Source organism: Ahaetulla prasina, chromosome 9 (genome assembly GCF_028640845.1).
Source record: "Ahaetulla prasina isolate Xishuangbanna chromosome 9, ASM2864084v1, whole genome shotgun sequence".
Taxonomy (NCBI): Eukaryota; Metazoa; Chordata; class Lepidosauria; order Squamata; family Colubridae; genus Ahaetulla; species Ahaetulla prasina.
The window spans coordinates 6,556,848-6,815,203 of NC_080547.1; the positions used below are offsets into that span (position 1 = coordinate 6,556,848).

The 258,356-nt window shown below is 45.8% G+C and overlaps 6 protein-coding genes across 17 annotated transcripts in view; 3 read left to right on the plus strand and 3 right to left on the minus strand.

Annotated features, from left to right (window-relative positions):
- Positions 1 to 37,485, minus strand: part of LOC131203767 (disintegrin and metalloproteinase domain-containing protein 9-like) — a 45,511-nt gene extending 8,026 nt beyond the window's left edge. The window contains exons 1-19 of one of the 4 annotated variants that reach the window (XM_058194359.1): positions 37,313 to 37,485; positions 31,763 to 31,857; positions 29,938 to 30,002; positions 28,633 to 28,711; positions 26,497 to 26,573; positions 24,612 to 24,795; positions 22,147 to 22,212; positions 20,634 to 20,705; positions 17,675 to 17,844; positions 15,767 to 15,848; positions 13,963 to 14,096; positions 10,941 to 11,112; positions 10,288 to 10,380; positions 8,515 to 8,710; positions 7,698 to 7,803; positions 6,059 to 6,242; positions 3,243 to 3,323; positions 1,306 to 1,411; positions 1,074 to 1,212 (exon numbers count right to left, since the gene is read on the minus strand). In XM_058194359.1, coding sequence (XP_058050342.1) covers positions 1,074 to 1,212; positions 1,306 to 1,411; positions 3,243 to 3,323; positions 6,059 to 6,242; positions 7,698 to 7,803; positions 8,515 to 8,710; positions 10,288 to 10,380; positions 10,941 to 11,112; positions 13,963 to 14,096; positions 15,767 to 15,848; positions 17,675 to 17,844; positions 20,634 to 20,705; positions 22,147 to 22,212; positions 24,612 to 24,795; positions 26,497 to 26,573; positions 28,633 to 28,711; positions 29,938 to 30,002; positions 31,763 to 31,857; positions 37,313 to 37,403 — 2,192 coding nt within the window. In that variant the 5' untranslated portion in view covers positions 37,404 to 37,485. Of the gene's footprint in view, positions 1 to 1,073; positions 1,213 to 1,305; positions 1,412 to 3,242; positions 3,324 to 6,058; positions 6,243 to 7,697; positions 7,804 to 8,514; positions 8,711 to 10,287; positions 10,381 to 10,940; positions 11,113 to 13,962; positions 14,097 to 15,766; positions 15,849 to 17,674; positions 17,845 to 20,633; positions 20,706 to 22,146; positions 22,213 to 24,611; positions 24,863 to 26,496; positions 26,574 to 28,632; positions 28,712 to 29,937; positions 33,148 to 37,312 lie in introns of those variants that run through there. The other 3 variants (XM_058194358.1, XM_058194360.1, XM_058194361.1) reach the window with 3 other exon arrangements.
- Positions 37,486 to 41,254: 3,769 nt separating this feature from the next.
- On the plus strand, positions 41,255 to 71,381 carry TM2D2 (TM2 domain containing 2). 4 transcript variants are annotated; one of them, XR_009156456.1, is made up of 5 exons: positions 41,432 to 41,717; positions 43,267 to 43,354; positions 43,492 to 43,607; positions 45,512 to 45,832; positions 47,196 to 47,265. XR_009156456.1 is itself a non-coding variant. In XM_058194169.1 (4 exons), the coding sequence occupies exons 1-4, from the start codon at positions 41,313 to 41,315 to the stop codon at positions 45,723 to 45,725; spliced, it is 528 nt and encodes a 175-aa protein (XP_058050152.1). In that variant the 5' UTR covers positions 41,255 to 41,312; the 3' UTR covers positions 45,726 to 47,265. The 4 variants fall into 4 exon arrangements, 3 of the variants coding, with proteins under 3 accessions (XP_058050152.1, XP_058050151.1, XP_058050149.1); XM_058194169.1 differs by lacking the exon at positions 41,432 to 41,717 and adding an exon at positions 41,255 to 41,422 and having other exon boundaries at positions 45,512 to 47,265; XM_058194168.1 differs by lacking the exons at positions 45,512 to 45,832; positions 47,196 to 47,265 and adding an exon at positions 71,246 to 71,381.
- On the minus strand, positions 57,147 to 81,616 carry LMAN2L (lectin, mannose binding 2 like). 5 transcript variants are annotated; one of them, XM_058194161.1, is made up of 9 exons: positions 81,405 to 81,616; positions 78,456 to 78,574; positions 74,272 to 74,389; positions 71,321 to 71,403; positions 66,439 to 66,471; positions 62,336 to 62,497; positions 61,203 to 61,317; positions 59,684 to 59,803; positions 57,147 to 58,584 (listed from the first exon to the last, which is right to left on the minus strand). In XM_058194161.1, the coding sequence occupies exons 1-9, from the start codon at positions 81,559 to 81,561 to the stop codon at positions 58,442 to 58,444; spliced, it is 1,050 nt and encodes a 349-aa protein (XP_058050144.1). In that variant the 5' UTR covers positions 81,562 to 81,616; the 3' UTR covers positions 57,147 to 58,441. The 5 variants fall into 5 exon arrangements, with proteins under 5 accessions (XP_058050144.1, XP_058050145.1, XP_058050147.1 ...); XM_058194162.1 differs by lacking the exon at positions 66,439 to 66,471 and adding an exon at positions 64,230 to 64,262 and having other exon boundaries at positions 81,405 to 81,614; XM_058194164.1 differs by lacking the exons at positions 66,439 to 66,471; positions 81,405 to 81,616 and adding exons at positions 64,230 to 64,262; positions 80,833 to 81,045.
- A 24,693-nt stretch (positions 81,617 to 106,309) lies between these two features.
- Positions 106,310 to 179,116, plus strand: CNNM4 (cyclin and CBS domain divalent metal cation transport mediator 4). The gene is made up of 8 exons (XM_058194515.1): positions 106,310 to 107,799; positions 154,202 to 154,345; positions 156,042 to 156,179; positions 162,845 to 163,014; positions 168,161 to 168,257; positions 170,939 to 171,004; positions 171,663 to 171,850; positions 173,078 to 179,116. Exons 1-8 carry the CDS (start codon positions 106,374 to 106,376, stop codon positions 173,282 to 173,284), a joined length of 2,436 nt encoding a protein of 811 aa, XP_058050498.1. The 5' UTR covers positions 106,310 to 106,373; the 3' UTR covers positions 173,285 to 179,116.
- A 13,372-nt stretch (positions 179,117 to 192,488) lies between these two features.
- CNNM3 (cyclin and CBS domain divalent metal cation transport mediator 3) lies at positions 192,489 to 243,393 on the plus strand. Its single transcript, XM_058194062.1, has 8 exons — positions 192,489 to 194,004; positions 226,312 to 226,455; positions 228,650 to 228,802; positions 229,972 to 230,141; positions 237,561 to 237,657; positions 238,844 to 238,977; positions 239,679 to 239,814; positions 242,990 to 243,393. The coding sequence occupies exons 1-8, from the start codon at positions 192,594 to 192,596 to the stop codon at positions 243,046 to 243,048; spliced, it is 2,304 nt and encodes a 767-aa protein (XP_058050045.1). The 5' UTR covers positions 192,489 to 192,593; the 3' UTR covers positions 243,049 to 243,393.
- A 4,557-nt stretch (positions 243,394 to 247,950) lies between these two features.
- Positions 247,951 to 258,356, minus strand: part of ANKRD23 (ankyrin repeat domain 23) — a 30,666-nt gene continuing 20,260 nt past the window's right edge. Inside the window, exons 4-10 of one of the 2 annotated variants that reach the window (XM_058194060.1) lie at positions 258,354 to 258,356; positions 255,432 to 255,530; positions 253,585 to 253,683; positions 253,395 to 253,493; positions 252,290 to 252,388; positions 250,632 to 250,740; positions 247,951 to 249,399 (exon numbers count right to left, since the gene is read on the minus strand). The exon at positions 258,354 to 258,356 is cut by the window's right edge and continues 105 nt beyond it. In XM_058194060.1, the coding sequence (XP_058050043.1) occupies positions 250,636 to 250,740; positions 252,290 to 252,388; positions 253,395 to 253,493; positions 253,585 to 253,683; positions 255,432 to 255,530; positions 258,354 to 258,356 (504 nt within the window). In that variant the 3' untranslated portion in view covers positions 247,951 to 249,399; positions 250,632 to 250,635. Of the gene's footprint in view, positions 249,400 to 250,025; positions 250,741 to 252,289; positions 252,389 to 253,394; positions 253,494 to 253,584; positions 253,684 to 255,431; positions 255,531 to 258,353 lie in introns of those variants that run through there. The other variant, XM_058194059.1, reaches the window with a different exon arrangement.

Genomic DNA, 258,356 nt, shown 5'->3' on the forward strand with positions numbered 1-258,356 from the left:
TTTTACAACCTTTTATTGCCACAGTTGTTAAGTGAAGCACTGCCGTTGAGAAGTTGGTAGCATGGTTGTTAAGCGAATCGGATTTCCCTATTGATTTTGATTGTCAGAAGGTCGCAAAAGGAGGATCGCATGACCCCGGGAAACTGCAACCGTCATAAATATGAGACAGTTGCCAAACTTCTCAATTTTGATCACATGCCCACTGTGATGCTGCAGTGGTTGTAAGTGTGAAACACCTCCCGGTACACCAATGGTCATAAGTGTGAATAAGACCCCTTTTTTCAGCATTGTTGCCATTTTGGTCACTAAACGAATGGCTGTAAGTTAAGGACTACCTCTATAAAATAGAAAATAGACATTATATACAAAAGCAATACTGTATATTTCAGAGTATAAGACGCACCTTTCCCCCACCCCCCTAAAAGGGGGTGAAAATTTGGGTGTGTCTTATAGACCGAATGTAGCCCCTCCCACCTACTGGCCCCCAACCTTTGGCCTCTGCCTCCTAGCAATTTACCTCCTTGCAGCAAATAGCAAACAGCCCATTTCAGCTTCAGCACAGCCTGATTAGCACACACACACACAAAAAAAAATAATCTGCCTCCCAGTAATTTATCTCGTTGCAGCAGGCAGCAAGAAGAAGCAGCCCATTTCAGCTTCAGCACAGCCTGATTAGCACAAGTTGATTGTCCCTCCCGACTCTCAGCTGTTTCAGGCTGCAGGGATTGCCATGGCCTATTGCTGTGCGGGCCACTGCTGCTTGCTGCCAAGAGGTAAATTGCTGGGAGCAGATTTTATTTTATTTTTTCTTGTGCTAATCAAGCTAGGCTGAAAACGAACATGAAAGTAAAGCAGGCTGTTTGGTGCAAGGAGGCAAAATTGCTGGGAGGCAGGTTTCTTTTTCTGGTTTTCCTCACCAAAAAAGGTAGGTGCGTCTAATAGTCCGGAGCATCTTATACTCTGAAAAAATATGGTATTGTTTTGTTCTTTTTCAAAACCAAAAACTTGGCTTTTCTGCAGAGATATTTTCAGGGTAAAACAGAGGAGACAGGAGGGTGGGAAAAAAAACATACCTACAACAGGTGTCCACGAGCGGCAACCAGGAAGGAGTGATTTTACTTTTCGTACAATAAAGAACGAGTGCAACTATCACGATGGGAAGAACTATGAACACAAACGCCAGGATCCAATTTCGTGCGGCAACATTGCTGTCTGGGGAGAAAAAAAAGGAAAGAAAGAAGGAAGCTTCTGTGCGACGCTTCTTCATTTTCCTGGAAGGACAGATTTTCCACTCTGGGGACTTACCGTTATAAGTAGGTCCGCTGTCTATACTGCCCCCGTATCCAGGGGAATCGCAGTAGGGAGGCGCCCAATCTGAATTGCAATGGCAATTTTTATTGCTGTTGCATACCTGGTTGAGAGAGGGAAGAATAATATGTCGGTGAACTCAGCGGCAGATCCAGAGGTGGGTTTCAGCAGGTTCTGCAGAACCGGTAGCGAAAATTTTGAGTAGTTCGGAGAACCTTTAGTAAAAATTCTGACTGGCTCCGCCCCCATCTATTCTCTGCCTCCCGAGTCCCAGCTGATCAGGAGGAAATGGAGATTTTGCAGTAACCATCCCCTGGATTGGGGAGGGAATGGGGATTTTACAATATCCTTCCCCTGGAGTGGGGAGGGAATGGGGATTTTACAGTATCCTTCCCCTGGAGTGGGAGGGGAATGGGGATTTTATAGTATCCTTCCCCTGGAGTGGGGAAAGAATGGAGATTTTGCAGTATTCTTCCCCAGGAGTGTGGAGGGAATGGAGATTTTGCAGTATCCTTCCCCTGGAGTGGGGAGGGAATGGGGATTTTGCAGTATCCTTCCCCTGGAGTGGGGAGGGAATGGATATTTTGAAGTATCCTCCCCCTGGAGTGGGGAGGGAATGGGGATTTTGCAGTATCCTCCCCCTGGAGTGGGGAGGGAATGGGGATTTTGTGTATTCTTCCCCTGGAGTGGGGAGGGAATGGGGATTTTGCAGTATCCTTCCCCTGGAGTGGGGAATGGAGATTTTGCAGTATCCTCCCCCTGGAGTGGGGAGGGAATGGAGATTTTGCAGTATCCTCCCCCTGGAGTGGGGAGGGAATGGGGATTTTGCAGTATCCTCCCCCTGGAGTGGGGAGGGAATGGGGATTTTGCAGTATCCTTCCCCAGGAATGTGGAGGGAATGGAGATTTTGTGTATTCTTCCCCTGGAGTGGGGAGGGAATGGAGATTTTACAGTATCCTTCCCACCATGCCCACCAAGCCACGCCACGCCCATCAAGCCATGCCCACAGAACCGGTAGTAAAAAAAATTTGAAACCCCCCCCCCCCCACTGGGCAGAACAAATGCCAATGCTTCATCCCTGGAAGCTTTCAAGAAGAGACCGGACTGTCATCCATCAGGAATGGTGTAGGGTCTCCTGCTTGGGCGGTGGGTTGGACTAGATGACTTACAAGATCCTCCCAACCCTGTTATTTATTTATTATTTATTTATTTATTTATTTATTTATTTTAATCTGTTAATCTGTTAATCTCCTAACGCCCCTTTCTTGAGCAGATGGTTGGACTTACCCGTTTTCCAAGGGTCCTTGTGAACCCTACGATTCTATCTCCTATGTTCTTCAGAATGCAAGGGCCTTGAGTTTGACAGCCCTGTTCTATTGCTACTCGGGCATACAAGTTCTTTGGAGAGCCACCCTGTTCCCCCTCCTTCCCAGAATCTAATCATTTGGGATCTGATCACCATCCAAAGATGGACACGCCATGGAGTTGACTGTCATCATAATTAACGAGCCTTTCTTTAAAGAAGCTCTCCAGTGCCCAGTTGATTTTCCCAAAGCTTAGAACAGTAACAAACATCAACGGAGAAGGGGGGGGGGGAAATAATAGAATAGAATAGAATAGAATAGAATAGAATAGAATAGAATAGAATAGAATAGAATAGAATAGAATAGAATTTTATTGGCCAAGTGTGATTGGACACACAAGGAATTTGTCTTGGTGCATAGGCTCTCAGTGTACATAAAAGAAAAGATACCTTCATCAAGGTACAACATTTACAACACAATTGATGGTCAATATATCAATATAAATCATAAATAGGTGGAGGGACAAGGAAGATACTACATTTCTACAAGCCAGCTGTTCGATCCGGAAACCAAACCCAGGAACCAACAGGAAGGCCTACAAAATCAAGCTGTTTTTCGTTCGGAACTTACCCCGCGCCCGTTGCATTTATTCGTGATGTCACAGTCATAATCCAAGACGGACGCATTGACGCATTGGTAGTGCTTGCAGACCTGAAACGAAGCAACACCTGGATGGTTCATTTACATGCAAGCCGTTAAACGCCGATTAAGAGCCGCGATGGCGCAGTGGTTAGAGTGCAGTACTGCAGGCTACTTCTGCTGACCGCCGGCTGCCAGCAGTTTGGCAGATCGAATCTCACCAGGCTCAAGGTCAACTCAGCCTTCCGTCCTTCCAAGGTGGGTAAAATGAGAGGCCAGATTATTGGGGGCAAGAGGCTGACTCTGTAAATCGCTTAGAGAGGGCTGTAAAGCACTGTGAGGTATATAAGTATATAAGTCTAAGTGCTATTGCTATTTTCCTTCCTTCCCTCCCTCCTTACTCCCCTCCCCTTCCTTCCTTCCTTCCTTCCTTCCTTCCTTCCTTCCTTCCTTCCTTCCTTCCTTCCTTCCTTCCTTCTTGGCCCTCTCTCCCTCCCTGTGATTAGAATGCTGTATTGCAGACTAACTCTGCCCACTGCCAGCAGTTCGATCCTGACCGGCTCAAGGTTGATTCCCCCTTCCGTCCTTCCGAGGTGGGTAAAATGAGGACCCAGATTATTGGGGATAATGGGCTGACTCTGTAAAAACCACTTAGAGAGATCTGTAAAGCACTGTAAAGCAGTATATATGTCTAAGCACTATTGCTATTTTTTTCCTTCCTTCCTTCCTTCCTTCCTTCCTTCCTTCCTTCCTTCCTTCCTTCCCTCCCTCCTTCCCTGTGATTAGAATGCAGTATTGCAAGCTGACATTGCCCATAGCTAGGACTTCGATCCTGACCGGCTCAAGGTTGACTCTGCCTTCCGTCCTTCCGAGGTGGGTAAAATGAGGACCCAGATTGTTGGGGGCAACACAATGACTCTGTAAACCACTTAGAGACGGCTGTAAAAGCACTGTGAAGCGGTATATAAGTCTAAGTGCTATCTGAGATGTCCCCTCCCCAACATGGCCCTGTTCCAATGTACCGAGATGAGGACCACCCAAAGTCTCAGCTAAATGTAAAAGCAAAGCGAAGGGGGTCCATGCATTGTGAGACAGCCAAAGACAACCCTCCAAAGAACAATGTTGTTCCGACCCAGCTCCCCAAACACAACCAACCCTCTGAAGGGAACTCAAAGATTCCTTTATTAGGAGCGCCGGCAGCCCCATAAAAAAGTTTCTTTCTCACTGCAGGCTAACAAGTCCGTCCAGCCAGGAGATGAATAGTTGACTGCCACATCTATTCATCTCCGCCCCACTGCCTTTTATCCCCAGAGCTAGGGTGGGGCTTCGCTAGCAGCGGTGCTTCTTCCGTCCCAAGGACCGGCCCATTGATTTCCACTGCTCTCCTCTCCTCTGCCTTCTGTGCATCCATATGTCAGGCACTGGACCCAGCTGTTCCTCCTCTTCCTCATCAGCTATCTCCAGACCTGGTGGCTGTTGATTCTCCATCTGAGAGCTGACTGACGGACCAGGCTCCGCCTCTGTCTCTCTCTCTCTGCCAGCTCCATTCCCTCTTCCTGTCGTGTCCCACTCCTCCGCTGACAGCCGGGTCAGGGAAATCCAAATCAGGCTTGCCTCTGCAGCTCTGCCCAAAGTCCTAGCAAAGTCCTCAGAGCAGGCAGGAGACCAGAAAGTGACTTCAGCAAGATAAGTTCGACTTTGCCTGACTCAGAGACTGCCAGAAAGCAGATCCTTTATATAGGCCATGGGGTGTGGCTCCATGACTCAGCACTCATTAAGGCCTGCCCCTCCCTTCCTTCTGTTGCCTCCGCCTATCCAGTCGTCTGATGCGAGGGTCACTCCAATCAGCAGCTGTTGGAAATAAACTTTCCTCAGGCTCACATGCTGTGGAGGAGGAGGGGGAGGGGTCTAGCTGCTCCGTTTGCCTGGCCATGAAGCCAGGGCTGGGGCCGGGAGATGCCCCCTCCTCAGCCTGTCTGGGCATGGAGCCAGGGCTGGGGCCGGGAGGACATTCTTCAGCGTTCGGAAGCAGATAAGCAGACCCCGGCTGCGGTGAGAGCGGGCAAGACACAACACTTCCCCAGACAACTACAATGCTGCTCCGACCCTCGAAGAAATCCAGTTTGACACCCCTGCTCTAGAGCAGAGTGTTCTGTCCCCCCTCGCCTCCGTCCGAGCGATGGCTTAATTAGCCGGCACTATCAGCTCTGGCAGCAGAATAGCGAGCGTCTGCCAAGTGTCTCTGTTATCTCCCTCGACGCCGATGAGTCACCCAGGAACAAACAGAACTTCAGCTCTTAGTTAAGCAGTTAATTTGCCTGCTACGAAGAGGCACAGCAGCTCTTGCTGCCTTTATATCCTGTGGGGTGTGGCTCCATGACTCAGCACTTCCTAGGCCTGCCCCACCCCTGCTTCTGTTGTTCCCTCCTCTCCTGCCTACGAAACCTAGGATCCAACCAAGCCTGATTGCTATCAGCTAGGTCTGAAGGGGGGGAAAGAGTCAGGGGACCGAGGCCTCGTTATCTCTTCCACCTGGCCTGCCTCTGGCTCCTGGAGCTGAGCCAGGGAAGCCGGTGCTCCCGAGGTTAAGTCCTGATGGCCCTTCCCCCTCACTTTCCAAGTCACTTTCTGGCAGGGGCCCAGCTCGGGGGGCGCAGACACAACACAGAGGTGGGGAACTATGGCCCTTTTATGATCAGTGAACTTCAACTCCCAGAATTCCTGAGCCAGCCATGTTCCCCACCCCTGCTCTGGAGAAATCAACTCACCCTCGGGGCTTTGAGGTGGCCCACGCGAGCTTAACATACCTTTCCAGGTGCACACTTGGTGCCTTCATTCACCATCCCAGGATCCGGCACGTCTGATCCTAGCTGGAAGTCAACACCCCAACAGGTCTTGTCTTTGATGGGAGTTCGGATAATGGCAGGCTTGATCCGGAAAACCGGCAAGGTTTCCACATTCTCACACTGCAGCTTTCCGCACATGGCATTCCTGACAAGACAAGTGTCGTCACTGCAATGGTGTTCTGACCCGGCTCTCAAACACGACAAACCCTCTGCGGTTAACTCAATGATCTCTTTACTTATCCCCAGAGCTAGGGTGGGGCTTCGCTAGCAGCTGTGCCTCTTCTCTCCCAAGGACCGGCCCATAGATTTCCACTGCTCTCCTCTCCTCTGCCTTCTGTGCATCCACACATCAGGCACTGGACCCAGCTGTTCTTCCTCTTCCTCATCAGCCACCTCCAGACCTGGTGGCTGTTGACTCTCCATCTGAGGGCTGAAAGACGGCCCAGGCTCCGTCTCTCTCTCTCTCTCTCTCTCTCTCTCTCTGCCAGCTCCATTCCCTCTTCCACCTCTGAGCTCTCAGGTGGCCTTGATGCTGACCCCGACTCCCACACCTCCTCCTTCTCCTCTGATTTGGCTGCTGGAGGGGCCGACAGGCCACAACAAACGGCCTGCACCATATTTGGAGAGTCAATATCCCTTCTGTTTTGCTTGTGGGCTTGGTTTGCTATTGATATTCCAATAAAAATTATACTGATGCTCCCAGGAAGACAGACTCAATCATTGTATGAAAAACCAAGACCTAACACAAGGAGATGGGCCAGGAAGCCTGGTGGGAATTTAAGGACCACCCAACAGATCCTCGATAGGAAACTATCCAGGAATCATCATTTAAAGACCCCATAATCTCTTGCAGGGTGGAGTCTGGGCAACTGAATGGAGCTGAATGTTTACTGGCCAGATGCCCTTCCTGTCACCAATGCAGAGTTTTGTTCAGCAGATATATTCTCATTGTGCCCAGAGAGAGAAATATCTGCCTCTACCTAGGATCGAACTAACAAGTCACCTGATTGTGAGGTGAAGTTGGCCGCGGCAAGTTGGCCATGGTGAGTTGGCCGCGGCAAGTTGGCCATGGTGAGTTGGCCGCGGTGAGTTGGCCATGGTGAGTTGGCCGCGGCGAGTTGGCCATGGTGAGTTGGCCGCGGCAAGTTGGCCATGGTGAGTTGGCCGCAGTGAGTTGGCCATGGTGAGTTGGCCGCGGCAAGTTGGCCATGGTGAGTTGGCCGCGGCAAGTTGGCCATGGTGAGTTGGCCGCGGCAAGTTGGCCATGGTGAGTTGGCCACGGCAAGTTGGTCATAGTGAGTTAGCCATGGCAAGTTGGCCACGGTGAGTTAGCCACGGCAAGTTGGCCATGGAGAGTTGGCCACGGCAAGCTGGCCATGGTGAGTTGGCTGCGGCAAGTTGGCCATGATGAATTAGCCATGGCAAGTTGCCCATGGTGAGCTGGCCACAGCAAGTTGGCCATGGCGAGTTGGCCATGGTGAGTTGGCCGTGACAAATGGTCACAGGCCATCCCACCTTGCCACAACTGCAACCCTGGACTTCCCCTTCTAAGAAATAGTTACATCAAGTCTGGAGAAAATCTCCCAAACTGCTTTCTTACCAGCTTGAACATTTCTTGTATTCGCGGTTCTGATATCCGCAGTTTCCAAACCGATCCCCTTTGGAATTCACATCCGAGAAACAAATTTTGGGGGCAACCTTTGCTTCTGCAAGAGACACATTGGGAAGCAAGGTTAGCAATCCAAAGCTCACCTTGCACCCTCCCCGTCTTACCTTCCAATGCCCCAAACAGGAGCGTGTTCCCCCCCCCACCTTTCCAGCATGAGATACAGATAGTCCTCGACTTACAATCACAATTGAGCCCAGATTTCTGTTATTGAGACAGTTGTTAAATGAATTTTGTTCCGTTTTATGTCCTTCCTTGCCACAGTTGTTAAATTGGTATAACCCGATTAGCAGCACTTATCGTACTTTTCTGAGTATAAGACACACTTCCCCCACAAAAAAAGAGGGTGGAAATATTGGTGAGTCTTCTACACTGAATACAGCCATTTTTGGCCTCCCAAACTCCCCATGCATCACGTTTTTGCCCTCCCCAGCCCCCAGGAGCACTCTGCAGGCCTCCCAAACCCTCTGAGCATCCCATTTTTGCAAAAAAAAACCCAGGCCGTTTTTCACAAAAACGGGACACACAGAGGGTTTGAGAGGCCTGCAGAGTGGTCCTGGGGGCCGGGGAGGGCAAAAACTATTTTTTTCTTGTTTTCCTCTTCAAAATCTTGATGCGTCTTATACTCCGGTGCGTCTTATAGTCTGAAAAATACGGTAATCAGATTACTCCAGGCTTCAAGCAATAACACGTCTCTGCCGAATGCCAAAATGATCTGGCGGTTTTGGCTCAACCCACACATTTCCCTTACGTGGTCCAAAGATATCCTGGCACTGTAACTCATAATCCTGGCAAACTCCATCGTAGCAGTAGGCCTTGTCTTGGTGGCAAGGGTGCCCGTTCTGAATGGTGACATCCAGCGGGCAGAAGGCCGAAGACCCGTTGCAGTACTCAGGGAGGTCGCACTCGCTGGCCCTCTCACGGCACACAGTGCCCTTGGAAAGATACTGGGGAGAGAGAAGAAGGGAAAAGGGGCCACGGTCGACGTTTGTGGATCCATAAGGAAATGGATCGAAGTTTGCCCCAGTGCCTTCCAGATAGAGTGGAACGGCAGTTCCGAGCATTCTGTGTTCAGCATTTATCAGGGAAGAGGATAGGAATCAGATTGGACAGGACAGGAACAGGGACTAGGAGGAATAAAGAATAGAATAGAACAGAACAGAACAGAACAGAATAGGAACAAGAACAAGAACAAAATAGAACAGAACAGAACAGAAGAATAGAATAGAATAGAATACAATACAATGGGATGGGATGGGATGGGATGGGATGGGATGGGATGGGATGGGATGGGATGGGATGGGATGGGATGGGATGGGATGGGATGGATGGGATGGGATGGGATGGGATGGGATGGGATGGGATGGGATGGGATAGGATAGGATAATAAATATGGAATGGAATGGAATGGACTGGACTGGACTGGACTGGACTGGACTGGACTGGACTGGACTAGACTAGACTAGACTAGACTAGACTAGACTAGACTAGACTAGACTAGAATAGAATAGAATAGAATAGAATAGAATAGAATAGAATAGAATAGAATAGAATAGAATAATAAATATGGAATAACTAGACTAGACTAGACTTGATTAGACTAGTCTAGAATAGAATTGAATGGAATGGGATGGGATGGGATGGGATGGGATGGGATGGGATGGGATGGGATGGGATGGGATGGGATGGGATAGGATAGGATAGGATAGGATAGGATAGGATAGGATAGGATAGGATAGGATAGGATAGGATAGGATAGGATAATAAATACGGAATGGACTGGACTGGACTGGACTGGACTGGACTGGACTGGACTGGACTGGACTGGACTGGACTGGACTAGACTAGACTAGAATAGAATAGAATAGAATAGAATAGAATAGAATAGAATAGAATAGAATAGAATAATAAATATGGAATAACTAGACTAGACTAGACTTGATTAGACTAGTCTAGAATAGAATGGAATGGGATGGGATGGGATGGGATGGGATGGGATGGGATGGGATGGGATGGGATGGGATAGGATAGGATAGGATAATAAATACGGAATGGACTGGACTGGACTGGACTGGACTGGACTGGACTAGACTAGACTAGACTAGACTAGAATAGAATAGAATAGAATAGAATAGAATAGAATAATAAATATGGAATAACTAGACTAGACTAGACTTGATTAGACTAGTCTAGAATAGAATAGAATGGGATGGGATGGGATGGGATGGGATGGGATGGGATGGGATGGGATGGGATGGGATAGGATAGGATAATAAATACGGAATGGACTGGACTGGACTGGACTGGACTGGACTGGACTGGACTAGACTAGACTAGACTAGACTAGACTAGACTAGACTAGACTAGACTAGAATAATAAATATGGAATAACTAGACTAGAATAGAATAGAATAGGAACAGGAACAAAATATAACAGAACAAAACAAGAACAGAACGGAACAGAATAATAGAACAGAACAAACTAGAATAATAAGAGAAGAGAAGAGAAGAGAAACTTTCTTACCTGACAATCTTTACAGCAATCGCCGTAGCCGCAGCTGGATCCTGAGTGTAGCCTGCAAGTTCCTGCCTCACAGCAGGGATCAGATTTACACTCCTGAAAGAGACCAACACAGAGACGAAGGTAACACACCTGCAGGCATTTTCAGCCCCGTCTCTTTACCAACAGGTGAAAGTCTGATTTTTATGCTGGAGACAGGTAGATCCACGTGCAAATGACTTTTCACTTTTACCCTGGCCTCAACTCAACGTTTTTGGGGAGCGCTTGTATCCTCATACCTCCACCCTTAACCAGTTCTTCAGGGCAAACATTAAGTCTTAAAAGCGCATATCACTGTCTATGGGCAATTTCCAATTTTTTCCTCTTGCCTTCTTGAAATTTTATTCACCTTTCAAACGGGTTGGAAGCTCAAACTGGCCCTGGAAACAAAGGTATCTTTACATGCAGCGGTGGGGTTTCGCATTATGTTACTACTCATTCGCCGCGCACGCATGCTCGCTTCATGTCCACATGCGCCCGGTTCGTGCGCGCGCCTGCCTTTCACTGCATGCGCCCGGCCTCAAAAATGTGCCTAAATAGGATGGTATAGAGCTGATTTTCATTACCGGTTCAGGCAAACCGGTCTGAATCGGCTAGAGGTTACGTGTGTTACTTACCTCCACTGACCCACAGTCACACTCTTCTCCTGCATTCACAAGCTTATTGCCGCAGTACGGGATGCTGTAGGTTTCCTCAGGCCTGGGGATGTTGAGAAGGCAGCTTCCGCCCTTGTTCAGGGTTAGCTTTTCAAAGTCTTCCTCGCTGCACGCACTGAAATTCCTGGCACCTCTGCAGAGAGGGGTATATTTCAAAATATAAATTTTGCAGAGAGGGGTATGTTTCAGTTAAGCCTGATCGGTCAACAGAATGTGTGATGTCTTCCTTGGACCACTCTTCCGACTCTTCTTCGGAAGCCTGCACAAGGGAGAATGGCCCCTCATTCCTGACGCATCAGGAAGGGAGTTAATTTCTTTTTCTTTTTTTTTTACAAAAAGTTTTTTATTTTTTTATAAACATAATAATAAAAAGAAAATCATTGTGAACAGGTTATCAGTCAGGTACATCCTTAAACATATTTCAAATTTCACACACACACACACACACCCATTATATTCCATACAATATATTTAATTCTCCTTCTTGAAATTAATTGTTATTTGCACATATCTAATTAAAAAATTCTATTCCGTCCCATTCTGAAATCAATGTTTAAATGAAGTCTAGTCCCCCTATTTTTAATTCCCCAAAACATCATTAATATTTACAGATCCCTCACATCCAGGACATAAACTGTTTCAACTCCTACCCTCAAAACGATGCTATAGAGCATTGCACACCACAACAACTAGACACAAGGACAGTTTTTTCCCGAAGGCCATCACTCTGCTAAACAAATAATTCCCTCAACACTGTCAAACTATTTACTAAATCTGCACTACTATTAATCTCATCGTTCCCATCACCAATCTCTTTCCACTTATGACTGTATGACTGTAATTTTGTTGCTGGCAATCCTTATGATTTATATTGATATATTGACCATCAATTGTGTTGTAAATGTTGTACCTTGATGAACGTATCTTCTTTTATGTACACTGAGAGCATATGCACCAAGACAAATTCCTTGTGTGTCCAATCACACTTGGCCAATAAATTCTACTCTACTCTATTCTATTCTATTCTATTCTATTCTATTCTATTCTATTCTATTCCCTATTCTAATAATTCTATTGAATTTCACAAATCTAAACATATGTCTATATTGCTTTTAATCAGAGGTCAGACCATCTAAAATCCCTTTCTTAAAGCTGCCTTGCAATCACATAGACATTTCCATCTTACTTAGGAGTAGTCCCGAAATCACAAAGACTATTCCCTCTTTTTATCTTCATCTGCCTCTAAATAACACGTGCTTAAAAAGTTTCCATATAATCAATTCTCAATAAAAAATAACGAAAAAATAAAAAATAAAAAATAAACTAAAGTTAAAAGAGGTACTTTCTCCCAATAATTTCCCTCATTGTATTCAACTGTTCCCTTGAAAGTTTATCACTAATCATTTTAATTCTCTTACATATTCTTAAAAACAAAAGAAAAAATAATTATTTTTCAACATAGATACTTTAACACTCATTTCTCTCTTTCCCCATTTTATTCTATAATCTTTTTCTAGGAAGGGAGTTAATTACTGACCCTGAACGCAGGGGTGGGCCTCAAACATTTTAGCAAGGGAATACATTTCAGAATGGAAAATGTGGATTGATTATATTCAAAATAAGTATCAGACAAAAAATATGAGTAAATTATGTTTAACTCATAGAATCATCTATTGCAATGTCCTTCCTGCAAAAGACTACTTCAGCTTCAATCACAACAATACAAGAGCAAACAATAGATTTAAACTTAATGTTAACCGCTTCAATCTTGATTGCAGAAAATATGACTTCTGTAACAGAGTTGTTAATGGAACACACTACTTGACTCTGGTCTCTTCTCAAAATCCCCAAAGCTTTACCCAAAAACTGTCTACTATTGACCTCACCCCATCCTAAGAGGTCCGTAAGGGGCGTGCATAAGAGCACAAATGTGCCTACCGTTCCTGCCCTATTGTTTTCTTTCATTATATCCAATTAATATAGTTATTGCATGCTTATGCTTATATATATATGCTTATATATTATATAGTTACTTTCATGCTTATGCTTATATATACTGTTGTGACAAAATAAATAAATAAATAAAATAAATAAATTGTTTTGTATTAGATATATGTTTAAAGGAGAGGGGAATTGAGAGTGTGATGATGGGTGGAGTGACTAGAGATTATAATTTAAGATCTATTTTGGATTATGATTGTTAGTTTTGATACCCTGCATTTTGTTCTGGGAAGTCTCGGGGGGGGGGAGGGGGGGTAAGGGGGAGGGTAACAAAGGGGGGGGACGAGGGCAGAAAATGGATTGATGGTTAATGTGCAGGGATGATTGAAGATGTATAATTAACATAAGGTCGGGCCTGCCCGGCTACCATTTCAGAATGATGGGAAGGGAGAAAAGAGAAGAGAGAAGGAGGTAGGAAAGAGAAGAGGAGGAAGAGGGGATAAGGAGGAGGAAGGGGAAAGAGGAAAGAAAGAAAGAGGGATAGAAGAGGGAGAAGAAAGGAGTAGGGGAGAGGAAGGAGAGGATGTAGATAAGAGAAGGGGAGGAAGGTTGTGGAAGGTAGAAGAAGGGAAGAGAGTTAAAGGAAGTGGGTGGTGACCGGGCAAGCCCGATTAATTGTATATGACTGTATATTAAATATGTTATTAGACATGAATGTAAAAATAAAACTTTTTTTATATATTAAAAAAAAGTTAGCAAGGGGTTCTCTGCCTGGCATGGCCTTGGTGGGCGTGGCCTAGTTGGCCTCCTTCACCATGGCGGGGGCATTTTTGCCCTTCCAGGGCTCCGGAGACCTTCCTTGAGCATCCGGGAAGGCGAAAACAGCCTCCCCAGGCTCTGGAGGCCCTCCCGAACTTGCGGTAGGCCCATTTTTCATCACGCACGGGCACGATGCGAACTAGTAGTAAAGGCAAGTAGAACTCACCCCTGACCGCCAGGTGTCAAAAATGCCTTTTGGAAAATAGAACTGGGAGTTACTTACGATGCTCCAGAGTTCATAATACAGTTCCCCGTTTCACAGTGACAGTTTCTATCGTCATCATGGTTCATGCCCAGGTTGTGGCCAAGCTCATGAGCGACAATGGATGCAAACGCCTGCACGCTGGTGGGTCCAAACTACGAAATATCGCAGGACAAAGAAGACGGCATGGATTCCTTTGTCAGGAGATTTGTGCACCAACAGTACTACGCAAGACTACAGAGGGTCCAGAGATATTTTACTAGAAGAGTACTCAAATCTTCTGCTCGAAATAAAATTCCCTATACCAGGGATCTCCATCCTTGGCAACTTGAAGACTTGTGGACTACAACTTGAAGTCCACAAGTCTTAAAGTTGCCAAGGTTGGAGACCCCTGCCCTATACCACCAGGCTTGAAATTTTAGGTCTGGATCGCCTCGAACTACGCCGTCTCCGTTCTGACCTAATGCTTAGTTCGTAAGATTATTTACCAAAACGTCCTACCTGTAAATGAGTACTTTAATTTCAACCATAATAACACAAGGGCTATCAATAGATTCAAACTCAATGCAATTCGCTCTAATCTTGATTGTAGGAAATATGACTTCTGTAACAGACTTCTGTAAATGTCTGGAACACTCTATCCGATCCTGTTGCTAGTCTCTCTAATCCCCATAGCTTTTACCGTAAACTGTCTACTGTGGACCTTTCATGTTTCTTAAGAGGTCCCTAAGTGTTGTGGTCCACCAGCATTGAGGACCTGTATACTGCACGAATCAAAAAGAGGGCTGTGAAAATATTTACAGACCCCTCACATCCTGGACATAAACTGTTCCAACTCCTACCCTCAAAACGACAATATAGAGCACTGCACACCAGAACAGCTAGACACAAGGACAGTTTTTCCCCGAATGCCATCACTCTGCTAAACAAATAATTCCCTCAACACTGTCAAACTATTTACTAAATCTGCACTACTATTAATCTTCTCATCGTTCCCATCACCCATCTCCTTCCACTTATGACTGTATGACTGTAACTTTGCTGCTTGTATCCTTACGATTTATACTGTAATTGATTGTTTCCTGATTGCTTAATTGCAGGCTATGAGTATCATTAAGTGTTGTATCATTAAGTGTTAAATTTGTAATTTAGGATTATCATTAAGTGTTGTACCTTGATGAAGGTATGTTTTCTTTTATGTACACTGAGAGCCTATGCACCAAAGACAAATTCCTTGTGTGTCCAATCACACTTGGCCAATAAAAAATTCTATTTTATTCTGGTTTTAGATCTATTTGTTGTGCTGCCATCTCTTCTAACCATCTTTTTTATCTTTGACCAATATTTTGTTGTTGTTACTGTTGTTGGACAGGTCCACCACATATAGTAATGTGATCCTGGTAATGCGATCCAGCACTCTGACGACATATTTTGGAACATGTTTGCCATTCTGTAAAATAGTTTTACTAAATCTACACAACTATTAATCTTCTCATCGTTTTCATCACCAATCTCTTTCCACTTATGACTGTATGACTGTAACTTTTTGTTGCTATCATTAAGGGTTAAATTGCAACCTATGACCATCATTTGTATTGTAAATGTTGTACCTTTGATGTATTTTTTTAATTTTTTCTTTTTCTTTTATGTACACTGAGAGCCTATGCACCAAAACAAATTGTGTGTCCAATCACACTTGGCCAATAAAATTCTATTCTATTCTATTCTTGCTGGTGGCAAATGCTGGTGTTGCCCTTTCTGTCACAGTCCTAAAAGTTGTAACTTTAACTTTAACTTAACAGAGGTGCAGTTAATAGCAGCTTACCACATTAATGCCTCCAGCGTGACTTTTGGAGCATACAGTGCCCACATAAGCCATTCCAGCTGTGCCACCAAAATCCTTCCTCCTATAGTAGAGAGGAAAATAACCCACATTTGTTAACGACAGTTGAGCATTAAGAATTGCTTTTGTCTGAGAGTAAGCTATCGTCCGTTTATAACCCCATGCGATAATGTTGGCAATCCGTAATTATTGCATCATCTGCAGCTCTTTTCTTACTAACCCAAAAGCAAAACGCATCCGTCTTCCACATCCATTCTGACCAAAGGAAGAAGGTTTGCCTCCTAAGGTGTTAAGTCTCTTGGCCCTCCCAAAGGGGCTTTTTTTCAGGAAGCAACTGGACTTCCTGGTTTTTTTTTCTTTTGAAGACGTTTCGCTTCTCATCCAAGAAGCTTCTTCAGCTCTGACCGGATGGTGGGGAACGGAAGGATTTATGTCCATATAAAAGAAGAACACTGAGGACACAGATAAACCTCCATGTGACCCTCTAAAAGGATGCAAATGACCAGCTGTCTGCAATCAATCCTTCCATTTCCCCACCATCCGGTCAGAGCTGAAGAAGCTTCTTGGATGAGAAGCGAAACGTCTTCAAAAGAAAAAAGAAAAAAGTCCAGTTGCCTCCTGAAAAAAACAACTTTGCCATAACCATGACCTGGATGACTGAGAATTGCTACAGACTTAAACTCTCTTGGCTGTTAGTGCCAGCCAAGAGATCTCTATTCTATTCTATTCTATTCTATTCTATTCTATTCTATTCTATTCTAATCTATTCTAATCTATTCTACTCTACTCTACTCTACTCTAACTCTTATTCTATCTTATTCTATTCTATTCTATTCCATTCCATTCTATTCCTACTCCTACTCCTGTTCTGTTCTGTTCTATTCTACTCATTCTATTCTATTCCTACTCCTACTCCTGTTCTGTTCTACTCATTCTATTCTATTCTACTCCTACTCCTACTCCTGTTCTGTTCTGTTCTACTCTACTCATTCTATTCTATTCTACTCCTACTCCTGTTCTGTTCTGTTGTTCTACTCTACTCATTCTATTCTATTCTATTCTATTCTATTCTATTCCATTCCATTCTATTCCTACTCCTACTCCTGTTCTGTTCTGTTCTATTCTACTCATTCTATTATATTCTACTCCTACTCCTACTCCTGTTCTGTTCTGTTCTACTCTACTCATTCTATTCTATTCTACTCCTACTCCTGTTCTGTTGTTCTACTCTATTCATTCTATTCTATTCTATTCTACTCCTACTCCTACTCCTGTTCTGTTCTGTTCTACTCTACTCTACTCATTCTGTTCTATTCTACTTAAGGATGGTTGGCTGGGGAATTCTGGGAGCTGAAGTCCACAAGTCTTAAAAGTTGCCAAAGTTGGAATCTCTCGATTAGAGGGACTGGCAGGTCGTTGCCAAGGGCATCTGTCTACAGGAATAGGTAGTCCTCCACTTAAACCATTCAGTTCGCGACCATTCCAAGTTGTAAGAGCACCGAAAAAAGTGACTTAGAACCAGCCCTCCCAACTTAACAACCGTCGTAGCTTCTCCATGGTCACATGGTCAAAATGCGGACCCTTGGACCACGGGCAACTCTTTATGGTGGTTGCAAAGTCCCATGGTCACGTGATCGCCATTTACGCGATCTTTCCAGCTGAGGAGGGGGAGCCAGATTCGCTTACCAACAGCTGGAGTAATTTGGTTAGCAGCCGCGGCAATGAAGGCCGTAAAATTGGCCGTGACTCGCATAGCCACAGCCCTTGCTTAACAACGGACATCCTGGCCCGAATTGTGGTTGTTAAGTCGTGGGCTACCTGCAGGGCTTTGGTGCAGACAGAGTGGGTGGCCTCCTTGCCCAGTAGAAGGGTGGGGTGCCCAGATCTTACAGAACAAGCTGGGCGCTGTCGTGCCGCCGGCGCGGAACCAGATCCCGCTCCCTCCACTGCACAAAATTGGCAAGGACGTCTCCGGCGGCTCCTTCCATTCGGATCTTGTTTTCAAAAGTCCAGATCTCCAGGCCGACCAACACGATGCGGATGTTGAGCATGATGTACATCTGGAAAGGACAAAGAAGATGGTGGAACAGAGGACCTAATGTGTCGTGTCCCACTCCTCCTCCAACGGCCGGGTCTGGGAAGCCTGTATCAAGCGTGGCCACGAAGCCTCTGCAGCTTTGCCAAATTCCTGTCAGAGTTCTCAGGGCAGGCAGGAATCCAAAGTGTGACTTCAGCAACCAGATTAGACTTTGCCTGACTCAAGGAATTGCCAAAAAGCAGATCCTTTTTTTAGGCCATGGGGTGTGGCTCCATGACTCAGCACTTATCCAGGCCTGCCCCTCCCTTCCTTTTGCTGACGTCGCCTCTCCATTCTCCGGAAGCAGGGATCTGTCCACGTTTTGTCCTCTTGCTCAGCTGCCGGTAATTCTAGCTCGTGGCTGGCTTCTTGCTCACATGCTGTAGGAGGGAGGTTTATTTGCTCAGTCTGTCCGGGCATGGTGCCAGGGCTGGGGACTGGAGGCATGCCAGGCCATTCTTCTTCACTATCAGTCTCTGGCTCAGATAACAGGAGATGGGAGGGGCCCGGCTGAGGAGGTTGAGCATGGCCTTTTGTTAAGACCGACTGTTATTTTAAAAAGAGGCGTCTCGGCCCCTAGTGATACACCCAGACGGTTGGGGTTCCCCCCCCCCTTGGCAATATAATATCTTCTTCAATTGCATATTTTCTAGGACCGATGAATCTCAGCACCTCTGAACAGTTCAGGAGCAGCCAAGTGGATTTCTACTGAACACTCTTGATCACAGGCATGGCTAGCTTAGTGAAGAGAAGGACCAGGGGAGACAGGATAGCGCTGTTTCAATATTTCAGGGGCTGCCACAGAGAGGAGTGGGGGGGGGGGTTTCAAGTTGTTTTCCAAGGCACTCAAAGGCCAGACAAGGAATAATGGATGGAAACTGGTCAAGGAGCAATTGAATCCGGAAATAAGGAGGAATTTTCAGACAGTGAGAACAATCAACCCATGGAACAGAAGTTGCCTTTGGAAGTTGTGGGAGCTTCATTCCTGGAGGCTTTTCAGAAGAGACTGGACTGCCATCGGTCAGAAATGGTGTAGGGTCTCCTGGTTGGGTGAGAGGGTTGGACTAGATGACCTACAAGGTCCCTTCCAACTCTTGTTAATCTGAATTTATCTAAGATGATCAAAGGTCTGGAAGCGAAAACATACGATGGATGGTTGCAGGATACTGGCCATGGCCAGTCTAGTGAAGAGAAGGACTGTTTCAATATTTCAGGGGCTGCCACAATGAGGGGGCGGTCAAGTTATTTTTCAAAGCAACCGAAGGCCAGACAAGGAATAATGGATGGAATCTGACCAAGGAGAGATTCAACCTAGAAATGAGGAGGAATTTCCTGACCGTGAGAACAATCAAACCAATGGAACAGACCGTTGCCTTCGGAAGTTGTGGGAGCTTCATCCCTGGAAGTTTCCAAGAAGAGACTGGACTGCCATCTGTCAGGAATGGTGTAGGGCAGAGATGGCTAACCTTTTTTTCCTTGGGTTCCAAAAGCATGCGCGCATGTGCCCACACCCATAATGTAATGTTCCTCACGCACGCCACGCCCCCACCCGCCTGCATGTGACCCCCCCCAAATGCTCCACTACCCCCCTGCACATGCATGTATGACCCACCCACCCCCGCCCTGTTTTGGGCCTAGCAGGTCTCCCTGAAGCCTCCGGCCTTTTTCCAGACTTCTGGGAGACCCATTTTTCACCCTCCCAGAGCCTCTACACAAACCTTGTACTTACCTGGCATCCAAAACGGGCCGCGTGGAGACTCCTGGGTGGGGAGGGTTGGCAGGGGCATGTGTGTGCATCTCCCACATGCACAGCAGAGACCCAAAAATCAGCTGGCCGGCAGGAGGTGCAAGCACATTTGTGCAGTGGAGTTGACCTAGGGCGACGGCTCGCGCGCCCGCAGAAATGGCTTCGCGTGGCACCTGTGGCAAGCGTGCCATAGGTTCGCCATCACAGGCATAGGGTCTCCTTCTATGGGCAGGGGTTTGAATTAGTATATTGGGGTCAGGACCCAGATTGTTGGGGGCAAGAGGCTGACTCTATAAACCGCTTAAGAGAGGGCTGTAATGCACTATGAAGCGGTATATAAGTGCTATTGCTATTGTCCTTCCTTCCTTCCTTCCTTCCCTCTGCCCACTGTCAGCAGTTCGATCCTGACTGGCTCAAGGTTGACTCAGCCTTCCATCCTTCCGAGGTGGGTAAAATAAGGACCCAGATTGTTGGGGGCAAGAGGCTGACTCTGTAAACCGCTTAGAGGGGGCTTTAGAGCACTGTGAAGCAGTATATAAGTCTAAGTGCTATTGCTATTTTCCTTCCTTCCTTCCCTCCTTCCTTTCTTCCTTCCCTCCCTTCCTCCCTCCCTTCCTTCCTTCCTCCCTCCCTCCCTTTCAGTGATTAGAATGCAGTAATGAAGGCTAACTCTGCCCAAGCCAGCAGTTCAATCCTGACTGGCTCAAGGTTGACTCAGCCTTCCGTCCTTCCAAGGTGAGTCAAATGAGGACCCAGATTGTTGGAGGCAAGAGGGTGACTCTGTAAACAGCTTAAGAGGGGGCTGTAAAGCACTGTGAAGCGTTAGATAAGTCTAAGTGGTTATTGCTATTGCTATTAACAACTGCAATTCTCAGAAACAGACGATCCGGTCCCAGTTAAGGGTGATATGTCAAGGATTGCTTGCCTCTGTTATCATCAGCATTATTCTCAGTAGAAAAAGTTTTGGGAACAGCACACAACAGATTTGACATTCTGCACATTTGCCGAGAAATTCTTCCACTTACACTATCCAGAAGGTTTGCCAGCTGCACCATCTCTTCTCTGACCGCCGTTTTATTCTGGCCTAGCAAATAGTACTGTGAGAAAAAGAAGAGGGGGAAAAAAAGAGGTTGGGGCGCACATCATCGTGGCAGCCGAGGGATCTATCAGAGGCCTTAAAACTTTGGTAGGATTGCAAGCTAATCCCGTTTAGGATAGCCAGTGACTGCCTTGCTGACCTAGGGACACAGTGTGACCTGGTTTATGACAATGAAAACCTTATAAAAACTGGTAACAACTTTATCAAATAGATAGCTAGATAGCTAGACTGACAGAGAGGTGATGGATGGATGGATGGATGGATGGATGGATGATTTAGAGATAGATACACAGACAGATGGAGAGATGGTAGACAGACAGACAGATGATAGATACAGACAGATAGAGAGACAGGTGATAGATAGATAGATAGATAGATAGATAGATAGATAGATAGATAGATAGATAGATAGATAGATAGGATGGATAGATGGATGGATGGATGGATGGATGGATGGAGGTAGGTAGATGATAGATAATTAGCAGATAGAGAGATGGTAGGTAGGTAGGTAGATAGATAGATAGATAGATAGATAGATAGATAGATAGATAGATGATTAGCAATATAAATAGACAGCTAGATGGTAGGTAGGTAGGTAGGGAGAGAGATGAGAGAGAGATGATAGATAGATAGATAGATAGATAGATAGATAGATAGATAGATAGATAGATAGATAGATAGATAGATAGATAGATAGATAGATAGATAGATAGATAGATAGATAGATAGGATGGATGGATGGATGGATGGATGGATGGATGGATGGATGGATGGATGGATGGATGGATGGATGGATGGATGGATGGAGGTAGGTAGATGATAGATAATTAGCAGATAGAGAGATGGTAGGTAGGTAGGTAGGTAGATAGATAGATAGATGATTAGCAATATAAATAGACAGATAGATGGTAGGTAGGTAGGGAGAGAGAGAGAGATGAGAGAGAGATGATAGATGATAGATAGATAGATAGATAGATAGATAGATAGATAGATAGATAGATAGATAGATAGATAGATATAGATAGGTAGGTAGGTAGGTAAGTAGATGATAGATGATTAGCAATATAAACAGATAGATAGATGGTAGATAGATAGAGATAGATAGATAGATAGATAGATAGATAGATAGATAGATAGATAGATAGATAGATGATTAGCAATATAAACAGACAGATAGATGTAGGTAGGTAGGGAGAAAGAGAGAGAGATGATAGAAGATAGATAGGTAGATAGATGGAGGTAGGTAGGTAGATGATAGATGATTAGCAATAGATACACACACAGAGAGATGGTAGGTAGGTAGGTAGGTAGGTAGGTAGGTAGATAGATGATTAGCAATATAAACAGATAGATAGATGATAGATAGATAGATAGATAGATAGATAGATAGATAGATAGATAGATAGATAGATAGAGATAGATAGCCACAAGCATCATACCCTTTCTTTGTCTACGACAATGAAGAGCTCCACGTATCTTGTCTGTTGAAGAACGCTTCTTTTCCTCTACCAAAAAAGAAAAAAGAAGAAAAAAACCATAGGGGTTCATAATAAACTAACATTTCTGTCCTGATTCTCAAATTCAAAACAGAATGGGGTCATACTACACAACATACTCCTTTAACGCTGCTATAAGAATTTCTAATACGGCATTGAAACCCAATAACAATGTCTAGGATATTCTTTAGGTTTCGTCCTATGCCAATTATGTTTCTGAGTCTCACGATGGCGGTTTGAGAAGGACCCCGTTTTATTCGATGGGGAACAGCGGTATCAAAATGGAAGAGGCAAACGGAACTTGCTCTGCCCCTTTTAAACATAAATGTCAAACATTGGGATCAAGCAGATACCTGACTGACATAAACGTCTTTGCTAATAAAGGAGAATATTTGTATCTCAGGTGCTTGGTGCTCTCTGAGCTTGGTTGTTTTCTTGCAGGCATTTCATTGCCCAACTAGGTAACCTTAAAACTCACTTATTCATCTGCGCTGGACTGGGTTAGTTTTTTAAGTCTATGGGTTTTTAATGGGTTTTTATTTTTAAATTTTAATTGTGGCCAATTTAATAAGTTTTTTAACTGTATTTTAATCGTATTTATAGTGTATTGTATATTTTTTACCTGGCTGTGAACCGCCCTGAGTCCTTCGGGAGAAGGGCGGTATACAAATTTAAATAATAAATAAATAAATAATAAATAAAACCTCATCAGTGCTAGAAAGGACTGGGCTTTGCAGGGAAGAGGAGGAGGAGGAGGAGAGGAAGAAGAAGGAAAAGGAGGAGGAGGAGGAGAAGGAGAGAAAAGGAGGAAGAGGAGGAGGAGGACTGTGGGGGTCCTTGGTGAATCCCTGAGCTTGGCTATTTTTTTTGCAGGCGTTTCATTACCCAACTACGTAACCTCATCAGCGCTAGAAGGGACTGGGGTTTGCAGGGAGGAGGAGGAGGGGCGGGGACTGGGGCGTTCTTGCTGTTCTCTGAACTTGGTCATTTTCTTGCAGACGTTCTCATTACCCAACTAGGTAATGTTCTTTCTACGCCAACTCAGGAAGCTCAAACTGCCCAAGGAGCTGCTGATTCAGTTCTACAGAGGAATTATTGAGTCTGTCATTTGCACCTCCATAACTGCCTGGTTCGGTTCTGCAACCCAACAAGACAGACACAGACTTCAGAGGATCATTAGAACTGCAGAAAAAATAATTGCTACCAACCTGCCTTCCATTGAGGACCTGTATACTGCACGAATCAAGAAGAGGGCTGTGAAAATATTTACAGATCCCTCACATCCTGGACATAAACTGTTTCAACTCCTACCCTCAAAACGATGCTATAGAGCACTGCACAACAGAACAACTAGACACAAGAACAGTTTTTTCCCAAAGGCCATCACTCTGCTAAACAAATAATTCCATCAACACTGTCAAACTATTTACTGAATCTGCACTACTATTAATCTTCTCATCGTTCCCATCACCAATCTCTTTCCACTTATGACTGTATGACTATAACTTGTTGCTGGCAATCCTTATGATTTATATTGATATATTGACCATCAATCGTGTTGTAAATGTTGTACCTTGATGAAGGTATCTTTTCTTTTATGTCCACTGAGAGCCTATGCACCAAGACAAATTCCTTGTGTGTCCAATCACACTTGGCCAATAAAAATTCTATTCTATTCTATTCTATTCTATTCTATTCTATTCTATGATTATCATTAAGTGTTGTACCTTATGATTCTTGATGAAGGTATCTTTTCTTTTATGTACACTGAGAGCATATGCACCAAGACAAATTCCTTGTGTGTCCAATCACACTTGGCCAATAACAAATTCTATTCTATTCTATTCTATTCTAATCTCATCACTGCTAGAACGGACTGGGGTTTTCAGGAGTGGGGGGAGGAGGAGGAGGAGAGGGGGGGAGGAGGACGACTGTGGAGTCCTTGCTGCTCTCTGACTTTGGTTGTTTTCTTGAAGACGTCTCATTACCCAACTAGGTAACCTCATCAGTGCTAGTGATGATGCTGCCTGGTTTGGCCAATGAAACGCCTGCAAGAAAACAACCAAGCTTAGAGATCGTAAGATTTGTAGTCCAAACTCACCCAGCTGGCTTTCATGCCTAACATACGTCTTGTGTACTGTGCTTTCTAGATAATTATCCCCTTACACAGATGGTCTAATGCAGGGGTCTGCAAACGTGGCTCTTTTGTGGACTGGCTGAGGAACTCTGGAAGTTGAAGTCCACAAGTCTTAAAAGAGCCAAGTTTGCAGACCCCCTGGTATAATGTATTTGTTTTCTTCTTGTATTAAATTTAACAAAGAGGGGGGACTATTTTAAAAAAAAATAACGACAGCCATTCCTGCAAATAGCAAACTGTAAAGAAGGAATCCCTTCCGTAGGGCACCTACTCTCGACATTAGAGAATCATCCAGATGGTGTTGAACATCTGTGGTGTCCCGGTTTCCATCCAGATGAGAGACGCCGCAGTTCCGGGGCTCTTTCTTCACGTTCTCCATCCGGTAAATGGCATGACGAGAAGTTGAGTCCACGGGCTCAATTCCGTAAGTGATGTCCTGCATCTGCACCACGCCCCTGGCAACGACAGCACCTTAGACGTCAGCCTCAATTTTCCAAACGAGGGGCATGAATCTCAAAGGAGCTACGGGGGACGTCACGTTTAGTAGTTTACAAAAAAAAACAAAAAAAAAACCACCACGGAAATTAAGATTCAAATATACAGAAATAATGGGCATTTGGGAATGTGCCAGGAGAGCCAGGAGTGTCGTGTCCCACTCCTCCTCTGACGGCCGGGTCGGGGAAGTCTGTATCAAGCGTGGCCACAGAGCCTCTGCAGCTCTGCCAAAGTCCTATCAGAGTTCTCAGGGCAGGCAGGAATCCAAGGTGTGACTTCAGCAACCAGATTAGACTTTGCCTGACTCAAAGAATGCCAGAAAGCAGATCCTTTATATAGGCCATGGGGTGTGGCTCCATGACTCAGCACTTATCCAGGCCTGCCCCTCCCTTCCTTTTGCTGACGTCGCCTCTCCACTCTCCGGAAGCGGGGATCTGTCCACCCTCCAGCTGCCGGCAATTCCAGCTCGTGACTGGCTTCAGGTTCTTCATGTTCACATGCTGTGGGGGAGGGATTTATTTGCTCAGTTTGACAGGGCATGATGCCAGGACCGGAGGCCGGAGGCATGCCAGGCCATTCATCTTGCTCGGTCTGTCCAGGCATGGTGCCAGGACTGGGGGCTGGAGGTATGCCAGGCCCTTCATCTACATTATCAGTCTCTGGCTGAGATAACAGAAGATGAGAGGGCCCGGCTGCGGAGAGGGGGGCGGGCGAGACACAACAAGGAGGCACTTTTTAGTCACACCCACGTGTGTGCGTGATAGCTTCATCAACCAGGTTCTGATTATAAGGGTATGAGAAAACAAGCTCATGCTCTGCGCTGACATCTGATCCAAGAAAATCTGTTCATACCTGAGGGGAGGGGAGAACAGCGGAGGAATGGAGACAGGAGGGAAAGGGAAGAGAGGAAGGGGAAGGAAAGGGGAGGAGGGAAGAAAGGGAAGGGAAAGGGGGAGGGGAGAGGAGGGAAGAGTCGGAGAGAAGAGGGGAGGGAAGGAAGGGGAGAGGAAGGGGAGGAAAAGGGAGGAGGAAGAAAGGGGAGGAGAGGGGTGGGAGGGAGGGAGAGGAGGGAGAGTCAGAGAGAAGAGGAGAGGGAAGGGGGGAGAGGAAGGGGGAGGAAAAGGGAGGAGGGAAGAAAGGGTAGGAAGAGGGGGAGGGGAGGGAAGAGGAGAGGAGAGGAGGGAAGATTCGGAGAGAAGAGGGGAGGGAAGGGGTGGAGAGGAGAGGAAGGGGGAGGGGAGGGGATGCCAAGGCTGACCCCCCACCCCGCATCAACCAAGGGATTTTTAAAAGAGGAGGAGGGCAACTCAAATTGGTAAATCACTTCTTGACCGATGCTTGTCAGCTTCTTCCCTACCGAACAAGCCAGAAGTGGGTTTCAGCAGGTTCTGACCAGTTCTGACGAACCGGTAGCGGAAATTTTGAGTAGTCTGGAGAACCGGTCAATACCACCTCTGACTGGCCCCGCCTCCATCTATTTTCTGCCCCCTGAGTCCCAGCTGATCAGGAGGAAATGGGGATTTTGCAGTAACCTTCCCCTGCCACACCCACCAAGCCACGCCCACCAAGCCATGCCACGCCCACCAAGCCTCACCCACAGTACCGTTAGCAAAAATATTGAAACCCACCCCTGGAACAAGTCTAACAGGTAGCCAGGTTACCTGAGCCCGAAGCAGGTGCTGACTGCAACTGTAGAATCTGAGATGCCTTCGACATACCCCCGGTAGTGGCAGTGCTTCTAAATGGGATGGGGGGGGGAGAGAGAAAAAGGAATAAAAACTGAGCAAGAAGGCCACATCAGCAGTTTAACCCTGATATAGAGCCGCCTTGATGGCCCCAAAGGGATTATTCGGAAGCTTCTTGAAGAGCAGGGGTGGGGAACCATGGCCTGTTTATGACTTGGGGACCTCAACTTCTACAATTCCTGGCTGGCTTAGGAATTCTGGGAATTAAAATCCACGTTGTCATAGAAGGGCCAGGGGTTCCCACCCTTGGTTTAAGACTGCTTGGTGAGCTAACAAGCAGATGCTGGGGTTGACTTTAAATAAGTTACATTTGAGTACCTAAAGATAGGTACTCTTGCTTGCTTACCGCGAACAGAGAAGGATTATCATGGCTATTAAAAGTAAAGGTTCCCCTTGCACATATGTGCTAGTCGTTCCCGACTCTAGGGGTCGGTGTTCATCTCCGTTTCAAAGCTGAAGAGCCAGCGCTGTCCGAAGACGTCTCCGTGGTCATGTGGCCGGCATGACTCAACACCAAAGGCGCACGGAACGCTGTTACCTTCCCACCAAAGGTGGTCCCTATTTTTTCTACTTGCATTTTTTACGTGCTTTCGAAACTGCTCGGTTGGCAGAAGCTGGGACAAGTAACGGGAGCTCACCCTGTTACACGGCAGCACTAGGGATTAGAACTGCCGAGCTGCCGACCTTTCGATCAACAAGCTCAACGTCCTAGCCCCTGAGCCCTTGTCAACACTCTTAACTCAGTCCAATTAATCATTTGCCAACGCATGAATTATACTTGTGGAATTTGCTCCTACAAAAGTCTTGCGCAAGGTTCCTGCCAGGAACAGCGCCAGGAATGGGTAGTGTCGTCTCTAGGGTGATCAGAAAGGGAATTTATTTCATATAAGCGATATGAATCATAATACCTGGATTGAATTCATTGGATTGGTCTTGAAACTCCAATTCATTCAATCAAAATTTAGTTTTTCCTCTCATTCTTCTCCACCCACTTCTTTGTCCTGGCCTATCCTGGTTTTTGTCTGTACAGGTAAGTCAACCTACGGCCACTAATTGGCACCAGAATTTCCAGACGGTTGTTAAGTGAGACGTGTCCAATTTTATGACCTTTTCTGACACTGTGCTATTTCAGTAAACCCTGTCCCTTCATCCTTAAATAAAGGCAAGACTATCAAATTCTTCCCCCGATTTTCTTTTATAGTCACTATTATCGCATTTCTTAAGTCTCTCTTAACAAACTGAAAGAGAAGTAGAAGGAAAAAAATCCCTCTCGCTGCACACACACATACACACTCAACACCTGTCCCCACAGACTGAAAGAGGGGCTACAAAGGAAGTGGAGAGAAAGCGCCCACCCACCCCTCAATGTTCCTCTGACCTCACCCCCTGTTGTGACCCAGGCCCAAGTAGGTAGTAATAAACTTAGTCCGTGGAAAAATAAACTTTATTCGAACATCTGGGAATTACTTCATTCCCAGTGTCCTTCAACTCAAAGTAAAACAAATGCCTCCCAACACAAATTCCTCAGTTATCTCACAAACCTTGGTCCAATTAGGCAAACTGCCAAAGGCCCTTCTTGGCAAACGTCCAGAACCCACAAAAACAAAGACATACAGAAAGCAGAAGACAGAGCAGAAGACACAGCTACAACATTGTTTTCCGGCAAAGCTAAAATGCTGTTGCTGGTCTGTTTTAAGCCTTATGGGAGGGGCCAATCATCTCTTGGCTTTATTCCTGAGTTGTCCTCTCTGCTTGAGCTGCTCTTGCCTTCTGGCAGCTCTTCTCATGCGTGCATTAGGAACAGGCTCCTCCTGTTCCTCTGCCTCACTACTATCAGTCTCTGGAGGCTCTGGAGTCCGCACCTCACTTCCCGATGGCCCTGGCCTCACCTCAGCCTCATCGCCATCCGACTCCATTGCTGGCTCCGTAGGCTGCTGACAGACCACAACAGCCCCAAGGCTGGCAGGCTAAGTTCGTCCTCAGTCAGATCAAATTCTTTGAAGGCATTTTTTTCCTTAACTCATCAACCACTCAGAGGAAAATAAAACCCACCTGAAGATTTGGAGTTTCGGTTTGCAGACTTCCATTTTTATTGTAGGTGTAAATTGTGAAGTCTTGGGACACCAGATCTCTAAAAGGAGGGAGAGGGGAAAAAACGTATTTTCAGCAGAAAATGCTTTTTTAAAAAAAAAAAATTAAAGTAAGAGAAACGTGAGCTGAAGGATAACAATAACAACAATAACAAAATCAAAACACCCGAAGGTCAGACAAGGAATAATGGATGGAAACTGAACCAGGAGAGATTCCACCTGGAAATAAGGAGGAATTTCCTGACTGTGAGAACAATGAACCCATGGAACAGAAACTGCCTTCAGAAGTTGTGGGAGCTTCATCCCTTGAGACTTTCAAGAAGAGACCGGACTGCCACCTGTCAGAAATGGTGTAGGGTCTCCTGCTTGGGTGGGGAGGGGGTTGGACTAGATGATCTACAAGGTCCCTTCCAACTCTGTTAAAAAAAAAAAAACCCTGACCAAACCTCAAATACAGCCAAAGAATTTGTGGGGCAACCAAGGGACCTTTACTCTCCAACTAAACCTCTGGCTTTTTCTACCACCTGTAACTTTTTACATAAAGACCATTGTGGGAGAAGGGTTGAGGGGGGAAAAAAACAACAACTTAGGAACAGGGTGAGAAAAGCTTGGAGGCATATCAATATATTCACTGAAAATATTTATATTTAAATATATTTAAAATAGTATATATATTTTAATCAGTGGTGAAATCCAATTTTTTTTTTACTACCAGTTCTGTGGGTGTGGCTTGGTGGGCGTGGCATGGCGTGGTGGGTGTGGCAGGGGAAAGATACTGCAAAATCCCCATTCCCTCCCCACCCCTAGGGGAAGGATATTGCAAAATCTCCATTCCCACCCCACTCTGGGGCCAGCCAGAGGTGGCATTTGCCGGTTCTCCGAACGACTCAAAATTTCCGCTGGCGGTTCTCCAGAACCTGCTGGACTTTCACCCCTGATTTTAATATTTTATACCAGGGGTCCCCCAACTCCTGGTTTGCAGCATGCAGACTATAGCACCGTAACTGCTATTCTAATAGCAAATCCTTCATAAAGATTATTGCATGACATTCCTGATTAAATTATCTTTCCATTGATATATAATTTTGTGGTACTACTCCCCCCCCCAAAAAAAAGTGGTGTTATTAGCTAGTTTTAGAAAATACTTTTCCCAAAAGGTTTCCACAATTTTGGCCACTACTGTACCTTTTGAAAAAGCTTGTGGGACAACCATGTCCTGGATGACTGAGAATCTCTATAGACATACAGCCAGAAAAGAATAACTTACCTGTTCCTTTTTAAATGAATTATGTATGGTTTTCCTTCAATTTTAACATCAAACAATAACTTGTCCTGAAAGCATAGAAAGAGAAAGCAATATTAAGGGGTGTTTCAATCATATGTAGTGACCCAGTCGCAAACAAATGAACAGTGAGAGTCAAGCAGTAATATTTAATAAATATTTCACATCTTCTTTCTCTCTTATATATATTCTTGGGGGTGGGAGAGGCACTTTATAAATCTTATGTGATTTTTAGATTTAACCTTTTATATAATGCATTCTTTTTTAACCTTTATTATATTCTATTTTCCAGTTTGTGTCGTGGCCTGTCGGCCGCCGGGCCCTCCAGCAGCCGAATGAGATGAGGAGGCGGCGTAGGAGTCAGGATCAACATCAAGGCAACAAGCTCCGAGGGGGAAGAGGGAATGGAACTGGCAGAAAGAGAAACAGAGGCAGAGCCTGGGCCCTCAGATGGAGAGTCAACAGCCCCCCAGGTCTGGAGGGGTTGATGAGGAAGAGGAGGAAGAGCTGGGTCCAGTGCCTGACACGCGGATGCACAGAAGGCAGAGGAGAGGAGAGCAGTGGAAATCTATGGGACGGTCCTTGAGACGGAAAAGCCACTGCTACTAGCGAAGCCCCACCCTAGCTCTGGGGATAAAAGGGGGTGGAAATGAATAGGTATGGCAGACAACTATTCCTCTCCTTGCTGGACAGAGTTGTTAGCCCGGGTTGAGAGAGAAACTTTTTGCTGGGGCTGCTGGTGCTCCTAATAAAAAGGAATGTTTAGCTAACTACAGAGGGTTTGTCGCGTTTGGAAACTGGGTCAGAGTGCTGTCTCGAGATGGGACGGTTGGCGATTGGAGCATGTGATCGACTGAGGAGTCAGGGAATGGTTTTGGGGTTTTTGATTTACTGAGGGAAAACCCGGTCCTCTCAAATTTGGGGTTTCCCAGATGTGCCAGTTTACCTATCCTAGTAAATAGAACTTTGAAAGATTCTTGCTTTGGAGTTTTTACTTGGAGTTGGGTTGTTGTTTTTTCCTGGAACACTGATAGTGTGGACTTCAGTTCTCAGAATTCCCCAGCCAGAATTCTGGGAGTTGAAGTCCACACATCTTCGAGCCGCCAAGGTTGAGAAACGAACTACAGTGGAGATGATTGGAAGAGGTTGGCACGGCCGATTTGTAAGGCTCCCCCCCCCAAAGCTTTCCTACAAACTTGTATGCTGCTCCCCAACATTGATATATAACCTTCAATTCTAACATAGGAAGGCCATTTGCAAACATCCCCTCTGCCCTGCCTCATTATACCTGCTCACTCCCTACAACCGTCTTGAAAAACACAACACAGAGAGTACGGTATTTTGTCATCTACAGTGGCTTCCAAATACCATGTTTCCTCGAAAATAAGACCCTATCTTATATTTTTTTGAACCGCGAAATAAGTGCTTGGTCTTATTTTCGGGGAGGTCTTATTATTTTGGGGTGCAGCTCTGTTTTCCTAACCAGAGAAAATGGCAGGGACGTGCATGTGTTTAATGCGTTTAAAACCATTTGTCTGAAATGGTGTAGGGTTTCCTGCCTGGGCAGGGGGTTGGACTAGAAGACCTCCAAGGTCCCTTCCAACTCTGTTATTATTATTATAAATATTTGGGGGGGGGGTATTTTCAGGGAGGGCTTATTTTCGGGCTTATTTTAGCGCACGTGCTCAAAAAGCCCGATTGGGCTTATTATCAGGGGATGTCTTATTTTCGGGGAAACGCAGTATCTGTGCACAATATTCCCATTAATTCCTTAATTTGATTCATGGAAGTTGCCCCCATGCTTAATTACCACCCAATATTCTGGGTTTGTTCTTTGATCTTCTCGTTCTATCCTCTTGGGCACGATAATTTCGTAGGAAGACAGACGAGAAAGTGACTGGAAACCTGTAACAGAAGAAGAATAGGTGTTAGCTTGTAAAACAAATGCTCTGGTTTTTAAATCGCTGGAGGGTAGGAGCTTGTGAGAGAAATAGAACATGGAATGATAGGGTTTATTGTAACAGTGGCCAGAATGATGTTTGCACAACATTTTTCTATCTATCTACCTATCTATCTATCTATCTATCTATCTATCTATCTATCTATCTATCTATCTAATCTATCTATCTATCTATCTATCTATCTATCTATCTATCTATCTATCAACTCAGGACGTTAGACCTACTTTGAATAGCCAACTTTTTTGTTTTCCAGAAATCTGGGAATTCGGGATTTATTACGTCTAGAAATGGACATATTATCTCTGTTGAGAGGCAGCAAAAATAAAGACTCCTTCAGAGAGCACAGTGAGCCTTTTGTAGGAGGAGAGATTATCTGGGAAATTTAGCACAATCCCTCCTCACAAAAATGTTCATAAACGCCCTTCAGATGCCTCTTACTTAGCATGCCGCCTCAATATGGAGACATTGTCCAATTTTACAGCGCAACCATGGATACTACTGTAGTAGTAATAATAATAGTGTTGGAAGGGACCCTGGAGTTCTTCTAGTCCAACCCCCTGCTCGAGCAGGGGACCTTATACCATTTCAGACAAATAGTTGTCCAATCCCTTCTTAAAAACCTCCAGTGATGAAGCACCCACAACGTCTAGTGGCAAGCTGTTCCACTGGTTAATTGTCCTCACTGTTAGGAAGTTTCTCCTTAATTCCAGGTTTGCTTCTCTCCTTGGTTAGTTTCCGTCCATTGTTTCTTGTCCTGCCCTCTGGTGCTTTGGAAAATAGTTTGACACTTACACACACACACCTTGCCTTTGTTAGGAGCCCCTCAAATATTAGCACTTACCATAAATATTAGTGTGTACTACACGCTAAGTCCTATTTTGTTTCGAATGTGGTTTATAATCCACGGTTAAGCATGCATGCAGTTTAACCCTCTAGGGATAATAATAATGTCTTGTGTTCTTCAGCGGCAGAAGCAACACAATGCTCAGAGTAGAGTAGAGTAGAATAGAACAGAATAGAACAGAATAGAATAGAATAAGATAGAATAAAAGTTAGAGTAGAGTAGAGTAGAGTAGAGTAGAGTAGAGTAGAGTAGAGTAGAGTAGAGTAGAGTAGAACAGAATAGAATAGAATAAGATAGAATAAGAGTTAGAGTAGAGTACAGTAGAGTAGAATAGAATAGAATAGAATAAGAGAATAAGAGTTAGAGTAGAGTAGAGTAGAGTAGAGTAGAATAGAATAAGAGAATAAGAGTTAGAGTAGAGTAGAGTAGAGTAGAGTAGAGTAGAATAGAACAGAATAGAATAGAATAAGATAGAATAAGAGTTAGAGTAGAGTAGAGTAGAATAGAATAGAATAGAATAAGATAGAATAAAAGTTATAGAGTAGAGTAGAGTAGAATAGAATAAATAGAATAGAATAGAATAGAATAGAATAGAATAGAATAGAATAGAATAGAATAGAATAGAATAAGAGTTAGAGTAGAGTAGAGTAGAGTAGAGTAGAGTAGAATAGAATAGAATAGAATAAGGAATAGGAATAGAAATAGGAATAGGAATAGGAATAGGAACAGGAATAAGAGTAGAATAGAATGGAATGGAATGGAATGGAATAGAATAGAATAAGGAATAGGAATAGGAATAGGAATAGGAATAGGAATAGGAATAGGAATAGCATAGCATAGCATAGCATAGGAATAGGAATAAGAGTAGAGTGGAATAGAATAGAAAAGAAAAGAAAAGAAAAGAAAAGAAAATTTGGAACGGAATGGAATAGAGTAGAATAGAATAGAATAGAATAGAATAGAATAGAATAGAATAGAATAGAATAGAATAGAATAGAATACCGGAAGTTAAAGAGGGCCTCCAGAGCCTGGGGAGGCCGTTTTCCAGCTCCCGGAGGCTTGAGGAGAGCCTCCAGAGCCAGGGGAGGGCAAAAATACTCCCACCAACCGCAGTGGTCTGACTGGGCTACGCCCACCATGGCCACGTCCACCCAGCACCCGGGCACAGAACCCTTTGCTAAAATGTTTGAAGCCCTCTCCCTGGAAGTAAACATAGAAAAGCTTTGAACTTGGCCCAACAACCTCAGAAGAGGCAAGATGGCACATGCCAGAGATGCTATCTTTGCTGGTGTTGGCTCCTTCACACCACAGACCACCGATGTCTTTGGCACTCTGAAATGCTCTTGCTTCAGTTACCCTGGGTGGATTTAGTATGGTGCATACGATTCCTTTCCTGCAGGGAGCGGGCAGGTGTGGGCTTGTAGAGATTAGTAAACGCAGGTCCCTGCTTCCTGCTCATTTTAGAGAAACTTTTAAAGATCTCTCCCTTACACCATGTTTACAAGGCTGGAACAAGTTTAGGTCTATGTTCTTGTTTCCTGTTATAGTCTCATATACTAATATTGTAACGTTTCGCTTGTAAAAATTCACCGGGCTTGACTGCCCGTAAAAAAGTTTAAAAAGTTCTCCAAAAGCCTAACTTATAAAATGGCATTTCTCACATTTCTGTCCACTCTGTTCAGTCTTCTAGGACCTGGTTTCAAAGTCTTTTTAAACTTATCTTTATTAAATCTTTTGGTAAACATTTACCGAATATGAAAGTACAACACAAATAAGCAAATAAGAAATACGAAAAATATCTAAAGAGTTGCAACTTTCCTGTATATCAATTATTCAATAAATAATAATTATTATTATTTTATTTACACAAAATGACAGTAAACACAGCAAACGAGATAACTATGCTGGATTTCATATCACAGATCACTAGTCGAACTCTTCCCAAGCGTATTATTATTATTATTATTATTATTATTATATTATTATTATTATTATTATTATTATTATTATTATTATTATTATTATTATTATTATTTACTTTATTCATTAAACATGAAACTCATAAATAATAATAATAGTAGTAATAATACTTTATTCATTAAACATGAAACTCAGTCAACTGAACTGAGGATAGAATTCTTTATTGGCCAAGTGTGATTGGACACACAAGGAATTTGTCTTTGGTACATATGCTCTCAGTGTACATAAAAGAAGATACCTTCATCAAGAATCATAAACTACAACACTTAATGATAGTCATAGAATAGAATAGAATAGAATAGAATAGAATAGAATAGAATAGAATAGAATAGAACAGAACAGAATAGAATAGAATAGAATAGAATAGAATAGAATAGAATAGAATAGAATAGAATTTATTGGCCAAGTGTGATTGGATACACAAGGAATTTGTCTTTGGTGCATACGCTCTCAGTGTACATAAAAAGGCAAGATACATTCGTCAAGAATCATAAGGTACAACACTTAATAATAGTCATAGGGAACAAATAAGCAATCAAATCATACTAGGAAACAATATCAATATAAATTGTAAGGATACAGGAACAAGTTACAGTCATGCAGTCATAAGTGGAAGGAGATGGGTGATGGGAACGATGAGAAGATTAATAGTAGTCCAGACTTCGTAAATAGTTTGACAGTGTTGAGGGAATTTTTTGTTTCGCAGACGTTCGGGGAAAAACTGTTCTTGTGTCTAGTCTTTTCACGTAAATTGAGAGCCTATGCACCAAGACAAATTCCTTGTGTGTCCAATCACACTTTGCCAATAAAAAATTCCATTCTATTCTATTCTAGTTGTTCTGGTGTGCAGTGCTCTATAGCATCGTTTTGGGGGTAGGAGTTGAAACAGTTTATGTCCAGGATGCGAGGGATCTGCAGATATTTTCACAGCCCTCTTTTTGAATCGTGCAGTTTTTTCAATGGAAGGCACGTTGGTAGCCATTGTTTTTTTTCTGAAGTTCTAATTATCCTCTGAAGTCTGTGTCTGTCTTGTATAGACATGCAACTGAATATGCATAGCTAAATGCATATTCATATATGCATTTATACTTCATAAATATGAAGTAGTCAATGACTACTTTAGCTTCAACCACAACAGCAAATAATAGATACAAACTCAAGGTAAACTGCTCCAAACTCGATTGCAGAAAATACGACTTCAGCAACAGAGTGGTCAATGCCTGGAATGCACTACCTGACTTTGTAGTTTCTTCCCCAAAACTTTAAGCTTAAACTGGCTACTGTTGACCCCACCCCATTCCTAAGAGGTCTGTAAGGGGCGTGCATAAATGCACCTGCGTGCCTACCGTCCCTGTCCTAATATTCCTTTTTTACTTGCTCTTTTCATGTATCCAAATTATGTTTATACTTTATACCTGTTATCTTATATATGATTGACAAAATAAACAAATAAATAAAATTTGGGATGAACATCCAAATTGCGGGAGTATGAACGGATTTCCAAAAAAATAAAAATAAAAAAGGCAGGCTACTGGAACCATTAAAACTACTCAGGTGACCCCGAGGACACAGATAAATGTTGCACTTATTGTTTCGCAACCTTGGCAGCTTGCACATCTGTGGACTTCAACTCCCACAATTCTCCAGCCAGGTGCTGGCAAGGTGCAGACTTTGACTCTCACTTTCAGCCAATTGGGGAAGTGGGGGAAGTATTGATGCTCTTGAAACACAAACTTTCTCTGACCCCCTTCCTTGCCCCTATCTTTGCCCCTCCCCCTCCCTCCCTCCCTCCCTCCCTATCTTCCTCCCTCTCTCCCCTCTCTCTCTTTCTCTCTCTTCCTCCTTCCCTCATTCTCTTTCTTCCTCCCTCTCTCCCTATTCTCCTCCCGCTCTCTCTCTCTCTCTCTTCCTCCCTCCTTCATTCTCTTTCTCCCTCTCTCTTTCTCTATCTTCTTCCCTCCCCCCTCTCTCTTCCTCCCTCTCTCCCTTTTTCTTTTCCTCCCTCTCTCTCTATCTTCCTCCCTCCCTCCCTCCCCTCTCTCTCTTTCTCTCTTTCTTCCTCCCTCCCTCCCTCTTTCTCCCTCCCCTCTCTCTCTTTCTCTCTCTCTTCCTCCCTCCTTCATTCTCTTTCTCCCTCCCTCCCTCTCTTTCTATTCTCCTCCCTCTCTCTCTCTCTCTCTCTCTCTTCCTCTCTCCTCCTTCCCTCTCTTTCTCTCTCTATCAGCTGGGCTGGAAGTGAGCGGGCGGCCTCCGCCGAGCCTTCCCAGCCAAACCAGGGGCTCTTCGGGCCGAGGCGAGGCGTCCGCGGGCAGCCTCTTCCCCTTCCCCTCCCACCCGCTGGAGACCCCCAACCCCCGAGCTGAGCATCCTCCGCCCAGCCGGGAACCCGGCGCGCAGCCCTCCTCTTTCTCCCGCTCCCCCCCTCCCCAAATTCCCGGGGCTTGCATCGCCCCCTCCCCACCTGCCCTCCCCCCCCGCAAGGTTGGCAGCGCCCGGAGCCCCGCCATGCCCGCGGATCCGGGAGCCGCCTGGCCGATGCCGCCCAGCGGGGAATTTGGGTGGGTGGGCGACTCACCGGGCTGCTCGGCCGGGAAGCTCCGCGCCGCCCAAAGCAGCAGCAGCAGCGGTAGCAGCGCAGAGCCGCGGGCGCCCGCCGCTGTCCGCATCCCCGCCGGCGGAGCGGAGCTCGGGGCCGCTCGGGCTATGGAGGCTGGCGAGGCGGGCTTCCCCGTCCCGGGACCACCCCTGGGGAGGAGCCGCTGCCTCCGCTCCGCTCCGCTCCGCTCCCCACGCAGGCCAGCTCGCCGGCCGGACTGACCCGCCGCGGCTTAAGGGACTGGCTGGAGGAGTTGGAAGGAAGGGACCTTCGAGGTCTTCCAGTCTAACCCCCAACCCGGCCAGCTTGCTCAAGCAGGAGATTCCTCCTCCATGTGGTTATATAATGGCCCCTTAGGGACAAAAGGATCAGGAGAATAGAATAGAATAGAATAGAATAGAATAGAATAGAATAGAATAGAATAGGGAATAAGGATAGGATAGGATAGGATAGGATAGGATAGGATAGGATAGGATAGGAGAGGATAAACATTGGAATGAAGAATAGAATAGAATAGAATAGAATAGAATAGAATAGAATAGAATAGAATAGAATAATAAATATGGAATGGAATGAGACTAGAATAGAATAGGGAATAGGATAGGATAGGATAGGATAGGATAGGATAGGATAAACATTGGAATGAAGAATAGAATAGAATAGAATAGAATAGAATAGAATAGAATAGAATAGAAAGAATAGAATAGAATAATAAATATGGAATGGAATGAGACTAGAATAGAATAGGGAATAGGAATAGAATCAGATAGGATAGGATAGGATAGGATAGGATAGGATAGGATAGGATAGGATAGGATAGGATAGGATAGGATAGGATAGGATAGGATTAACATTGGAATGAAGAATAGAATAGAATAAAATAGAATAGAATAAGAAATGGGAGTAAGAATAGGAATAGGAATAGAATAGAATAGAATAGAATTCTTTTATTGGCTAAGTGTGATTGGACACACAAGGAATTAGCCTTTGGTGCATATGCTCACAGTGTACATATAGAAAAAATAAAATATATTCGTCTAGAATCATAAGATACAACACTTAGTGATAGCCATAGGATATGACTATCGTATCGTATCATATCATCATGTCATGTCATATCATATCCTGACTGTATTCTCCCCAATGGACTACAACTGAGATGGTAAAGCACATGAAATAAGTCCCTGGGAAATTTTTATTATCCGGAGAAAATATCTAGGTCAGGTCAAATGCTTCTTCGGATCAGCAAATCAATCCTCCTGGTACAAATTGTACAACTCCAGCACAATTCCCAATTTGTATCTGGCGAGAAAGCTTGAAAGCAAAGACACTCGAAATTAACATGCAGAAAATATCATGCTACATCCAGTCATCCCTCCCACCCACCCACCCCCCGGGGCGGGGGAGTTGCATTAAAACAAAACAAAAAAAGGGATGGAAACAAGCAAAGCAGAAATGCAGGAGGGTTACAAGAAGAACACCAGCTGAACAACACACGCTGTCAAATTTTGTGAATGAAGCAAGGAGATGGGACAATCGCAACAAAACTATTGACATCATGAACAAACAAACAAAAATGCCACATTTTTGAGACATAAGAGAAATAAGACTTACCAACAGAGACTTCTTAAAAAACCATGATGACATTTAGATCCTAAGAAACTATCGTGTATGTATCCAGATATGCAAGCAAAATGTTGGTGATGACGCTACATATTTTCATATCTGATGGACTTGTAAGAATATTAAGGCTTTTTGGATAAAAATTTTAGTGGATTTTACAAAATGTTCTGAAAAAGAAGATAAAGTTCCTGCCGCAATTTTTTCTGCTGGGAATTATTACGGACTGTACAGTAATTGAGACCAAATCAATCTTAAATCTAATAACAGCAGCAAGATTACTGATAGGACAGTATTGGAAGAAAAAAGAAGCACCCACAATAGAAGAATGGATATTGAAAGTTGCCAATTTGGCTGAGATGGCAAAAATCTCAGCCTTTTTGAAAGACAATACACAAGAAAGATACTTAAATGAATGGAAAAAATGGATTGACTATATTCAAAACAGATATCAGACTAAGAGTTATCAGACTGCCTTTGAATGATTAGGATGTATTATTTCTGATTGTTTTGGGGGAAGTTAGGTATTGATGAGACTTGTAGGAGTATAATTGAGTTAGGAGGAAAAAATTTTAGCATATGTTTGTTTTATTTTTAACTATACCTTGTGTTTGTTCCGGGAAGTCGGGGGTGGGGAGGGGGGAGGGAGGTTTGTGAAGGGAGGAGGGAGGAGGGGGAAAGGGGGGGAAGTTTTGTAAAACTTTTTCAATAAAAAAAAAAACCATGATGCCAGCAATAAAAACAGCGGTAAGTATACATGGCTGCTACAAGGGAGAGGCTAATAAAAATACTGAATAGGGTGGGAAAGAATATTCCAGAATGTTAAGTGTCACCGCCAAAAAGGCCCTGCGTCAACCGGATCTCCAGAATGGAGCGTGCTGCCATAGAAACGGGGAGGGGGGAGCATGAGCATTTGGGGAGGGGGGCTGGTGTGTAGTAATCTTATGAGAACTGGAAGGGAGGTTTGTACTCATGAATTATAGTGCTGCAGAGTGGAGTTGTCTGTCAAGGCCAACCATCCCGAGACTCCAGATGCGAGAAATACCTGCAGAGGAGCTTTCCCATAACATCATACTGGACGCTGATCGGACTCTTAGTGCTGGATGCTGAGGGGAGGGATTTGGGGTGACTTTCAATGTGTAAACCCTTCGTGCATTTTTAATCAGATCTTGCCTAGCTAATCAAACACAAGATTGCTCCAGAACCTCCAAAATCTCTTCAATTTGGATACCCACATTTCAATAATGATATTGAATTCAACATTGAATTATTATTTTTTTATTTGCATTTATATCCCGCCCTTCTCCGAAGACTCAGGGCGGCTTACACTATGTTAAGCAATAGTCTTCATCCCTTGTATATTATATACAAAGTCAACTTTTATTGCCCCCAACAATCTGGGTCCTCATTTTACCTACCTTATAAAGGATGGAAGGCTGAGTCAACCTTGGGCCTGGTGGGACTTGAACTTGCAGTAATTGCAAGCAGCTGCTGTTAATAACAGACTGTCTTAGCAGTCTGAGCCACCAGAGGCCAATATTTCATATTGAAATTCAATAATTTCAACAATTTCAAATGGAATTCAATAATGATACATGATCATTTCTTTATCATTCGTCAATAAAATAACTGGTATCTACCTTTAAGCTTCAAGTGGTCTCCCAGCTTGGAAAACACGCTGACCAACTTCTCACCCACTGCCAAGAAGGGACCTTCTCCAATTTTGGATGATGCATCAGTTAGACTGCATCCTCATTTAATTTAAGCTAACTCTTGTGTTTTTCAAACTTCACAATTTTTAAGACAGATGGACCATACTTGCCAGTATGGGGAATTCTGGGAATTGAAGTCCACATATCATAAAGTCACCAAGTTTGGGGGGGGGGGGGGACCAGGCTTTTAATGTAACTTTCTGGGCGTAAGTTAAACTTAAGGATTGATTTGCACAACGTAGCATATAAACTTGACACTGTTTCCACGTGTTCTGCAAACTCCATAATTCGAATAAATCACGACCTTGTTTCTCCTCCAGCAAGTGACGGCCGCTGCTGCCATCTGCTGGCCAGGCTGTGAAGCGCCGTTCTACTCTTACCGCTTTGCCTTATTATTGGATGCCGGCAGCGGCCTCGCGGGCCAATCGGGGCTGCGCTCGAGAAAGTGGGCGGAGCGGCGACTGAAAGAGCCTCTTTCAGCATAACAAGGGGCGGGATCTCGGCTGCAAAGCTCTGGTGGCCTCTAGGTGGCAGCAGAGCGCAGTTCCGGCAGCTTTACCATAGGGACTGTACGCCATCCCGAAGAGATTTCCCTTCCCAGCGCTTTTACCCTGAAGGTTCAGCGGTCCTTCTCTTTCTGTCTCTCTATGGTATACGGCGACGACGCCCTTGACAAGCCTCGCCTTCGATTGGGCAGAGCCGCGAGGCGAGGCCCGCCCTCTCAGAGGGACTGCTTCGCGATTGGTGAAAAGGCGCAGTTACGTATTTCCTAAGCGGCCGGCCTCGGCCGGAAGTCGGAAGGGCGCCGTCTCCGCTATGGCGGGCGGTGGGCCGATTTGTTACGCGCTCCTGTGCGGTCAGGCGGCGCTGTTGCTGGGCAACCTGCTTCTGCTGCAGGGGGTCTCCCGGACCCACCAGCAGAACGCCACCGAGAGCCCCTCCGGCGCCGGCGCTCGAGAGGCAGAAGGGCAGCAGCGGGCCCCTCACGCAACCCCCGCCAGCCTCTGGGAATACCAAGGCCCGTACGCGCCGCTGATTCTCTGCGACCACCTGTGAGGACGGGTGGGCGGGGCCCAAAGGACGGGTGGGCGGGGCCAAGCATGTTTTAAGTTGGGGGCGAAAAGCGTTAAAAAATGGCCCTGCAGATGGCAAGGGGCGGGGCTTGATGCACAGGGGGAGGGGCTTGATGCACAAGGGGTGGGGCCAAGCCTGTTTAAATTGTGGGACAAGAGCATTAAAAAATGGCCCTGCAGGTGGCGAGGGGCGGGGCTTGAGGCACAAGGGGAGGGGCTTGAGGCACAAGGGGCGGGGCCAAGCCTGTTTAAATTGTGGGAGAAGAGCCTTAAAAATGGCCCTGCAGGTGGCGAGGGGCGGGGCTTGAGGCACAAGGGGAAGGGCTTGAGGCACAAGGGGAGGGGCCAAGCCTGTTTAAATCGTGGGAGAAGAGCCTTAAAAAATGGCCTTGCAGGTGGCAAGGGGAGGGGCTTGAGGCACAAGGGGAGGGGCTTGAGGCACAAGGGGAGGGGCCAAGCCTGTTTAAATCGTGGGAGAAGAGCCTTAAAAAATGGCCTTGCAGGTGGCAAGGGGAGGGGCTTGAAGCACAAGGGGAGGGGCTTGAGGCACAAGGGGAGGGGCCAAGCCTGTTTAAATTGTGGGAGAAGAGCATTAAAAAATGGCTCTGCAGGTGGCAAGGGGCGGGGCTTGAGGCACAAGGGGAGGGCTTGAGGCACAGGGGGAGGGGCCAAGCCTGTTTAAATTGTGGGAGAAGAGCCTTAAAAAATGGCCCTGCAGATGGTGAGGGGCGGGGCTTGAGGCACAAGAGGAGGGGCTTGAGGCACAAGGGGTGGGGCCAAGCCTGTTTAAATTGTGGGAGAAGAGCCTTAAAAAATGGCCCTGCAGATGGCGAGGGGCGGGGCTTGAGGCACAAGAGGAGGGGCTTGAGGCACAAGGGGTGGGGCCAAGCCTGTTTAAATTGTGGGAGAAGAGCGTTAAAAAATGGCCCTGCAGGTGGCAAGGGGAGGGACTTGAGGCAAGGGGTGGGGCCAAGCCTGTTTAAATTGTGGGAGAAAAGCGCTAAAAATGGTTCTACAGATGGCGAGGGGAGGGGCTTGAGGCGAGGGGAGGGGCCAAGCCTGTTTAAATTGTGGGAGAAGAGCGTTAAAAAAATGGCCCTACAGGTAGCGAGGGGACGGGCTTGAGGCGAGGGGAGGGGCCAAGTCTGTTTAAGTTATGGGAGAAAATCATTAAAAATGGCCCTGCAGAATTGGTGTAAGGTGGGGCGTGAGGGGCAGGACTTGAGGCACGAGAGGGCGGGGCCAAGGCTATTTAAATTGGGGAAGAAAAGCGTTTAAAAAATGGCCCTGAGGGTGTAAGGCTGCCCCCCACCCCAATGGCAAACGTGCAGCAACATCTGCAGCGCTTCACTTAACAACTGTGGTATGAAAAGTTGTGACGAGGCGGCAAAACGCACTTCACTGTCTCGCTCAACCACAGAAATTTTGAGCTCCGTTTTGATTGTAAGTTACAGGCTAACCGTATCGGCAGTGCAACTCTGGAGAGTGGTTTTCTCAAGTCTGAACTCGGTTTTTGATTTATATGCAGACCTGAAGAATTCATAGAATGTGAGGCTCCTGTGGACCATAACGGAAATATAAGCGCCCGGGATGAATTAGGTTACGGCTGCCTCAAGGTGAGCAAGAAGGAGATTCTATTGTCTTTTTCTTAGGTGAAGAACGTTTGAGTTTTAATTTGCAAAGGAATAGGTCACCAAGGAACGTCTGCCAATAAATCTTCCATTTCTTCTGCCATTTTCTGTCCTCGCCACAGTTTGGCGGCCAAGCATACAGCGACGTCAGCCACACGCGAGTCCTTTGCAGGGCATTGGATGGCATCGAGTGTGCAGGACCGCGGACCTTTCTGCGTGGGAGAAAGCCGTGCATAAAGTAAGTTCCTCTTCTGGGTAAATTTTCGTGGTTTCAGATGACAGGGCAGGATGACAAGGCAGAAGCCAGGTGCAGCACACCTTAGGAGTCATTTTCTCTTTCGGTTGTATGAGCTGCTCTGCTCATCAGTAAAAGCTGAACACCTAATTCTCACAGTGCTGTCTAATGTGTATTTACCCACGTTGTATGGCTGTAGTATGTGTATGTGTATTTACCCATGTGGTATGCATGTAGTATTACATATGTATTTACCACAGATGGCTGTAGGTGAATGTGTATTTACCCAGGTAGTATGGCTGTAGTAGGTGTATGTGTATTTACCCACGTGGTATGCATGTAGTATTACGTACGTATTTACCCACAGATGGCTATAAGTGAATGTGTATTTACCCAGGTAGCGTGGCTGTAGTAGGTGTATGTGTATTTACCCACAGATGGCTGTAAGTGAATGTGTATTTACCCAAGTAGCATGGCTGTAGTAGGTGTATATGTATTTACCCACAGATGGCTGTAAGTGAATGTGTATTTACCCAGGTAGCGTGGCTGTAGTAGGTGTATGTGTATGGGCCGGTTTAGCTCTGCCTGGTAAGGCCTGTTATTAAGAACACAAAGCCTGCAATTACTGCAGGTTCGAGCCCGGCCCAAGGTTGACTCAGCCTTCCATCCTTTATAAGGTAGGTAAAATGAGGACCCAGATTGTTGGGGGGGCAATAAGTTGACTTTGTAAATATATACAAATAGAATGAGACTATTGCCCTATACATTGTAAGCCGCCCTGAGTCTTCGGAGAAGGGCGGGGTATAAATGTAAACAAAAAAAAAAAATTTACCGAGGTAGTGTGGCTATAATATGTATATGTATTTGCTCACGTAGTACAGTTGTAGTAGTATTTATCCTTATTGTCGTTCTTACTCCGCACTCTTATTATTAGTATTATGATTATCATTATTTTGTTACTTTGCATGTACACTGAGAGCTTCTGCACCGGAGACAGATTTCTTGTGCACCTAATCACACTTGGCCAAATAAAGTATTCCGTTCAGTTCAATAAAGTACTCAATAAGACAGAAGAGAGCCATTCAGTAATTCCATTCTAACTCCAGCTGCTGATTTTATACATCCGTCAAAGGCAGGTCCTAAATAATTACACATTTGAATGGTACAGGGCACCCTCAACTTATGACCAGTCACTTAGTGACCATTTAGAGCAGCGGTTGTCAACCTGTGGGTCGAATGACGATTTGCCAGGGGTCGCCTAAGACCATCGGAAAGATGGGAAGTATACTTGTGAGTCGAAGAATCACGCTCCAATGGTTGACTCCACAAGCCAGGTGCAAGCTCTTCAAATCGCTAGCCGAATTCAGCTTCAGGCACGATGAATTAAAAAAGAGAAAAATCTTTGCTCTGATGTCTCCCTCCCAAGCCAGCTGCAATCACTCCCAATCGCTAGCCTAATCTGGCTTGATAAACTTAATAGGCGAGGAGTCTCCGCTTTAACGCCTCTGTCCTCAAGGCAATCGCAAACAGTTCAGATCACTAGCCAATACGGCTTCAGGTGCGATAAATTCAAAAAAACAGTTTGCCACTTTTTTTCCCCTTCTGCGGCTGCTGAGGCGCACTGAGATCACTGCCTAAAAAATAATAATTTTACGGTTGGGGTCACCACATCGTGGGGAATTATATTAAAGGGTTCACAGCACTATAAAGGTTGAGAACCACTGATTTAGAGTTATGATGAAGCCCCTAAAAGCTAATCCAATTCCAAAGTTCCTACAGGAATTAAAATTATTTGAATCCCACCACTGGGATCACATTATATATCCATTATTGGAGGGCGCTGTGCATAATACCTAAACCTTCCTTTAAACATTTTTCTATTTCTCTCGGCGACTTTTGAATCCCAGATACACTGGACACTACTTCATTACCACTCTCCTCTACTCCTTTTTCTTGGGCTGCTTTGGAGTGGATCGCTTCTGCCTGGGCCACACAGGTACAGCTGTGGGGAAGCTCCTGACTCTCGGAGGACTTGGCATCTGGTGGTTTGTGGACCTGATTCTTCTAATCACCGGGGGACTCATGCCCAGCGATGGGAGCAACTGGTGCACCATTTACTGATTAGCATTTTGGTTGGACTTCAATGCCGAAAGGAGAAAGCGAGGGGCAGCCTGGCTTACGTGACCTACCGCTTGAGAGAAGTTCCACGGAGACCAAAGAGACTGGAGGTGGTGTATTTATTTTCCCGTGGAACTGGGATGGGGGTTGAACAGGAACAAAAAAAATGCCAACCATGATTCCTGCGGTATATACCTCACTGTTTAAAAGTTGCTCTCCTCCTTAGAGGAAGACTGTACATTTATTTATGAATCCCATGCCGTTTTTGAAGTGTCGCGTTTCTCCGCTCCTGTATTTCAGCTTGTGCCATGATAGTTGCTGTAGATGCGTGCACAGCTCTGGGTTCTTATTGCTGTGAGTTTAGAAGTTTTCAATAATCGGTCCACTTGGCTGGAATTAGCTGGCAGGAATTTGCAAGGTTTAAGGTTGTACTAAAAGATGGCGAGGTTTATTTACTTTAAACTTTAGGAGAGTGGCACTCCTTTCCCCCTTAGAGGGCAAGCCAAAAGTCCTTAAATGAAGTCCCTCTTTATCTCTTTGTGCATAGATAATCTACGACAATCCTTCTCCGTTCTTAAATCTCACTTTACAGTAGAGGTATGGAGAAGCAAGAGCACCTTTCCTTAGGTGCTCAGTTGTAACTTATTGAAAGTCAACCCTAAGCATGTGCTTATTAACTCAAAAAGCAGCATCCCTGATGCCTTAAACCAGGGTTGGGGATCCATGGCCCTTCTATGACACATGGACTTCAACTCAGTGGTGAAATGCAAAAAATTTTGCTACTGATTCTGTGGGCATGGCTTGGTGGGGTGTCATGTGACTGGGTGGGTGTGGCTAACTAATTTTTTTTAACTTTTTAAAGCATTTTTTACTACCTATTCACCCAAACCGGTAATTAAAAAAAATGCTTTAAAAAAGTAAAAAAAAAAAAAAGTTCCGACAATCGTGCAGCAGAGCTGTGATTGTAGGAAGCTTTTGTTTACTTTTTAAAGCATTTTTTTTACCACTGGTTCATCCAAACCGGTAGTTTTTATCACTACCGGTTCTCCCGAACCGGAGCGAACCGGTAGCATTTCACCCCTCCTTCAACTCCCAGAATTCCTGAGCTAGCCTGGAATTCTGGGAGTTGAAGTCCCCAAGTCATAAAAGGGCCATGGCTTCCCCCCGCCAAACAGTGACATATCTCCCCCCACCTTAAGAGAAAATCGTCAGAGACAGATTTTTAAGACAAATCAGTCATTCTGAAAACTAAACACAGAAGCTCTTAGTTTCTTAAATCAAACCTCCACATTTAGAATCCACCCAGTTTTGGACCATGCGAAAATAATAGATATCGTCAGAAAAACAATCCATCTAATAGCGGTTGCATGCAACAGGATGAAGTTCCCCTTTTTTAGTCTGTGACGTTGTATGGCAGTTTATAGGATAATTTATCTTTCAAAAGCTGAAATCAAAATGTATTCCTTTTTGCAGTATAACGAAACGTGATGGACGGCTGAACTTTCCGGGTGTTGCATAATAAGAGTAAAAACTCTCAAAGTGACAGATGTGGCGGGTCTTCTTTGTAACATTTTGAAGTGCCTTTAAAAAGGAGGGTGAAGTCTGATTTGTGCAGCTGGCAGGCTGGCCATTCATTCTTCATGGAATCAGTCCAAACAAGCTCCAGTTTGAAATTGTGTTTGTGTGTGTGTGTGTGTATTTCAAACTGGAGTTTGTCTGGATGTACACACACACACACCTATCAGAATATCTGTCTATTATCTACCATCTCTATTATATCTATCGATCATCTAGATAGGGGAAGGATATTGCAAAACCTCCATTCCCACCCCACTCCAGGGGAAGGATATTGCAAAAATCCCCATTTCCTCCCGATCAGCCGGGAGGCAGAGAATAGATGGGGGACGGGGCCAGTCAGAATTTTTACTACCAGTTCTCCGAACTACTCAGAATTTCTGCTACTGGTTCTCCAGAACTGGTCAGAACCTGCTGAAACCCAGCTCTGGACTGGACCCTCCCAAACCCAAATCAACCACTATTTTGGGTCATCTTATACCTGGGTCACATCAACCAAGAAAGAATCCAATTTAAATAACAGTAAATGTACTTTCTAACCTACACAAGGTGCACAATTCCAAGCAAGTTCCTCTCGATCTAAAACTAATCTAAATAAAGCAGATCGTCAGGAGCCAAGACGCAAAAGACATCTCGGAATATTTTTCCGTGGAACTGGGATGGGGGTTGAACAGGAACAAAAAAAATGCCAACCATGATTCCTGCGGTATATACCTCACTGTTTAAAAGTTGCTCTCCTCCTTAGAGGAAGACTGTACATTTATTTATGAATCCCATGCCGTTTTTGAAGTGTCGCGTTTCTCCGCTCCTGTATTTCAGCTTGTGCCATGATAGTTGCTGTAGATGCGTGCACAGCTCTGGGTTCTTATTGCTGTGAGTTTAGAAGTTTTCAATAATCGGTCCACTTGGCTGGAATTAGCTGGCAGGAATTTGCAAGGTTTAAGGTTGTACTAAAAGATGGCGAGGTTTATTTACTTTAAACTTTAGGAGAGTGGCACTCCTTTCCCCCTTAGAGGGCAAGCCAAAAGTCCTTAAATGAAGTCCCTCTTTATCTCTTTGTGCATAGATAATCTACGACAATCCTTCTCCGTTCTTAAATCTCACTTTACAGTAGAGGTATGGAGAAGCAAGAGCACCTTTCCTTAGGTGCTCAGTTGTAACTTATTGAAAGTCAACCCTAAGCATGTGCTTATTAACTCAAAAAGCAGCATCCCTGATGCCTTAAACCAGGGTTGGGGATCCATGGCCCTTCTATGACACATGGACTTCAACTCAGTGGTGAAATGCAAAAAATTTTGCTACTGATTCTGTGGGCATGGCTTGGTGGGGTGTCATGTGACTGGGTGGGTGTGGCTAACTAATTTTTTTTAACTTTTTAAAGCATTTTTTACTACCTATTCACCCAAACCGGTAATTAAAAAATGCTTTAAAAGTAAAAAAGTTCCGACAATCGTGCAGCAGAGCTGTGATTGTAGGAAGCTTTTGTTTACTTTTTAAAGCATTTTTTTTACCACTGGTTCATCCAAACCGGTAGTTTTTATCACTACCGGTTCTCCCGAACCGGAGCGAACCGGTAGCATTTCACCCCTCCTTCAACTCCCAGAATTCCTGAGCTAGCCTGGAATTCTGGGAGTTGAAGTCCCCAAGTCATAAAAGGGCCATGGCTTCCCCCCGCCAAACAGTGACATATCTCCCCCCACCTTAAGAGAAAATCGTCAGAGACAGATTTTTAAGACAAATCAGTCATTCTGAAAACTAAACACAGAAGCTCTTAGTTTCTTAAATCAAACCTCCACATTTAGAATCCACCCAGTTTTGGACCATGCGAAAATAATAGATATCGTCAGAAAAACAATCCATCTAATAGCGGTTGCATGCAACAGGATGAAGTTCCCCTTTTTTAGTCTGTGACGTTGTATGGCAGTTTATAGGATAATTTATCTTTCAAAAGCTGAAATCAAAATGTATTCCTTTTTGCAGTATAACGAAACGTGATGGACGGCTGAACTTTCCGGGTGTTGCATAATAAGAGTAAAAACTCTCAAAGTGACAGATGTGGCGGGTCTTCTTTGTAACATTTTGAAGTGCCTTTAAAAAGGAGGGTGAAGTCTGATTTGTGCAGCTGGCAGGCTGGCCATTCATTCTTCATGGAATCAGTCCAAACAAGCTCCAGTTTGAAATTGTGTTTGTGTGTGTGTGTGTGTATTTCAAACTGGAGTTTGTCTGGATGTACACACACACACACCTATCAGAATATCTGTCTATTATCTACCATCTCTATTATATCTATCGATCATCTAGATAGGGGAAGGATATTGCAAAACCTCCATTCCCACCCCACTCCAGGGGAAGGATATTGCAAAAATCCCCATTTCCTCCCGATCAGCCGGGAGGCAGAGAATAGATGGGGGACGGGGCCAGTCAGAATTTTTACTACCAGTTCTCCGAACTACTCAGAATTTCTGCTACTGGTTCTCCAGAACTGGTCAGAACCTGCTGAAACCCAGCTCTGGACTGGACCCTCCCAAACCCAAATCAACCACTATTTTGGGTCATCTTATACCTGGGTCACATCAACCAAGAAAGAATCCAATTTAAATAACAGTAAATGTACTTTCTAACCTACACAAGGTGCACAATTCCAAGCAAGTTCCTCTCGATCTAAAACTAATCTAAATAAAGCAGATCGTCAGGAGCCAAGACGCAAAAGACATCTCGGAATATTTTTCCGTGAAGCTACCTCAATCAGGCAAAAGCCAGTTCTAGTACAGGCAAGTCATACCTGTGTATCACACCTTGACCATGCAAGAATTGTCCACCACCAATAGCAGCGGTCTTCTACAGTTGAGTAGGATTAAGGAGCCACGAGTTCCTGTCCACCTTCAGCCATGGATGGCAGCCATACCAAGTCAACCAGATGAAGAATCAACTTGCAGGAAGACTCTATTTATGAGTGGCTCCAACAACAGAATCTTACCTTTCTGCCCTGTGCTACTTTCGTACACCCAGGGAAATTAGAACGAGGTATCTACCTGAGCTGCTACCGCATGCTTTCTCCTTGTTTTGAACTTCAATCATGTTTTTTGTTTACTTTATTGTCATTGCACATGGTACAAACGAAATTAAATGCCGTCTTCAGTGTACATTATAACTATAAAAATAAAAACAGAATCATCTTTTACATTCTATATAATTGAAATTGAAAACCCGATATTGCAGTATACCGTAGAATTCAATATGGTTATTGCCTTGGGATAGAAGCTGTTTTCCAGCCTATTTGTCCTTGTTTTTATTGTCCTGTACCGTCTGCCAGATGGTAATATTTCCAAAAAAAAAAAAAAAGGTGCCCAGGATGAGATGGATCTTTAAGAATGTTTTAAACTTTCTTAAGGCAGCGGGAGCTATAAAACTCTTCCAAAGAGGGGCGAGGGCAACCAATGATCCTCTGGGCAATGACGTTGACCCTCTGGAGCGCTGTTCTACCTGCCACTCTGCAACTGGCAAACCCTACACAGATGAAGTAAGTTAAAATACACTCTATGGTGCAGCGGTAAATTTTCTCCTAGTCCCTTTGGTATAACGGATCTGGCTTACTTTTGTGTAGGTCCACTATTTGACTCTCTACAATGGATGATTTTGGGCCGGTCATTCTGTCTCCGCTCAACTTACCGCTTAGGGTTGTTTATTGTTTCGAAGAGGTGCTGCCTATAAGGTTTGAACCCCTAAAGGAAGATCTAACTCTCATAAATAAGAGTCAATGTGGCGCAGTGGTTAAAGCAGCGTTCCTCCAGCTTGGCCAATTTTTAAGATGCGTAGACTTCAACTCCCAGGATTCCACAGCCAGTAATGGAGTCCACACATTAAAGCAGCCAAGCTTGAGAAACACTGACTACTGTGTTTCTCCAAAAATAAGACCAACCCATAAAATAAGCCCTAGCATTTTTTTTCCAGGATGCTCATAATATAAACCCTGCCCCCAAAAAATAAGCCCCCGTTAAGATCCTCAGCTAGATGGCGCAATTAGTACTGTAATTCCCCCAAAATGAGACCTAATTGGAAAATAAGCCCTAATGCATCTTTTGGAGCAAAGAAATAATATAAGACCTGGTCTTATTTTCGGGGAAAACATGGTAGGACGGAATGACTTTGAGCTATTCCTTGTCTCTCAGCCCAACCGAGCTCACAGGATTCTTAAAGGTAAAGGTTCCCCTCGCACGCACATGCTAGTCATTCCCGACTCTAGGGGGCAGTGCTCATCTCCATTTCAAAGCCGAAGAGCCAGCGCTGTCCGAAGACGTCTCCGTGCAGGCGGAAGGAATAAAAAAACATTTATTGCGAAGCGAGAAAATTATTTTTACTTGCTTTTCGCTGCAAAGTTAGTGAAATATCTTGAGCGTTTAAAAAAAAAATTGTTTCATTAGAGTGAGTCAGTTGTTCTGCTTGAGAAGATTTCTGATAAAATTCACGTTTAAAAAAAAAAACCAGTGGAAAAAACATTTTATTGGGATTGGCAGGATTTTATCCGAATTATAATAAATGACAAAACTAACACCCATTGGGATGCAGGGAAAATCAATAAACAGCCTGATATAAGATTGTTTGATGCAGTAGTCGTTGTGTGTAATGTAACAAAAGATAATAATTAAAAAGCTAAAAATCTGTGTGTATAAATAACAATAATCCCATGGACACCTCCGCTGGCAGTAGAATGGCTTTTAGCTACTGCTGCTGAGCTCCTTAGTTGGTAGCTGGGCACAATATATATTTATAGCAATAGATTTAAAAAAATATATCCTTTTAAAAACAGCAGCTTATGATCTGAGTGCAGCACAAGAATGCTCAAAACCTATTGCAAGAACAGAGAAGAAAAACATGCACTTAAGGAATTGCTAAGAGTAGAAATGCTTCAACTATCAGGACGTGTCCCCCATTCCCCCAATTCTTTGATTTACCGTATTTTTCAGAGTATAAGACGCACCTACCTTTTTGGGGGAGGAAAACAAGAAAAAAAATTGCCTCTGCCGCCCAGCAATTTGCCCCCTTGCAGCAAACGGCCTGTTTCAGTTTCAGTACAGCCTGATTAGCACAAGAAAAAGTCTGCCTCTGCTTCCTTGCAGCAAACAGCAAGCAACCAATTTCAGTTTCAGAACAGCGTGATTAGCACACACACACACACAAAAATCTGCCTCTGCCTCCCAGCAATTTGCCTCCTTGCAGCAAATGGGGCGCACAGCAAAAAGGCAATGACAATCCCTGCAGCCTGAAACAGCTGATGGTTGGGAGGCCGATCCAACCACAATCAGCTGCTTGTGCTAATCAGGTTGTGCTGAAGCTGAAATGGGCTGTTTGCTGCATGGAGGCAAAGGCCAAAGGGTGGGGGCCGGCAGGTGGGTGAGGTTACATTAGGTGTATAAGGCACACCCAAATTTTCACCCTCTTTTGGGGGGGGGGAGTGTGTCTTATACTCTGAAAAATAGGGTAACTTTCCATTACAGTGGTACCTCGGTACTCGACTGCTTTAAAACTCCTTGAATTTGGTACTCAACGCATTTTGATGCGAACATTTTGTCCCGGTACTCATCGTTTGTTTGGTACTCAACGCACAAGCTAGAACTTGTGGAAGTCGGCTGCCTTGTGAAATTATTCCTTATGGGAAAAATCTGTTTGGTACTCAATTGTTTTGGGTACTGATCGCGCCTCCGGGAACCATGAGTATTGAGGTACCACTGCATTATGTTTACGGAGATTCTCAGTCATTCAGGTCTATGGTTGTCCCAAAGGTGCTTTTTTCAAGAGGCAACTGGACTTTCTGGTTTTTCTTTGAAGATGTTTCGCTTCTCATCCAAGAAGCTTCTTCAGCTCTAACTGGATGATGGGGAATGGATGGATTTACCTGTCCACAAGGAATATAAATCCTACATTTGCACTACTCAGGTGACCCTGAGGATGCAGATAAACCCCCAAGTGGCCTCAATGACTCTCTAAAAGGATGCAAATGACCAGCTGTCTGCAAGGAGTATAAATCTTTCCATTCCCCACCATCCAGTCAGAGCTGAAGAAGCTTCTTGGATGAGAAGCGAAACGCCTTTAAAAGAAAAACCAAGGAAGTCCAGTTGCCTCCTGAAAAAAAGCCCCTTTGGGACCACACCTGTATTACTTTATTATTTATTAAATTTATACGCCGCCTGTCTCACTATCAAGCAACTTCATGGTATATGGAAGAATTCTGGAGATGTGAAACTTCTTCACGCTTTTGTTTATAAAGGGTGTGTGAATATTTTTCACCCCAAAAAAAGCAAAATCTGTCTTCTTTAGCAATATTTGCCCATAAAAATGCTTGACAAAACCAATTATCCCTGAACCTGCTGTCTAGGAATTTCATTCCCAAATGCTGGATGCTTCAACTTATTTGGAAGATGACCTGAAGAAGGCAAATGGAAAAAACAGTGCAATCCGTTCACACAAGTTGGCACTATCCATATGATTAGGCCAAAAAAAACAGAACCTTTCACAGTGAATTGACTTTGCTCTCTCTAGCATGTAACCGGCTACATAAAGCCATATTATGACCCTATTCAGTATATACCGTATTTTTCAGAGTATAAGACACTCCAGAGTATAAGACGCACCTTAGTTTTTAGGGAGGAAAATAAGAAAAAAAAATTCTGCCTCTACCTACCAGCATCCATCAGTTCTGGCTAGCATCCTGGTCTGTGTGAGAGAGTTGAGGGCTGTTTGGAAACTGAAACAGTATTTGCTGTGTGAGCAGCAAGGAGGCAGCAAGGAGCCTGGGCGTGGCTTCGCGCAACTGTTCTGTACTAAAGCGGCATGCTGTGCTGAGCTCTGAAACTGAAACTCCTCTCCTCTGCTTGTATTTTGCTTGTATTTAGTACCACATTGGAAAACCTGCTTTTGTTACTGTATATTTACTTCATGTGCTATATTATATATATAAAGAGAAGTTATTGAATCCTGCTGAATCAGTTACTTCTGTGTGCTTTCTGGATGTGATTGCTGCTGCAAACTCTGACACGTCCTTGCAGCAAGTAGCAAACAGCCAGGTCAACTGCAGCACATTATTGCAGCCTGATTCAGCATGAGCAGCTTATTGGCGGGTGGATCGGCTTCCTGGAATACCCCCAATCAGCTGTTCCAGGCTGCATGGATTGCCACAGACCATCGCCACCTCCGTGCCTCACGTTTTTGGCCTCATGGGTGGGGTTACATACGGTGTATAAGACACACCCAAATTTTCACCCTCTCTTTAAAGGTGGGAGAAAGTGCATCATACCCCGAAAAATACGGTATCACTGTTTTCTTGAGGTACCTCAAGGAAGGAAGTTAGCACACCTTTCATTACAAAATGCTACCGATCCGTGAAAAGTACAAGAAAAAAAATATTGTGCCAATAGGTGAGATTAGAGACAACTGTGATGAAATTTGAGGAAATGTATCTCGCCTTCCCCCCCAAAAGTTATATTTTCAACACAGAAACCGGTTCGGATTATTTAGCACCGCTCAGAGATGTACAATGGACCGATTTAAAAAAGAGTGGGAAGGAAAAAAAAAAATCGGTGGAAGACCGTCACCAAAAATAAAAGGTTGTGATCTCAGAACCGACCACACTTTCTCACTCTTTAAAAGGCAACTATCGGTTTCTTTACGCAGAATCACCACAGTATTTCCAGAAGCCACGGAATTTCCCACCTGGGATCATCTACAGCAGTGTGAGCGTATATGTGCGAATTTTCCAACTTGGCAAGCTTTTAAGACTTGTGATCTTCAACTTCCAGAAATCCCCAGCCAGCATGGGAGTTGAAGTCTGTAAGCTTTAACTTCCAAATTTGGAGACCCCTGATCTAGTTACGTTGATGGAGATTCAGGTGGCCCTTGAGTTACGACCATTCGTTCAGCAAGTGTTCAAAGTTATGATGTGGCACCAGTAGTGGGTTTCAAATCCCGGCGCTACCAGTTCGCTATCACACAGCATTTTTTATGATGGGGGGGCGGAGCCTCCCGCCACTGCCATTAGCAGTTTGCCCGAACCGGGGTGAACCGGGAGCAACCCACCACTGTGTGGCACTGAACAAAGGGACTTAGGACCGGTCCTTAAAGTTCTGCCCACTGTAGCGCCTCCATGATCACTTGATCAAAATTAGGGTGCTTGGCAACCAGCTCACCTTAAGACCGATTGCGGCATCCTAACGTCACGTTATCACTGTTGCTGACCTTCTCTGCCAGCTACCACTAGCAAAGTCAATGGGGAAGCCAGCGGGAAGTACTGTAAAACATTGATCGGGTAAGTTTCCCATCCAGCCTTCCTTTGCTGACATTGTGCCTTCCTTCCCTCTTTGCTTCCTCGCACCTACTTCCCTGAGCTTTTTTGCACTCCCACACACATAGCCACACCTGCTTTTCTCCGCCTCCCTGAGTTCACGCCACACCGCAACCACCCGACTCACACGCAATGCTCCCCTACTCCTCCCCTGGGACTCCCTCCATTTCCCACTTAATGACCTGCATGGTTTTGGGATTGTGATCCATGACTGCCTGGGTGGCCGTCAGCAAGCAACACCTACATTAGACTCTGCAATTGCATGGTGACAGCAAATTCGGTCCCAATTGTTGCCGTAACTCAAGGACTACCTGAAGATCAATCAGCTCCTCACTTGTAAAGGAGGAGAAGAGAAGGGAAGGGAAGAAAAGGAGGGGAGGGGAGGGGAAAGGAAAGGAAAGGAAAGGAAAGGAAAGGAAAGGAGGAAAAAAGGAAAGGAGGGGAGAGGAAAGGAAGGGAAAAGAAAGAAAAAGAAGGAAAAGGAAGGGAAGAAGAGGGGAGGGGAAAGGAAGGAAGGAAAAGGAAAAGGAAAAGGAAAAGAAGGAAAGAAGAGGGAGGGAAAGGAAGGAAGGAGGGAGGGAAAGGAAAAGGAAAAGGAAAAGGAAAAGGAAAAGGAAAGGAGGAAAAAGGAAAGGAGGGAGAGGAAAAGGAAGGAAAAGAAAGAAAAAGAAGGAAAAGGAAGGAAGAAGAGGGAGGGAAAGGAAGGAAGGAAAAGGAAAAGGAAAAGGAAAAGGAAGGAGGAAGAAGAGGGAGGGAAAGGAAGGAAGGAAAGGAGGAAAAAGGAAAAGGAAGGAAGGAAGGAAAAGGAAAAGGAAAAGGAAAAGGAAGGAAGGAAAAGGAAAAGGAAAAGAAGGAAAAGGAAGGGAAGAAGAGGGGAGGGGAAAGGAAGGGAAGGGAAAGGAAAGGAAAGGAAAAGAAGGGAAAGGAAAGGGAAAGGAGGGGAGGGGAGGGGAAAAGAAAGGAAAAGAAGGAAAGGAAAGGGGATGAGGAAGGAAGAGGATGAAGGGAAAGGAAAAGATCTAGGACAGGTGTGTCAAACTCACGGCGTCGCAGCATCACATGACGTATCGCAACTTTTTCCCCTTCGCTAAAACGGGGACAGGCATGGCCAGCGCGTGATGCATCCAGGCCACGGGCCGCGAGTTTGACATCCCCCGATCTAGGAGGAAGGAGTCTGCCAGCAGAGAAGCAGAAAATAATTGAACAAGAGAGACTTGATAGATCAGGCACAAAGGCAGAGAGATGATACATACATACATACATACATACATACATACATACATACATACATACATACATACATATATATATATATATGTAGGTCTTTGGTTATTCGGGTTTTCTCCCGCGTAAAATTGGAAGTGTCTTGGCGACGTTTCGACGAAGTCTCATTCGTCATGACGAATGAGACTTCGTCGAAACGTCGCCAAGACACTTCCAATTTTACGCGGGAGAAAACATCCCAGGTTGGACCACTTCTGTATGCTAACTTACCCACCCACCCACCCTTGGGATCTGCCAGCGCCCTGCTGAGGCCAGGCACGTCCTCAGGGGAGATTTTAGAGCTAAAAATTAAGCGACCATAGCTGAGGCTGAGTTGAAAAAAGCTGGGGAACGTCACCAGGGAGGCGGATCCTCAGAATTTTTTCAACTCAAGACCCTAGAGCTAGAGACTAGAATAACCCAGAATGGCACCTCCCATCGCCACACTATGGAGAATCAGCGGACGAAAGCATCTTTTGAAATAGTTTGACCAACAATTACCCCACCCCTCCCCACTTTGCTCTAAATCCCACCAGCTGCCCAAGAAGCTTCACCGTTTTCCAAATCTTGACTCAAAAAAACACATTCAAGGATCGCTTGGAAGCACAGCAAGAACCCACGGGGTGTCGTCCCTTCGAGGGGCCAGGTCCACCTCGTTTCGCCCAGGGAAAAACACGCATGCAGCTGAGAGACCATGAGAGGCAGCCAAAAAAAATGTCAGAGGACAGACGGGAGGGGGGAAATGGGCGAGGAAGAAAGAAGGAAGAAATGGAGGAGAGAAAGCGGAGGGAAGGAAGGAGGAGGAAAAAAAGGGAGAAGCAGAAGAAGGAAGAAATGGAGGAGGAGGAGGAGGGCAAAATTGTGCTCAGGGAGCAGAGAGATTCACGTCGGTTGATTCAGCAGTATAGTGGTTTCCCTCTGATTCTTTTCCTTATCTACGAAGAACGAGGAGAAAAGATATTGGGTTGCAGGGCTGAACAAAATAAGATCCTTGGTTTCTCACTTCAGCTACGAGGGTTTCTACCTTTGTCCTCCAGGCAGGAATATGCTACTTAAGGCATCCCAAACAAACATTCCGTTCGTTGCTGCCGATGACCATAATCCCAAGTTCCTTGGTGCCACTACCTTGACGTTTCCCCCAAACCACGGTTTCCCATCTTTCAACAAACTCCGCCGCTAGAGGGGATGAGGACGGCAGCTCCAAATCTCTCGATTAAATGTCCGTCCACCAAACGAGTCAATGGAGGAGGTCCCACGGTGTGCTACATCCTCGGGGAGAGGCTGACGAAAGCCCGTCAAACGTCCCGCCGAAAGTCAGTGCTGAGAACTTCGTTCGAGGAAGGCAAAGGGAAGAGTGGAGATAACAGTGATGTCTCACCACCGCAAGGAGACCGCCGGTCCAACGTCAGGCCCGTGTTAGGATTAGGAGCCAGAAGCCCCCCTGGACGGGGCTTCCCGAGTTGAGCTGCCTGTTTTCCCATGATTTCCCACCCACCCACCCCCCGCTGATGGCCATCCAGGAATCGACGAGGAGGAGGCCTGCGGGTCAGTAGAAATGTTTCCGGCTCCGTTCTTGCCATTTGTTGTAAACGATCACGCCGACGACGATGGCGAAGACGATGGCCACCAGCGAAAAGAAGACAATCAAGAAGAGAGCAAGGCCGCTCATGGGCTCCATCGGCGTCACCACTACGAAGGACAAGAGTGCAGAGGTCGGACTCAGCTAGAAGAACCATCTCTAGTTGAGTCAACATGGGAGGCTGTCGGGTACATCCAGGTCACGATTGTCCCAAAGCAGGGGTGAAATCCAAATTTTTTTACTGCCACTTCTGTGGGCGTGGCTTGGGTGGGCGTGGTGTGGTGTGGCTTGGTGGGTGTGCCAGGGGAAGGATACTGCAAAATCCCCATTCCCTCCCCACTCCAGGAGAAGGAAACTGCAAAATCCCCATTTCCTCCCCACTCCAGGAGAAGGATACTGCAATATCCCCATTCCCTCCCCACTCCAGGAGAAGGAAACTGCAAAATCCCCATTTCCTCCCCACTCCAGGAGAAGGATACTGCAAAATCCCCATTCCCGCCCCACTCCAGGGGAAGGATACTGCAAAATCTCCATTCCCTCCCCACTCCAGGGGAAGGATACTGCAAAATCCCCATTCCCGCCCCACTCCAGGGGAAGGATACTGCAAAATCCCCATTTCCGCCCCACTCCAGGGGAAGGATACTGCAAATCCCCATTCCCGCCCCACTCCAGGGGAAGGATACTGCAAAATCCCCATTCCCTCCCCACTCCAGGGGAAGGATACTGCAAAATCCCCATTCCCGCCCCACTCCAGGGGAAGGATACTGCAAAATCCCCATTCCCGCCCCACTCCAGGGGAAGGATACTGCAAAATCCCCATTCCCGCCCCACTCCAGGGGAAGGATACTGCAAAATCCCCATTCCCTCCCTACTCCAGAGGAAGGATATTGCAAAATCCCCATTCCCTCCCCACTCTGGAAGTTAGCTCTCTGGCAGCCTTCCACGTGAGATAGGTGGGTGTTGATAACTTTCCTCCGAAAGACCTGCAGACTGTAAATGAAAGTAATTTCCAGTCATATAAATAAAAGAGGTTTTGCGGGACTAAGATGGTGCTTTGCACTTTCTAAGGAAGCCTAGGTCAGAACAGGTAGGAAGTTCCACATCTCATGGGTCATACGCCCTGAATGAACTTAATTATGCATTGTGTAATTAAAAATAGGGGCCTCCCTGCGTCTGCCCTGATTGGGTGAAATTAACCGCCATACTTACTCCCAGGAAGTTTCATGTTCTCCACCACAGGAAGGAAAACTTCTTTGTCGCGCTTCTCTTCTTCCAGCGTCCGGTCAACCGTCAGCTGGTATGTTTTCAGAGAAATGATGTCGTGATTGTCTGAGTTCAAAGAGGAAGGGGGACATAATGAGGAGGGGGCTCCACTAGGAGCCATTCACCAAATCTCTTTCCCAGTTAAGCTGGCTGTTGAATTTTGCTCCGGCTTTTGAGATTTAAAAGTTTAGAATAACAGAGTTGGAGAGGGACCTTGGAGGTCTTCTAGTCCAGGGGTCACCAACCTTTTGGACCTCAGGGAACACTAAATTCATAATTTTAAATCCTGCAGACCACTAAATCACCGGGCTTGATTTGGTAGGTTGTTGTGAATCCGGCTGTAGGGAATCCCTTAAAACAGGGGGTCTCCAAACTTGGCAGCTTTAAGACTTGTGGACTTCCAACTCCCAGAATTCTCCAGCCAGCATAGTTGCTACGAGCAATCCCAGAGAATTCTGGGAATTGAAGTCCACAAGTCTTAAAGCTTCCAAGTTTGAAGGCCTCTGCCTTAAAACGTAGCACAATGTGCAACTCCAACTACAGGACTTCCAACAGTTCATTTAGTGATCGTTCAGAGTTACGACATCACTGAGAACAGTGACTTACGATCATTTTTAGGACCACTGCAGGTTCCTCGCGGTCACGTGATCAAAATTTAAATTCTTGGCAACGGGCTCCTATTTATGATGGTTGCAACGTCCCGAGCTCATGTGACCAGGTTATGCACAACTGCAATGACTCACTTAATGACTGTGGCAAGGAAGTTTGTAAAACGAGGCAAGAATTACTTAATGAATGTCTCACTTAGCAATGTAAGTTTTGGGGTCAATTATGGTCGTAGGTCGAGGACTACCTGTAGAAAAAAAATCCAGAATTGTGGGGGGGTTTTTTCCATAGCAGCCTTCCCACCATTCTTGGTATCTTCCAGAAACACTGGATTTCAACTAATATAGTTCAGATGTTCTAGAGTTCAACTCCCATCAGTCTCCAAGCAGTAGTCCTTGACTTATGACCGCTGTCAGGGTTCCAACGGATGCCCTAATTAAATCATGAGTCTTGAGCCAAGATTCAAAAGAAATCCAGTTATTTATTAGGAGCTTCATGTCGGCACGTTCCCAAGAGAAGCCAGCTCTGACCCTACGTAATTTACGCTCCAATTATGACCCTGTTTCCCCCCTCCCCCCAGGGTGTGTCATCAATCACATTCGCCAACGGAGCAATTTCACAGGTTGTAGAGGTCACTCCCCTCGGCTGCTGTAGGTAAACCTGGGATACAGCCTTGAGAGATCTATCTTTGGCTGCTGTGCCATTTCGCTGGTTTCCCATCTCCCTGGCCTATGGCAACTCGAGAGCAGATCAGGGATGCTTTGAGAGTCGATAACCATCACTAGTTTTTAAAGATCTTCTCCCAAAGTAAAGACAGTAGGAAAAATTCTTCCAGCTATGCTGGGCTTGTGAGCCATACCTGACAAGTCTCCGGTGGCGGAAGAGATCCCGAAGAAGTATCCACGTGGTAAGTGGACTCTGGGAACGTCAATGCAATCTCTCCATTCGTGCTTTCCGTCAATGTCGAGCAGGACCTCAAGTCAAACAAGAGAAGACTCAATTTTTGGCATCATCCTTTCCAAAGCTTACTTGGGAGAGTCCTTGGGAGGGATGTGATGATTGGGTATTGGAACTGTCACTCAGAGCACGATAACAATGGGCATTTCCTTCCGGTTTTTAAATTTCAGACAGAGGGGATAACGAAGAGAGGAGAACTTGAGGGGGTGGGAGAGGAAAGATGAGTCTGAGAAAAGCTTAATGTTGTGGTCCGCCAGCAGCCTGCGGAGCTAGCAATGGAGTCGGACAGCAATGAGGCTGAGGTGAGGCCAGGGCCATCGGGGAGTGAGGTGCAGACTCCAGAGACTGATAGTAGTGAGGCAGAGGAATAGGAGGAGCCGCTTCCTAATGCACACGTAAGAAGAGCTGCCAGAAGGCAAGAGCAGCTCAAGCAAAAAGGACAACTCGGGAGTAAAGCCAAGAGATGATTGGCCCCTCCCATAAGGCTTAAAACAGACCAGCAATGGCGTTTGGGCTTTGCCGGAAAACAACGTTGGTAGCTTCATCTCCTGCTTCTTTCTATGTCTTGCATTTATTTTTGTGACTTCTGAACGTTTGCCAAGAAAGGCCTTCGGCAGTTTGCCGAATTGGACCAAGGTTTGCGATAGGACTGAGGAATTTGTGTTGGGAGGAATTTGTTTTAATTTGAGTTGAACTACGCTGGGAATCGGGTAATTCCCACCTGTTCAAATAAATTTTGTTTTTCCATGGACTAAGTTCATTACTACCTACTTGGGCCTGGGTCACAACAATGATAGAGAGATATGATAGAGATATGATATAAGTAGATGATAGAGTTAGGGTTCTCTAAGCATTCTCTAAGCGGTTTACAGAGTCAGCCTCTTGCCCCCAACAACCAGGGTCCTCATTTTACCGATCTCAAAAAGGATGGAAGGCTGAGTCAACCTTGAGCCGGTCAGGATCGAACTGCTGGCAGTTGGCAGAGTTGGCTGTATTCTAACCACTGCCCCACCGTTGCAGACCGCAGACACTTACAGTAAGCCTCCTCTTCACGTAGCGGATCACCAGGAACGTGTCGTGCTCCAGGTTGCGAATGATGGCCGTGCAACCCCCGAGTTCGGTCGGCCTCCCGTCCCTCTCATGGTCGTAGACAAGGGTCCCGTTGGTGACCATGGCCGAGACGTACGGGAAGACACGCTGGAGAAGGAACAGAAGGAAGAGACCACGTCGCCATTCGGACAGCTACTTTCACACCGGTTCACATTCAACAAGAGTGGAAAGGAGCATGCAAGGAGGGATGCAACAGAACCGAGCTGGAGAGGCCGAGATCAGGATGCGATGTGTTGGGAAGCAAGGCAACTCAACTCAACTTTGAGCAACTCAGCGTTGCTGACTCTCAGAAGGAAGCAGTACAGAGGCCCTCAAAACTAGACACCCACCAGATGTTTGAAGGTGAACTCCCACAATCCTCAGCATGGGCCGTGCTGGTTAAGAAATTCTGGTTCTGCCTCACAACCAAAGAAACGGAAGGAAGAGGCCTGCAATATCCCTTTGCCTTAACCAAGCCAGCTACACCCTAGGGCAGGTCAACACTTTCCCATCTTGGCAACTTTTGAGGTGTGGATCTCTATTCCCAGAACTTTCAGCCAGCATGCCCAGGAGATTCTGAGAGTTTGTTTGTTTGTTTGTTTGTTTGTTTGTTTATTTAAATTTCTAGACCGCCCTTCTCCCGAAGGACTCAGGGCGGTTTACAGCCATATAAAAAACAATATTACAAATATTAAGATAATTTAAAATGAAATATTTAAATTTATGCTAACTCCATTTAAAAACCCATTTAAAATTTCAAATTAAAACTATCAGGCCCGTCCTGCGCGATGAAATAGCCATGTTTTCAGCTCGCGTCGAAAAGTTCAGAGATCAGGGAGTTGGCGGATACCTGGTGGTAGTTCGTTCCAGAGGGTTGGAGCCTCCACAGAGAAGGCCCTCCCCCTGGGGGTCGCCAGTTGACATTGTCTAGCCGACGGCACCCCAAGGAGGCCCACTCTGTGGGAGCGCACTGGTCGCTGGGAGGCCATCGGTTGCAGTAGGCGGTCCCGTAAATAAAGTTGAAGTCCACTCATCTCAAAGTTGCCCAGCTTGAGAAAAGCTAACTTAAACTAGCGCTCTCTGATTTTATTGGTTCCAGCGATATGAGGAATCTGAAATGGGGGAACTGGAACTAGAAACCTCTCCAAGCAGCAAGGAAAAACTGTTAAGAAAATAGCAATACCACTTAGACTTATATACCGTTTCACGGTGCTTTACCGCTCCACTCCAAGCGGTTTACAGAGTCAGCCTATTGCCCCCAACAATCTGGGTCCTCATTTTACCAACCTCAAAAGGATGGAAGACTGAGTTAACCTTGAGCCGGTGATATTCGAACTGCCAAATTGTTGGTAGCCGGCAGTCAGCAGAAGTAGCCTGCAGTACCACACTCTAACCACTGCGCTATCATGGCTCAGCTGCCCTGTTGACAATAGCAATAGCATTTGGACTTATACACCACTTCATAATGCCTCGCAGCCCTCTCTAAGCAGTTTACAGAGTTTGTCCCCAACCATCTGGGTCCTCATTTTAACCGACCTCGGAAGGCCGACCTTGAGCCGGTCAGGATCGAACTGCTGGCAGTGGACAGAGTCAGCCTGCAATACTGCATTCTAACCACTGCGCCACCACGGATCTTATCATCACATCTATAGAGGAAAAGGAAAAAGACTCGGGTGCAAACAATCACTGCGCTGAGCTGTGCCATGCCATTGCCTGCCAGAAGTGATAGCTGAATCAAGGAGCAAGGAGAGAGAGAGAGAGAGAGAGAGAGAGAGAGAGAGAGAGATATGGGATGGACATGGTTGGAATAAAGGATCTAGGAAAGGACCATATCAAATACCTGGTTTCCTGAAGAATACCTCTTCTTCTGGGCCTGGGAATCCAGAATGGTTATTGCAATGCCGGAGGGAAGGGGAAGGGACAGAAGCAAGAGAGAGTCACCCAACAGATTGTCTCAAGCTGACCTAGTCTTTCTTCATCCAATCCCTGAGCTTCTTCTTCTTCTTCTTCTCCTCCAAGGCCCACCGTTTAGGTTATGGCAGCGATGGCGAACCTTTTCGGCGCGTGGAAACGTCATGCACACGTGCGCGCGCTCGTCGGAGCTGCGCTCCCCAAAAGCTGAACTTCCAGGTCCTGGCGCACATGCGCCCCTGACAATCAGCTGGCCGGCGTGCATGCACAGACCGGTTTTTGGCACCGCCACGCGCGTGAAGGACAGCTGATCGTCGTGTCCACATGCATGCCGGGAACCCAGAAGACAAACAAGGCAAGGCCGCGTGCGCTGGGCAACATGGCTTTGTGTGCCACTTTGAGCACGTGTGCCATAGGTTCGCCATCATGGGGTTAGGGAAAGGCTGGAAGGGTCCCGGGCTAGAAAACTAAGGGATCCTGGAAGTGGAGTGGCTGGTGGAGAGATCTCTGCTTTTAAAAAGACAATTTGTACCAGAACGCAGACTGAAGCAAGCCCACCCAAGTAGGAGGTTCAGGCAAAGTGGGTCCCCTCCAGGACCCTTCCATTAAATGTTTTCTTATGGGACCGAGGAAGTGTGCCATCTCTGGCACAGCCCCCTCCTCCCTCAGAAACAGCATACCATCACCACCACCAGATATACTGTATTTTTCGCTCCATAAGACACACTGCTTTTTCTCCCAAGTGGGTGGAAATGTCTGTGCGTCTTATGGGCGAATATGGACAACAGGCAGCAAGGGGGAACGGAGGCAGCAATCCCCACCGCCAGGACCAGCTGATCGGCGGTATTCCGGGAGGCCAATCCAACCACCGATCAGCCGTTCGGCAGCGAAGGCTCCAGCATTCCCCAGCAGAGGCAGCAGACATGGAGGAAGCAGCAATGGCGGTGTTTCTGGTCAGCCAGCCCGCTGATCGGCGGGGCTACGGGAGGCCGGGATTCAGTCATCGTTCAGCTGACCGGTGGTGGGTGCAACAGAGCAGAGCCCTGACAAGCCACATGCTGGGGCTGCGATAACGTGGTGAATTTAACCAGGCTGTTTGCTGCGAGGACGCTAACCAGATGAATACCGGATGGACGCTGGGAGGCAGAGGCAGATATTTTTCTCCTTGTTTTCCTCCACAGAAGGCCCTCCTGGGGTCGCCAGTTGACATTGTCTAGCCGACGGCACCCCAAGGAGGCCCACTCTGTGGGAGCGCACTGGTCGCTGGGAGGCCATCGGTTGCAGTAGGCGGTCCCGTAAATAAAGTTGAAGTCCACTCATCTCAAAGTTGCCCAGCTTGAGAAAAGCTAACTTAAACTAGCGCTCTCTGATTTTATTGGTTCCAGCGATATGAGGAATCTGAAATGGGGGAACTGGAACTAGAAACCTCTCCAAGCAGCAAGGAAAAACTGTTAAGAAAATAGCAATACCACTTAGACTTATATACCGTTTCACGGTGCTTTACCGCTCCACTCTAAGCGGTTTACAGAGTCAGCCTATTGCCCCCAACAATCTGGGTCCTCATTTTACCAACCTCGGAAGGATGGAAGGTTGAGTCAACCTTGAGCCGGTGAGAATCGAACTGCCGAATTGCTGGTAGGTGGCAGTCAGCAGAAATAGCCTGCAGTACCACACTCTAACCACTGCGCTATCATGGCTCAGCTGCCCTGTTGACAATAGCAATAGCATTTGGACTTATACACCACTTCATAATGCCTCGCAGCCCTCTCTAAGCAGTTTACAGAGTTTGTCCCCAACCATCTGGGTCCTCATTTTAACCGACCTCGGAAGGCCGACCTTGAGCCGGTCAGGATCGAACTGCTGGCAGTGGACAGAGTCAGCCTGCAATACTGCATTCTAACCACTGCGCCACCACGGATCTTATCATCACATCTATAGAGGAAAAGGAAAAAGACTCGGGTGCAAACAATCACTGCGCTGAGCTGTGCCATGCCATTGCCTGCCAGAAGTGATAGCTGAATCAAGGAGCAAGGAGAGAGAGAGAGAGAGAGAGAGAGAGAGAGAGAGAGAGAGAGAGAGAGAGATATGGGATGGACATGGTTGGAATAAAGGATCTAGGAAAGGACCATATCAAATACCTGGTTTCCTGAAGAATACCTCTTCTTCTGGGCCTGGGAATCCAGAATGGTTATTGCAATGCCGGAGGGAAGGGGAAGGGACAGAAGCAAGAGAGAGTCACCCAACAGATTGTCTCAAGCTGACCTAGTCTTTCTTCATCCAATCCCTGAGCTTCTTCTTCTTCTTCTCCTCCAAGGCCCACCGTTTAGGTTATGGCAGCGATGGCGAACCTTTTCGGCGCGTGGAAACGTCATGCACACGTGCGCGCGCTCGTCGGAGCTGCGCTCCCCAAAAGCTGAACTTCCAGGTCCTGGCGCACATGCGCCCCTGACAATCAGCTGGCCGGCGTGCATGCACAGACCGGTTTTTGGCACCGCCACGCGCGTGAAGGACAGCTGATCGTCGTGTCCACATGCATGCCGGGAACCCAGAAGACAAACAAGGCAAGGCCGCGTGCGCTGGGCAACATGGCTTTGTGTGCCACTTTGAGCACGTGTGCCATAGGTTCGCCATCATGGGGTTAGGGGAAAGGCTGGAAGGGGTCCCCGGGCTAGAAAACTAAGGGATCCTGGAAGTGGAGTGGCTGGTGGAGAGATCTCTGCTTTTAAAAAGACAATTTGTACCAGAACGCAGACTGAAGCAAGCCCACCCAAGTAGGAGGTTCAGGCAAAGTGGGTCCCCTCCAGGACCCTTCCATTAAATGTTTTCTTATGGGACCGAGGAAGTGTGCCATCTCTGGCACAGCCCCCTCCTCCCTCAGAAACAGCATACCATCACCACCACCAGATATACTGTATTTTTCGCTCCATAAGACACACTGCTTTTTTCTCCCAAGTGGGTGGAAATGTCTGTGCGTCTTATGGAGCGAATATGGACAACAGGCAGCAACGGCGAACGGAGGCAGCAATCCCCACCGCCTGGAACAGCTGATCGGCGGTATTCCGGGAGGCCAATCCAACCACCGATCAGCCGTTCGGCAGCGAAGGCTCCAGCATTCCCCAGCAGAGGCAGCAGACATGGAGGAAGCAGCAATGGCGGTGTTTCTGGTCAGCCAGCCCGCTGATCGGCGGGGCTACGGGAGGCCGGGATTCAGTCATCGTTCAGCTGACCGGTGGTGGGTGCAACAGAGCAGAGCCCTGACAAGCCACATGCTGGGGCTGCGATAACGTGGTGAATTTAACCAGGCTGTTTGCTGCGAGGACGCTAACCAGATGAATACCGGATGGACGCTGGGAGGCAGAGGCAGATATTTTTTCTCCTTGTTTTCCTCCACAGAAACTAATGTATGTCTTACACTCCGGAGCGCCTTATGAAGCGAAAAATACGCTAGCTGGCAAACTCTCAAAATCCAATCAGCGTAGGCTTCTTATATACCTGCCTAATTGCTAAGTTCTGCAGGGGAGGCTCTTGGGAAAGTGACTCCAAACGATTAGTAATTATCACACAACAGACGCTCAAGTGACTCCACTAAAACAGAACCAACAGACTTCCGGTTTGGCACCGTAGGTGATGGCGGTGATCTTTACGATCACCAACCTCTGGATTATGTGGAATCGCTAGGACAGCTTAAATCTGCTGCCCAGCGGTTCGGAAAACCCCCTCTTCGGGAGAAGGAGAAGGGGTGAGCTGAGGGCAGAGGTTGAATTTCCCTAAAGCCCCTGAGAAAAAAGGGGTTTGAAGGGTTAAATTCCCTCCAGCAACCCGAAGTGCTCCAGATCCGAGGATTCTTCTGCTTTGGCGGAACCAATCACCACGACCAAACGCCGAGATTTATTTTGGACAATAAAGGATTATACCGGACAGAACGAAAGTGGGAGAACTTTAAGCAAGTAGCCAAGCCGATTCCCCGATACTTTGTAACAAGCTTGAAAACAGCAAGAAAATGGAGGCGAATTGTTAACAAGTTAACGAGTGGAAAGCGAAAGTGATACTTTCAGCGTGTGCCTCTACAGTTGGTAATTTGCATTTTACTTGCTGCTTTAACTCTTTGCTGCCTGCTGATAGAATTTAGGGAGATTTTTTAAATACTGCTTTAAAAGACTGTGTTTCTCAGAAGTTAAGATTTAAAGTGAATATTAAATTGGAAATAAATAAATAAATAATTTTATAGAAGATGGCAGCCAAACAATTAAAGTCTACTGTAACAAAGAGCTTTGGAACTTTATCAGCTGGTGCCTCTCCAGCTCATACAGCAGAGACTAGAACATTGAATTTAGAGGCGTTACAAGAGAACTTAAAAGGCTTTATAGAAGAAAAATTTAAAGTTATAACTGATGAGATGTCTGAAATGAAAGAGCAGATATCAGAAATTCAAGTGGGAAATAAAGAAGTTAAAGAAGGATTTGTAATGGCAGTACAAAGTTTGGCAACGAATGTGATTTTATTGGAAGAGGAGGTTGAAGTAATTAAGCAACATAATTCAAAATTAGAAAATAAAATGGATGAATTTCAAAGTAAAATGGAAAAGACAGAGGATGAAATAGTTTTGATACAATACAGAAATATGGAATTTGCTCTTAGAATCCGAGGTTTGAAAGAAAATAAATCTGGCAGAGATGACAAAAATCTCCGCTTACTTGAAAGACTATATACTAGAAAAATATATTTTAGAATGGAAAATGTGGATTGATTATATTTAAAATAAGTATCAGATAAAAAAAAATATCGAATAGCATATGAGTAAATTTAGGAAATATTTTGTATTAGATATATTTTTGAAGGAGAGGGGAATTGAGAGTGTGACTAAGTGTGGTGTGACTAAAGATTATAATTTAGGAATTATTTTGGATTATGATTGTTAGTTTTGATACCCTGCATTTTGTTCTGGGAAGTCGGGGTGGGGGGTGGGGGGTAAGGGGGAGGGGAATTGGGGGGGGGTTTGGTAGAGATGGAGTGATGGTTAATGTACAGGGATTATTGAAGAAATATAATTAATGTAGGGTCGGGTCTGCATAGTTACCATTTTAGAACGGTGGGGAGGGAGAAAGAGAGTAGGAGGTAGGAAAGAGGAGAAGAGGAAGGAAGAGGGATAGTAGAGGGAGAAGGAAGGTGTAGGGTGGAGTGGATGTAGATAAGAGAAGGAGAGGAAGGTTTGGAAAGTAAAAGAAGGTAGAAGAGGGAAGAGTGTTAAAAAGGGTGGTGGTGACTGGGCAAGCCCGACTAATTGTATATAACTGTACATTGGATGAATTATTTGATATGATTGTAAAAATAAAACTTTTTATAAAAAAAAATAAAAAATAAAAAATAAAACGGAACCAACAAAAACAGCACGCTAAATATATCAAAACACAAGAGAGCCGAGTTTTTCCATACAATCTCAAGGAAAGAAAAAAAAAAACCCTCAGATCCTCAAATCAATTAATCCGCATTACAGGAAGTTGAGCCCCGAATTTATGTCCTTCAGCAAGAAACTTGTTTTGCCCCATTTTATGACAGTTGCTAAGTGAATCGCTGCGGCTGTTCAATTAGTAACATGGTTGTTAAGGCAACCGTTGGCTTTGCTTGCCAGAAGGTCTCAAAAGGAGATCACCCCAGAAACGTTGTGACCGTCATAAACGCGAACCAGTTGTCAGGCATCCGAACGTAAGTCACATGACCCTGGGGGATGCGGCAACGGTTGTGTGAAAAAGGGCCATAAGTCATTTTTGTCAGTGCCGTTGTATCTTCGAATGGACACTAAATGAACTGCTATAAGTCGAGCACTACCTATGCTGTCGGCAGCCTTTTCAAACCAGAGCGGCCTCATAGCACAAACAAAGGCCGGGGAAAATAATAACCAGCTCAGTGGGGCAGCATCCCAAACACCAAAGCCATTAGAGGGAAGGAGGAAAGAGGTCATTTTGACCCTTAACCTCCAAGGACCCCCCAATGGGCAGAGTATTCCTGTCTCACCCTCTCCAAGAGAGCTCTGGGGCAGAGGTGGCCTTCAAATAATTCAACAACCGGTTCGCCCCAGCACTGAAAATGTGAGTGTGCGTGGATGCGCGCAGCCTTCTGCACATCCTTTGCTCGCATGCACATGGGTTAAATAAAAGACTTCATAGCACCGGGGCGGGTGGGCAGGCCCGCCTTCAGGTCACAACTACCGGTTCACACGAACCGGTATGAACCAGCTGAATGAACCTGCTCTAGGAAGTGACCAGAACAGGTTGCAGTTCTCACTTCCTAAAACTATGCGTGAAAACACAAGAGCGGTGCCTGTCTGATGCTCCAAAGCCCAGCCAGCTGTTACTTCCAGGCCCGGGGGTGGTGGGAGGAGATGGGTTCACCATTCTGCCTAAATCGGCCCTTCCCCACAATAACTCAAATTGTTCCAAACAACCTGAACATACATTCACCCAGCTTCTGTGGATATTGCAAGTCAGAAGGTATGAGCGTGAATGGCACAATACACCCAATAGCTAATTCTTCACCTAGGGCTCATATGGGAAGCCGCGACAGATTTGGAACTGGGGAACATCATGGCAGCCAACCCATCTTCTTAGTCCAATCAGAACAGAGCTGGAAGGGACCTTGAAGGTCTTCTAGTCCTCTGCTCAAGCAGGAGACCCTATACCATTCCAGACAAGTGGCTGTCCTTTAAAAATCTCCAGTGATGGAGCACCAACTTTCTGGAGGCAAGCAGTTCCACTGGTTAATTGTCCTAACTGTTAGGAAGTTTCTCCTTAATTCCAGGTTGCTTCTTTCCTTGATCAGTTTCCACCCATTGCTTCTTGTCCTGCCCTCAGGGGCTTTGGAGAATAATTTGACCCCCTCTTCTTTGGGGCAGCCCCTGAGATATTGGAATACTGCTATCATGTCTTCCCTTGTCCTTCTTTTCTCTAGACTAGCTTCAATGGTCAACCATGAGCAACCAAATGCCTCCTTCTGCCTGCACGGCTGTTCCAGGGTGGACCTTACCTCTTGCTGCTTCTCCTCATTGGGATAGGTGTCTACAAACACGCCCAGCCCTATGAAGGTATCCTTGCTGCCAAAGGCCGGCCCTGAAATAGACATGAAATTGTGTCCATAACAAACCGCCCCGGCAAATATTTCTCCAATGTTTCACGCTTTCAGAAAAGCCAAAAGGGTTTTCCCTTAAAACAGGAATATTTACCATATTTTTCAGACTATAAGACACATCTTTTTTAAAGTTAACAATCATAAATTAAAACGCAACATAACTCATAATCCATAGTCACTCCTCACCCTTTGGTATCCTCAACTCCTCTCCCAATTAAACATATAAACTAGTATAATACAATTCCTTTAACTTCATACCCTGTACTTTGTTCTGGGAAGTCTCAGTGGGGGGTGGGGGGAGAAGTGAGGGGGAGGGAGTGGAAGATGAAGGATTATTAATGTACAGGAATGATTGAAGATATGTAATTAAAAAATAGAAATAATTTCAACAATTTGAAATGAAATTGGAGCTGCTCAGCTGCCATTTCAGAAGGGAATGGAAAGGGAGAGAGGAGTCGAGAGAGTGAAGGAAGAAAGTAGTAGGAAAAGAGAGAGGGGGAAAGGAGAGGAAGAAGAAAAGGGAAAGAGAGAGGGTTAGAAAGGGGGGAAGAGAGGAGTGGGGAAGGAGGAGAGGAAGTAGAAAAGTGAAAGAGAGGAAGGATGGAGAAAGTAGAAGAAGGTAGAGAAGGGAAGAGGAAAGGTTGCGTTAAGGAAGGAAGTGGTAGCTGAGCAGGCCCGAATAAGTAACAAATGAAAGTTAATGATTAATGTTGAATAAGAGACTGTACATTGAATATGTTGTTGGAAAATGGAAATAAAACTTTTTTTATTAAAAAAAAAAAAAAGACGCATCTTTTGTGTCTCCCAAAAGAGGCTGAAAATGTCTGTGCGTCTTATAGACCAGGGGTCTCCAACCTTGGTCCCTTTAAGACTTGTGGACTTCAACTCCCAGAGTTCCTCAGCCAGCAAAGCTGGCTGAGGGACTCTGGGAGTTGAAGTCCACAAGTCTTAAAGGGACCAAGGTTGGAGACTCCTGTTATTGTCGTGTCCCACTCCTCCGCTGACGGCCGGGTCAGGGAAATCCGAATCAGGCGTGCCTCTGCAGCTCTGCCAAAGTCCTAGCAAAGTCCTCAGGGCAGGCAGGAGACCAGTAAGTGACTTCAGCAAGATATGTTTAGACTTTGCCTGACTCAGAGAATGCCAGAAAGCAGGTCCTTTATATAGGCCATGGGGTGTGGCTCCATGACTCAGCACTTATCCAGGCCTGCCCCTCCCTTCCTTCTGTTGCCTCCGCCTATCAAGTCTTCTGACGCGAGGGTCACTCCAGTCGGCAGCTGTTGGTAATTGACCTCCCTCAGGCTCACATGCTGTGGAGGAGGGGGAGGGGTCTAGTTGCTCCGTTTGCCTGGGCATGGAGCCAGAGCTGGGGGCTGGAGGTATTTCTTCCTCTTCAGCCTGTCTGGGCATGGAGCCAGAGCTGGGGGCTGGAGGTATTTCTTCCTCTTCAGCCTGTCTGGGCATGGAGCCAGGGCTGGGGCCGGGAGGCATGCTAGGACATTCCTCAGCGTTCGGAAGCAGATAAGAAGACCCCGGCTGAGGTGAGATTGGACGAGACACAACAGTTATAGACCGAATATTGCCAGAGCCCTGAGCACCTGCCAGCCGTTTCTTTGCCTCCACACACCCCGTTTACGGGCCTTTTTTCGGCCTTTTTCAGGCTTTTTTTTTCAGCCCGGTTTTTGAGGGTTTTTTCTGCCCGTTTTCGAGGCTTTTTTTTTTTTTGATCCATTTTCAAGGATTTTTTTCAGTTCATTTTTGAGGCTTTTTTCAGCCCGTTTTTGAGAAAGCAAGCAAGCTCAGAGAACACCAAGGACCCCTCATGTCAACCCTGAGCTATAACGTATTTTTCAGACTATAACATGCACCTAAATTTAGAAGAGGAAAATAACCCCCCCAAAAAAAGTTTTTGGTTTCCACGCGCCCCATGTTTGACCCTTTTTTTGGGCCTGTTTTCGAGGCTTTTTTTGGGGGGAGCCCTTTTTGAGGCTTTTTTCGGGGGGCACTTTTCGTGGCTTTCTTCGGCCTGTTTTTGAAGATTTTTTTCACCCTGTTTTTGAGGCTTTTTTCAGTCTGTTTTTGAAGATTTTTTTCACCCCGTTTTTGAGGCTTTTTTCACCCCGTTTTTGAGGCTTTTTTTCTGCTTGTTTTTGAGGCTTTTTTTCTGCTTGTTTTTGAGGCTTTTTTGGCCCATTTTGTTCACCCCAAAAAACAGACCAAAAAAAGCCTCAAAAATGGGCCAGAAAAAGCCTATAAAATGGGCCAAGAAAAGCCTAAAAGCTTCATAGATTTCCAATTGGGTGAAGGTCTGGGCTATTCCCAGGCCATTCCAGCAGTGGAATAGGATCATCTTGAAACTCCAAACAAAAAGTGGTGTTATTAGCCATCAAACCTCAAAAAATACACTTTTCCCTAAAGGTTTCCACAATTTTGGCCACTAATACGACAAAGTTTCTAGCTTAGTTCAAAAGACGACTTGGGCCAAAAGATAATTTAGTACAAAGTTGAAGATCCAATTGGGAAACTTCCTTATATCTAACACACAAAACACTCTCTATATAAAGCTTTTTCTTTCATTGGTTCTACTGAAGGAACCAAAGAAAAGTATCAAACAGGTATTTATTTATTTATTTATTAAATTTTTATATACCGCCCTTTTCCCGAAGGACTCAGGGCAGTTCACAGCCAGATAAAACAACAATGAATAAATACAAAGTAAAACAATAATTAAAAGTTACCCCTAACCAAGGAAAGGAGATCTTTCTAAATCTGCCAGAAGATGGGCTGGCTTGCTGCAAAGAGATGGCAGGGCCAGAGATCAGAGTTTGGCATGTATTTGGTAAGCTTTTTACCTGGCTGCATCCGATCCTTGGCGTACCAGATGGCAAATCCATCACCATTAAGGTTTTTCTTCCCTTGTCCATGGATTTTGAAATGCACCTGCATCTCCCAGTCTCTCAAGTAACAAGGCTGCGGAAAAGAAAAAGATGCGAATTAGAAAGGAGGGAGAACCATTAAAAACAGAATAACAGAGTTGGAAGGGTACCTTGGAGGTCTTCTAGTCCAACCCCCTGCTCAAGCAGGAGGCCTATACCTGTGATGGTGAACCTATGGCATGGTTCACTTTTTACATTCACAACTACTAATATTAATACAGTTCCCTTAAATGCCGTGATAGCTCAGGCTGTTAGAAGCCTGTTATTAGAACACAGCAGCCTGCAATTACTGCAGGTTCAAGCCCGGCCCGAGGTTGACTCAGCCTTCCATCCTTTATAAGGTAGGTAAAATGAGGACCCAGATTGTTGGGGGGGCAATAAGTTGACTTTGTAAAATATACAAATAGAATGAGACTATTGCCTTATACACTATAAGCCGCCCTGAGTCTTCGGAGAAGGGCGGGATATAAATGTAAAATAAAAAAAAATTTAAAAAATCTACTAATATATACTTTATTTCCCTTCCTCCTTTCCCCTATTCTTCCCTTTTTAACGATTTTCTCTTGGTCTCTCCAGAGTTCCACTTCTTAATAAAACATTTACCGGAGGCTGTGTTTATTTTAAGAGCTTGCAAATATTAGACGCTGGAGATGACAACTGTGTTTGCACATTAAGGACAAACCACACACACCCTCAGCAGCCCAGAGTGGCACTTTCCCAATTCCTTGTGCCAATTAATCCATGTATTCTCCTTCTAGCCGAGCTATATTTAGGGCCAGAAAGACAGTAATTAATCCCAACTCGCATGATTAAACTACAGGGAACAGCCAGAACTGCGCCAGAAAGCAAACAACTCGATAAAAGTTCAGCGAATTCTCCCAAGTGTAAAAGCTGCAGAATCAGTGAAGCAGATTATCAGGATATTAGACCTCACTTTAAAAAGCTTACTTTTTTTTTTTTTGTAACCCCGTTATACTCTTATCTGCAATAAAAAAGATTAAAATGCTTTGGAGATTTGAGACCCGAAATCTCAGCAGGAGTCGAAACAAGAAGCATTCGCCCTAGCTCTGCCGACAATTCAAGTTTTATCCAGCTTTTTATACAGAAAAAAAAATGAAGAAAAGCCGCCATCTTTGTCGTTGTGGGAGTTCCATCACTGGAGGCTTTCAAGAAGAGACTGGACAGCCATTTGTCAGAAATGGTATAGGGCCGTGATGGCTAACCTTTTTGCCATCGCGTGTCAGGAGGGGGGGCAGGGGGGGTCATGTGCGTGCGTGCCCACACCCATAATTCTATGCGCCCTGCTCCCGTGCATGTGACACACACACCCCCGCAGCTCCTGGCATGCGATGGCCCAGTAAGTCCATTTTTCTCCCTCATCTGGCTCCAGAGCCTTTCTAGGAGTCAGGGGAGGGACCAAAACGGCCTTCCCCACCCTCCTGGAGGTCCTCTGGATGCCGAAAATGGCCTGTTTGCCAACTTCCAGTGGGACCTGAAGCCCCGTTTTCTGCTGTCCCCAGCCTCCAGGGCCTTTCTAGCAGACTGGGGGGGGGGGCAAAACGGTCTTCCCCACCACCCCACCGGAGGTCCTCCAGAGGCCCGTTTGCCAACTTCTGGTGGGACCAGAAGGCCCGTTTTTTGCTGTCCCCAGCCTCCAGAGCTTCTCCAGGAGTCTGGGGAAGGCGAAAAGAGCCTTCCTCACCCCCCCGGAGGTCCTCCGGACACTAGAAACGGCCCGTTTGCCAACTTCTGGTAAGACCGGAAGTTGGCAAATGGGCCATTTTTGGCCTCTGGAGGGGGAGGGAGGCCATTTTCAGCCCCACCCCCACCCATCCCCAGTGTCCTAGAGAGGCTCTGGAGCCAGGTCAGAGAGAAAAATGGGCCTTCCCCACCACCCTTCCAGGCCCTCCAGAGGCAGGAAACAGCCTGTTTCCCTACTTCTGGTGGGCCCAGAAGGCCCAAAAATCAGCTGGCCGGCGCTGAGCTCGCGTGCCCACTGATATGGCTACGCGTGCCACCTGTGGCACACGTGCCATAGTGTTGCGACTCCGTCATCACGGGTCTCCTGCTTGGGCGTGGGGTTGGACTAGATGACCTACAAGGTCCCTTACAACTCTGTTACATCTGTTACAAGTTGTTATTTTAATCTGTCTATGGGGTTCAAGTAGGCTCTTGAGAAAATCCTGGTACACGCCTCACTAAGCCGATGTTTAATCATGGTTTCTTGGCAAAGCCACCACTGAGTGTTAGAATGCTAAATCTTTACAAGCCCTCATATTTAGAATACTGCATACAGTTTTGGTCACTCATGTTATAAAAAAAGATGTGGAGACTCTAGAAAGAGTGCAGAGAAGAGCAACGAAGATGATGAGGGGACTGGAGGCTAAAACATATGAAGAACAGTTGCAGGTGAAGTGGGTATGCCTAGTTTAATGAAAAGAAGGACTAGGGGAGACATGATAGCAGTCTTCCAATATCTCAGGGGCTGCCCCAAAGAAGAGGGAGTCAAGCTATTCTCCAAAGCACCTGAGGGTAGAACAAGAAGCAATGAATGGAAACTGATCAAGGAGAGAAGCAACTTAGAACTAAGGAGGAATTTCCTGAGAGTCAGAACAATTAACCAGTGGAACAACTTGCCTCCAGAAGTTGTGAATGCTCCAACACTGGAAGTTTTTAAGAAGAAATTGGACAGCCATTTGTCTGGAATGGAATAGGCTCCCCTGCTCGAGCAGGGGGTTGGACTAGAAGACCTCCAAGGTCCCTTCCGTTATTCTGTCCTGTTATTCTGCTTACAAAAAACACAATCACATCGTAAACCAGACCCGATAAACCAACTTAGGGCTTAGCACTGCAGATGAACACATACACACACATCCCCTCCCCTCCCCTTCAGATAATGCAGCCTTCTGTTGCTTTGGGCCCTCCAGGCCTGTTGGACTTCAGTGCCCATAATTCCCAGCTACTCGACTTACAACCGTTCATTTAGTGACCGTTCAAAGTTGCAGCACCACTGGGGTGGCGGAAAAAGTGACTTATGACCGTTTTTCACACTTACGACTGCTGCAGCATCCCCATGGAGCCCTGATCGAAATTCAGATGCTTGGCAACTGGCTCCCGTTTATGACGGTTACAGGGTCCCAGGGTCACGTGATCCCCTTTTGTGACCTTTTGACGAGCGCAGTCAACGGGGAGGCCCGATTCACTTTAACAACCGTGTGATTCACTTAATGACGGCAGTGATTCCCTTAACGACTGCCGCCAGAAAGTTCGTAAAATGCGGGGAAACTCACTTAACAAACGTCTCGCTTAAGAGAAATTCTAGGTTCAATTGTAGCTGCTATGTCAAGGGCTACTTACACCTTTTAACCTCGGCAACTCTACAATGAGCGGCCGGCAGTGGTCAAATCCAAATTTTTTTACTCCCGGTTCTGTGGGTGTGGCTTGGTGCGCGTGGCTTGGCTTGGCGGGCTTGGCAGGGGAAGGATACTGCAAAATCTCCATTCCCGTCCCACTCCTGGGGGAAAGGATAGTGCAAAATCCCCATTCCCTCCCTACTTCTGGGGGGAAAGGATATTGCAAAATCTCCATTCCCTCCCCACTCTGGGACCGGACGGTGGTGGTTATTTGCCGGTTCTCCGAACTGCTCAAAATTTCCGCTCCCGGTTCTCCAGAACCTGTCAGAACCTGCTGGGTTTCACCCCTGGGGAATTCTGGGAGTTGAAAGTCCACACATCACACATGTTGAGAAACAGCTATTCTTAAAAAGATGAAAAGAATCCGCCAGAAGCCCATTCAGCCAAGGCTGTAGCAGCATTGGCTGACCTGAAGGATGTGAAACCAACTCTTCTTCGTTTCCCAAACCACGGCTAAACAAATTCCAGCTTCATGCAATATGCAAAATCCAGTATCAGACCACACCTTCCAACTGGGCAGGATAAAACCACCTTTGCAAAGCAGGCCCCCACCTTTGTTCCCCAAGGACTTGCTTCACCCTTGCCTCCTTTGGCTACAGAAAGGATAACATCAACGGGGAAGCTACCTGCCAATTATTCCAGCCGTAATGAAGTCCCAGAGCCCACCCTCAGGCAATAAAGCCTTACCACTCTGTTCCAGACAGCACCCTGCTTGCTTTGGATATCTGGAGTAAGACGAACAAACTGGGTCATCACCATCGCATTGCCCATAAGTTCCCACAGGGACGAACTGCCAGATCCAACACCTGAAAAACACAAAAGGGCGTTAAGGACCGATTGCTCATTAGGTCAAAACTCGTTTGTTTATTTTTATTTATTTATTTTATTTATCTAGTCACACAGCATATATAAGCGTAAGCATGAAATAACTGTACAAATAAGTATGGGTATGTAATAACTATATTAATTGGATATAATGAAAGGAAACAATGGAACAGGAACGGTAGGCACGCTGGTGCTCTTATGCACGCCCCTTACAGACCTCTTAGGAATGGGGTGAGGTCAATAGTAGAAAGTCTTTGTTTGAAGCTTTGGGGATTTTGGGAAGAGATCACAGAGTCAGGTAGTTTATTCCACGCATTAACAACTCTGTTACTGAAGTCATATTTTCTGCAATCAAGATTGGAGTGGTTAACATTAAGCTTAAATCTATTGTGTGCTCGTATATTGTTGTGATTGAAGCTGAAGTAGTCTCCGACAGGAAGGACATTGTAATAGATGATTCTATGAGTTAAACTCAGGTCATGTCGAAGGCGGCGTAGTTCTAAATTTTCTAAACCCAGGATTTCAAGTCATTCCCAACACCGTCTTGACGTCCGAGGCCGAGCTGTGCCTTTTGACCAAAAACCACCATTATGTGGGACATGGTCACTTATGAAACACTCACTGGCCTAAAAGGCAAAATTAAACCTCTCAAGGAAACGTTTATGAAGCCAAAGGTCAAGCTGTAAACAAAACCCATCTTGCAAGGCTGGTTCTTTGAGTTTGTGGCATGCCGCCTTTCTATTTCCTCGGGTTTCCTTTGAAAACCTCTCTCACCAAAGCCAGGTGAATAACAAAAGTGGAGTTCTGGAGCATTCTGCCCGCACTCACACACACAAATCCACACAATACTTTGCTGTGTGTTGCAAAACAGCCCAGCCAAGCCTAAAAAAATCAGAAGCCAAAGCTACGATGCCAAGCTGACATCCCAGTTTTCAATGGGAGAAATTGACCGCTTGATTGCCATGGAAGTGGAGGAGGACTCACTCACACACCTGTGCAGAGGGACTTTAGAAACGGCACTCAATTGCAACAGGAGACCCATAAACACACCCGCACCCACCTAAGTCCACTCTGCATCAAAATCCCAGCAGGCACACCCCTGTATTTGCCATACACAAAATAAATAAAAACCACAAAGCTGTATTTCTATAAGCCGTCTAGTTTCTGCTTGGGGCAGGGAAACTGGGACTGGTTTCTGCTTCCCTTAAGTTTTTTTTTTCCCATTTCTCCTTCAGGGGAAATATTCCATCCTGTCTTTTTAATATTCCCCAAAATATTTCTTTTGGGGACGGACGGACACCAAGAGAGCCTATTTCATATAAAAAAAAAAAAAACCATCTCACCTTGGTGAGCATCAGACCATCTTCTTGTATCCACCTAGCCACCCTCTCCCCCAAGGTGGAAATGCAACCACTTTCCCAGCAACTCTGGTTACATCCCCAAACCCCCATAACTTTAACCTTAAGACTGTTTACTGTTGACCTCACCCCATTCCTAAGAGGTCTGTAAGGCGTGCATAAGTGCACCAGCGTGCCTACCGTCCGTCCTACTTTCCCCACTTATTCACATCCATTTCCTGTATGGATGTTTATACTTATATCTGTTATACTGTTTATACATGTTTATACTTATATCTGTTATCTTAATCATGTATGTATGAATGAATGAATCAAACTATTTACTAAATCTGCGCTACTATTAATCTTCTCATCGTTCCCATCACCCATTTCCTCCCACTTACGACTGTAACTTTGTTGCTTGTATCCTTACGATTTATATTGATATTGTTTCCTGATTGCTTATTTGTAGCCTATGACTATCATTAAGTTGTATCATTAAGTGTTAAATGTTTACCTTGTGACTATCATTAAGTGTTGTAAGTGTTGCACCTTGACGAAGGTATCTTTTATTTTATGTACACTGAGAGCATATGCACCAAGACAAATTCCTTGTGTGTCCAATCACACTTGGCCAATAAAAAATTCTCTTCTCTTCTCTTCTCTGATTATCATTAAATGTTGTACCTTAATGATTCTTGATGAACGTATCTTTTCTTTTATGTACACTGAGAGCATACGCACCAAGAGAAATTCCTTGTGTGTCGAATCACTCTTGGCCAATATAGAATAGAACAGAACAGAACAGAACAGAACAGAATAGAATTCTATTCTATTCTATTCTATTCTATTCTATTCTATTCTATTCTATTCTATTCTATGATTATCATTAAATGTTGTACCTTAATGATTCTTGATGAACGTATTTTTTCTTTTATGTACGCTGAGAGCCTATGCACCGAAGACAAATTCCTTGTGTGTCCAATCACACTCGGCCAATAAAAAATTCTATTCTATTCTATTCTATCAATAAAACAAAACATCAGCAAGGAAATCTCCCCTACTGTTAATTTTCTCCTTGCACCCAGCAACAGCACCCTCCCGATGGATGCCCAATCCCGGGTAATTTCTGCGCCAACCCCAACCACCCTCCCCACCTCCCCCCCCCCATCTCTGCAACTCTACCGCTTCTTTGCATGCTGCAAAAATAAAAAAAAAGTGGGGGGACGGGACGCTCAACCCAGGCAGCATTGCAAACCCCGACAATTCCCACGCACGCATCTAGGAGAGTAAGTAACTCTTAAGGAAAACCCCTTAAGGCAGAGATGCAACAGGCTCCCTCCAAGGCGGGGGGGGAAGAAAAGAAAAAAAACAACCTCCCGTCTTGGGCAGGAGCTGCACCGGACGGATTTCCACCTAGCAAGTTACCCCCTCCCCAAATTCCAATACAATTGCAAAGAAGCAGCTGCTGCACCCTGGTAAGGCATGGTGAGCGAGTGCTCCCGCTTCAGGTACTCCTCCATCTGCTCCGCCCCGGCTTCCCAGACCAGCAGCGGCAGCCACAGCAGCAGCAGCCGGAGCCCGGCATCCCCGCTCCCGGCTCGCTGAGCCGCCGCCGCCGCCGCCGCCATCCTTGCTCCCTCCGTCGGCCTGGAGTGGGCTCGCGGAAGCCCTCGGCCTCCGGATTGGTCCGTCCCGCGGGCACCGCCCTCTTCCGCGTCCCTTCTCCCTCGTGGATTGGCCGAAGGCTTAGGCTTCGGACGGAGGGCTCCCGCGAAGGGTTCTGGGGAACGTAGTGCAATCGTTCCGTCCGGGTTTTTTTTTTTTAAAGGGATAGCGCCTTTTTTTTTTTTTTGATGTCCTCGGCTTACAGCTTTACATACTTTTATTTGTTTTATTTTATTTATTTTATTTTGTCACAACAATATATGTAGGTATCATACAAAAAGATTATACAGTATATAAACACTTATATGAGTAAATATAAGGAGGTATAAGCATATATATATATATAGGAAGAAGAAAAGAAAAACAATAGGACAGGAACGGTAGGCACGTTTGTGCGCTTATGCACGCCCCTTATGGTCCTCTTAGGAATGGGATGAGGTCAATAGTAGAAAGTTTTTGGTTAAAGCTTTTAGGATTATGGGAAGAGACCACAGAGTCAGGTAAACTATTCCAAGCACTGATGATTCTGTTGCAGAAGTCATATTTTCTGCAATCTAGATTAAAGCGGTTTACATTAAGTTTAAATCTATTGGTTGCCCTTGTATTATTGCAATTAAAGTTGAAGTAGTCTTTGACAGGAAGGACATTACAATAGATGATTCTGTGAGTTAAACTTAGGTCTTGTCGAAGGCGACAGAGTTCCAAGTTTTCTAAGCCTAGGATTTCAAGTCTGGTGGGATAAGGTATTTTATTGTTTTCAGAGGAATGGAGAACTCTTCTTGTAAAATATTTCTGGACACGTTCAATTGTATTGATATCAGTGATGTACTCTTGAGCAAGTATGCATGTGAAAAAGGAAAGTAGCAGGTGATATGTTAGAATAGGATAGAATGTTTTATTGGACAAGTGTGATTGGGCACACGAGGAATTTGTCTTTGGTGCAAATTCTCCCAGTGTGCATAAAAGAAAAGATACATTCGTCACGAATCATAAGGTACAGCACTTAATGATAGTCATAGAAGAGAAGAGAAGAGAAGAGAAGAGAAGAGAAGAGAAGAGAAGAGAAGAGAAGAGAATTTTTTATTGGCCAAGTGTGATTGGACACACAAGGGATTTGTCTTTGGTACATATGCTCTCAGTGTACATAAAAGAAAAGATACGTTCATCAAGAATCATAAGGTACAACACTTAATGATAATCATAGGGAATAAATAAACAATCAGGAAACAGTATCAATATAAATCGTAAGGATACAAGCAACAAAGTTACAGTCATACGGTCATAGGTGGGAGGAGATGGGTGATGGGAATGATGAGAAGATTAATAGTAGTGCAGATTTAGTAAATAGTTTGACAGTGTTGAGGGAATTATTTGTTTAGCAGAGTGATGGCCTTCGGGAAGAAACTGTTCTTGTGTCTACTTGTGCTGGTGTGCAGTGCTCTATAGTGTCATCTTGAGGGTAATTTGGAGAAAGTGACTGGGAATGAATCTCAGCAGGCTCAAGGTTGACTCATCCTTCCATCCCTTCCAAGGTAGGTAAAATGAGGACCCAGATTGTTGGGGGCAATAGCTGACTCTATAAACTGCTTAGAGAGGGCTGTAAAAGCACTATGAAGAGGTATATAAGTCACCAGACTTGAAATCTTGGGTTTATAAAACTTAGAACTCTGCCGCCTTCGACAGGACCTGTGTTTAACTCATAGAATCATCTATTGCAATGTCCTTCCTGTTGAAGACTACTTCAGCTTCAATCACAACAATACAAGAGCAAACAATAGATTTAAACTTAGTCTTGATTGCAGAAAATATGACTTCAGTAACAGAGTTGTTAATGCCTGGAATGCACTACCTGACTCTGTGGTCTCTTCCCAAAATCCCCAAAGCTTTAACCAAAAACTATCTACTGTTGACCTCACCCCATTCCTAAGAGGTCCGTAAGGGGCGTGCATAAGAGCACAAACGTGCCTACCGTTCCTGTCCTATTGTTTTGTGTGTGTGTGTGTGTTTTTTTTGTGGTTTTTTTTTTTGAATTTATATCCCGCCCTTCTCCGAAGACTCAGGGCGGCTTACATTGTGTTAAGTTAATTAAGTTTTCTTTCATTATATCCAATTAATATAGTTATTGCATGCTTATGCTTATATATATAAGCTTATATATTATATAGTTACTTTCATGCTTATGCTTCTATATAGCGTTGTGACAAAATAAATAAATAAATAAAAATAAATTAAAAAATAAGTACTATTGGAGAATTGTCTACGGTGCTTCAAACTCATGGTTGTCCCAAAGGTGCTCTTTTTCAAGGGGCAACTGGACTTTCTGGTTTTTCTTTGAAGACATTTCGCTCCTCATCCAGGGAGCTTCTTCAGCTCTGGATGGATGGTGGGGAATACATGGAGAATTCCAAGAGAGGCCACAAGATGGCGCTACCCTGTTACAATCATTGAGCCTAACTAAGAACAGAAAGAGACAGGCAGCAGTGGGCTGATAGATTTACATTTTAACTCATGATAAAGAAATAATTAAATTTTGTGGAGGATAGCCTGAGTGGAATAAAAAGATTAGACTGAATTCCATAGCTGTACAAAGAAATGAGCACATGAAACAATGAAGCTTAAGTAGCGTCACACTGAAAAATAAACCTTATTTATTTTATTTATTTGCATTTATATCCCGCCCTTCTCCAAAGACTCAGGGCGGCTTACACTATGTCAAGCAATAGTCTTCATCCATTTGTATCTTATATACAAAGTCAACTTTTATTGCCCCCAACAATCTGGGTCCTCATTTTACCTACCTTATAAAGGATGGAAGGCTGAGTCAACCTTGGGCCTGGTGAGGCTTGAACCTGCAGTAATTGCAGGCAGCTGCTGTTAATAACAGACTGTCTTACCAGTCTGAGCCACAGAGGCCCTAAAAAACCTGACTAATTCCACCACTAATGGGATAGGGCAGGGGTCTGCAAACTTGGCTCTTTTAAGACTTGTGGACTTCAACTCCCAGAGTCCCTCAGCCAGCTAAGCTAAGCTGGCTGAGGAACTCTGGGAGTTGAAGTCCACAAATCTTAAAAGAGCCAAGTTTGCAGACCCCTGGTATAGGGCAATGCTGGCTAACTTTTTCCGGACCGAGTGACCAAAGTATGTGCCTTATGCACGCCTGAACCCCCAAAATGCAATGTGTGCACAGACCTTCCAACTCTTGTTATTCTGCTATTCTTTTTCCTTCCTTCCTTCCCCATCACTGGAGGTTTTTAAGAAGAGATTGGACAACCATTTGCCTGAAATGGTACTGCTTGAGCAAGGGGTTGGACTAGAAAGCCTCCAAGGCCCCTTCCAACTCTGTTATTCCGTATACGTAAAACACACTGACCCCCAACAGTGATTCTGATGTTTATATTTCGGGAATTGTGTGAATTCTGTCGGGGTGGTTTTAAACCACAGCTTAAATCCAGCCAATTGTGACTTATTCAATTAACCTTGGTTAAGCACAGACTGCTCAGTATACTCTTTCATTCTCTTCACTGAAGTTCCTTTCTTTCTGCATAACTCCTTCTGGTTCTCTCTTTCCTCTGTCTGCATTTATACTTGCAGTGGAATTAAACGCTGAATTTAGCTGAGGTTGTTTGAAGGAATCACAAAGCACTTTTTTTTTTTTTTTTGCTGCCACATAGCATAAGACAGCTGTATATTCCCACCTGAAACCTGGTACTTTTAGTGCTAGAACGAATCCTTAAATGGAACTAGAAGCAGCAACTTTGGTTAATGATTTGTATTCATGGTAATGAGTTTCTTTCTCGGATTTCAGGATGTTGGACTCTTGCTGCGATTGAGCTCACCATCCAACTAAGGCAGGGGTCTCCAACCTTGGCAACTTTAAGCCTGGAGTACTTCAACTCCCAGAATTCGCCAGCTAGCAAAACTGGTTGGGGAATTCTGGGAATTGAAGTCCCCCCAGGCTTAAAGTTGCTAAGGTTGGAGAGCCCTGAACTAAGGCATGTTTGTTTAACCAGGGTTTAGAATAGAGGTGTCTGCAAGCTTAAAAACCTTTTAAGGTTTGTGGGCTTCAACTCCCAGAATTCCCCAGCCAATCATTGAAGGGCAGTGGTAAATATCTTAGAATACTGAGTAGCAGAGCTGGAAGGAAACCTCAAAGGTCTTCTAGCCCAACCCCCTGCTCAAGCAGGAGACCCTATACCATTTCAGAAAAATAGTTTTCCATTCTCTTTTCTTTTTTAAGCAGGTTTTTTTTCATTTTATTTCACGATTTTCATCATCTTTGCAACACTTCAATATCAACACTTCAATATTGAAGTGTTTGCAACACTTCAATAATATAAATAAATATATTTACGTGGATATAAATATCCACATTTATATATATATTTTTCCCTTTATCGATGTAATTACATACATGTGGTTCCCTTATATATACTAATACACTAATATATTCATTTATGTACATTTATATACAATACATAGTTGTTGCTCTAGGTTTTTTCTCTTTTTGGACCATTTATATCACATCTTATCCTACTATAGCAGGTGAAGCTAAGCAGAATCACATCAGATACCTGTACAATTAGCACAGCCCCCCCCCCCCGCCCCCCCCAAGGCTGTGTGCTCTCCCCACTTCTCTTCTCTCTGTATACCAATGACTGCATCTCCAACGATCCATCTGTTAAACTACTCAAGTTCGCAGATGACACAACAGTGATCGGTCTCATTCGAGACAATGATGAATCCGTATACAGACGGGAGGTCGAACGACTAGCCTTGTGGTGCGACCGGAACAATCTGGAACAGAACACACTCAAAACCGTAGGAATGGTGGTAGATTTTAGGAGAAACCCTTCCATACTTCCACCTCTCACAATACTTGACAACACAGTATCAACAGTAGAGACCTTCAAATTTCTTCCTCTTCTTCCTCTTTCACTTCTTCCTCTTTCGTTTCTTCCTCCTCCTCCTCCATTTCCTCCTCTTCCTCTTCTTCCTCCTCCTCTTCTCCCTCTTTTTCTTCCTCCTCCTCCTCTTCCTCCTCCTCCTCCTCTTCTTCCTCCTCTTTTTCTTCCTCCTCCTCCTCTTCTTCCTCCTCCTCCTCTTCCTCCTCCTCTTCGTCCTCCTTCACCACCCCACCACCTCAAAAACCCTACTCCCTTCTAGCACTGGTAATGTTACCTAATTTAGGTATTAAAACATTTGCAAGAAAAACAACCAAGTTCAAAGAGCGCCCTGATTTCAATCCTGAGCTACAAATTTTCTCCTTTATCAGAAACAGCACTAAACTCATATTGTTCCAAGGTGGTGTTGTTTTTTTAAACGTTCAGGATAAGCGGTGCGGGGTTACAAGAAAGACCAAAAGGAAGACTTTGTTTCATAATACATTAGAAGTGTAGATGGTTTCAATCCGTAGCTGCAGTCTGGGGATGGTCAAGGGATGGGCAAATAGCAAGAAGTGAGAAGGGGGAAAAAAGTGATTGCCTCATAGCTGGCTCAGATAGTTATTGATCTCTGGCAGTCCCTTCTCAGTAATGGAAGATTGTAGGACATTTAGTGCATTTAGGGCCCTGTGAGAGATGCTTGGATCAGATCCCATCCAGCCTGGGTTAACCACCAAGTATTTTAGGATTTAAACCATTGTGATGTGAATAGATGGGCTACAGTCATTATTTGCATAGGATGGTCCCTGCTACGTGGGATTAATTCAGTGCTGGGTTTCATTTGCTATCAGTTTGCTCGTGCGCACCCGCAGAAGGCTCTGCCCACAGGTGGGCGGAGCTTCCCGCCGCCACTACTGCCGGTTCCCCCGAACCGGGGCGAACCGATAGCAATCCACCACTGGATTGATTAGAACAGAGCGGTGTTTCTTAATGATGCTGAACTCGAAGATGTGTGGATTTCAACTCTCAGAATTCTGGGAGTTAAAATCCACACATCTTCAAGTTGCCAACATTACTACATAATTTTTACACAATTTTGTATTTATTTATTTTGTCATGTTTATGTAGTGTATATTGGTAGTGGTGACCTTTTGAGAGCTGTATGCAATGAAATTTCATTTTAATGTACACCAATCAGTGTACATTCAAGGTGACAATAAACTTATTATTCTCTTCTCTTCTCTTCTCTTCTTTTTTAAAAAAAATAGTTTTTATTGAATAGTTTACATTTTAAAACCAAAAACATAATAGGAAAAAAAAAAGAAAGAAAAAAGAAGATAAAAAAACTACACATACACCAAATACAAAACATAAGTAACAACATTATATAATATTTTACAATTTTCCACACCGACAATTATCTTTGCTATTACATTCAATTTTCCTAATCATTCTCTTATTCTTGTATAACCATATTAAGCATTCTTGTATACAAAACTGTTATATATACTTACATCCTATTTATTGACATAATCAGTATTTTATCCTTATAAATATTCAATATTTATAAGGGAAGGGGCGGGGTGGGCGGGGCCAGCCAGTCCTTGCAGCTACCTTGCAGCTTCGGCAAACCAGATGTAAAATTAGCAACCGGTTCGCCCGAACTGGTCCCACCTGAGGAGGAGCCTTCTTAACTCTTCTTTCTCCCAACCTGTCTAAGGCAGTGGTTCTCAACCTTTATAGTGCTGCGACCCCTTTAATACAATTCCCCACGATGTGGCGACCCCAACCATAAAATTATTTTCGTTTTGAATTCATCGCGCCTGAAGCCGTATTGGCTAGCGATCTGAACTGCTTGCGATTGCCTTGAGACTCCTCCCCTATTCAGTTTATCGCGCCTGAAGCCAGATTAGGCTAGCGATTGGGAGTGACTGCAGCTGGCTTGAGAGGGAGACATCAGAGCAAAGATTTCTCTCTTTTTTAATTCATCGCGCCTGAAGCCGAATTCGGCTAGCGATTTGAAGAGCCTGCAGCTAGCTTGTGGAGTCAACCATTGGAGCACGATTCTTCAACTTGCAAGTATACTTCCCATATTTCCTATGGTCTTAGGTGACCCCTGGCAAATCGTCATTCAACCCCCAATGGGGTCCCGACCCACAGGTTGAGAACCACTGCTCTAAGGTCACTTTCTCTCTTGGTCCTCTGGAATGCATGCAGCCCCTCCTTTCTGCGAATCCAAATTACATTGCACCTCCTTGTTTCCAACATCAGTTGCAGCTTTTTCTAAAAGGAATAAAGTCATCAGGATAGGGACCTTATGCAAATTAATCCCGATCAAAAATGGTTCCGGGAAATTCTAAAACTCTTATCACTTTCTCTTTCCAAGGTTCAGCAATCTTTTGACACGATCTGAGCCAACAGGGAGAACTTCCCCAAAAGGGGAAATACCAGGAACAGTGAGACAAAGTGAGCGTGAAATCTTGAAATTAAAAGCTTAAAAACTAAAATGAAGTAGAGGAGCTTGCTGAATTTTTGGAAAAAGCAGATTTTAATGAATTCGGAGCAATGGGAAGAAAGAGGAGAAAGGAGGGGATGGATTCCTAAAAACCCATTGCAACCATTTCCAACGAGAATAGGAGAAGCCTTAAATTAATGAAAGGTGGCTCAGTGGCTAAGATGCTGAGCTTGTCAATGGAAAGGTCGGCAGTTTGGCGGTTCGAATCCCTAGCGCCGCATAACGGGGTGAGCTCCCGTGACTTGTCCCAGCTTCTGCCAACCTAGCAGTTCGAAAACACGTTAAAAAAAAATGCAAGTAGAAAAATAGGGACCACCTTTGGTGGGAAGGTAACAGCATTCCGTGCGCTTTTGGAGTTGAGTCATGCTGGCCACATGACCACAGAGACGTCTTCGGACAGCGCTGGCTCTTTGGCTTTGAAATGGAGATGAGCATCGCCCCCTAGAGTCAGGAACGACTAGCATGTATGTGCGAGGGGGAACCTTCACCTTTACCTTAACCAAGATGACTGCAAAATTTCTGCATGGGCAGGGAAGAGGGCTCCATAAACTGAATGGCTCCTTCCAATGAAATGATTCTAAAGAGAATTATAGCAGAATCACTGATTGAAAAACAAAAGGTGAATCTTCAGCTATGTGAATTTTCAAGCCTCCTGTTCAATTTTGCAGGTTAGAGGCAGTTGTTGAAAGAAAGGAAAGGAAAGGAAAGGAGTGTGAATAGCTGCCAATTCACAGTCTAATTTTTGGACAATCCTGGGACTTCTTTTTAAATTAAGTACTATGTTCAGAATGTATCTCCAGCTGCTTTTCATGAAAGTAGAAAGGAAAGGAAAAGGAAGGGAAGGGAAGGGAAGGGAAGGAAAGGAAAGGAAAGGAAAGGAAAAGAGGAAAGGGGGAAAAGAGGGAAAGGAAAGGAGGGAAGGGAAGGGAAGGGAAGGGAGGAGGGGAGGGGAAGGAAATGGAAGGGAAGGGAAGGGAAGGGAAAGAAAGGGAAGGGCAGGGAGGAGAGGAGAGGAAAGGGAAGGGAAGGGAGGAGCGGAAGGGAAGGGAGGAGAGGGGAGGGGAGGGGCGGAAAGGGAAGGGAAAGAAGTTCACAAAAGTTGTGAACTTGACTATAAGTTCACAACTGTTGTGAATAAGTTGAATAAATTGACTAAGTTGACTTTGAATAAGTTGACTAAGTTGACTTTGTATATAAATATACAAATAGAATGAGACTATTGCCTTACACAATGTAAGCCGCCCTGAGTCTTCGGAGAAGGGCGGGATATAAATGTAAATTTAAAAAAAAAAGAAAGAAAGAAAGAAAAAGGGAAGAAACAGGATGAGAAAAAGAAAGAGAGAGAGAAAGGAGGGAGGGAGGGAGGGAGGGAGGGAGGAAGGAAGGAAGGAAGGAAGGAAGGAAGGAAGGAAGGGAGGGAGGGAGGGAGGGAGGGAGGAAGGAAGGAAGGAAGGAAGGTCACGCAAGTACAATGAGTGATACAGAAATCAGATAAACAAACTTGTCCTGTCTATATGATGTATCCCCTGGAGATTCATCCCAGGAGAGCTATAAATACCTTGTTTTAATACAGTCCATTTTATCTCTTGACCGGAGTTTATTTTTAAAGCTGCCCAGAGCCTTAATGGCAGGAGTTTGGCTGTCCCGTCTGCAGTGCGGCCAATTTCGCAGAGCGGATTGTGGGTTTTTTTGTTTTTTGAACAATATGCTTTTTGAAAGAGCAGCGCTGGTGGGTGAGGCTATTTCTCCTGCGATACGATGGAAGGAAATGTCAGCGGTAGGATCAAAGTTAGAGCAGATTCCAAACTTACTCAAAGGAGGGCAGGATATGGAGGAGGAAAAGAGACCTAGGTAGTTCAGCTTCTCTTCAGAGAAATTTTGCCTTATAGAAAGTCCCCAATTTATGATCACAGGCAGGACCAGAATTTCCATTGCTAAGCAAGGAGGTTGTTAAATGAATTGCGCCACATTTTACAACTTTTTTTTTGCCACCGTTGTTAAGTAAATCACACGGTTGTTAAGTGAATCCGGCTATCCCCTTTGCTTGACGGAAGCCCACTGAGAAAGTCTCAAATGCGAATCACATGAACCCAGGATTCTGCAACCATCATAAATATGCCCGGTTGCCACACAGGCACCAAATTTTGATCCATGGAAATCAGTGGTAGGATTCAATTTTTTTTTACTACCGGTTCTGTGGGCGTGGCTTGGCGGGCGTGGCATGGCAAGGAAAAAAGAACCCAAAAACTAAATACATACTAGATGGTCATTACCTTACAGACGACCCCCATCCCGTTAAAGACCTTGGAGTTTTCATGTCAAATGATCTAAGTGCCAAAGCCCACTGCAACTACATAGCAAAAAAAGCTCTAAGAGTTGTAAACCTAATTTTGCGTAGCTTCTTTTCCAAAAACACCACACTACTAACCAGAGCATATAATACATTTGCTAGACCAATTCTAGAATACAGCTCACCTGTTTGGAACCCTCACCATATCTCTGACATCAATACAATTGAACGTGTCCAGAAATATTTTACAAGAAGAGTTCTCCATTCCTCTGAAAACAATAAAATACCTTATCCCACCAGACTTGAAATCCTAGGCTTAAAAAACTTGGAACTCCGTCGCCTTCGACATGACCTAAGCTTAACTCACAGAATCATCTATTGTAATGTCCTTCCTGTTAAAGACTACTTCAGCTTTAATTGCAATAATACTAGAGCAACTAATAGATTTAAACTTAATGTCAACCGTTTTAATCTAGATTGCAGAAAATATGATTTCTGTAACAGAATCATCAGTGCTTGGAATACTTTACCTGACTCTGTGGTCTCTTCCCATAATCACAAAAGCTTTAACCAAAAACTTTCTACTATTTGACCTCACCCCATTCCTAAGAGGACCATAAGGGGCGTGCATAAGCGCACAAACGTGCCTACCGTTCCTGTCCTATTGTTTTTCTTTTCTTCTTCCTATATATATATATATATATATGCTTATACCTCCTAATATTTACTCATATATATGTTTATATACTATATAATCTTTTGTATGATACCTACATATATTGTTATGACAAAATAAAATAAATAAATAAAAATAAATAAATAAATGGCTTGGTGGGCGTGGCAGGGAAAGGATACTGTAAAATATCCATTCCAGAGGTGGATTTCAGCAGGTTCTGACCAGTTCTGGAGAATTGGTAGCAGAAATTTTGAGTAGTTCGGAGAACCAGTAGTAAAAATTCTGACTGGCCCCACCACCATCTATTCTCTGCCTCCCAAGTCCCAGCTGATTGGGAAGAAATGGGGATTTTGCAGTAACCTTTCCCTGGAGTGGGGAGGTAATGGAGATTTTACAGTATCCTTCCCCTGCCATGCCCACCAAGCCATGCCCACAAAACCAGTAGTAAAAAAATTTGAAACCCACCACTGATCCTTTCCCACCCCACTCCAGAGGAAGAATACTGCAAAATCCCCAATTCCTCCTGATCAACCGGGACTCGGGAGGCAGAGAATAAATGGGGTGGGGAGTGGGGGCAGCCAGAGGTGGTATTTACCAGTTCTTCGAACTACTCAAAATTTCTGCTACTGGCTCTCCAGAACCTGTCAGAATCTGCTGGATTTCACCCCTGATGCCTAGCTCTTCAATATTGATAGTTTAAAAAACACTTCTTTTTTTTCCTGCTTGAGGTCGCGTTGCTGCTGTTGAGATTTTTGAAGTAATTGGAAACAAAGTTTTCCTCCGTCTGCGATATAATTTTAAAAAATTAAACATTTAAAAAGTTAAAAATTAAACCAATTTTAATATGCCTGTTTTACTGCCTTTTTTAACTGGTGCAAGATTGCTAAGTGTCCTTCGACAGCTTGCGGTCAGGTTTCACCTGCACAATCTCGAAGGCTTTGGTTATGAAGCTAGTATGTTAAGTCAGTGTTTCTCAACCTTGGCAACTTGAAGATATCTGGACTTCAACTCCCAGAATTCCCTAGCCAGCGTGCTTCCCCAAAGGAGAAATGGAGAAACATGTTCTTAGAGGCGGAAAGCAGCCCCCAATCTTTTTTAACAGCCTCCAGCAGATGGCGGCACTGAAGGAGATAAAGAGCTGATTGAAAGAGGACGCCAATGATCTAGATGGCTCCATTCATAGGCAAAGCAAATACTGCCCCGTTCAAGACAGGATATTTCGAAACCCCCTTACAGCAATTTCGACAGCTAACAAAAGCAGAGTGATGGGATTAGAAAAAGCAGCCCTCACCCAAAAAACTAACACAATGAGTCATAGCCATCAGACATAATGAGAATTACCCAAGACCAGTGGTGGGATTCAAATAATTTAACAACCGGTTCTCTGCCCTAATGATTTCTTCCAACAACCAGTTCACCAAACTGCTCAGAAAGTTAACAACCGGTTCTCCCAAAGTGGTGCGAACTGGCTGAATCCCACCACTGCCCAAGACCCTTTTTAGAAACACAAAGCCCATGTTGCACAAATCCTAAAATTCAAAGTTACAGAAACTATAAAGATCCATCCACCTACTCGGCCGTTTGTTTAGCTGACCCAGAACTGCACTGCTGTCTTTGTGTGTGTGGTTCTGCTTCATCAATAAACTTTTTTTCCAATCGGCTTCCATGTTGTTTCCAGTGCCTTTCTCCCGTCTTGGAAATTGAACCAGATGGAATTTCCTTCAAACACGAAGATCTTGGTATAAAGAATTAAATTTGGGAAGACTGAACTCACTGGTCGGTTGGTTTTACGAAACCGTTTAGCAACCAGTACGAAGAAACCATCAGGGCTGAACATAAGACCTATAGCGTGATTCAAGTGGGATCGGATTTTGAGAGAGAGATAGAGAGATGGATGATTAATATTAATAATATTTATTACGCCTCCCAAAGGGCCCAGACAGAGCACTGCCCAAAGAAATAAAATCAATCTTGGGTAACTGGAACGATACTGTTAAGATCCAATCTACATCTTTTCCTGAAAATGGAGCTGATAAAATCTTTCCTCTGGCGAAGCGAGATAATGAGTCACTTTTTTACAAGGAATGACGAAATGTAATGTTTTATATAAGAAATAAGCAACCAAGAAATAGTGGTATCAAACATTACGGGCATATTGAAACAGTGGTGAAATCCAATTTTTTTTACTACCGATTCTGTAGGCGTGGCTTGGTGGGCATGGCAGGAGAAGGATACTGCAAAATCCCCATTCCCTCTCCACTCCTGGAGGAAGGATATTGCAAAATCTCCATTCCCTCCCCACTCCTGGAGTAAGGATATTGCAAAATCCCCATTCCCTCCCCACTCCAGGGGAAGGATTCTGCAAAATCCCCATATCCTCCCCACTCCTGGGGAAATCCAGAAGTTTGGAAACTATTCTACGCTATTCCTATTATGTTCCTGGGGCAATTGGTTTTTATAAGTGTTTTTAAATACTTAGCTGGCAGGAATAGCCAACACCCTAGAAGAAAGGCTCAAGATCTAGATCAGGGGTCTCCAACCTTGGCAACTTTAAGCCTGGTGGACTTCAACTCCCAGAATTCCCCAGCCAGCTTTCCTGGCTAGGGGATTCTGGGAGTTGAAGTCCAACTGGCTTAAAGTTGCAGACTTGAACACTGGGCCCTATCTAACAAAATTTATTTATTTATTTATTTATTTATTTATTTATTTATTTATTTATTTATTTATTTATTTTTATTTTGTCACATAGTATATATAAGCATAAGCATGAAATAATTATACAATATATAAGCATATATATGAGCATGAGTATGTAATAACTATATTAATTGGATATAATGAAAGGAAACAATAGGACAGGAACGGTAGGCACGTTTGTGCTCTTAATTTTAATTTTAATTAATTTTAATTTTAATGAAATTAAAATGTAGAGAAAAGTAAAGTCTTATACTTAGGCAAGAAAAACCACAGGTACATATATAGACTGGGTGAAACCAGGCTTAATAGCAGTAGCTGTGAGAGGGATCCTGGAGTCTTAGTGGACAACCAGTTAAAGTTTTATTTATTTATTTTATTTATTTATTTTTTAGATTTTTATACCGCCCTTCTCCCGAAGGACTCAGGGCAGTTCACAGCCAAACTAAAACAGTAAATAACATACATAATAAAAACAATTATTAAAAATCTTATTAAATACCAGGCCAAATTAAAACTATTTAAAACCATAAAAACCCTAAGTAATTTATATCAAAATATTAAAACTGCTAAAAATTTCTATGCCACTCCTGCGCGAATAAATAAATAGGTCTTCAACTCGCGGGGAAAGGTCTGAAGATCAGGTAGTTGACGGAGTCCTGGGGGAAGTTCATTCCAGAGGGTGGGAGCCCCCACAGAGAAGGCCCTTCCCCTGAGGGCCGCCAGCCGACATTGCTTGGCGGACGGCACCCTGAGGAGTCCCTCTCTGTGAGAGCGTACGGGTCGGTGGGAGGCAACCGGTGTTTGGAGGCCGTACGGGTCTGGATGGGGAGAAACAGGCTCAAGCTTAATCCCTCCAAGACGGAGTGGCTGTGGATGCCGGCATCCCGATTCAGCCAGCTGCAACCACGGCTGGCTGTTGGGGGCGAGTTATTGGCCCCAAAGGATAGGGTGCGCAACTTGGGTGTCCTCCTGGATGATCGGCTGTCGTTTGAAGATCATTTGACGGCCGTCTCCAGGAGGGCCTTCCACCAGGTTCGCCTGGTTCGGCAGTTGCGCCCCTTCCTTGATCGGGATGCCTTATGCACGGTCACTCACGCGCTCGTTACCTCTCGCTTGGATTATTGTAATGCTCTCTACATGGGGCTCCCCTTGAAGTGCGTCCGAGGCTTCAGTTAGTCCAGAACGCAGCCGCTGGTGATAGAGGAGCTGCACGCAGCTCCCATGTAACACCTCTCCTGCGCAGGCTGCACTGGCTACCTGTGGCCTCTCGGTGCACTTTAAGGTGTTAGTCACGACCTTTAAGGCGCCCATGGCTTAGGACCTGGGTACTTACGGGACCGCCTACTGCTACCACATGCCTCCCACCGACCAGACGCCTCACAGAGAGGACTCCTCAGGGTGCCGTCCGCCAAACAATGTCGGCTGGCGGCCCCAGGGACGGGCCTTCTGTGGGGCTCCCACACTCTGGAACGAACTCCCCGGCTTACGCCAGATATCTGACCTTCGGACATTCCGTCGCGAACTGAAAACATATCTCTTTATTCGCTGGGCTGGCTTGAATGAATTTTAAACTCAAATTTTTAGCAATTTTAATGGGGTTTTGGTTTTATGGTAAATTTCTTAAATTTTTCAGGCTCATTTAATAAGTTTTTAACTGATTTTAACTTTGTATATTGTATATTGTTCTTTGTTGGTTTTATTCTGCCTGTACACCGCCCTGAGTCCTTCGGGAGAAGGGCGGTATAAAAATCAAATAAATAAATAAATAAATAATAAATAAAGTAGGCGGTCCCGTAAGTAACCCGGTCCTAAGCCAGCAGTGTGCAGCAGCTGCCAAAAAGGCCCACGCAATCCTAAATTGCATTAACAGAGGGATACAATCAAGGTCAAGGGTGGTACTAATACCACTCTATAAAGCCTTAGTAAGACCACACCTAGAATACTGCATCCAGTTTTGGTCACCACACTCTAAAAAAGATGTTGAGACTCTAGAAAGATGCAGAGAAGAGGAACCACGATGATTAAGGGACTGGAGAGTAAAACATACGATGATCGGTTGCAGGAACTGGGCATGGCTAGTCTAGTGAAGAGAAGGACCGGGGGAGAAAGGATAACAGTCTTCCAATATTTGAGGGGCTGCCACAGAGAGGAGGAAGGGGGTCAAGCTATTTTCCAAGTCACCCGAAGGCCAGACAAGAAATAATGGATGGAAACTGACCAAGGAGTGATTCAACCTAGAAATAAGGAGAAATTTTATGACAGTGAGAACAATCAACCCATGGAACAGAAGTTGTCTTGTTGTGGGAGCTTCATCCCTGGAAGCTTTCAAGAAGAGACTGGACTGGCATCTGTCAGAGATGGAGTAGGGTCTCCTGTTTAGGCAGTGGGGGGGTTGGACTAGATGACCTTCCAACTCTGTTAAATCTGTTAAAAAATGTCTTCAGTTGCCTCTTTCAATAAAACCGCATGAGAGTTAGCTGTCCTTCTTTTGAAGAAGAGCAATTCAAAATTACGGGGCTGCCACTAAGGAGACCCTGCGTCTGTTTGACTGTTAGCCTGACTACTGTTACATCAGCCAGAACCGAGAGCAAAATATTGGTCTGCCAGCTGGGGAAATCAGATGCAAAACAGTAACTCAACTGATGTTTGATGCACCACAAAACAGGTGTTAATCACCCTCCCACATTTTATCCAGGGCGCCAATAGGGCGCGGCTGCTTTCTCAAGCGAGTTTCACCTCAGCCAGTGGAATAAAACTAGAAAACCTCTTTTCTAGGACTAAGCTATTAAACAGAGAATTCCATCCCTCCCTCTCTCTTTCGTTAGGAAGGTGACATATGTGCTCGTCGTTCCTGACTCTAGGGGGCGGTGCTCATCTCCGTTTCAAAGCCAAAGAGCTTTGTCCGAAGACGTTTCCGTGGTCATGTGGCCGGCATGACTCAACAAGGCCAAAGGTGCACGGAACGCTGTTCCCACCAAAGGTGATCCGTATTTCGCCCGAAGAGGTTGTAGAAAAAATGCTTTTAAAAGTAAAAAACAAAAAAAAAGTTGGCCACACCCACCCAGTCACATTACCCACCCACCCCACCAAGCCACACCCACAGAACCGGTAGTAATAAATTTTACATTTCACCCCTGTTGCCAAGATTATCAGAGCTCTTTACAATGGTGTGAACAATTGTTCTCACTTTACAAACAGGGAGAACAATCGATTTGCTTCCAGAAGTTGGGGGGGGTGTGTGTGCTCCGTTACTGAAGGTTTTTAAGAAGAGACTGGACAGTCACTTGTCTGGAATGGTATAGGGTCTTCTTGCTTGAGCAGGGGTCTCCAACTCCTAGATCAGGGGTTCCAACCTTGGTCCCTTTAAGACTTGTGGACTTCAACTCCCAGAATTCCCCAGCCAGCTTTGCTGGCTAGGGGATTCTGGGAGTTGAAGTCCACAAGTCTTAAAGGGACCAAGGTTGGAGACCCCTGGACTAGATGACCTCCAGGGTCCCTTCCAGCTCTAGTCTGATTGATGGATATGTCTTAGTAGTCTCCAACCCCCTATTCATCTCTTTCCAGAGTGTCAACATCGGCTTTTATTAAAATGGGAATAATCCATTTATTTATTTATTTTAAAAAAGACACCGTCACTATCTTTTGCAAGACAACCTTCATTTTGGAGAAGAAGAAAAAAACATCAAAGAGAAAATGCAGAGGACGCTAACGATAGGGCGAGGTTCCAGTCGGTCCAACTCCTCTGATTGCACATTTGGGGAATGAAGCCATCCTGCTCCAAGACGCACTCTGGAAATCCCCTTCATTATAACCATATTGTTCACCTTTGGCTCTGAATGGGTGTCGCGAATGCCTTCCACCCACCTGTGGCCATTGCTTAATTCATAGAAGGTGTTATAAGTACACCATCAGCTGCTGGCTGCCTCGAACCCTCGCACGGAATGATAGATGAGTCAGAGAGAAACAGAGAGATTGAGAGAGAGAGAGGGAGAGAGGGAAGGAGAGAGAGAGAAGGTAGAATACAGCTCGCCTGTTTGGAACCCTCACCACATCTCTGACATCAATACAATTGAACGTGTCCAGAAATATTTTACAAGAAGAGTTCTCCATTCCTCTGAAAACAATAAAATACCTTATCCCACCAGACTTGAAATCCTAGGCTTAGAAAACTTGGAACTCCGTCGCCTTTGACAAGACCTGAGTTTAACTCATAGAATCATCTATTGTAATGTCCTTCCTGTTAAAGACTACTTCAGCTTTAATTGCAATAATACAAGAGCAACCAATAGATTTAAACTTAATGTCAACCGCTTTAATCTAGATTGCAGAAAATATGACTTCTGTAACAGAATCATCAGTGCTTGGAATACTTTACCTGACTCTGTGGTCTCTTCCCATAATCCTAAAAGTTTTATCCAAAAACTTTCTACTATTGACCTCACCCCATTCCTAAGGGGACTATAAGGGGCGTGCATAAGCGCACAAACGTGCCTACCGTTCGTGTCCTATTGTTTTTTTTCTTTTCTTCTTCCTATATATAGGCTTATACCTCCTTATATTTACTCATATATGTGTTTATATATTATATAATCTTTTGTATGATACCTACATATATTGTTGTGACAAAATAAAATAAATAAATAAATAAATAAAGGTGATTAAGAGGAAAAGAGATTGAGAGAGAGGAAAAGAGATTAAGAGAGAGAGAGAGAAAGATTGAGAAAGAGAGAGATTGAGAGAGGAAGAGAAGTAGGAAAAGAGATAAAGATTGAGAAAGAGAGAAAGATAGAGAGAGGAAAAGAGATTGAGAGGAAAAGAGAGAGAGAGAGAAAGATTGAGAGAGAGAGAGAAAGAAAGAAAGATTGAGAGGAAAAGAGATTGAAAGAGAGGAAAAGAGAGAGAGGAAAAGAGATTATGAGAGAGAGAAAGATTGAGAAAGAGAGAGAGATTGAGAAAGAAAGCGAGACAGAGAAGAAGACTGAGAGGGAGAGAGAAAGAGAGAGGAAAAGAGATTGAGAGGAAAAGAGAGAGAAAGATTGAGAGAGAGAGAGACATAAGGAGATTGAGAGGGGGGGAGAGAGAGAGATTGAGAGAGAAAGAAAGAGGAAAAGAGATAAAGATTGAGCGATAGAGATAGAGAGGAACAGAGATTGAGAGGAAAACAGAGAGAGAAAGGAAACCTACTAATTGGATGATCGCTGGAAGGCACCTTGCTCGCAACACCACCAAAAGCCCACAACATTGGTACAAGCATGGCAAGATGTCATTTCTCTGACCTGGCAGAATCACATGAATGACCCAGCAATTGAAAAAACCCATGCAGAAACCGAGAACACCTTAGCCGGGAAAAAACTTCACGGGGCGCCAGGGGATTGGAATGACCTTGCGTGGCAGGCTAAAGGAGGGGGGGGGCTTTCCCGCAGAGAAGCCTCAGCAGATGGCAGCATCTGGTTGACCTTGTCTGAGCTGTCCAAGGTCAGCCTGGGATACATAGAACACAGAATAAAAGGGTGGAAAAGGATCCAGGAGGTCTTTCTACTCCAGGGGTCCCCAACACACACCCCCAACACACACCCCTGAGCCACACAGCTGGAGGTGGGCAGTGGGCGAACGAATTTGCAGCTGCTAGCATCACCGCCTCGGCTGCACCTCAGATCATCAGACGTTAAATGTGCCGTGACCCAAGCCCAAGTAGGTAGTAGGAAACTCAGTCAATATATAAACAAACAAACTTTATTCGAACAGCTGAGAATTGCTTCATTCTCAACGTAGTTCAACTAAATTAAAGCAAATTCCTCCCAACACAAATTCCTCAGTCCTATCGCAAACCTTGGTCCAATTTGGCAAACTGCCAAAGGCCTTTCTTGGCAAAAGTTCAGAAGACACCCATAGGAAACAAACCCAACAATGAGGCTGAGGAAGAACATGGGCCAGTCCTGGAGGCTGGAGAAGGCCCAGATGAAGGCTCTGCGTCAGAAGCAGAGGTGGGGCCAGGGCCATCTGGGAGTGATGTGCGGACTCCGGAGCCTCCAGAGGCCGACAGAAGTGAGGCAGAGGAACAGGAGGAGCCTGTTCCTAATGCACGCATGAGAAGAGCTGCCAGAAGGCAAGAGCAGCTAAAGCAAAGAGGACAACTCAGGAGTAGGGCCAAGAGATGATTGGCCCCTCCCATAAGGCTTGAAAGACCAGCAACGGCGTTTGGGCTCTTTGTTGGAAAACAACATTGATAGCCTTGCTCCTTGTCTTGCTGCACTTATTTCTTCTTGGCGTCTTCTGCTTTCGAACTTTTGCGAAGAAAAGCCTTTGGCAGTTTGCCTAATTAGACCAAGGTTGGTGATAAGACTGAAGAATTATGTTATGAAGAATTTGCTTTGCTTTAGTTTGGACGACGCTGAGAATGAGTTTAATTCTCAGCTGTTCTAATAAAGTCTGTTTGTTTTTGAGCTGAGCGCGTCTCCTACTACCTACTTGTGCCTGGGTCACAACACTGATCTAGGGAGAGCGGGAGAGAAATGGGCTCCCGGAAAAATGAATCATTTGTATTTTGTGGGGCGAAACTTTACCTGACGATCTCCATCCTGGTATCTGGCAGAGGAATTGGACTACCACTCCTACAATTATCAGCTGTGTGATGGTAGAAAATTGGGAAAGATTGTGTTGCAAGATAGCTTGGTTCTTGGTGGATTCTGCTTATCACATCTATACAACACACAAGACACTAATCCAAGAAGTCCCACTTTCTCTAATACATGTGGATGTTCTGCCGTAGGCTTCCCCAAAAAGCAGATTCTTTGTTTCTGGCAAACAAAGTCAACAGGGAAGCCAGATTCACTTAAGGAACATCTTACTCACTTAACAAACAAGTGGCCAAAAAAAAAAAAAAAGGCGTAAAAATGAGGCAAAACTCAACTCGACACGTCTCACTTAGCAACAGAAATTTTGGGCTCAACTGAGGTTGTAATTCAAGGGCTACCTGTACAGTAAAACATTAAAAACCAAATAAAGATTATTATTTTTTTTAAAAAAAATGTAAAACAATATTATAAAATTGCAAAAGACAGAGAGTTCGGGAGACCAAGCTTTGTTAATACAGGCAGAGGGGTTGTATATTTTGAATAGAATGAGCTGGAAGGGATCTTGGAGGTCTTCTAGTCCAGCCCCCTCTTCAAGCAGAAGAACCTATACAATCTCAGACAAGTGGCTGTCTTAAAAACCTCCAGTGGTGAAGCGCCCACAATTTCTGGTGGCAAGCTGTTCCACTGGTTCATTGTCCTTAGTGTTAGGAAGTTTCTCCTCAATTCCAGGTTGCTTCTCTCCTTGATTAGTTTCCATCCATTGTTTCTTATCTTACCTTATTTATTTATTTTATTTTATTTTATTTATTTATTTGATTTGATTTTTATACCGCCCTTCTCCCGAAGGACTCAGGGCGGTGTACAGGCATAATAAAACCGACAATACAATATACAAGTTTAAAATACGATTTAAAAAACTTATTTAAATTAGCCCAGTGATTAAAATTTACCATACTAAAAAAACCCATTTAAAATTAATAAATTTAACATTTATTAATTAAATTTATATACCACCCTTCTCCTGAAGAACTCCCGAACCTTCTGGTGCTTTGGAGAATAATTTGACCCTCTTCTTTCTGGCAGCCCCCCAAATACTGGAATACTGCTATCATGTCCCCCCCCCAGTCCTTCTTTTCTCTAGTCTAGCCAGACCCAAATCCTGCAACCGTTCTTCATATGGTTTTATCTCCAGGCCTTTGATCATCTTGGTTGCTCTTCTCTGAACTTTTTTCAAAGTCTCAACATCTGGAGCATCTCACCCCATAACGCCCCCCCCCATCTGGCTTGCTTTTTCATCAGTCTGCAGTCTATAGCAGGACAAAGGTAAAAGTAGTATAAGGATTTGGTAATTACCTGGTGGTCTCTTCTCAGAGCCTTAATTTAGCCTAATCCTGTTTAGTTCTCAGGCCAAGAGACACAATTGATTTTTATATTTGTTTTCCCTGGGGGAGTTTTACCTGGTTTTGGGTGCACCTTGCTGTGTTTGGATCGCTGGGAATGAATAAGGATACAGATGGTGGATCATCAACCACATTGCTAAATAATCTTGCACGCTGCACAGCACACACTTTCCAAACAACAAGGGTCACGGAGTGTAAATCAAAATGCTTTCACTGAAATAAAGAATAGAACAGAATAGAATTCTTTATTGGCCAAGTGTGATTGGACACACAAGAGATTTGTCTTGGGTGTATATATATATATATTTTATTTGCATTTATATCCCGCCCTTCTCCGAAGACTCAGGGCGGCTTACACTGTGTTAAGCAATAGTCTTCATCCATTTGAATATTATATACAAAGTCAACTTATTGCCCCCAACAATCTGGGTCCTCATTTTACCTACCTTATAAAGGATGGAAGGCTGAGTCAACCTTGGGCCTGGTGGGACTTGAACTTGCAGTAATTGCAAGCAGCTGCTGTTAATAACAGACTGTCTTACCAGTCTGAGCCACAGAGGCTCTCAGTGTACATAAGGAGAATAAAAGACATTCATCGAGACTCAAAAGATACAGCACTTAGTGATAGTCAAGGTTACTAATAAGCTATCAAATCGTACTAGGAAACAAATATATAAATTGAAAGATACAAGCGACACGGTTATAGTAATAAGTGGGAAGAGATAGATACTAGTACGGAAGAGAAGAAGAATAGTAATACAGTCTTAGTAAATTATTTGACAGTGTTGTGGGAATTGGTTGTTTAGCAGACTGATGGTGTTCGGGAAAAAACTGTCCTTGTGTCTAGTTGTTCTGGTGTGCAGTGCTCTGTAGTGTCGTTTTGAGGGTAGGAGTTGAAACAGTTTATGTCCAGGATGTGTGGGGTCTGTAAATATTTTCACAGCCATCAAAGGAAAAGGCAGAGACAGGTTAAATTAAATGAAGAACAATAACAGAAAAACACCAGCGAACTTCAGTCTTTCCCTCGTGCGTGCAATCACACTTGGCCAATAAAGAATTCTTTTTCTTTCTTTCTTTCTTTTTCCTTCCTTCCTCTATCTATCTATCTATCTATCTATCTATCTATCTATCTATCTATCTATCTATCTATCTATCTATCTATCTATCTATCTATCATCTCTCTCTCTCCCTCTCCCACCCATCCATCCATCCATCCATCCATCCATCCATCTATATCTATCTATCTGTTATGTACACTGAGAGCATATGCACCAAGACAAATTCCTTGTGTTCCAATCACACTTGGCCAATAAAATTCTATTCTATTCTATTCTATTCTATTCTATTCTATTCTATTCTATTCTATTCTATCCTATCTATCCTCTCTATCATCACTCTCTCCCATCCATCCATCTATCCATTCATATCTATCTATCTATCATATAAATCCATCATCTGTCTGTCTGTCTGTCTCCAAGCTTACCTGTTGAATTTTCACCTACCGGCAGCGGCTGTTAAGTTGTGTGTGTGTGTTTATGCGTGTTTAAAAGCAATGTTGTTGGCAACGCAAGCTCTCCACAACTAAACCCGACTAGTAGCTCTCGACTAAGCCTCCATTAAGCCGGGTTCACATGTCAGGTTAAATTAAAAATGCGGGCAAATCGCATCGCGGTTTATGATAATGACCGGATTTGCAAAGCAAGGCAAAGGATAAGCGAGGTGGCTGCACTTTTTAGGCGCCGCCAAAGGGGTTTTCCTTGCCCGGGCAAAGAGAACCAAGCGGGGAGGGGGTTGCATTGCACCCGGCCGTGCCCCACCCATGGCTCAGCCAGGAAACCAGGATGCAGTGATCCTGGCTTGTTCGCCTTTGGGGCTTAACATAGGGAGGGTCTTTTCGATCGCGTGCCTGGCTTTTCCTTTCTTTCGGCAGCTAGAAAGGCAAAAAGCAGGCTCTCCAACCACCGGAATTCCCCAAGATAAACCCACGGAAATAAGAAAGATGGAAAATAAGGCTGGAAGGGATTCCCCCGAGATCTTCTAGCCCAACCCCTTGCTCAAAGCCAGGAGAACCCTATTCCCATCCCGGTCAAATGGTGGGTCTAAAAAAAACATTTCCAGGGAAATCTCACCCATCGATAGAGATCAGGATGAGGGGGGGGGGAGGTTTGCAAGAAAGCCCGCAGAGGAACCTCGCAAAGTCTCCGGCTGTCCCGGTCCTAGTTCGAATCCAGGCTGTGGTGGTGGGGAAAACTTGAACGCGGGCTGTCCCGGTCCTAGTTCGAATCCAGGCATGGGGGAATCTTGATCGCGGGCTGTTCCGGTCCTAGGTCGAATCCCAGGCTGGGAAGTGGTGGTGGGGGACTTCAACGGGGGCTGTCCCGGTCCTAGTTCGAATCCCAGACTGGGGAGGCAGGGGAAGACGATTTGCCCCGGTCCTAGTTCGAATCCCAGCCTGGGGAGGCAGGGGAAGACGGTTTGCCCCGGTCCTAGTTCGAATCCCAGGCTGCGAAGTGGGTGGGGGACTTGAACGCGGCTGTCCCGGTCCTAGTTCGAATCCCAGGCTGGGAAGTTGTGTGGTGGGGAAAACTTGAACGCGGGCTGTCCCGGTCCTAGTTCGAATCCAGGCATGGGGGAATCTTGATCGCGGGCTGTTCCGGTCCTAGGTCGAATCCCAGGCTGGGAAGTGGTGGTGGGGGACTTCAACGGGGGCTGTCCCGGTCCTAGTTCGAATCCCAGACTGGGGAGGCAGGGGAAGACGATTTGCCCCGGTCCTAGTTCGAATCCCAGCCTGGGGAGGCAGGGGAAGACGGTTTGCCCCGGTCCTAGTTCGAATCCCAGGCTGCGAAGTGGGTGGGGGGGACTTGAACGCGGGCTGTCCCGGTCCTAGTTCGAATCCCAGGCTGGGAAGTTGTGTGGTGGGGAGGACTTCAACGGGGGCTTTCCTGGTCCTAGTTCGAATCCCAGCCTGGGGAGGGAGGGGTGGGACGGTTTGTCCCGGTCCTAGTTCCAGTCCCAACCCGTGCGGAAAAGGCCATTCCCCCCCCCCAGTCCTCCCTCCCTCCCGTCTTCCTTTTCCATCACTTTAGGCACAAATCCTTATGGTTTATATTGATATATTGACCATCAATTAAATGTTGTACCTTGATGAAGGTATCTTTTCTTTTATGTACACTGAGGGCATATGCACCAAAGACAAATTCCTTGTGTGTCCAATCACACTTGGCCAATAAAAAATTCTATTCTATTCTATTCTATTCTATTCTATTCTATTCTATTCTATTCTATTCTACTCTATTCTATGACTATCATTAAGTGTTGTACCTTATGATTCTTGATGAACGTATCTTTTCTTTTAGGTACATTGAGAGCATATGCACCAAGACAAATTCCTTGTGTGTCCAATCACACTTGGCCAATAAAAAAAATTCTATCCTATTCTAACTCCCCGCTTGGACAGCGGCTGCCCGCACCGCTTCCGCGCCTCCTTAAAAAAAAAGGAGGGGGGTGGGAAAAACTCAAAACCAACCCAACCCGGCGCCTCCTTAAGGACACGCCCCCGAGGGAGGGAGGGAGGGAGGGAGGGAAGGGGGGGCGTGTCGTATGCAAAGCAGCCGAGCCCGTGACGCGCCGAAGCTCCTCCCCCCTCGCCGAACCCCAAGGTAAAAAAAAAAAAAAAACACACACACACACACACACTCTCCGCGCTCGCAGCTAGAGCCGAGCCGAGGCAGGCGCGGGGAACATGGCGTTGAGCCGGCCGGGGACCTTGCCGGGCTCCGGGGAGGCGCCCGGTTCTTTTTTCCCGGGGAAGCTGCTCCTCCTGGCCTCCGCTTGGCTCTTGCTCAGCCCCGGCTCTGCTTCGTTGGAGCGCCGGGGCCCCGTGGTGTTGGGCATGAGGCTGGAGCGCACCGACCGGCCGCTGGGCGAACCGGTAGAGCCGGAGGAAGCCGGCGTGCTGCAAGTGCAAGAAGGCGCCGAGATCTTGCTGCGCCTCTACGGGCTGGGTTTGAGCCCCCGCGCTTACCAGGCGGTCTACTTCGCCGAAGCCGGCCTTAACGCCACTCGGTCTCCCCGGGACCCCAACGCCACTTGCCCGGAGAAGAGCCAGGATTTGGTGGTCCACGCCCACGCCGGCCCCAGCCGCCCCACTTCGGCCCTGGTCGGCGTCCGAGTCCAGCGGCTGCGCAAAGCCGAGCGCTCCAAGCTCTACGTCCTCTGCGCCCGGAGCGATCCTAACCGGCCTTGGCTGCGCCTGGAAGGGGAGGATGCCTTCCTGCGGGTGGTGGAGGAGAAGCAGCGTTTGCTCCCGCTCTGGCTCCAGATCTTGCTCCTGGTGACCCTGTTGGTCCTCTCCGGCATGTTCAGCGGGCTCAACTTGGGCTTGATGGCGCTGGATCCTATGGAGCTGCGCATCGTCCAGAACTGCGGCAGCGAGACGGAGAAGCGCTACGCCCGCAAGATTGAGCCCATCCGCCGCAAGGGCAACTACCTGCTCTGCTCCCTCCTGCTGGGCAACGTCTTGGTCAACACCACCCTCACCATCCTCCTGGATGACCTGATAGGATCCGGTTTGGTAGCCGTCATCGCGTCCACCTCCGGTATCGTCATCTTCGGGGAGATCGTGCCGCAAGCGCTCTGCTCCCGCCACGGTTTGGCCGTGGGAGCCAACACCATCGTCTTGACCAAGATCTTCATGCTCTTGACCTTCCCCATTTCCTACCCGGTCAGCAAGATCCTAGACTTTATGTTGGGTCAAGAAATCGGCACCGTCTACAACCGGGAGAAGCTGGTGGAGATGCTGAAGATCACGGAACCGTACAACGATCTGGTCAAGGAGGAGCTGAACATGATCCAGGGAGCCCTGGAGCTTCGGACCAAGACGGTGGAGGACGTCATGACCCCAATTCACGACTGCTTCATGATCAACAGTGACACTGTCTTGGATTTCAACACCATGTCGGAAATCATGGAAAGCGGCTACACCCGTATCCCGGTCTTTGAAGAAGAGCGGTCCAACATTGTGGATATCCTGTACATCAAGGACTTGGCTTTTGTGGACCCCGATGACTGCACCACCCTCAAGACGATCACCAAGTTCTACAACCACCCTGTCCATTTTGTCTTCCACGACACCAAGTTGGACGCCATGCTGGAGGAATTCAAAAAAGGTAAGTCAAGGTGGAAGGTGGTCGTGGATCTGGGCAAGGTGCCGATGACCCTGGGTCCTTTGGGGCTGCCCAGGGCATGGTTGGCAAAGATGCAGCTTCCCCTGCGCATCTCCAGAATGATAAGGAGCCTGCTTTTTAAATCCTGGTGGCTAGGATGCAACCTGGTTTATTTCCTCCTAGCTAAGGCTTCTAATGCAGAATTTTATGGCCAAACCCAGCAGAAGCATTCATAGGTTCCTGAGGTCCCGTAAGATATCTGTAGCTCATTTGTCTCGTGGACTCTGAATAGAATAGAATAGGAATAGAATTTTTATTGGCCAAGTGTGATTGGACACACAAGGAATTTGTCTTTGGTGCATAGGCTCTCAGTGTACATAAAAGAAAAGATACGTTCATCAAGGTACAACATTTACAACACAATTGATGGTCAATATATCAATATAAATCATAAGGATTGCCAGCAACAAGTTATAGTCATACAGTCATAAGTGGAAAGAGATTGGTGATGGGAACTATGAGAAGATTAATAGTAGTGCAGATTCAGTAAATAGTCTGACAGTGTTGAGGGAATTATTTGTTTAGCAGAGTGATGGCCTTCGGGGAAAAACTGTTCTTGTGTCTAGTTGTTCTGGTGTGCAGTGCTCTATAGTGTCGTTTTGAGGGTAGGAGTTGAAACAGTTTATGTCCAGGATGCGAGGGGTCTGTAAATATTTTCACAGCCCTCTTCTTGATTCGTGCAGTATACAGGTCCTCAATGGAAGGCAGGTTGTGTTGTGCTAGGTTTATTTATTTATTTAGCGTGTGGCAAATACACAGATTTATAGTGGTTCAAATGTTAATGCCCGGTCCACCCGGCCATTCAAGGACAGGGCAGTTATGTTGAAAAAAACAACAACCAGGCATTGGGCTGGTGTAAGCTCTTGATTACAGGGACACGGTGGCTCATTGGCTAAGACGCTGAGCTTGTCGATCCAAAGGTCAGCAGTTCAGCAGTTCGAATCCCTAGTGCCTCCTAACGGAGTGAGCTCTCGTGACTTGTCCCAGCTTCTGCCAATCTAGCAGTTTGAAAGCACATAAAAAATACAAGCAGAAAAAATAGGGACCACCTTTGGTGGGAAGGGAACAGCGTTCCATGAGCCTTTGGCGTTGAGTCATGCTGGCCACATGACCACGGAGATGTCTTTGGACAGTGCTGGCTCTTCGGCTTTGAAACGGAGATGAGCACCATCCCATAGAGTCGGGAACAATGAGCCCATGTGTGCGAGGGGAACCTTTACCTTTACCTTTAAGCTCTTGATGGACATTTGGACACAGTGTGATGGATAGTTTGTCGAGGAGCATCACAGTCACTCTGAGGGGTAGAGAGAAGACCCCACTTAATCCGTCGGGTACGGATCCTGTTCAGAGTTGACCAGTGCTTGGCGAGGAAAGTCAAAACCTGGCACCTTTTGTGGTAGGGTCATTCTACGTAACCGCCTGTATCTGGGCATTCAGCAGCCCCTTTGGCTTTCTACTGTGTGTTGATGTCAAAAGTTGTGTAGACTGCTGTTGAGCAGAGTGCCAGAGAGGGCTTCCTGGTTTTAAGCCTGCCAGTGGATCCACGAGGAAGTTCAGTGTGCGCAGGGGGAGAAAAAAAGTGGTTTTCTCATAATTTTGTTGTACTCCTTCGCTACGGCTTCCTGCAATGGGCGCCAAGTGGTGCCATGCGCGCCAAGTTATTGCAGGCTTCGGGCTGATGATTTTACGGGTAAAAGCAGCCCCCCTGTGGCAGATAGTCCTTAGAAATGATGGGCAAGAGCCCTCATCAGCTCTGGTTTATTCGACTTGTGTCCTCCTTCAGCAAATAATAGCTCGAGGCCATGTGCGAACCCAACCCTCCGCTCATTATATATTAACAGCAGAAGTTATTTTCTGGGGTGGGGGGTGGGAAAAAGACTTGTAAGGATGGCCCGGGGGGTTTCTTTCCTTGAGCATGTTTTGCAGCCTTGTCCAGACAGAGGTTTTGGTTCAGAGGCGCAAGTTCTGCTGACTTGGCAGAACAAGCAAGAGGAAAAAGCGGAATTGTTGGCTGGTAAGGAGTTGGATGTCAACATTCGTCAAAGGGACTCTCCCAGCTGCAAGGCAGTCAGAGAGAGTTGTTTTGTTTTGGTTTTTCCCAAAGCAACTTTTTTTAAAACTAGGAGATCCCTCGGTGTCTATCCCACTTGCTGGAAAACAAGGGAGCTGATCTAGCCCCGAATGAAAGCGAGAAAGAAAATACTTCCGGAATGACATCCTCCCAGGGCCAGATTTAATGGGTGAAGGGGCCGGGAAGCTGCATCCTGGTTTTTGTCCGGCTGCCTGGAGTAGTTTTGTGTCCCCCCCAACCCCCAGTAAGGTGTGAGTTCATAAATCACGTTGAACTCTTTTGTTATGGGGCCGTGGTGTCTTAAACAATCTTTCGAACTCTTCCCCCATAGAAGGATCAGAAAACCTGGGTTGCAATGCAATGTTGTTAAAACGCCAGACACCCCCCCACCTCCCTTAAAGCTACAGTCCTGCTTTATCAGCTGTGCATTTCAAAGAATTCACAGAACTCCCACCTAGAGTTAAGGATTTAAGGGGTTCTCCTGCATAAGCCCGCCTTATTCTGGTTTGTTTTGAAGAAGCTTTTTCCCAGCGTTGATGTTACATCTTGATTTTTTAAAAAATTAACTTTTTAAACTTGAAGCAGGGGTCTCCAACTTTGCCAACTTTAAGCCCGGAGGATTTCAACTCCCAGAATGCCCCAGCCAACTTTGCTGGCTGGGGAATTCTGGGAGTTGAAGTCCTCCGGGCTTAAAGTTGCCAAGGTTTAAGATAAGAAAAAGTTTAAGATAACAAATCTCAAGAAATTTGGAAAAAAAAAAGAGAGAGACAAAGCATACAAGATGTTTAATAAAGTGCATTAAAAAGAAAATGCAGCACGTATACAGGTTACCTTCGATTTACGAAAACAACTGACCCCAAGGCTTATGTTGCCGAGCGAGATGTTACGTAAGCGGCTTTGGTCCCGTTTTTACGACCTTCCTTGCCGCATTTGTTAAGTGAATCGCTGCAGCTGTGGAGCTAATAACACGGTTATTAAGAGAAACTGGCTTCCCCATTCACTCAGAAGGTCCCAAAAGGGGATCACGTGACCCCAGGACACTGCCAACCATCATAAATATGAACCAATTGCCAAGCGTCCGAAGTTTGATCACCTGTCTATAGGGATGCTGCAATTTTTCATAAGTGTGACAAACGGTCATAAGCCGCTTTCTTCAGTGCTGTTGTAATTTCGAACAGTCACTAAACGAGGACTTGTAAAGGACTACCTGTACACAGATTATCGCCCCTCCCCTCCCCCCGCCCCCCCCCGCTTAAATACTGATTAAGGCTGCTACAATATTAGTTCCCAGCAGTAGTGGGTTTCAAATCTCGGCACCACCAGTTCGCTATCGGTAGCGTGTGGGCGCGCATGCTCTCTTTGCAAGTGCACAGCGCTTCTGCGCAGAGCGTTTTTGATGACATCTGGGCAGGTGGGTGGAGCTTCCCGCCACCACTACAAGTTTGTCCGAACCGGGAGCAACCCACCACTGGTTCCCAGCCCTTGAAAAACAGCCCCCCTCTAAAACAATTTTTTTAAACTAGTACATCCATTTACAAACTATTGACCTCTCATCTACACGGCTACAGGGACGTTGGTGGCTCATTGGCTAAGACGCTGATCTTGTTGATCAGAAGGTCAGCAGTTCGGCGGTTCAAATCCCTAGCGCCACGTAACGGGGTGAGCTCCCGTTACTTCTCCCAGCTTCTGCTGACCTAGCAGTTTGAAAAATGCAAGTAGGAAAATAGGGACCACCTTTGGTGGGAAGGTAACAGTGTTCCGTGCGCCTTTGGCGTTGAGTCATGCCGGCCACATGACCCGGAGACGTCTTCGGACAGCGCTGGCTCTTCGGCTTTGAAACAGAGATGAGCACCGCCCCCTAGAGTCGGGAACGACTAGCATATATGTGCGAGAGGAACCTTTACCTATAGGCTACAAAATATGTGTGACAAAACAGTTAACGGGAAAAACAATCATATCTTGACTTTGTAGTCGTTCGAGCCAGTTAGGTCTCGCGGTGAAGGCACCAAGCTTGGGAAACAGGAGATGGTATATTCCTGTCTTGCCTTAGGCTTAAAAGCCGGCTGGGTGACTTTGGGTCAACAGTCACTCTCGGCCTACAACGTCAAGCCAGTCGGTCAATTTCTGTCGCAACCAATGGAATGACACTTGTTTGAGCCCAGGGGTGGGGGGGGGAAAACAAAACGAAAAAAAAAAGCCAGAGCCTATATTTGTGGGGGAAAACATGTATTTGTTTTTTGCAATCATTCCCAGCCACAATGCGAAATAGGAATGCATTGTGTCTATTAACAAAAGAAAATGTTATTTGCAAGTCATCAAGTTGTTCTTTGCAACTACAAGTCAACGTGTAACTTTTTCCTATGTTTGCAGCCCAAACAGGATCATCTCGAAGGTGCTTTTTTTTTTTAAAAAAAATGGCCACTGAAAGATGTTTCCCCCCCCCCCCACGTTTGAGGAAGAAGATGATGTTTTGCTTCTCATCCCAAAAACTTTTCCAGTTCTGGAGGGATGGATGTTCCATGTCCCATTTCACTATACACACCCAGCCAGCCAGAACTAATGAAGCTTCTTCTTTCTCTTTCTCCTTCTCCCCCTCCTCCTCCTCCTCCTCCTTCTTCTTCTTCTTCCTCCTCCTCCTCCTCCTCCTCATGGAATAGACTAGAATAACAGAGTTGGAAGGGACCTTGGAGGTCTTCTAGTCCAACCCCCTGCTTAGGCAGGAAACCGTACACGACTTCTTCTCCTTCTTCTTCTCTGTCTCCTCCTCCTCCTCCTTCTGCTTCTCCTTCTCCTTCTTCCTCCTCCTCCTCCTTCTTCTCCTTCTCCTCCTCCTCCTCCTTCTTCTCCTTCTCCTCCTCCTTCTCCTCCTCCTCCTCCTCCTTAGAATAGAATAGAATAGAATAGACTAGAATAACATAGTTGTAAGGGACCTTGGAGGTCTTCTAGTCCAAGGGTCTCCAACCTTGGTCCCTTTAAGACTTGTGGACTTCAACTCCCAGAGTTCCTCAGCCACCTTTGCTGGTTGAGGGACTCTGGGAGTTGAAGTTCACAAGTCTTAAAGGGACCAAGGTTGGAGACCCCTGTTGTAGTCCAACCGCCTGCTTAGGTGGGAAACCCTACACCACCACCACCACCACCACTACTACTACTACTACTGCTCCTCTTCCTCCTCCTCTTCCTTCTCCTCCAAAAAACAGTTGCCTTTTGGAAAAAGCACCTTTGAGACAACCATGACCTGGATGACTTCAGAATCTCCAGAGGTAAACAAGGTCATGAGATATACAAATTTGGGCCAACATTAGGAGCAAAAGTGAAACTAGATCAGAGAGAGAGAGAGAGAGAGAAAGAGAGAGGTGGCTCCCATGGGCAGAAATGCCTCGTGTTGGTGGAACGTGTGACTCAAAAGTAAATGGGGTCTGAATTACCACATTTGGGTGCAGCTCAAATGCTCTGAGCATGACAACATGCTTAGTGTGAACTCCAGGCCATTGAACGCCTATCGGGAATAAATCTCCCACGTGGAGTAGATACCAAGAGCAGCCTGATGAGCATGAGCAATTTGGAACATGACAGTGACCGATTGGCATCAGATCCTGGGAGAACGCCCGTATTTCATCAACTTTGCCCCCCGTTGAGGAGTCGTCCACAGCCTAACAATGGACACCGTTTTGGCGTGACGATGATGACTTTTTGGAACCAGATCTTACAACATTTCAAAGGAGAATTCCTGTCTTGATTAAATTTCCCTTAATAAAGGGAAATAATAAAGGGAATAAAGTGAGCAATTCACTTCCTGGGCCTGAGCTTAGTCTTTAGTTTATTCTGCTTTTTTTTTTTAACTTCGCATTTATATCCCGCCCTTCTCCGAAGACTCGGGGCGGCTTACACTACGTTGGCAATAGTCTCCATCCTATTTGTATATTTATATACAAAGTCAACTTTTTTTTTTGCATTTATATCCCGCCCTACGTTGGCAATAGTCTCCATCCTATTTGTATATTTATATACAAAGTCAACTTTTTTTTTTTGCATTTATATCCCGCCCTTCTCCGAAGACTCAGGGCGGCTTACACTATGTCAAGCAATAGTCTTCATCCTATTTGTATATTTATATACAAAGTCAACTTTTTTTTTTGCATTTATATCCCGCCCTTCTCCGAAGACTCAGGGCGGCTTACACTATGTCAAGCAATAGTCTTCATCCTATTTGTATATTTATATACAAAGTCAACTTTTTTTTTTGCATTTATATCCCGCCCTTCTCCGAAGACTCAGGGCGGCTTACACTATGTCAAGCAATAGTCTTCATCCTATTTGTATATTTATATACAAAGTCAACTCTTTTTTTTGCATTTATATCCCGCCCTTCTCCGAAGACTCAGGGCGGCTTACACTATGTCAAGCAATAGTCTTCATCCTATTTGTATATTTATATACAAAGTCAACTTTTTTTTTTGCATTTATATCCCGCCCTTCTCCGAAGACTCAGGGCGGCTTACACTATGTCAAGCAATAGTCTTCATCCATTTGTATCTTATATACAAAGTCAACTTATTGCCCCCCAACAATCTGGGTCCTCATTTTACCTACCTTATAAAGGGATGGAAGGCTGAGTCAACCTTGGGCCTGGTGGGACTTGAACCTGCAGTAATTGCAAGCAGCTGCTGTTAATAACAGACTGCATTAGTCTGTTGAGCCACAAGAGGCCCTTTAAACTTAATCGGGTTAAACAAGTGAGTTTTAATTCCGAATATTTATTTATTTGTGGGGTCCTTGGTGCTCTTTGAGCTTGGTAGGGGTGTGAGTTATTGTTGTTGTTTTTGGAGACGTTTCTTTACCGAACTATGCATCATCATCAATGCGCCGGGTGGGGTAACGGAAGGACTGCAAGAAAACTACCAAGCTCAGAGAACATCAAGGACCTCATAGTTCAATTTTATTTATTTATTTGGGCTTCCCCCTCCCCCCTTTTTTTTCTTTGAACCAAGCACCACGCGGGAAATTTAAATGTCAGACTGGCTACCCTCTCATCATTGTTATATTTGGAGATGGGCATTTTTTCAATCTACATTTATCATTTTTTTTTGAATCAAGTTTTATTGATTTTTTCCCCCCCACATATATATTCTGTGAACAGAATATTGACCGAATCACATCTTACACCTTATCATACACTTTACATAGTTACAATTTCTGCCAAAATATTCTTTTTGCCTACTTTTTTATTTTATCTAAATACTTCTATACTTATTTATATAAGCAGCATTCCCATCCGCCCTCAAATCCTAATTTCTTAACATTATTTCAATTAGTCGTCTCACCTTATCCATTGTTAATCACATATATTCTCTTTTAACTTTCATATTAATTAGTTCTTAGTAGATTTAAACGTGTTTGCAGGATTGCCCTTAATCTAGGTTTATGATTGAATGCTATTTTGATGACAGAGCTTGTAGGAATGGGTTCCACTACCTGTATAGAAGGCCTTCCTTTTATCTATTAAATTGCATTCCTGTCAGCCCCCAGAGAAGCAATCTGGAATTAAGGAGAAACTTCCTAAGAGTGAGGGCAATTAACCAGTGGAACAGCTTGCCACCAGATATCGTGGGCGCTCCAACACTGGAGGTTTTTAAGAAGAGACTAGGCAGCCACTTGTCTGAGATTGTATAGGTCCATGATGGCAAACGGCTGGCACCCAAATCCCGCTCTGCAGGCACGCAAGCCTTCACCCAGCTCAGCTTAACCGGATATTGGATATTGCAAAATCTCCATTCCCTCCCCACTCCCGGAGGAAGGATATTGCAAAATCCCCATTCCCTCCCTGCAAAATCCCCATTCCCTCCCCACTCCTGGGGGAAGGATATTGCAAAATCCCCATTCCCTCCCCACTCCTGGGGGAAGGATATTGCAAAATCCCCATTCCCTCCTCACTCATGGAGGAAGGATGTTGCAAAATCTCCATTCTCACCCCACTTGGGGGCCAGCCAGAGGTAGTATTTGCCTGTTCTCCGAACTACTCAAAATTTCCGCTCCCGGTTCTCCACAACCTGTCAGAATCTGCTAGATTTCTCTCCTACTTCTACCCACTAATACTCATCCTTTGATTCTCGGGCTGTTCTCCTGGCTAGTTTGCACATAAATCAGCTGCAAGCTAAAGGGTTTTCCCCCAGCATGTAACTCATTAATTAAACGGCATATGGACGATGACATAACTGTTTGGGGGATACTCGATAGAAAAGTGAAGGAGAATTTGGGGGATTAAGATTCTTCTTTTGAAAGATTTGCAGGCAGAATTTTTGAGTTAGGTTTTCTCTCTCTCTCTCTCTCTCTCTCTCTCTCTCTCTCTCTCTCTAAGCAACCCTCAACTTCATTAATGATCTGCCTAGAACCAACAGCGGTCAGTTAAAATTGCTCAGAAGATGAGAGAACTATTAATAGAAGACTAAACAAATGGTTGTAAATTAAGGACTATCCGTCCGATAACATACAGTAATAATGTCTTCTTATCTGGTGCCTCCAGATATTTTGGACATGCGGTGCTGGAGTGGTGAGAACTGAAATTGATAAGATCTCTTATATAATTTATCTCTTGTATACCCTTATATAAGAGATAAATTATATAAGAGATGTTATCAGTTTCAGTTCTCACCACTCCAGCACTGCCTGTCCAAAATATCTGGAGGCACAAGGTACAAAATGCACTTTTCTCCCCCCTAAAAGAGGGTGGAAATATTGGTGCATCTTATACTCCGAATGCAGCCATTTTTGGCCTTCCCATCTCCTGTTTTCGCTAAAAAAACAGGCCCGTTTCTCGCAAAAACAGCGCCTGCAGGGGGTTTGGGAGGCCTGCAGAGTGCTCCTGGGGGCCGGGGAGGGCAACAACGCGACACGTGGTATGTTTGGGAGGCCAAAAATGGGCTCATTTTTCACAAACTCAGCTGAGATCGGCAGAGGAGCCTTTTAAGCAGCAGGACCGCCTGCTGCTACCAAGAGCCTCCCATCGACCCGTGCGCTCCCATAGAGAGGGTCTCCTCAGGGTGCCGTCGGTCAAACAATGTAGACTGGCGACCCCCCGGGGGAGAGCCTTCTCTGTGGGGGCTCCTGCCCTCTGGAATGAGCTGCCTCCGAGGATACGTCAACTTCCTGATCTCCGGACCTTTCGCCGCGAGCTAAAGACCTTTCTAATTCATCGTGCAGGGCTGGCTTAATGAAGTTTTTTAATTGGGGTTTTATTATAGTCTTATATTTCTTCAGCCTTTAATTGAATTAGCTTTTAAATGTTTTTTAACTTTTCTGATTCTTGCTTTTTACCCTGGCTGTAAACCGCCCTGAGTCCTTCGGGAGAAGGGCGGTATATAAAATAAAATAAAAAAATAAATAAATAAAAGCATTTTTGCTACCACCTCTTTGGCCGAAGAGGTTTTAAAAGCCTCTGACAATCCCAGCTTAGCTGCGCGATCATCAGAGGCTTTTTTTTTTTCCCAACTTTTAAAAGCATTTTTTCGGCCGAAGAAAAAATGCTTTTAAAAGTTAAAAAAAAAAAATCTTTGATGATCGCATGGCTCAGCTGGGCATGGTGGGGGAGGGGCAGGGATTTTTGCTACCGGTTCTCCAAACCATCCGCTGCCATCGCTACTGGATCGGGTGATCCGATCTGAACCGGGAACATTTCACCCCTGGGCTGAAGTCACTTCACAACTCTCTCCCTTAACAATGGAAATTTGGAGCTCAATTATGGTCGTAAGTCGAGGACTACCTACAAGTCAGGCTGGCTTAATACAGCGGTATTGTTTGAGGCAAACTATGCTTGCTTTCCCTCGGTACCCTTGAGCGACACACTGCCCATCTTTATTTAAGCTTACTCCAGCATGTTGTGCAAACATGCCATTGTGTGTTTGAAAAATAGATTATTGAGTGATTAGGATCCTGTGCTTCTGAGTTTACTTAAACTCTGGAACAAATGTCCTGCAAAGGAATGTTGCACAAGCTTGCAAAAATAAAGGGACAAGTTCATAGGTGACAAATTTCTGCACCAGCGGACTTGCAATCGGCTCTGGATTACAGATTGTACAGAGGAATGATTGAGTCTGTCATCTGCACCTCTATAACTGTCTGGTTCGGTTCTGCAACCCAACAAGACAGACACAGACTTCAGAGGATCATTAGAACCGCAGAAAAAACCAATGGCTACCAACCTGCCTTCCATTGAGGATCTGTATACTGCACGAGTCAGAAAATGGGCTGTGAAAATATTTACAGAGCCCTCACATCCTGGACCTAAACTGTTTCAACTCCTACCCTCAAAACGACATTACAGAGCTCTGCACACCAGAACAACTAGACACACCAACGCCATCACTCTGTTAAACAAATAACTACTATTAATCTTCTCATCATTCCCATCACCCATTTCCTTCCACTTATGACTGCATGACTGTAACTTTGTTGCTTGTATCCTTACGATTTATACTGATATTATTTCCTGATTGCTTATTTGTAGCCTATGACTATCATTAAGTGTTGTACCTTATGATTCTTGATGAACGTATCTTTTCTTTTATGTACACTGAGAGCATGTGGACCAAGACAAATTCCTTGTGTGTCCAATCACACTTGGCCAATAAAAAATTCTATTCTATTCTATTCTATTCTATTCTATTCTATTCTATTCTATTCTATTCTATTCTTCTTATTCTATTCTATTCTATGACTATCATTAAGTGTGGTACCTTATGATTCTTGATGAAGGTATCTTTTCTTTTATGTACACTGAGAGCATGTGGACCAAGACAAATTCCTTGTGTGTCCAATCACACTTGGCCAATAAAAAATTCTATTCTATTCTATTCTATTCTTCTTATTCTATTCTATTCTATGACTATCATTAAGTGTGGTACCTTATGATTCTTGATGAAGGTATCTTTTCTTTTATGTACACTGAGAGCATATACACCAAGACAAATTTCCTTGTGTGTCCAATCACACTTGGCCAATAAAGAATTCTATTCTATTCTATTCTATTCTATTCTATTCTATTCTATTCTATTCTATTCTATTCTATGACTATCATTAAGTGTGGTACCTTAGAGTTCTTCTTGAACGTATCTTTTCTTTTATTTACGCTGAGAGCCTATGCACCAAGACAAATTTCCTTGTGTGTCCAATCACACTTGGCCAATAAAGAATTCTATTCTATTCTATTCTATTCTATTCTATTCTATTCTATTCTATTCTATTCTATTCTATTCTATTCTATTCTATTCTATGACTATCATTAAGTGTTGTACCTTATGATTCTTGATGAACGTATCTTTTCTTTTATTTACGCTGAGAGCATGTGGATCAAGACAAATTCCTTGTGTGTCCAATCACACTTGGCCAATTAAAAAAAATATCTTATTATTTGAGGGGAGGGGGTGAATCCAGACAGGGACACACAGTCTGAGTAGCTGCTAAGACTGACGTTTGAGCCAAGTATTCCTAGCATGGCACATAACGATCATGCTAACAGAGATAACGCGGAAGGTGCACGGAGGCGTTTCTCCCTCTTCACCTGCGTGCAGTTCACACAGGGGCATGAAGACAGTGTCACTTTTGGACAATCCCAGCACTGCTCTTTAAATGAAGTACTATTTTTAGAACGTATCTCCAGTTGCTTTTCAGGAAAGGAGGGAGGGAGGAAAGAAGGAAAGGAAGGAAGGAAAGGAGGGTGGGAGGAAGGAAGGAGAGAAAGGGAAGGAAGGAAAGGAGGGAGGGAGGAAAGAAGGAAAGGAAGGAAGGAAAGGAGGGTGGGAGGAAGGAAGGAGAGAAAGGGAAGGAAGGAAAGGAGGGAGGGAGGGAGGAGAGAAAGGGAAGGAAGGAAGGAAGGAAAGGCGGGAGGGAGGAAAGGAAAGAAGGATGGAGGAAGGAAGGAAGGAAGGAAGGAAGGAAGAGGGAGGCAGGGAGAAAGGAAGGAAGGAAAGAAAAGGGAGGAAGGGAGAGAGGGAGGAAGGAAGAAAGGAAATGAGGGAGAGAGGAAGAAAGGAGAGAAAGGGAAGGAAGGAAGGAAGGAAGGAAGGAAGGAAGGAAGGAAGGAAACGAGACAAGACATAAACTTGCAAAACTCTTCTAGATTTTCTGTGGGTCTATGACAATTTTTTTTTTGTTTTTGTTTACATTTATACCCCGCCCTTCTCCGAAGACTCAGGGCGGCTTACAGTGTATAAGGCAATAGTCTCATTCTATTTGTATATTTTTACAAAGTCAACTTATTGCCCCCCCAACAATCTGGGTCCTCATTTTACCTACCTTATAAAGGATGGAAGGCTGAGTCAACCTTGGGCCGGGCTCGAACCTGCAGTAATTGCAGGCTACTGTGTTCTTAATAACAGGCTTTTACCAGCGTGAGCTAAACCGGCCCTTGGATTGCACCAGAAGTGATGAACCTACTGCATAATGAATCTGTTGGGTTTTTTTTTCAGTTCTACCTGGGAAGATTGGCCATTGTAGTTGAACATAGTTGGAAAGGGCTGAGTTGGGGGAAAAAAACTGTCTAGATTTTAAACAGTGCCTTTGGGATTTAAACTTGGGAGGTTCCCTTTATGGATAGTGTCATTCCTACTGTTTGGTTACTAGGTGGCATTAAATTAAGTCCAGAGTTCCTGGGTGCTGTTTGCTTTTGTCATTAATGGAAAACCGGCAGCCCCCTTCTTAAGGAAGTGGTGCCTAGGGGAGCATCTCACCTGAATTTCTCCAAAAGGCCTATGGCAACGATCAGAAAGAAACTCAAACGATCCTTTCTGCAGGATTTATCCTGTTTTGTGCCTTTGGGGAAAATGCAGGACTGGTGTCAAATTCTTTGGGCATCTGCCTAAAAACAGAAGTCTTCAAACTTGGCAGCTTTTAAGACTTGTGGACTTCAACTCCCAGAATTCCTCAGCTGGCAAAGTTGCCAAACTTGGGCAACTTTAAGACTTGTGGACTTCAACTCCCACAATTCCTCAGCCAGCTTTGCTTTGCTGGCTGAGCTTTGCTGGCTGAGGAATTCTGGGAGTTCAAGTCCACAAGTCTTCAAGCTGCCAGGTTTGGGGACCCCCTGCCCTAAAACAATCCCCGTTGGAGCACAGTTCTTACAGAAGTGCTTGATTTGGCAATGCAGGTGGTCCTCGACTTACAACAGTTCATTGAGTGGCCGTTCGAAGTTTACCACAATACTGGAAAAAGTGACTTAACGACCGTTGCAGCATTCCCTATGGCCACATGATTTACGTTGGGATGCTTGGCAAATTGACTCATATTTATGACGGTTGCAGCGCCCCAGGGTCACGTGATCCTCTTTTGCAACCAGCAAAGTCAACGAGAAAACCAGGTTCCTCTCACAACCTAATTTAACAGCTTCAGTGATTCGCTTAGCAACCGGGGCGAGAGAGGTGGCAAAATGGGGGGGGGGAGGGGGGGTGAAACTTGCTTAACAAATTTTCTCACTTAACGACATACATTTTGGGGCTCAATTGTGGTCATACGTTGTGGACTACCTGTAGTCTTCCTGGGACCTAGATAAGGTCTTCCTTTGCATTGATCATGGAGGAAGCTTGTGTTGTGGTTCGCCAGCTGCCTGCAGAGTTGGCAACGGAGTCAGACAGCGATGAGGCTGAGGAAGAACATGGGTCAGTCCTGGAGGGTGGAGAAGGCCCGGGTGAGGGCTCTGCATTGGAGGCTGAAGTGGGGCCAAGGCCATTGGGGAGTGATGTGCGGACTCCGGAGCCTCCAGAGGCTGACAGCAGTAAGGCAGAGGAACAGGAGGAGCCTGTTCCTAATGCACGCATGAGAAGAGCTGCCAGAAGGCAAGAGCAGCTCAAGCAAAGAGGACGACTCAGGAGTAAGGCCAGGAGATGATTGGCCCCTCCCATAAGGCTTAAAACAGACCAGCAACGGTGCTTAGGCTCTTTGTCGGAAAACAACGTTGATAGCTTCGTCTTCTTGCATTTGTTTTGCATCGGTGTCTTCTGAACTTTTGCCAAGAAAGGCCTTTGGCAGTTTGCCTAATTGAACCAAGGTTGGTGATAGGACTGAGGAATTACGTTGGGAGGAATTTGCTTTAATTTAGTTGAACTACGCTGGGAATGAAGCAATTCTCAGCTGTTTGAATAAAGTTTGTTTGTTTTTACACTGAGTTTCCGACTTTGGCCTGGGTCACAACAGCTTGCAATGTTTTTGTTCGTCTAATCGTCTCCTAGATCTTGGTCAACCTGGAAGCCAACTCTTACACTGCAACATTGGCAAACGCTGAAAGGCCTTTCTATAGATGGGAGCCACCCTATATGTTCTGGATTCACATGAGGCCTGGGAAAGAGACAACCCAGTTAGATCCAAGCGAAAAGCTGTGGAGTAGCTAGTTACACCAGTTCAGTTCCTCAATCTAATGGCTAAGCCTTCCATAACGCTTGGATCCAAGGATCTTCTCACCAGGGGTGAAATGTAAAATTTGTTACTACCGGTTCTGTAGGCGTGGCTTGATGGTGGGGGGTAATGTGACTGGGTGGGCATGGCCAACTTTTTTTTTTTACAACCTCTTTTTTAATTAATTAATTATATATATATCGTTTTCTCTTTACATACAATATGTGCTTAATGAACAGCGTACTGTCTGGGTCCGTTTGTTTACCTAGTAATACTTAAAGGTAAAGGTCCCCCTCGCACATCTGTGCTAGTCGTTCCCGACTCTAGGGGGCGGTTCTCATCTCCGTTACAAAGCCGAAGAGCCAGCGCTGTCCGAAGATGTCTTTGTGGTCATGTGGCCAGCATGATTCAACGCCAAAGGCGCACGGAACTCTCTTTCCTTCCCACCAAAGGTGGTCCCTATTTTTCTACTTCCCTTTTTTACCTGCTTTCGAACTGCTAGGTTGGCAGAAGCTGGGACAAGTCGTGGGAACTCACTCCGTTACGCGGCACTAGGGGTTCGAACCGCTGAACTGCCGACCTTCTGATCGACAAGCTCAGCGTCTTAGCACCGAGCCACCGTGTCCCCTGTTATATGTAATACTTACTAAGTTCCTAATTTCTACCTCTTTTCTACCGAAATTACTTTTCTTGTTCTAAACGATTCCTATAAAAATAGAGAAAAAAATATTTTGATGAGCTAAATACAACAATTCTGAAGTTTATTCGGCAGGGGGAAAAATGCTAGAATAAGATGGAAAATGTTGCAAGATCCTGTTCACTTTAGAAGATCTTTGGTCCAGGCAGTTAAGAAATGCTCAGCGTAAGATGCTTAGCTTTTGTAATATTCCCGTCAATTTCCGTGTCTTTGGAAGAAGCAGTTGTACACCTAAGTAATTCTTTGTTTCAGAATTTATTTGCTTAAGGCTGTGTCTCTTGTAACTGTAGCTCTGTGACTACACACACCTACCTCTTAGAAGGACTACCTGACATTTGGCTCTCCATGACAAATGCTTCCGAGCTGGGTTAATTTAGAACATAGCGCCTAGAATTATTGACCTTGAAGAGACCTTAGACCTTCTTGAAGACCTTCGGTGATGGAACACCCACAACTTCTGATGGCAAGCTGTTCCACTGGTTAATTGTTCTAACTGTCAGGACATTTCTTTTTAGTCCTAGGTTGAATCTCAAACAAGATAGAATAGCATAGAGTTCTTTATTGGCCAAGTGGGATTGGACACACAAGGAATTCGTCTCTACTGCATAAGCTCTCGGTCTACATACAAGCGGCAAGTGATTAAATCAACATAAAATACAATCATCGTAAGTCATAAGATACATCACTCAGCGATAGTCATAAGATACTAAATGTGGTCTCTTCCCAAAATCCCCAAAGCTTTAACCAAAGACTATCTACTGTTGACCTCACCCCATTCCTAAAAGGTCTGTAAGGGGCGTGCATAAGAGCACCAGCGTGCCTACCGTTCCTGTCCTAATGTTCCCTTTGGTTGTATCCAATTCGTATGGTTATTTCATGCTTATACTTATATATAGTGTTATGTTTGACAAATATCTAAATAAATAAAATAAAAAAATAAAATAAAAAAATAAGCAATCATCATAGGGGTCCTTGAGTGGCTCAGGCTGTAAGATAGCCTGTTATTAAAACACAGCGGCCTGCAATTACTGCAGGTTCTAGTCCCACCAGGCCCAAGGTTGACTCAGCCTTCCAGCCTTTATAAGGTAGGTAAAATGAGGACCCAGATTGTTGGAGGGGCATCCGGAGGCTACAGTTAGTCCAGAATGCGGCTGCGCGGGTTATAGAGGGAGCCCCTCGTGGCTCCCGAGTGACACCTATCCTGCGCAGGCTGCACTGGCTACCTGTGGCCTTCCGGGTGCGCTTCAAGGTGTTGGTGAACGTCTTTAAAGCGCTCCATGGCATAGGGCCAGGTTATCTACGGGACCGCCTGCTGCTACCGAATGCCTCTCACCGACCCGTGCGCTCTCACAGAGAGGGACTCCTCAGGGTGCCGTCGGCGCGACAGTGTCGTCTGGCGACACCCAGGGGAAGGGCCTTCTCTGTGGGGGCCCCCGCCCTCTGGAACGAACTCCCCCCAGGACTTCGTCAACTTCCGGACCTCCGAACCTTTCGCCGCGAGCTTAAAACTCACTTATTCATCTGCGCTGGACTGGGTTAGTTTTTTAAGTTTATGGGTTTTTAATGGGTTTTTATTTTTAAATTTTAATTGTGGCCAATTTAATAAGTTTTTTAATTGTATTTTAATATTTATAGTGTATTGTGTATTTTTTACTTGGCTGTGAACCGCCCTGAGTCCTTCGGGAGAAGGGCGGTATACAAATTTAAATAATAAATAAATAAATAAATAAATAAGTTGACTTTGTAAATATACAAATAGAATGAGACTATTGCCTTACACACTGTAAGCCGCCCTGAGTCTTCGGAGAAGGGCGGGATATAAATGTAAATAAAAATAAAATAAATAAAAAATCAACATATATCATAAGATACATACAATGAAGCGATAGTCATAAGATGCTGAAGGAATAGGTCATAGGAAAGATGTGAAGGATAATAGCAATACAGCTCTATTTCATGGGGTTTTTTTATCTTGGTTTAGTGATGTTCGGGGACGCCATGGCTCATGGGCTAAGACAGCTGAGCTTGTCGATCAAAAGGTCGGCAGTTCGGCGGTTCGAATCCCTAGTGCTGCCGTGTAACGGGGTGAGCTCCCGTTACTAGTCCCAGCTTCTGCCGAACTAGCAGTTTCGAAAGCACGTAAAAAATGCAAGTAGAAAAAATAGGGACTACCTTTGGTGGGAAGGTAACAGCGTTCCGTGCGCCTTTGGCATTGAGTCACTGATAATTCTATGTGACCCCCCCCTCGCTTCCCCCATTCCTGGCACATGATGGCCCAGAATTGAAAGCTGGGAAACGGGCCGTTTTCGGCCTGGGGGGGGGGAGACTGTTTTTGCCCCACTCACGCACCCAGACTCCTAGAGAGGCTCTGGAGCTAGGTGAGAGAGAAAAATGGACCTTCCCCCCCCCTTGCTCCCCCCCCCGAGGCCCTACGTAGGCAGGGAACAGCTTGTTTCCCTACTTCTGGTGGGCCCAGAAGGTCCGAAAATCAGCTGGCGGGCACACGCATGCTGAGCTCACGTGCCCATTGATATGGCTACGCATGCCACCTGTGGCCCGCGTGCCATAGGTTCACCATCACAGCCCTATCCCATTTCAGACAAGTGGCTGCCCAGTCTCTTCTTAAAAACTTCCAGTGATGAAGCACCCACAATGACGAATCCGCATATAGACAAGAGGTCGAACGACTAGCCTTGTGGTACAACCAAAACAATCTGGAACTGAACACACTCAAAACCGTAGAAATGGTGGTAGACTTCAGGAGAAACCCTTCCATACTTCCACCTCTCACAATACTAGACAACACAGTATCAACAGTAGAAACCTTCAAATTTCTGGGTTCTATCATATCGCAAGATCTCAAATGGACAGCTAACATCAAAAACATCATTAAAAAAGGACAACAAAGAATGTTCTTTCTGCGCCAACTCAGTAAGCTCAAACTGCCCAAGGAGCTGCTGATTCAGTTCTACAGAGGAATTATTGAGTCTGTCATTTGCACCTCTATAACTGTCTGGTTCGGTTCTGCAACCCAACAAGAAAAACACAGACTTCAGAGGATAATTAGAACTGCAGAAAAAAATAATTGCTACCAACCTGCCTTCCATTGAGGACCTGTATACTGCACGAATCAAGAAGAGGGCCGTGAAAATATTTACAGACCCCTCGCATCCTGGACATAAACTGTTTCAACTCCTACCCTCAAAACGACGCTATAGAGCACTGCACACCAGAACAACTAGACACAAGAACAGTTTTTTCCCGAAGGCCAACAAATAATTCCCTCAACACTGTCAAACTATTTACTGAATCTGCACTACTATTAATCTTCTCATAGTTCCCATCACCAATCTCTTTCCACTTATGACTGTATGACTATAACTTTGTTGCTGGCAATCCTTATGATTTATATTGATATATTGACCATCAGTTGTGTTGTAAATGTTTTACCTTGATGAACGTATCTGTTCTTTTATGTACACTGAGAGCCTATGCACCAAGACAAATTCCTTGTGTGTCCAATCACACTTGGCCAATAAAAATTCTATTCTATTCTATTCTGGTGGCAAGCTGTTCCACTGGTTAATGGTCCTCACCGTTAGGAAGTTTCTCCTTAATTCCGGGTTGATTCTCCTCAATTCCAGGTTCTTGTATCCCTTCTTGTCCTTACTTTTCGCCTCAGTTGTGGTTGTGCGAGGACTAGCTGTCATGCTTTCACGCAATGGCCCGATTTGTGCATCCAGCTAAGATAGCAGCTAGGTTGAACAACAAACAGCCCAACCTGAGATTAGGCTAATCTCCTGTGTTTTGTAAACCAAATCATAAAGAGACACCAATGCGCATTACGGGCCTGTACAGGAAGTCCTTGACTTACGATCACAATTGAGCCCAAAACGTCTGTCACTAAGTGAGACATGTGTTCAATGAGTTTTTGCCCTGCGTTACGACCTTCCTTGCCTGGCCTCCCCATTTGGCTTCGGTTGTCAGAATGTCGCAAAAGAGGATCACGTGATCCCGGGAACCATCATAAATATGAGTCAGTTGCCCATCATCTCAATTTTGATCGTACGACCGTGGGGGTCTCGCAACCGTCCTAAGTGTGAAAAACGGCGATCACTTTTTTTTTCCCCCAGCGCCGTCGTAAATTCAGACCGTCACTAAATGAACCGTTGTAAGTTGAGGACTAGCGGTATTCCCAGTGAGTTCACACTACGGCCTTTCTTGTGCTCGCAGGTGAGGGAAGGCACCCTAAATCTGCCATTTCTAGCCTCCGCAGACCTGATCAGCAATAGATGGCGGCGAAGAGACACTGACTTAATTTGTATTGTTGTGATAATTATTGGCAATTTTTTTTATTACCGGTTCTGTGGCCGTGGCTTGGTGGGCGTGGCAGGGGAAGGATACTGCAAAATCCCCATTCCCTCCCCACTCCTGGGGGAAGGATATTGCAAAATCCCCATTCCCTCCCCACTCTGGGGCCAGCCAGAAGTGGTATTTGCCAGTTCTCTGAACTGCTCAAAATTGCTGCTACCGGTTCGTCAGAACCTGTCAGAACCTGCTGGATTTCACCCCTGAATTTCACCTTGCAAGCAAAGGCTTTATGGTGCGGTGCGGTGGCCTGGGGGTGGAGCTCTCGCCTCACAATCAGGAGGCTGTGAGTTCGATCCTAGGTAAAGGCAGATATTTCTGTCTCTCAGCACCATGAGAATATTTCTGCTGAACAAAACTCCACATTGGCGACAGGAAGGGCATTCCGCCATCAAAACACTCCATTCAGTTGCCCAGACTCCACCCCGCAAGGGATTATGGGGTCGTTAAACAACAAAAAGGAAGCAATAGGTTGACTCTGTAAACCACTTAGAGAGGGCTGTAAAGCGGTATATAAATAAGTACTATTCCTTCCTTCCTTCCTTCCTTCCTTCCTTCCTTCCTTCCTTCCTTCCTTCCTTCCTTCCCTCCCTCCCTCCCTCCCTCCCTCCCTCCCTCCCTCCCTCTCAGTGGTTAGGATGCTGTATTGCAAGCTAACTCTGCCACAGCCAGGAGTTCAATCCTGACCGGTTCAAGGTTGACTCAGCCTTCCATCCTTCCAAGATGAGTCAAATAAGGACCCAGATTCTTGGGGGCAAGAGGCTGACTCTGTAAACTGCTTTAGAGAAGGCTGTAAAAGCACCGTAAAGCGGTATATAAGTCTTAAGTGCTGTTGCTATTTAGTTCGGTGTCATTCCTCAAATGGAAGGAGAGTTTCGATTTAGGTACCTGAACTGAGTTTCCCCATCCTGCTACAGGTTCAAAGCATACCTTGCCACCGCCAGGTGTTCTCAACATCGGCAGCCCAGTTTAGGAGGAAAGTCAATGGTTGTTGCTTTAGTTGTCGCTACATATTTTGGAATCTGAAATCTTTGCTAACCTATGGAGCCCATCTGGAGATCCATAAGAGCAGCTTCCTCACCTGTCCTCTACCTCAGCATTTCTCAATCTTGGCAACTTTTAATATGTCTGGACTTCAACTCCTGGAATCCCCCCGCCAGCATGTGTGTTTTTTCCAAAGGAAAAAAAAACACACACCACGATGCTTACTACTGTTGGAAGAAATATCCATCTGGTTTAGTTCCAAGAGGGGAGAAAAGACGCTGGAAGCATGGAGGCTGATTGGAAAGATGGTTTATTGATGAACAGAACCACATGGGTTTGAGATCCTGGGCAGCTGACCACATGGAGTGGAGAGTAAGGGTTATTTATACCCTCTGTTGCAGAGGTGGGTTTCAGCAGGTTCTGACCAGTTCTGGAGAACCGGTAGCAGAAATTTTGAGTAGTTCGGAGAACCGGTAGTAAAAATTCTGACTGGCCCCAACCCCATCTATTCTCTACCTCCTGAGTCCCAGCTGAATGGGAGGAAATGGGGATTTTGCAGTATCCTTCCTCTGCCACGCCCACCAAGCCATGCCATGCCCACCAAGCCACACCCACAGAACCGGTAGTAAAAAAATTTGAAGCCCACCACCGCTCAAGCTCTCTCTTGAGCTTCCTGTTCCTGTGCAAGAAATGTATTCTATTGGCTGTAGTCAGACTCCCATGGGGTCATGTGAGGGTCATGTTTGTCTGAATCAAGTTTGGTTGAACCTTGGGCTGATGCAATGTCCCTCAAGTGATTTTGTAAGCGATCCCTGCTGCTATATAATCCTATTATGTCCTGGAGGGTCATGTCTTAATCCCATCACCCTGGAGCTGAAGGTCTTTTGTCTTGTAGATAGGCTGGCCCAGTCTTTCTTAATGGGCATCAAATATCTGCTGGGGGCTGGGAGCTGAAGCTCTGAGTTTCTGTCTCCCTTAAGATTTCTGTTTCTCTTTTAGGGGAAATATAATATTCTGCTTTTTTTAAAATATTCCCAAAAATATTTCATTCTTCTAGGAGGGGGGTGGGTGCTAACTTTCTACACTACCATAAATCACATGGCTGGCTGGAGAATTCTGGGGAGTTGAAGTCCACACAAAGTTGCCAAAGATTGGGAAACCCCTTCCTTTATCCATCCCCATCCCGCCTTTATCAAAGCAGGATAGTCCATGGATTTCTCCTCAGTTATTCGCCCCTTACTCTTCTGATTCTATATATGAGAGAAAACATTGTTGACTCATAAAATCAATGCTTAAATCCAATAATAAACAAAGCAGTTAGACTATAAATAAACCCACTGCTATTTTCAGGCAGAAGCCCTGTGATTTTCTGAAACATGCAGGTAGGCGAATATCTAATTTCAGAAGAGAAATTTCTTCCAGACGGAGGGGGCTACCATGGAAAAAGTCAAACTCTGGGGTCAGCCCCCTTCCCCAAAATCCTCCCTGGATGGAAGGAACCCCATGTCATGGTGTGAAGGTTGGGGAAGGTTCTTTGTGGGGGAAAAGGGTGATTGTGAAGGAGACAGTTGAAAGCAAAAGAATTTCTACCAGGGTTGGGCTTCAAACATTTTAGCAGGGGGTTCCCTGCCTGGTTGCTGGGTGGGCGTGGCGATGGTGGGCGTGGCCTAGTCAGCCTCCTGAACCATGGGGGGGAACTTTTTGCCCTCCCCAGGCTCCGGAGGCTTTCCTTGAGCCTCTGGGAGGACGAAAACAGCCTCCCCAGGCTCTGGAGGCACCTCTGGAGGCTAGAAATGGGCCCATTTCTGGACTTCACGAACATCCGGTAGGCCCGTTTTTTGCCCACCCCGAGCCTCTGCGCATTCCCTGCACTTGCTACTCATTGTTTCCCTGCAACCTCCCCCACCCTCAAACTGATGGTAACTATTCTGCTTTTCAAGTTCAGGGTTGGAAATCCTGATGTGTTTGTGTGTGACGTTTGTCTAGCCAACAAACAAGGCACTGCGTAGGATGGAGGCTGGGGCATTTTGTTCCTTCCTTTTAAAAATAGACCTGGAACGCAACATCATTTCAGTAACCTCACTGGTTCGGATCGATCTATCGCAGGGGTGTCAAACTCAAGGCCAGCGGGCCGGATCTGGCCTGTGGGGTGCTCAGGGTTGGGATGCTGGGGGTTTGCAGGGGTTCAGGCGAACCTCTCTAGCTAAGATTCTGAGAACCCCCAAATCCCATTTCTGGCTGGCCCCACCTACCCCTCCCCGCCTCTCCCAGGAGTCCCCTGCCCGTTTTAGATGCAGGTAAGTACAGGGTGTGCACGGAGGCTTGGGAAGGCTGGAAATAGGCCTCCAGAGGGCCTCCGGAGCCTGGGGAGGCTGTTTTTGCCCTCCTGGAGGCTTGAGAAAAGCCTCCAGAGCCTGGGGAGGGCAAAAACACCACTCCCTGCCATGGTGCAGGAGGCCGACTAGGCCACACCCACTATGGCCATGCCCACTCAGCAACCGGACAGAGAACCCCTTGCTAAAATTTTTGAAGACCACCCCTGGAGGTGCTTAGATCTGGCCCGCGGGGCTGCCCTGGAAACAGTGAAAGATCGGCCCGCGGTGGCTCTGCCAGCGAAAACGGGCTCCCAATCTCCATTTTCAGCTGAAACAGCCTCCTGCAACCTTCTGCCTGCGAAAACGGAGCTCGGGAGGGCCGCGTGCAACCTCCAGGAGATGGTGAATTCAAGTCACTAAGGCACGGAAGCCAGCTGGGTGACCTTGGGCTAATCACCAGGAAATGGTGAATTCTCGTTCCGTCTTAGCCATGAAAGCCAGCTGGATGACTTTTTGAGCCAGTCACTCTCAGCGCAGCCCGCCTCACAGAATTGCTGTTGTGGAGGAAGAAGGTGTGTTGGATATTTTCGCCGTATTGGATTGTTTGTTTGTAAAAAAATATTAAAGACAGGATACGAATAAAGAAATAAAGTAAAAACCCTTCCCCAGATTGTGCTATAAACGCAGAGAAGGCTCTCTGCACCATGTTAAAACACCTTGGAAGCATATAAGTTTATTATCATGGGCGCAAGGATAGTTACGTACTTTATTTTTAGTATATGTCTTTGGTTTTATTTATTCTTACTATTGTTAGCTGCCCAGGGTCTTTTATTTGAGCTGGGCAGCCGTACAAATGGACTAACTAAATAAATAAATATGTGGTTGAGATTGGCGAGGTGGCATCTCCCCCCGCTCCTTCAGACTCCCTGAGCTCAGGGCGATTACTTGAAATCTCTTACTCAACGTGGCATGTTTTGTAGGAAGGGGAAGAAGATGTCGGACAGACAATCCTTGATTCACCACGATTCGTTGAGTGACCGTTTGAAGTTCAGTGCAAGAGCACTGAAAAAAAGTGATCTATGACCAGTTTTCATGCTTACAATCAAAGTTGGTGTTCAGCTGGTTTAGACCAGTTCAGGCGAACTGGTAGCGGAAATAGCAGGTGGGTGTGTCCTTTCCCCACCCCCCACCCCCGTGCCGGCTCTATGTTGTCCTATTTAAGCACGTTTTGGAGGTCGGGCATATGCGAGGAAGGTGCACGGGCAGGCAAAGTACATGCAGGGAGGGCCAGGCGTATGCGCAGAAGGCCGGGCGTGCGCGCGACGAACCGGTAGTAACAAAATGTGAAACCCACCGTTGCTTACAACCGTTGCAGCAGCTCCTTGGTCACGTGATGAAAATTTGGCCACTGGCATGTGTTTGCAACGGTTTCAGTGTCCCGAGGTCATGTGATCGCCATTTGCAAACTTCCCAGCTGGCTTCCGACATGCAAATTCAGTGGAGGGGATGGGGGAGAAGCCAGGTTTGCTTAAGATTGCATGATTCACTGCAGTGGTTTGCTGAACAATGGCGGCAAAAAGGTCGTAAAATGGAGCAAAGCTCACTTAACACTTGCCTTGCTTAGGAACAGGCATTTGGGGCTCAGTTGTGGTCGTAAGCTGAGGACTTGCCTGTGCTGATCTCAGTAGGACGTACCGATGAGACTGCTGTCGTTAAGCCAGCTCTCATTGCAGATTTGAACAAGGCCCTTGCACTTTTTTTTGTGAGAATTTCGGATTTGGTTTGCTCTTTCCTCTTCCTTCCTAGGGATGAGAAATAAGGACTAGTCCAAGGTCACCCATCTAGAACTCAGACTCCTGGTTTCTAGCCTGATGCCCTAGCCAGCACCTGGAAAGTGTCAAGAGATGCCTATCATCAAATTAGCCATTGACCTGTCACCTTAGGGTCAAAAGTATTTTCATTCAGAATTTGCATTATGAGTTGCGGTGGCGCAGTGGTTAAGAGTGCAGAACTGCGGGCTCCTTCTGCTGCCTGCGATTTGTCAGTTCGAATCTCACCAGGCTCAAGGTTGACTCAGCCTTCCATCCTTCCGAAGTGGGTCAAATGAGGTCCCAGATTGTTGGGGAAGAGACGCTGACTCTGTAAACCACTTATAGAGGGCTGTAAAGCACTGTGAAGCGGTATATAAGTCTAAGTACTATTGCAATTGACTTGGTCTTCCAGCTTTCCAAGGTTGGTAAAATGAGGAGCCAGATTGTTGGAGGGGGAAATGCTGACCACTTAGAGAGGGCTGTAAAGCACTGTGAAGCAGTATATAAGTCTAAGTGTTAATGCCCTTCCTTCCTTCCTTCCCTTCCTTCCTTCCATCCATCCATCCATCCATCCATCCATCCATCCATTCATCCATGGTGCACAGTGGTTACAATGCAGCATTGTAGGCTGACTCTGCCCACAGCTAGCAGTTTGATCCTGACCCGCTAAAGGTTGACTCAGCCTTCCATCCTTCCGAGGTGGGTAAAAATGAGGACCCAGATTGTTGGGGGCAAGAGGCTGACTCTGTAAACTGCTTTAGAGAGGGCTGTTAAGCAGTTTATAAGTCTAAGTGCTATTGCAATTGACTCAGCCTTCCATCTTTCCATGGTCGGTAAAATGAGGAGCCAGATTGTTGGGTGGGGGGGGCGAAATGCTGACTTTGTAAAACCACTTAGAGAGGGCTGTAAAGCACTGTGAAGCGGTATATAAGTCTAAGTGCTGTTGCCCTTCCTTCCTTCCTTCCTTCCTTCCTTCCTTCCTTCCTTCCTTCCTTCCTTGGTGCACAGTGGTTAGAATGCAGCATTGAAGGCTCACTGTTCACAGCTAGCAGTTGGATCCTGACCAGCTGAAGGTTGACTCAGCCTTCCATCCTTCCAAAGTGGGTAAAAACGAGGACCCAGATTATTGGGGGCAACAGGCTGACTCTGTAAACCACTTACAGGGCGCTGTAAAAGCACTGTAAAGCTGTATATAAGTCTTAAGTGCTTATTGCTATTGCTATTATCCCCCGATACCCCAAACTTAAAAGAAGTTTTTCAAAAAGGTCCTGACAACTTTTGACATCATCTTTAGAAAATCGAGAAGGCACGGCGTTCGGTTGCAACACGTCTGTGAGTGGTTGACATTCCTCACAAAAGAACACACTGGTTTTTCAAGGTCCTTATTGACATTACGGCTCTTGCTCGTCGGCTCTATTTAGGTTCCGTTGCATCTCATCTTGTGCAACCCGCATCTCCGCGGACTGCGCTTCATTCTTCTGATTGGGATCTGAATCCAGTTGGGGCTGGTTTCCAGTCCCTCTGACTCACCACAGGCTGAGGTTGTTTGTCCGCCGTCTGCCCTTAAACTGTCTAAAAATAGTTTTTAATAGAATCTCCCTCTTCGTTTATTTATTATTATTTTTTACAGAGGAAGGGCTGCCTCCCTGGCAATGTCCCATCTAAAGCAGTGATGGGATTCAAAAATTTTTACTACTGGGTTCTGTGGGCATGGCTTGGTGGGTGTGGTGTGACTTGGTGGGCGTGGCAGGGGAAGGATCCTATAAAATCCCCATTCCCTCCCCACTCCAGGGGATGGATACTGTAAAATCTCCATTCCTTCCCCACTCCACAGGAAAAATACTGTAAAATTTCCATTCCCACCCCACTTCAGGGGAAGGATATTGCAAAATCTCCATTCCCACCCCGGTCCAGGGGAAGGATACTGTAAAATCCCCATTCCTACCCCAGTCCAGGGGACGGATACTGTAAAATCTCCATTCCCTCCCCACTCCAAGGGAAGGATATTGTAAAATCTCCATTCCCACCCCGCTCCAGGGGAAGGATACTGTAAAATCCAGAAGGATACTGGAGTGGGGAGGGAATGTAGATTTTGCAATATCCTTCCCCTAGAGTGGGGTGGGAATGGAGATTTTGTAATATCATTCCCTTGCCACACCGACCAAGCCATGCCCAGAGAACCGGTAGTAAAAAAATTTGGATTTCATTACTGCTCCAGGCCTTTGATCATCTTAGTTGTTCTTCTCTGATCTTTTTCCAAAGCCTCATTATCTTTTTTTTTTCTAGTATGGTGACCAAAATCATTTGCAGAATTCCAGGTGTGGCCTTGCTAGGGTTTTTATAAAGCGGCACTAATCCTTCATGTGATCTTGATTCTACGCCTCTTGTTTATACAATCGCTAAGATGATAACCCTGCTAATCATAACCCTAATTACTGTGACCACTAAGCAAACGGTTGTAAGTGGAGAACTACCTGTACGGTTTGATCCGGAGCCACAAAATCCAAGATATGCCGCAGAGTTTTCCTTTTGACCCCGAGGGTGGGAAATGACCCTGGTAGATGAGGTCAAACATGACAAACGGCTTGTGCCAAACTCACGGTGGTGAGTCAGCCCGAGCTTCTCGCTGAGTCAAAGCAAGGAGGGGAGAGTTCCTGTTCGCAGGTTTGCCTTACTTCACCTTTGCTCTCTGCAGAGCAGTGCTGCTGCTATGGCACATAATAATAATAACTACTGTTTATGTGAAAGAAAGGGGACACGGTGGCTCAAGGGGCTAGGACGTTGAGCTTGTCGATCGAAAGGTCAGCAGCTCAACGGTTCGAATCCCTTGTGCTGCTGTGTAACGGGGTGAACTCCCGTTACTTGTCCCAGCTTTGGCCAACCTAGCAGTTTCAAAAGCACGTAAAAATGCAAGTAGAAAAAATAGGGACCACCTTTGGTGGGAAGGTAACAGCGTTCCATGCGCCTTTGGCGTTGAGTCATGCCGGCCACATGACCACGCTTCGGACAGCGCTGGCTCTTCGGCTTTGTAACGGAGATGAGCACCGCCCCCTAGAGTCGGCAACGACTAGCACGTATGTGCGAGGGGAACCTTTACCTTTATCTATGTGAAAGAAAGATTATGTGAAAGACAGTGTTGAACCAGCTTTGATGGAGGTCAACAAGAGGAAGCTGCTAAAAGTACGGCAAACCAAGTATCAATATAGGAAAACAGCGATGCAAGCTCGAGCTGACAGCTGGTATAACAAAGCACTGCGTGGACAGTTCCTTGAAAAGATCCAAGGAAAAGTAGATAAGGAAAAGACCTAGTTATGGCTGACCAATGGAACATTGAAGAAAGAAACAGAAGGCCTAATTCTTGTGGCCCAAGAACAAGTCATTAGAACAAATGTAATCAAAGCCAGAATAGAAAAATCTGCTGATGATCCCAAATGCAGACTCTGCAACGAAGCAGATGAAACCATTGATCACATACTGAGCTGTTGTAAGACAATAGCTCAGACCGACTACAAACAACGTCACAACACAGTCGCTCAGATGGTCCACTGGAACTTGTGTCACAACTACCATCTGCCTGTAGCAAAGGACTGGTGGGATCGTAAGCCTGAAAAAGCGATTGAAAATGAGCATGCAAAACTACTGTGGGATTTCCGAATACAGACTAATAAAGTTTTGGAACACAATACCCCGGATATCACAATTGTGGAAAAGAAAAAAAGTGTGGATAGTTGACATTGCTATATCTGGTGACAGCAGAATCGATAAGAAACAACTTGAAAAAGTCACCAGATATCAAGATTTGATAATCGAATTGCAGAGACTCTGGCATAAACCAGTGCAGGTGGTTCCAGTGGTACTCGGCACACTGGGGGCTGTGCCTAAAGACCTAGGCAAGCACTTAAAAGCAATTGGCGCTGACAAGATCACCATTGGTCAGCTGCAGAAGGCCATCTTACTGGGATCTGCTCGCATAATTCGCTGATACATCACGCAGTCCTAAACGCTTGGGAGGTGTTTGACTAGTGATCTGTGATACAAAATCCAGCATAGTTATCTCGTTTGCTGTGCATACTGTCATTTTGTGTAAATAAAATACTACTACTACTACTACTACTACTAATACTAATAATAATAATAATAATAATAATAATAGTATGAAGAAGAAGAAGTAGTAGTAGTAGTTATAGAAAATGAGAAGGTGAAGATCTTGTGGGACTTTCGAATACAGACGGATCGTCACTTGGAACACAACACACCAGATATCACAGTTGTGGAAAACAGAAATGTACAATTTATTGACATCGCGGTACCAGGAGACGCCAGAGTCGAAGAAAAAGAACTGGAAAAAAATCATGAAATATCGTGACCTGGCCATCGAAACTACACAGCTATGGATGAAACATGTCACAGTGATACCCTGTTCTGTTTCCCTCCCCCAATACTCCCAACAAAAAGTCAGTCAAAGGCCTTCTCTTCTGATTTATTTACATAGATAAATGTCCTGGCCACGTCTACCCACGGGCCTGCCAAGTCTCTGGAGATAAGGAGGAAATTACAGATAAGGCCAGAATTACTCACGAATATATTCTTCCCTCCATTGATACAGTTTGCCCGCGCAAATTCATTGCTTTGTCCAAGACAAAAAACCAGGAAGTCCCGCCTCCTATTTATAGTCTCTGCAGATGTCACTGCATGACCATCATTCCTTGGCTTTGTCCCAACGCTTCCTCTGCTGCGCGCGCCGGTCACGTCTGCGCAGTCTTGCATCACTCCAAAACTGTTCTTGGGGCGTTGCCAAATCAGAAGAAGGCTCGGGAGAATCAGGCCTTACCGGCCCCTCCTCCTCCCTTTGGGTGGGTGCCAGGGAGGGAGAGGGCCCAAGAGAAGTAGGCCTTGCCAGGTCTTCTCCCTCACTTTCTGAATCATCCGAGTCCAGGAGTCTGGGTCCAGGAACCTGGGTCACAACATACCCATTGTCATCGGGGCACTTGGTACCATGTCCAAGAATTTTATAAGATACATCAACAAATTGCAGCTTCCTGCAATAACACCAGCAGAACTGCAAAAAACTGCGCTATTCGGAACATCGTACATCTTAAGAAGGTACTTGGTTGATACGTAGGACGCTGGCAGCAACCCGTTATCAACCATTAGCACCAGTCACTGGTATTTGTGATGCCTTTTTGAATGTTCAGTTGACTTGAGTTTCCTGTTTAATGAATAAAAGATTAATAATAATAATAATAATAACTTTATTGGGCATGGCTTGGCGGGCGTGGCTTGGTGGGGGGCTCATGTGATGGGTGGGCATGGCTATGTGACTGGAGGATCACAAGACAGAAACTCATTTACAATGTTCTGCTGGAGCAGGGTTGGATTAGATCAGGGGTCTCCAACCTTGGTCCCTTTAAGATTTTGTGGACTTCAACTCCCAGAGTTCCTCAGCCAGCTTTGCTGGCTGAGGGACGCGGGGAGTTGAAGTCCATAAGTCTTAAAGGGACCAAGGTTGAGACCCTGACTAGATGACCTCCACAGGTGGCACGCAGAGCCCTCTCTGCAGGCATGTGAGCCAACGCCCCTGTTGAAGCCTGCTAGGCAAAAAATGGGGGGTGTAGGCAAAAAAAGGGGGGCTGGGGAGTTTGTTTGAGAGAGAGAGGAAGGAAGGAAGGAAGGAAGGAAGGAAGGAAGGAAAAAGAAAGAAAGAGAAAGAAAGAAAGAGAGAGAGAGAGGGAAGGAGGGAGAGAGGGAGGAAAAAGGACTACAAACCTGGCACTAGACGCAGCTTCAGAGGATAATCCAGGGCTGGAAGGGACCTGGAGGTCATCTAATCCAACCCTGCTCCAGCAGGGCATTGTTAGTGAGTTTCTGTCTTTTGATCCCCCAGTCACATAGCCACGCCTACCCAGTCACATGACCACCACCACCACAAGCCACGCCCACCAAGCCACGCCCACAGAACCGGTAGGAAAGAAATTTAGATTTCACCCCTGGTGTGCAGGTGCGCGCTTTCGGCACTCAGTGTCAGAAAGGTTAACCATCATTGCTGTAGGGTCTCCTGCTTGAGCAAGGGGCTGGACTAGAAGACCTTTAAGGTCCCTTCCAGCTCTGTTCTGATTAATGCCAGTTAGTGCTGTTTCACTATCAAGTGTTGTGACCCAGGTTCCTGGACCCAGACTCCTGGACTCGGATGATTCAGAAAGTGAGGGAGAAGACCTGGCAAGCTCCCCAGCACTTAAGTGTGAGAGATGAGTCCATTCAGGATTTATTTGGAGATGCAAATCCTAGCATCTTGCAGATGGGTTAAACGGATGGCTCCGTGCCCCAGCGAGAGCTTGCTCATCAGGTGAGGTCATCCTCGTCTATTTCTGGATCTAGAGTTTGTGTTACTTTAATCCGCTCCAGATAATGGTTGTCTGGGATCCCAGGGAGGATGTGAGAGGAAACAGAACGCAGCCTTGGGATACATCCGACAGCTGAAGTCCCCTTGTATCAGTTGCACAGCTGAGAAAATGAGGTTAGACCACAGGAGACCTCTGCGGCTCTTCAGAACTTGGGCCTGGCAGTTCCTCGTAATTTGTGGCCGGGTTCATGGAATCGTAAAATCTTTGAGTCCTTAATCTTAACTCTGAGTCCAAGCTTCTACTTGGAGAAGAAATACCAGTTGAAAATAAAAGAGAATGTTTGTAGCTCGGGGTTGAAATCAGGGGTCCTTGGTGCTCTCTGAGCTTGGTTGTTTTCTTGCAGATGCCTCATTACCAAACTAGGTAATCTCATCAGTGCTAGAAGGGAATGGAGGTTGTGGAAAAGAGGAGGAGGAGGAGGAGGAGAGGAGGAGGAGGAGGAGAAGAAGAAGAAGAGGAGGAGGAGGAGGAGGAGAAGAAGAAGAGGAGGAGGAGGAGGAGGGGAGGAGGAGGAGAAGAAGAGGAGGAGGAGGAGAAGAGGAGGAGGAGGAGGAGGTGGTGGTGTTGGTATTGGTGTTGTTGTTGTTGTTGTTGTTGTTGTTGTTGTTGTTGTTGTTATGGTGACCTAGGCCCAAGTAGTTATTACCAGACACAATCAGTCGGAAATAAACATATTTTATTAGAACAGCTGATAATTACTTCATGCTCAGCTTAGTCCAAATTAAGTCCAAAACAAAAGTCCTTCGGCCTTATCACAAACCTTTGTCTTCTTTGGCACCCTGCCAAAGGCTTTCTTGGCAAGAACCGCACTAAGTTCAGAAACAGGAGATAAGAAACAATTTGCTTTCCTGCAAAGAGCCCAAGAGCTGTTGCTACTCTTTTAAGCCTTATGGGAGGGGCCAATTATCTCCTGGCCTTATCCTGAGTCATCCTTTTTCCTTCAGCTGCTCTCGCCTTCTGGCAGCTCATCGCATGCAGGAACAATAATAATAATAATAATAATAATAATAATAATAATAATAATAATAATAATATTTTAATTTGTATACCGCCCTTCTCCCGAAGGACTCAGGCTCCTCCTGTTCTTCTGCCTCTCTGCTGTCCGCTTCTGGAGGCTCCAAAGTCCACGCATCGATCCCTGATAGCCCTGGCCCCATCTCTGCCACCGATGCAGAGCCCTCGTCTGGGCCTTCTCCTTACTCGAGGACTGGCCCATTGTCCTCCACAGCTTCCTCACTGTCTGACTCCACTGCCAGCTCCGCAGGCTGCTGGCGGACCATAACAGAGGAGGAGCAGGAGGAGGAGGATTATAAGGTCCTTGGTGCTCTCTGAGCTTGGTTGTTTTCTTGCAGATGATTCATTACCAAACTAGGTAACATCATCAGTGCTAGACGGGAGTAGGTTTGGAGTTTATGAGAGAGTAGACCAAACCCCACACTCTTCTACCTCTGATGATGTTACCTGGTTTAGGTGATGAAAAGTCTGCAAGAAAACAGGGGAGCTCGCAAAGCACCAAGGACGTCCCAAAATCTCCTGACCACTGCTGTCCAACCCAGACTTTGATTACATCCAAGATCTCACCACTTGTTGTAACTCCGGCTCCCGAGTCTGTCCTCACGGAGGAAGATGACTCTGAATAGAATTGAATTTTTTATTGGCCAAGTGTGATTGGACACACAAGGAATTTGTCTTCGCTGCATACGCTCTCAGTGTACATAAAAGAAAACATATGTTCATCAAGAATCATAAGGTACAACACTTAATGATAATCATAGACTAGACTAGACTAGACTAGACTAGACTAGAGTAGAGTAGAGTAGAGTAGAGTAGAGTAGAGTAGAGTAGAGTAGAGTAGAGTAGAGTAGAGTAGAATTTTTTATTGGCCAAGTGTGATTGGACACACAAGGAATTTGTCTTGGTGCATACGCACTCAGTGTACATAAAAGAAAAGATACCTTCATCAAGAATCATAAGGTACAACACTTAATGATAGTCATAGGGTACAAATAATCAGGAAACAATATCAGTATAAATCTTAAGGATACAAGCAACAAAGTTACAACCATGCAGTCATAAGTGGAAGGAGATGGGTGATGGGAATGATGAGAAGATTAATAGTGCAGACTTAGTAAATAGTTTGACAGTGTTTAGGGAATTATTTGATGGCGTTGGAGAAAAAACTGTCCTTGTGTCTAGTTGTTCTGGGGATAAAAGTGGGTGGGGTTGCTCTGCAGGCTCTGTGACTGACAAAAACTGTATATCGTGAGTTTCGGATGGGATATTTTTCGGAATTAAGGCTTGGACTTTGTGAATGATTTCTGACTACTCTTTGAACTCTTAGTTGCTCCAGCAACCGACTACAGATATGCTGACTCCTGTTTCTGGAGGTGATAAGAAACTTGGCAGGGATTCGGAAAGTAGCTGCCAGCACTTTTATCTGCTACAGGGATTCAGGTCGGCTTGTAAAAACAAATTACTGGTAGACGCTCGCATGTCTTCCTATGTGAGGTGGGGGGACAGAACACCACTTCCCTGTCAAATTGATCTTGCGATTAGACATAATAATAATAATAATAATAATAATAATAATAATAATTATTATTATTATTATTATTATTATTATTATTATTATTATTATTATTTTATTATTATTATTATTATTATTATTTAATTTTTATACCGCCCTTCTCCTGAAGGACTCGACCTAAAATTAAGACACGTGCTTGGAAATGGCTCTCCAGCAATCACTTTCCCATATTTGCTAGTTTGTCACTAAAATTGGCTTTTTTTGTACTGGATTTGTTTTTAACTTGTTTGCCTCCCAGAATTGTTACGAGTAGCGTGGCTTCTATAGATCTCTGCTCTCTACTTCTCAGAATATAACGGAACCGAATGACAGAGTTGGAAGGGATGTTGGAGGTCTTCTAGTCCAACCCACTCGGTGGTGGGTTTCAAATTGTTTTATTACCAGTTCTGTGGGTGTGGCATGGCTTGGTAGGCGTGGCTTGGTGGGGAAGGATACTGTAAAATCTCCATTCCCTCCCCACTCCAGGGGAAGGTTTCTGCAAGATCCCCATTTCCTCTGGATCAGCCGGGACTCCGGAGGCAGAGAATAGATGGGAGAGGGGAGTATTTACCGGTTCTCCAAACTACTCAAAATTTCTGCTACCAGTTCTCCAGAACTGGTCAGAACCTGCTGAAACCCACCTCTGAACCCACTGCTCAAGCAGGAACCCCTCTACCATTTCAGACAAATGATTGTTTAATCTCTCCTTTAAAACCCGCAGTGATGGAGCCTCCACCGTTTCTGGAGGCAAGTCGTTCCACTGGTTAATGGTTTTAACTATCTGAGAAGTTTATCCTTATTTCTAGATTGATTCCCAGTTCTTTCATTCTCTTTTCATAGGCCTTTTTTTTCTTAAAGCTCCATCCCCACCCTTGGTCTTCTGCCCTGGTTTTAGTTGGTTTGTCTCTTTCTTAAAAGTTTGGTGCCTGTAACCGTTGACGGTATTCAGGGTGGGGCTCCACCAACGCAGAATAAAGTGGACCAATTACTTTCCATGATCTGGAAATTATACCTCTGTGAATGCTATTGTCTTTTTTTTTTTTTAAAGCCACATCATGCCGCTGACTCATATTTGGTTTGCAATCAAGGATTATAACAATTCTTTTTTTTTTTGGACAGGCGCTATTAAGAAGCCACGTATTTCCCCAAACCACACATTTCCTCCTCTTTTCCTAAGTGGTGAATTTTTTAAACTAAGCCTTCCAAAGATCCAAACTAGCAGCTTTCTGCGGTTGCTTTCTTTGGCGGGGTGGGTGATAGCCAGCTTCCCTGAAAGAAGTATTGTGCACACAACGAACCATGGGATGCACATCTTGTGAACGTTTCTCAGCTTGCAGAAAGTTGCCCATCCATTCAACTGGTGTTGTGACCCAGGCCCAGGTAGGTAGTAGTAGACGCACTCAGTTCAAAAACAAACAGACATTATTAGAACAGCTGAGAATTAACTCATTCTCAGCGTAGTCCAAACTAAATCAAAACAAATTCCTCATAATACAAGTCTTCAGTCTTATCACCAACCTTGGTCTAATTAGACAAACTGCCAAAGGCTTTTCTTGGCAAAAGTTCAGAAGCAGAAGATGCCGACGAGAAATAAATGCAGCAAGACAAGGAGCAAGGCTATCAACGTTGTTTTCCGACAAAGAACCCAAATGCCGTTGCTGGTCTTTTAAGCCTCATGGGAGAGGCCAAACATCTCTTGGCCCTACTCCTGAGTTGTCCTCTTTGCTTTAGCTGCTCTTGCCTTCTGGCAGCTCTTCTCATGCGTGCATTAGGAACAGGCTCCTCCTGTTCCTCTGCCTCACTACTGTCAGTCTCTGGAGGCTCCGGAGTCCGCACATCAGTCCCCGATGTCTCTGGCCCCACCTCTGCCTCCGACGCAGAGCCCTTGTCTGGGCCTTCCCCAGCCTCCAGGACTGGCCCATATTCTTCCTCAGCCTCATTGCTGTCCGATTCCGTTGCCAGCTCTGCAGGCTGCTGGCGGACCACAAAATATGGGTTTCTTAATTTGTAAGAGTGGTGAACATCTGATGTTTTTGCAAGACGCAGTCCTGCCTGTTTGAAGGGTTTATCGTGTGGATTATTGTTCATTAGTCTGAGGGATTGCTAACTTAACTGGGCTGGCTGTAAACCACTCAAGGCAACCAACAATTTCAAATTAAGTTAAATCAGAATTCTAGTGAATGCAACCAAAATGGACTTGTTGAAGAGGCTTTGATGGTCTCTAAGGCTTTGATGGTCTCTGAAGAGGCTTTGATGGTCTCTAAGGGTCCAGGCACATCTAACACACACTGCCTCCCAAAGTTGTATCATGTTCAAAAAAGCTGAATTAGCAACAGGACAGTAATTGTATCTACACACTCTCCTTGAATTGAAACCAGATTTACTTACGAGTCAGCATGCTTAGCACCTGGCCGCAGTGTTAGGCCAGGTTATTTTCGTTCACTTGGTGTGCACGTGTGTTTTTTTTTTTCACGTTGCACATCGCTCACGCGGCGCATCATTCAAATAAATTTCAGGACTGCAAAACAGTCAGGCGTTCGGGCACACCTCTCTGCCTTAGGACCTGAGAGCCTTTTTTGAGTCTTATGCAATGATGGGATTCAAATAATTTAACAGTCGGTTCTCTGCCCTAATGACCGGTTGGGTGGGCGTGGCCAGGGGGTGTGACAGGCAGCACTCGGCCTCCTACACCTCCCTGGGAGCAAAAATAAGCAGGACAGAGGAGAAGGTCATAGGTAACGGCTCTCCAGCCTTGGCAACTTTAAGCCTGGAGGACTTCAACTCCCAGAATTCCCCAGCCAGCAAATGTGGAGAGAAGCTGCCTTAGAACAGGGGTCTCCAACCTTGGCAACTTTAAGCCTGGAGGACTGCAACTCTTAGAATTTCCCAGCCAGCTTTGCTGGCTGGGGGATTCTGAGAGTTGAAGTCCTCCAGGCTTAAAGTTGCCAAGGTTGGAGGTCCTAGGTCCTTGATGGGGAACCTATGGTAGAGCCCTCTCTGTGGGCTAACGCGCCGTCGCCAGCTGGTCTTTGTGGGCGCTGGAGCACCAGAAAAGGGCCTGAAAAATGGCCAAAAACAGCCAAAAAACAGGCGGGTTTTGGAGCACTTTCTGGCCGTTTTCAGGCCATTTTTGGCCAGAAAATGGCCCTAAAATGCCCCAGAATGGCCAAAGAACTAGCAGGTTTTGGGCCATTTTCAGGCTGTTTTTTTGGGGCCATTTTCAGGCCATTTTTGAAAATTGAAAAATTGACTGAAAACAGCCTGAAAAACGACCCTAAAATGCCCCAAAATGGCCAAAGAACTGGTTGGTTTTGGGCTGGTTTTGGGGCCATTTTCAGGTCATTTTCCCAGCCATTTTTGGCCTGAAAAACAGCCTGAAAACAGCCCGAAAAACAGGCATGCATGTGCCGTCCAGCTGGTCTTCCGGTTTCCAGTGCTTCAGCGCATGCAAAGATCAGCTGGCCAGCACACATACGTCTGTCGGAAACCCAAAGACCAGCTGATCGGCGTGCATGCCCGCTGGCCAGCTGGTCTTTGGGTTTCTGGCGCTCCGGCACGTGTGTGTACAGACACATGCGTGTGCCTTCCAGTTTGGGCACTCTGTGCCAAAAAAGTTCGCCATCATTGTCCTTGGTTTATTCCCAGGGCTGGAGTAGATTCCTCCCTGCAGCCCTGAATAAATACAAGAACAACCAACGAACAGCGAGTTGGATGAACCAGTATAACCAGATGCATAAGTGACATTCTGTTACTCCTGTGTCTTTTTCCACCCTTGAGGCCAGAGAAAAACCCCGCCAGCATGGTCTTGCAAGAGCTCTGATTTTATTTTTTTAAAACCAGCCCTACACTCACTCTCCCCAAGTGCCTTGAGGCTTATACCACCCACCAACTGTTTACTTGTAGGTTTCCTACCTCCCCACAAACCCTCTAATCCTCGGTTTATCTAGCAGAGAGGAGCTGAGTGAGAAGGGAACCCCAAGAGAAGCCAGCCTCTGCTTTTTAATCTTGGTGCCTCTCCGTCGAATCCTGGCCTAGTGTCGCGCTTCGCATGCGGGGCTCCTAGGATGCCAAGATGCAGGTCGGATGTTTGAAATTGATCTGCTCGTTCGACCATAAAACGCGGGGTAGTTACTACTCCAAGCGGGTGGTAAGAAATTTAGTGTGGAAGTACTTTCTCAGCTCCTGGAAACTAGATGGGGAAGAAACGGAGGGAGTGACAGATTTTATTTTCCTGGGCTCCAAGATCACCACAGATGGGGACTGCAGCCAAGAAATTAAAAGATGCTTGCTCCTGGGGAGGAAAGCTGTGGCAAGTCTAGATAACATTCTAAAAAGCAGAGACATCACCCTGCCAAAAAAAGTGTGCATAGTCAAGGCTATGGTTTTCCCAGTTGCAATGTATGGCTGTGAAGGTTGGACCATAAGAAAGGCTGAGCGCCAAAGAATGGAGGCCTTTGAACTCTGGTGCTGGAGAAGACTCCTGCGAGTCCCTTGGACTGCAAGGCGATCAAACCGGTCAGTCCTAGAGGAGATCAACCCTGACTGCTCTTTAGAAGGCCAGATCCTGAAGATGAAACTCAAATACTTTGGCCACCTAATGAGAAGGAAGGACTCACTGGAGAAGAGCCTAACGCTGGGAAAGATTGAGGGCAAAAGAAGAACGGGACGACAGAGAACGAGGTGGCTGGATGGAGTCACTGAAGCAGTCGCCGTGAGATTAGATGGTCTCTGGGGGATGGTAGAGGACAGGAAGGCCTGGAGGGACGTTGTCCATGGGGTCGCGATGGGTCAGACACGACTTCGCAACTAGCAACTTCTCAGCTTTCTCCTGATGGAGCTTGTGAAGTACAGATAGTCCTCGACGTACGACCACATTTGGACTGGAAAAAAATCATCACTGAGGCATTAAGCAAGGCATCGCATGATCAAGACTTGCTACTTTCCCTGCCTGTGTCCCCGTTGATTTTGCTGGTCAGAATAGCCACCTGGGAAGGTCACCAATGGCCGTCAGCTGACCGCAGGATGTAAAAGCAAGCTGGTTGCCAAACACTCAGCTTGGGATCACATGACTGTGGAGACACTGCAATAGTTGCAAGTGTGAGGACCGGTCATAAATCAAGGACTACCTGCATGTTTGAAACACTGCCTTGCTTTCATTTGTGTCATGGCTGCCATTGATGGACCATATCCTGCAGGTAGCCTTGATTCCAATTGGCCTTGATTGACTTTGAGATGGATATTGACTTGATTGACTTTGAGATGGATATCCATCGGACCTTAAGATGGATATTTAGAGATTGGTACTAATTTTCCAGTAGGAGGGGAGGTTGTGTCTGAATTTGGGGAGTTCTGGAATCTCAACTTGTTAACATTGTACTCCTTGCCAACGAATTCCCCGTTTGCTCAGCCTTGGGTGCTGGGACCCCACATCTACCTACCTATTGGAGCTATGGAAAGAAGAGGGGATTGACTGATTCACCAAATCTCCAGAGGGCAGGACGAGAAGTAATGGGTGGAAGCTTGTCAAAGAGAGATCCAACTTAGAATAAAGAAGAAATTTCCTGACAGTGAGAACAAATGAATCAACGGAATAGCTTGCCTCCAGAAGTTGTGGGTGCTCCATCGTTGAAGGTGTTCAAAAAATAGAATGGACAACCACTGACCAGAATGGTATAAGGTCTCCTGCCTTGGGCAGGGGGCAGGGGTCTCCGACCTTGGCAACTTTAAGGCTTGTGGACTTCAACTCCCAGAATTCCTCAGCCAGCTGTGATTCTATATTCTTCATGCTTCTGGAGAGTTAGATGTCAACATAACATAAGTCCTACATAAGATGGACAACCTTCCTACAGCCCAACCTGGGCTTGTTCTAGGTTTGTTTCGGCCTCCCTTATCCAGGTGAGCTCCAGCAAGATCCCCCTCCTCAAACCGCAAGAAAAACAACACAAAACTGGTAAACCAATGTACTTTGCTATCAAATGTTGATTGCTTACGAAAAACACAAGAGAAGAATGTTGACCGGCAGTTGCCAAACACCAATTTTCACCATCTCTCTTTTTTTTTTTTTTATGGTCAGGCTGATCATGCGTCATGCGTGTACTCCTCCCAGGGAAGTTCCTTTGAAGAATTGTTTTGGGTGACCTTTGATTTACAATGAAAAGAAATCTTGTTTTTCCTCTTTCTGCTTGAATGGGGAGGTTTTTCTACAGATCAACAGAGTTTTGAAGAGACCTTGTAGGTCATCTAGTCCAACCCCCCGCCCAAGCAGGAGACCCTACACCATTTCTGACAGATGGCAGTCCAGTCTCTTCTTGAAAGCCTCCAGTGATGAAGCTCCCACAGCTTCTGAAGGCAACTTCTGTTCCATCAGTTGATTGTTCTCACTCTCAGAAAATTTCTCCTTATTTCCAGGTTGAATCTCTCCTTGTTCAGTTTCCATACATTATTCCTTGTCTGGCCTTTAGGTGCTTTGGAAAATAGCTTGACACCCTCCTCTCTGTGGCAGCCCCTCAAATATTGGAAGACTCCTATCCTGTCTCCCCTGGTCCTCCTCTTCACTAGACTAACCATGCCCAGTTCCTGCAACCATTCTTCATATGTTTTAGCCTCCAGTCCCCTAATCATCCTGGTTGCTCTTCTCTGCACTTTTTCTAGAGTCTCAACATCTTTTTTACATCATGGCGACCAAAACTGAGTGCAGTATTCTAGGTGTGGTCTTACTAAAGCTTTATAGAGTGGTATTAGTAACTCCCTTGATCTTGATTGTATCCCTCTGTCAATGCAATTTAGGATTCCATGGCAATCCTAAGTGAAAGTCCCATTGTGGACTCGCAAGGTTAAAACAGGTGCGAGTTTAACTGGACATGGATGAAAGACAGCTGCTGTTGCTCACAGGCAAGATTTGCCGATCATGCTTAAAATCCGACGTTGTTTGGTTTTATCTCGGTGCTGTGAAATTCTACAGTGAAAAAAGTGAGGTTCAACATTTAGGCAAGAAAAACCAAATGCACAGGTACAGTATAGGTGGTACCTGGCTCAATAGTAGTAACTGGGAGAGGGATTTTGGAGCCCTAGTGAACAACCGTGTAAATATGAGCCAGCAGTGTGCAGCGGCTGCCAAAAAGGCCAATACAATCCTAGGCTGCATTAACAGAGGGATAGAATTAAGATCACAGCAAGTATTAATATCACTTTATAAGGCCTTGGTAAGGCCACACTTGGAATACGGCATCCAGTTTTGATCCCCACGATGTAAAAAAAGATGTGGAGACTCTAGAAAGAGTGCAGGGAAGAGCAACAAAGAGGATTAAGGGACTGGAGAATGGTTGTAGGAACTGGGTATGTCTAGTTTGATGAAAAGAAAGACCAGGAGAGACAGGATAGCTGTGTTCCAATATCTCAGGGGCTTCCATAAAGAAGAGGGAGTCAAGCTATTCTCCAAAGCACCTGAAGGCAGACAAGAAACAATGGATGGTAACTAATCAAGGACAGAAGCAACCTAGAACTAAGGAGAAATTTCCTGACAGTTAAGAACAATTAACCAATGGAACAACTTGACTCCAGAAGTTGTGAATGCTCCAACACTGGAAGTTTTTAAGAAGAGGTTGGACAACCATTTGTCTGAAGTGGTATACTAGGGTTTCCTGCCTAAGCAGGGGGTTGGATTAGAAGACCTCCAAGGTCCCTCCTTCCAACTCTTGTCATTCTATTTCTGTTTTTAATGGGTGGACCACGTGCAGTGTGTAAAAAATTATGTTTGAAATTGGGGATCTGGCTAGTTGTTGTGTTTTGGTCAATGAGCCACGGCCATCCCCGATGTGTGTGTGTGTGGGGGGACCCACCACAGTTTGGATGCTCAGGAGGAGAAGTGCTGGCAACATACGATGGAGTCCCTGATTTCATCTTATCCCCTCCCCCCCCCCATTGCTATTGTCATGGAAGCAGCCCAGCATGGGTGGAGAGCATGGACGAGATATTCAAGCCCCACTTTTGGGCTTATAAAAAGCCCACTCGGCAACGGCAGCTACTCTGGAAGCTCCTGGGCGAGCCTAGGAGGTCTGGTCCCACCCACGGCGAGGAAAGCAGGAGTGGGTGGGGGGTGGTTTTGCTCCCTAATTGCCACATGCCGAGATCTCTAATTGCCTTCCCCCCCCCCTCTAATGCTATAATAGCATGAATTACACAAAGTGATCCCCCATTGTGTTGCCTGAGTCTCCCGGAGAGCGTGCATGGGGCAAAAGAACCTGGTTGTGTGTCATTTTTTTTAAAAAAGGGATGTATTTATGTGGGAATTTTCTCCCTTGCCTTGCCCTAAAATCTCTTGTGGCTTTTTTTCTGGTGGAATTTCCCCCCACCCCACCCCATTTCGTTTCTCTCCTTTCTCCCATCAAAAAATCATTTTTCTGACGGGGGTCTTTGCTTGGTTTTTTTTTTTGGGCAGATGTTTCATTACCCAAACTAGGTAACACCATGAGCACTGATGTTGTTACCTAGTCTGGGTAATGAAATGCCTGCAAGAAACCAAGCAAGCTCAGAGAGAACCAAGGACCCCTCAGCTACAGTAGTGACCAAAATTGTGGAAACCTTTTGGGGAAAGTATATATTCTAAAACTAGCTAATAATACCACTTTTTTGTTTTTTGTTTTGGAGTAAGGTAAAGGTAAAGGTTCCCCTTGCACATCTGTGCTAGTCATTCCCGACTCTAGGGGGCGGTGCTCATCTCTGTTTCAAAGCCTTAAAAACTCACTTATTTATTCAAGCGGGACTGGACTGATGTTTTAGACTTTTTAAATTTCTAAATTTTAATTTTAAATTTTTAAATTTTCTGTAATTTTATATGGGGTATTTTAGGTTCGTCAATTTGACGGTTTTAATTCGGCCACCATTGAATAAGTATTTTAAATTGATTTTTAACTTTGTATATTTATTGTTTTTTATCTTGGCTGTACACCGCCCTGAGTCCTTCGGGAGAAGGGCGGTATAAAAGTTTAATTAATAAATAAATAAATAAATAAAATAAAGCCAAAGAGCCAGTGCTGTCCGAAGATGTCTCCGTGGTCATGTGGCCACCATGACTCAATGCCGAAGGTGCACGGAACGCTGTTCCCTTCCCACCAAAGGTGGTCCCTATTTTTTCTACTTGCATTTTTTACATGCTTTCGAACTGCTAGGTTGGCAGAAGCTGGGAGAAGTCACGGGAGCTCCCACCCCATTACGTGGCACTAGGGATTTGAACCGCTGAACTGCCAACTTTTTGATTGGCAAGCTCAGCGTCTTAACCACTGAGCCACCACACACACCCTTTTTTGGGGGGGGAATAGTGCCATAAAATTATATATCAATGGAAAGATAATTGAATCAAGAATGTCATGCAATAACTTTTATGAAGGATTTGCTATTAGACTAGCAGTTACGGTAGAAAGAAGAAAAGTGAAACACGCAGAAAAAAATGGGATATGCAAAAATTATCACCATAGAAAAAATGAGATGTACAGAAATTATCCCCATGTCAGTGAATACTTCGTTGGATAACCTTTAGCCTGAATGACGGCCTTACAGCATCTTCCCATGGAGCGAACCAAGTCTTTTAGTTTTGCAGCTGTTATCATGTGAAACCAAGATTGAAGGATGGCTTCCATTAACTGGGTTTTAATGCTGGGTCGCTTCTGACTAGCCAGTTTCTTTAGTCGGCTCCATCGATTTCCAATTGGGTTAAGGTCTGGGCTATTCCCAGGCCATTCCAGCAGTGGAATAGGATTCTCTTGAAACTCCCCAAAAAAAGTGGTGTTATTAGCCATCAAACCTCAAAAAAGCACTTTCCCCAAAGAGTTTCCACAATTTTGGCCACCACTGTACATATATTCCCCTCTTAGATTCCTGAAGGTGAGCAACCTACTCAAAGGAACTGGGAAAGAAATTTAAAACAAAAATTCAAGATGGCGGCTATGACTGAATAGGGGAGGTCATGCCTGCGCTGAAGGTGACAAACACACCCCATAGCATTTTTGAAAACATTTTATACCCAAAATTAGTGGCTTGCCAGCCTCCCAACCCTTAGAGGAGTTGGGACGCTACATAAAGAGTGTTCACTTCTCTCGTCCTTCCGTTCCTTGTGTGGGTGTATAGTATGCTGTTGTCGTTTTTTTTTTCCTTCTGAGTTACAAAATGTGCTTCTGTTTTGCTAGCTCTTCTCCACACTGGGGTCTCTGGGTAACTACAGCTTTCTTCAAGCCCTAGCCAAGCTTTGATTTTGAAGTTAGAACAATTAATCAGACAGTTAAGAACAATTAATCAGTGGAACGGCTTGCCACCAGACGTTGTGGATGCTCCATCACTGGAAGTTTTTAAGATGATGTTGGATAACCATTGGTCCAGAATGGTATAGAGTTTCCTGCTTGAGCAGTGGATTGGACTAGAAGATCTCCAAGGTCTCTTCCAACTCTTGTTATTCGGTCTGAACTGTTGAAACATGTCCGGATGTCTTAAGATGAGTTGCATCTTCATGATGAAAGATGAGCCAATTGCCTGGAATAGGGCTAGGGGAAGGGCAAAGTCAAGCACGGGACACTATTTCGAAGACTAACATGACATCCACCAGATGAGTTGGGACAACTCTCCCCCATCTTCCTTTGGTTGTGTTGAGTAGGATTGCTGCAAGCTGCAGTTGCCGCTCAGCTTGAAAGTGTGGTTGACAACTCATCTGGATCCAATGACTGTGAGACTTCCACGGGAGGAGGGATATGGCAATTCTTCCGTCTCCCACGCTACATAGCATCATGCGTGTTACAAAATCATGGATCAGTCCTCTCCATTGCTAAAGGCGCAGAGTTTAAGACTGCTTCCCCCGCAAGCCATCCTTAGCAACATGCACGCATGAATCTTATCCAGTGACGAAGGAGATTAAAAGCAATTCCTTTAAATCAAGAAGAAACAAATGAAAACAGAATCACAACATCGTTATCACCTATTCTCCTGCCAGAGATCATCCCAGCCTTATTATAACGGAATAACAGAATTGGAAGGGACCTTGGAGGTCTTCTAGTCCAACCCCCTGCTCAAGCAAGAGATTCCAGACACCATTCCAGACAAATGACTTGGACAATCTCTTCTTAAAAACCTCCAGTGATTGAGCACCCACAACGTCTGGAGGGAAGCTGATTAATTGTTGTCACTGACAAAAAAAAAAAAAATCTCCTTGTCGGTAGTTGTTAGTTGGAGCTCTCCTTGATAAGTTTCCATCTATTACTTCTCCTCCTGCCTCCAAGTGTTTTGGAGAATAGGTGGACCCCCTCTTCTAATAATGGATGGAAACTGATCAAGGAGAGATTCAACCTGGAAATAAGGAGAAATTTTCTGACAGTGAGAACAATCAACCAATGGAACAGAAGTCAGGTCTCGTGAAGTCAGGCCTTGTGAAAAGACTATTAGACCTTGGGTGCATGAGGAAGATGTTGAAGAGATACAGTAGGTGCCACAGCCATGATGGTGATGAAAGAGTAGAGTAGAAGCAGAGTAGAGTAGGGTAAGGTAGGGTAGGGTAGAGTAAGTACAGTAGAGCAGAGGTAGAATAGGGCAGTAGAGTAAAGTACAGTAGAGTAGAGTAGAAGCAGAATAGGGTAAAGTAGGGTAGAGTAGAGTAAGTACAGTAGACTAGAGGTTGAATAGAATAGAGTACAGTAGAGTAAAGTAGAAGCAGAGTAGGGTAGGGTAGAGTAGAGTAAAGTAGAAGCAGAGTATGGTAGAGTAGAGTAAGTACAGTAGAGTAGAGGTAGAGTAAATAGGGTAGAGTAGAAGCAGAGTAGAGTAGGGTAAGGTAGGGTAGGGTAGAGTAGAGTAGAGTAGAGTAGAGTAGAGTAGAAGTAGAGTAGGGTAGGGTAGAGTAGAGTAAGTACAGTAGAGTAGAGGTAGAATAGGGCAGAGTAGAGTAAAGTACAGTAGAGTAGAGTAGAAGCAGAATAGGATAAAGTAGGGTAGAGTAGAGTAAGTACAGTAGACTAGAGGTAGAATAGAATAGAGTACAGTAGAGTAAAGTAGAAGCAGAGTAGGGTAGGGTAGAGTAGAGTAAAGTAGAAGCAGAGTATGGTAGAGTAGAGTAAGTACAGTAGAGTAGAGGTAGAGTAAATAGGGTAGAATAGAGTAGAAGCAGAGCAGAGTAGGGTAGAGTAGAGTAAGTACAGTAGAGTAGAGGTAGAGTAGAATAGGGTAGAGTAGAGTGGAAGCAGGGTAGGGTAGGATAGGGTAGGGTAGATTAGAGTAGAGTAAGTACAGTAGAGAATAGAATAGAGTAGAATAATAACTTTATTGTCACTTCGACTGTACAGAAACAGACCGTAAGGAGCTTGTTGTGTCCAAACTATCCTGCAACTCTGGTAAGGGAAGCTGTGCCAGCTGCCAGCTGGATTTTAAGCATGGGACTCAGCTTTTTTATTATTATTATTTGAATTTATATCCCGCCCTTCTCCGAAGACTCAGGGCGGCTTACACTGTGTTAAGCAATAGTCTTCATCCATTTGTATATTATATACAAAGTCAACTTTTATTGCCCCCAACAATCTAGGTCCTCATTTTACCTACCTTATAAAGGATGGAAGGCTGAGTCAACCTTGGGCCTGGTGGGACTTGAACTTGCAGTAATTGCAAGCAGCTGCTGTTAATAACAGACAGACTTAGTCCGTTGAGCCACCAGAGGCCGAGCTTGCTGACTTGTGACTCTTGTTACAATGTGGTTGTCTATCTATCTCTTCCCCCCCCCCCACAGGTAAATCACACCTGGCTATTGTCCAGAAGGTGAACAACGAAGGTGAAGGGGACCCCTTCTATGAAGTGTTGGGATTGGTAACGCTGGAAGACGTCATTGAGGAGATCATCAAATCAGAAATCCTGGATGAATCGGATATGTACAGTTAAGTTCGTTTTAAATATACGTTCCCTGGGAGGAATGTATATTTTGTTAAGCACATCGCTTGCAGTGGTAACCTTGCTTACCTTGGAAAATTCATGAATGTTTTATTATATGTGATATTTTGTTGTTGTTGTGGGCTACTCCAGCAGCCAAATCAGAGGAGAAGGAGGAAGTGTGGGAGTCGGGGTCAGCATCAAGACAACCTGAGAGCTCCAAGGGGGAAGAAGGAATGAAGCTGGGAGAGAGAGAGAGAGAGAGAGAGAGAGAGAGAGAGAGAGAGAGGTGGAGCTTAGGTTGTCCATCAGCCCTCAGATGGAGAGTCAACAGCCCTCAGGTCTGGAGGTGGCTGATGAGGAACAGCTGGGTCCAGTGCCTGACGCGCAGAAGGCAGAGGAGAGGAGAGCAGTGGAAATCTATGGGCCAGTCCTTGGGATGGAAGAGCCACCACTGCTAGCAAAGCCCCTCCTTAGCTCTGGCGGATAAAAGTTAGGGGGTGGAGATGAATAGATGTGGCAGACAATTATTCATCTTCTACAGGGACAGACTTGTTAGCCTGCGGTGAGAGAGAAACATTTTGCCGGGGCTGCTGGTGCTCCCAATAAAGGAATTTTTGAGTTCAGAGGGTTTGTCGTGTTTGGAAAGCTGGGTCAGAACAATTGTATGAGATTTTTGGCCAACGGCCACAGTATGATATTGATTTATACCAAGTGCTAGAAGGAGACCACCGTGACCTTGTGTGCCAGCCTGGATGCCCATCAGTCTACCTCTTCCATCTGACTCATTTTGAAAATACTATCTAATTTAAAAGTTGCAATTGTGATAGGCCGAGAAGGCAAAACTTCCAACTTCTCTAGGACGTTGCTTATTTGTCTGTAGGCATCTACAGAAGAATAGTGGAGAACCTTCTGGCCAGTAGCCATTTTGAATCGGGCCACGGTCATCATGATGGCCCTTCTGGGAAGAGTAAAGTCTTCTGTGGCAGCCATTTTGTGACACAGCTCCATACAGACCTTCAAAATCCCCAGTCGGCTCCAGTCCACCCCCCCCCCAAATAATGCCTGCCCCTGACAAGAAAGTTTTCTCATAATAGGTCTCTTCCAGGAGTAGGCTTCAAAAATTTTAGCAAGGGGTCCTCTGCCCGGTTGTTGGGTGGGCGTGGCCATGGTGGGCGTGGCCTAGTCGGCCTCCTTCATCATGGGGGGAGGGGCGTTTTTGCCCTCCCCGGGCTCCGGAGGCTTTCCTCGAACCTCTAGGAGGGCGAAAATGGTCTCCCCAGGCTCTGGAGGCCCTCTGGAGGCCGGAAACGGGCCCAAACTTCCAGTAGTCCCATTTTTCGCCCTCCCCAAGCCTCCGCGCATGCCCTGCACTTACCTGCATCCAAAACGGGCTGCATGGGGACTCCTAGGAGGGGCGTGGTGGGCGAGGCCAGCTAGGAGTGGGATTTGGGGGTTCTCCGAACTGCACAGAATCGTAGCTAGAGGTTCTCCCGAACCCCTGCGAACCCCCAGCAGCCCAACCCCCGGTCTCTTCCACAATGCCACGAATTGCCCTTTATAGTGTCTGATGAATTATACAACACATACGTTCACACATCACACGCTAAGTGATAATGTTAATTTGTCGTGTTTGGCTGAGCAGCTCATGCCAGCATAGTGGTGTTCTTTAATGACTTCTTTCTCGCTTGTTGTCACCGTAGCCGACAACCGCACTAAGAAGCGGGTGAGCCACAAGAAGGACAAGAAAGATTTCTCCGCCTTCAAAGACAATGACACGGAATCCAAAGTGAAGATCTCCCCGCAGCTGCTTCTGGCTGCTCATCGCTTTCTCTCCACCGGTAAGAAACCTCTGGGGGAATTTTGAAAATAGACGTTTTTATCCTTTATTGCAAAGAAAGGAGGGTTTTTTTTTGTTTACATTTATACCCCGCCCTTCTCCGAAGACTCAGGGTGGCTTACAATGTATAAGGCAATAGTCTCATTCTATTTGTATATTTTTTACAAAGTCAACTTATTGCCCCCCCAACAATCTGGGTCCTCATTTTACCTACCTTATAAAGGGTGGAAGGCTGAGTCAACCTTGGGCCGGGCTCGAACCTGCAGTAATTGCAGGCTTTGTGTTCTAATAACAGGCTTCTCTATTGCCTGAGCTATCCCGGCCCCTTTTGATCTCCTTCTTTCCACTTGTTGTGACCCGGGCCTCAGTTGGTAGTAGGAAACTCAGTCAGTGTAAAAACAAAACAAACTTTATTCGAATAGCTGAGAATTACTTCATTCTCAGCGTAGTTCAACTAAATTAAAGCAAATTCCTCCCAACACAATTCCTCAGTCCTATCACCAACCTTGGTCCAATTAGGCAAACTGCCAAAGGCCTTTCTTGGCAAAAGTTCAGAAGACGCCGATACGAAACAAATGCAACAAGACGAAGCTATCACTGTTGTTTTCCGGCAAAGAGCCCAAATACCGTTGCTGGTCTTTTAAGCCTTATGGGAGAGGCCAATCCTCTCTTGGCTCTACTCCTGAGACATCCTCTTTGCTTGAGCTGCTCTTGTCTTCTGGCAACTCTTCTCATGTGTGTATTAGGAACAGGCTCCTCCTGTTCCTCTGCCTTACTGATGTCAGCCTCTGGAGGCTCTGGAGTCCGCGCATCACTCCCCGATGGCCCTGGTCCCACCTTTGGCTCTGACCCAGAGCCCTCATCCGGGCCTTCCCCAGCCTCTAGGACTGGCCCATGTTCTTCCTCAGTCTCATCGCTGTCTGACTCCTTTGCCAGCTCCGCAGGCTGCTGGTGGACCACAACACCGTTATTGCAAAGAAAGGAGTTTTGTTTTGATCTCCTTCTTTCCACTTTTCACTGGGAAGTCAAAGCAGAGTCTTCAACTTACAACAGTTCGTTATAGTAACCATTTGAATGAATATGAATATGAATGAATGAATGAATATTTTAATTTGTATACCGCCCTTCTCCCGAAGGACTCAGGGCGGTGAACAGGCAGATAAAATACAGATATACACAATAGTTAAAACATCCCTTAAAAAACTGATTTAAATTTGCCCAAATATTAAAATAACATACACCCCCATAAAATTATAAAACTTTAAAAACCCATCAAATTCAATTCAAATTTAAAAGTAAAAATCAAGCTAGTCCAGCCATACGAAATAAATAAGTTTTAAGTTCGCGGCGAAAGGTCCTAAGGTCAGGTAGTTGTCGAAGTCCGAGGGGAAGTTCGTTCCATGAGCCCCACAGAGAAGGCCCTTCCTGAGTCGACACTGTTTGGCTGACGGCACCCTGAGGAGTCCCTCTCTGTGGGAATGTACCGGACGATGGGAGATAGAGGCCGGCAGTAGACGGTCCCGTAGATAGCCCGGTCCTAAGCCATGAAGTTACAACAGCACTAAAAAAAATGACTTACAATTGTTTTTCACATTGCAGAATCTTCATGGGCACATGATCGAAATTCTGACATATGACGGTTGCAATGTCCCAGGGTCATGTGATCCCCTTTTGCAATCTTTTGACAAGCAAAGTTGTTGGGGGAAAGCCAGATTCATTTAACAACCATGTCACTAACGTAACAACTGTAGTGATTCACGTAACGACAGTGGCAAGTAAGGTCATTAAGTGGGGCAAAACTTGCTTATCAAATGCCTTGCTTAGCAACAGAAATTTTGGGCTCAGTTGTGATCATGGGAATCTCCTTTCCTTTTATCTCGGCACCACCAGGAAGAAAGTTGGGTTGAAGGCTACAGTGCAAAGGCGGAATGGGACAACTCACTATGGCCAACTCTCCATGGTGAGCTTGCCATGGCCAACTATCCAGTCAACTCATGGCCAACTCTCCATTGCCAATTCGCCATGGCCAACTCACCATGGCCAACTCGCCATGGCCAACTCACCATGGTCAACTTGACATGGCCAACTCACCATGGTCAACTTGATATGGCCAACTCACCATGGTCAACTTGATATGGCCAACTCACCATGGTCCGTTTGCCATGGCCAACTGTCAACTTGCCATGGCCAACTCACCATGGCCAACTCACCATGGTCAACTTGCCATGGCCAACTCACCATGGTCAGCTTGCCATGGCCAACTGTCCACAGTCAACTCATGGCCAACACTCCATTGCCAATTTGCCATGGCCAACACTCCACGGTCAACTTGCCATGGCCAACTCGCTTTGGGACAATTCAACTATTCAAGAATTATTCTATTCAGAGAATCATTAAAGAAAGGAGGTCAAAGGAGGGACAAAATGAAACCTGAACGACAAAAAATTAAAATAATATTTTAACTATTTTAAATCATTAAATTTAAAATAGTTAAAAAAATTATTCTAATTGTTGTCATTCACATTTCATTTTGTCCCTCCTTTCTGTAATGATTCTATTCTACTCTTTGTTCGATATTAGTGTATCTCTCGTCCTGCTTTGAGTTGGCCATGGCGAGTTGGCCTGTGGCAAGTTTGCTCTAGCGAGGTGTCCTAGACCCCCGCAAAGCCCCCGAACCAGCCTATCTCCAGCCCAGTACGATAAGAGTATCCTGGCCATGGTGACCCCTTTCTCCACCACCAAAAGGAGCCCTGGGTGGCTGGGTCAATGGGAATTGTAGTCCTGCCACAAAGTTCAGCCAAGGCTACTTCCTTCTCTCATCCCACAAGCAGGCAGAGCCGCTGCCCGCAATTTGGCCAGGCAGATTCCAGAGACTAATCTGAAACTCACATACCAGGTCGTGTCCCCCTGTTCCCCATCGTCTCACGGGGAAATTACAGGGTCTGCGGACTCCGTAAAGCAAGCCTCCATTATCCCGTCTGCTGTGGCTTTAGGTTTGATTGGGAGTTTCCTTCAGGCTTGTTTATTTGTCTCCCACCCTACATCCCCGTCCTACCACGGCAATTAAGCACCAGCAAAAAAATAAAATAAAATGAAGCTTTTGGCCCAGATATTGCAAAGTGAGTTGGAGGTGGATAGAAGAAAATCCTTCTTTCTGAGAAAGGAGATTTTAATTACAGGTAGTTCTCAACTATCTGTAGACACGGAGGCTCAGTGGCTAAGACACTGAGCTCGTTGATCGAAAGGTCGGCAGTTTGGCGGTTCGAATCCCTAGTGCTGCTGCGTAACGGGGTGAGCTCCTGTGACTTGTCCCAGCTTCTGCCAACCTAGCAGTTCGAAAGGAGGTAAAAAATGCAAGTAGAAAAATAGGCACCACCTTTGGTGGGAAGGTAAACAGCGTTCCGTGCGCCTTTGGTGTTGAGTCATGCCGGCCACATGACCACAGAGACGTCTTCGGACAGCGCTGGCTCTTCGGCTTTGAAACGGAGATGAGCACCGCCCCCTAGAGTCAGGGACGACTAGCACAGAGGTGCGAAGGGAACCTTTACCTTTACTTTACCTCGACTTACAACCATTGGTTTAGTGATCGTTTGAAGTCACAGTACCACTGGGAAAAAAAAAGGAAAATTTAAATTTTTCACATCGACAGCCATTGCAACGTCCCCATGAAAATCCCCTGCCTTTGAGCTTAATTTTCCTCATTTTGTGTCAAGATAGCCATTAAAAATAGAAGAGTGGTGCGGTGGCCTAGAGGTGGAGCTCTCGCCTCACACTCAGGATACCGTGTTTCTCCAAAAATAAGAGCCTGTCTCATATTTTTTTGCACCCCAAAATAAGCGCTTGGCTTTATTTTTGGGGAGGTGTTATTATTTTGGGAAGCGTGGAGCAAGACTGGGCTCCTCTTGCCGTCTTACCTGATTTCCAGCTCTGTCTCCCTAACCCAACCAGAGGAAATGGCGGGGACTAATTGTGCATGCGTTTAAATATTTTTCAAGGCAGCCTTATATTTAGTGGGGGGCTTATTTTTAGGGAGGGGTTATTTTCGGGGGGGGTATTTTAGCGCATGCGCTCAAAAGCCCGATTTGGCTTAGTATCCGGGAGGTCTTATTTTTGGGAAGCGTGGAGCAAGACGGGGCTCCTCTTGCCGTCTTACCTGATTTCCAGCTCTGTCTCCCTAACCCAACCAGAGGAAATGGCGGGGACTAATTGTGCATGCGTTTAAATATTTTTCAAGGCGGCCTTATATTTAGTGGGGGGCTTATTTTTAGGGAGGGCTTATTTTCGGGGGGGGGTTATTTTAGCGCATGCGCTCAAAAGCCCAATTTGGCTTAGTATCCGGGGAGGTCTTATTTTTGGGGAAACAGGGTACCAGTTACGTTGCTTTAGAAATTTGGATCAAACTTACTGCGAAAAAAAGGCCCTTCAAGGCTGCCATTTCCCCTAATTAGCACACATTTGTTGATGTTTCTGTTTTTGCTAACACTCTTCCCACTTCTGTAAGTGTGCATTGTAAAGTGTAGATGTTAATTTGGCATGAAGCATAACTTAGCACTAAGCTCTTACGGGAATTCAAAGCGCTCCCCTCCCTTATTTCCTTATTAAGAATTACAGCCAATTTTTTTCTCCAGGAACAGAAAGTTGTATACCTATTGTCCAAAAAGGTGCTTTTTTTTTTTCCCAAGACGCAACTGGACTTTCTGGTTTTTCTTTTGAAGACGTTTCGCTTCTCATCCCAGAAGCTTCTTCAGCTCTGGCTGGACGGTGGGGAATGGAAGGATTGATGCTCCTTGCAGACAGCTGGTCGTTTGCGTTCTTTTAGAGCAGTGATTCTCAACCTTTATAGTGCTGCGACCCCTTTAATACAATTCCCCATGTTGTGGCGACCCCTTTAATACAATTCCCCACGATGTGGCGACCCCCAACCGTAAAATTATTTTCGTTTTGAATTTATCACGCCTGAAGCCGTATTGGCTAGCGATCTGAACTGCTTGCGATTGCCTTGAGGACGGAGGCATTAAAGCGGAGACTCCTCCCCTATTAAGTTTATCGCGCCTGAAGCCGGATTAGGCTAGCGATTGGGAGTGATTGCAGCTGGCTTGAGAGGGAGACATCAGAGCAAAGATTTCTCTCTTTTTTAATTCATCGCGCCTGAAGCCGAATTCGGCCAGCGATTTGAAGAGCCTGCAGCTGGCTTGTGGAGTCAACCATTGGAGCGCGATTCTTCGACTCACAAATTACTTCCCATATTTCCGATGGTTTTAGGCGACCCCTGGCAAATCGTCATTCGACTCCCAACGGGGTCCCGACCCACAGGTTGAGAACCACTGTTTTAGAGGGTCGTTGAGACCACTTGGAGGTTTGTCTGTGTCCTCGGGGTCACCTGAGTGGTGCAAATGAACGTGGAGCGTTCTTGGAACTGTTGAAAGGATTGTGTCTTACCCTCTCTTCTTCTCTTCTTTCTTTCTTTTTTGTTGTGTAAGATAGAGGAGGTGAAGGAAAGAGAGGGATGGAAGGAAGGGGAAGGAGAGGAAGATAGGATAGGGGAGAGGAGCAGGGGAGAAGGTGAGAAAGGGGGGGAAAGAAGAGAGGAGTGGGGGAGAGGAAGGAGGGAGGAGAGGAGGAGGAAGAAGTTAGGAAAGGCAAGGAGGGAGGGAGGGAAAAGAGGAGAAGAAGGTTTGTTGTGAAATGAAGGGAAAGAAAGGGTAGTAGAGCAACCCCAAACGGAATTAAAGTGTTTTATCTTTGTGCTTTCTTCAGAAGAAATACGTATGATTATGTATGGACAAGAGAATGTACATTTATAATATGTATATAAGAAAAGAAAAGAAAAAGAAAAAGAAAAACTTTTTCCAAAAAGAAGAAGTAGAAAGGATTGTGTTGTAGATTGGAGATAGGTGATGTCGTATACCTTCCCTTCTGTTATCCAGTCTACAACATGGTCCTTTCAACAGTTCCAGGAAGGCTCCAGAAAGCTCTCTAAAACAGGGGTCTCCAAACTTGGCAACTTTAAGACTAGTGGACTTCAACTCCCAGAGTCCCTCAGCCAGCAAAGCTGGCTGAGGAACTCTGGGAGTTGAAGTCCACAAGTCGGAATATTATGCGGTGTCCACAAGTCGGAATATTATGCGGAATATTATGCGGAATATTATGCGGGGAAAATGGTATAGGTGGATAGACAACAGAAACAAAAATAGGTAATATTCATAAGGAAGTTGAGGATGTATATATAGATGGAGATAATGTTGTTTTTACTTGAACTGTTAATCCAGAGGGTATAAAAACGACACTGTCTGTTTGACTGTGTATTAGAGTTACGGAAAAGAAAAAACTACAATAAAAATTATTTATGAAGGAAATATGAGAAGTGAAACGTCTTCAAAGAAAAACCAGAAAGTCCAATTGCCTTTTGAAAAAAACACCTTTGGGGCAACCATGACCTGGATGACTGAGAATTTCCAGGGACATTTAGTATACCTAGTGCTCTTCCTTTCTCTCTCCACCACCACCACCCCCGGGACCAAAGAACTCTCCTTGATTAGTTTCCATCCATCACTTCTTGTCTTGCCTTCTGGTGCTTTGGAAAATAAGTGGACCCCCATCTTCTTTGGGGCAACCCTTCAAACACTGGAAGGCCGCTATCAGCCCTCTGTTCTTTCATCCCTCCAGAGGTGACGCAGTTCACGCCTGCTTTCATTTCGGAAAAGATACTCTTGCGCCTTCTCAAGCATCGGGATGTCATCAACGAACTGAAGTTCGACGAAGAGAACAAGAAGTGTCCCCGGCATTTCCTCTTCAACCGGAACAAGCCCGCCGATTTCTTCATCCTCATCCTTCAGGTAAAACGGGGCTGCTCCGGATTCAATCGGAAAAGGAGGAGACGGATCTGTATGGAAGGGGGAGGGAAAGGGGGTCTTAGGCAGTGGTGGGATTCAAATTTCTTTACTGCCGGTTCTGTGGGCATGGCTTGGTGGCGTGGCAGGGGAAGGATATTGCAAATTCACCATTCCCTTTCCACCCCACTAACCTGCTTTCCAGCTCCGTTCCCCTGTGCAGGGCAACAAAAGAATACCCAGCTGATCAGCTGGGAGGCTGGGAGACAGCAGTAGACCTACCACGCTGATCAGCTGGGAGGCAGCAATAGACCAACCATGCTGATCAGCTGGGAGGCAGCAATAGACCAACCACGCTGATCAGCTGGGAGGCAGCAATACACCCACCATGATGATCAGCTGGAAGGCAGCAATAGACTGACTACGCTGATTAGCTGGGAGGCAGCAATACACCGACCGTGCTGATCAGCTGGGAGGCAGCGAATAGATTGATTGGGTGCCCCAGCCTTACAGGCTAGGCGTCCCTGCAGCCTCCTGGGAGCCAAAACAGGGCAGATTGGGACTCCTAGAAGGGGCAGGGCCAGCCAGAGGTGGTATTTGCCGGTTCTCCGAACTACTCAAAATTTTCACTACCGGTTCAGTAGAACCGATCCGAACCAGCTGAATACCACCTCTGATCTTAGGAGCCCGTTGCGCAGGGTGACGTCACATGCATCACAACATCATTCTGCAGTTGCTACGAGGGGGGGTGACTCATTTGCACCGTTCGCGTGACGGCGAAACTGCATTATTCGTGTCATTCACGGAATGATGAAATCTCATCCTTCTCGGCCTTCCCGCCATGGTGAAATTACAGGATCAGTTTTCTTTGCCCAGTGTTAAAATGACATAATCCATCCCTTTTGCGTAATTACGCTCTCCATGTCATTTTGCGCAGCGGTGAAATTACATTATTTGCGTCATTCGAGGCAGTTGGAGGAATTATATAACTCAAATCCTTCGCGTGATGATTGTCAGGATCAGGTCCATACGGAAAATTCAGTAAGGCCAAAGAATCTGAAATTTTATTTTGTAATTAAAAATGGCGACAGTTCACAAAGATTACTAGGTGCAAGTAGAAATACGTATTATTTCCATAGCAAAGAGGGTAAAAGCAGGAATGGTTCAATTTGAGTACTTTATTTAAAGAGGAAAATGTTTTCTTATTTGGAGATCCCTTCTGGAATTTGTGCTCGTGAAGAAAAAAAAAAATGAAACTTCGATTTTGGTTTTGTTTAGAAAGATTTGGTGTTGTAGAAATGGCTCGTTCTATATTAATATATAAAAGCAAAAAGTTAAGGTTGGAGTGTCTTGTACTAAGCTAGGAAGAGTTGGAAGTTAATGCTCCCATTTCTTTCTTTTTGTCTTCCCCCTTGTATTTCACACCCCCTTTTCCTGTCCCCTCCCCTTAATTTCCTTTTTTTTCTTTTTTTATATATTTTATACTAATCAACAACAAAAAAACCATATGGAAAATTGCAGTTCAAAAGGGATTTATTGTACAAGAGTTTAGCCAACTAACGCTCAATACACAACTTGGGTGTTCTCCTGGATGGACGGCTGTCGTTTGAAGATCATCTGGCGGCCATCTCCAGGAGAGCCTTTTACCAGGTTCGCCTGGTTCGCCAGTTGCGCCCCTTTCTGGACTGGGATGCCTTATGCATGGTCACTCATGCTCTCGTCACTTCTCGTCTGGATTATTGCAATGCTCTCTACATGGGGATACCCCTGAAGTGCACTCGGAGACTCCAGTTAGTCCAGAATGCAGCTGCGCGGGTGATTGAGGGAGCTCCACGTTGCTCCCGGGTAACACCACTCCTGCGCAGTCTGCACTGGCTACCTGTGGTCTTTCGGGTGCGCTTCAAGGTTCTGGTTACCACCTTTAAAGCGCTCCATGGCTTAGGGCCCGGGTACTTACGGGACCGCCTGCTGTTACCTTATGCCTCCCACCGACCCGTACGCTCTCACAGAGAAGGTCTTCTCAGGGTGCCGTCCGCCAAGCAATGCCGGCTGGCGGCCCCCAGGGGAAGGGCCTTCTCTGTTGGAGCACCTACCCTCTGGAACGAACTTCCCTCCCGGTTTGCGCCAATTATCTGACCTTTGGACCTTTCGCCGGGAATTAAAAACCTATTTATTTATCCAAGCGGGACTGGCTTGATTTTTAAATTTTCAAATTTTAAACTTTTTGTAATTTTATATGGGGTATTTTAGGTTGGGTCAATTGACGGTTTTAATTTGGCCATTATTGAATATGTATATTTTAAACTGATATTTTAATTTTGTATATTTAAATTGTTTTAACTTTGGCTGTACACCGCACTGAGTCCTTCGGGAGAAGGGCGGTATAAAAATTTAAATACATAAATAAATAAATAAATACTAAATTGGCTCCTGAGAATGGTGAACGGAAATTAGGAGGGGTTGGTCTTGGACCACCATTCGTGGCAATGTAACGATTCCAAGCTGGTGACTCACCTAACTCCGCCATCACCACCCCAGCTTTGCCAGTTCTTCTCCTAGAGTGATGAAATTCCATGCGATGCTATGATCTTCTTTCGCGCAATGAAGAAACCGGCCGGCTTATTTGCGTAGATTCCAAATTATGTAATTCGACCCATTCGCGCAATAATGAGGTTACATTATTGGCGTCCTTTGGGCAACGGTGCGATGCGTGGGATGGCATCGTGGCACGTGCCAAATGCCCCCGTGTCGGTCTGGGTTTAACCAGGGTGGAAGGATTGTGGTCAAATCCGTGCCTGTCTTTTAGAATTCATTTGCCAACCAATGGAATCTCATAGCAGCTTTGAGCCTGGGAAATACGAGCAGAATTTGTCCTCCTTGGCAGAGTTCCTATGAGAAAAGGGGGAAAAAACACAACACAAACCAGCAGGAGCTTTTAAAGAGCTTTAATTGTTGCCTCTTAATTATGATAATTGCCTGAGAATGCCCACCCTCCCAACTCTCATCTAGAATAGAATACAGGTTTTTTTTTCTTCTGAATAATGCTGTCGGGTTGGATTCAGCTCCAAGGAACATCTGTGGTATCATAAAACAGATTTTTCTAATTTGTTAGAACCGCTGTAGGAATAAAATACTATTTAATAATAATAATAACAACAACAACAACAACAGAGTTGGAAGGGACCTTGGAGGCCTTCTAGTCCAACCCCCTGCCCAGGCAGGAAACCCTACACCATCTCAGACAGATGGTTATCCAACATTTTCTTAAAAATTTCCAGTGTTGGAGCATTTACAACTTCTGCAGGCAAGTTGTTCCACTTACTGATTATTCTAATTGTCAGGAAATTTCTCCTTAGTTCTAAGTTGCTTCTCTCCTTGATTAGTTTCCACCCATTGCTTCTTGTCCTGCCCTCAGGTGCTTTGGAGAATAGCTTGATTCCCTCTTCTTTGGGGCAGCCCCTGAGATATTGGAAGACAGCTATCATGTCTCTTCTACTCCATTTTTTCGTTAAACTAGACATACCCAGTTCCTGCAACCGTTCTTCATGTGTTTTAGCCTCCAGTCCCCTAATCATCTTGGTTGCTCTTCTCTGCACTCTTTCTAGAGTCTCCACATCTTTTTTACATAATTTTTTTTTACATAAATAGATTTTTTACATAAATCTTTTTTTACATTTAAGTCAGGGGTGTCCAATCTTGGCAAATTTTAAGATGTGTGGACTTCAACTCCCAGAATTCCCCAGCCATTTATGCTCCCCAGTCTTCTTCTTTTTTTAATTTGTATTTATATCCCGCCCTTCTCCGAAGACTCAGGGCGGCTTACACTATGTCAAGCAATAGTCTTCATCCTATTTGTATACTTATATACAAAGTCAACTTATTGCCCCCAACAATCTGGGTCCTCATTTTACCTACCTTATAAAGGATGGAAGGCTGAGTCAACCTTGGGCCTGGTGGGACTAGAACCTGCAGTAATTGCAAGCAGCTGTGTTAATAACAGACTGCATTAGCCTGTTGAGCCACCAGAGGCCCATTTTGCTATGGGGCCCGTCTTTCTGAGCATTATCTCCCCTTCTGAGATTAGATTGGTCCATCCCTTGTTGGCTTTTTGTAAGATCTTCAATATTTGGCTTTTCGCCCGAAGTTGGAGCTCTGGGTGTGTATTAGAGTCGTTTTCTGATTGAGTGGATGATAAATTAAATCAAGGGTTAAGTCAGGCTGGTTCGGGAGCTCAGGGAGTCGAAGTCCACAAGTCTTAAAAGTTGCCAAATTTGGACACACCAGGATTAAATGAAGCTCATCTGTGATGCGTTTTTCGTTATCATTCGTTACATTGCTTATTGTATCTATTTAATTGGTTCGATTGGGAATTGCCTGGCATCACGTAAAAGTGAGATGCACAATTATATCAGTCAGATAGATAGATAGATAAATAAATAAACAAACAAATAAACAAACAAACAAATAAATAAATATTTATTTTCTTGGCTCCAAATCAGGGGTGCCATGCAGCAGGTTCTCACAGGTTCTGGAGAACCGGTAGCGGAAATTTTGAGTAGTTAGGAGAACCGGCAAATACCACCTGTGGCTGGCCCCAGAGTGGGGTGGGAATGGAGATTTTGCAGTATCTTTCCCCTGGAGTGGGGAGGGAATGGAGATTTTGCAGTTTTCTTCCCCTGCCACGCCCACCAAGCCACGCCCACAGAACCGGTAGTAAAAAAATTTGAATTCCACCACTGGTCTAAATGTAGACCGTAGTGTAAAAAAAAATTATAGAAAATACTAATTTTAATGCCTCCTTCTCGCCCACGTCTTAATCTGGTTTGAAGCCCCTATATTTGCAATGTTGACTTTTTTTTAAAAAAACCCTAATTTACTCTTTGTAAATATTGCAATGCTTGGAAATGCATTTCCCAAAGAGGTATTCCCCCCCACACCGCTTTTATTCTGCAAAATAAGATCCCAATTCATATCAAAATCCCCTTAGAATATAAAAGGGGAGAAATGCAAACAAACCCATACATCTTTCCATAAAATGATAACCTTTGATCTTTTTTTTAAATTGCACCGAAAGGCTTCCAAAAAGCTGCACTGCTACGCTGGTAAAGTTTTATCCTTAATTTAATTTTTTGTTTTTCCTTTATTTTGTCAGGGCAAAGTGGAGGTAGAAGCTGGAAAAGAGAACATGAAGTTTGAAACTGGGCCCTTCTCTTATTACGGAGTGATGGCTTTGAGTCCCATTGTCACAAGTAAGTTCCCCACTTCACTTTGGCTGCATTGGGGGTGGGGTGGGGGGCAAGAAGAGGCACAGAAAAATGCCAGATAACAGAATGAGCCTCCAAGATTTATTCATTGACTCATTGGTTTATCCAGTGTTGTTACCTAGTTGGGTAATGAAACTTCTGCAGGCGAACAACCAAGCTGTTGTGGCCCGCCGGCGGCCTTCGGATCTGGCAGCAGAATCAGACAGTGAGGAGGTTGGGGAGGAACATGGGCCAGTCCTGGAGTCTGGGGAAGGCCCGGACGAGGGCTCTGCGTCGGAGGCAGAGAGGGGGCCAGGGCCACCTTGAAGTTATGTGCTGCCTCCAGAGCCTCCGGAATCTGACATCAGTGAATCAGAAGAACAGTGTGAGCCTGTTCCCAGTGCTCACATGCACAGAGCCGCCAGAAGGCAAGAACAGTTAAGACAAAAGGGGTGACTCAGGAGTAAGGCTTGGAGATGATAGGTCCCTCCCGTAAGACATAAAGGAGGAACAAAGTCATGGGTGCCTTTGCAGAAAGCAACTTTGTTCGTGCTGGTCGGTTTAAATTCACAAACTGCTTGTGAATTTACGGGCTGTGAATGACCATAATTCACAGCCATCTCAATAAAAGAGGTTTTTGGGGACTAAGATTGGGGACTCCTTAGAATAGGAATAGAATAGAATAGAATAGAATAGAATAGAATAGAATAGAATAGAATAACAAGAGTTGGAAGGGACCTTGGAGGTCTTCTAGTCCAACCCCCTGCTTAGACAGGAAACCCTACACCACTTCAGACAAAAGGTTATCTAATCTCTTTTTAAAAACTTACAGTGTTGGAGCATTCACAACTTCTGGAGGCAAGTTGTTCCACTGTTGATTGTTCTCACTGTCAGGAAATTTCTCCTTAGTTCTCAGTTGCTTCTCTCCTTGATTAGTTTCCACTCGTTGCTTCTTGTTCTACTCTCAGGTGCTTTGGAGAAGAGCTTGACTCCCTCTTCTTTGGGGCAGCCCCTGAGAGATTGGAACACTGCTATCATGTCTCCCCTAGTCCTTCTTTTCATTAAACCAGAGGGGTCCAAACCCTTAGCAACTTTAAGACTTGTGGACTTCAACTCCCAGAATTCCTCAGCCAGCAAAGCCAAGCTGGCTGAGGAATTCTGGGAGTTGAAGTCCACAAGTCTTTAAAGTTGCCATGTTTGGACAGCCCTGCATTAAACTGGTGATATTCTCTCCTTGAATTGACCCAAGCTTTTTAATGCAATGGGAAGAAAAACCCACACAGGACCCAAAAGAAGCTGCCGTAAGGGAAGTTTCTGTCTCTCCTGCCAATCTCTTTTTTTTTGACAAAGTTGATTCTTTCTGAGTTCAATAACATTCAGTGTTAGATGTCTGCCATCTAGTGGCCAACGTTCAGCCTTACAGCTTTCTCTGAAAACAGTGACTTATGACTGTGCTTCACACTTAATGACCATTGCAACGTCCCCGGCTCATATTTATAACGGTCGCAGTATCCCAGGGATCATGTGATCCCTTTTGGTGGACCTTCTGGCAATCAAAGTTAATAACCATCTCACTAGCTTAACAGTGGCAGTGATTCACTTCATCACCCCGGCAAGAAGGGTCGTAAAATGGGGCAAAGCTCTCATAACAAATGTCTCATTTAGCAACAGAAATGTTGGGCTGAGCTGTGGTCGTAAGTTGAGGACCATGGCTTTCACTTCGCTTTACCACATTCACCAAACGACCATCGGGAGGTGGGGGGGGCGGGGGAAGGCATAAAATCATGCACGGTCATATGATGATCTGCTTAACAATTTCGCTGGACTTACAACTGTAAGTTCTGAGCTCAGTGACGGTTGTAAGTCGAGAACTACCTGTAACGTTGGCATTCTTTTTGTTGGCTATGTTATTGTTTATTTTTGTTCTCCTTCTGCATCTCTCTCTTTTGTCTGGTTCCATCACCTCATCTTTCTCCTCCATTCTGTGTGCATGAAGGTATCCCTTCTTTTATGTACACTGAGAGCCTGTGCACCAAGACAAATTCCTTGTGTGTCCAATCATACTTGGCCAATAAAAAATTCTATTCTATTCTATTCTATTCTATTCTATTCTATTCTATTCTATTCTATTCTATTCTATTCTATTCTTGATGAAGGTATCTTTTCTTTTATGTACACTGAGAGCCTGTGCACCAAGACAAATTCCTTTTGTGTCCAATCATACTTGGCCAATAAAAATTCTATTCTGTTCTGTTCTGTTCTGTTCTGTTCTATTTTATTCTATTCCATTCCATTCCATTCCATTCCATTCCATATTTATTATTCTATGCTATGCTATGCTATGACTATCATTAAGTGTTGTACCTTATGATTCTTGATGAACGTATCTTTTCTTTTATGTACACTGAGAGCATATGCACCAAGGACAAATTCCTTGTGTGTCCAATCACACTTGGCCAATACAGAATTCTATTCTATTCTATTCTATTCCATTCCATTCCATTCCATATTTATTATTCTATGCTATGCTATGCTATGAGTATCATTAAGTGTTGTACCTTATGGTTCTTGATGAGTGTATCTTGTCCGTTTATGCACACTGAGAGCCTATGCACCAAAGACAAATTCCTAGTGTGTCCAATCACACTTGGCCAATAAAGAATTCTATTCTATTCTATTCTATGTAGCACCACCGGACAGATCCCAGAACCAGTCGATTATACAGAGAGGATCCTTGCATTCCAAGCTGTCAGGTAAAAAAAAAAATGCATTTGATGCTTGTGGGTGGCCGATGCATTAATGCTTTGCTTGGACTTCAGAGCCTCAGGACAGGGGTGAAATCTAAAAAAATTCCCTGCCGGTTCTGTGGGCGTGGCTTAATTGGTGGGCATTGCTTGGTGGTCAGGTGACTGGGGGCATGGCCAGTAACAATAAATAAAAATAATAATCTCATTTTTTCCTAGGGTGATCAGTTTTGTATATCTCCTTTTTTCTACGTGTTTCACTTTTCTTCTTTATACTGTAACTGCTGTTCTAATAGCAAATCCTTCATAAAATATCCTTATGATTCTTGACAAACGTATCTTTTCTTTTATCTACACTGAGAGCATATGCACCAAGACAAATTCCTTGTCTGTCCAAAGTTATTGCATGATGTTCTTGATTAAATTATCCATTCCGTTGATATATAATTTTACGGTACTACTCCAGAAAAAAAAAAAGGTGGTGTTATTAGCTAGTTTTAGAAAATACACTTTTCCCAAAAGGTTTCCACAATTTTGGCCACTATTGTAGCTCTTTTGAGGTCAGTCCAGACAGACTTAAGAGTTGCCACCTTCTAAGGAAGAATTAAATAAATGGAGGACCGTACATATAGAACCTGATTCCTGGATCATCTTTCTCTCTGTCTAGTTTCAGAAATACGTTCTCCATCTCATATGAGTAATCTGAATCGCTCAGCATCTCTTTGCTACCACGAGCGCACCGAGTCGATCTCATCCAATGTCAGTGGCAGCAACAACCAGGTTAATGTCATCGCGAGTTCCCAGAACCTGTCGGACTTCAGCGTCCGCGCTCTTACGGATCTCCAGTATGTCAAGGTGAGCCTTAAAGCCCCCCAAGACTTAAACCGAGCGGATTTTATGCATCCCAATACCATGAAAGCAGATTTGTTTAAAAATAGAGAAAGCTGGCTTCTTAGGAGAAATAGTTTCTCCCTTAACAAGCTGGGTTTCTATATCAGGGGTCTTGGCAACTTGAAGACTTGGGGACTTCAGCTCCCAGAATTCCTCAGCCGGCAAAGCTGCCAACCATGGCAACTTTAAGACTTGTGGACTTCAGCTCCCAGAATTCCTCAGCCGGCAAAGCTGCCAACCTTGGCAACTTTAAGACTCGTGGACTCCAACTCCCAGAATTCCTCAGCCAGCAAAGCTGCCAACCATGGCAACTTTAAGACTCGTGGACTTCAACTCCCAGAACTCTGGGAGTTGAAGTCCACAAGTCTTAAAGTTACCAAGGTTGGAAGCCCCTGTTCTATATTGAGTCAATTATTATTTCAGTGGTGGCTGGGTGGGCTGGCTTCTATCTTGAAGATGTGCCCACTGGAGCATCATGAGTGGCAGTCCCAGGGCACGATAAGTGGGTAGTGTCACGGGAAAAACTCTTGACATAAAGATGTCCAGAGGGTCTGGATCACAGATAGACAGCACTTAGACTTATATACCACTTTACAGCCCCTCTCTAAGCGGTTTTCAGAGTCAGCCTCTTGCCCCCAACAATCAGGGTCCAAATTTTGGCCTCCAGCATCCTGTCAGCCAAAATGGGCCATGGGAGAGGGAGCTATGTGTGTCCCCCCGCACCCCGTTTTGGCCGCCAGAGACACCATGGACCGGGTCCTTCGCTATTTCCAGGACAGCCCTGCAGGCCAGATTTAAGCCCCCCACAGGCCGATTTAGGATCTGCTTGGGCGGGGGTGGGGGTTGGACTTGATGACCTACAAGGTCCCTTCCAACTCTGTTAATCTATAATGAATAGTCATTTGTTTTCATGTTTTAATGATTGTTATTTCCATTATGCTTCTTCACCCTCTCTCCCTCCTTCTCTCTCCCTCCCATCCTCTGTCTCCCTCTCTCTCCCTCCATCCCTTTCTCCTTCTCTCTCCCTCCTTCTCTCTCCCTCCCATCCTCTCTCTCCCTCCTTCCCACTCTATCCCTATCTCTCTCCCTCTCCCTCCCTCCGTCTCTTCCTCCCTCTCTCTCTTTCTCCCTTCTTCTCTCTCTCTCTCTCTGTCTCCTGCTCTCTGTCCCTCCCTCTCTCTTTCCCGGCAGATCACGCGCCTCCAGTACCAAAACGGTCTCATGGCCTCCCGCCTGGAGAGCTGCCCCCCATCCCCCGACGGGAGCCCCCCCAAACAGGACCCCTCCTCGCCCGAAAAGGGGACCCCCCTCTCAACCAACGAGATGATTGGCCTCTTGAACGAAAGGAACTGCCAGCATCAAAAGACGAACCACAACCCTTCCGACAACGTGGTCTGACCCCGGCAACGGGGCGGTTCGGCGCCCCCCCTCTCTGCCCCCCGCCCCCGGTCCAGCTGGCTTTCCTTTTTTTTTTTTTGTCCTTTCCAAAGACACGCAGAAGATTCTGACCGTGCGTCTTAATCAACCTCAGGTAGCAGCTTCCACCTGCGCTCTCTGGTACTGTTTCCGACTCGCCTGCTCTGCGTTCTGTTTTTATTTTATTTTTTTCTGCAGCCAGGTGACTTGGAGCCGAGCGGGGAAGCCAGCCTGCCAGCCAGCTTTTGGAAACCAATTGTCCAGCCACCTATTTCTAAGGGGGCAGCCCCTTTCCTGGGTCACCTGTCTGCATCAAAGCGAGCTGGATTAGCAGGATGGGCAGATCCTCCCCATCTCTGTGCTGGTTTTTAACTCAACGGAGAAAGAAGGTGCAGCCGGGGGCGGCAGGGGGTACCTCGAAGAAGCTGCCTTTTTTTTTCCCCCAGAGCATCCAGTTCCGGTTTCTTCCTTCCTCACCAGGGAAGGACGTCCTTCCAAAGCAGGAGGTGGTTCCAAAAGGCGCCACGGAGGAAAAAAAACAGGCTTACTGAGTTGCCAGCCACCCTGTTTTGATAAGACAGACTTCGCTCTTCCCATCTCAGGGAGTTCCGAGACTTTGTTATTTGGGATTATCTATTTTTCTCTTCCCCACCCCCCCATCCCCTCTTTAATCAAGCCATCGGAGGTATTTGAGAGCCAGGGATATGTGTCTGGCGAGGAGGAACCAGGCGGAGTTTCCCCGTGTTGGCAGAATCTGTCCCTTCTCCTCCGTTTTTGGGAGAAGGTTGGTTTTCCTGAATCAACCCAGGTTCTTCTTCCGGTCCGGCTTAGCTTTTTGGCCTCTGCTTCAAGGGACCCGAACCAAATCGGCTGTGGGATAAAGAAGAGGAGGAAGCCCATTGAAAGTTGCGCCTGGTTGCATTGCAGATCAGTGCCTCCCTAACTATTTCTTTAAGAAAAAAAAAAAAGCTGCTGCAAATAGAAAACTTAACGTGGCGAGATAAATGTCGGGCAGAGGTACAGCTTTTTTCCTTCGATGTACGTTCTTTCTACTTGCAGGGAGTTGTCTTACTTTGGGTTAATCATTCTCATTTTGTTCTTCTTCTTTTTTTTTAACTTGGGGAAGATTTAAACGAATCCCCCTTCCGTTTTCCTGTCTCCAGAGGTACTGTTCGTTTTTGCCAACTCGAAACGGGGCTATAGTTGTATATAGTCGGTCTCGGATGTCCAGTTTCAAGGTACCCTCTGCATTTGCATGAGTTTCTGGCGCCATCGGACTCGTGGGATAAGTTTGCGGCGTTGTGGGGTTTGCAAATTGAAGGCAAGATTAAAAATTGGAAGATGGGAGTAACTGCAGCTGGGGGGGGGGGGAAGACCGCCGTTCCAGATCTAAATGTTCCAGACCATCTTTTTGGAGAGGATTCAAACACGTGGCTATAATTGTAGTAATCAATTCCATTTTGTTATATATTTATATTTTCCAACCTGACTTGGAGCCAACGTCCTCGGGCTGCCGAATTGCTATAGGACAACCGAGTGAAATCATTTGATTATTACATTATCCAATGATAATGTCACCCTCTCGGTTTTTCTGCAGCTGTTTTTTTTTTTTTTTTTTGGTACAATGATTGTTTTCCACCGGTTAGAATCCGAATAGGAGCTCGGGTGGGTGGGGGCGCGTTCATTTTCAGCGGCCAAATATCATGCAATCATACCTTGACATATAAAATCATTGCAACCTAGGCCGGCGTGCGATCTTGGGGGAACAACTTTGGAGGCAACTTCGAAAACAGCTTTTCGTAAACAAAGACGCCGAGCGCCATCAGTGGATCAAAGCCAGTAGGTCATTTAAGGATGTATTCATTGGAACAGGCGTTGCATCCGGAAACCTCAGCGCAGCTGCAGTCGGTCCCCGTCCTGGCGGGTATGAACCCTTGGGCCTTCAGCAGGTGTTGCAAACTTGAAAAGCAGATGTTGAATTGGCGAGTCAGCTCTTCAAGGCCGGAGAGCAGATATGAATGTACGTGCGTTCAATCCCTCCCCTCGTAATCAGTCACCATTCAGAAAGATCTTTTCAAATTTGCAAAGCCATCCTGGAGAAACGGAACGGTTTGTGCATTACGGTTGAACATTTCCATCTCTGTCTCTCTGCCGTCTTAAATTCTCATGCTTTCTCTGTTTTGTTTTGTTTTTTACGAAAGACATCCCACTTTTCATTTTTGCTTCCTCTGACCTTCTGGGGTTTTAAATTCCTCCCCACACCCCCTTATTGTCAAGGCCTCGGGCACAGCCTCTATCCCATTGGAGAACCTCCCCAGATCTGTAAGGCTTCACTTCTTTTTTCCATCCCTAGATAAACGGGGCATTATGTGAATTGTAATGAAACACATCTAGAGGGAATTTGATTCAAGATGGCTGCCTACCATACACTCCTTTTCTGAGTTGGATGAGGTATCCACTGACGTTATGGATACTTCTGTATTATTTTTGGGGGGTGACAATATAGAAGTGACTTCCCATTGCATTTTTCAAGATTATTTTTTTTTAAAAAAACTTGTCGGTCTAACTTGCAGCCTGGCATTACCTTGTGGTGTCCTATCCCAGCATCACCAAGTTTGACCCTGTTTTAACTTGTTGAAATCAAGCAAGGCTGGACATGGAAATCATAAATGTGTGTTGCTGGATTAAATGATTTCTGTTTTGGCCCTCTTTCCCAGCTGAATTCAAGTTTTCTGCTCATCCTGCCCTACTCTTGGACGCCCTTGTCATCTCATGAAGAAACAAGCACACTAATAATACTACAAGAGTAATAACGCTACAACGATGCTAATAGATCCCAACTATTACGTCGCCTGAGTCACCTAGCAACCTCTAGATAATTAAGAATTTAATTGGGAAACAAGAAAATTAAAATAACGAAGAACGTCGCGGCGCCTTGCTTAAAGATTCATGGCACTTTCTGCATTTATTGCAGAAGTGGGGATTCTCCAGAGCCTCGACAAATTCTGAGCACGGTTTGATCACTCTTAAAAGGGATTCATCGAGCGGAGAGTTTTCCTACGTAAAGGGAAAAGTTTAAAAATTAATTAACGACATCTTGCACAACAGAAGAGCAGCCAACAGAATTGTGTGCTATGGGGAATACTCTATCCAGCTTGACATACCTCTCCTGCTCCGAGGTTGCCCGTCGCATCTCTGTGCGATTCCTACTTCAGGTGTTTCTCGTGCAGGAACTCGCGCAGAGAGACCGAGGATGGGTTTTGCTCTCTCTCGCTTGTGTTCGTGGGTTTATTTGGCGTGCCAGTTTTTATTTCGTAACTCAGGATCATCAAGGTGCAGCTCTGCATCCATAGGGAGAGATAACCTGCAAATCGATGCAAGTACAACAGGTAACCTCTTATAGGCCCGGTGCAGCTCAGAAGCACCGAAAAAAGGCTTCCGTTTGCGATGAACAAAAACCAGAAATTTTTAAGCATCCAGGGCTGCTGTGTGCAGGCCGACGTTGCAAAGAGGGAAATTCTTGGGGGTTCTTTTTTGAGCTTTTTAAACTAAGTCTACTATATAGAGCTTAAAATACTATGCATTTTAGCGATGGCGGTTCATGCTGCCCGTTTGCACAACTGCCATTAAAAGAGATTCCAGAGGAGATTTGAATTGGGGAGGGGGGGAGGAAACCCTTTTTTCTGGAATCCCCCCCCCTCCCCAAATCATCTGGCATTACAATGTTGAGAATTTCCATCTCCGTTCTTGGAGATGTGGAAAGTTCTCCTTTTAACCAGGCCACACAATACCACAATCGGGTGAGCTTCAGCCGGTTCAGACCGGTTCGGGAGAACCGGATGCTAATTTTACATCTGGTTCGCCGAACCGGTAGTTGCAAGAACCAGCTGGTCCCACCCACCTTGCCCCTCCCAGGAGCCTCCACACGTCCCGAGGCTCTGGGAGGGTGAAAAATGGGCCTTCTGGAAGTCCGGAAACGCACCCGTTTCCGGCCTCCAGAGCCTGGGGGAGGCCTTTCTCGCCCTCCTGCAGGCTCAAGCCTCCGGAGCCTGGGGAGGGCAAAAACGCATTTCCGCTGTGGTGCAGGAGGCCGAGTTGGCCACTCCCCCACGGCCATGCCCACCCAGCAACTGGGCAGAGAATCTGTTGCTAACATTTTTCAATCCCACCCCTTGACCATGATGGGGAAACAAAAAGACTTAACAGCCTGAAGCTGCGTTCTTGGCAATCTGAAGATAAAAGCAAGAGAATGTAAGCTTGATGATTTTGCTCCCGGCTGAAGTGTCCATTGGAAGTAGAATTTATGATCTAATTAAATGGTGCAGCTGGAGGAAGTACGGGTACTACTTCGTTAGCTTCGTTAGCATGTGTCTGTCGCAAGGAAGCCCACTCTGCCCAAGTGCATAAGGAAAGAAAAAACGATAGATGTCAGGCTTTAGCTACGTTGAGCCTCAGCTGTGGGAGTTTTACTCTTCAGTTTGGAGAAGCCAGACCGTAAAACCCAGTGGGTCTTCCAAGATAAAAGCATGAATAATTTGGAAGCTGCTTCTCGTCCTCCTAAAATCGGCCATTGGTTTAGGGCAGAAACAAACGGATGCCTTTGGGTACCTTACATTCAGGTGGAAAGTCAAGTTCAGAATATGTCCCATTTTAGATGGGGAACATGAAGTGTGAGCATGATTCTAGTTTTCCACAAGCCGAACCTAAGGTCAGAAATTCCACTCGGCAAAATTAGTCCTACCCTTAATAGCCGCTTGACCCAAGCATGATGGCCAGGTGTCAATTTAGGCTTTATGCCTTTTGCAACATACATTCCTAAAACAGCTAGGTTCAGAGTTAAGTGAGAAAGAAGCAGTGATGCTCAATTTCACTTCAACCCGCAGGCTACCTCTTCAACCAACTGTATTCTCTGCCTGGGAGCTTTCTCACGAACCACGCGATTGCTCCCAACACTTTTCTGAATGTCAAGGCAGAAGAACGACCTTGTTTTAACCTTGGCAATTTTGAAAGACCTGGGGGACTTCAACTCCCAGAATTCCCCATTGCTGGCTGGAGAATTCTGGGCAGTTGAAGTCCAACAAGTCTTCAAAGTTGGACGCCCCTGACTTAAAGCCAGTCCCAAGAAAGGGAGGATGCGTTTGCGTTGAATTAAGATCCTTTCTACTGCATTCTTTTCTAGATGCAGGATTCTGTTTTTCTTTTTTTTAAAATACCTTTTTTCGGGGTGAAAAAGGACCCGCTGTCTTTATCTATTTCTTTTCTGCCAGACTTCTGTTGCCATCCTTTGCTATGTGAAGTTAGCTGAGCAGAATTGGATTTTGAGTTGGGTTTGGTCCTAGCAATACTTGATTCTGGAATTTAGGAGGAGAGAAACTTCTCTTCCTCTTGTCATTTTAAAACAAGCCAACTATGCAGGAGAGGTAGCTGGACCTACAACCGGAGATGGACCCCTTATCCATGTTCCTTTCTCCCTTGCAGGGATATTAAAAATGGACTTTTGCGCTTTCAAACAGCTTTAATTGGACGATACGTGTGTTTCCTTTGAATGTAGCTTTTTGTCTGATCTTTAAACATTTTTGGTTGCGAGTGTGGAATCTCTTATTTCCCTTTTTAAAACTATTGATGTTATTATTATTCCTACGGAAAAAGCACAGTGGTTTCTCAACCTTTGCCCCTTTGTGGGTGACCTAATGTAATTTATTGTCTTTGTTTCTGATTTTAAAATACAAACACTAAGCTTTAAGATTCTAGCTTCCTTGGTGGGAAGATAACGCTGTAAAAGAAAGATAAAAATAAAATGGATACCAAATCAAAGAGTGGTGGAAACGGTTTTTTTTTCTTTTCTTTCTCAGCCTCACCTGTTTTATAATTATAATAATTATTCCAGGAATTGTGAGCCAGCCAAGAAACTTTCTTCCTGAGAGCTGGCATCAAGGAGGGATTGTTTCCCAGCCAAAAGGATTTTAAGTTTGGCCATTTTATGTAATCATCATTAAAGCCAGATGAGCAGCATAGAAGTTGTGTGAGGTTTGTTTGTTTCCCATTTCATGCAACATTTTCAATATTAAAATGAAAGATGACCAGAGTAGAACACGGAACGTAGAATAACAGAGTTGGATGGGATCATGGAGGTCATCTAGTCCAATTCCCTGCACATGCAGAAGAGTCTATGCCATTCCAGACAAGTGGCTGTCCAGTCTCTTCTTGAAAACCTCCAGTGATGGGGCACCCACAACTTCTGGTGGCAAACAGTTCCACTGGTTAATTGTTCTCACTGTCAGGAAATTATTCCTTAATTCCAGGTTGCTTCTCTCCTTGCTTAGTTTCCACCCGTTGCTTCCTGTCCTGCCTTCACAGGTGCTTTGGAGAAAAGCTTGACTCCCTCTTCTTTCCTTCCTTCCCCCAGGAGTGGGGAGGGAATGGGGATTTTGCAATATCCTTCTCCCAGGAGTGGGGAGGGAATGGGGATTTTGCAATATCCTTCTCCCAGGAGTGGGGAGGGAATGGGGATTTTGCAATATCCTTCTCCCAGGAGCAGGGAGGGAATGGGGATTTTGCAGTATCCTTCCCCTGCCACGCCCACCAAGCCACGCCCACAGAACCGGTAGTAAAAAAAATTGAATTTCGCCACTGGCCAGGACACTATCTAATTCGGCTAATCCAAAGATCCCAAAAGGGGCTTAGGTTCACTTGACCTCAACCAATCATTGCAAATGTCCACAATGATTATTTCAGGGGAAAAACCTGGCTGGTGTTTTGTTTTGTTTTTTTAAATAAAAGACAGCCTTGTAGCATAATTCTGTGCTGGACAAATCCCTTCTTCGAACGAATCAATAAACACTTTGCATAGCTTCTGATGATCAAGGTATAGACTTTTTAAAAAAAAAAAACCTCCCAGGTGTGTCCGTTGTCTTCCTGTCGATTGATGCCCGTTTTTATCCATGACGGATTTATCTTTTCCCCCGCTGTTGAAATACCCTCTCCGCAGTCCGTTAAAAATCAAAGGTAACTTGATAATGGCAAATTAACCATCTTCGCAAATTGTCTTCCACCTGCAATTTATGGCTAGGGCCCAGACCGCAATTTCCCAGAGCAACAGCTAAAAGCCGAGTAGAGAGATTGGTGGGCGAGCAAAACGATAGCATTTGATGCAGACAACCAAGGCACAAATTATAAATGTTTTATAAATGTTTATACGGCGTAATCCATTCTTGGGTATAAAAACAAAACAATACTCTTGAACGTTCACCGTGACGTGGCCCCAAAGAAAGAGGGGTTTAACCCTTCCTCTAGGGTGCCGGGGGGGGGGGGTTCCAGGGAATAGAACTTATTTGGCAAGAAAAGCAGTAATAGGAGGTTTATGGTTGATTTGGGTTCCATCGTCATCCCTGCGAAGAATAAAAGAAAAATATCGAGAGGATGTTAAGCTTTGATTTTTCTCCAGCCATTGATTCTGAGTAGGCCCAGGTCAGCTCCTTTTTTTTTTTTTATTTACATTTATACCCCGCCCTTCTCCGAAGACTCAGGGCGGCTTACAGTGTGTAAGGCAATAGTCTCATTCTATTTGTATATTTACAAAGTCAACTTATTGCCCCCGTAACAAACTGGGTCCTCATTTTACCTACCTTATAAAGAATGGAAGGCTGAGTCAACCTTGGACCTGGTGGGACTAGAACCACCATTGCAGGCAGCTGTGTTTTAATAACAGGCTTCTTACAGCCTGAGCCACACCGCGGCTCCTTAATGATTGGATTGACTAAACGGATTGATGATTGATTTTGTTGGCGTTCATTTTTTGGGAAACATCTGAAGTGATGCACATCCAACCAACCAACCAACCACTCCGAAGCAAACCACAGGCTGGATTCTGCTAAGGCAGGGGTCTGCAACCTTAAAACACTCAAAAGAGCCATTTGGACCCGTTTCCCACAGAAAAGAAAACGCCGGGAGCCACAAAAACCCTTCCCTTCCCTGACTATTTCTTGAGTGGCCACAAAACTAGCGTATGTAGTTGAATTAAACGTTCTGTTTTCTTCTGAAACTTTTTTTTCTTTTTCTTTCTTTTTTTTCTCTTTATCCATGGTTGGACTACCGGGGATTGAAAAGCTCAATAAATCGCGTGCTGGCGGATGTCACACATTGGTGGTCGTGACGCATATTTTGAGTGACAGGGAGCCGCAGCAGAGGGGTGAAAGAGCCGCTGACGGCCAGGGCAGGGAAATCCGAATCAGGCGTGCCTCTGCAGCTCTGCCAAAGTCCTAGCAAAGTCCTCAGGGCAGGCAGGAGACCAGAAAGTGACTTCAGCAAGATATGTTTAGACTTTGCCTGACTCAGAGAATGCCAGAAAGCAGATCCTTTATATAGGCCATGGGGTGTGGCTCCATGACTCAGCACTTATCCAGGCCTGCCCCTCCCTTCCTTCTGTTGCCTCCGTCTATCAAGTCTTCTGACGCGAGGGTCACTCCAGTCTGCAGCTGTTGGCAATTGACCTCCCTCAGGCTCACATGCTGTGGAGGAGGGGGAGGGGTCTAGTTGCTCCGTTTGCCTGGGCATGGAGCCAGAGCTGGGGGCTGGAGATACTTCCTCCTCTTCAGCCTGTCTGGGCATGGAGCCAGGGCTGGGGCCGGGAGGCATGCTAGGACATTCCTCCGTGTTCGGAAGCAGATAAGAAGACCCCGGCTGTGGTGAGATCGGACGAGACACAACATGCGGCTCCAGAGCCGCAGGTTGCTGACCACTGTGCTAAGGGATGCAATATCCTGAAGTATCCTGAGGTAAAGGTGGACTGTGCTACCGAATTGCTATTGACTGTTAGCAATTTCCAATGGTGTATCCATCGCAGTTGCAACCCAGTCCATCTTCGCGCTGGTTGTCCTTTCCCCTTCCATTTTTCCCCAGCATCGGAGCCTTCTTACCAGCCTTCTTATGAGCCACGGTGGCGCAGTGGTGAGAATGCAGTACTACAGGCTACTTCTGCTGGCTGCCAGCTGCCTGCAATTTGGCAGTGTCGAATCTCACCAGGCTCATGCCCGCCCCGCCCATGCCCACCCAATTACCCGGTCACCCGCTTGCCGTTTCTTTACGGCTCGCTCGCTTTTCCCACCCGAATGGTAGGAATAGATAGTAAAAAAATGCTTTAAAAAAAGTAAAAAAAAAAAGTCTCCGACGATTGCGTGCCACAGCTGATCACCCCTCCCCCACATGCGCTGTTCTACTTACCTTCCTTCCCATGCCTCCTTTTGACGTGCACTGCACATGTGTGTGTGCACACCTCACATTTGGTGCAAACTGGGCATGCGCGCACACAGCAGCGTTTGGCACGCAGAGCGCATGCTCAGCCACCGAACCGGTCGTAAACCGGTTCAGATTTTACCACTGTAGCAAACCCCATCCTCACTGGCATGGATGACGTTACTTAGTTGGGTAATGAATTGTCTGCAACCAAAGCTGCCAAGTTTCAAGAGCATCAAGGATTCCACCAAACGGATATAGCCCGAGAGATAAGATGCTTCCTCTGCATGTGGAAGATCTGAAGGAGTTTTAGGACTTCCAAGGAAGACGGGATGCGACAGTTCAAGGGAAGTTCAAGCCTCGGAGTTAATATCACACTGGGGCAATTAACTGAGGAAGCATTTCATCATCTGCTTGCAAATCTTCAGCTAAAAAACACATTTATTTCCCCCCAGAACAGAATACAACCAGTTGGAAGGAAGAACTGTGGAGGTCTTCTAATCCAACCCTCTGCTCAAGTAGAAGACCCTATAACCGTTCTGGACAAATAGCTGTTCAGTCTCTTCTTTAAAATATCCAGTTTCTGATGGCAAGCCCTTCCACTGGTTAATTGTTCTCACTAGGAAATTAGGAATTAGGAAATTTCTCCTTAGTTGTAGGTTGCTTCTCTCCTTGGTTAGTTTCCATCCATTGTTTTTTGTCCTGCCTTCAAGTGCTTTGGAGAATAGCTTGACTGCCTCTTCTTTGGGGCAGCCCCTGAGATATTGGAACACTGCTATCATGTCTCCCTTAGCCTTTCTTCTCACTAGACTAGATTTTTCTATGACACCCTTGTGGTCACTAGGATCCCTCTCATCTTTCAACAGCTATTATTTATTGTAACTGAGGAGGATTTCATTACTATATCAAAACTGGGACTTTGGTTTTGACCTTGGCCGCCAATTGTGTATATAGGTACATTTCATTTTTTTGCCCTGTTTCTAGCTGCTGTTGGCAGACAAGGGTCGTGGATTTGAAAGAGGTGACTGTATAAATTGAAATATAAATCAAGAACTAAATTCTTGCCTCTATTCTGAAGTGCCAGAGGCGTCAAGCTGGGAGGCACAGCTGTTTTAGACATGCTTCGGAGTTGTGCATAGTCAGGACAAACCTTAAATAAAAGAGGGCTATGAAAATATTACAGACCCCTCACATCCTGGACATAAATTGTTTCAACTCCTACCCTCAAAACGACGCTATAGAGCACTGCACACCAGAACAACTAGACACAAGGACAGTTTCTTCTTAAACGCCATCCCTCTGCTAAACAGATAATTCCCTCAACACTGTCAAATTATTTACTAAATCTGCATTATTATTATTATTATTTTTTATTGAAAAAGTTTTTACAAAAATTTTCACCCTCCCTTTCCCCCCCCCGCTCCCTCCCACTCCATCCCCTCCCCCCTCCCTCCAAAACCACCCTCCTCCCCCAACTTCCCAGAACAAACACAAGGTATAGTTCAAAAGAAAAAACAATCATTCACTAAATTTTCCCTAACACAAATTATAATCCACAAATTATAAATCTGCATTATTATTAAACTTCTCATTGTTTCCATCATCCATCTCCTTCCACTTATGACTGTATGACTGTAACTTTGTTGCTTGTATCCTTATGATTTATATTGATATTGATTGTTTCCTGATTGCTTATTTGTACCCTATGACTATCATTAAGTGGTGTACCTTATGATTCTTGATGAACGTATCTTGTCTTTTATGTACACTGAGAGCGTATGCACCAAAGACAAATTCCTTGTGTGTCCAATCACACTTGGCCAATAAAAAATTCTATTCTATTCTATTCTATTCTATTCTATTCTATTCTATTCTATTCTATTCTATTCTATTCTATTCTATTCTATTCTATTCTTGATGAAGGTATCTTTTCTTTTATGTACACTGAGAGCCTATGCACCAAAGACAAATTCCTTGTGTGTCCAATCACACTTGGCCAATAAAAAATTCTATTCTATTCTATTCTATTCTATTCTATTCTATTCTATTCTATTCTATTCTATTCTATCTATTTATTTATTTATTTATTTATTTATTTATTATTTTATTTATTATTTATTTATTTATTATTCGAATTTATATACCGCCCTATCTCCCAAAGGACTCAGGGCGGTTCACAGGCATATAAAACATCAATATCAATATACAAATTAAAATAATCCTTAAAAAACTTATTCTAGCCAATTATTAAAAATAGAAATATAAATATCAATATAACTATTAAAATCAATTTAAAACCCCTCTAAATTTAAAAATCTAAGCCAGTCCTGCACAGATGAATAAATGTGTCTTAAGCTCGCGACGGAAGGTTCGAAGGTCAGGAAGTTGACGGAGTCCTGGGGGGAGTTCGTTCCAGAGGGTGGGAGCCCCCACAGAGAAGGCCCTTCCCCTGGGCGTCGCCAAACGACACTGCCTAGCTGACGGCACCCTGAGGAGTCCCTCTCTGTGAGAGCGCACGGGTCGGTGAGAGGTATCTGGTCGCAGTAGGCGGTCCCGTAGATAACCCGGCCCAATGCCATGGAGCGCTTTAAAGGTGGTCACCAAAACCTTGAAGCGCACCCGGAAGGCCACAGGTAGCCAGTGCAGCCTGCGCAGGATGGGTGTTATCACGGGAGCCACGAGGGCTCCTCTATCACCCGCGCAGCCGCATTCTGAACTAACTGCAGCCTCCGGATGCCCTTCAAGGGAAGCCCCATGTAGAGAGCGTTGCAGTAAGCCAGGCGAGACGTCACAAGGCGTGAGTGACCGTGCAAAGGGCCTCCGGTCCAGAAAGGCGCAACTGGCGCACCAGGCGAACCTGGTAGAACGCTCTCCTGGAGACGGCCGTCAAATGATCTTCTAGAGACAGCCGTTCATCCAGGAGGATGCTAAGTTGCGCACCCTCTCCATCGGGGCCAATGACTCGCCACCGATGGTCAGCCGCGGATTTAGCTGACTGTACCGGGATGCCGGCATCCACAGCCACTCTGTCTTGGAGGATTGAGCTTGAGCCTGTTTCTCCCCATCCAGACCCGTCGGCCTCCAGGCACCGGGACAGCACTTGATAACCGTTGGGGTGGTCCGGTGTGGAAAAGTACAGCTGGGTGTCATCCGCGTACAGCTGGTACCTCACACCGAACCCACTGATGATCTCACCCAGCGGCTTCATGTAGATGTTGAACAGAAGGGGCGAGAGGATCGATCCCTGCGGCACCCCACAAGTGAGGGGCCTCGGGGCCGACCTCTGCCCCCCTGTCAACACCGACTGCGGCCGGTCGGAGAGATAGGAGGGGGACCACCGATAAACGGTGCCTCCCACTCCCAATCCCTCCAACCGGCGCAGCAGGATACCATGGTCGATGGTATCGAAAGCCGCTGAGAGGTCTAATAGGACCAGGGCAGAGGAACAACCCCTATCCCTGGCCCTCCAGAGATCATCCACCAACGCGACCAAAGCCGTCTCCGTGCTGTAACCGGGCCGGAAACCGGACTGGAACGGGTCTAGATAGACAGTTTCATCCAGGTGTAAGGGAAACTGATATGCCACCATACTCTCAACAACCTTCGCGGCGGGTTGGAGACCGACGATAATTACCTAAAACAGCCGGGTCCAGGAAGGCTTTTGAGGAGGGCCTCACCACCGCCTCTTTCAAGGCGGCCGGAAAGACACCTCCACCAAAGAAGCGCCAGAATCGCCTGGAGCCAGCCTCGGTCACCTCCTGCGTGGCCAGCACCAACCAGGAGGGCACGGGTCCAGTAAACATGTGGTGGCATTCAGCCTCCCCAACAACCTGTCCATGTCCTCGGAGCAACAGGGTCAAACTCATCCCATAAAATGTCACCAAGACCACCTCAGCCGCCTCACCAGATCACCGCAATCTTGGTCCAAACCATCCCGGTTGAACGATTTTATCGATAGATAACCGTTAAACTCCTCAGCACGCCCCTGCATCGGGTCATCCCGCTCCCCTGGTGTAGGAGGGAGCGGGTCACCAAACAGGGCGGCTGGGCGGTTATCTGCCGATGCAATGAGGGAGGAGGCGAGCTACGCCGCTTCCTCAATGCCACTAGGTAAGTCCTAGTATAGGACTTCACTAGTGTCCGATCAGCTTCTGAACGGCTAGACCTCCAGGAACTCTCTAGGCGCCTTCTCCGCGCTCATCCTCTCAGCTCCTCGGAGAACCAAGGAGCCGGTTGGGACCTGCGCCGGGTCAGAGGCCGCAAAGGCACGACACGGTCTAAGGCCCCGCCGCGCCCGCTCCCAGGCCGCAACAAGTTCCTCAACCGAGCCGTGAGCCAGACCTCAGGAAATGGCCCAAGCTCCGTCCGAACCCATCCGGGTCCATCAGGCGCCTGGGACGGAACCAACGATCGGCTCCGCCTCCCTGCGGTGGTGAATGGCGGTCAGAAAGTCCAGGCGAAGAAGAGAGTGATCTGACCATGACAAAGGTTCAATGACTATTTCCTTTAAGTCCAGATCTCTCAACCACTGACCAGAGACAAAAATCAGGTCCAGAGTGCCACCCCCAATGTGAGTAGGGCCATCAACTACTTGGGTCAGGTCCAAGGTCATGGAAGCCATGAACTCCCGAGCTGCCGTCGATGACGAGCCGGAAGATGGCAGTTAAAGTCCCCCATGACTAAAAGTCTGGGGGTCTCAACTGCCACCCCAGCCAGCACCTCCAGGAGCTCGGGCAGGGCGGCTGTCACGCAGCAAGGAGCCAGGTACGTGACCAGCAAGCCCATCTGACACCTATGACCCCACCTCACAAAGAGGGATTCACACCCGGCAATCTGAGGTACAGTGGTCTCCCTCGGCTCTAGACTCTCTTTAATAACAACCGCCACCCCACCACCCCTACCCTGGGCCCTCGGCTGATGGAATGCACGGAAACCCGGTGGGCACATCTCGACCAGGGGCACGCCCCCTTCAGTGCCCAACCAGGTCTCCGTAACGCCTATAATATCCGCGGCACCCCCCTGAATCTGATCATGTATTAGGGGGGCCTTATTGGCCACGGACCGTGCGTTGCATAACATCAGACGAAGGCCCAGGCTCTGAGGGTCTTGACCATCCGGGGAACGGGAGAAGGGAGGGGGATCGGGGCGCGCGATCGCCTGCAGACATCGAGCGCGCGCCCCCCCAGAACGATGCGGTCCCCCCCTTCCGCCATATCTGCCCCTCCCACTTACCGTGCAAATGGAACCACCCTCACCAAAAGGAACGTAATCCCCCCCTATAACCTCCGAACCCATTGCTAAACCGCCACGAGCGCACGCAAGGACTGGCTCCCCACCCGGCGGGCTACTCCCAATACCCACCCTAACCCTCCCACCCCGCCTCCCCGACGGGTTCTCTCCCCTACCCGTCGAATCCCTCCTCCCAACCCTTAAAATCCCCATTAAAACTCCCCTTAAAAAATTTCTTAAAACAACTAATTAAAAAGCCCCTAAGCCTCCTATTTTTAGCATGCCACCTCTCGGGGCTCCAAAGCCCGTCCTCAAGGTGGGCCCTCGATAGTATGGAGGGCCAAACCCGCGAGAGAGGGGCGTCTCGCAGGGCAAGAAGGTCAGCCGCCGTAAACGTTCGCATCACCAAGAAAGTCCGGCAGGAGGCCCATCCTGGGCCGGTCAAGATGGTAACAGATGATACAGTGACCACAACCAGTCAGTCCTGATGGGAAGCAGTCAATAGTGATCCTCGTGGGGTAGAAAACAAAACCACTCATTCAGTCAGTTCGCCACCCACCTATAAATAGTCAGGGGTGGACTAAGGAAGAAGGAGAGGGGGGGGGCGGACCGATGGTAGAGATGTTAAACAGGCCGTCCGCCACCTTGAAGCGCCGAGGTAGGCCGCCGCCACCGGCCACCTCCGCCCGGCCGTCGTCACCAAAGCGCCCCATCGCCGCCGCATGAGGCCACCGACATCCCCCCCCAACTAGGAAGGGACGCCAGTCACTCCACCGACGCCAGCGCCAGACGAAAAAGCCAGGCCGCCACCGCCGCCAGAAAACCAACAAAGGCCGACGGGGGCCCGGTAGGCCCTCCAGATCTCCACTGGGCACAGCTCCTCCTCCGGGGCTCCGGGGCTCCTCCCCTCGCCCCTGAAGTCGCCCGTCATCCATCTTCCTCCACGACTGAAGCCTCCATCAGGGCGGGGATCTAAGGGGCCCAAGATGTCAGGCCCCGCCGCCGCCGCCGCCGCCGCCGCCAGAATGCCAAAGGGCCGGGCGCCAGCCAGGCAAGCCGCAGGCCGCCCAGCAAGCCGCCCGGCTAGCTGCCAGGGCCGCCACTGCTTCCTCCCACGGGCGGGGTCCAAGGGGGCCTGGACATCAGAGACCCCCCGTCGCCGTCGCTGCCGCCGCCGCCGCCGCCAGACCGCCGAAAAAGGCCGGCGGCAAGCCGCGGCCGCCCGGCAAGCCGGCAAGCCGCCCGGCCAGCCGCCATGACCACCGCTGCAGCAGGACGCTCCGGGGCTCCTCCCAACGCCCCCCGGAGTCGTCCTGCGCCAAGTCACCCCTCCTCCGGGTGACTGGATGCTCCTCCATCAGGTCCGGGGGCCCAAGATGTCACCAAGGCCCCCCCCCAGAACCGGACAGGGCCCGAAAAGGCCCACTGCCGCTCCCCCGATCAGCAGGGCGGCGCCATCTTGGACATGCTCAGTAGATGATCCATCCCGTTCCCGATAGCGTTCTATCTGACAGAACGCTAATATCATTGCAGTTGCATCAGTTCAATGAAGTGGCAAACGTTTGAAACTTTTGGGGCGAGCACCTAAGAGGGTCTGGGGAGCTAAGTGAGCTTCCAATTTCTCATCTCTAGATCTGGGAGAGGAACGACTTCTGTTGATTCTCCTGTTTTATTTTTCCCCCGGCTCGTCTTCTCTGGAAATAAAAACAAAAAAGTGACCTTGCAAACCATTTATAGCAAATTATATCTGGTTTCCTGGAGCAGACCCGCTAACCTTGATGAAAGACAAAACAGTTCCCACTTTCAAGGTTGATAAGTGTTATTACCGAGTTGTTTTTCCCCACATCTGGGATATATTTCCCCCCCTGTAATATATCATTCATTGTGTCTTTCAATGGTTGAAGAAGTTCATCCTCGAAACACTTCTAATATCGGCTTGGGGGACCATCTGGGCCTGGGGCTTTGCCTGCCCTCGTTTTTTCAATAGCTTTTGAAAAGCAGTTATTGGCTCTCGAGTCGTTCATAAGTTGTTTCTTTCTTCTTCTTTTTTTATTTGCATTTATATCCTGCCCTTCTCCGAAGACTCAGGGCGGCTTACACTATGTCAAGCAATAGTCTTCATCCATTTGTATATTATAAACAAAGTCAACTTATTGCCCCCCAACAATCTGGGTCCTCATTTTACCTACCTTATAAAGGATGGAAGGCTGAGTCAACCTTAGGCCTGGTGGGACTTGAACCTGCAGTAATTGCAAGCAGCTGCTGTTAATAACAGACTGTCTTAGCAGTCTGAGCCACTCAAGGACCCTTGAATTTCTGAGCTTGTGATAGTTTAGGTAACTGTTGTCTTGAAAAGATATTCATCTATTTTTAACATATCGATTTCCTGTCTTATACAAATTCAAATTAAAAACGATGAAAAGACTTTTCAATAAGTTCATTATCCATTACAGAAGGATCTTGACAGACTTGAACATTGGGCGCTATCTAACAAAATGAAATTCAACGGTGAAAAAAGTAAGGTTCTACATTTAGGCAAGAAGGTCACTGATCTAGCCTAATTAATTATGTAGAATGTAGAATGTAGAATTTTTTTTATTGGCCAAGTGTGATTGGACACACAAGGAATTTGTCTTGGTGCATATGCTCTCAGTGTACATAAAAGAAAAGATACGTTCATCAAGGTACAACATTTACAACACAATTGATGGTCAATAGATCAATATAAATCATAAGGATTGCCAGCAACAAGTTATAGTCATACAGTCATAAGTGGAAAGAGATTGGTGATGGGAACTATGAGATTAATAGTAGTGCAGATTCAGTAAATAGTCTGACAGTGTTGAGGGAATTATTTGTTTAGCAGAGTGATGGCCTTCGGGGAAAAACTGTTCTTGTGTCTCGTTGTTCTGGTGTGCAGTGCTCTATAGCGTTGTTTTGAGGGTAGGAGTTGAAACAGTTTATGTCCAGGATATATTCACGATATGCCCCTGGGATGAATAAAACTTTGCACAAAATGTATGCTTTACTTCTAGGGGTAATAAGGAGAAGGAACGAGACAGGAGGTAAGGACTTATCACTGTAACCGAGACCCAGATTTCTGTTAAGTGAGACATTGGTTAAGTGAGCTTGGCCCCATTTTACGTCTTTTCTCGCCACGGGTGTTCAGCGAGTCACTGCAGTTATTGAGTTTGTGACATGGTTGTTAAGTGAATCCGGCTTTCCCACTGACTTTTGTCTGTCAGGAGATCCCAAAAGGGGATCATGTGATATTGTGCCCCATCCGGATTTTGATCACATGATCACAGGAACGCTGCAAAAGTTTGCAACTGTGAAAAACGGACATGTCAACATTTTTTCGGCGCCATTATAATTCTGAATGGCCATTAAACAAACGGTGGGAGACAACCTGGGTACCTTCACATATGCATATTTATTCATTTATTTGTCACTTTTAAGTATATTGGAGGGTGTGTGTGTCACCCTCTGAGAACTGTATGCAACGAAATTTCATTTTAATATCTGCCGATTAGTGGACAAAGGTGCTTTTTTTTTTCTCCAAGAGGCAACTGGACTTTCTTTGTTTTTTCCTTTGAAGACGTTTCGCTTCTCATCCGAGAAGCTTCTTCAGCTCTGACTGGATGGTGAGGAATCCAGTCAGAGCTGAAGAAGCTCCTCGAACGAGAAGCGAAACGTCTTCGAAGAAAAACAACTTGGAAAGTCCGGTTGCTTCTTGAAAAAAAAAAAAAGGACCTTTGGGACAACTGTGACCTGGATGACTGAGAAGCTCCATAGATGACATTCAAAGTGACAATAAAGTTGTTGTTGTTGCTGCTGCTGTTGCTGCTGCTCTCCTCCTCCTCCTCCTCTTGCTTTTTCTTCTTCTGTCTCTTCTTCTGCTTCTCCTCCTCCTCCTCCTTTTCTTCTTGTCCTCCTCCTCCACTTCTTCTCCTCCTCCTCTTGCTTCTTCTTCTTCTTCTTCTCCTCCTTCTCTTCTCCTCTTCTTGCTTCTTCTGCTCCTGCTCCTTCTCCTCCTCCTCCTCTTCTCTTGCTTTTTCTTCTTCTGCTTCTCCTCCTCCTCCTTCTCTTCTTCTTGTCCTCCTCCTCCACTTCTTCTCCTCTTCCTCTTGCTTCTTCTTCTCCTCCTTCTCTTCTCCTCTTGCTTCTTCTTCTTCTTCTGCTTCTCCTCCTCCTCCTCTTCTCCTCCTCCTCTTGCTTTTTCTTCTTCTGTTTCTTTCCTCCTCCTCCTTCCACGACCCCGATTCTTGCAAGGCGAGGTCTTGAACGGGGTGTGGGGGGGGGGTGGGGGGGAGGAAAGGGGGCTGCTAACTCACATTTCACCCATCCCCTTTAAAGACTGGCAGCAACGGGCCTTTTTCAGCCCACTCCTCCTCCTCCTCCTCCTCTTCTTCCTTCTCCTCCTCTCCAAGACCTCAGCCACCCCCACCCCCACCCCATCCCGCCATGCGGGGTCGCGGCCCCTTTAAATCCCAGCTCCCTCCTCTCCTCTTCCCCGCCTCCGTCTTGTTTATACCGCGGCGCCACCGAACTTGAGCCCGAGTCCCCCCCCCCACCCATCCCGCCGCGCTGGCCACACCCCCGGGCTTCTCCCATTGGCTGAGCTGCGGCGGGCGGCCGCGGCTCATTGGCTGGCCCGCCGCCCGCCCGCCCGCCCGCAGGCAAGTTCGTCGGCGCTCGGAAGGGGAGTCAGCTGACCTTCTTCCCCGCTCCGTCCACTCCCCCTCGGAGTTGCTTCGGCGGCGGCCGCTCTTCGCTGCTGCTGCTCCTGTTTTGTCGTCGACTTCTTCTCGTCCGCCCGTCGCCGGTTGTTATGGCGGGCGAAAGTAACGGCGGCGGCGGCGGCTGGCTGGCGCTCTTCTGCGGCTGGGCTGCAGCGGCCGCCGTGGTGGGCGCTCTCCGGGACGGCGCGTCGTCCGGCGCGGGGGATCCGGAGCCCGGGGACCCCTCGGGGCCCTGCCCGCCTTGCCCGAGAGTCCTGGGCTTTCGCTTGGAGGACGGCGCCTCGGCCACGGGGGGCCTGGTGCGGGCCCTGCCGGGGGCCACTTTCCGCCTGCGCCTCTACGGCACCGGGCTGCACAACCGCAGCTGGCCCTGGGCCGCCTTCGTGCCGGAGGAGGCGCCCTGCGAGGGGACCCCGGGGGACCCTTCCTCCCCGCAAGTGCTGGCCCACCACGTCCTGCCTGCCAGCGAGCACGCGGGGCTGGTGACGGTGCGTGTGGCCCCCGGGGGCCCCGGTGGACGGTACCGTCTCTGCAGCCCGGCGGGGCCCGGTCGCCCCTGGGTTCCTGCAGCTCCCGGAGATGCCATCCTGGTGACGGAGGACGAAGGCGGAGGGGCCAGGGTGGCGGCGGAAGCGTGGCCCCCGCCGATGCCCGCCTGGCTGCTGGGCACCCTGGTGGCCCTCCTGCTGGCCCTGCTGGCCCTGCTCCGCGCCTTGCAGCTCAGCACCCTGTGGCTGGACCCGGCCGAGCTCTACGTGCTGCGGGACTGCGGCTCTGAAGCTGAGAGGGGGGCCTCCAAGGCGCTGGAGCCCGTGCGGCACCGGGGCCCTTTCGTCCTGTGTTCGCTGCTGCTCGTGAGCGCCGTGGCTCAAGCTGCCTTGGCCGTGCTTTTCTACCGGGCCGTCGGGGCGTTGGCCCCGGCTATCCTCGGGGTGGCCGCCTTGTCCTTCCTGCTGGCCGAGGTGCTGCCCTTCGCCGTCAGTTCCCGCTGGGGTCTCTGGCTGGCCCCGCGTGGGCTGTGGCTGACCCAGTTCTTCATGCTCCTGACGTTCCCTATCTCGTTGCCACTGAGTCGGGTGCTGGAACTGGCTTTGCGGCACGACAACAGCACCTATCTCTTGCGGGAGAAGATCCTGGACATGGTCCGCAACAGTGACCCTTACAACGAGTTTGTGCGGGAGGAGTTCAGCAAGGGGGCCCTCCGGAACAAGACGGTGGAGGATGTGCTGACCCCGCTGGACGAGTGTTTCATGTTGAACGCCGACGCCGTGCTGGACTTCAACAATATGTCCATGATCATGCAGAGTGGTTACACCCGCATCCCGGTGTATGAGGACGAGCGGACCAACTTGGTGGACATGCTATATGTCAAGGACTTGGCCTTGGTGGACCCCGATGACTGCACCCCTTTGAGCACCATCATCAAGTTCTACAATCACCCGCTTCACTTTGTCTTCAATGACACCAAACTGGATGCTGTGTTGGAGGAATTCAAGAGAGGTAAATATGCATCTTTATATTTTCATCAGCAACTACTGGGCACATAGTAAGTAGATTGTTGCTGGTCCAGTTTTTTGTTTTAAAGAAACAACAACGTTGGGATGATACCAACCTGAATCCTAGTGAGCATCTGGCTGTATAAGAGATGGTTGGTTTTCAAACTATTCTGAAAGTTTCTTTAGAAGCTTATCAAGCAAGGTGATCAGGGATGATGAAGAAGATGTCTATGGAGATTCTCAGTCATCCAGGTCATGGTTGTCCCAAAGGTGCTTTTTCAAGAGGCAACTGGATTTTCTGGTTTTTCTTTGAAGACGTTTCGCTTCTCCTCCAAGAAGCTTCTTCAGCTCCGACATCCAGTCTTGGATGAGAAGCGAAACATCTTCAAAGAAAACCAGAAAGTCCAATTGCCTCTTGAAAAAGCACTTTTGGGATCCCCCCAGCTTTCATAAATAGTTTGCTTATTGCCCGTGATCTTTTTTCCTCCACTCAAAATGTTGTTCAACGCCCGCCCGTTAGGAATCCTTTCAGTAATCTCCTGCAAAATCTGTTCACACCTGCGTGTGTTGCGTACGTGTTTTATTCCCTCGTTTTCGCAGCTCAAAACTGCATGTGTGATAATATTTTCTTTGCACAGCCAATCGTTTCATTCTCTGAATAACTCTGTTGAGGTTATGCTTTATAGTTCATGTCTGACCCAGAGTCACCCAATGAACTTGTGTACAGAGTGGGGATTTGAAAGGACAAATCACTCTAGCCCCAGTTCAGCTCACATTTTCTGTTTTGAGCCACGTTCGTTTGAGGGGTTTTTAATAGCACTCTGCGATTCCATATTGAAAATAACTAATTGAGGCAACTTTTTCCTGATGTAATAGACATTATCGTTGCCTTGTTGTCCACCTCTTAAAAAAAAAACATTTTTGAGTTTCCTAGAACAAACCAAAAGTGTGCAAAAGATTATCGAAGATTTTGACTTCTCTAGAACTCTTCCTTAGAGTGTTAACAGGGAGGGAGCAAGAAATTTTGGTCTAATTTTGGAATTTCTTCCCTGCCCCCCCCCCATGTTTGTAGCATTATGTCTCATGAACTAGACCCATACCCTGTTTAAAGTGGTCCAGGAATGGTATTATCTGGGGTGTTTTGAAGTTAGAAAGTTTGCAAGGGTGTATTGGAATTTATTTTATTTGAAGGGATTTTAGCAGAACACTCGTTGAGTCAGTTTTGCATCACTTTTTTAAAAAAATAATTCCAAAGTTGTCTTGCATGGCAAACTTGCTTTGGACACGCAAAGAGAATAAACATCTCTTGATTCCTGATGTTGGGCAAAAAAACCCTCCTCAATGGTTCAGATTCATAGAATAGAATTTTTTTTAATTGGCCAAGTATGATTGGACACACAAGGAATTTGTCTTTGGTGCATAAGCTCTCAGTGTACATAAAAGAAAAGATACCTTTATCAATAATCATTAAGGTACAACATTTAATGATAATCACAGAATAGAATAGAATAGAATAGAATAGAATAGAATAGAATAGAATAGAATAGAATAGAATAGAATAGAATAGAATTCTTTATTGGCCAAGAGTGATTGGACACACAAGGAATTTGTCTTTGGTGCATAAGCTCTCAGTGTACATAAAAGAAAAGATACCTTCATCAATAATCATTAAGGTACAACATTTAATGATAATCACAGAATAGAATAGAATAGAATAGAATAGAATAGAATAGAATAGAATAGAATAGAATAGAATAGAATTCTTTAGAATAGAATAGAATAGAATTTTATTGGCCAAGTGTGATTGGACACACAAGGAATTTGTCTTGGTGCATATGCTCTCAGTGTACATAAAAGAAAAGATACGTTCATCAAGGTACAACATTTACAACACAATTGATGATCAATATATCAATATAAATCATAAGGATTGCCAGCAACAAGTTATAGTCATACAGTCATAAGTGGAAAGAGATTGGTGATGGGAACTATGAAACGATTAATAGTAGTGCAGATTCAGTAAATAGTCTGACAGTGTTGAGGGAATTATTTGTTTAGCAGAGTGATGGCCTTCGGGAAAAAACTGTTCTTGTGTCTAGTTGTTCTGGTGTGCAGTGCTCTATAGCGTCGTTTTGAGGGTAGGAGTTGAAACAGTTTATGTCCAGGATGCGAGGGATCTGCAAATATTTTCACGGCCCTCTTCTTGATTCGTGCAGTATACAGGTCCTCAATGGAAGGCAAGTTGGTAGCAATTATTTTTTCTGCAGTTCTAATTATCCTCTGAAGTCTGTGTTTTTCTTGTTGGGTTGCAGAACCGAACCAGACAGTTATAGAGGTGCAAATGACAGACTCAATAATTCCTCTGTAGAATTGGATCAGCAGCTCCTTGGGCAGTTTGAGCTTACTGAGTTGGCGCAGAAAGAACATTCTTTGTTGTCCTTTTTAATGATGTTTTGATGTTAGCTGTCCATTTGAGATCTTGCGATATGATAGAACCCAGAAATTTGAAGGTTTCTACTGTTGATACTGTGTTGTCAAGTATTGTGAGAGGTGGAAGTATGGAAGGGTTTTTCCTAAAATCTACCACCATTTCTACGGTTTTGAGTGTGTTCAGTTCCAGATTGTTTTGGTTGCACCACAAGGCTAGTCGTTCGACCTCTCGTCTATATGCGGATTCGTCATTGTCTCGAATGAGACCAATCACTGTTGTGTCATCTGCGAACTTCAGTAGCTTAACAAATGGATCATTGGAGATGCAGTCATTGGTATACAGAGAGAAGAGAAGTGGGGAGAGCACACAGCCTTGGGGGGCCCCTGTGCTAATTGTACAGGTATTTGATGTGATCTTGCTTAGCTTCACCTGCTGCTTCCTGTTTGTTCCTGTTTATTGGCCAAGAGTGATTGGACACACAAGGAATTTGTCTTGGTGCATACGCTCTCACTGTACATAAAAAGAGAAGATACGTTCATCAAGAATCATTAAGGTACAACATTTAATGATAATCAGAGAATAGAATAGAATAGAATAGAATAGAATAGAATAGAATAGAATAGAATAGAATAGAATAGAATTCTTTATTGGCCAAGAGTGATTGGACACACAAGGAATTTGTCTTGGTGCATACGCTCTCACTGTACATAAAAGAAAAGATACGTTCATCAAGAATCATAAGGTGCAACACTTAATGTTAGTCATAGGGTACAAATAATCAGGAAACAATATCAGTATAAATCTACAAGCAACAAAGTTACAACCATGCAGTCATAAGTGGAAGGAGATGGGTGATGGGAATGATGAGAAGATTAATAGTAGTGCAGACTTAGTAAATAGTTTGACAGTGTTTAGGGAATTATTTGATGGCGTTGGGGAAAAAATTGTCCTTGTGTCTAGTTGTTCTGGTGTGCAGTGTTCTATAGGGTCGTTTTGAGGGTAGGAGTTGAACCAATTTAAATATTGTAAATATTTTCACTGCCCTCTTTTTGACTCGTGCAGTATACAGGTCCTCAATGGAAGACAGGTTGGTAGCCATTGTTTTTTCAGGTGCAATTCTTATCCGATCCCGTCTCTACAGCTGATGAGAAAGCATAGTAGGAAGTATATGAATAAATAATTTCATGTACTTAAAGAGCTTCTAATGCGAGTACATTCTGATCTTGCTGCTTTAATGATTTATCAGTTGTTACAAGAGCCGGAGTAAAATGATAAATTTTATTGGGCCTGCTAATTATCTGCGAACATTGCTGGCTGTTGAACTCCCTAACCTCTCTGCGTCCTCTTGAACTATGCAAACCTTCAGCAGAAATGCATCGTAAAAAGTCCCACAGGGACTAGCAGCGTGCCACGCAGTTCAAACTATTTTCCCTCCAAGTTGGACTTATAAGCTCTCGTAATTTGTACCCTGTGACTATCATTAAGTAGTGTAAGTGCTGTACCTTGATGAAGGTATCTTTTCTTTTATGTACACTGAGAGCCTATGTACCAAAGACAAAATTCCTTGTGTGTCCAATCACACTTGGCTAATAAAAAATTCTATTCTATTCTATTCTATTCTATTCTATTCTATTCTATTCTATTCTATTCTATTCTATGACTATCATTAAGTGTGGTACCTTATGATTCTTGATGAAGGTATCTTTTCTTTTATGTACACTGAGAACATATGCACCAAGACAAATTCCTTGTGTGTCCAATCACACTTGGCCAATAAAGAATTCTATTCTATTCACCCACCCATGTGAAAAACGGGCCCGTTTTTGGCCTCCTACAGCCCCCAGGTGTTTGCCCTCCAAGTCCCCAGGAGCACTCTGCAGGCCTCACAAACCCTTTGCGCATCTTGTTTTTGTGCAAAATGGGCTTGTTTTGGCCAAAATGCAACGCGTGCGGTGGGCTTTCAGGAGGCCAAAAATGACTGTATTCGGTATATAAGACACACTAACATTTCCCCCCTCTTTTGAGGGGGGGGAAGTGCGTCTTATAATCCGAAAAATACAGTAATAATGAACTTTTGAGATTGTTGTTGTTGTTGTTGTTTGATAACCCTTTAGAATAAAATGAATGAGCTGGAAGGGACCTTTGAGGTCTTCTAGTCCAGCCCCCTCCTCAAGCAGGAGAACTTACACCATATCAAATAAGTGGGTGTCCAGTCTTTGCTTAAAAACCTCCAGTGATGGAGCATCCCATGATTTCTGGTGGCAAGCTGTTCCACTGATTAATTGTCCTCACTGTTAGGACGTTTCTCCTTAATTCCAGGTTGATTCTGTCTTTGATCAGTTTCCAACCATGGTTTCTTGTCCTTTAATCCAGGGGTCCCCAACCTCCAGGCTGCGGCCCGTTATTGGGCCGTGATCCACTCAGAACTGGGCCATGGAAGCGGCGGTGAGCGAGCAGCCGGCGAGCGTATCCACACACACTCCATTTGTGCAAGTGATGGGCGTGTGTGCCCGTTGCTTGTGCAAATAGGGCTGCACACAAGTTTGCCAGCTGCTCGCAAAGAATCATTCCCTTCCCCCCCACACACACCAGTCCGCAAAGCTGGAAAGGTTTGGGATTGGAGGCGACTGAATGGAGCTGAGCATTTACTGGCTGGATGCCTTTCCTGACGCCTATACGGAGTTCACAGCAGAAATTTTTCTCTCTGCACTTTGATAGAGGAACATCTGCCGCTGCCTAGGATTGAACTCTCAACCTTCCGAGGGGCAGGCAAGCATCTTCACTGCTTTTTGGCGGACTTTAACATTCTGCGATTCAAGGCTCCTCACTTTTATCATATACTTTCTCATTCAAATTAACAAGACGTGATAAGATTTTTCTTTCTCATTTGTGTACGTTTCTCAGTGTGCTGCTAAAGAGCAAACATCTGGTCTGCACATTATATATCTATATGTCTTTGGTTATTTGGGTTTTCTCCCGTGTAAAATTGGAAGTGTCTTGGCGACGTTTCAACAAAGTCTCATTCGTCATCTTCAGGCTTCAGCTTCGTGCTTCTGGGAGCAATGTGTGATTGCAGCTGTTTCTTCCTTTTTAACTGCTAGTGGGGGTTTGAACTGATTGGGTGGGAGCTTGGCGCGAGAAAACCCGAATAACCAAAGTCCTACATACAAACACCCGCGAAAACCTCAGAAAACAAATATATATATTTGTATGTGTATATATATATGTGTATATTTGTATGTGTATATATATATACACATACATACATACATACATACACACACAAGAAAAGTAACCCGCAGAGTTGCAACTTTCCCAGCCTCCACACACTTTTTAAACAGATCATAGAGCCATTCTTGAAAGAAATCACTTCCACGTTTTAATATTTTGCCAATTACATTGTCTACACCTGCAGATGTGACTTTTTTTTTTTACTTCCACGCTGCTCTGCGTTTTCCATCTCTTTTCATCTTAACTGTTCCTTGCTCCTTTTAAACACATTCTTTGCAACTACTACTTTCTCTTCAATGTGCATTATTGAATACAGGTAGGAATAGAAATGAAATAGAATAGAATAGAAATAGGATAGGATAGGATAGGATAGATTTTTTTTAATTGGCCAAGTGTGATTGGACACACAAGGAATCTGTCTTGGTGCATATGCTCTCAGGGTACATAAAAGAAAAGATACCTTCATCAAGAATTATAAGGTTCAACACTTAACGATAATCATAGAATAGAATAGAATAGAATAGAATAGAATAGAATAGAATAGAATAGAATAGAATAGAATAGAATAGAATAGAATAGAATAGAATAGAATTTTTTATTGGCCAAGAGTGATTGGACACACATGGAATTTGTCTTGGTGCATATGCTCTCAGGGTACATAAAAGAAAAGATACCTTCATCAAGAATTATAAGGTTCAACACTTAATGATAATCATAGAATAGAACAGAATTGAATTGAATTGAATTGAATTGAATTTTTTATTGGCCAAGTGTGATTGGACACACAAGGAATTTGTCTTGGTGCATAGGCTCTCAGTGTACATAAAAGAATAGAATAGGATAGAATAGAATAGAATAGAATAATTAATATACAATGGAATGGAATGGAATAGAATAGAATTTTTATTGGCCAAGTGTGATTGGACACACAAGGAATCTTTCTTGGTGCATAGGCTCTCAGTGTACATAAAAGTTCATCAAGAATCATAAGGTACAACACTTAATGATAGTCATAGGGTACAAATAAGCAATCAAATCATATTAGGAAACAGTCAATATAAATCGTAAGGATATAAGCAACAAAGTTACAGTCATACAGTCATAAGTGGAAAGAGATTGGTGACGGGAACAATGAGAAGATTAATAGTAGTGCAGATTCAGTAAATAGTCTGACAGTGTTGAGGGAATTATTTGTTTAGCAGAGTGATGGCCTTCGGGAAAAAACTGTTCTTGTGTCTAGTTGTTCTGGTGTGCAGTGCTCTATAGCGTCGTTTTGAGGGTAGGAGTTGAAACAGTTTATGTCCAGGATGTGAGGGGTCTGTAAATATTACAACCAGAATTGAGCCCAAAATTCCTGCTGCTAAGTGGGACACTGCAACCGTCATAAATATGAGTCAGTTGCCAGGCGTCTCAGTTTTGATTGCATGACCTGTAACTGCTGCAACTGTGAAAAAACGGTCATAAGTCACATTTCCCAGAGCCGTCGCAACTTCAGACGGTCCCTAAACGAACTGCCTTAAGTCAAGGATCACCTGTATCTTTCTCTTAATTCTAATTTTTGCAGCAACCTGTGTCTCATCCGTATCTCTTTTAACGTGTGTAGCCTCCTTTATTCCATCTCTCCTCCTTGTATCTTTTTTTCCCTATCTGCCATCAGTGTAACTCCATACACTTCTAGGGCATTCGGTAATATTTATTTTCATCCCGTTCCAACTAGGCTCTGTATCCTCTTTCCATATGTCTTCTTTCTGCTTCCAGTCCTTTCAGTTTGTTTGTTTGTTTATTTATTTATTTATTTATTTATTTATTTTGTCACAACAATATATATAATATATATAAGTATCATACAGGAAAGATGCGGCTGCGCGGGTGATAGAGGGAGCCCCTCGTGGCTCCCACGTATAACACCTCTCCTGCGCAGACTGCACTGGCTGCCTGTGGCCTTCCGGGTGCGCTTCAAGGTTTTGGTAATGATCTTCAAAGCGCTCCATGGCATAGGGCTGGGCTACTTACGGGACCGCCTGCTGCCACCGAATGCCTCTCACCGACCCGTGCGCTCTCACAGAGAGGGACTCCTCAGGGTGCCGTCGGCCAGGCAGTGCCGACTGGCGACACCCAGGGGAAGGGCCTTTTCTGTGGGGGCTCCCACTCTCTGGAACGAGCTTCCCCCAGGACTTCGCCAACTTCCTGACCTTCGAACCTTCCGCCGCGAGCTTAAGACACATCTATTTATCTGCGCAGGACTGGACTAGAATTTTTAAATTTTTAAATGTTTAAATTTTAAATCTGGTTTTAATGGGGTTTTATTATTTATATCTCTATTTTAAATATTCGGCCTATGTAATAAGTTTTTTAAATTAATGTTTTACTCTGTATATATATATATATGTTTTTATATGGCTGTAAACCGCCCTGAGTCCCTAGGGAGATAGGGCGGTATAAAAGTGTGAATAATAAATAAATAAATAAATAAATAAAAGAAAAATATAGTGTATAAACATATGCAAGAGTAAATATTAGGAAAAATAAGCATATATATATATATATATATATATAAGAAGGAGAAAAAGAAAAACAATAGGACAGGAACGGTTGGCATGTTTGTGCTCTTATGCACACCCCTTACATTGTCGTCCCAAATTACATTGTCGTCCCAAATTAAGTTGTCCCAAAGAATGCTTTTTTTCAGGAGGCACCTGGACTTTCTGGTTTTTTTTCTTTTGAAGACGTTTCGCTTCTCATCCAAGGAGCTTCTTTGGCTCTTGACTGGATGGTGGGGAATGAAAGGAATTATACTTTATGGATTGGAAGGATTTACAGGTTTTAATGCAGTGGTGAAATTCAATGGGTTTTTTTACTACTGGGCATGGCTTGGTGGGCGTGGCAGGGGACGGTATTGCAAAATCCCCCATTCCCTCCCCACTCCTGGGGGAAGGATACTGCAAAATCCCCATTCCCTCCCCATTCCTGGGGGAAAGATACTGCAAAATCCCCCATTCCCTGCCCACTCCTGGGGGAAGGATACTGCAAAATCCCCATTCCCTCCCCATTCCTGGGGGGAAGATACTGCAAAATCCCCATTCCCTGCCCACTCCTGGGGGAAGGATACTGCAAAATCCCCCATTCCCTCCCCACTCCTGGGGGAAGGATATTGCAAAATCCCCATTCCTTCCCCACTCCTGGGGGAAAGATACTGCAAAATCCCCATTCCCTGCCCACTCCTGGGGGAAGGATACTGCAAAATCCCCATTCCCTGCCCACTCCTGGGGGAAGGATACTGCAAAATCCCCATTCCCTCCCCACTCCTGGGGGAAGGATACTGCAAAATCCCCATTCCCTCCCCACTCCTGGGGAAAGGATACTGCAAAATTGCCTCCCCACTCCTGGGGGACGGGTATTGCAAAATCCCCATTCCCTCCCCACTCCTGGGGGAAGGATACTGCAAAATCCCCATTCCCTCCTCATTCTGTCTTTTACTTCTTTTTCTTCCAGTTGTTATTGTTGTTGTTATTGTTATTTGCTAAGACCCATCTCAATACTATAAAAAAAAAATCTTGCGTCCCACATTCACACAATGGCACCTCCGCTCTTTTCTATCCCTCGCTAATCCTCCTTATAAATAATCAAGCCAGTCATGCTTTTAGATTTATAGTAATTCCTTTGTGTATGTATGAATAGACGTAACTCTTACACTAGGTATTTCAAAGAAGCAGACCTTCCTAAAAGCAGGTGCATTTTTTTAAAAAAAATATATGTTACAGGTAGACCTCTACTTTTTTTTATTGAAAGAGTTTTAAAAAAAACAAAGACATTTTCCCCCCTTTTTTCCCCCCTCCCTCCCAGAAAACCCCCTTCCCCCCTCCCTTCCCCCCCCGGCTTCCCGGGTCAATCACAAGGTATTGTTATACATAAACCAAACATAGAATAAAATTTTCCCTTCCAATCCAATTAACCTCATCCAAAGCTTTTCATCTCCCAACCCCCTCCCCATTAGATAAAATAACTTTCTAATTATTCAAAGGCAATCTGATATTTCTTAATCTGATATCTGTTTTGTAGATAATCAATCCATTTTTTCCATTCAATTAAATATCTTTCCTGCGTATTGTCTTTTAAAAAAGCTGAGATTTTAGCCATCTCAGCCAAATTAATGACTTTCAGTATCCATTCTTCTATTGTAGGTACCTCTTCTTTCTTCCAGTATTGTCCAATCAACAGTCTTGCTGCTGTTATTAAATTCAGTTTAGTCTCAATCCCTGTACAATCCGTTATAATTCCCAAAAGGAAAAATTTTAGGAACTTTATCTTCTTCTTCAGTACATTTTGAATAATCCACCAAATTCTTATCCAAAAGGCCTTAATTTAGGTAGACCTCTACTTAAATCCACAATGGGGATTAAGATTTCCGTTGCTACGGATCCATTGATCCGTGCTAGATTTTACACCGTTTGTTGCCACGGTTGTTACGCAAATACTGTACAGTAGTGGCCAAAATTGTGGAAACCTTTTGGGAAAAGTATATTTTGGAGGTTTGATGGCTAATAACACCACTTTTGGGGGGGGGGGAGTTTCAAGATAATCTTATTCCATTGCTGGGTGACAAGAAAGGTTGCAAGATGGGGCAAAGCTCACTTAACAAGTGCCTTGCTTAGCGACAGGCATTTTGGGCTCAATTGTGGTGATACGTCGAGGACTTACAGCGGGGAAGGTGCTGAGTTGAAACTGGGAGATGAGGAGTTCCAGTTCTCCTTTGTGCATGAAATCCAGCTGGGTGACTTTGGGCCAATTACTGCCTCTGAGCCCAACCCACTTCAAAGGGTTGTTGTAGGGAAAACGGGAGGCGGGAGCATTAGGTGTGCCATTACGTATGTTTTTGGGTTGTATAAAGGGCAGGATATAAATCTAATTACTAATTGTAGGATGTGGTCAATTGCAGCTCCTGACACACCCTCGACATTGTCAGCTTCCGTATTTCAAAAGAAATGATTTGAAAGCTCAGTTTCTTTTTCTCCAACACCAAATATATTCATTTTTTTTGCTCATTGCATTGGCATTTATTTGAATGTCTTTTCTGTTAATGTTTTAAATTAGCAAAGTTAGTGTTGTCCTGTTCTGGATTCACACAATAGGATAGGATAGGATAGGATTTATATAGAATAGAATAGAATAGAATAGAATAGAATAGAATAGAATTTTATTGGCCAAGTGTGATTGGACACAAAAGGAATTTGTCTTGGTGCATCTGCTCTCAGTGTACATAAAAGAAAAGATACGTTCATCAAGGTACAACATTTACAACACAATTGATGATCAATATATCAATATAAATCATAAGGATTGCCAGCAACAAGTTATAGTCATACAGTCATAAGTGGAAAGAGATTGGTGATGGGAACTATGAGAAGATTAATAGTAGTGCAGATTCAGTAAATAGTCTGACAGTGTTGAGGGAATTATTTGTTTAGCAGAGTGATGGCCTTCGGGAAAAAACTGTTCTTGTGTCTAGTTGTTCTGGTGTGCAGTGCTCTATAGTGTCGTTTTGAGGATAGGAGTTGAAACAGTTTATGTCCAGGATGCGAGGGATCTGCAAATATTTTCACGGCCCTCTTCTTGATTCATGCAGTATACAGGTCCTCAATGGAAGGCAAGTTGGTAGCAATTATTTTTTCTGCAGTTCTAATTATCCTCTGAAGTCTGTGTTTTTCTTGTTGGGTTGCAGAACCGAACCAGACAGTTATAGAGGTGCAAATGATAGACTCAATAATTCCTCTGTAGAACTGGATCAGCAGCTCCTTGGGCAGTTTGAACTTACTGAGTTGGCGCAGAAAGAACATTCTTTGTTGTCCTTTTTTAATGATGTTTTTGATGTTAGCTGTCCATTTGAGATCTTGCGATATGATAGAACCCAGAAATTTGAAGGTTTCTACTGTTGATACTGTGTTGTCAAGTATTGTGAGAGGTGGAAGTATGGAAGGGTTTTTCCTAAAATCTACCACCATTTCTACGGTTTTGAGTGTGTTCAGTTCCAGATTGTTTTGAATTCCAGATTGTTTTGAATATGAATTAATTATTAGAATTCGAATTATTAGAATTATTGGAATTAGAATAGAATTAGAATTTTTGGAATTAGAATAGAATTAGTATTATTGGAATTAGAACAGAATTAGAATTATCGGAATTAGAATAGAATTAGAATTATCGGAATTAGAATAGAATTAGAATCATTGGAATCAGAATAGAATTAGAATTATTGGAATTAGAATAGAATTAGAATTATCGGAATTAGAATAGAATTAGAATTATCGGAATCAGAATAGAATTAGAATTATCGGAATTAGAATAGAATTAGGATTATCGGAATTAGAATAGAATTAGGATTATTAAAATTAGAATAGAATTAGAATTATTAGAATTAGAATAGAATTCTTTATGAGCTGGGTTGGTAGAAAATACGTCTTGTTGCTAATCTTCTGCTCGTGGCCTAGCATATTATATGAAGCATCCTGTTTCTGTAAACCCGGCAAAGGAATTGATATTAAAGACATAAAACGCCTTGTATGAAGGTACCCATTGTAAGTGGGCTAGCCCTTCCGAGTCTGGCAAACTGTCCATGTGGGACTGCAGCATCCATCTTTCACAGATAAAAGGCTGCTGTCTGAGGAGGACGACTTCCGGTATCCAGTGGCAACGGACGTCTGGAAGGTTTCTCCTGCCTCCAGCGCCCGAATCCGGCCGCCGCCGAGGCCCTCAGGGGCCAGGTGTTCCGAAAAGGACACCTGCCGTACGGACGGCTCGCCAGGGGTCTCCCAGCCGACATACAGGACTGTGGGGACCGATGCTGGCGCGTCCTAGGCTTGGCGGGGTTCGAGGCCACAGGCCGCGCCATTATTTTGGTCGCCGCTTGCCGCTGTGCCCGTGACACCGGGCATTGGATTTATAACTGCAGCAGCCTGGTGGTGAACAGGGCACGGAGAAGAATTGAGGAGGAGAAGGAAGGAATATCGGTAAACGTGAGTGGAGTGCTCCGAGTGCGGGGGTTTTCTCCCCTGCGGTTGGAAGGAGCACGAGTTATTTTGGAGAGAGGAGAACTTAAAATAAGAAGATTACCGGTTTTGTGGAGCTCTGGAGAAGAGGTGATGGAGAAATTTAGGAGGGAAGGTTTGAGGCCCCTCCTTCTGGGGAACAGTGGTGGCGTCCAGCTTCCGCCTTCACTATGAGAATTTTGATGACATCACTTCCTTCGGCTTCCTGGTTGACTAACTGTACTCTGGACTCGTTGCTCCTGTGAGTGCCCCTGGTGGATCCGGAGGAAATTACAAGGATACTGTGCTTGCCTGAGGATTTTGATTTTTTTTTTCAAATGGCAAAGGTCAGAGACCAACTGCTGGAGAGATGGAGAGAATTCTGGAAAAGTTATCCAATATGGACAAGAAACTGGATGATTTGCAAAGAGGCCAAACGGAAATAAGAGAAGAAATTGTGACTATCCAAAAGGATTTAAAGGATACTCAACAAGTCTCAGCAGAAAACAAGCAGAAAGTGGAAGGTCTGAGGGTGAAATGCGGCAGTGCAGAAAAGAGAGGAGACGACAGGCAATGCTGTGCTTGGACTACAGATGGATAAAATGTCTTATTTCCTTAGGTTTCAAAATTTGGAAGAAGTGGACCAAGAAGACTTGAGAGATGTTGTGACTAAATTGTTGGGAGAATTTCTTGGGAGAAGTGTTGATTTCATGAATTGGGATGTGGATCGAGTTTATAGAGTTAATTCGCAATATGCACGCACGCATGCAGTTCCCAGAGAGGTTCATGTCAAATTTGTGAGAAGAGAGACGAGAGATGAAATTCTTAGAAAACATAGGAGTGGGGCACTGATTTACAGGGGCAGGAGATAGCCATTCTGAGGCAGATTCCCAGACAGGTACGTGAAAAAGAAAGAAATATTATTTTTGTCAAGCAAATTGTACCAGAAGGAGTGGGCTTCAGATGGCTGATGCCAGAGGGATTGATGATTTTCCGGGAGGGCATTACGAAAAAAATCAGTACAATTGCGGAGGCTACGGCCTATGTGGAGGAACACAAAGCCTTCCTGGAATCAGATGACCCAGGAATTGAAGAAGGGGAGGTTATAGATCATGGGGCTGAAGCGGCTGCCGCTGTTGCGGCCCTGGAGTTGGGTCAGGCTGAACCCAGAGTTCTGAGATCCAAAACTAGGAAGTGATAAAGATATTTGGGATTGTGTTGGTTTTCCTTATTCTCTTTTGTACGATATTCTGTTTATTCTTGACTCTTCTTTATTACGTATTTAAAATTTGCAAACTTTGCTACTTCGTGTTACCTGCTTGCCTTATGGCTGTTGTATGTGTTAAAAAATTTGAGTAAAATTCTTATTTTAGATAAGAAAAATGAAAATTTACCATACCTGATATGTATTTGTATAAACCTTTTTTGACTAATAAAAACTTTTTGAACAAAAAAAAGGCTGCTGTCTGAGGAGGATGGGAGTTGTAACCTAAGATTAAAACCTAACCTATAAAACAGACATTGAGACTCTAGAAAGAGTGCAGAGAAGAGCAACCAAGATGATTAGGGGACTGGAGGCTAAAACATACGATGAACGATTGCAGGAACTGGGCATGGCTAGTCTAGTGAAGAGAAGGACCAGGGGAGACAGGATAGCATCTTCCAATATTTGAGGGGCTGCCACAGAAAGGAGCGGGGTCAAGCTCTTTTCCAAAGCACCCGAAGGCCAGACAAGGAATAACGGATGGAAGCTGAACAAAGGGAGATTCAACTTGGAAATAAGAAGATTTTTTTCTGACAGTGAGAACAATCAAACCCATGGAACAGAAGTTGCCTTCAGAAGTTGTGGGAGCTTCATCACTGGAGGCTTTCAAGAAGAGACCGGGCTGCCATCTGCCAGAAATGGTGCAGGGTCTGCTTGGGCAGGGGGTTGGACTAGATGACCTACAAGGTCTCTTCCACCTCTGCTAACCTGTTAATAACAGTTTTGGCCATTGCATTTTGCAAAGGAGTCGCTTCCAACGCTGTTAATCTGTAAGATAACTGGGAGGCAGCAAGCTGAGAAAAGGTGGTATAAGCTGCCCGTTAGTTAATAAACAAAAGTCTATCACTGCTGTGTTTCTGTTTTTTTAAAAAAATATTTTAACACTAAAGATGAGGGTGCATTATAGTGGTTATCATCTTAATGACGGGCTGGCAGAAGGGAGACCAGGTTCAAGCCATCAGCGCATCCTGGATGACTTTGGCACCATTTATCTTAACTTACGCTCACTGGGCTGCCATTATGGGGACAAACATAACATAACATAATAACAGAGTTGGAAGGGACCTTGGAGGTCTTCTAGTCCAACCCCCTGCCCAGGCAGGAAACTCTGCACCATTTCAGACAAATGGTTCTCCAACATCTTCTTAAAAACTTCCAGTGTTGGAGCATTTACAACTTCCGCAGGCAAGTTGTTCCATTTATTGATTGTTCTCACTGTCAGGAAATTTCTCCTTAGTTCTAAGTTGCTTCTCTCCTTGATCGGTTTCCACCCATTGCTTCTTGTTCTACCCTCAGGTGCTTTGGAGAATAGTTTGACTCCCTCTTCTTTGGGGCAGCCCCTGAGATATTGGAACACTGTTATCCTGTCTCCCCTAGTCCTTCTTTTCATTAAACTAGGCATACTGAGTTCCTGCAACCTGCATATGCTTTAGCCTCCAGTCCCCTAATCAATTCTTTGTTGCTCTTCTCTGCACTCTTTCTAGAGTCTCAACACCTTTTTTACATGGTGACGACCAAAACTGAATGCAATATTCCAAGTGTGGCCTTACCAAGGCATTATAAAGCGGTATTAACACTTCACGTGATCTTGATTCTTGAAGAAGAGGAGGAAACCATATTTATGCCCTCTTCACCTCCTGAATGAAAGGATATAAAACTTAGATGCCAAGAAGTGGCATCTGATTTTAAGTACTTAATGAAACACAGATAAATCCTCCACTTACAACTCACTTTAGTGATTTTTTTTTTTAAAATTTATTTATTTATTTATTTATTTATTTATTGTTTGAATTTATATACCGCCCTATCTCCCAAAGGACTCAGGGCGGTTCACAGGCATATAAAACATCAATATACAAATTAAAATAATCATTAAAAAACTTATTCTACTGCCCAATTAATTAAAAATAAAAATATAAATATTAAAATCAATTTAAAAACCCCTCTAAATTTAAAATCTAAAAAACTAAGCCAGTCCTGCACAGATGAATAAATGTGTCTTGAGCTCGCGACGGAAGGTTCGAATTTATATCCCGCCCTTCTCCGAAGACTCAGGGCGGCTTACACTATGTTAGCAATAGTCTTCATCCTATTTGTATATTATATACAAAGTCAGCTTTTATTGCCCCCAACAATCTGGGTCCTCATTTTACCTACCTTATAAAGGATGGAAGGCTGAGTCAACCTTGGGCCTGGTGGGACTTGAACTTGCAGTAATTGCAAGCAGCTGTGTTAATAACAGACTGCATTAGTCTGTTGAGCCACCAGAGGCCCTTTGTTCGAACTTCAGTCTTGTTCTAAGGCCGTGATGGCACACGTGCCGAAGGTGGCCCGCGGAGCCCTCTGTGCTGCCACGTCCACCGTCGCCCCAGGTCGGATCTCCGTGGCGTTTCGTTCGTGAGCTTCTGTTTTCCTGCGAACGACGAAACAGAAGCTCATGAAAGGAAAAGATCTGACCACTTGCCGCGCTGCCAGTGGTGGGATGCCCCCGTCTCCGGCCAGCCAACTGGCCTTCGGGTCTCTGTTGCGCATGCACGCATGTCCGTGCATGCACACGTATGTGCATCTCCGTGCATGCACACATTCACGCATGTCCATGCAGGTTCACACGTGCATGTCTAAATCGCCATCACTGTTCTACAGCAGGGGTCTGCAAACTTGGCTCTTTTTAAGCCTTGTGGACTTTAACTCCCAGAGTTCCTTCAATTTGGCATCCGGGTGTCGTTTTAAATACCCGCTCCAAGATTCCAGCCCTCATGGCCGTAAACATCCCCAAGGAAGGAATCTCCAAGGGCAAAACCTCCAGATGTTGTGGATGCTCCAACACGGGAGGTTTTTAAGAAGAGATTGAACAACCGTTTGTCCGAAATAGTATAGGGCAGGGGTCTGCAAACTTGGCTCTTTGAAGACTTGCGGACTTCAACTCCCAGTTGCTGGCTGAGGAACTCTGGGAGTTGAAGTCCACAAGTCTTCCAAGAGCCAAGTTTGCAGACCCCTGTTCTAGGGTGACATCCGCAGATTGTAGTCTGGCTTTTTAACTGCCAATATGATGGCTCCAGTTTTGGTTTCCTGGTAACAGTTGGTCCACTGGTCCCAAAATTTCTGGCTCCATTGTGGTCGTAAGTCGAGGCGTACCTGTACTTTGCAGATTAACGCAGGGAAACCACGTTGCTCCGTGTCCTTTACCGCTTAACCTGTGAAGAGCAAACTTGTGTAGGAATAACACAACTTTGAGCGTAGGAATAAGGTTTCCTCTTCAACGGCTCTTGCGTCGGTTATTTTTCTCCCCAGTTTGACTCAAGTCTTATACAAATTTCCAAAATCCCATCTTTTCCCCGTCTCTCCCCCTCCCCCCCCCCACTTTCCATTTTCTATTTCGGGACTTGCCTTATTTTTGTGCAAACTGGGATTGGTGCAATTGAACTTCATGTCTTTTCCAGCAATAACAAAGGCAGCAGGTGCCCAGGAAGGAGCAAGGGAGTGCAACGCCTTTGATTTCAGCCACGGGGGTGGCTGCAAAATTCCAAAATAACAAACCTTTCCCCCCTCCTCCACCCCCCCCCAAGTTCCTGTTTTTTGCTTTCTCCCAGGAATACGCCCAAGGCAAGCATCCCCCTTGTAGCCCGCTGTAGCCTGGTCTCTGTAAGCTCTTCCTGGTTCACCCTGAATTTCAAAGGACCAGATAAAAAAATATTTGCAAGAAGGGAACACTTGTTATGGATTTGGTGTGTATGTGCAAGACTTAAATCAATAAAAAAGTCCAGACTTGCCTAAGGCGGAGGCTCCAGGAAAATGTGTGTGTGTGTGTGTGTGTGTGTGATATATATATATTTGAGTGTAACAAAGCCTTAGCCATGTTTGCAAGCCACGCTAAGCCAGGATTCGGCCAAAGCTGGGTCTTCTGCAGGATGCGAACATGGTTGTGGGGGGTGTTGCAAAATGCTGCCGATTCCCCACGAGTAGTGGAGCAAAACGAATGGCTCTGCGCAGCATTTTGCTTCTCCGGCGGCGATCTGTTTAAACTGGAAATTCTGTCCTCTTGGCTTTAGCAGACTTCAGGTGCAGAAGCCGAAAACAAACCCTTAGCGCTGTTCCTGATGTACTTGGAAGGAAGCAAGTCAGGTCTGGTTTGCAGGGCTCTCCAAAATAAAAGTCGCACCTCTATCAAGGTGTGCCAAGAAGATTTTCTTCTAGTAAATTCCCGCCCCCCCCTTACTATTAAAAGAAAACCTTACTATTAAAAGAAAATTCTGGAAGCCTTCTGCATTAACTGTTGACTTCTGGGTTATTTATTACTTGTGAACACAACCGTTGCTTATGATTTCAGGCTATTGACCTCTTACGAAATTTAGGGAAGTGTGTATATATATATATATATATATATATATATATATATATATATATATATATATATATATATATATAAGTGTCTGAAGTCTCATTCATCTCATTCGTCATCAAGGAAGAAACAGCTGCGATCACACATTGCTCCCAGAAGCACGAAGCTGAAGCCTGAAGATGACGAATGAGACTTCGTCGAAACGTCGCCAAGACACTTCAAATAAATAAATAAATAAATAAATATATATATATATATATATATATATATATATATATATATTTGAGTGTAACAGAGCCTTAGCCATGTTTGCAAGCCACGCTAAGCCAGGATTCGGCCAAAGCTGGGTCTTCTGCAGGATGCGAACATGGTTGTGGGGGGTGTTGCAAAATGCTGCCGATTCCCCACGAGTAGTGGAGCAAAACGAATGGCTCTGCGCAGCATTTTGCTTCTCCGGCGGCGATCTGTTTAAACTGGAAATTCTGTCCTCTTGGCTTTAGCAGACTTCAGGTGCAGAAGCCGAAAACAAACCCTTAGCGCTGTTCCTGATGTACTTGGAAGGAAGCAAGTCAGGTCTGGTTTGCAGGGCTCTCCAAAATAAAAGTCGCACCTCTATCAAGGTGTGCCAAGAAGATTTTCTTCTAGTAAATTCCCGCCCCCCCCAACCTTACTATTAAAAGAAAATTCTGGAAGCCTTCTGCATTAACTGTTGACTTCTGGGTTATTTATTACTTGTGAACACAACCGTTGCTTATGATTTCAGGCTATTGACCTCTTACGAAGTTTAGGGAAGTGTGTATATATATATATATATATATATATATATATATATATATATATATATATATATATATATATATAAGTGTCTGAAGTCTCATTCATCTCATTCGTCATCAAGGAAGAAACAGCTGCGATCACACATTGCTCCCAGAAGCACGAAGCTGAAGCCTGAAGATGACGAATGAGACTTCGAAACGTCGCCAAGACACTTCAAATAAATAAATAAATAAATAAATATATATATATATATATATATATATATATATATATATATTTGAGTGTAACAGAGCCTTAGCCATGTTTGCAAGCTACGCTAAGCCAGGATTCAGCCAAAGCTGGGTCTTCTGCAGGATGCGAACATGGTTGTGGGGGGTGTTGCAAAATGCTGCCGATTCCCCACGAGTAGTGGAGCAAAACGAATGGCTCTGCGCAGCATTTTGCTTCTCCGGCGGCGATCTGTTTAAACTGGAAATTCTGTCCTCTTGGCTTTAGCGGACTTCAGGTGCAGAAGCCGAAAACAAACCCTTAGCGCTGTTCCTGACGTACTTGGAAGGAAGCAAGTCAGGTCTGGTTTGCAGGGCTCTCCAAAATAAAAGTCGCACCTCTATCAAGGTGTGCCAAGAAGATTTTCTTCTAGTACATTCCCCCCCCCCCCAACCTTACTATTAAAAGAAAATTCTGGAAGCCTTCTGCATTAACTGTTGACTTCTGGGTTATTTATTACTTGTGAACACAACCGTTGCTTATGATTTCAGGCTATTGACCTCTTACGAAGTTTAGGGAAGTGTGTATATATGCACACATCTGTTTCCCCCCCACACACACAACCTACTGATGTGTGCAACATCCTTGGCAATAGCCCAGCTGTGCTTTGCCCCTGCCTTCTTCCCCAAAGTCTTCCCAGTGTAGCTTTTACAGCCCAGGGAGGAGGAGAAGAATAGAATAGAGCTGGAAGGGACCTTGGAGGTCTTCTAGACCAACCCCCTGCTCAAGCAGGAGAACCTATACCTGTGATGATGAACCTACGGCACGCCTGAGCCATATCAGTGGCACGCGGAGCCATATCAGTGGGGACGCGAGCTCAGCTGATTTTCAGGCCTTCTGGGCCTACTGGAAGTCGGGAAACAGGCTCTTTTCAGTCTCGGGTGTGTGGTGGGGGGGGATGCCGTTTTTCATCTTTTGCAGGCTCCAGAGCCTTTCTAGGAGCCTGGGGAGGGTGAAAACGGCCTTCACCGCCCCCCCCAAGGCCCTCTGGAGGCTGTAAATGGCCCGTTTGCTGACTTCCGGTGGGACCGGAAGGCCCGTTTTTCTTTTTCCCCAGATTCCATACCCTTTCTAGAAATCAGGGGGGGATGGCTTCCCCCCCGCCCTCGGAGGGCCTCCAGAGGCCAGAAAACACTGTTTGCCGAATTCCAGCCTCCGTAGGGCCTCCAGGTGGGGTGGGGAAGGCCGTTTTCGCCCTCCCCAGGCTCCTAGAAAGTCTCTGGAGCCTGGGCAGGGTGAAAAACGGGCCTACCGTGCCATTGCGTGCCAAAAGCAGGGGGGGGAGCGCGGCGGAAGTTCACACACACACTCATGTGCGAGGTGTGCGTGCATAGAATTCTGGGTGAGGGCACATGCATGTGTGACACTCCCCCCCGCTTTTGCCACGCGGCCTATACCATCCCAAACAAGTGACTGTCCGGTCTCTTCTTAAAAACCTCCACTGATGGAGCACCCACGATTTCTGGAGGCAAGCTGTTCCACTGGTTAATCGTCCTCACTTCCTGTTTCTCCTTAATTCCAAGTTGATTCTCCCTTGGATCAATTTGAAGATTAGATTAGGATTTGCCCTTCAAGTCTAATGGCGAATGGTTAAGATCTAACCTTAAATCAACAAGATTCTGATCTTGCTTAGCTTCCAAGCCTAAACTGGGGCTCTGTGCCTTCGACTTATTTCCCAAATGTTGCAGCATGTCATGAATTGCTCTTAATTGGCCTTCAGAACAAAAAAGGGAAGCTAGCCATGATGGGGGAAGCACTGTTTTGGGCGCCACGATGTTAAAAAAAGGTGTTGAGACTCTAGCAAGAGTGCAGAGAAGAGCAACAAAGAGGATTAGGGGACTGGAGCTAAAACATATGAAGAACGGTTGCAGGAACTGGGTAGGTCTAGTTTAATGAAAAGAAGGACTAGGGGAGACACGATAGCAGTCTTCCAATATCTCAGGGGTTGCCACAAAGAAGAGGGAGTCAAGCTATTCTCCAAAGCACTTGAGGGTAGAACAAGAAGCAACTGATGGAAACTCATCAAGGAGAGAAGCAACTTAGAACTAAGGAGAAATTTCCTGACAGTCAGAACAGTGGAAAAACTTCCCTCCAGAAGTTGTAAATACTCCAACACTGGAAGTTTTTAAGAAGAGGCTGGATAACCATTTGTCTGGAATTGAACAGGTCTTCCTGCCTAAGTAGAGGGTTGGACTAGAAGACCTCCAAGGTCCCTTCCAACTCTGTTATTCTATTCTATTCTATTCTATTCTATTCTATTCTATTCTATTCCACCCTATCCTACCTTACTCTACCGTTCCATAAAAACGGGGGTAAACTTGGCTGCTCTTTTGATATTCCCATAATGATCTGTTTTCCGCTGTATTGGAGGGACAGCACAGTAGGGACCAAGCCGTTGTGTATCCGTAAAAGACAGGTAGGTAGAAAAAAATGCCATGGCCGTGGCATGTCATCAGCTACCTGAGTTTTGCCATTTGATTCGCCTTTTGCAGTTCTTGAAGGTGGGTCATCCTGCCCCATTGCAGCCGGAATCGAAGCAATTCAATTCATAAATACCGTACTGTACGTTTTATTTCTCGTAAGTTTTTTTGGGGGGCAGCTGTATCCCTTGGCAGAGGAAATAAAATTCATTTTGCATTAGTAAAGAACCTGCATCACCCTCCCTCTCCCTGTGTGTGTGTGTGTGTGTGTTTTTTTTCTCCAGCCACCTCCTGAAATGCTTGGCAGGAAGAGCTGGTGACACCCGTGACCTCAGCATAGCGGTGGGGATCTGGCTGCTCTCCTAGAGAACAAAACAACCGATTCACAGGTTGACTTCGCCGCTCCTGGACTTCCTTCTCAGAGGGCCAGGTTGTTTTATAGCCAGAGTTTAAATCTCCAGAAGAATCTCGTGCTTTCCATTCAGAATTTTTAACAGACTGCTGGAAGGGACCTCGTAGGTCATCTAGTCTAACCCCACCACTACCACCCAAGCAGGAGACCCTACACCATTTCGGACCGATGGCAGTCCAGTCTCTTCTTGAAGGCCTCCAGTGATGAAGCTGCCACAACTTCGGAAGGCAACTTCTGTTCCATTGGTTGGATTGTTCTCACTGTCAGAAAATTCCTCCTTATTTCCAGGTTGAATCTCTCTTTGGTCAGTTTCCATCCATTGTTCCTTGTCTGGCCTTCGGGGGATTTGGAAAACAGATTGACCCCCCTCCTCTCTGTGGCAGCTCCTGAAATATTGGAACGCTGTTATCATGTCTCCCCTGGTCCTTCTCTTCACTAGACTAGCCATGCCCAGTTCCTGCAACCATTCATTGTATGTTTTGATCATCTTAGATAGATTCAGATTAACAGAGCTGGAAGGGACCTTGTAGGTCATCTAGTCCAACCCCCTGCTCAAGCAGGAGACCCTACACCATTTCTGACCAATGGCAGTCCAATATCTTCTTGAAAGCTTCCAGCGATGAAGCTCCCACAACTTCCGAAGGCAACTTCTGTTCCATGGGTTGATGGTTCTCACTGTCAGAAAGTTCCTTTTCATTTCTACGTTGAATCTCTCCTTAGTCAGTTCCCATCCATTATTCCTTATCTGGCCTTTGGGTATCTTGGAAAATAGCTTAACCCCCTTCTTCATCCCTGTGGTAGCCCCTCAAATATTGGAAGACTGCTCTCCTGTCTCCCCTGGTTCTTCTCTTCACTAAACTAGCCATGCCCAGTTCCTGCAACCGTTCTTCATATGTTTTAGCCTCCAGTCCCCTAATCATCCTGGTTGCTCTTCTCTGCACTTTTTCTAGAGTCTCAACATCTCTTTTATAGTGTGGTGACCAAAACTGGATGCAGTATCTGTAGGTGTGGCCTTAGTAAGGCTTTATAGAGTGGTATTAGTACCTCCTTTTATCTTGATTGTATTCCTCTGTTAATGCAATTTAGGATTGCATTGGCTTTTTTGGCTGCCGCCGCACATGGCTGGCTCATCTTTAACTGGTTGTCCACTAAGACTCCAAGATCCCTCTCACAGCTACTGCTCTTAAGCCTGGTTTCACCCAGTCTATATATGTACCTGTGGTTTTTCTTGCCTAAGTGTAAGACTTTACTTTTCTCTACACTAAATTCTTCTCTCTCCCCGCCATTCTTACCCCAAACCCCCTTCCCTTTGATTGACCTCATAACCAAGATGTCAAGGTTCCAGAAAAACCTCTTCTGCATAAAGAAAAACCCAGAAGCCATTGTCTTCAAGAGATCTTTACTAGCATGAGGAAACTGGCACATGATGAGTGAAATTCCAAAACTGAATTTCCGGATTCTTTTCCCCAGTTATACAAACCCCAAGAGTCCCACCCCCCTGACCCCTTTGATGGTCACATGGTCCCACGTTCTCCCAGTTCATTCGAATATCTTCTTGCCACTCTTCCTGCAGATGTGAACACCATCCGACCTTGACCGTCTGAAGAATGTTACCATACCCCTCAGCCCCCCTTCTTCCCCTCAGGGGAAAAATGTGGCAGCGTCTGGAAACCTAAAGTCTAATATGGTTTCCAGGCCTGACACAAGACACTCTGCATCCCACACGTGGCAGGCCTTAACGCAGCGGTTCTCAACCTGTGGGTCGGGACCCCGTTGGGGGTCGAATGACGATTTGCCAGGGGTCGCCTAAGACCATCGGAAATATGGGAAGTATACTTCCGAGTCGAAGAATCGCGCTCCAATGGTTGACTCCACAAGCCAGCTCTTCAAATCGCTAGCCGAATTCGGCTTCAGGCGCGATGAATTAAAAAAGAGAGAAATCTTTGCTCTGATGTCTCCCTCTCAAGCCAGCTGCAATCACTCCCAATCGCTAGCCTAATCTGGCTTCAGGCGCGATAAACTTAATAGGGGAGGAGTCTCCGCTTTAATGCCTCCGTCCTCAAGGCAATCGCAAGCAGTTCAGATCGCTAGCCAATACGGCTTCAGGCGCGATAAATTCAAAACGAAAATAATTCTGTGGTTGGGGTCGCCACATCGTGGGGAATTGTATTAAAGGGGTCGCAGCACTATAAAGGGTGAGAACCACTGCCTTAACGGGTTTTGTTCCAATTCATCCCGACAGCCAAACCAAATGAATGTGTATGTGTGTTAGTGAGAATGTGTGTGAAGTGGGTGCCTGCCTGCTGGTGTCGAATGGAATGCATTTGCCGAGTGTTTGGCACAACTTTTGGAATTTAGAAAGGCTCTGCTTTGGCTTCATGGCTTGGATGGTAGCTAGTTGCAGAAGGGGTACCGTACAACATGGTACAACGTGCCTCTGTTTCTAAGCCAGGGCGCAGAGATGGCGTTTTCCTCGCCTGGCTATGCTTGCCAAACGGTTATAAGGAATGCATCGAGTTCAAAACCTTGCGGTTTCCACCCAGCAAGTGGTCCATGCAGGCCTGTTTGTACATGTAGATATTTTTAGCTGGGTTTGGAGAAAGTGGGAAGAGAGCGGGCAGATTTTACCCCTGCCTTAACTATGAGAAAAATTAAAAATTAAAAACTAAAAACTTAATAGAATAGAATAGAATTTTTTATTGGCCAAGTGTGATTGGACACACAAGGAATTTGTCTTGGTGCATACGCTCTCAGTGGACATAAAAGAAAAGATACGTTCATCAAGGTACAACATTTACAACACAAATGATGGTCAATATATCAATATAAATCATAAGGATTGCCAGCAACGAAGTTACAGTCATACAGTCATAAGTGGGAGGAGATGAGTGATGGGAACGATGAGAAGATTAATAGTAGTGCAGATTTAGTAAATAGTTTGACAGTGTTGAGGGAATTATTTGTTTAGCAGAGTGCTGGCCTTCGGGAAAAAACTGTTCTTGTGTCTAGTTGTTCTGGTGTGCAGTGCTCTATAGCGTCGTTTTGAGGGTAGGAGTTGAAACAGTTTATGTCCAGGATGCGAGGAGTCTGTAAATACTTTCACGGCCCTCTTCTTGATTCGTGCAGTATACAGGTCCTCAATGGAAGGCAGGTTGGTAGCAATTATTTTTAACTAAAGGGATGCAGTGGCTCGGTGGCTAAGACACTGAGCTTGTCGACCGAAAGGTCAGCAGTTCAGCGGTTTGAATCCTTAGTGCCGCGTATCGGGGTGAGCTCCCGAGATCAAATCCTGCCTTAGCCATGAAAGGCAGTTGGACGGTTTTGAGCCAGCCCCCCCTCTCTCTCTCAGTCCAACCCACCTCACAGGGTTGTTGTTGTGGGGAAAAGGGGAGGAGGAAGTTGTGTTGGAGTTTGTTGCCTTGAGTTGCTCTTTAAAAATTACGATTTAAATCAACTTGATTTAAATCAAGCCTTTTTTACTAGCGATTTAAATCCGACTTGATTTAAATCAAATCCAGTCCCACCCTGGATGCGATGGAGAAGACCAAAGCAAATCAGGAATGCCCGCTGTGTTTTTCTCTTCCCCAAGCATCAGACTTTGAGGAACAGGGCAAATGTTTTTCTCCAGTGGCCTTTTTGTTTTAAAAACCATCTTAGATATTGCTCTGTGCCTCTATCTGGCAGGGCTGGTGTTCTTGGAAAGCTAAAAACCGTTCACCTGTGCCAGAATTTAAGGCTTTTATTTATTTATTTATTTATTTATTTATTTATTTATTTAATTCAATTTGTATACCGCCCTTCTCCCGAAGGACTCAGGGCGGTTCACAGCCAATAAAACACATATAAAAGACATATCAACCAAGTTAAGAGCAATATAAAAAACTGATTCAATTTATGGCCAATAATAAACTAAAATAAGAATAAAAACCCCATATTAAAACTATTAAAACATTTAAAAATCCCATAAAAACATTTAAAACCCCATTTAAAACCCCATTTAAAATTGTATTTAGGCTAGCCCTGCGCGATGGAACAAAAGCGTTTTCAGCTCGCGGCGAAAGATCCGGAGGTCGGGGAGTTGACGAAGCCCCGGAGGCAGCTCATTCCAGAGGGCAGGAGCCCCCACAGAGAAGGCCTTCCCCCTGGGGGTCACCAGCCGACATTGTCTGCCCGACGGCACCCGGAGGAGGCCCTCCCTGTGGGAGCGCACAGGTCGATGGGAGGCTACTGGTGGCAGTAGGTGGTCCCATAAATAACCCGGTCCAATGCTATGGAGCGCTTTAAAGGTGGTAACCAGCACCTTGAATTGCACCCGAAAGACCACCGGGAGCCAGTGCAGACTGTGCAGGAGAGGTGTCACATGGGAGCCACGAGGTGCATGCTCTCCTGTTGAAATATCCATCAGTAGTGCCATTCCACTAATTTCTCTGCCTCTATCCAAATTCTGCAAAGACCTATTCTCAAAAGCACCTGAGGGACGAGGGCCAGAAAGAACAGATGGAAGCTTAAAGAGAGAGAGAGAGAGAGACACTCAGCCTGAAAACTAAGAAATTTCGTTTTCAGTGAGAACAATTCATCAGTGGAAAGACTTGCCTCCAGAAGGCAAGTGTGGATGCTCCAGTACTGGAAGTTTTTAAAGAAGAGATTGGACAGACATTTGTCCAAAATGCACAGGGCCATGATGGCAAACCTATGGCACGCGTGCCAGAGGTAGCACGCAGAGGCCTCTCTGTGAACAGGTGCGCCGTCGCCAGCTGGTTTCCGGCGTGGACATCAGCGGTGAAATGCACTTACCTTCGCTGCTGGTTTGGAAATGTGAGCGCGTGCGCCTCTTCACATGCGCAGAGCCTTCTGCGCATGTGCAGAGGGTCAAAAATGGGACCTAATGACGTCTCAGCGGGTGGGCGGAGCCTCCCGCCACCAAGCGCTACTGGTTCACGCAAGCCGGATAGATCCGGCCAGATTTCACCGCTGGTGCCTCTGTGGCTCAGGCTGCTAATGCAGTCTGTTATTAACAGCAGCAGCCTGCAATTACTGCAGGTTCAAGTCCCACCAGGCCCAAGGTTGACTCAGCCTTCCATCCATTATGAGGTAGGTAAAATGAGGACCCAGATTGTTGGGGGCAATAAAGTTGACCTTGTATATAATATACAAATGGATGAAGACTATTGCTTGACATAGTGTAAGCCGCCCTGAGTCTTCGGAGAAGGGCGGGATATAAATGTAAAAAAAAACAAAAAAAAACATGCACGCCAGCCAGGTGGTCTTCATGGGCGTCCAGGCGCCGGAAAACGGCCTGAAAAACACCCCAAACACAGGCTGTTTTCGGGCCGTTTTTTTTTTTTCTCCAGCCAAAAACAGCCTGAAAAACTGTCTCAAAAAATGGTCCCCAAAATGGCCAAAAAACAGGTATATGCGCGCCAGCCAGCCGGTCTTTGGGTTTCCGGTGCACGTATGTTTTGGTTTGGGCACGTGGTGCCCCGAAAAGATTCGCTGTCACTGGTATGGGGTCTCTTGCTTGAGCAGAAAGTTAGACTAGAACAGCAGTCACCAACCGGTGGTCCGCGAGCAAATTTTGGTGGTCCGCAGAAAAATTATTTGCATTTTTTATATTGCACTAAATCAGGGAGCCTCAAATTATGGTCCCTGGACCGGATATGTGCAATGAACGTTTGTGTTGCTGCAGAGAGTCTCCCCCTTTGGGGTCTTTTTGTGTGGGTCGGAGGGGGTGCAGAAATTCTGACTTAGGGTCTGCTTCAGCCTCCTGGTGCGGGGCTTTGGGCGAAGGCTGGAGGGAAGTGTTGCTGGTGGCGAAGAGCCAGAGGGCCGTGTTCCAGCGGGACTGCATCATGGCCTGGAACTGGCTGACCATCTCAGCCCGCTGAGCCTCCAGGCGCCGGTACCTGCCCTTGCACTCCCACAGGTCTTCCCTCTGCTTGGAAAGCCTATGCTCCTAGTCCTCAGTGAGGTGCTTCTGCTGAGCCTCCTTCTCAGCCAGATCCAATTTGAACTGATCCAGCTGTTTTGCCAACTCTTTCTCGTGGTGGCTGCTTAGCTAAGGAATGGCCGGGAGGGGAGGGGCGAATATGAGTGACATTGAGTTGGCCATGCCCACCCAGTCACATGACCACCTAGCCACGCCCACCCAGCCGGTCCGTAGGCAGATCATATTAGTGGTCCGCGGGATTTAAAATTATGAATTTAGTGGTCCCTGAGGTCCGAAAGGTTGGTGACCCCTGGACTAGAAGACCTCAAAAATCCCTTCCCGCTCCGTTATTCTGTATTGTGCGTCCTCTGTGAAGTTTTCTTGCCTCCCGTGTTTTTCAAACTTGGCCCTTTTAGGAGGCGAGAACTTCCAAGTCCCAGAATTCCATCAGCCGTCAATGAATTCTGGGAGTCGGTCCACACATCTTAAGACGTTGCCAAGTTTTGAGGGTAAAAAAGAAAGCCCTGAGAAACGATTGGGAGCAGCTCTTCTTTCGTCCATGGAGGCAGGCGAGGTTTTTCATGGGTTGCGCCCACGGATGGGGCTCAAAGAGAGGTGCAGAGTGACCTCTCGGCCAGTCCCTCCTTGCTTCTTCAGCTGGGCTTCTTGGGTTCCTTCCAGCTTCACTGCAGGTCTCGGTGACGGAAAGCTGGCTTCCCGCTTTTGCTCAGCCCCTCCTCGGGCCTGAGCTGTTAGGCGTGCATCATGCCACTCGCGGGTGGCGTCATCAGCCTTTAAGAAGCCTGGAGTGTGTGCCTGGGAACAAAACAGCCACCTGCTGATAATTTGGAACGGGCTCTGGACCGGCTCGGTGGCACAGCGCCAGGGTTAGTGCGCGGAGCAAATTCCAAGCCGTGGGGCTAAGCCTAGAAAACTTCGAGGCGAGGCTTCTTGGAAAGGAGAAAAGCCGCTTAGAACGAAGGAGAAATTTCCTGACAGTGAGAACAATTCATCAGTGGAACAACTTGCCTCCAGAAGTTGGGAATGCTCCAACACTGGAAGTTTTTAAGAAGATGCTGAATAACCATTTGTCTGAAGTGTGGTGTACAGTTTCCTGCCCGGGCAGGGGGTTGGACTAGAAGACCTCCAAGGTCCCTTCCAGGGTGGATTTGATGTAAACCGAGTCGATTAAAATCACGGTTTAAATCCTGATTTAAAATCGCTAGTAAAAAGGCTCGAGTCGATTTAAATCATAATTTTTTAAAGAGCAACGGTCACCTCTGTCCCGCAGCGGCTCCTCCTCTGACCCGCAGTTGGTTCACCAACAGTCTCAATATTGCAGAATAAAACTAAGTTCCATTTCATGCTGAATAAACTAAATTATGAATGTATCTTAAAAAAGAAAACTATATTTAGATAGATTTTTTTACTCCAAAAGCATTTTAGTAAAATAAATTTGATAAAAATAAAAAAAAATCTGATTTAATTTTTTTTAAAAAAATCTGATTTATTTATTTATTTTTTTAAAAATCATCAATTTTTATCTACCCTGGTCCCTTCCAACTCTGTCTATTCTATTCTATTCTATTCTATTCTATTCTATTCTATTCTATTCTATTCTATTCTATTCTATTCTATTCCATCCCATCCCATCCCATCCGTTCTGTTCTGTTCTATTTCCTATAATTCATATTCCTATACTTCTTTCTTATTTCTATTCTTCTCCTCTCCTCTCCTCTTCTCTTCTCTTCTTCTCTTCTCTTTTCTCTTCTTCTCTTCACCTCTTCTCTCTTCTCCTCTCTTATTCTCTTCTCCTCTCCTCTCTTCTTATTCTCTTCTCTTATTCTTTTCTCTCTTCTCCTCTCCCCTACCCTCCCCTCTCCTCTCTTCTCTTATCGTCTCCTCTCCTCTCTTCTCTGATTCTCTTCTCTGATTCTCTTCTCTGATTCTCTTCTCTTCTCTTCTTCTCTCCTCTCCGGTCTCCTCTTCTCTGATTCTCTTCTCTCTTCTCTTCTCTTCACACTCAGTAAACATAAGAGAATGGATGTTTCTCTTGCTTTCTGCCAGGTCCTGTAGGGTGTCACAGCATACAGTGGGGATGCCCACCAGAGTGAAATCAGGTGCTTTTTAAAGAGCTCATTTGTATTTAAGAAACATCAGCGCCCCACTTCCCTGCATGGCAACGGGCAAGGCAGCTCGTAAACAAAGTGGGCATTCAAAACCGGCCAGCGGAGGATTATCATGAAAGCAAACAGCTCAGAATTGGCATAAACGCAGCCAGCCCATCAGCTGCCTCAACTCAGTAAGCCAAGCAAAGCATCCCAAAGATTTGAGATGAACGTTTTGCATAATGGGAACTGTTGTTGTTGTTGTTGTTGTTGTTGTTTTGTCTTCTGCTTCAGGTAATTATTTTCCAGGCTGCAAGTCATCTTCTCGCATAGATGTGCGTCCCTCCTTGCCTCCAATCCCAAAACAATCCCTTCTTCTAGGTGCAAAGAGGGAGAGAATCAAAAGCAACATCAGCATACCTAGAAAGGCCGAGTAAATGAGATTGTGATGATCAGTTCTGGGCTGCAGAACTCTTAATGTGCCACCAGATGGCAGCATTTTCTATTTCACTGCCCCCTAGTGGCTCTCAAGTTTTTTGCAGCCCAGGTGCAGTAGCTCTGCTACCATGGCTGTTGTTGTCAGCTTTGGAAGCCATATTTGTATTTGCTTGGCTTTCACGACCATGTCAGCATACATTATTAGGCAAGTAACCGACAATAAGAACAATAAAATAACTCCTACATCTGTGAACACAAAGACACCAAGATCTAATTCAAAACCTTCTTGAATCCTTCTGAAGAAGGGGAGGTGCAGCTCACAAAAGCTTCTGTCTTTTAATAAGAAAATATTAGTTGGAAAAGACACTGTCCCGATTTGTTCGATAAGCAGAATGTCAGAATTTCTTCCAAAAATTAAATCCAGAAAGCACAGACAGGCAAGCTGATTCAGCAGGATTCATTAACTTCTTTATATACATAATAATGCACGAAGATAAATGTACAATACCAATATAGATTCTTCTTCAACGTAGTAGCAGTTGCAAGCAAAACACAAGGCAGGAGAAAAGAGTTAGTTTCATTTCAGCAGAGCAGACTAGTTTCAGGTTCTCTGCACAGACTCAGAAGCTGTAGACTAAGACACGCCCTGGCTCCAGTCTGTCTCAGCTTCCAAACAGACCTCATTGGCTGACTTAGTTGCTATGCCTATACATTGGCTGACCTTCTTACCATGTCCAATTCCAGTTGATGAATATACTCTGACACAGAAGTTGCTCTTAGCAGGCTCACTAGGGCAAGGGTAACGATCTAGTCCTGCCGATAAGGTTGGGACCATCCAAATCTCAGAGGCTGCATGGTCCCATAGGTCCCGCTATGATTGTGGTTCTGCACCCTGTTTCCCCACATCCACGGCTTTGGAAAGGTTGGGAGGCAACTGCGTAAGCCTTGGCTGCTCTTCTCTTGCGTAGGGTGGAGAACTATGGCAGCTTTGACCCATTTTCTGGTGTTGTGTGTTTAGCATTTGGAGGGTTCTTTCTCTTTCATATAAATAATGGCTGCTAGAATTGGGTATGTCTGTTGTTGTTGTTAGTCGCAAAGGCGTGTCCGACCCATTGCGACCCCATGGACACCGTTCCTCCAGGCCTTCCTGTCCTCTACCATCCTCTGGAGTCCATTTAAGCTCACACCGACTGCTTCAGTGACTCCATCCAGCCACCTCGTTCTCTGCCGTCCCCTCCTTCTTTTGCCCTCAGTCTTTCCCAGCATTCGGCTCTTCTCCAGTGAGCCGAGGGTGTGTGTAGTCTGATGAAAAGAAGGACTATGGGAGACATGATAGCAGTGTTCCAATATCTCAGGGGCTGCCCCAAAGAAGAGGGAGTCAAGCTATTCTCCAAAGCTCCTGACGGTAGAACAAGAATCAATGGGTGGAAACTGATCAAGGAGAGAAGCAGCTTTAGAACTAAGGAGAAATTTCCTGACAGTGAGAACAATTAACCAGTGGAATAACTTGCCTCCAGAAGTTGTGGATGCTCCAACACTGGAAGTTTTTTAAGAAGAGATTGGACAACCGTTTGTCCGAAGTGGTATACTAGGGTTTCCTGCCTAAACAGGGGGTTGGACTAGAAGAGCTGCAAGGTCTTCTCCTTCCGACGCCGTTATTCTATTTCTATTTCCAGGGAAATCCCACATGGCTATTGTGCAGAAGGTGAACAACGAAGGGGAAGGGGACCCTTTCTACGAAGTCATGGGGTTGGTGACCCTGGAAGACGTCATTGAAGAGATCATCAAGTCGGAGATCATGGATGAGTCAGATGACTACAGTAAGTGGGTTCCCACAGAGGTATGGCCCGTTTAAGGCGTCTTCTGCTTCTGACTCTCCTTGGTTTTTTTTGAGCCCGGCTAAGTTTGCTTTTTGCTAGAATGACAGGTTTCTGCCTTCTGGTGCTCTGAAGCCCATCATCCCCAGAGAGAGCAGGAAAGCTGTGGTAGGGAACAAAGCAACATCTGAGCATGCAGTCTAAAGCTCAGCCACTTTAAAGATGTGGGCACCTCAATTCCAGCATGCTGGAGTTGGGGAATTCTGGGAGTTTATTTATTAACTTAGGGAAATTTATATTGCCGCCTATTCACGCCTGGCGACTCAAGGAGGCTTACAACGTAGAAAAGGTTGTAGAAAAAATGCTTTTAAAAGTTAAAAAAAAAGTTGGCCATGCCCACCCAGTCACATTAACACCCCCCCCCCAAGCCATGCCCACAGAACCGGTAGTAACAAAATTTACATTTCACCCCCTGCCTCCACCCCAGTAACAACCTAACATGATTTATTTACTAGGCTCCATCCCATCTGGGTTCCCGAGGCCCGCTGGCAGAACCAGGTCTTCAGCACCTTCCAAAAGAGTGTCAGAGGGGGGGCCCATTTTAATCTCTGCAGGGATGATGTTCCAGAAAAAGGGGGCCACCACTTAGAAGGCCCTTCCTCTGGGTCCCACCAGATATATCTCCCTTGTGGATGGGACTTGTAACATTCCCTACCTCTCCCGCTCTGCTAGGTCGGGTAGATGTGACCGGCAAGAGTCGTTGAGAGTTGAAGTCCACCCATTTTAAAATCGATGTGGTTGAGGAACATTTGAGTTATTTCCAGGGTTTAACAAGCAATCTTCACAGAGGCCTCCATTTCAAGCTTTTCCTTCCCAATTTCTATCGTCTTTATTGCCTGGTTTAGCACACCAAGCGCCCGGGGAATTTAAAACCGGATATTTATTCTACTACAAAGCCCACGAAAGCTTCCATTTCTGTAGCAGAGGTCAAGATCCGAAGGCCCCGTACATGTTTTGGGCTTCGGGGCTGTTCTGTCATACCCCTAGTAGCAAGAAGATTGTAGGAATTGTTGGAAACATTTGAGAGGAAAGTTGCAAACTTTTGGGGGTTTTTAAATTATTTTATCTTTTGTATTTTATCTTTTGTAGAAATGTAATAAAGTATAAAAGGCAATATTTGAGAAGTATGAACTAGCTGCTCTTCCTCTGTAGCTTAGTCTACCGTGTTTCCCCAAAAATAAGACCCTGTGTTATATTTTTTTGAACCCTGAAATAAGCGCTTGGCCTTATTGCCATGTGCGCATAAGCCCAATTTGCTGGCTGAGGAACTCTGGGAGTTGAAGTCCACAAGTCTTAAAAGAGCCAAGTTTGCAGACTCCTGCCCTATACCATTTCGGACAAGTGGTTGTTCAATCTCTTCTTAAAAACCTCCAATGTTGGAGCATCCACAACATCTGGAGGTTTTGGCCTTGGAGATTCCTTCCTTGGGGATGTTTACGGGCCATGAGGACTGGAATCTTGCAGCGGGTATTTAAAACGATACCCGGATGCCAAATTGAAGGCCGTGCCCGTAACGATGTCCTGAGATTGCCCTGCCTTTGTACAGAATTGTGCAGAGGTCCATAACCGTTGTGCAGTTTTGATTCTAATTGTTGTGTCCCACTCCTCCTCTGACGGCCGGGTCGGGGAAGTCTGTATCAAGCGTGGCCACAAAGCCTCTGCAGCTTTGCCAAATTCCTGTCAGAGTTCTCAGGGCAGGCAGGAGTCCAAGATGTGACTTCAGCAATCCAAATTAGACTTTGCCTGACTCAAAGAATGCCAGAAATCAGATCCTTTATATAGGCCATGGGGTGTGGCTCCATGACTCAGCACTTATCCAGGCCTGCCCCTCCCTTCCTTTTGCTGACGTCGCCTCTCCATTCTCCGGAAGCGTGGATCCCTCCACCCTCCAGCTGCTGGCAATTCCAGCTCGTGACTGGCTTCCTACTCCTCATGTTCACATGCTGTGGGGGAGGGGTTTATTTGCTCGGTCTGTCCGGGCATGGTGCCAGGACTGGGGGCTGGAGGCATGCCAGGCCGTTCGTCTTCATTATCCGTCTCTGGCTGAGATAACAGGAGATGAGAGGGGCCCGGCTGCGGAGAGGGAGGCGAGCGAGGCACAACACTTCTTGCTGTTCTCTTCGCTTCCAAACTCCAGGGGAGAACCGATTGAAGAAGAAGCCGCCTCCTCTTGGGACTCTGATGGACCGCCGGAAAGAAGATTTCTCCTTGTTCAAAGTTTCCGACAACGAGTACAAGGTGAAAATCTCCCCGCAGCTACTCCTAGCTACCCAGCGCTTCTTATCTAGAGGTAGGAAGAAACGATGTCTTATTGTGGAAACCATTGTTTATATTGTTATTTATTTGTAAAAAAGGTAAAAGTCACTCTCTCTTGGCCCCAACCCACCTCTCAAGTTTGTTATGGGGAAAATAGGGGACAGGAGTCTTAGAAATGTTTGCTGCCTTGAGTTATACGATAGTGGCCAACGTTGTGGGAACCTTTTGGGAGAAGTTTATTTTGGAGGTTTGATGGCTAATAACACCACTTTTATTTTTGAGTTTCAAGAGAATCCTATTCCACTGCTGGAATGGCCTGGGAATAACCCAGACCCAGAATTGAAAATCTATGGAGCCGACTGTTAGTCAGCAGCAACCCAGCAATAAAACCCCTTAATAGAAGCAGTCCTTCAATCTTGGTTTCACATTAGAACAGCTGCAGAACTCAAAGACTTGGTTCGCTCCATGGGAAGACATTGTAAGGCCGTCATTCATGTTACCCAACAAAGTATTAATTGAGAATAACGCCAAATAAGTGGTGTTATTCTCAAAAATACACTTTTCCCAAAAGGTTTCCACAATTTTGGCCACGACTGTAGAGTGTGCATTTAGATTCCTAGCACGATTTATGCTGATTGCTTATTTAGTATCCTGTGACTGTTGCTAAGTATTGTATCTTATGATTCATGATGAATGTATTTATGATGACTATGATCATGATTTATCACTTATAGCTTTTATGTAGACTGAGACCTTCTGCACCTATTCCTTGTGTGTCCAATCTCACTTGGCCAATAAAGAATTCTATTCTATAAAGTCTAAAGCCTCTGTGGCTCAGACTGGTAAGACAGTCTGTTATTAAACACAGCTGCCTGCAATTACTGCAGGTTCTAGTCCCACCAGGCCCAAGGTTGACTCAGCCTTCCATCCTTTATAAGGTAGGTAAAATGAGGACCCAGATTGTTGGGGGCAATAAGTTGACTTTGTATATAATATTCAAATGGATGAAGACTATTGCTTAACACAGTGTAAGCCGCCTTGAGTTTTCGGAGAAGGGCGGGATATAAAGGCAAATAAAAAAAAGTTGCCCAGGTGTTCAGAACCCTGCTTTAACAAAAAACCCGACTCTCTCTTTTTTCAAAAAATATGATGCAACCCTCTTTTCTGCCTTCCCTGTTGCCATCCCCCTCTCTTCTCCTCCAGAGGTGGATCTCTTCAGCCCAGGCCGAATCTCGGAGAAGGTCCTGTTGCATCTGCTGCAGCATCCCAGCGTCAACCAAGAAGTGAAGTTTGACGACTGCAATCGCTTGGCCGCTGAACATTACTTGTATCAGCGCAACCAACCGGTCAATTACTTTGTGCTCATCCTGCAGGTACTATATGTCTAGGGGTGCGCAGGGAGGACCTTGAGGGAGGGTGGAGGCCCTGGTTCAAGAACCAGGTTTGTTCTGTCTCCTTCCCCACTTTGGAGCAACAAGCTGGCCTTCAGCCAGTGGATTCACGGCTCTTATCAGTCCTGGCAGAGAAATCGCAGCTATTTGCCAAAGTTCAAACAAATGACTCATGTAGCAAGACTTTCAGCTCTTTTTGAAACGGATCAGCTAAACTTTGCTTCCCTTGGAGTGAGAGCAGTCCCAAAGCTCCTTATATATCCTGTGGGGTGGGGCTCCTGCCCCACTCTTCCTTTTGATGATGCCGCCTCTCTAATCTTATGAAGCGCAGGTCAAGCCAAGCTTGATTATTATTATTATCAGCTGGGTCTGAAGGCGTAGCCTGGGGAAGGGAGGAATCAGGGGATGACGGCCTCATTACATGTTCCGACTGGTCTGGTTCTGGCTCCAGGAGCCGGGCCAAAGGCATCAGTGCTTCCGAAGTAAGCCTTACTGGCCCTTCCCCCTCGCTCTCGGAGTCACTTTTGGGCATGGGGCCAGGTTCTGGGGCTGGAGTCACAACAGGGTTGGAGGCTAAAGCAGCATTTGAGGAAACGAGGCAAATGTCTAGCAAACAACGCAACCAGGCCGACTGTGGCCTCCAGGCCCAACCCAAGAGGAGCAGACTGTCACGTGAAGTGAAGAGCACTTCCAACAGAGGATCATTGGTCACTGATGGGCCGGTGGACCATGTGGACTAGATCAAGGGTGTCATACTCAAGGCCCGCAGGCTGAATCTGGCCCGCGAGACGCTTATCGTGCAGCCCTCCCAAGCCGTTTTCAGCGCGATGGCCCGCTGCAGCCGTCTGGCGGCGCCTACGTTTCCAGGGGGCAGAGGGCTGCAGGTGGCCATCATGGAAGAAAACAGCCACCCCGGACTCTGTTTTACTGGCAGAAGGCTTAGCAAGACAAACTAAAAGCAAAAAAACCCAAGCAAACAAACAAAGGAGAAATGTTTTCCTTTGCATTGGAGCATCAAGAAGGGCAGAAAAGGAGAAGGAAGGAAGAGGAAAGACAAAGAAAAGAAGGAAGAGGAAGGAAGAAGGAAGGAAGGAAAAAGAAGGAAAGAGGAAGGAAGAAGAAGAAGGAAAGAGGGGAAGGAAGAAGGAAGGAAGGAAGGAAGAAGGAAAGAGGAAGGAAGAGGAAGGAAAAGAAGGAAGAGGGAAGGAAGAAGAAGGAAAGAAGGAAGAAGAAGAAGAAGGAAGATGGAAGGAAAAGAAGGAAAGGGAGGAAGAAGAAAGGAACAGGAAGAGGAAAAGAAAAGAAGGAAGAGGAAGGAAGAAGGAAGAGGAAGGAAAAGAAGGAAAGAGGAAGGAAGAAGAAAGAAGGAAGATGGAAGGAAAAAGAAGGAAAGGGGAGGAAGAAGAAAACAGGAAGAGGAAAAGAAAAAGAAGGAAAGAGGGAAAGGAAGAAGGAAGAGGGAAGGAAAAAGAAGGAAAGAGGGGAAGGAAGAAGAAAGGAAAAGGAAGATGGAAGGAAAAAGAAGGAAAGGGGAGGGAAGAAGAAAACAGGAAGAGGAAAAGAAAAAGAAGGAAAGGGAAAGGAAGAAGGAAGAGGGAAGGAAAAAGAAGGAAAGAGGGGAAGGGAGAAGGAAGGGAAGGAAGGAAGGAAGGAGATTATAATGAGAGGGAGGGAGAGTCTGAGGTTTGATACTCCTGGACTAGATGACTTTCCTGCCCTATTGGGATGCTTGAAGGTTGGCTGGCTGGCCGTGGTGGCTCAGGCTGTAAGATAGCCAGTTATTAAAACACAGCTGCCTGCAATTACTGCAGGTTCGAGTCCCACCAGGCCCCAGGTTGACTCAGCCTTCCATCCTTTATAAGGTAGGTAAAATAAGGACCCAGATTGTTGGGGGGGCAATAAGTTGACTTTGTATATAATATTCAAATGGATGAAGACTATTGCTCAACATAGTGTAAGCCGCCCTGAGTCTTTGGAGAAGGCGGGATATAAAGGCAAATAAAAAAAAGTTGCCCAGGTGTTCAGAACCCTGCTTTAACAAAAAACCCGACTCTCTCTTTTTTCAAAAAATATGATGCAACCCTCTTTTCTGCCTTCCCTGTTGCCATCCCCCTCTCTTCTCCTCCAGAGGTGGATCTCTTCAGCCCAGGCCGAATCTCGGAGAAGGTCCTGTTGCATCTGCTGCAGCATCCCAGCGTCAACCAAGAAGTGAAGTTTGACGACTGCAATCGCTTGGCCGCTGAACATTACTTGTATCAGCGCAACCAACCGGTCAATTACTTTGTGCTCATCCTGCAGGTACTATATGTCTAGGGGTGCGAGGAGGACCTTGAGGGAGGTGGAGGCCCTGGTTCAAGAACCAGGTTTGTTCTGTCTCCTTCCCCACTTTGGAGCAACAAGCTGGCCTTCAGCCAGTGGATTCACGGCTCTTATCAGTCCTGGCAGAGAAATCGCAGCTATTTGCCAAAGTTCAAACAAATGACTCATGTAGCAAGACTTTCAGCTCTTTTTGAAACGGATCAGCTAAACTTTGCTTCCCTTGGGTGAGAGCAGTCCCAAAGCTCCTTATATATCCTGTGGGTGGGGCTCCTGCCCCACTCTTCCTTTGATGATGCCGCCTCTCTAATCTTATGAGCGCAGGTCAAGCCAAGCTTGATTATTATTATTATCAGCTGGGTCTGAAGGCGTAGCCTGGGGAAGGGAGGAATCAGGGGATGACGGCCTCATTACATGTTCCGACTGGTCTGGTTCTGGCTCCAGGAGCCGGGCCAAAGGCATCAGTGCTTCCGAAGTAAGCCTTACTGGCCCTTCCCCCTCGCTCTCGGAGTCACTTTTGGGCATGGGGCCAGGTTCTGGGGCTGGAGTCACAACAGGGTTGGAGGCTAAAGCAGCATTTGAGGAAACGAGGCAAATGTCTAGCAAACAACGCAACCAGGCCGACTGTGGCCTCCAGGCCCAACCCAAGAGGAGCAGACTGTCACGTGAAGTGAAGAGCACTTCCAACAGAGGATCATTGGTCACTGATGGGCCGGTGGACCATGTGGACTAGATCAAGGGTGTCATACTCAAGGCCTGCAGGCTGAATCTGGCCCGCGAGACGCTTAGCGTGCAGCCCTCCCAAGCTTCGTTTTCAGCCGCGATGGCCTCCTGCAGCCCTCTGGCGGCGAAAACGTTTTCACCGGGCAGAGGGCTGCAGGTGGCCATCATGGAAGAAAACAGCCACCCCGGACTCTGTTTTACTGGCAGAAGGCTTAGCAAGACAAACTAAAAGCAAAAAAACCCAAGCAAACAAACAAAAGGAGAAATGTTTTCCCCTTTTGCATTGGAGCATCCAAGAAGGGGCAGAAAAGGAGAAAGGGAAAGAGGAAAGACAAAGAAAAAGAAGGGAAGATGGGAAGAGAGCAAGGAAGGAAAAATAAGGAAAGAGGGGAAGGAAGAAGAAAGGAGAGGGAAGGAAAAAGGAGGAAAGAGGAAGGAAGAAGGAAGGAGAAGGAAGAGGGAAGGAAAAAGAAGGAAAGACAGGAAGGAAGAAGAAAGAAAAAAGAAGGAAAGGGAAAGGAAGAAGAAGAAGGAAGAGGGAAGGAAAAAGAAGGAAAGGGGAGGGAAGAAGAAAGGAACAGGAAGAGGGAAAGAAAAAGAAGGAAAGAGGGAAAGGAAGAAGGAAGAGGGAAGGAAAAAGAAGGAAAGAGGGAAGGAAGAAGAAAGGAAAAAGAAGGAAAGGAAAGGAAGAAGAAGAAGGAAGAGGAAGGAAAAAGAAGGAAAGAGGGAAGGAAGAAGAAAGGAAAAAGAAGGAAGGAAAGGAAGAAGGAGAAGGAAGAGGAAGGAAAAGAAGGAAAGGGAGGAAGAAGAAAGAACAGGAAGAGGAAAAGAAAAGAAGGAAGAGGAAGGAAGAAGGAAGAGGGAAGGAAAAAGAAGGAAGGGAGGAAGAAGAAAAGAACAGGAAGAGGAAAAGAAAAAGAAGGAAAGAGGGAAAGGAAGAAGGAAGAGGGAAGGAAAAAGAAGGAAAGAGGGGAAGGAAGAAGAAAGGAAGAAGGAAGAGGGAAGGAAAAAGAAGGAAAGAGGGGAAGGAAGAAGAAAGGAAGAAGGAAGAGGGAAGGAAAAAGAAGGAAAGAGGGGAAGGGAGAAGGAAGGAAGGAGATTATAATGAGAGGGAGGGAGAGTCTGAGGTTTGATACTCCTGGACTAGATGACTTTCCTGCCCTATTGGGATGCTTGAAGGTTGGCTGGCTGGCCGTGGTGGCTCAGGCTGTAAGATAGCCAGTTATTAAAACACAGCAGCCTGCAATTTCTGCAGGTTCAAGTCCCACCAGGCCCAAGGTTGACTAAGCCTTCCATCCTTTATAAGGTAGGTAAAATGAGGACCCAGATTGTTGGGGGGGGCAATAAGTTGACTTTGTATATAATATACAAATAGGATGAAGACTATTGCTCAACATAGTGTAAGCCGCCCTGAGTCTTTGGAGAAGGGCGGGATATAAATGCAAATAAAAAAAAAAAAATTCTGGAACCGACGGCCAGTTAGAGGCTTTTCCTGTCTTGGCTGGAGAGGGACCGTGCAACCTTGTCCATTCTGAAAGATGAAAGAATACTTTGAACTTGTACAGGCAGTCCCCGACTTACAACGGTTTGTTTCGTGACTGTTCCAAGTTACAACGGCACTGAAAAACGTGACTTGTGACCGTTTTTCATACTTAATGACCTTTGTCAACATCCCTAGGATCACGGGATCGAAATCCAGATGCTTGGCAGCTGGTTCATAGTTACAACCACGTGATCCCCTTGTGCGACCTTCTGACGAGAAGAGTCAATGCGGAAAGCCAGATTCACTTAACAACCGGGTTACTAATCTTTCAACGGCAGTGATTCACTTAACAACGAAAAGTCGTAAAACGGGGCCAAACTCACTGAACAGATGTCGGTCCTTTAACAACAGAAATTTTGGGCTCAGTTGTGGTCATAAATCGAGGACTACCTGAACGCCGTAGGGCAGGGATCTCGTAACTTTTAAGACTTGTGGACTTCATCTCCCAGAATTCCCCAGCCAGCCATACCGGAAGGGCAGGATGGAGAGAATAGATGAGGGAGGAACGTACCACTGTATAAATGGGGAGGCATGGAACCGACCGCTTTCAAATCCTTCCACAAATCCTACGCAACTGAAAAACCTTCACTTACCACTTAGTAGGCCCCCCGTGGTTTCCAAGACTTAATTTTGCTCGGTGGTTGAAATAAAAGGGATGTCACCTGCGGCATCGCTTCTTACCCGGAATTCAAAATGGTCCAGTCCATTGTGCCATGTGCTGGCATTTCCTTTCTGAGGCATAAGCAGAAGGCAGCACAGGGCTCCACCTCCTGAATCAAAAAGCCTGAAATGCTACGCGCCTTTGCTCTTCGGCCACTCCATTGAGGAGGGGATGGTGGGGGGAAAAAGCCACTGGCGTTGAAATCTCTCTGGGCTGGGATGAGTAGCAAGTCCTAATGCCAGTTGAGAATGGAAATGGAGAAGCGGTGAGATGCCAAGCCAAGAGGAGGCTGGATTGTTGAGGAGGACGACAATTGGGTTGTGTTCCCTGCCCTCAGAGTGGGCTCTAGAGACTCGGTATACGATTCACAGCAGGATCCGTGTGTTGGATCTACACATGCTCCCGGTTCAGACCGGATCGCCCGATCCGGTAGCGATGGCGGCGGGTGGTTCAGAAAACCGGTAGCAAAAATTCCTGCCTGCCCACCCCCCATGCCCAGCTGAGCCGCGCGATCATCAGAGGTTGTTGGGTTTTTTTTACTTTTAAAAGCATTTTTTCTTCAGCCGAAAAAATGCTTTTAAAAGTTAAAAAAAAAAGCCTCTGATGATCGTGCAGCTTAGCTGGGATCAGAGCCTTTTAAAAGCATTTTTTCTACAACCTCTTCGGCTGAAGAGGTTTTAAAAAATGCTTTTAAAAGGCTCCTCTGACGATCCCAGCTGAGTTGCCTGATTGTCAGAGGCTTTTCTTTTCTTTTAAAGGCAAAAAAAAAATGCTTTTAAAAGTAAAAAAAAAAAAAGTTGGCCACACCCACCCAGTCACATTAACCCCCTCCCACCAAGCCACGCCCACAGAACCGGTAGTAACAAATTTTACACTTCACCACTGGATCTATGGTAACATTGATGTCCTGCATAAGAGGGTCGATAACAACTCGCCACAGCCAACTTCATCATCTTTTAACAGCCCCATAATCCCTTGCAGCATGGACTCTGGGCAACTGAATGGAGCTAGCAGAGTGTTTTAATGGCCGGATGCCCTTCCTGTCGCCAATGCCGAGTCTTGTTCTCGTTGTGCCCAGAGAGAGAGAGAGAGAAATATCTGCCTCTACCAAGAATCGAACTCGCAGCCTCCTGACTGTGAGGCGAGAGCTCCGCCTCTAGGCCACTGCCCCACTCCTCGCCACAGCCAACTTGCCACAGCCTGCTCAACGTAGGACAACTTTGCCATGGGACAATTCAGTTTAATTATTTAAAATAATTTAAACAATATTTTAATTTCCGTCTTCGTTGGTATGGTTAGTATCTCGAAAAAAAAGCAGATGGGTTGATGCCGTGTGTGTCTCTCTGGGGCAGGTATTTGGGGTGACCCCTAAACAGTGAAAGGAAGAAATAAAGTGGGGGGGGAGAGAGAGAAGGCAGTCTTTTTCTGTTGTGACCCAGGCCCAAGTAGGTAGTAGGAAACTCAGTCCGTGAAAAAACAAACAAACTTTATTCGAACAGCTGCGAATTACTTCATTCCCAGCGTCATTCAACTCAAATTAAAACAAATTCCTCCCAACACAAATTCCTCAGTCCTATCGCAAACCTTGGTCCAATTAGGCAAACTGCCAAAGGCCTTTCTTGGCAAACGTTCAGAAGTCACAAAAATAAATGCAAGACGTAGACGAAGAAGAAGACGAAGCTACCAATGTTGTTTTCCGGCAAAGCCCAAACGCCATTGCTGGTCTTTTAAGTCTTATGGGAGGAGCCAATCATCTCCTGGCCCTACTCCTGAGTTGTCCTCTTTGCTTGAGCTGCTCTTGCCTTCTGGCAGCTCTTCTCATGCGTCCATTAAGAACAGGATCCTCTTGTTTCTCTGCCTCACTACTATCAGCCTCTGGAGGCTCTGGAGCCCGCACCTCACTCCCCAATGGCCCCGGCCCCACCTCAGCCCCATCGCTGTCCGACTCTGTCGCCAGCTCCGCAGGCTGCTGGCGGACCACAACATTTTCTGTAGAAGAAGTTGAGAGCAACCAAAATCCCAGGCTCTTAATACGATTTTGAGAATGTTGGAAATTCATATTATTCCTTCTACACACACAACACACACACATACACACACACACCACGCTCAGGTCAGAGGCACCTCTGCTCATTTTGCCTTTTGCTTCCTCTTCCAGGGCAGGGTGGAAGTCGAGATTGGGAAGGAAGGATTGAAGTTTGAAAATGGCGCCTTCACCTATTATGGCGTCTCGGCACTTACCGCTCCTTCTTCAGGTGAGTCCTTTGCTCAGTCTTGAGGTGAGCAGCCCCTCCCCCCCTCAGAGATGGGGAGTCACCCCAGGGATCGGTAAGTGGGACCCTCAAAAGGTGCATTTGGTTTATAGAATAGAATAGAATAGAATAGAATAGAATAGAATAGGATAGAATAGGATAGAATAGAATAATGGAATAGGATAGGATAGAATAGAATAGAATAGAATAATGGATAGGATAGGATAGGATAGGATAGGATAGAATAGAATAGAATAGAATAGAATAGAATAGAATAGAATAGAATAGAATAGAATAATGGATAGGATAGAATAGAATAATGGAATAGGATAGGATAGGATAGAATAATGGATAGGATAGGATAGAATAGAATAATGGAATAGGATAGGATAGATAGGATAGGATAGGATAGGATAGAATAATGGATAGGATAGGATAGGATGGAATGGAATGGAAATAAGAATAGAATAGAATAGAATAGAATAGAATAGAATAGAATAGAATAGAATAGAATAGAATAGAATAGAATAGAATAACCAGAGTTGGAAGGGACCTTGGAGGTCTTCTAGTCCAGCCCCCTGCTTAGCCAGGGAACCCTGCACCACTTCAGACAAATGGTTTTCCAACCTCTTCTTAAAAACTTCCAGAGTTGGAGCATTCCCAGCTTCTGGAGGCAAGTTGTTCCACTGATTAATTGTTCTCACTGTCAGGAAACGAGCCCTCCTCCAGGGGCCAAAGGGAGTCAAACAAAAAAGTCAAGGAGGAAACTTTTCCTTAGTTCTAAGTTGCTTCTAAACTAGAAGATACACCCAGTTCCTGCAACCGTTCTTCATATGTTTTAGCCTCCAGTCCCCTAATCCTCTTTGTTGCTCTTCTCTGCACTCTTTTCTAGAGTCTCAACATCTTTTTGACATCGTGGCAACCAAAACTGGATGCAATATTCCAAGTGTGGCCTTATCAAGGCATTATAAAGTGGTATTAACACTTCACGTGATCTTGATTCTATCCCTCTGTTTATGCAGCCCAGAACTGTGTTGGCTTTTTTGGCAGCTGCTGCAACACGGCTGGCTCATACTTCAATGGTTGTCCACTAGGACTCCAAGATCCCCTTCACAGCTACTACTGTGAGTTGGGTTGGTTTGCTGGTTGTGAACATGGCCACAGTGTTGCTTTTTTCCCTTTTCGACAGTCCATCAGTCCCCGGTGTCCACTCTACGGATGAATCGTCGTGAACAGCCGGTTGACAGCACAGAGCCCACCAATTACTCAGCGTATTGCCCTGACTACACCGTTCGAGCCCTCACCGATCTGCAGTTCATCAAGGTGAGCACCTCCAGTGATTTGCCAGGTCAAGGAAGTAGGGAGATGGGAGATGGGCCTGTTGTGGACGGCCCAGCAGAAGTCCTCAAAGCCCCTTCAGGATTTAAGTCTGTACAAGCTAGTGAGTTTAGGTAGTCCTCAGCTGAACTTACAACCTATTTGTTTCCCGTCCCCTTCCCTCCCTCCTTTCCTTTCCTTTCCTTCTTCCTTCCCTTCTTCCTTCCCCTTCCTCTTTTTCTTCTTCCTTTCCTTTCCTTTCCTTTCCTTTCCTTTCCTTTCCCTTCCTTCCCTTCTTCCTTCACCTTCCTGTTCCTTCTTCCCTTCCCTTCCTTTCCTTTCCTTTCCTTTCCCTTCCTTTCCTCCTTTCCCCTTCCCGTTCCTTCTTCCTTTTCTTTCCTATCCTTTCCCTTCCTTTCCTTCCCTTCTTCCTTCCCCTTCCCTTCCTCCTTCCCTCCTTCCATTCCTTTCCTTTTTTCCTCCCATATCTTTCATTTCATTTCATTCTTTCCTTTCCCCCTTCTTTACTCCCTTCTTTCTTTCTTTTCATTTCTCCTTCCCTTCCCTTTCCTTAAGATTTCATTCTTTTTTTGCATTTGGTTCCGGGCTCCTTCAGGGGTGAAAAGTGGCATGTCGTAAGAGCGATCGCGGTGATTATTATTCACATTATTTCATTGACCTTCTGCTCTGCGACGGCTTCTTTGCAGGTCACCCGTCTGCAGTATCTCAATGCTCTTATGGCCTCCAGGATACAGAACTCGCCCCAATCTCCCGAAGCTGTGGATCTCAAAATCATCCCCAGCAGTCAGACCAAGCTCCTGAACGACAAAAATGCGGCAACAGGTAGGAGGCCCTTTTCATGTCCCGGGCGAGCGGTTGGGACCATCCCCTGGTTCCCCCTCCCATAAAATTTGGTTCTTGGCAGCCCCTCGAGCTCACTTCAGAAGAATTTTCCCCCAAGAGCTCGCAGTCTCCTTCAGCCTAGGCCAGGGGTCTCCAACTTTGGCAACTTTAAGACTCCCAGAGTTGAAGTCCACGAGTCTTAAAGTTGCCATGGTTGGCAGCTTTGCCGGCTGAGGAATTCTGGGAGCTGAAGTCCACGAGTCTTAAAGTTGCCAAGGTTGGCAGCTTTGCCGGCTGAGGAATTCTGGGAGTTGAAGTCCACGAGTCTTAAAGTTGCCATGGTTGGCAGCTTTGCCGGGTGAGGAATTCTGGGAGTTAAAGTCCACGAGTGTTAAAGTTGCCAAGGTTGGCAGCTTTGCCGGCTGAGGAATTCTGGGAGTTGAAGTCCACGAGTGTTAAAGTTGCCAAGGTTGGCAGCTTTGCCGGCTGAGGAATTCTGGGAGCTGAAGTCCACGAATCTTAAAGTTGCCATGGTTGGAGACCCCTGCCCAAGAAGATGGTACTGAGAAAGGGGAAATAAAAAGGCCCGGTTGGCACCTTTAACCATAGAATATTGAGGGAAGGGGCTGCCCGTATCGCTTTGCAGAAGAAAGGTGACTAGAAGGGAAAAGGAGAAAAGCTGGTATCCTTTTTTTAGGCAAGATCTTTGGGGAGCTAAAGAGCTTAGGGAGAAGGCGATGGGGCAGGAGGAAAGGATAGCCCAGGCGGGGTGGGTCACATCCAAGCACTTACAGTAGTGGCCAAAATTACGGAAACCTTTTGGGAAAAGTGTTTTTTCTAAAACTAGCTAATAACACCCCTTTTTTGCGGGGGGACTAGTACCATAAAATTATATATCAGTGGAAAGACAATTGAATCAAGAATGTAATGCAATAACTTTTATGAAGGATTTGCTATTAGAATAGCAGTTACCGCAGAAAGAAGAAAAGTGAAACACATAGAAAAAACGAGATATGCAAAATTGATCCCCATGTCAGTTGATACTTCGTTGGGTAACCTTTAGCATGAATTAGGGCCTTACAACGTCTTCCCATGGAGTGAACCAAGTCTTTGAGTTCTGCAGCTGTTATAACGTGAAACCAAAAACTGAATGATGGCTTCTGTTAACTGGGTTTTATTGCTGGGCCGCTTCTGACTAACCAGTTTCTTTAGTCGGCTCCATAGATTTCCAATTGGGTGAAGGTCTGGGCTATTCCCAGGCCATTCCAGCAGTGGAATAGGATTATCTTGAAACTCCAAACAAAAAGTGGTGTTATTAGCCATCAAATCTCAAAAATACACTTTTCCCAAAAGGTTCCCACAATTTTGGCCACTACCGAAGAGACTGCCTCGTGGGAAGCTCTTGGGCCGGCAAAGGTTTTCTCCGCACGTCTCCCTTGTTCTCTTTCCGTGCATCTGCTTCCAGGAGCTAAAGGTTCTTTCTCCCTTTTCTCTTTCTGTTTCTTCTTCCTTCCAGCCTTCCCGCTAAATCTCTCTCTCTTTGGCACAATCGAAAACCGCATTTAACACAGGCCTCTCTGCCATAGCCTGGAGTCCCTTTCTGTTTTTTAAAATCGCAAGGTAAATATCTTCAGATTTCTTCTTCGTTTGTGTTCTCTCTCTCTCTCTTTCTCTCTCTCTTCCTCTTTCAATCTCTCCTCCCACCTCTCTTTCCCCCCCCCCCCCGTCTCTTTTCCTGTCTCTCTTCCTTTCTCAGTTTCTTCCTCTCCCAATCTCTTTTCCTCTCAATCTCTCTCTCCCCTCCTCTGTGTCCCCCTCTCTCTTTCCCCTCAGTCTCTTTTCCTCCTCTCTCTCTCTCCCTCTCTCTCTCTCTTTCTCTCTCTCTTCCTCTCTCAATCTTTCTCTCCCCTCTCTTCTCCCCCTCTCGGTCTCTTTTCCTCTCTCTCTCCTCTCTCAATCTCTTTCTTCTCAATCTCTCTCTCCCCCTCTCTCTGTCTCTTTTCCTCTCTCTTCCTCTCTCAATCTCTTTTCTCTCAATCTCTCTCTCTCCTCCTCTCTCTTCCCCTCTCTCTCTCTCTTCCCCTCTCCTCTGTCTCTCTCTCTCTCTCTCTCTTCCTCTCTGTCTCTTTTCTCTCTTTTCCTTTCAATCTCTTTCCCCTCTCTTCCTCCTCTCTTCCCCTCAGTCTCTTTTCCTCCCTCCTCTCTCTCTCTTTTCCTCTCTCTCTTTCTCTCTCAATCTTTCTCTCTCCCATCCTCTCTCTTCCCCCCATCTCTTTTCCTCTCTCAATCTTTTTCTTTCAATCTCTCTCTTTCCCCCTCCCTCTCTCTCAACCTCCCTCCCACCCTCTCTCTCCCTCTCTCTTTTCCTCTCTCCCTCTCTTCCACTCAATCTCCCTCTGCCCCTCCCCCCCTCTCATCTTGCTGGTCTCCCTTTGGGGTCTCTGGGGGCCAACCCTGTGCCAACTCCTCAAAGTTTCTAACCCTCAGAGAGGATTTCAAACATTCTGGCTGGGATGGGAGTCCAACATGACGTTTCCAGGGCTGTTGCTGCTACTCCTGGGTGACTCAGCCACTTCAACCTTGAGGCCCCCCGAGCCTCATGGTAACCAGATTGCTGGAGAATTCTGGGAGTTTGAAATCCGCACGTCTTCAAGCTGCCAAGGTCAAAAATAAAATGAAATAAAAATACCGCTCTAGACCTTGCGGGGATTAGCACGAGTTGGAAAAACGTGCAAAGAATGGCGTTTCCTGGTGTGGTTGGGACCAACAGAGTTCCCTGCCCACGAGCAATCCCTAAGCCTGTAAGCATGCAAGCTTTGCAGAATAGATCAAATTTCTGTTAATGTAAGGAAGGGACCGTTCTTATTTGTCTATCAATTCCGGAGTCCCATAACACATCTGTCAAGTTGGCCAGCTGTATTCATTTCCCCTTGCAGGTGGAAGGCTGATGTTTTTGTTTTTTTAAAAAAAATGTCTTCTGTTTTAAGAAACTGGATCCAGCTGAGATTCCAGGGTTTTCAGGAATCGTTTTGCAGTTTGCAACGCCTGCCTTTCCCTGGAGAGAAAGTTTCCCCTCTTTTAGATTGTTATCCTGTTTTCCTGGCCTCCTGCCGCTGCCGCCAGCGTTGTTGTGCCCATTACATTTTCATAGCTGCTCCTTGTCTCCGCGTTCCAGGGAAAAGCCGAAGCAAGTTCAATCTCCAGGAAGAGATGAGCCAGAGCACGGGGGTTTGACTTCAAATCACGCGGCGTTAGGACTGCAGGGCGGGGCAAGCCCAGGAGAACACTCCCTCTTTTAAAAACTTTCAGCACTTCTCCTGGCTACCGCCCTGTTTTCAGACGGACTTCTGCGTTGGGCACCTGCGTTTCCAAAAGACAGGAGGAGCCCGGCCTTCTCGGGGGGGAGAGAGAGGGGGGCCCTGGCTGGACTCAACGCCAGCGGCTTCCGGCGCCCCGGCTGGGCTACTATGCCTTAAGACATTTGTAAGCGGTGCTTGACTGCGGAGGGTTGGTGGACCTGGGCGAAATGTGTTCGTGGCGGAGAGCGGCGGCCAGCAAATACAGACTCGACTCTTTTGACATTTTGTGGTGCCAACGGGGAGGCGGCTGCCAGGCCCTTCCTGCTTATTGCCTTCTCAACCCGGCCTCTCTCTCGTGTTTCCACTTCCCCGCTGTGCTGATCTCTCGAGGGCCCCAGATATTCGCACCTCCCTGGAAAGCACTTGCCGGACTCTGCCAGATTTTGCGGCAACAGCCTCAGCGGCTAATTTGTGCCACCTGTCCTTGCCCGCTTGGCTAAAGCCCTCCCCCCCGATCTCGGCTCTGGGACCGACTCCACGGGCCTGCCATCTTGCTGATCTGGGTTGCAAGCCATGACTCTTGTGAGTCCCCCCCCAAGCTCACCCGAGTGCCTGTACCAGGCCCAGCTCCCCCCCACCCCCACCCCGGTCCCGTCCCTTTGCCTACCCCTGCCCAAACAGTGCCAAAGACAAGCTCTGGGAATCCTGCACCTGCCTCCTGGCATCAGGCGTGCCAGCTTCTTGTTTGCCCCGGATCAGCTGTCCTGGAACCGGATGGGATTTCTGGCAAGGGACTCCTGCTACAGACCGAGGGGCAGGCAGCTATGTGGGGCACCCCCCTCCCCCAACCTGTTCTCCCTTCTATGGCGGCAAAAAGTCGAATGTCAGAATGCTGACTCCCCCCCCCATTTTCTCTGGGGCTGCCCCCTTTTGCCCTCTTGGGAAGGGCATCGCGTCTCTCTGGCTTCCCCTGGATTATCTTCGGTCTTGGATTCCCACTTCCAGGCTCTCGCTGGCGATCCCATGTTTTCCTTGGGCGAGAGAAAAACCCTCCACTCCAGCTTTGGCAGAGAGACATTTCCCCCTCCCCCCACCTCTCCTCTCCCCTCGTTGCTCTACACAGTATTTCCCCTCTGGGACACGCCCGTCCCCAAATCTTATTTTTTAAAGTCAATAAAAGAATTCCGAGGGATTCAGGGAGAAGAGAATGCCGTTCCCTTTCTCTCCCTCGTTCAGCCTCCCCCCTTCCTCACAGCCAACGGCAGAACGTGTCTTGAATCGTTTGCGTGTCCGGTTTGGGTAAATGGTTTGTAACCTGCCTGCCAGCTATTCTCTTCCCAGGGAATTGTCTCCCCTGACACATCTGTATGTCACAGAAGTGACTCCCTCCCCTCACATTTTTAAAAAAAATTAAGTATATCTTTTCATGTGACCACACTGAAGAAATGGCGCTTGGCCGCAGTGTAAAATAGCGAGTCTACAGCTTGTATAACTGTGTAAACGTGCTGTCCCCTCAAAATAACGCAACACACAGCCTAGACACATGTCTAAACTGGTGGCAACAAAAGGGAGTACACCCCTAAGTGAGAATGTCCAAATGGGGCCCCAAGTAGCCGTTTTCCCTCCCTGGTGCCATGTGACGCGTTAGTGGTACAAGGCCTCGGGTGCGAAGGGGGAGCAGGTGTGTTAGATTTAGTGTTATCGCTTTCACTCTCTTATACTGGTCACTGGAAATTCAACATGGCGCCTCATGGCAGTGAACTCTCCGAGGAGCTGAAAAAACGAATTGTTGCTCTACGTACAGATGGCCTAAGCCCGTGGTGGTGAACCTGTGGCATGTTGAGAGGGCCTCCTCCGGATACCGTGAGCTAAACAATGTCGGCTGGCGACCTCCAGGGGGAGGGCCTTCTCTGTGGGGGCCCCTACCCTCTGGAACGAGCTCCCTCTGGGGCTTCGTCAACTCCCCGATCTCAGGTCCTTCCGCCGCGAGCTGAAGACGTTGCTGTTTCGAAGAGCAGGACTAGCTTGAACGTAGTTTTTAAATTGGGATTTTTTAAAAAGTGGTTTAATTGAGGTTTTAAATTTGTATTTAAAAGTTTTAGGGCATCAATTGAATTTAACTGTCTATTCTTTTAGCTGTTTATATGTATTATATGTTTTCTGTTGTTTTTTGGCTGTGAACCGCCCTGAGTCTTTCGGGAGATGGGTGGTATACAAATATAATAAATAATAATAATAATAATAATAATAATAATAATAATGTGTCCCAGAGGTGGCACGCAGAGCCCCCTCTGCGGGCACGCAAGCAGTCGCCCCAGTTCAGGTCCACCGCACACGTGCAGGCGCCTCCACCAGCCAGCTGCTCTTTGGGGGGGGCAGGACGCATGCAGAGGTTGTGCACCACTTGGGGACGCATGCGGTGGTGTGTGCATGCACGGGGAGGGGCACATGCAGAGGGCTGTGCACACATGCACAGAGAGCGGGGTGCATGTGCAGGGACGGGGCGCACACGCGGGGTGCAAATGCTCATTGCATTGTGGGGGTGCGGAAGAGGTTAGCCATCACTGGCCTAGGCTGTAAGAAGATTGCCAAGACCTGCAACTGAGCTGCAGCACGGTGGCCAAGACCATACAGGTGGTTGGATTGGGACATTATCACTTAGGGGTGTGCTCCCTTTTGTTGCCAGCAATTTAGACACGAATTGTGTTGCGTCATTTGGAAGGGACAGCACGTTTACGCTATTATACAAGCTCTACACTCGCTACTTTACATCTCAGCCCAGCGCCATTTCTTCAGTGCGGTCACATGAAAAAAAAGGTAAAGGTTCCCCTCGCACATATGTGCTAGTCGTTCCCTACTCTAGGGGGCGGTGCTCATCTCCGTTTCAAAGCCGAAGAGCCAGCGCTGTCCGAAGACATCTCCGTGGTCATGTGGCCGGCATGACTCAATGCCAAAGGTGCATGGAACGCTGTTCCCTTCCCACCAAAGGTGGTCCCTATTTTTCTACTTGCCTTTTTTTACATGCTTTCAAACTGCTAGGTTGGCAGAAGCTGGGATAAGTAATGGGAGCTCACCCCGTTACACGGCAGCACTAGGGATTCGAACCGCTGAGCTGCCGACCTTTCGATCGACAAGCTCAGCTGTCTTAGAAAAGATATACTTAAATATTTACAAAATGTGAGGGGGTGGACTCACTTCTGTGATATACTGTAAGTCACTGATGATGGCAGAAGAAACCTGCATCTTTTCTCTCTCTCATAGCTGAGGTGAGTATCGTCATGATTCAGGGGTAGAGATGGGGTTAAGCCCCCTGCCTTTCTTCCTTAGGAAGCATATCACGCTGGAGAGATGCACTGGTTATTCCCCTCTACCCCCAGCCATAAGAACGGCTAGGGATGAGGACCTGATTTTGGGTGGTGGGTGGTGGTGGAAGGAACACCCTTATCCCAGTGGTGAAATCCTTGGTTTGCCACCGGTTCGCTGCCCTCGCATGCGTGGTGTGTGCCAAATGCATGCTACACGCGCATGCGCAGTACCCACCAAAGGCGCGCTTCGCACGGAAAAAGGAGGCTTAAGAAGGTAAGTAGAACAGGCGGGGGAGGATCAGCTGTGCCCCGCGATTTAGATTCGCTAGAAAGCAGGATTTCCTGCTTTCTAGCAAATACAAACCGTGCAGCACAGCTGATCATCGGAAATACCAGTTCGGACGAACCGGTAGCATTTTAAGGCAGTAATTTGGCTGAGATGGGAGGAAGAAGAAGGGGTTTTACGGGAAAGTTCTGACTCACTCAACCCATCACACGTGTGCAGTGGCTCTTGCACACCAAGGGGAATAGGTCTCCCATTCTTTATCCTTTGAGGTCACTGCTGGGCAGATGTGAATGAGGTTCTTCCAGTAACCAGGTGAAGTGAGTTGATCCTTATTCTTGTCTTCCTAGAGAAGTCAATTCTTCCCTTTTCCTTGGCCCCATTAGAACAACTAGCATCTCACAGACTGCCTGGGGAGAAATAGCAGCCTCCCCCCCCCCCAGCCAGGTAGAAAGGTAACACAGCAAAGCTACCAGGTTGGGCTGGGCTGGAACCTCCCTCACTGATACGCTAGCATTTAGTTGCCCGGAATTTTGGACTGGAGGACCCAGCCAATGTATGCCCAGGGTGGTGACTTTTAGTTTGCCCCCCACCCCACCCCAGAAATTGGGGCCAGGTGTCTCTTCAGTGGGTGTAAATAAAAAGATTTTCATTTCAGGAGAAGCCACCGCAAATAGTAACAGAGTTGGAAGGGACCTTGGAGGTCATCTAGTCCAACCCCCTGCTCACGCAGGAGATCTGTACTAGGGATTCGAACCGCCGAACTGCCGACCTTTCTGATCAACTAAGCTCAGTGTTTTAGCCACTGAGCCACCTAGTCAGTCGTGTTCCAGCTTAGAAAAGACGAGCGATTTTGTCGCAGTCACAAGTGCTCTCGACTCCCCGTTTTTTCAGGACGCAAAAAAAATAAAATAGCTTTTATTATTTACAGAAGAAAAATCACGTCACAGCGGTGCTGCCCCTCACAACGTTTCGAGGGAGAAGGAAACCTTACCACTGTACAATCAAGTTTCCTAAGTGGAGTATCTTTCTGGAAACCCTGCCAGTCTTGCCCACATGCCCCTCCATTCGTGGTCAGGGGTGTGGAAGTGGGCATGGATGGAGGGGGGCAGTCCTGAGATGATACTGAAGACCTCGGCCCACAGCTAAGCAACCTCAAAGCCAATCTTGACACCAGACTGGCGAATTGCCTGTGCACAGTGGCCTGGTATGAGTTAGACCAGAAGTCTCCAACCTTGGCCGCTTTTAAGACTCGTGGACTTCAACTCACAGAATTCTTCAGCCAGCCATGTTGACTGAGGAATTCTGGGAGTTGAAGTCTGTCAGGGTTCCGACCGGCGCTATAATAAAAGCAAGGAGCCTCAAACACAGTTTCAAGAAAAATCCAACTTCGCGAGTTGACGAAAGTCCATAAAGTCTTAAAATTGCCAAAGTCGGAGACCCCCTGACTTAGACCCATAGTGGGGGACTGTGGCCCCTTTTATGACCTGTGGACTTGAACTCCCAGAATTCCTGGCTTTGTCTCAGGAATCCTGGGAGTTGATGTGTGTCGGTCATCCAGGGACTGTTATTCCCCACTCCACAACTTAGACCGAAAGGACTACAGTATCGTTTGCGACAGCTTTGGGGGGGTCACAAACTGTCGCAAAGAAGTTGAAGTTGGGTGTCGGTTTACACAGAAAAATTCAAGTAATCGTCTCGGCCGCCCTTCCTTTGGAAAAGGGAGAAGGGCAGGGCGGGAATAAATAAATAAATAAATAAATAGTCACCAGAGCCGGTATGGTACAAATCCTGTTCCAGATTGAGAGAGAGAGCAAGGCTGGCCTTCATGGATGCCCATCTCGGCTCTGGGGCACGCGCTCGTTGAAGGCAGACCTTGAAGTCATGAATAGGTAAGAGGTCAGTAGGGAGAACCCAGTCCCCCCACAGCAAAGAAGTTACAATTAGAGGGAGGGGGGTGCCTGGTTGGCATGTGTGTCCTCCCCACCCCCGGAATAATCCGTCATGGAGCTTGCAAAAGGATGCCCAGCCGGCCCGGTGCAAACTTTGCGCTGTCGGCCGTTTTTGGCCCCTTCGTTCATTGGAGGAATCGTGTTGTTGGAGAAGGGCCAGGTGCTGGTGGAGGAGAACTCGCCCTGTCCAGAAGCAGCACCAAGGTGGGCCTCATCCTCTTGTCTAATGTACCAAGGAACGAGGGCAAGGACAACCAGGGACCCAGGATCAGCAGTGGCTGAAAATGGTGACAACGGGAGCAGCTCCTGGTGGGTCTACGACAACTCGACACGGGCAACTTGTCACGGCCAACTTGACACAGGACAAGAGTTAACACCAATATGGAAGGGAATAGTGCAGGGGTGCCAAATTCTTACTTCATTGAGGGCTGCATCAGGGTTGTGGTTGACGGGAGGTGGGGTGGAGTGGGTGGTCGTGACCAGCTTGATGTTGCTTGTGTCGGGGGCGCCTGTTGTAGCCCGGGTGGGTCTGGAGGGATCCCTTGTCTCCAGTGCATGCAGCACGGACGGCCCCTCACCGACTCCAGGGCAGCCCCGTGGATCTAAAGCTGACCGCATTCCAGCCCAGATGGCTGCCATCAAATTTTAATCAGTGCCGGGCCACGACGGAGGGGGGCCGGTCCATCACTGTTTCCAGGGCAACCTTGCGGGCCAGATCTGGCCCCCGGGCCTTGAGTTTGAGACCCCTGAAATAGTGGAATAGGATCGTTAAAGAAAGGATGCCGAAGGAGGGACGGAATGAAATTGTGAATGGCGAAAATTAAAAATATTTTTTAAAAAACTCTTTTTTTTTCCAATAAATTGTTGGATTGTCCTGCGGCGAGTTGGCCCTGGCGAGTTGGCTCGTTCCAGCTGCTGGTGGCTTCAGCGACTGAAGAGATGGGCCAAAAAGGAAGGTGGATAAAACTTATCCTCTGCTTCACCAGGGGGATGTTTGAGAAGAGTTTCATCTTTTGGGGTAACAAGCTCAGGAGGATTTCAATCTGGCCTCCCTCCAGCAGCCAGAGGGTTTCTCCACCTCTGGAAGAACATTCCCCAGCCCTCGACCCCAACATCAGGGAGGGCTGTGACGAGATGCCCCTTCCAGGAGAGCTGCCTGCCATGAGACCACCAGAGTATGTGGCTTGAAGTGAGGCCAGATTATCATCGTCTTCATTTAATGACCCGATAATCCCTTGTGGGGTGGAGTCCGGGCAACTGAATGGAGCTAGCAGAGTGTTTTAATGGCCGGATGCCCTTCTTGTTGCCGGTGAAGAGTTTTGTTCGGCAGATACATTGTCAGGCGAAAACTCCACCTCTGCTTCCCCTACAATTTGAGCTTGCTGCTCCAAAGATCCAGGGAGCATCTGGGCCAGGGGCACTGACCCTTGTAGCAGAGAGGCAGATGCAGGGCTCAGCTCTCTGCCATCAACAGTCCCCCTAAAAACCTACATCCCGAACTGGTAGCTACTTGGATCAGGCCCGTTTTTGGCCATCTGGAGCTGGCCAGGGGAGCCTCACCTCTCTGGCCTTTCTACCTTCAGCCCCTCTGGCTCCTGGGATGCTTAAGCCCCTGGGCTGCTTCGGAGGCTGGAAGGCAGAGCTGTGGGTAGCCAGGAGGAATGCAAGCATGCAAGGGGCCCGTCCCCCGCCCAGCTTTGCTAACACGCACAAAAAGTCACCCTCTCGCGAGACGAAGCTGCAGGAGGTCCTTAGAGCCCAGCCGGCTGCCCTATCCCCATATCAGCTGGGGGCGCAAGAAAACCCCTCCCTGGGATTTCTATTGTCGTTGAAAAGGCAGATCTGCCCAGTTTGGTGCAAAACAGGGACAAGGATGGTGAGTTGGTCATGGGGTGTTGGAGTAAAAAAAAAAGGGGAGGTCTGCCAGCTTGTAGAGTTAACACCCTGTTATTCAAGGTGCGCCCCCCCCGACACACACTCATTCAGCAGCTCCTGGCGAGGCCTTGCTGCCGGTTGGCGCACATTTGAAGCGTCTCCCGGATTCCCGTCTGCCAATCCTTCACCAGGTCAACCGGGGTGACCGCCTCCTGCCAAGATAAGAAGAGTGGCTCATAATTGGAAGTAAAGCAGAGTCGCCACTCGCCCCTCTCCCCCCAAAAAAACCCCTATTGGCCACAGAAGCCCTAAAGCTCGTTCTCTCTCTTGTCTGCAGAGATTCAGATTAATAGAGTTGCAAGGGACTTCATAGATCATCCAGTCCAATCCCTCCACCCAAGCAGGAGACCCTACCCCCGTTTGATGGTGAACCTTTTCGGCACCGAGTTCCCAAACTCGAACACACAGGCATGTGTGTGCTGGCCACCTGGTATTTGCGTTTCCGGTGCACACAGCTAGTTTTCACACATACTGGAGCGCCAGAAACCCAAAGACCAGGTGGCGGGCGCACGCGTGCGCACTGGACAGCTAGTCTTCAGGGCAGAGAACCAGTTACTAAAATTTTTGACTCCCACCCCTGCACTAAATTGAAGGGCAGCTCCAGTACATTTTCACCTACTGTGCACCGAAGCTCTTCCCCCACCCGTAGTCAAGTCTACCTTCCATCCAAACCACTCCAAGCCTGCTGTTGCTCCCCAAAACTACAAGATTGTTTTTTGTTGTTTTGTTTTTTACTCGTACGGTAACTTCATAAAAAGAAACGTACGTAATGGAGGTGCATTTAAGCATTGATTCTTCAGCTATCTGTGACCCAGTCACTGCAAGAGACCCCTTGGGGGCAGTGGTGGGTTCCAACTTAGCTTTGCTACCGGTTCGGAACGGCGTATGTGTATGCGCAGAGAGTAAAACCTGCGTATGTGCAGAGTATCTGTGATAACATCTAGGTGGATGGGCAGAGCTTCCTCTGCCACCACTATCAGTTTGCCCGAACCGGTGCAAACCGGTAGAAACCCACCACACTACTGGGGGGTGATGCCCTACATGCTGTCCCGTGATGAGAGGAAACAGTTAAGGGGTTAAATTAGTCGTTGTCGTGTCCCACTCCTCCGCTGACGGCCGGGTCAGGGAAATCCGAATCAGGCGTGCCTCTGCAGCTCTGCCAAAGTCCTAGCAAAGTCCTCAAGGCAGGCAGGAGACCAGAAAGTGACTTCAGCAAGATATGTTTAGACTTTGCCTGACTCAGAGACTGCCAGAAAGCAGGTCCTTTATATAGGCCATGGGGTGTGGCTCCATGACTCGGCACTTATCCGGGCTTGCCCCTCCCTTCCTTCTGTTGACGCCGCTTATCAATTCTCCTGAAGCGAGGGTCACTCCAGTCTGCAGCTGTTGGCAATTGACCTCCCCCAGGCTCACATGCTGTGGAGGAGGGGGAGGGGTCTAGTTGCTCCGTTTGCCTGGGCATGGAGCCAGAGCTGGGGGCTGGAGATACTTCCTCCTCTTCAGCCTGTCTGGGCATGGAGCCAGGGCTGGGACCGGGAGGCATACTAGGACATTCCTCCATGTTCGGAAGCAGATAAGAAGGCCCCGGCTGTGGTGAGATCGGACGAGACACAACAGGCGTGTCCAACCTTTGGCAATTTTAAGACCCGTGGATTTCAACTTCCTGAATTCTCCAGCCAGGTTTTGTTTTGTTTTGCTCACCTCATTCTGGATGTTAAGATTTGCCCCGTACATCAATAGCGTCTTGACCGCCTGGAATCGTCCTAGCCTAACTGCGTCGTGAATGGGTGTATCTCCTTCCTGGCCAAAGAAAGAGAGAGTAACACACTTCACTTGGTTATGAATTATCTCATATTTTTTTTCTGGCCTTGCACGGCGGTGCTTTGGACTAACCAAAGAGACTTTGAGTTTGGGTTTGCGTTTCAGGTTACGCTACTAAAAACCAGTCTCGAGTAACCAAGTTTAAGGTGTAGTCCAAGTTATGCATCTATTGCTGGGGTGTACAACCTTGGCAACTTTTAAGATTTGTGGACTTCAACTCCCAGAATCCCCCGATTCTGGGAATTCTGGGAGTTGAAGTCCACAAGTCTTAAAAATTCGCCAAGGTTGGATACCTCTGTTCTGTTGGGTCCTTAGCCACCTGGTAAAGCTTTTCTTGTAGATTTACAGCCAATAAAAATAAATAAATAACATTAAGTCCTCTCTATCTTGCTCCTGCTTCAAAGATGGGAAGCCGTTTCAGCAGGTTCTGACCAGTTCTGGAGAACCGGTAGCAGAATTTTTATTTATTTTTTTAATTGAAAAAGTTTTTACAAAAATTTTTCACCCCCTTCCTTCCCCCCTCCCCCCTCCCTCCAAAACCACCCCTTCCCTCCCCCACCCCCACCCACCCCCGACTTCCCAGAACAAACACAAGGTCTAGTTCAAAAGAAAAAAACAATCACTAAATTTTCCCTAACACAGATTATAATCCTCCTTCTCAAATCCTAACTTCCCCCATACAAATCAAAGATAAATACATCCTAATCATTCAAAGGCAATCTGAAGTTTCTTAATCTGATATCTATTTTGAGTATAATCAGTCCAATTCTTCCATTCATTTAGATATTTTTCTTGAGTACTGTCTTTCAAGAAGGCTGAGATTTTAGCCATCTCAGCCAAATTAGCAACTTTCAATATCCATTCTTCTATTGTGGGTACTTCTTTTTTCTTCCAGTATTGTCCTATCCGGTAGCAGAAATTTTGAGTAGTTCGGAGAACCGGTAGTAAAAATTCTGACCCCCATCCTCCACCTCGCTTCCTGTACCTTATCCTGGGCATTGATCTTCGCTCCGCAGGCAATGAGATGTTCCGCGCACTCAGAGTGGCCGGTACGGACAGCCACGTGCAAAGGAGTGCTCCATAGCTGGAACCAGAAGGAAAGGTCCACCATGAATCCTCGGGACGTGGCTCATTTAGGTACAGGAAAGGGGATCCCCAATCTTGCCACCACTTACCTTGTCCCGGGTGGAAATTTTGGCTCCACGGCTGATCAGCCCCTTGAGGATGTCCAGGTGTCCTCCGCGGCAAGCCCAGAACAAGGGGGTCGCCTCCAGCTGCACCAAACAAAGCAAAACGAAACAAGGTCCTTCTTAGGCCTTCTCCAGCCTTCCAAACAGGTCAGATTCCCACTCTTATGGGTGAATGGAGAAAACCCTCCAATCAGGGCTGAAATGCTCCCGGTTCGGACCGGATCGGCCGATCTGGTAGCGATGACGGGTAGTTCGGAGAACAGGTAGCAAAAATCCCTGGCCCCTCCATGCCCAGCTGAGCCATGCGATCATCAGAGGGTTTTGTTTTGTTTTTACTTTTAAAAGCATTTTTTCTTTGGCCAAAAAAATACTTTTAAAAGTAAAAAAAAAAAAAAAGCCTCTGATGATCGCGTAGCTCAGCTGGGATCGTCAGAGGCTTTTAAAAGCATTTTTTCTACAACCTCTTCAGCCGAAAAGGTTGTTTTTATTTATTTAAAAGCATAAATAAATGCTTTTAAAAGAAAAAAAAAGCCTCTGACGATCAGGCAACTCAGCTGGGATCGTCAGAGGAGCCTTTTAAAAGCCTTTTTTTACAACCTCTCTGGCCGAAGAGGTTGTAGAAAAAATGCTTTTAAAAGTTAAAAAAAAAAAGTTGGCTACACCCACCCAGTCACATGACCTCCCCACCCCACCAAGCCACGCCCACAGAACCGGTAGTAACAAATTATACATTTCACCACTGCCTCCAATGCACCTCACAAGAAGTTGAGAAAGGCGACTTGGAGAAGCCTCTAGGAAGTTCTGGCTTGCTGGTTATCCTGCTCAGCAGGCAGATTGGAAAAGCATCAAAAGGTGCTTGTTTGGCTGCCTCGTTCTAAGGTACCAAAATTGCCTTCTATCTAGAGGACCTGGGAATATCGTGCCCACAATTCCCCTGCCAGCAGAGCTAGGAATTTGGGGACCTGCAATCCAAAGGAACCAGTTGATAAACGCCACATTAGCATCTCACTAGAATAATGTTAGGCATGCTATGGATCAACTCAGGAGAAACTTGGATGGAAGAGATAGCTCTCATCTTAAGGTAAAGGTTCCCCTCGCTCATATTCGTTCCCGACTCTAGGGGGCGGTGCTCATCTCCGTTTCAAAGCCGAAGAGCCAGCGCTGTCCAAAGACGTCTCCGTGGTCATGTGGCCGGCATGACTCAACACCAAAGGCGCACGGAACGCTGTTCCCTTCCCACCAAAGGTGGTCCCTATTTTTCTACTTGCATTTTTTACCTGCTTTCGAACTGCTAGGTTGGCAGAAGCTGGGACAAGTCACGGGAGCTCACCCCCATTACGTGGTACGAGGGATTCCAACCGCTGAACTGCCAGTTTTTCAACCGACAAGTTCAGCGTCTTAGCTACTGAGCCACCGTGTCCATTGTCTCATCTTAAGTACCCCACCCCTAAAAAGCAAGCCTGGCTCTGCTGCCCCAAGAGACAGCAAGTGTCTCTTTTTTTAATTATTATTTTAAGACAGGTAGAGAGAGTGGTGCAGTAGCCTATAGATGGAGCTCTCGCCTCACAATCAGGAGGCTGTGATCCTAAGTAGAGGCAGATATTTCTCTCTCTGGGCACAGTGAGAATATATCTGCTGAACAAAACTCCGCATTGGCGACAGGAAGAGCATCCGGCCATTACACACTCTGCTAGCTCCATTCACTTGCCCAGACTCCACCTTGCAAGGGATTATGGGGTCATGAAAAGATGACGATTTTAAGAAAGGTAGAGACGTTTGATTCCTGGGAACTGTACCAATGCAATTTTACGGACTAATCGAGACTTGCTCACCATGTCTCTTGGCTCCAGCTTGGCTCCCGATTCCAGCAGCTTGTCCACGATCTCTTTGTGGCCCCGCAAACAGGCTCGGTGCAGGGCTGTGCAATTGAACTGTAGCGCAGAGCAAAAGAGAAAGTTATTGCTTGGAGATAATTCTCCAGCCAGGATTTCCCGCCATTTCTGGAGGGTTTATTCCTAGCGCATCCTATCTCTCTACGTGCAGCACTCCGTAGAAGAAGAGTGCGAGTTGGCACCTACTGAGAAAAGGAGAAGTAAGTCCTCAGCTCTGCTTACAAAGCCTTCTGTGCCAGATTCACCCTGAGACTCACATTTACGCACACTAATTTTATTAACGGAGTTGGAGTTGGCAGGGACCTTTCAACACTCCCGTTGGTGAAATCCTCTGTGGGTTGCCACCGGTTTACTGTCCGTGCGTGTGCGGTACGTGCCAAACACACGCTTTGTGTGGGAAAAGGAGCCTTTTGAAGGTAAGTAGAAGAGCGAGGGGAGGGGAATCAGCTGTGCCGCATGATTTAGATCCACTAGAAAGCAGGATTTCCTACTTTCTAGCGAATATAAATCGTGCGGCACAGCTGATCGTCGGAAATACCGGTTCTGACGAACTGGTAGGTTTTTTTGTGTTTTTGTTTTTTTGTTACTGACTCGCCCAAACCGGTAGCTTTTATTACTACCAGTTCGGCAGAACCAGTGCAAACCGGTAGCATTTCACCCCTAAAACCTCCTTTCCAAGCAGGAGACCCTGCAACCATTTCTCTGAGAGGTCCTTGGTGCTCTCTGAGCTTGGTTGTTTTCTTGCAGATGTTTCATTACCAAACTAGGTAACATCATCAGTGCTAACGCTTTGCTAGCACTGATGATGTAACTTACATACTGATGTTATTTCTCTGCCTTTTAGTATGCTGTCTAGATTTGCCATAGCTTTCCTCCCCAGGAGCAAAGCGCCTTTTAATTTCTTGGCTGCAGTCCCCATCTGCGGTGATCTTGGAGCCCAGGAAAATAAAATCTGTCACTCCCTCCGTTTCTCCCCCATCTATTTGCCTACATCGTTTTTAAATTTTGATATTTCTGCCAATATCCATCTGGTTTATAGATTAATGATCTTTGTGACCATATCTCAAGTAATTGTGTTCTCTTTGCTGATGATGTCAAACTATTTAACACCACAGACAACACTTCTATCATTCAAAACGACCTTGACCATCTAACCGCTTGGTCTAAAAATTGGCAGCTCCAAATTTCAACCAGCAAATGCTCAGTCTTACATATAGGAAAAAAGAACCCTAAAACTAAGTACATACTAGATGGACATTACCTTACAGACGACCCCCATCCCGTTAAAGACCTTGGAGTTTTCATGTCAAATGATCTAAGTGCCAAAGCCCACTGCAACTACATAGCAAAAAAAGCTCTAAGAGTTGTAAACCTAATTTTGCGTAGCTTCTTTTCCAAAAACACCACACTACTAACCAGAGCATATAAAACATTTGCTAGACCAATTCTAGAATACAGCTCACCTGTTTGGAACCCTCACCACATCTCTGACATCAATACAATTGAACGTGTCCAGAAATATTTTACAAGAAGAGTTCTCCATTCCTCTGAAAACAACAAAATACCTTATCCCACCAGACTTGAAATCCTAGGCTTAGAAAACTTGGAACTCCGTCGCCTTCGACAAGACCTAAGTTTAACTCACAGAATCATCTATTGTAATGTCCTTCCTGTCAAAGACTACTTCAGCTTTAATTGCAATAATACAAGAGCAACCAATAGATTTAAACTTAATGTCAACCGCTTTAATCTAGATTGCAGAAAATATGACTTCTGTAACAGAATCATCAGTGCTTGGAATACTTTACCTGACTCTGTGGTCTCTTCCCATAATCCTAAAAGCTTTAACCAAAAACTTTCTACTATTGACCTCACCCCATTCCTAAGAGGACCATAAGGGGCGTGCATAAGCGCACAAACGTGCCTACCGTTCCTGTCCTATTGTTTTTCTTTTCTTCTTCCTATATATGTTTATATGTGTATATACTATATAATCTTTTTGTATGATGTTGTGACAAAATAAATAAATAAATTAAATAAAATAAATGTGGCTCCATCAGTGCACCTGATGTGCCAGCAGGTGGCGCTTGAATACCTTGATACCGTAATGCAGAGGTCTTCAAACTTGGTAGCTTTAAGACTTGTGGACTCCAACTCCCAGAATTCAGCAAAGCCGGCTGGGGAATTCTCGCGGTTGAAGACCTCCAGCTTTGCTGGATGGGGAATTCTGGGAATTGAAGTCCACAAGTCTTAAAAGCTGCCAAGTTTGAAAACCTCTGCTGTCACCAGTTCAACTGGGGGAAAACCACTTGGAAAAAAAGCTAAATTTTGGATGCATAGTTCAGAAAGATTTATTTATTTATTTATTTATTTATTTATTTATTTAATTAAACTTTTATACCGCCCTTCTCCCGAAGGACTCAGGGCGGTGTACAGCCTGCATTAAAACAATTTATATACACACTAAAATAACAATTAAAAAACTTATTCCAAAAAGGCCGAAATTAAAACCCTCCAATTGACCATATAAAATACCCAATAAAATACAATTAAAATTTAAGAATTTAAAAAATTTAGCATTTAAAAATCAGGCCAGATGGGGGAGAAATCGCAGTTTTCTACCTCAATTCATTCAGATGTCCTGGTGTATCACCAAAAACAGGTAGCCTAGAGCTAAGCTCCCTATAGTCCCTATTCAGGGGCTATAAATGTAAAATAAGTGTTAGAATATATGAAATATTAATATGAAACTGCTTTCGATTTCAAATTCAAGCCGTCTAAAATGACTTGGGATCTGCTTCTCCACATCCTTCTTTTGTTTGAATTGATGAGGGGGGGAGTTCCTTGGTGTCCCCATCATACCTT

Excerpts from the sequence above, each read along its gene's own strand:
- CNNM3 (XM_058194062.1), top strand. The coding sequence starts at position 192,594 with ATGGCGGGCGAAAGTAACGGCGGCGGCGGCGGCTGGCTGGCGCTCTTC. Across the intron at positions 228,803-229,971 it reads CCAGCGCTTCTTATCTAGAG|AGGTGGATCTCTTCAGCCCA; the intron begins GTAGGAAGAAAC and ends CTTCTCCTCCAG. Across the intron at positions 230,142-237,560 it reads ACTTTGTGCTCATCCTGCAG|GGCAGGGTGGAAGTCGAGAT; the intron begins GTACTATATGTC and ends TTCCTCTTCCAG.
- CNNM4 (XM_058194515.1), top strand. The coding sequence starts at position 106,374 with ATGGCGTTGAGCCGGCCGGGGACCTTGCCGGGCTCCGGGGAGGCGCCC. Across the intron at positions 154,346-156,041 it reads GGATGAATCGGATATGTACA|CCGACAACCGCACTAAGAAG; the intron begins GTTAAGTTCGTT and ends TTGTCACCGTAG. Across the intron at positions 168,258-170,938 it reads TTTGAGTCCCATTGTCACAA|CACCACCGGACAGATCCCAG; the intron begins GTAAGTTCCCCA and ends TATTCTATGTAG.
- LMAN2L (XM_058194161.1), bottom strand. The coding sequence starts at position 81,561 with ATGGCGGCGGCGGCGGCGGCGGCTCAGCGAGCCGGGAGCGGGGATGCC. Across the intron at positions 78,575-81,404 it reads GCTCACCATGCCTTACCAGG|GTGTTGGATCTGGCAGTTCG; the intron begins GTGCAGCAGCTG and ends TGTGTTTTTCAG. Across the intron at positions 62,498-66,438 it reads GGTATTCTTCAGGAAACCAG|CGTGTCTTCCCGTACGTCTC; the intron begins GTATTTGATATG and ends TTCCTTCTCCAG.
- TM2D2 (XM_058194166.1), top strand. The coding sequence starts at position 41,482 with ATGGCGGGCGGTGGGCCGATTTGTTACGCGCTCCTGTGCGGTCAGGCG. Across the intron at positions 41,718-43,266 it reads CTGATTCTCTGCGACCACCT|ACCTGAAGAATTCATAGAAT; the intron begins GTGAGGACGGGT and ends ATTTATATGCAG. Across the intron at positions 43,608-45,511 it reads GGGAGAAAGCCGTGCATAAA|ATACACTGGACACTACTTCA; the intron begins GTAAGTTCCTCT and ends TTTGAATCCCAG.